The sequence below is a fragment of the Oncorhynchus mykiss genome, chromosome 14, assembly GCF_013265735.2.
Source record: "Oncorhynchus mykiss isolate Arlee chromosome 14, USDA_OmykA_1.1, whole genome shotgun sequence".
NCBI classification, from domain to species: Eukaryota; Metazoa; Chordata; class Actinopteri; order Salmoniformes; family Salmonidae; genus Oncorhynchus; species Oncorhynchus mykiss.
Genome location: NC_048578.1, coordinates 38,730,828 through 39,019,185, shown reverse-complemented (window position 1 = coordinate 39,019,185; position 288,358 = coordinate 38,730,828). Strand labels below are relative to the sequence as shown.

Below are 288,358 nucleotides of genomic sequence, written 5' to 3'. Positions count from 1 at the left end.
TCTTCTCCTGGGCAGCTCACATTAAGGGTCTGGTCAGGGCGTGTCCTCGTCCTCTTTTGGTCAGACGGGAAATTTCCTCGCAGACCCCCACTGGAATGCTCCGCAGGCAGAATCAATCATCATGTTTGTTGACGCCAAATTGTCATGGGAATTCTTACACAGGGACACTCAAAGTCAATCAAAGTCAATCTTAGATTAATAATTGTTTATTATCAGCGCGCTGGAGAGGTTCCAACAAACTTGATGCACCATAGTGAACTGCCAGGAGCTCTACCGAGGCAGTCCCGTTAGTTCCCTTGTATACAAGTTATATTTGCACGATTTAGCTTATTCATTCATAATTAATTCATAATTTACGTTTGCTTCATTCATGTGACCGACTAATACTGGTTCATAACATGTGACAGACCAACACCGCACAAGGCTTCTTCTCTCTAAGCTGAGATCTTAAAACTGAGAAATCCCTTTTCTCTAAGGTTTCTGGGCGCACTTCAAAATCGCAGATACTGATAGTGAGGAGTCATTCAATCGGTCACTTGCATGAACACAGAAATTGGTTTATAGAAAAGCACAACCATAAACATTTCCATCACAGGTTCTACGTGGAACTGGCTGCATCACAGCTTGGAATGGCGACAGTTAGTCGCAATAGTGTGTACGGCGCGGTACATAACTTGGGCTGAGATCCCTGCCATTCAGGACCTCTGTAGCAGGAAGTGTCAGAGGAAGGACATAAAAATTGCCACCCAAGTCATAGACTGTTCTCTCTGCTACCGCACACGGCTAGTGCACAAAGTCTGGAAACAAACAGAACCCTGAACAGCTTCTACCTCCAAGCTATAAGACGGCTAAATAATTTGTTAAATAGTTCATATGTGCATGGACCCTTTTTGCACTAACTCTTGTCTCATCACATACACTGCTGTTACTGTTTATTATCTATCCTGTTGCCTAGTCACTTTAACCCTACCTATATGTACAGTACATGCAGTGCATTCGGAAAGTATTCAGACCCCTACATTTTTTCCACATTTTGTTACGTTACAGCCGTTACATCTGAAACAGATTGAATAGTTGTTCCCCCCTCATCAATCTACTCACAATAACCCATAATAACAAAGCAGAAACTGTTTTTTTTTTTACAAGTTTTTACAAATGTATAAATAATAAAGAACATAAATATCACACCGTAGCTATCTCAACTACCTCGTACCCCTGCACATCAACTCAGTACCCCGTGTACATGGCCAAGTTATCGTTCGTTACTCATTGTGCATTTATTCCTTATGCTAATTATTTTAACTGTTGTACTATTTCAATTGTTTTCTCTCTGCATTGTTGGGAAGGGCCCGGCCCGTAAGTAAGTATTTCACTGTTAGTCGACACCTGTTGATACTTCCAAAGTTGTGGCAAAAGGGCTTAGGGACAACAAAGTCAAGGTATTGGAGTGGCCATCACAAAGCCCTGACCTCAATCCCATAGAAAATTTGTGCGCAGAACTGAAAAAGCATGTGCGAGCAAGGAGGCCTTACAAACCTGACTCAGTTACACCAGCTCTGTCAGGAGGAATGGGTCAAAATTCACCCAACTTATTGTGGGAAGCTTGTGGAAGGTTACCCAAAACGTTTGACCCAAGTTAAACAATTAAATTGGCAATGCTACCAAATACTAATTGAGTGTATGTTAACTTCTGACCCACTGGGAATGTGATGAAAGAAATAATAGCTGAAATAAATAATTCTCTCCACTATTATTCTGACATTTCACATTCTTAAAATAAAGTGGTGATCCTAACTGACCTTAAGACAGGGAATTTTTACTAGGATTAAATGTCAGGAATTGTGAAAAAAACTGAGTTTAAATGTATTTGGCTGAAGGTGTATGTAAACTTCCGACTTCAACTGTATTTATAGAGTCCTATTTACAACAGCAATTGTACGGAAACCGTGCCGAAAACTCCAGAGAGGAAGCAATGCAGCAGATGTAGAGGCACGGTGGCTAGGAAAAACTCCCCTAGAAAGGCTGGAACCTAGGAAGAAACCTAGAGAGGAACCAGGCTCTGAGGGGTGGCCAGGTCTCTTCTGGCTGTTCTGGTTGAGATTATAAAAAAGTACATGGCCATTCAGGCCAGATCGTTCTTCAAGATGTTCAAATGTTCATAGAAGACCAGCAGGGTCTAATAATAATAATAATAATAATAATCACAGTGGTTGTAGAGGGTGTAATCGGTGGGCGGGGGGTTTGAACAGGTCAGAGTTCCTTGGCCGCAGGTAGAACAGCAGAAACTGGGTCAGCAGCACGACCAGGTGGACCGTGGAACAGGTGGATTAGGGACCAGGTGGACTAGGGACCAGGTGGACTGGGGACCACGTGGACTAGGGACCAGGTTGACTGGGGACAAGGAGGACTGGAGACCAGGTGGACTGGGGACTGGGGACCAGGTGGACTGGGGACCAGGTGGACTAGGGACCAGGTGGACTGGGGACCAGGTGGACTGGGGACCAGGTGGACTGGACTAGGGATGGAGACAGCAAGGAGTCGCCGGGCCAGGTAGTCTTGAGGCATGGTTCTAGGGCTCAGGTCTTCCGGGAGGGGAGGGAGAAAGAGTGATGGGAGAATTAGAGGGAGCATATCTAAGATCACGCAGGAGAATTACACCGGATATAACAGACTGACCCTAGCCCCCCCCGGCACATAGAGTATTGCAGCATAGATACAGGAGACTGAGACGGAGACGGGGTGGGGGGGATATAACCCCACCCACTTTGGTAAAGCACAGCCCTCACACCACTAAAGGGATATCAACAGACCACTAACTTACAACCCTGAGACAAGGCCGAGTATAGCCCACGAAGATCTCCCCCCACCGCACGAGCCCAAGGACAGGAAGGATGGAAGAGCCGAGCAAGCCAGTGACTCAGCCCCCGTAATCGGATCAGAGGCAGAGAATCCAGCAAGGGTGGTTGGTCACACCAGCGCCTTATTTCTATCACAGCATATTGGATGACTGTCATTCATATTCCATTCACCCAGTTCAGTGTAACAACAATAGGTTTAGGCTACTACATGACACTCTAATTTTCCCGATACCCATCACGAGGTTGCTACAACCTAGCCCAAGAATGACAGTTTACAATGTGGGTGAGCACGGGTCGAGAGACAAATTTGAGGTGACAGACAGTGACATTCAATACCATCTTGCACTCTCTTGCCTGCATCTAGCTGATATAGAAAGTCATCCTTAGTCCCAACGGTTGCAAACGAGAGTTTCTATTGGCCAGATTCAGGTATGTTTATACCCGTTCTGTTCCGTTTGCTTCCGTTTATGAAACGTTTTTCAACAGAATCGGCAGAATGAATACACCCCTAATCACACATGAGCTCAGATCACTTTCATAGCAGCCACGTTGTATGATTCCTTCTCGCATCTACGCGCTCTCCTCCTCTCACCTCTTCCCATCGCTTGTGGACTTCAATGCGCAACTCATCAGCTGTATGTGACCAGGCAACAAAAAAACGTTTCAAGCCAAACCGTAAAAAAAAAAAAAAAATCTTATTCTACTGCTTGCATCAGTTACCTGATGTGGAATGTAGTCACGGCTCTATGTAGTACTGTGCGCCTCCCATAGTCTGTTCTGGACTTGGGGACTGTGAACAGACCTCTGGTGGCATGTCTTGTGGGGTATGGATGGTTGTCTGAGCTGTGTGCGAGTAGTTTAAACAGACAGATCGGTACCTTCAGCTTGTCAACACCTCTCACAAATACAAGTAGTTATGAAGTCAATCTCTCCTCCACTTTCAGCCAGGAGAGATTGACATACATGTATATATTATTAATATTAGCTATCTGTGTACATACAAGGGCCAGTCATGCTGACCTGTTCTGAGCCAATTGCAATTTCCCTAAGTCCCTCTTTGTGGCACCTGACCACACGAGTGAACAGTAGTCCAGGTGTGACAAAACTAGAACTAGAAACTAGGGCCTGTAGGTCCTGCCTTGTTGATAGTGTGGTTAAGAAGGTAGAAACTAGAGCCTGTAGGACCTGCCTTGTTGATAGTGTTGTTAAGAAGGTAGAAACTAGGGCCTGTAGGACCTGCCTTGTTGATAGTGTTGTTAAGAAGGTATAAACTAGGGCCTGTAGGACCTGCCTTGTTGATAGTGTTGTTAAGAAGGTAGAAACTAGGGCCTGTATGACCTGCCTTGTTGATAGTGTTGTTAAGAAGGTAGAAACTAGGGCCTGTAGGACCTGCCTTGTTGATAGTGTTGTTAAGAAGGTAGAAACTAGGGCCTGTAGGACCTGCCTTGTTGATAATGCTGTTAAGAAGGTAGAAACTAGGCCTGTAGGACCTGCCTTGTTGATAGTGTTGTTAAGAAGGTAGAAACTAGGACCTGTAGGACCTGCCTTGTTGATAGTGCTGTTAAGAAGGTAGAAATTAGGGCCAGTAGAACCTGCCTTGTTGATAGTGTTTTTAAGAAGGTAGAAACTAGGGCCTGTAGGACCTGCCTTGTTGATAGTGTTGTTAAGAAGGTAGAAACTAGAGCCTGTAGGAACTGCCTTGTTGATAGTGTTGTTAAGAAGGTAGAAACTAGGACCTGCCTTGTTGATAGTGTTGTTAAGAAGGTAGAAACTAGGACCTGTAGGACCTGCCTTGTTGATAGTGCTGTTAAGAAGGTAGAAACTAGGGCCTGTAGGACCTGCCTTGTTAATAGTGATGTTAAGAAGGTAGAAACGAGGGCCTGTAGGACCTGCCTTGTTGATAGTGTTCTTAAGAAGGTAGAAACTAGGACCAGTAGGACCTGCCTTGTTGATAGTGTTGTTAAGAAGGTAGAAACTAGGACCTGTAGGACCTGCCTTGTTGATAGTGCTGTTAAGAAGGTAGAAACTAGGGCCTGTAGGACCTGCCTTGTTGATAGTGCTGTTAAGAAGGTAGAAACTAGGGCCTGTAGGACCTGCCTTGTTGATAGTGTTGTTAGGAAGGTAGAAACTAGGGCCTGTAGGACCTGCCTTATTGATAGTGTTGTTAGGAAGGTAGAAACTAGGGCCTGTAGGACCTGCCTTGTTGATAGTGTTGTTAAGAAGGTAGAAACTAGGGCCTGTAGGACCTGCCTTGTTGATAGTGCTGTTAAGAAGGTAGAAACTAGGGCCTGTAGGACCTGCCTTGTTGATAGTGTTGTTAAGAAGGTAGAAACTAGGGCCTGTAGGACCTGCCTTGTTGATAGTGCTGTTAAGAAGGTAGAAACTAGGGCCTGTAGGACCTGCCTTGTTGATAGTGTTGTTAAGAAGGTAGAAACTAGGGCCTGTAGGACCTGCCTTGTTAATAGTGATGTTAAGAAGGTAGAAACGAGGGCCTGTAGGACCTGCCTTGTTGATAGTGTTCTTAAGAAGGTAGAAACTAGGACCAGTAGGACCTGCCTTGTTGATAGTGTTGTTAAGAAGGTAGAAACTAGGACCTGTAGGACCTGCCTTGTTGATAGTGCTGTTAAGAAGGTAGAAACTAGGGCCTGTAGGACCTGCCTTGTTGATAGTGCTGTTAAGAAGGTAGAAACTAGGGCCTGTAGGACCTGCCTTGTTGATAGTGTTGTTAGGAAGGTAGAAACTAGGGCCTGTAGGACCTGCCTTATTGATAGTGTTGTTAGGAAGGTAGAAACTAGGGCCTGTAGGACCTGCCTTGTTGATAGTGTTGTTAAGAAGGTAGAAACTAGGACCTGTAGGACCTGTCTTGTTGATAGTGTTGTTAAGAAGGTAGAAACTAGGACCTGTAGGACCTGCCTTGTTGATAGTGTTGTTAAGAAGGTAGAAACTAGGACCTGTAGGACCTGCCTTGTTGATAGGGCTGTTAAGAAGGTAGAAACTAGGGCCTGTAGGACCTGCCTTGTTGATAGTGTTGTTAAGAAGGTAGAAACTAGGACCTGTAGAACCTGCCTTGTTGATAGTGTTCTTAAGAAGGTAGAAACTAGGGCCTGTAGGACCTACCTTGTTGATAGTGTTGTTAAGAAGGTAGAAACTAGGGCCTGTAGGACCTGCCTTGTTGATAGTGTTGTTAAGAAGGTAGAAACTAGGGCCTGTAGGACCTGCCTTGTTGATAGTGTTGTTAAGAAGGTAGAAACTAGGGCCTGTAGGACCTGCCTTGTTGATAGGGCTGTTAAGAAGGTAGAAACTAGGGCCTGTAGAACCTGCCTTGTTGATAGTGTTGTTAAGAAGGTAGAAACTAGGGCCTGTAGGACCTGCCTTGTTGATAGTGTTGTTAAGAAGGTAGAAACTAGGGCCTGTAGGACCTGCCTTGTTGATAGTGCTGTTAAGAAGGTAGAAACTAGGGCCTGTAGGTCCTGCCTTGTTGATAGTGCTGTTAAGAAGGTAGAAACTAGGGCCTGTAGAACCTGCCTTGTTGATAGTGTTGTTAAGAAGGTAGAAACTAGGGCCGGTAGAACCTGCCTTGTTGATAGTGCTGTTAAGAAGGTAGAAATTAGGGCCTGTAGGACCTGCCTTGTTGATAGTGCTGTTAAGAAGGTAGAAACTAGGGCCTGTAGGACCTGCCTTGTTGATAGTGTTGTTAAGAAGGTAGAAACTAGGGCCTGTAGGACCTGCCTTGTTGATAGTGTTGTTAAGAAGGTAGAAACTAGGGCCTGTAGGACCTGCCTTGTTGATGGTGTTGTTAAGAAGGTAGAAACTAGGGCCTGTAGGACCTGCCTTGTTGATAGTGCTGTTAAGAAGGTAGAAACTAGGAACTGTAGGACCTGCCTTGTTGATAGTGTTGTTAAGAAGGTAGAAACTAGGGCCTGTAGGACCTGTCTTGTTGATAGTGTTGTTAAGAAGGTAGAAACTAGGGCCTGTAGGACCTGTCTTGTTGATAGTGTTGTTAAGAAGGTAGAAACTAGGGCCTGTAGGACCTGCCTTGTTGACAGTGTTGTTAAGAAGGTAGAAACTAGGGCCTGTAGGACCTGCCTTGTTGATAGTGTTGTTAAGAAGGTAGAAACTAGGGCCTGTATGACCTGCCTTGTTGATAGTGTTGTTAAGAAGGTAGAAACTAGGGCCTGTAGGACCTGCCTTGTTGATAGTGTTGTTAAGAAGGTAGAAACTAGGGCCTGTAGGACCTGCCTTGTTGATAGTGTTGTTAAGAAGGTAGAAACTAGGGCCTGTATGACCTGCCTTGTTGATAGTGTTGTTAAGAAGGTAGAAACTAGGGCCTGTAGGACCTGCCTTGTTGATAGTGTTGTTAAGAAGGTAGAAACTAGGGCCTGTAGGACCTGCCTTGTTGATAGTGTTGTTAAGAAGGCAGAGCAGCGCTTTATTATGGACAGACTTCTCCCCATCTTACCTACTGTTGTATCAATATGTGTTGACCAGGACAGTTTACGATCTAGTGTTACTCCAAGCAGTTTAGTCACCTCAATTTCCACATTATTTATTACAAGATTGAGGTTTATTCACTTACAAGATTGAAGTGAATGCTTTTGGTTTTGAATTATTTAGGACTAACTTATTACTTGCCACCCATTCTGAAACTAACTGCAGCTTTTTGTTCAGTGTTGCAGTCATTTCAGTCACTGTGGTAGCTGATGTGTCTAGTGTTGAGTCATCCCCATACATAGACACACTGGCTTTACTCAATGTCAGGGGCCGAAACCGATACCCTGGGGAATGCCTGATTCTACCTGGATAATGTTGGAGAGGCTTCCATTAAAGATCACCCTCTGTGTTCCGTTAGACAAGTAACTTTTTATAGCAGGGGTTGTAAAGCCGTAACAACATACGTTTTTTTCAGCAGCAGACTATGATCGATAATGTCAAAAGCCACAGTGAAGTCTAACAAAAACAGCCCCCGCAATCTTTTTCTCATCATTTTTCTGTCAGCCAATCGTCAGTCATTATTTTGTGTAAGTGCTGTGCTCGTTGAGTGTCCTTCTCTGGAAGGGCGCTGAAAGTCTGTTGTCAATTTGTTTACTGTAAAATAGCATTGTATCTGGTCAAACACCATTTTTTCCAAAAGTTTGCTAAGGGTTGGTAACAGGCTGATTGGTCGACTATTTGAGCCAGTAAAGGGGGCTTCACTATTCTTGGGTAGTGGAATGACTTTAACTTCCCTCCAGGCCCGAGGGAACACACTCTCTAGTAGGCTTAAATTGAAGATATGGTAAATAGGAGTGGAAATATCGTCCACTATTATCCTCAGTAATTTTCCATCCAAGTGGTCAGACCCCTGTGGCTTGTCATTGTTGATAGACATCAATCATTTTTTCACCTCTTCCTCATTCACTTTACAGAATTCAAAATGTCAGCGTTTGTTGCTGGCATGTCATGCCTAAGTTTGCTTATATTGCCCCCCCAAAAAATGCAAAATTAAACTAGTTGGCAATATCAGTCGGTTTTTGTAATGAATGAGCCATCTGATTCAATGAATGATGGAGTTGAGTTTGCCTTTTTTTTCCCAAAAATGTAATTGATGCTCCAAAGGTTTTTAACATCATTCTTCATATAATTTATCTTTCTTTCATAGTGTCGTTTCTTCTTCTTTTTGTTAAGTTTAGTCACATGGTTTCTCAATTTGCGGTACGTTTGCCAATCGGTTGTCCAGCCAGACTTATTTGCCTCATCCCTCTCAACCAGTGGTGATTTTAGCATCTAAATCTTGGTGGGGGCCAGCAAAGACACTACACTACACAACACAACACTAAACAGTACATTAATTGCACTATAACGGCGTCAAGCGGTGCCCACAAACTGTTAGGGTCGACATAAAGCTGTCCCAACAACAGAGCTTTCTTTCCAGCACCATGCAGTGAATCCTTACCACCGCTACACCTTACTATCAGCAGAGCCTTTTCTGGCAGTGAAACAGATCATTCAGCCTCATTTACTGCCTTTTCAAAACACAGCTGATATGGTTGACTTGTTTAAACAAGTGAGGTTTCTACTGACAATTGAGCTGTACAAACTATAGCAAAAGGGAACGATGAGTGGATAAGAGGCATTCCGTAATTTTCGATTAAGACATTAATGAGCGACAGACGACGGATGTAGTCAATATAACTATGTGTTCAGCACTTTTGAAGTGTACAGCGACAGAAGGCAGAACATGGGCTGCTCTTGCAGTATTTTCCCTGTACACCAAGTCAAAACCGTAGGATAAATAAAGGGATCATATAAGCAATACAATACAATACAATACAATTAAACCTCGTGACAATTCTCAAAAAACAGGTTATAGGCTACATGTGAAGCACCACCAGGTCAGAACAGTAACATTAGGCGAAATTAAGAGGTGAAAATAGACCAAATTATTAGGGTAAAACACATGGGCTACTAACAGCTTACTACACAACATACACTTAGTATCACTTTCTTAGCTACAGTATACATACCTCCCTGGCAAATTACATAATTTATGCAGCAGCATACAATACATTTTTGGACTCACCTTGACTTGTGATGTGCTCACTTGAACAGGAAGTTGGCACAGCGGTTTTGTCATCAAAGTCTGGCATTCTCTGGATTTATGGTGGGCACTGAAATAAACACACACAGCCACTCCATTGAATAGCAGGCTATTGGTTGCTTTGTACTGCTAGCAGTTAGCCACTGATTCCTTCCAAACGACTCATTGTTGAATTTGCGATTTCCAACTTGTTGTGTAATATTTATGTCCATTGGCCGATGAGCACCAATACGTTTCATCTATAATTTCTCTTCATTATTTCTCGTCACATGACAAGGATTAAAAAGGATTTGTCAGTAGATTGTCGACTTGATTTGATTTAAACCTGTCACAATCATGCAGTAAAGTTACAGTGTGCAGTCAGAAAGCAGTTTACCACTTACACCGGCTGGACCCGGCGGCAATACATTTGTAAAACCAAAAGCTTACCTTGACTTGGAACAGTTCCGGTGTTTTTTTGGGGAGTCATAACCAGCTAGCTAACATAGCATCCCTCTGTTATAGCCAGCTAGCTAACATAGCATCCCTCTGTTATAGCCAGCTAGCTAACATAGCATCCCTCTGTTATAGCCAGCTAGCTAACATAGCATCCCTCTGTTATTGCCAGCTAGCTAACATAGCATCCCTCTGTTATAGCCAGCTAGCTAACATAGCATCCCTCTGTTATAGCCAGCTAGCTAACATAGCACCCCTCTGTTATAGCCAGCTAGCTAACATAGCATCCCTCTGTTATAGCCAGCTAGCTAACATAGCACCCCTCTGTTATAGCCAGCTAGCTAACATAGCATCCCTCTGTTATAACCTGCTAGCTAACATAGTATCCCTCTGTTTGAGCAGGGTGTTTCAGTAGGCTAAACTAGCTAGCTGCATTCGCTAGCTAAGTAAGTAAAACTGAATGTGAAAAAAAATAATTAATTTGTTAAAAACTGTTCAGCTATTGTTTTTCTCTCTCTTTGAGTCAACTACTCATCACATTCAATGCACTGCTGTGCTAGCTAGCTGTAGCTTATGCTTTCAGTACTAGATTAATTCTCCGATCCTTTTGTGGTCGGTGCTATACTGCACCGCTGTAACTCTGCGTTGTGTGTGGTTGATAGAGACCATAAACGTGGACTTCGGAGATCAGGTAGTTTTAATCAAGCAGAACTGACTCTCTGCATCTTGCATCTTGCATCCAAAAGGAAATAAAACATTTGTAGAGCCACATACTGTATGTTCTGAGAATCGTCGCCTCTTTCTCTCTCAGTGCATCAAAATGATTTTGGAATACAAAAATTAATACACTCTCTCCTTATTATACACAACATATTTTACATAGATAAAACCACATACCTGCAACCAAAAGGAAATAAAACATTTGTAGAGCCACATCTGTTCTGAGAATCGTTGCCTCTTTCTACAACAGATGCACAATAGGAGGGACTGGGATCATTCGAGGAGCTAGCCATCGTTCACACATACAACAGCCTGCTAATACCTTAGCTAGCTATTAACCACATGTTGAATTCAGAATGTTGATATCATCCTTAAAAGTACAATTACAAGTGCATCTTAACAATACCATCCACTTATGAGTAACCTCTAAATATACATCATTATTCATGAACAAAACACTGTGTGTATGACTTTGTACTTAAAATAATCAAACTTTTCTGAAGACAGAAAAAGCGTGCCTTACCTATCTCAGTGCATCAAAATGACTTGAGCACGAGCACGCCGGGCAAAACGTAAGCACACACTCCCCTTCTCCCAGGATGCAGGCATGCATAATAACGAATCAACACGACATATTAATATATGAACCTGGTGAAATTCACATAGTACTTTAACAACTGTTACACTTTGATTGGGTGGACAACATGTCAGTTCATGCCGCAAGAGCTCTGATAGGTTGGAGGACGTCCTCCAGGAAGTTGTCAAAATTACTGTGTAAGTCTATGGAAGGGGGTGAGAACCATGAGCCTCCTAGATTTTGTAATGAAGTCAATGTACCCAGAGGAGAACGGAAGCTAGCTGTCCTCTGGCTATACCATGGTGCTACCCTACAGAGTGCTGTTGAGGCTACAATAGATCTTCTTTGAAAATATGTGTTTTAATCAATTATTTGGTGAAGTGATTATATTCATTAACTTTTATACGTTTAAACATTTGAATGTTTATGAAATTCACTAAAGAGGAGGATGTTCCTCCCCTTCCTGACATGTAATCCTAGTAAAAATGCCCTGTTTTAGGTCAGTTAGGATCACCACTTTATTTTAAGACTGTGAAATGTCAGAATAATAGTTGAGAGAATTATTTCAGCTTTTATTTCTTTCATCACATTCCCAGTGGGTCAGATGTTTACATACACTCAACTAGTATTTGGTAGCATAGCCTTTAAATTGTTTAACTTGAGTCAAACATTTCGGGTATCTTTCCGCAAGCTTCCCACAATAAGTTGGGTGAATTTTGGCCCATTTCTCCTGACAGAGCTGGTGTAACTGAGTCAGGTTTGTAGGCCTCCTTGCTCGCACACGCTTTGTCAGTTCTGCGCACACATTGTCTATAGAATTGAGTTCAAGGCTTTGTGATGGCTACTCCACTACCTTGACTTTGTTGTCCTTAAGCCATTTTGCCCAAATTTTGGAAGTATGCTTGGGGTCATTGTCCATTTGGAAGACCCATTTGCGTCCAAGCTTGAGATGTTGCATCAATATATCCACATAATTTTCCGTCCTCATGATGCCATCTATTTTGTGAAGTGCACCAGTCCCTCCAACAGCAAAGCACCCCCACAACATGATGCTGCCACCCCCGTGCTTCACGGTTGGGATGGTGTTCTTCGACTTGCAAGCCTCCCCCTTTTTCCTCCAAACATAACTATGGTCATTATGGCCAAACAGTTCGATTTTTGTACGATTTTGTACAAAAAGCACAATCTTTGTCCCCATGTGCATTTGCAAACCGTAGTCTGTCTTTTTTTTGGCGGTTTTGGAGCAGTGGCTTCTTCCTTGCTGAGCAGCCTTTCAGGTTATGTTGATATAGGACTTGTTTTACTGTGGTTATAGATACTTTGTACCCGTTTCCTACAGCATCTTCACAAGGTCCTTTGCTGTTGTTCTGGGATTGATTTGCACTTTTCACACCAAAGTACGTTAATCTCTAGGAGACAGAACTCTTCTCCTTCCTGAGCGGTATGATGGCTGTGTGGTCCCATGGTGTTCATACTTGAGTACTAATGTTTGTACAGATGAACGTGGTACCTTCAGGCGTTTGGAAATTGCTCCCAAGGATGAACCAGACTTGTGGAGGTCTACAATTTTATTTCTGAGGTCTTGGCTGATTTCTTTTGATTTTCCCATGATGTCAAGCAAAGAGGCACTGAGTTTGAAGGTAGGCCTTGAAATACATCCACAGGTACACCTCCAATTGACTCAAATGATGTCAAGATTCTGTAAGACGTATTTAGCACTAGCTGAAGTTTATTTAGTGCCTTATCCTGGTAACCGGAAAGTAGAGCATTGCAGTAGTCTAACCTATAAGTGACAAAAGCATGCATTAGCCTTTCTGCATCACATCACAAAAGCATGTATTAGCCTTTCTGCATCACATCTGGACAAAACGTTTCTGTGTTTTTGCAATGTTACAAGATGAAAAAAGGCTGTTCTTCAACTATTTTTGATATGTTCATCGATGGAGAGATCAGGGTCCAGAGTAGAGGTCCTTCACAGTTTTAGTTGAGACGACTGTACAACCGTAGAGATTCATTGTCAGATATGACAACAGATCGCTTTGTTTCTTGGGACATAGATTTTTTTAAATAGATTTTTTTTTGTTAAAAAATGTTATTTAACATTCATTTAACTAGGCAAGTCAGTTAAGGACAAATTCTTATTTATAATGACGGTCTACACACCCTCTGGGACTCCCAATCACGGCCGGTTGTGATACAGCCTGGAATCGGCCCCAAAAAGAACCAGAGAACCGTTTAATGTTCTTAGATAGAACATAAGGTGCTAAGAGTGTTCCGGTTATGTGTCGTCTGCATTGCAGTGAACGTTGACATTGTGTTTCCAGATGACATCACAAAGACAACAGTGGTCCTAGAATGGAATTTTGAAGAACTCTGAACTCTGAAACCTACCATTGATTTGTCAGAGGCCAAACCATCATCCACAGAGACAAACTGATATCTTTCCCGAACAGACAGGATCTAAACTAGGCCAGCTCTTGTCCACGTAGACCAATTACGGTTTCCAATCTTTCCCGAAAATAATGTGGTGATCAATGGCGTCGAAAGCAGCACTAAAAGGTCTAGGAGCACGAGAATAGGCGCAGAGCCTCAGTCTGATGCCATAAAAAGGTGATTTACCACCTTCACGATTGTGGTCTCAGTTCTATGATTGGGTCTAAAACCAGACTGGAGCAGATCGTATACATTGCTTGTCCTCAGGGAGGCAGTGAGTTGCTGAGCATCAGCTTCCCCCCCCCCAAAAAAAAATGACAGGAATGGGAGATTCTATATAGGCCGATAGTTAAACATTTTCCAGGTCAAGTTTTGGCTGTTTCGAGAGAGGCTTTATTACTGCCACTTTTAGTGTGTTTGGTACACATCCAGAGGATAGGGAGACATCTATAATATTCAATATAGGAGGGCCAAGCACAGGAAGAGTTTAGCTGGAATAGGATCCAGTAGGCAGCTGGAAGATTTAGAGGCCGTGATTATTTTCGTAAATGTTTCGAGGAAAACCGGATTTGTGTTTATATGTTTGCTTTGGCAATGTACAGTACATTCAGGAAGTATTCAGACCACTTGACTTGTTCTACAGCCTTAATATAAAATGGAATACATTTATTTTTTCCCTCATCAATCTACACACAATATACCACATAACAACAAAGTGAAAACAGGTTTTTAGAAATGTTTGCAAATGTATTACAAATAAAAAAAAAACAGAAATACCTTATTTATATAAGTATTCAGACCCGTTGCTATGAGACAGGAAATTGAGCTCAGGTGCATCCTGTTTCCATTGATCATCCTTGAGATGTTTCTACAACTTGATTGGAGTCCAACCTGTGGTAAAATTCAATTGATTGGACATGATTTGGAAAGGCACACACCTGTCTATATAAGGACCCACAGTTGACAGTGCATGTCAGAGCAAAAACCAAGCCATGAGGTCGACGGTATTGTCCGTAGAGCTCCGAGACAGGATTGTGACAATGCACAGATCTGGGGAAGGGTACCAAAACATTTATGCAGCATTGAAGGTCCCCAAGAACACAGTGGCCTCCATCATTCTTAACCCTTGCGTGGTGTTCATGTGCATGTTATTCACCCAATGTTCACGGGTCTGACAACATTATTGTTTATTTAAAACAATACAAGCCATAACAATTTACATAAAAAAGACTTAATATTTAGATGTTGACTTATATCAATTACAAGCAATATAGACAGTATACATGGTTAATATAGACAGTATACATGGTTAATATAGACAGTATACAGTATACATGGTTAATATAGACAGTATAGATGGTTAATATAGACAGTATACATGGTTAATATAGACAGTATACATGGTTAATATAGACAGTATACAGTATACATGGTTAATATAGACAGTATACATGGTTAATATAGACAGTATACATGGTTAATATAGACACTATACATGGTTAATATAGACAGTATACATGGTTAATATAGACAGTATACAGTATACATGGTTAATATAGACAGTATACATGGTTAATATAGACAGTATACATGGTTAATATAGACAGTATACATGGTTAATATAGACAGTATACAGTATACATGGTTAATATAGACAGTATACAGTATACATGGTTAATATAGACAGTATACATGGTTAATATAGACAGTATACATGGTTAATATAGACAGTATACAGTATACATGGTTAATATAGACAGTATACAGTATACATGGTTAATATAGACAGTATACATGGTTAATATAGACAGTATACATGGTTAATATAGACAGTATACAGTATACATGGTTAATATAGACAGTATACAGTATACATGGTTAATATAGACAGTATACATGGTTAATATAGACAGTATACATGGTTAATATAGACAGTATAGATGGTTATTATAGACAGTATACATGGTTAATATAGACAGTATACAGTATACATGGTTAATATAGACAGTATACATGGTTAATATAGACAGTATACATGGTTAATATAGACAGTATACAGTATACATGGTTAATATAGACAGTATACATGGTTAATATAGACAGTATACATGGTTAATATAGACAGTCTACATGGTTAATATAGACAGTATACATGGTTAATATAGACAGTATACAGTATACATGGTTAATATAGACAGTATAGATGGTTATTATAGACAGTATACATGGTTAATATAGACAGTATACAGTATACATGGTTAATATAGACAGTATACATGGTTAATATAGACAGTATACATGGTTAATATAGACAGTCTACATGGTTAATATAGACAGTATACATGGTTAATATAGACAGTATACATGGTTAATATAGACAGTATACATGGTTAATATAGACAGTATACAGTATACATGGTTAATATAGACAGTATACATGGTTAATATAGACAGTATAGATGGTTAATATAGACAGTATACATAGTTAATATAGACAGTATACATGGTTAATATAGACAGTATACAGTATACATGGTTAATATAGACAGTATACATGGTTAATATAGACAGTATACATGGTTAATATAGACAGTATACATGGTTAATATAGACAGTATACAGTATACATGGTTAATATAGACAGTATACATGGTTAATATAGACAGTATACATGGTTAATATAGACACTATACATGGTTAATATAGACAGTATACATGGTTAATATAGACAGTATACAGTATACATGGTTAATATAGACAGTATACAGTATACATGGTTAATATAGACAGTATACAGTATACATGGTTAATATAGACAGTATACAGGGTTAATATAGACAGTCTACATGGTTAATATAGACAGTATACATGGTTAATATAGACAGTATAGATGGTTAATATAGACAGTATACATGGTTAATATAGACAGTATACAGTATACATGGTTAATATAGACAGTATACATGGTTAATATAGACAGTATACATGGTTAATATAGACAGTATACATGGTTAATATAGACAGTATACATGGTTAATATAGACAGTATACATGGTTAATATAGACAGTATACAGTATACATGGTTAATATAGACAGTATACATGGTTAATATAGACAGTATACATGGTTAATATAGACAGTATACATGGCTAATATAGACAGTATACATGGTTAATATAGACAGTATACATGGTTAATATAGACAGTATACATGGTTAATATAGACAGTATAGATGGTTAATATAGACAGTATACAGTATACATGGTTAATATAGACAGTATACAGTATACATGGTTAATATAGACAGTATACATGGTTAATATAGACAGTATACATGGTTAATATAGACACTATACATGGTTAATATAGACAGTATACATGGTTAATATAGACAGTATACAGTATACATGGTTAATATAGACAGTATACAGTATACATGGTTAATATAGACAGTATACAGTATACAGGGTTAATATAGACAGTATACATGGTTAATATAGACAGTATAGATGGTTAATATAGACAGTATACATGGTTAATATAGACAGTATACATGGTTAATATAGACAGTATACATGGTTAATATAGACAGTATACATGGTTAATATAGACAGTATACATGGTTAATATAGACAGTATACAGTATACATGGTTAATATAGACAGTATACATGGTTAATATAGACAGTATACATGGTTAATATAGACAGTATACATGGCTAATATAGACAGTATACATGGTTAATATAGACAGTATACATGGTTAATATAGACAGTATACATGGTTAATATAGACAGTATACATGGTTAATATAGACAGTATACATGGTTAATATAGACAGTATACATGGTTAATATAGACAGTATACATGGTTAATATAGACAGTATACATGGTTAATATAGACAGTATACATGGTTAATATAGACAGTATACATGGTTAATATAGACAGTATAGATGGTTATTATAGACAGTATACATGGTTAATATAGACAGTATACATGGTTAATATAGACAGTATAGATGGTTATTATAGACAGTATACATGGTTAATATAGACAGTATAGATGGTTAATATAGACAGTATACAGTATACATGGTTAATATAGACAGTATACATGGTTAATATAGACAGTATAGATGGTTAATATAGACAGTATACAGTATACATGGTTAATATAGACAGTCTACATGGTTAATATAGACAGTATACATGGTTAATATAGACAGTATAGATGGTTAATATAGACAGTATACAGTATACATGGTTAATATAGACAGTATACAGTATACATGGTTAATATAGACAGTATATATGGTTATTATAGACAGTATACATGGTTAATATAGACAGTATACAGGATACATGGTTAATATAGACACTATACATGGTTAATATAGACAGTATAGATGGTTAATATAGACAGTATACAGTATACATGGTTAATATAGACAGTATACATGGTTAATATAGACAGTATACATGGTTAATATAGACAGTATACATGGTTAATATAGACAGTATACAGTATACATGGTTAATATAGACACTATACATGGTTAATATAGACAGTATACATGGTTAATATAGACAGTATACAGTATACATGGTTAATATAGACAGTATACAGTATACATGGTTAATATAGACAGTATAGATGGTTATTATAGACAGTATACATGGTTAATATAGACAGTATACATGGTTAATATAGACAGTATACATGGTTAATATAGACAGTATACATGGTTAATATAGACAGTATACATGGTTAATATAGACAGTATACATGGTTAATATAGACAGTATACAGGATACATGGTTAATATAGACACTATACATGGTTAATATAGACAGTATACAGTATACATGGTTAATATAGACAGTATACAGTATACATGGTTAATATAGACAGTATACAGTATACATGGTTAATATAGACAGTATAGATGGTTATTATAGACAGTATACATGGTTAATATAGACAGTATACAGTATACATGGTTAATATAGACAGTATACAGTATACATGGTTAATATAGACAGTATACAGTATACATGGTTAATATAGACACTATACATGGTTAATATAGACAGTATACAGTATACATGGTTAATATAGACAGTATACAGTATACATGGTTAATATAGACAGTATACATGGTTAATATAGACAGTATACATGGTTAATATAGACACTATACATGGTTAATATAGACAGTATACAGTATACATGGTTAATATAGACAGTATACAGTATACATGGTTAATATAGACAGTATACATGGTTAATATAGACAGTATACATGGTTAATATAGACAGTATACATGGTTAATATAGACAGTATACATGGTTAATATAGACAGTATACATGGTTAATATAGACAGTATACATGGTTAATATAGACAGTATACATGGTTAATATAGACAGTATACAGGATACATGGTTAATATAGACACTATACATGGTTAATATAGACAGTATACATGGTTAATATAGACAGTATACAGTATACATGGTTAATATAGACAGTATACAGTATACATGGTTAATATAGACAGTATAGATGGTTATTATAGACAGTATACATGGTTAATATAGACAGTATACAGTATACATGGTTAATATAGACAGTATACAGTATACATGGTTAATATAGACAGTATACAGTATACATGGTTAATATAGACAGTATAGATGGTTATTATAGACAGTATACATGGTTAATATAGACAGTATACAGGATACATGGTTAATATAGACAGTATACAGTATACATGGTTAATATAGACAGTATACAGGATACATGGTTAATATAGACAGTATACAGTATACATGGTTAATATAGACAGTATAGATGGTTATTATAGACAGTATACATGGTTAATATAGACAGTATACATGGTTAATATAGACAGTATACATGGTAAATATAGACAGTATACATGGTTAATATAGACAGTATACAGTATACATGGTTAATATAGACAGTATAGATGGTTAATATAGACAGTATACATGGTTAATATAGACAGTACACAGTATACATGTTTCATATAGACAGTATACAGTATACATGGTTAATATAGACAGTATACATGGTTAATATAGACAGTATACATGGTTAATATAGACAGTATACATGGTTAATATAGACAGTACACAGTATACATGTTTCATATAGACAGTATACATGGTTAATATAGACAGTATACAGTATACATGGTTAATATAGACAGTATACATGGTTAATATAGACAGTATACATGGTTAATATAGACAGTATACATGGTTAATATAGACAGTATACATGGTTAATATAGACAGTATACATGGTTAATATAGACAGTATAGATGGTTAATATAGACAGTATAGATGGTTAATATAGACAGTATACATGGTTAATATAGACAGTATACATGGTTAATATAGACAGTATACATGGTAAATATAGACAGTATACATGGTTAATATAGACAGTATACAGTATACATGGTTAATATAGACAGTATACATGGTTAATATAGACAGTATACAGTATACATGGTTAATATAGACAGTATAGATGGTTATTATAGACAGTATACATGGTTAATATAGACAGTATACAGTATACATGGTTAATATAGACAGTATACAGTATACATGGTTAATATAGACAGTATACATGGTTAATATAGACAGTATACATGGTTAATATAGACAGTATACATGGTTAATATAGACAGTATACATGGTTAATATAGACAGTATACATGGTTAATATAGACAGTATACATGGTTAATATAGACAGTATACATGGTTAATATAGACAGTATACATGGTTAATATAGACAGTATACATGGTTAATATAGACAGTATACAGTATACATGGTTAATATAGACAGTATAGATGGTTATTATAGACAGTATACATGGTTAATATAGACAGTATACAGTATACATGGTTAATATAGACAGTATACAGTATACATGGTTAATATAGACAGTATACAGTATACATGGTTAATATAGACAGTATAGATGGTTATTATAGACAGTATACATGGTTAATATAGACAGTATACAGGATACATGGTTAATATAGACAGTATACAGTATACATGGTTAATATAGACAGTATACAGGATACATGGTTAATATAGACAGTATACAGTATACATGGTTAATATAGACAGTATAGATGGTTATTATAGACAGTATACATGGTTAATATAGACAGTATACATGGTTAATATAGACAGTATACATGGTAAATATAGACAGTATACATGGTTAATATAGACAGTATACAGTATACATGGTTAATATAGACAGTATAGATGGTTAATATAGACAGTATACATGGTTAATATAGACAGTACACAGTATACATGTTTCATATAGACAGTATACAGTATACATGGTTAATATAGACAGTATACATGGTTAATATAGACAGTATACATGGTTAATATAGACAGTATACATGGTTAATATAGACAGTACACAGTATACATGTTTCATATAGACAGTATACATGGTTAATATAGACAGTATACAGTATACATGGTTAATATAGACAGTATACATGGTTAATATAGACAGTATACATGGTTAATATAGACAGTATACATGGTTAATATAGACAGTATACATGGTTAATATAGACAGTATACATGGTTAATATAGACAGTATAGATGGTTAATATAGACAGTATAGATGGTTAATATAGACAGTATACATGGTTAATATAGACAGTATACATGGTTAATATAGACAGTATACATGGTAAATATAGACAGTATACATGGTTAATATAGACAGTATACAGTATACATGGTTAATATAGACAGTATACATGGTTAATATAGACAGTATACATGGTTAATATAGACAGTATACATGGTTAATATAGACAGTATACATGGTTAATATAGACAGTATAGATGGTTAATATAGACAGTATACAGTATACATGGTTAATATAGACAGTATACATGGTTAATATAGACAGTATACATGGTTAATATAGACAGTATACATGGCTAATATAGACAGTATACATGGTTAATATAGACAGTATACATGGTTAATATAGACAGTCTACATGGTTAATATAGACAGTCTACATGGTTAATATAGACAGTATACATGGTTAATATAGACAGTATACATGGTTAATATAGACAGTATACATGGTTAATATAGACAGTATACATGGTTAATATAGACAGTATACATGGTTAATATAGACAGTATACATGTTTCATATAGACAGTAGACAGTATACATGGTTAATATAGACAGTATACATGGTTAATATAGACAGTATACATGGTAAATATAGACAGTATACATGGTTAATATAGACAGTATACAGTATACATGGTTAATATAGACAGTATACATAGTTAATATAGACAGTATACATGGTTAATATAGACAGTATACAGTATACATGGTTAATATAGACAGTATACATGGTTAATATAGACACTATACATGGTTAATATAGACAGTATACATGGTTAATATAGACAGTATACAGTATACATGGTTAATATAGACAGTATACAGTATACATGGTTAATATAGACAGTATACAGTATACATGGTTAATATAGACAGTATACATGGTTAATATAGACAGTATACATGGTTAATATAGACAGTATACATGGTTAATATAGACAGTATACATGGTTAATATAGACAGTATACATGGTTAATATAGACAGTATACATGGTTAATATAGACAGTATACAGTATACATGGTTAATATAGACAGTATACAGTATACATGGTTAATATAGACAGTATAGATGGTTATTATAGACAGTATACATGGTTAATATAGACAGTATACATGGTTAATATAGACAGTATACATAGTTAATATAGACAGTATACATGGTTAATATAGACAGTATACATGGTTAATATAGACACTATACATGGTTAATATAGACAGTATACAGTATACATGGTTAATATAGACAGTATAGATGGTTAATATAGACAGTATACATGGTTAATATAGACAGTATACATGGTTAATATTTAGACGTGTGGAATAAATCATGTTATTTTTAACCCTTAACCCTGCTGTGTTCCGGTCGAATTGGATCGATTTACACGTTTTCTCTCTGAAAAATGTAGTTTATTTACTCTGATTGTCATAAGGTTCCATGACTTTGTCCACACAGGGCATCTGAACACACACAATACATTGATGATTTTCATTACATTTCGTGGGTTTTATTTAACTTTTGTACACCTATGGTGTTCGCTGTCAAAAATGACCGGTCATTAGAAATGAATGGGTGAGACTACAATTAGTGTATAAAATTGAGTTCAGGCACATGGCCATTCATCAGATGGACACACTTCCTCTCCCAGACCCCACATGCATGTATGTTTGAGCACACACACACACACACACACACACACACACACACACACACACACACACACACACACACACACACACACACACACACACACACACACACACACACACACACACACACACACACCTCATACCCCATCTTGACTTCCATGGCAACCCCCACGGGAACCTTTCCCCAATATAATCTTTCCCCCACGGTAACCACACCTCTTGGAATTCTCACAAACAATCGCAACATTGTTTCAATAATATATACAACTTGTCTCACAGTTCTGGTACTGTATATAAATCTTTGTTGAGGCCTTGCTCACAATTCATTCTGTGGCAGCACAATGACCAAACGATATATTGTATGTGTATCAGGACACAGGGTGAGACCCAGATGCAGACACAGGAGGCAGACGGTTGGAGGTTAAGATGTTTAATAAATCCAAAGGGAGTAGGCAAGAGAATGGTCGTGGGCAGGCAACAGGTCACAACCAGTTCAGAGTTCAGGCGGTACCGAACGGCAGGCAGGCTAGAGGTCAGGGCAGGCAGAATGGTCAGGCAGGCTAGAGGTCAGGGCAGGCAGAATGGTCAGGCAGGCTAGAGGTCAGGGCAGGCAGAATGGTCAGGCAGGCTAGAGTTCAGGGCAGGCAGAATGGTCAGGCAGGCAGAATGGTCAGGGCAGGCAGAATGGTCAGGCAGGTGGGCATGGAGTCCAGATAACAAGCAAGGGTCAAAACCGGGAGGATTAGCAAAAGGAAAAAAGGCAAAGCAGGAAACCGAGAAAACTGCTGATAAGGTTGGACATACAAGATGAACTGGCACAGAGAGACAGGAAACACAGGGGGAAATACACTGGTACAAAGTGACAGGAAACACAGGGATAAATACACTGGTACAGAGAGACAGGAAACACAGAGATAAATACACTGGTACAGAGCGACAGGAAACAGGGATAAATACACTGGTACAGAGAGACAGGAAACACAGGGATAAATACACTGGTACAGAGAGACAGGAAACACAGGGATAAATACACCGGTACAGAGAGACAGGAAACACAGGGATAAATACACTGGCACAGAGACAGGAAACACAGGGATAAATATTCTGGTACAGAGAGACAGGAAACACAGGGATAAATACACTGGTACAGAGAGACAGGAAACACAGGGATAAATATACTGGTACAGAGAGACAGAAAACACAGGGATAAATACACTGGTACAGAGAGACAGGAAACACAGGGATAAATACACTGGGACAGAGAGACAGGAAACACAGGGATAAATACACTGGTACAGAGAGACAGTAAACACAGGGATAAATACACTGGCACAGAGAGACAGGAAACACAGGGATAAATATACTGGTACAGAGAGACAGGAAACACAGGGATAAATACACTGGTACAGAGAGACAGGAAACACAGGGATAAATACACTGGCACAGAGAGACAGGAAACACAGAGATAAATACACTGGGGGAAATAAGCGACACCTGTACGGGATGGAGACAATAATGAGGACAGGTGAAACTGATCAGGGTGTGACAATGTGAGGCTCTTGATCATATCTTTGAGCATGGCACTGGTGAGGAGGAGAGAGGTCAGGAAACTGACAGTGAAGTAGTCTGTGATAAATACCATGTTTCATCTGAGTATTTGTTATAGTCAAAATAATCCATACATTATGCTTTCTTTTTTTTAAACTGAAAAACGAGTTGTATGACCTCAAGTCAATGAGGCCTACAGACAATAAATAGGAAATAGAAGTTCAAAACTTGTAATATTCACAAGAACTTAAGTTGAGGAAAAGATCTAACACAACATTAGGTGATAATATGTGTATTATTATGGATTTATAATCAACTATAATGGGGCGGCCATTTTGGACCGATTGAATTAACATGAAATGAACACAACAGGAGGGTTAAAGAAATATAAATGGAACAATGTTTTCTTCACTATTGATGTTTATTGCTTTGAACTGAATAAATTGGAAGGACAATTTTTACATTTGTATTTGATGGAAATGATAAATATTTCTTTGATTGTTTAATCAATTTGAAAAGAATAGTGTCAGGAAGTGAGAAACAATATTGGGGATCATGTAGGAGAGTCAGACACACACACACAACAACATCACTCACACTTACTTCCTGTATTGGAGTTGTTGGTTCTGTGGGTCGGGGCGGATGGGGAACCAGGCCACAGATTCTCTCATCCCTATACAGTGTACTCATGAGTACCACATCGTTGCCTTTCTTTGGCATGTACAGTAGGACACTAGGGCCGTGTCGGCCATGAACACAAACGTAGAGGAATTGATAGAGCTGTTCCATGGATCCAACAGCTGAGGTGGGAACTCTGGCTAGTTTTCTCGTACTGTTCCTACCATCGTCAGCTTCCTCTTGAGGAGCTCCTGCTTGTGCAAAGTAAAGAAGTTATCGCACGTGATGTTGTAGTGACAGAGTCCCTGTGTCACGTCCAGGACAACCCGCATCCCTTGGTTCTTCTCAGGGGCTCCTCCATCTGGCTTCCCCATATACACTTCCTAGTTCCACGCATATGATGAACCAGCATCACAGGCAGCCCAGATCATATTCCATATTTTGCTGGTTTAGACGGTATGTACTGCCTGAAGGGGCAGCGGCTCCTAAATGGCATTAGCTGCTCATCAACAGTAACGTTGGGCCCAGGGTTGTACAACAGGGGAAAGCAGTCCCCCCACTTCTCCCACACTGACCTGATTGCAGCTGGCTTGTCTCTCCGCCGCCGAGCTGGTTGTGTGTCTCGGGTGTCGAAGTGGAAAATCCTGGAAATAATGTGGAATAGAAAAGAAAAGTTCTCTGACATGTTTCTGCATCCCAAAGGGATTCTGTGGATTCCCCAGTGATTCTGTGGATTCCCCAGGGATTCTGTGGATTCCTCAGGGATTCTGTGGATTCCCCAGAGGTTATGTGGATTCCCCAGGGATTCTGTGGATTCCCCATTGGATTCTGTGGATTCCCCAGGGATTCTGTGGATTCCCCATTGGATCTGAAAACACCAGCAAGGATAAGAACCCCTAAGGATGCATGTAAATGAGTTTGGTCTGTCTCCTTCCATCTCTCTCCAAAATCACTCCTTCCCTCCAAATTAGTGCAGTCCAGAATGATTTTCTGGATGGTGTCTGGGATGAACAGTTTAAAACAGGACTTTATGTCATGCACATGAGTAACCACCATCCGCGTCGGCCCCGGTTGTATCCTTATCACATTGGACAGCCATGCGGGGTGGCTCATTCCTTAGGCAAGAACACCATTCAATTTTTAAAAAATTGACATCCATATTTCTCGTCCTGCAGGCTGCTGATGTGCTGGGTGCTGACGGGCTGGTCCTGGAGGGTAAATCTCATCCTCCTCTTCCAACTCACTGTCAGACTCCGAATTGACAGAGACATGATCCTCATATTCGGGAAGATGCTCCTTCCACACTAGCTTCTCTCTCTCTCTCTCTGCAAAAATCATTTCTAAGACCATCGGAGATGAGATTATTTTCACCATACTGATTCATAGTGGTAAGCAGCCATTCATGCAAAGCTATTTATTAATGGTTTCCCCCAACTTGCACCTGGCTGGGATGGGGTGTGAGTGAGTGAGTGAGTGAGTGAGTGAGTGAGTGAGTCAAAGACAGAGAGAGAGAGAGAGAGAGAGAGAGAGAGAGAGAGAGAGAGAGAGAGATATTTCCCTCAGATTACACAGATACACAAAGAATTCGAAAACAAACCCCATTTTGATAAACTCCCATATCTATTTGGTGAAATACCACAGTGTGACATCACAGCAGCAAGATGTGTGACCTGTTGCCACAAGAAAAGGGCAACCAGTGAAAATTACAACCCATTGTAAATACAACCCATATTAATGTTTATTTATTTTCCCTTTTGTACTTGAACTATTTGCACATCATATGATATTTCAAATGTCTTTATTATTTTGGAACTTTTGTAAGTGTAATGTTTACTGTTAATTTTTATTGTTAATTTCACTTTTGTTTATTATCTAGTTCACTTGCTTTGGCGATGTAAACATAAACTCAGCACAAAAAAAGAAACGTCCCTTTTTCAGGAAATCAAAATCAAATCAAATGTATTGGTCACATACACATGGTTAGCAGATGTTAATGGTTACATACACATGGTTAGCAGATGTTAATGGTCACATACACATGGTTAGCAGATGTTAATGGTCACATACACATGGTTAGCAGATGTTAATGGTCACATACACATGATTAGCAGATGTTAATGGTCACATACACATGGTTAGCAGATGTTAATGGTCACATACACATGGTTAGCAGATGTTAATGGTCACATACACATGGTTAGCAGATGTTAATGGTCACATACACATGGTTAGCAGATGTTAATGGTCACATACACATGGTTAGCAGATGTTAATGGTCACATACACATGGTTAGCAGATGTTAATGGTCACATACACATGGTTAGCAGATGTTAATGGTCACATACACATGGTTAGCAGATGTTAATGGTCACATACACAACATGGTTAGCAGATGTTAATGGTCACATACACATGGTTAGCAGATGTTAATGCGAGTGTAGCGAAATGCTTGTACTTCTAGTTCCGACAATGCAGTAATAACCAATGAGTAATCTAACCTAACAATTCCAAAACTACTACCTTATAGACACAAGTGTAAAGGGATGAAGAATATGTACATAAAGATATATGAATGAGTGATGGTACAGAACGGCATAGGCAAGATGCAGTAGATGGTATAGAGTACAGTATATACATATACGATTAATAATGTAGGGTATGTAAACAAAGTGACATAGTTTAAAGTGGCTAGTGATACATGTATATTATAAAGATGCAGTAGATGATATAGAGTACAGTATATACGTATACATATGAGATGAATAATGTAGGGTATGTAAACATTATATTAAGTAGCATTGTTTAAAGTGGCTAGTGATATATTTTTACATTTTGCACTCCCAATTTTTCAGTTTTTGATTTGTTAAAAAAGTTTGAAAATTCCAATAAATGTCGTTCCACTTCATGATTGTGTCCCACTTGTTGTTGATTCTTCACAAAAAAATACAGTTTTATATCTTTATGTTTGAAGCCTGAAATGTGGCAAAAGGTCGCAAAGTTCAAGGGGGCCGAATACTTTCGCAAGGCACTGTATAAAATAGTTTGACAACCCCTGTTCGTAAACTTTAAAATGATATCAATCTCAACTGTTGATCTCTTGCAGTGATGCTGTCATGGTACGGTGGGGTACCATGTAAATCAATATATAACGGTGGGGTACCATGTAAATCAATATGTAACGGTGGGGTACCATGTAAATCAATATGTAACAGTGGGGTACCATGTAAATCAATATGTAATGGTGGGGTACCATGTAAATCAATATGTAACGGTGGGGTACCATGTAAATCAATATGTAACGGTGGGGTACCATGTAAATCAATATGTAACGGTGGGGTACCATGTAAATCAATATGTAACGGTGGGGTACCATGTAAATCAATATGTAACGGTGGGGTACCATGTAAATCAATATGTAACGGTGGGGTACCATGTAAATCAATATGTAACGGTGGGGTACCATGTAAATCAATATGTAACGGTGGGGTACCATGTAAATCAATATGTAACGGTGGGGTACCATGTAAATCAATATGTAACGGTGGGGTACCATGTAAATCAATATGTAACGGTGGGGTACCATGTAAATCAATATGTAACGGTGGGGTACCATGTAAATCAATGTGTAACGGTGGGGTACCATGTAAATCAATATGTAACGGTGGGGTACCATGTAAATCAATATGTAACGGTGGGGTACCATGTAAATCAATATGTAACGGTGGGGTACCATGTAAATCAATATGTAACGGTGGGGTACCATGTAAATCAATATGTAACGGTGGGGTACCATGTAAATCAATATGTAACGGTGGGGTACCATGTAAATCAATATGTAACGGTGGGGTACCATGTAAATCAATATGTAACGGTGGGGTACCATGTAAATCAATGTGTAACGGTGGGGTACCATGTAAATCAATATGTAAATCAATAAAGACGTACTGTTCGAAGATGATTTGAATTCGGATGGATTTACCCCAATAACAAACTAAACATGAGCCTTAATTCCCTACTAGGTGGTCCATTGTTGTTCTTATAATGAGATGTATGAGCCAGGGACACACTACAAAAACAATCAACAGAACAGCTCTCTCTCTCTACAGTAGAGATTTTATTAAATATGTTTTTTCACAGATGTGTTCTCTTACAGTAACATGTCAGGAAGCAAAATTACAGATACTCTCTCTCTCAAAATTACAGATTCTCTCTCTCTGTCTCTGTCTCTGTGTGTGTGTGTGTGTCTCTCTCTCTGTCTCTGTGTGTGTGTGTGTGGTCTAAGGCACTGCATCGCAGTGCTAGCTGTGCCACTAGAGATTCTGGGTTCGAGTCCAGGCTCAGTCAAAGCCGGCAGCGACCTGGGAGACCCATGGGGCGGCACACAATTGGCCCAGCGTCGTCCGGGTTAGGGAAGGGTTTGGCCCGGCAGGGATGTACTTATCCCATTGCGCACTAGCAACTCCTGTGGTGGGCCGGGCGCAGTGCACGCTGACTTGGTGTGGCTGGCTTCCGGGTTAAGTGGGTATTGTGTCAAGAAGCAGTGCGGCTTGGCTGGGCTGTGTTTCGGAGGACGCACGGCTCTCGACCTTCGCCTCTCCAGAGTCCGTACGGGAGTTGTAGAGAAAACAGGGTTAAAAAAAATACAATACAATTTTAAAAAATAAACCATTTTGGTTCCAGGAAGAAACCTCTGTGGATTCTAGATGGGTTCTACATGGAACCCAAAATGATTCTACTTGGAACCAGAAGCTTTTTCTCAGAGTGTATCAATTAGCATGTAGATAGTGAGTTATACATTCAGTAGACATGTTTCCTCCCTCATTATAGGATGGAATAATGTATGACGGGCTGCTCATCACATCACACACACCGCCTCCTAAATACAACCCTAGTCCCTTTAATTAGCGCACTATAATCCAGGGGTCTGGTCAAAAGTAGTGCACTGTGAAGGGAATAGGGTGCCATTTGGGATGCTGAGGTGCACACTAGGCCCCCAATAGGTACAGAAACAAAAACAAGTTCAACTTAGTGTTCCCCTGAAGCCTCCAGAAGTCGTCGTTACTTAATGTACTCTGGACCATCGACGCTGATTCCACACTCTCTCTCTCCCTCTCTCTCCCTCCTCTGAATAGGGCCGAGTCGTCTCCAGTAGACAGGCAGGTCTACCTGCCCCCTCTACGCTCTAACCACTAGGCTACCTGCCACTCTCTACACTCTAACCACTAGGCTACCCTGCCACCCTCTACACTCTAACCACTAGGCTATCCTGCCTCCTCTACACTCTAACCACTAGGCTACCTGCCCCCTCTACACTCTAACCACTAGGCTACCTGCCACCTCTACACTCTAACCACTAGGCTACCTGCCACTCTCTACACTCTAACCACTAGGCTACCCTGCCACCCTCTACACTCTAACCACTAGGCTACCTGCCCCCTCTACACTCTAACCACTAGGCTACCTGCCACTCTCTACACTCTAACCACTAGGCTATCCTGCCTCCTCTACACTCTAACCACTAGGCTATCCTGCCTCCTCTACACTCTAACCACTAGGCTATCCTGCCTCCTCTACACTCTAACCACTAGGCTATCCTGCCTCCTCTACACTCTAACCACTAGGCTACCTGCCACTCTCTACACTCTAACCACTAGGCTACCCTGCCACCCTCTACACTCTAACCACTAGGCTACCTGCCACTCTCTACACTCTAACCACTAGGCTACCCTGCCACCCTCTACACTCTAACCACTAGGCTACCTGCCCCCTCTACACTCTAACCACTAGGCTACCTGCCACCCTCTACACTCTAACCACTAGGCTACCTGCCACCCTCTACACTCTAACCACTAGGCTACCCTGCCACCCTCTACACTCTAACCACTAGGCTACCTGCCCCCCTCTTTACACTCTAACCACTAGGCTACCTGCCCACTCTATACTCTAACCACTAGGCTACCTGCCACCCTCTACACTCTAACCACTTGGCCACCTGCCACCCTCTACACTCTAACCACTAGGCTACCTGCCTCCTCTACACTCTAACCACTAGGCTACCTGCCTCCTCTACACTCTAACCACTAGGCTACCTGCCTCCTCTACACTCTAACCACTAGTCTACCTGCCCCCTCTACACTCTAACCACTAGGCAGAGAAAATGCCTACCGTTTACCCTCACTCCTAGGACAGACCAGAGCCATCGATATACAGTTTTATAATCTGTTATTTGTTTTGTCAGCATTACATTGCAAAGTAGCCAGAAGGTTGTGGATTCCCAAAACACCGTGACAATTGCCTTTTTATAAACACATTTCATGCAATTATTCATCATTTTACATGACTGGAGACGAGCTGAATCTTTTCTAATACCACAACAGAGCATGACAATGAATGAGCGAACGCTGCAGCACCAGAGACGTTTAATTACTATACAGGCTACTATTAAACACCAGAGATAATTGGATACAGGCTACTATTAAACACCAGAGACATTAGATACAGGCTACTATTAAACACCAGAGATAATTGGATACAGGCTACTATTAAACACCAGAGACATTAGATACAGGCTACTATTAAACACCAGAGATAATTGGATACAGGCTACTATTAAACACCAGATACAGGCTACTATTAAACACCAGATACAGGCTACTATTAAACACCAGATACAGGCTACTATTAAACACCAGAGACATTGGATACAGGCTACTATTAAACACCAGAGACAGGCTACTATTAAAACACCAGAGACATTAGATACAGGCTACTATTAAACACCAGAGACATTAGATACAGGCTACTATTAAACACCAGATACAGGCTACTATTAAACACCAGAGACATTGGATACAGGCTACTATTAAACACCAGATACAGGCTACTATTAAACACCAGATACAGGCTACTATTAAACACCAGATACAGGCTACTATTAAACACCAGATACAGGCTACTATTAAACACCAGATACAGGCTACTATTAAACACCAGATACAGGCTACTATTAAACACCAGATACAGGCTACTATTAAACACCAGAGATAATTGGATACAGGCTACTATTAAACACCAGAGACATTGGATACAGGCTACTATTAAACACCAGAGATAATTGGATACAGGCTACTATTAAACACCAGAGACATTGGATACAGGCTACTATTAAACACCAGAGATAATTGGATACAGGCTACTATTAAACACCAGAGACATTGGATACAGGCTACTATTTAACACCAGAGACATTGGATACAGGCTACTATTAAACACCAGAGACATTAGATACAGGCTACTATTAAACACCAGAGACAGGCTACTATTTAACACCAGAGACAGGCTACTATTAAACACCAGATACAGGCTACTATTAAACACCAGAGACATTGGATACAGGCTACTATTTTTTTAAAGGATCGGCTAAGCTCCGGAACAGTGCAAAAGTTGTCGATTAACTGTAAAAATGGAGCTCAACAGAACCAGTTACAACTGAAGTGTCTGACCATGGGTGAATTCGAGAAAAAGCCCGTTATTGTTTAACACAGCAGCCACATATATATTTTTTTGTTTGTTGTGATATTGTATATTTCACCTTCATTTAACCGGGAAGGCCGGCTGAGAACACGTTCTCATTTACAACCGCTACCAACTGTAAGCCTCTATGCACAAACAAATCATTCGGGAAACTACCATTTTCTCATTCATTCTATTTAATTCCATGATATTGTTGTTACAAAATAGATGTGTGTTGACTGTGATGAGGGCATGGTAATATGAGAGCGTCTGCTACACTAAATTAACAATCTAAGCGTGCATAGCTCACCACATGATTCTCAAACCAGACTGGCCAGACTCTGGCTTCCAAAAAGCACTGTAGAATGACTGCAAAGCCTAATAAGGCATTTTACATTTCATTATTATTTAAATCTAAGTATTTTTTCATTTTATACAGTCTAAATGCTAAATGCATTAGCATGTTGTTGACGTGTTGTTGTTGACGTGTTGTTGTTGACGTGTTGTTGTTGACGTGTTGTTTAAATGCTGAGTGCTCCTGCCAGCCTGTAGCTTGTGACAAATGCTTCACAATAGATTTCTTAAATGACAGGCTATAGCCTTGAAATAATGATAATATAGCCAAAATAATCATTTTCATTCCTTCTTAGGCTACCTGGCTAGCTCCTGACTGATTTAGAGTTAGCATGGTCTTTTAATAGCCTGGCTAGCTCCTGACTGATTTAGAGTTAGCATGTTGTTTAATAGCCTGGCTAGCTCCTGACTGATTTAGAGTTAGCATGGTCTTTTAATAGCCTGGCTAGCTCCTGACTGATTTAGAGTTAGCATGTTGTTTAATAGCCTGGCTAGCTCCTGACTGATTTAGAGTTAGCATGTTGTTTAATAGCCTGGCTAGCTCCTGACTGATTTAGAGTTAGCATGGTCTTTTAATAGCCTGGCTAGCTCCTGACTGATTTAGAGTTAGCATGTTGTTTAATAGCCTGGCTAGCTCCTGACTGATTTAGAGTTAGCATGTTGTTTAATAGCCTGGCTAGCTCCTGACTGATTTAGAGTTAGCATGGTCTTTTAATAGCCTGGCTAGCTCCTGACTGATTTAGAGTTAGCATGTTGTTTAATAGCCTGGCTAGCTCCTGACTGATTTAGAGTTAGCATGGTCTTTTAATAGCCTGGCTAGCTCCTGACTGATTTAGAGTTAGCATGTTGTTTAATAGCCTGGCTAGCTCCTGACTGATTTAGAGTTAGCATGGTCTTTTAATAGCCTGGCTAGCTCCTGACTGATTTAGAGTTAGCATGTTGTTTAATAGCCTGGCTTGTTCCTGACTGATTTAGAGTTAGCATGTTGTTTAATAGCCTGGCTAGCTCCTGACTGATTTAGAGTTAGCATGTTGTTTAATAGCCTGGCTAGCTCCTGACTGATTTAGAGTTAGCATGTTGTTTAATAGCCTGGCTAGCTCCTGACTGATTTAGAGTTAGCATGTTGTTTAATAGCCTGGCTAGCTCCTGACTGATTTAGAGTTAGCATGTTGTTTAAATAGCCTGTTGCAGCGCTCCCTTACTTTTTTTAAAATTGAGAATACACCAGACTGCAAGCAAGGTAAAAATTAGTTCTCGAAAATGAATACTGATAAATTTGAAATCAATTTTATATAGGCCTAATTACCATTAAAATTCCATGAAAATGATAGAATGACAAACTAAATCAATTTATAGTCTATAGGTAGGTAGCCTAAATGTTGGTTTCCTCCCTGTATTCTCTCTCTATGGCGGTGGCATGACTTATTAACTGTAGGCTGTGCAGAGCACTGGAGGTTAGTTGTTCTTTAATTGGGAGGACGGACTTGTGGTAATGGCTGGACCGGATTTAGTGGAATGGTATCAAATACACTACCATTCCATTTGCTCCGTTCCAGCCATTATTATGAGCCGGTCCTCCCCTCACCAGCCTCCACTGGCAGAGACCAGAGACATGCCAATCAACCTGCTATCTGCCAATCACAGGAATGCCTGGGATGTTCTGATGCCGGGCATCCTGGTGGTTGGCGGAGTGGCGTGGAGGGGGCGGGGCATTGGAAGTTAAGGTTTAGCCTTTGTTCTCTCTCTTACGTTCTGGGCTTCACAAGAGAAGGTCCCGATTGTTTTATAGAGTGTCTTTCATTTATTTGGCGTGGGCTAAGGCCAAACAGTAGCCTGTGTGAAGTTGGTTTAATAAACCGTCAATTCGTAAACTCAACCCTCTGTCTGGACAATTGTTCCTTTATGATCTAGTCACATTATGTTACACCAAAAACACCTCAAGTCATTTCCTATCCGAAGCTGAATAAAATATTGTCCTCATGCGGCCAAAACTCAACAGCGCCGCAGGCTACACTTTGATTGAAACAAAAATAGTCCTACAAGAATTTCTAGTAGTTTGTTAAAACAACCATCTGCTTTAATTCGCTCGGTTATTCAAGAAGATATAAAAGCATATCACCGTGAAACGGATAAGAGACCAAATGATTGGCATGCTCTTTGGTAAAACGTGAAGAAGTATCGATTCACGACTGACAGTGATAATTTGCCTACATTTAAATGAGGTATGTCTAACTTCGGTGTTTTTTAACGGATATTAACGGCAGAACATGTTCTTGAGACTAAATGTGTATGCGTACAAGGCACGCGTTGCAATTGGAGGATGCATTGTAATCAACCTATTCTATAATGATAGTCAATCTGTACAAACTTTGATGGAGAAATGATGTCATAAAAAAATAAATGCGCGCTCCCTCGCGTAAAAAACAAATAGCACTACATCACTGCTTCTCGGCTGTCGGGAGTTTATAGCACCGCCTCTGGATGTCATGGAGACAAACCAAACATATGTAACCGAGTCACGTATTTCCCCCTTGCATTTTACAGCTTGTTTCTAGCATAAAGCATTGCGGACTAAAGTGTCATTATAGACCGTTTTATATAATCAGGTCCATTTAACTTGTATTCAAATCAATTATATCAGTAGCAAACTTTAGAGCCCAGGAAGATTAGCTGCTGAGGATCCGAAATAAAACACATTTAAAAAAAATACCTTCAGTCCTCCTCGTCTTCAGAAGTGTATAGCGCAGCCTCTGGGACCAAACATATGCCATATGCATCCGAGTCACGTCTTACCCTGGCAGTTTACAGCCTGTTTCTAGCATAAAGCATTGCAGACTACAGAAGTGTATATAGCACAGCCTCTGGCTCGGGAGGCCCCTTTACCTCGAAACCATTATTTCTGCCTCATGCACAAATTGATGTTGTTACTCCTATGACCAGAGAAAGTGAACTATTCCTCAGTATTAAAATAGACCCAAGTCGCTAATAATAACAACGGAAGCCTACTGATGACACTTTCCTCCTCATTCATTACTGCTGCACTGCCTGTTGTAGCGCTGAGTGAAAATAGAAAGAAAGCACACTTTATGTCTTATTAAAAGTGTTGAATTCAAAGGGCTGACAGCGCGCTGAGTAAGAACTTAAACATGAAGTCACTCCTAAAAACAGCAGCTCTTTGCTGTCTTCGTTGACAGTCTCTCTCTCTCTAGTCGTGGTTTTAAAAAAAAAATTGAAATCTCACAGAATCAACTTTGATGTAGCTTTCTTTTAAACCTGCTATGTTCCCTGCAGACACACTCATCTGAGCCTCTGATTGGCCAGCGGTAGGCCTATAGGGTACTTGATTAGCTCTCTGGGCCCGCCCACCAGGAAGGCAAAATTGGTACCTTCAGACACATGAAACGGTTCAAAATAACAACAGTTCACCTACCAAGCGCACGGGGAAACTTAATTGATATTTCTTCAGCAGCCAGTCCGGCAGCCTCGGCTACTGAGGGAAACCTTGCTGAGGGGACTTGCTCCCATTCAGCCTCGAGCATTAGTGAGGTCGGGCACTGATGTTGGGCCGATTAGGCCAACCAAGGACAAACACTTCAGCACTCGGCGGTCCTAGACGTTACCGCTGCACAATAACATACTTTTGTAGTGTAGCTTAATAACACAAGATAGATATTGGTCTCCACTAGGCTACGACATAAAAGTATCAAGTGTATCCCAAGGTTACAAAGGTGGTCTGAAGTGGTCTAGTGGTTAGGCCTTCAACATGTACAGTTTCATCATAGCGCTCAATGGTTTTTGTAACTGCACTTGAAGAAAGTTCTTGAAATTTTCCAGATTGACTGACCTTAATTTCTTAAAGTAATGATGGACTGTCATTTGTCTGCTTATTTGAGCTGTTCTTGACATAATATGGACTTGGTCTTTTACCAAATAGGGCTGTCTTCTGTATACTACCCCTACCCTGTCACAACACAACTGATTGGCTCAAACACATTAAGAAGGAAAGTAATTCCACAAATTAACTTTTAAGAAGGCACACCTGTTAATTGAAAGGCATTCCAGGTGACTACCTCATGGAGCTGGTTGAGAGAATGCCAAGAGTGTGCAAAGCTGTCAACAAGGCAAAGGGTGACTACTTTGAAGATTCTAAAATACTGTATATTTTAATTTGTTTAACACTTTTCTGGTTACTACATGATTCCATATGTGTTATTTCATAGTTCTGATGTTCTTCACTATTATTCTACAATATAGAAAATAATAAATAAAACAAATAAGAAAAACCCTTGACTGAAAAACAAACTTTGGACTGGTACTGTATGTAGAAGACGAGAGTGCGCATCTTGTAGGTTCCTGCTTGACGTAGCTTTATGGTCATTGTTGCGTTAGTTATTACTCTGTTTGCTCAGAATGTTCCCGTAATCATTTCCTACAACAACAAACACTTCTGGGTCCTGAATCAGAAGACTCATCTCTCAGCCTCCCAGATCAGGAATACTACATGATACTGATGCTAAAATGTTTATTCCACTGAGCTGTTTACTTTATGTTAGTATTCTTATCTTTTATTATGTCTTATTGTTGTTGCATTGTCGAGAAGGAACCTGCAAGTCAGCATTTCATTGGACGGTGTATGCCATGCGTATCCTGGAAACATGACTAATAAAATCTTGAAACTACAGACAGCTCAAGAGACATACCTAAATATGCAGAAAAATATACTTTTTTTTTTTTACATAGAATTAAGCACAATGATTATGGCACTTGATTGCAGGAAAAAACTTTCAGGTGTTTAAAAAAATACCCTCTTGCTCTTTTGCACCCCAGTATCTCTACTTGCACATCATCATCTGCACATATATCACTCCAGTGTTAATTGCTAAATTGTAATTATTTCGCCTCCATGTCCTATTTATTGCCTTACCTCCCTAATCTTCTACATTTGCACACACTATACATAGATTTTTCTATTGTGTTATTGACTGCACGTTTGTTTATGTGTAACTCTGTGTTGTTGTTGTTGTCGCACTGCTTTGCTTTACCTTGGCCAGGTCGCAGTTGAAAATGAAAACTTGTTCTCAACTGGCCTACCTGGTTAAATAAAGGTGTTCTCAACTGGCCTACCTGGTTAAATAAAGGTGTTCTCACCTAGTCTACCTGGTTAAATAAAGGTGTTCTCAACTAGCCTACCTGGTTAAATAAAGGTGTTCTCACCTAGCCTACCTGGTTAAATAAAGGAGAAATAAAAAATATAAAAACGACTCTGTTCCCCCTCAGGTTTTGGGTGTGCATGGCGCCCCTGGGCCGACTGTAGAACGATACACTTTCAACTCAATCATCTTTTTCTCCTGCCAAGGGTGTCTAGATGGAATACAGCTTTTGTCAAATTGATGTGAAAAGTTGATTTTCTTTTGCATTTTTGCTAACCCTAACCCTTTTCCTAATCTTAACCTACTCCTCCTAACCTGCTATGTAAATTATCCTAATCTACTATGTAAATTCTCTTAACCTACTATGTAAATTATCCTAATCTACTATGTAAATTATCCTAATCTACTATGTAAATTATCTTAACCTACTATGTAAATTATCCTAATCTACTATGTAAATTATCCTAATCTACTATGTAAATTATCTTAATCTACTATGTAAATTCTCCTAATCTACTATGTAAATTCTCCTAATCTACTATGTCAATTCTCCTAATCTACTATGTCAATTCTCCTAATCTACTATGTAAATTCTCTTAATCTACTATGTAAATTATCCTAATCTACTATGTAAATTCTCCTAATCTACTATGTCAATTCTTCTAATCTACGGTGTAAATTCTCCTAATCTACTATGTAAATTATCTTAATCTACTATGTAAATTCTCCTAATCTACTATGCAAATTCTCCTAATCTACTATGTAAATTCTTCTAATCTACTATGTAAATTCTCCTAATGTAAATTCTCCTAATCTACTATGTAAATTCTCTTAATCTACTATGTAAATTCTCCTAATCTACTATGTAAATTATCCCAATCTACTATGTAAATTATCCCAACCTGCTACGAAAAGTAATTATTTTTGTCAAAATCTGTATCCCTTCTAGACATAACACACACACATACAAAATGTGATTTGTAGTATATGTCACAAAAAGGCTTACAGAGATGATACCCTGACTGTTTGCCAGATGTGTTTATAGGCCAAGTCATAAAACCAGAATGACATTTAGAAACACACACAGTGAGAGAGAGTGGGAGGATGCTGTGTAGGACCAGAGAGGAAGAGACGAGATGAGAGGGATAACTGGACCCAAAATCTGTCTCCTCCAGCTGGTGGCATTTTCATCAGCTCACCAAACTAGGTGTTTTTAGTACGGACGTCAATAAGAGAGTGTCGGATTTGGTCAACAACAAATGTTGTGAATTATTTGATCACAGAAGTGGCCAATAAAACTCGCCAGCTTGTAGTCCTAATATCCAGAAATGAGTTACCTCTGGTTCCTTCAGCCATTCCTATGGGGAAACAGAATGGGGAACGAAACGTGTTTTTTTATTTTTAGGATAAACACCAAAAATAAGGTCTGACGTTAACACAGGCTTACGAAAGCTTACAGTATCCGTTTTGTTCTATGAGATAATATCAGTCAGTTAACATGACATTTTACAAATTATGAACCCTTTATGTGCTTACAGTAGGTGTTTTTGCTAATTAAATACTTCACATTTCACAAAAAAACTTACGTCAGTTTATGAAGATTAACTTAAAACGTGTAGAATCTCCAAAGCCTGTGTTTACCACAAACCGTATTTTTGGCATTTATCCCCCTTAAAAAAAAACTACATTTCCCAATAGGCTTTGTACAACAAACCATGGCGTAGTTAGTGCCTACAAAAAGACTCCATTACTATTTCTCTGTATGAAGTACCTTGTCAGTATATTGGATAATCTGTGGCTGGACTGACCCATTGATCTAGTTAACGTTAGCGAGCTACAAATCAAATCAAAATCAAATCAAATGTATTTATAAAGCCCTTCGTACATCAGCTGATATCTCAAAGTGCTGTACAGAAACCCAGCCTAAAACCCCCAAACAGCAAGCAATGCTGATGTAGAAGCACGGTGGCTAGGAAAAACTCCCTAGAAAGGCCGGAACCTAGGAAGAAACCTAGAGAGGAATCATACTGGGGGTTGCCAGTCCTCTTCTGGCTGTGCCGGGTGGAGATTATAACAGAACATGGCCAAGATGTTCAAATGTTCATAAATGACCAGCAGGGTCAAATAATAATAATCACAGTGGTTGTAGAGGGTGCAGCAAGTCAGCACCTCAGGAGTAAATGTCAGTCTACATGGTTGACACTGCAGCTAGCTAGCTAGCTTAGCCAGCGTATCTAGTGGCAACCTAGCACTTGATCATGACTCTCAGTTCATTGGACGAAGGCGTCTTCCGTAGGGAGGAGTTTTGTTAAGATTCCCCAACGCTCGGTCGAAACATTAACACGCATCGCATGCGGTATGGTTTTAGAAGCATAATAATCTTATCTTTCATATCAGTGAGAAATAATACATAATTATTTTATTTTTTAAGCTACATTGATACACACCTTGCATAGGGTTAGGGTTCCCACATGACCATATGTAACTCAGGAAGTGTAGTGGAAGTGTTAGTAGGATGGAGGCTGTATGGATCTGTAACTACTACAGTGTAGTTTAGTAGAATGGAGGCTGTATGGGTCTGTAACTACTACAGTGTAGTTTAGTAGGATGAAGGCTGTATGGGTCTGTAACTGCTACGGTGTAGTTTAGTAGGATGGAGGCTGTATGGATCTGTAACTGCTACAGTGTAGTTTAGTAGGATGAAGGCTGTATGGCTCTGTAACTGCTACAGTGTAGTTTAGTAGGATGGAGGCTGTATGGATCTGTAACTGCTACAGTGTAGTTTAGTAGGATGGAGGCTGTATGGGTCTGTAACTGCTACGGTGTAGTTTAGTAGGATGGAGGCTGTATGGATCTGTAACTGCTACAGTGTAGTTTAGTAGGATGAAGGCTGTATGGCTCTGTAACTGCTACAGTGTAGTTTAGTAGGATGAAGGCTGTATGGGTCTGTAACTGCTACAGTGTAGTTTAGTAGGATGGAGGCTCCACTGATCTGTAATTGCTACAGTAAGTAAGTCTTTTTTCTTGGTGAAGAAAGATAAAGGCCATATGTTTCGAAAACCGTATCGCAAGCGATGATAATTGACATTTCTAAACATTAAAACACAGCGTCGGCATTGTAGTTGACATGAGGCAGTCATGGGCAAAGCTAACCGCTGGGAACGGTAGGGAGAAGGCAGAATGGCTGAGAACTGTAGGGAGAAGCTAATGTCTGAGAACTGTAGGGAGAAGGCAGAATGGCTGAGAACTGTAGGGAGAAGGCAGAATGGCTGAGAACTGTAGGGAGAAGGCAGAATGGCTGAGAACTGTAGGGAGAAGGCAGAATGGCTGAGAACTGTAGTGAGAAGGCAGAATGGCTGAGCAAGGTAGGGAGAAGGCAGAATGGCTGAGAACTGTAGGGAGAAGGCAGAATGGCTGAGAACTGTAGTGAGAAGGCAGAATGGCTGAGAACTGTAGGGAGAAGGCAGAATGGCTGAGAACTGTAGGGAGAAGGCAGAATGGCTGAGAACTGTAGGGAGAAGGCAGAATGGCTGAGAACTGTAGGGAGAAGGCAGAATGGCTGAGAACTGTAGGGAGAAGGCAGAATGGCTGAGAACTGTAGTGAGAAGGCAGAATGGCTGAGCAAGGTAGGGAGAAGGCAGAATGGCTGAGAACTGTAGGGAGAAGGCAGAATGGCTGAGAACGGTAGGGAGAAGGCAGAATGGCTGAGAACTGTAGGGAGAAGGCAGAATGGCTGAGAACTGTAGGGAGAAGGCAGAATGGCTGAGAACTGTAGGGAGAAGGCAGAATGGCTGAGAACTGTAGGGAGAAGGCAGAATGGCTGAGCAAGGTAGGGAGAAGGCAGAATGGCTGAGAACTGTAGGGAGAAGGCAGAATGGCTGAGAACTGTAGGGAGAAGGCAGAATGGCTGAGAACTGTAGGGAGAAGGCAGAATGGCTGAGAACTGTAGGGAGAAGGCAGAATGGCTGAGAACTGTAGGGAGAAGGCAAAATGGCTGAGAACTGTAGGGAGAAGCTAATGTCTGAGAACTGTAGGGAGAAGGCAGAATGGCTGAGAACTGTAGGGAGAAGGCAGAATGGCTGAGAACTGTAGGGAGAAGGCAGAATGGCTGAGAACTGTAGGGAGAAGGCAGAATGGCTGAGAACTGTAGGGAGAAGGCAGAATGGCTGAGCAAGGTAGGGAGAAGGCAGAATGGCTGAGAACTGTAGGGAGAAGGCAGAATGGCTGAGAACTGTAGTGAGAAGGCAGAATGGCTGAGAACTGTAGGGAGAAGGCAGAATGGCTGAGAACTGTAGGGAGAAGGGAGAATGGCTGAGAACTGTAGGGAGAAGGCAGAATGGCTGAGAACTGTAGGGAGAAGGCAGAATGGCTGAGAACTGTAGGGAGAAGGCAGAATGGCTGAGAACTGTAGTGAGAAGGCAGAATGGCTGAGAACTGTAGGGAGAAGGCAGAATGGCTGAGAACTGTAGGGAGAAGGCAGAATGGCTGAGAAAGGTAGGGAGAATGCAGAATGGCTGAGAACTGTAGGGAGAAGGCAGAATGGCTGAGAACTGTAGGGAGAAGGCAGAATGGCTGAGAACTGTAGGGAGAAGGCAGAATGGCTGAGAACTGTAGGGAGAAGGCAGAATGGCTGAGCAAGGTAGGGAGAAGGCAGAATGGCTGAGAACTGTAGGGAGAAGGCAGAATGGCTGAGAACTGTAGGGAGAAGGCAGAATGGCTGAGAACTGTAGTGAGAAGGCAGAATGGCTGAGAACTGTAGGGAGAAGGCAGAATGGCTGAGAACTGTAGGGAGAAGGCAAAATGGCTGAGAACTGTAGGGAGAAGGCAGAATGGCTGAGAACTGTAGGGAGAAGGCAGAATGGCTGAGAGCTGTAGGGAGAAGGCAGAATGGCTGAGAGCTGTAGGGAGAAGGCAGAATGGCTGAGAGCTGTAGGGAGAAGGCAGAATGGCTGAGAACTGTAGGGAGAAGGCAGAATGGCTGAGAACTGTAGGGAGAAGGCAGAATGGCTGAAAACTGTAGGGAGAAGACAGAATGGCTGAGAGCTGTAGGGAGAAGGCAGAATGTCTGAGAACTGTAGGGAGAAGGCAGAATGGCTGAGAACTGTAGGGAGAAGGCAGAATGGCTGAGAACTGTAGTGAGAAGGCAGAATGGCTGAGAACTGTAGGGAGAAGGCAGAATGACTGACAACTGTAGGGAGAAGGCAGAATGGCTGAAAACTGTAGGGAGAAGGCAGAATGGCTGAGAACTGTAGGGAAAAGCTTGAGAGCTAGTGGCAACCTAATAGGATAGCTAGTTAGCTATTGCCACACACATCTGATTAATCTGTTCACACTTTATGCCAATGACCAGGTTTGCTAGTTAGCCAACAAGCAGAGATCATATTTGATTAGATTTATTAGGATCCCATCAGACGACTCCAATGGCAACAGCTAGTCTTACTGCGATCCGACATGCAACGGACAAAATACAAGTTACATACATTTAAAAACATGAACATGTAGTGTAGTGTGTGTGTGTAGTGTGTGTGTGTGTGTGTGTGTGTGTGTTACACATACATGTCAGTACACACAACAAGTAGCTCACATGGGGGAGAGGTGTTGCTTTATTTGTTGTTTTAAACCAGGTTTGCTGTTCACTATATAAGATGGGAGTTCCATGCACTCATGTCTCTGTGTAATACTGTATGTTTCCTTGAATGTGTTCTGGTCCTGGGGACGGTGAAAAGACGCCTGGTGGCATGTCTGGTGGGATAAGTGTGTGTGTCAGAGCTGTGTGTAAGTTGACTATGTAAACAATTTGGGATTTTCAACACATCAATGTTTCTTATAAAAACAAGAAGTGATGCAGTCAGTCTCTCCTCAACTCTCAGCCAAGAGAGACTGGCGAGCATAGTATTTATATCAGCCCTCTGATCACAATGAAGAGCAAGACGTGCCGCTCTGTTCTGGACCAGCTGCAGCTTAACTAGGTCATTCCTTGCAGCACTGGGACCACACGACTGGACAATAATCAAGATGAGATAAAACTAGAGCCTGCAGGACTTGCATTGTGGAGTGTGGTGTCAAAAAAAAGCAGAGACCTCTCCTCATCTTTATAACCATTTGAATCTGTATGCGTTTGACCAGGACAGTTTACAATCTAAGGTGACGCCAAGTCATTTAGTCTCCTCGACTTGTTCAACAGCCACACCACTCATTACCGGATTCAGCTGAGATCTAGAACTTCATCAAATGCTCTTAGTTTTAGAGATGTTCAGGACCAGTTCATTACTGGCCACCCATTCCAAAACAGACTGCAACTCTTTGTTAAGGGTTTTCAGTGACTTCCTTCGCTGTGGTTGCTGATGCGTATGTGGTTGAATCATCAGCATACACGGACACACAGGCTTTGTTTAATACCCGTGGCAAGTCATCGTCTGACATTAGAGAAGTTTAAAGAAACAGAATCCTCAGAGTGTTGTTATTTAGATGCATCCACGATATGGCAGAGGTTGAAAATAAATATCACGTCATTTTTTCTCAACAACAGGTTATGGTCAATAATATCAAAAGGCTGCACTGAAATCTAACAGTACAACTCCCACAATCTTCTTATTATCAATTTATTTCAACCAATCACCAATCGTTTGTGTCAGTGCAGTACATGTTGAGTGCCCTTCTCTATAAGCGTGCTGAAAGTCTGTTATTTTGTTTTACAGAGAAATAGCATTGTATTTGGTCAAAGACCATTTTTTTCCAACAGTTTGCTAAGAGCTGGCAGCAGCAAGGTGATTGGTCTGCTGTTAGAACCAGTAAAGGCCGTTTGACCACTCCTGGGCAGCGGAATGACTTTGGCTTCCCTCCAGGCCTGAGGACAAAGACTTTCCTCTAGGCTCAGATTAAAGATATGAGAGATAGGAGTGGCTATAGAGTCAGCTACCATCCTCAGTAGGAGTGACTATAGAGTCAGCTACCATCCTCAGTAGCTTTCCATCTAAGTTGTCAAAGCCAGGAGGTTTGTCATTATTGATCCATAACAATCATTTTCCCACCTCTCCCTCACTAACTTTACAAAATTCAAACTTACACTGCTTTTCTTTCATTATTAGTTTTTATTTTTAAACATGAGTATAATGGCTCACTGTTCGTTGTTGGCATTTCCTGCCTACGTTTACCCACATTGACAATGATTTAATCGTTAATATAGTTGGCAACATCAAATGGTTTTGTGATGAATGAGCCATCTGATCTGATGAAAGATGGAGTTTGAATTTGTCTTTTTGCCCATCATTTCATTTAAAGTACTGCAAAGTTGTTTTTTTCCATCATTCTTTATATCATTGATCTCGGCTTCAAAATACAGTTTCTCCTTCTTCTTGTTGAGTTTAGTCACATCATTTCTAATTTGCAGTAAGTCAGCCAGTCAGATGTGCAGCCAGACTTATCAGCCACTCCTTTTGCCTCATCTCTTTCAACCATACAGTTTTTCAATTCCTCATCAATCCCATGGAGCCTCAACAGTTCTAACAGTCAGTTTCTTAACAGCTACATGTTTATCAATAACTGGAAGAAGCAAATTCATAAATTCATCAAGTAGTAGGCGTCTGGATGCTCCTCATTAATCACATCAGACCAACAAATGCATAGTCACTTTAATAACTCTACCTTCATGTAGATATTACCTCAACTAACCGGTGCCCCCCCGCACATCGACTCTGTACAGGTACCCCCTGTATATAGTCTCCACATTGACTCTGTACCGGTACCTCCTGTATATAGCCTCCACATTGACTCTGTACTGATACCCCCTGTATATAGCCTCCACATTGACTCTGTACCGGTACCCCCTGTATATAGTCTCCACATTGACTCTGTACCGGTACCCCCTGTATATAGTCTCCACATTGACTCTGTACCGGTACCCCCCTGTATATAGCCTCCACATTGACTCTGGACCGGTACCTCCTGTATATAGCCTCCACATTGACTCTGTACTGATACCCCCTGTATATAGCCTGCACATTGACTCTGGACCGGTACCTCCTGTAAATAGCCTCCACATTGACTCTGTACTGATACCCCCTGTATATAGCCTGCACATTGACTCTGGACCGGTACCTCCTGTAAATAGCCTCCACATTGACTCTGTACTGATACCCCCTGTATATAGCCTCCACATTGACTCTGTACTGATACCCCCTGTATATAGCCAGGTGGATTTTTAAGAGTAGAAGTTCAAATTGTTTGGGTACAGACCTGGATAGTAAGACAGAACTCTGCAGGTTATCTTTGCAGTAGATTGCAACACCGCCCCCTTTGGCCGTTCTATCTTGTCTGAAAATGTTGTAGTTAGGGATGGAGATTTCAGAATTTTTGGTGGCCTTCCTCAGCCAGGATTCAGACATGGCTAGAACATCCGGGTTGGCAGAGTGTGCTAAAACAGTGAATAAAACAAACTTAGGGAGGAGGCTTCTAATGTTAACATGCATGAAACAAAGGCTATTACGGTTACAGAAGTCATCAAAAGAGAGCGCCTGGGGAATAGGAGTGGAGCTAGGCACTGCAGGGCCTGGATTCACCTCTACATCACCAGAGGAACAGAGGAGGAGTAGGATAAGGGTATGGCTATGAGAATTGGTCGTCTAGAACGTCCGGAACAGAGAGTAAAAGGAGGTTTCTGGGGGCGATAAAATAGCTTCAAGGTATAATGTACAGACAAATGTATAGTTGGATGTGAATGTATTTAAGGCCTACCTTCAAACTCATTTGACATCATGGGAAAATCAAAAGAAATCAGACAAGACCTCAGAAAAAAATTGTAGACCTCCACAAGTCTGGTTCATCCTTGAGAGCAATTTCCAAACGCCTGAAGGTATCACGTTCATCTGTGCAAACAATAGTACGCAAGTATGAACACCATGGGACCACGCAGCCGTCATACCGCTCAGGAAGGAGACGCGTTCTGTCTCCAAGAGATGAACGTACGTTGGTGCGAAAAGTGCAAATCAATCCCAGAACAACAGCAAAGGACCTTGTGAAGATGCTGGAGGAAACCGGTACAAAAGTATCTATATCCACAGTAACAAAAAAAATCCTATATCAACATAACCTTGAAAGACCGCTCAGCAAGGAAGAAGCCACTGCTCCAAAACCGCCATAAAAAAAGCCAGACTACGGTTTGCAACTGCACATGGGGACAAAGATCGTACTTTTTGGAGAAATGTCTTCTGGTCTGATGAAACAAAAATGGAACTGTTTGGCCATAATGACCATCGTTATGCTTGGAGGAAAAAGGGGGAGGTTTGCAAGCTGAAGAACCCCATCCTAACTGTGAGGGGTGCTTTGCTGCAGGAGGGTCTGGTGCTCCTCACAAAATAGATGGCATCATAAGGAGGAAAATTATGTGGATATATTGAAGCAACATCTCAAGACATCAGTCAGGAAGTTAAAGCTTGGTCGTAAATGGGTCTTCCAAATGGACAATGACCCCAAGAATACTTCCAAAGTTGTGGCAAAATGGCTTAAGGACAACAAAGTCAAGGTATTGGAGTGGCCATCACAAAGCCCTGACCTCAATCCCATAGAAAATTTGTGGGCAGAACTGAAAAAGTGTGTGCGAGCAAGGAGGCCTACAAACCTGACTCCAACCTTACACCAGCTCTGTCAGGAGGAATGGGCCAAAATTCCCCCAACTTATTGTGGGAAGCTTGTGGAAGGCTACCCGAAACATTTGACCCAAGTTAAACAATTTAAAGGCAATGCTCTCAAATACTAATTGAGTGTATGTAAACTTCTGATCCAATGGGATTGTGATGAAAGAAATAAAAACTGAAATAAAAAATTCTCTCTACTATTATTCTGACAGTTTACATTCTTAAAATAAAGTGGTGATCCTAACTGACCTAAGAAAGGGAATTTTTACTAGGATTAAATGTCAGAAATTGTGAAAAACTGAGTTTAAATGTATCTGTTTACATCACATACACTATCAAGCATTTCATACATACTGACTGTTGGCACTTGGTGGCCTATTACCCTAAAAGAAAAGGCTTTAGATGTGCCAAGGGAACCTGCAACTACAACACTTCAATAACACTTGACAAGTTTAATTCGATATTTTGAAACTGCATCGTTGGTTAAGGGCTTGTAAGTAAGCATTTCACTGTAAGGTCTACACCCGTTGTATTCAGCGCATGTGACTCATACAATTTAATTTGATCTGACATAAGATCTTCTCTAAGCGTTACAGGGATATGGTTCTGAAAATGTACAGCAACATCTTCCCAATTTGCATTCCTGTCTCTCCTATAGATGTTATATCCTTGTATTGCTTCTGCTGTATCATCAAAGGAATTATCTAAGTGAGTCTCAGAAATAGCTAATATATCTGATGTTAGCAAGTTATTGATTTCATGAACCTTATTCCTAAGGCTACATGTATTAATATGAGCTATTTTCAGCTCTTTTCCTGGGTAGCTTATCAGAGATAGACATAATATGGAAAAGAACAAAGAAAGCAAGAGAAAAAATATATACATTCAGCTGTCCATTAATCAATTGGTGTGTGTAAGTGTGTGTGTGTGCTGCAGGGTTGAAGCTATGAACCCATAATCTTAGCTCTCTCATCTCTTCCAGGCTTTTGGGAGGGAGGGTGGACTACGAGCCTGTCATAGTGGATGTAAGCAATGTCCCCACGCGCTCTGGCAGCTTTCATGGCAGGGATCAGTTCTTTCCTCTTCTGGCGCACAGCTTCAGTATAGTCCTCATTGAGGAAGATATATCTTCCTCTCAAGTTCTTGGCTCTTTCCAGAACAGCTACCTTGTCCTTGAACCTCAGGAACTTGATCACTATCGGTCTGGGCCTGTCACCTGGGCCTGTAGTGGGTTTTCCAGTCCTGTGGGCTTGCTCCACCTCAATCTTCCTGTAGTCCATCTTCAGTTTCACCTAAATCATTTCCCTCACTTTGTCCTCCGACTCCGTCAAGGTCTCATGTGGATATTCTGCAATTCCGTCCACAACCATGTTGTTCCGCCTTGATTGTCCCTAGAGATAATCTGATTTCTGTGTCATTGTTATCATGGATTCACATACAAAACTGATGTCCTCTCTCAATGACTTACAGATTGCTGTCATCTTGCCGTTCTCCTGTTTCAACTCGTCGAGCTGACCCCGGGTGAACTGCAAACTGTTCTTCAGGTCCTGGACCTCTCCATTCTTTTATTAGTTGACTCCACTAGTATTTGGACAAAACACATGAAGCTATTGGATTGTTGTTGTAACAACTGCTTGTAGAACTTGTTTTATTTGTTGACAAGATCCTTTACCTGTGATAGAGAGACACCACTGTCCTCAACGGAACTCCCACCGGCTAGGCTAGCTGCTACGCCAAACAGCTCCTCAGACCCGGCCTTGGTCGGCAAGATCACTAGACAGATACTAGCGGTCCCAGCAATGCCAACCGCATCGCGGGATCCAAACTCAAAAGGAAGCTAACTAGTAACCAAACTTTTTCAAAACAACAAACCGAGCTCTCCCACGTTCCGCGTTCAACAGGAAGTGACGACCAGAAGTGACGAGTAAGGGAAAAAGTGATGAGGGAGTGATGGGGACTAAAAACAGGAGATTGAACATTGTCTGTCAGATTCTGGGTTAGCTAAAAGCTAACCAGCTGAAACTCTCAAAACATGATGTCAACAGCAGAATTATATCTGAGGAATACTTATCTTACTCCAGAAATACATAATATTAAAGTGCAATTTACCTCTGATCACATCTGGCTAAGAACCCACCAACAAACACATCCTCAGGAGTGAAGACGTGAGCTTCACTTCAACAGCTGTGGTGGAGATACTGACAACTTTGAGAGCCACCTCCGAGTTTTGATGACAAGCTATTTTGAATACGTTTAATTGGTCAGGGGGTTGTGAAATGTTCATAAAGACGCAAAGTGGAACCAATAGTATATATTTTTAATGTAAATTAAAATCCCAGAGTGTCCCTTAAGTGTCCCTAAGTAGGTGTGCTGATCTAGGATCAGGTCCTCCCTGTCCATTCATTATGATCTAAAAGGCAATACTGATCCTAGATTTGAGTTTGGGTTGCTGGACTGGTTGTATTCATGTTACAATAGCCTACTAAGTCTAACAAATGTTTCATAGGCTACTGGTTTGGCTAAATAGGCTATAAAAAAAACATGATGAATTACAACAAGTTCAATTAAATCATTTTGCAATCTTTCCCCTTAGGAAATTGGATAGCTACTCCAGGTCAACTGATTAGCTAGATTATATAAGAAATAGCTTCCATTAGGTTTCATTAGAAATTCGTCATTAGGTCTTTATAAAGTCAAGCGTTGTCATTTCAGCACCACGCCTTTTAACACCTGATGTGTGTCCCGTCAGAGCCTCGTCTGCCCTCCGGTGACTTCAGGAAGTAGCACACCGACCCCCTCCGCCTATTGTTGATCCACCCTGCCGGGAACAGAGAACCGTTCTGACCGAAACGTGGGAATCCCTTTTTTTGGTTTGTTGTATTTCAACATTTTATCGCCACTCGTATGCTGTGACTTTCAATAGTTTAGAATTACATCGATAAAAGTATCGAAGCTGTAACTCTCTCAAAGGGAGTGAGGTTGTTTGGGAAAGAGGAAACTTTTTTTCATCCCTGAACGAATTTCCATTCCTCCATTTTGAGGCGTTTTGTTTTTTGGAGCTGGAAAAAGTTTAAGTGTATTGTCTTTCGGTAAGTTTTCATTGATATTAAGTTTTTTTTTTTTTGGTTTGTTGCATAAGTAGTTTTGTCTATTTTGTTTTAGTCAGTTACATTTTGCTATTTGTCACCATTTTAATTGTTTCAATGTAATACGAAACTAAATTGTACGTGTCTCGCTCGTATTGTGCTAGCGAATACTTCACGTTTTAAGTTACACACCGTCGCTAGTTAAATAGCAAACAGTGATGTTGAAAATACTGTAGTAGATAACTAGTTATAAACTTTACAACTATATGTCACTAAATGTAACTTTGTTGCTAATTTCAACAATCATAGCAGTAACCGTTTGAAGTTGCGTGGGATTTCGATGTGGCCACTTTTCTAATGCTAATGCTAAGTTAGCCAAAGGCAAACCAACTAACTCGTCGCCAACTACAAGTGTTTGTCATATCAGCAAAAACCCAGCTCCAATGTAAAGCCAAAACTAGAAATGAAATCGACAGGACATAACATTATTTGGTTAAGCTAGTTAAATGAGTAGTTTATAGTTTAGTTAACTAGGCAGCTTCCTGACATTCCCAACAGTTGAAAGTTTTTAAAACAGGATGAATGCAGCCAGAGGGAAGAATTGGGCCACCGCCCTCCTCACCCGCACGATGCTCCTAACCCGATCTGCTGAAAAGTGTACAAAATAAGACATTTCCCATGTATTTAAAAAAAATATATATATTGAATAAATAGCTAACACTCAATCACTTTACTGCTGTCGTCCCAGTGTCCTCGACTAGATACTGTATCTCACAGCAACCCAATATGTATGTTCTCTCAATCTGACAGTTTATTCAAGCATATTGTAAATGCAATCATTTCTATGAATGGGCCCACCAGAAACTAATTCTCATAACCCTACCATTTATCACGATCTAACTATTTATGTAGTCCTAGCTAGCTAGTTGACTTGCATAGAATCGGATTTTATATATATATTTTTTCTCTTGACTGGCATTGGCCTAAATTCCACCGTTGTCATACGAATGCAATAAGTGACAGCCCACATCCCAAATAACACCTGATTCTTTATATATAGGGTGTCCATCCACACTGAGTGTGTGAATACGTGCTTTGGTGATAAAATGTCACTTCCTTATGCTATAAAATAATTGTTTACCTAGACAAATATGATTATTCATGTCCTGAATTGTTCATTGGGGTCTTTCTCTAACATGTCATTAACATTACATCCCAACAGATTTGTAGCCTAATACATCCCATAATAAGCACCCGGCTCTGTTCACATAGCGGTGCAGGTTTCTCATAACAAATTAACGATTTTAACATTTTGTGGTGGGCGTCAGGGTTGTTTACGTGGGTTGCAAAAAAAAAAAAACGGAATTAGCACGACACGAGCTGAGTTCAATGTAAAAAGGCTTTAAAAGTGTAAAGGCTTAGTGTACGCTTGGTGCTCTGTTGACATGTCAGAGATGAATGTTTTTTTTTTTTGTAAAGAAATCTATGGGGAAAAAGAACTGGATTTTGGAATTGGTATGTTAAGCGTACACTCAAATATGATCATGCTGATTTGATATCCATCAGGGGTCGTGGTCATTTTTCACCCAGACAAAGAGATGAAACACGGGAGAAATATCTTGCTTTAGTTTTGTAAATGCTGATCTAATATACTTGTTATTTTCTGCTCGGCTTCAGACTAATTTTGTGCTTCAGTTGCACTTCTCCATTCGGATGTGAATTCATGGATGAGAATTCACAAGTGGCATTCTATCAGCAAACAGACGGTCTGACAGTGTAGCAAAGAATTTCTCTGGTGCTCTTCTCAGTGTAGCCTATTTTTCTCTGGTAAAATGCAAGATTAACATATTAGGAAATGTTCCTGGCTACATCTTCTATGGTAAACATTAGATATGTAGCCTAATGACAATGCATCGTTTTTGTGTGGCTGCTAGCCAGGTGGCGTATTACTTCTGTTGTGATCTGATGAAAAATGAAGTCTTTTTCTACTGAACGTGTTGCACTAACTATAGTTGCACACACCTGATCACACTATTGAACAAAACATAACTGACTTTCAATATAAAACGCAGGTGAAATGGTGAAAAATAATTTTATCTGCATTTTGAAAATGTAGATTTCAGGAACTCAAAACATTGACGTCTGTCCATCGTACCTCTCGTGTTTTATGTCCTGTGGATTGGAGAAGAAAGAGGTTCAGTTCAACAGGAGAGTGAGCCTGTCAGTGAACCAGGAGCCTAAATCCAGCCTAGCTGACTCAATTTACCTTTATTTAACCAGGTGGGCAAGTTGAGAACAAGTTCTCATTTACAACTGTGACCTGGGCCTCTGGCCTCCATTGATATAGTCACTCTGACTATAGCCATCATTCAAGGGTAATACATGATAGAGAAATGAGGGTTTGACCATTTTGTTTTCTTAAATTATTATATTTACAATTATAAACTGGGTGGTTCGAGCCCCGAATTCTGATTGGCGTGGTACATCAGACCGTAATGTTACATTGTTACTGCTCTAATTACGTTGGCAACCAGTTTATAATATCCGTAAGGAACCTCAGGGATGTGTGGTATGTGGCCAATATACCACGGCTTAAGGGCTGTATCCAGCCACTCCTCATTGGGTCGTGTGTAAGAACAGTCCTTAGCTGTGGTATATTGGCCATATCCGCCTTATTGCTTAATTAACATATTATTTTATCCATTGGTCAAAGGATGCTTTTTTTTGATTGGACGCTCTACTGGATGGGACCCTGGTCAGAAAGTAGTACACTATGTAGGTAATAGGGTTACATTTGAGACGGCCCCCTCGGTGTGTTGAGAGACGGCCCCCTTGGTGTGTTGAGAGATGGCCCGCCCCCTCGGTGTGTTGAGGGACGGCCGGCCCCCTCGGTGTGTTGAGGGACGGCCGGCCCCCTCGGTGTGTTGAGGGACGGCCCGCCCCCTCGGTGTGTTGAGGGACGGCCCGCCCCCTCGGTGTGTTGAGGGACGGCCCCCTCGGTGTGTTGAGGGACGGACGGCCCCCTCGGTGTGCCGTAGGGGGACGGCCCCCTCGGTTTAGACCAGGCAGGGTCCTGGGTCCAGCTCTACTCAGCCCTCGGGCCATCCTGATTATCCCTGTCTGCCACTCAGTTTAGACCAGGCAGGGTCCTGGGTCCAGCCCTATTCAGCCCTCGGGCCATCCTGATTATCCCTGTCTGCCCCCTCGGTTTAGACCAGGCAGGGTCCTGGGTCCAGCCCTAGTCAGCCCTCGGGCCATCCTGATTATCCCTGTCTGCCCCCTCGGTTTAGACCAGGCAGGGTCCTGGGTCCAGCCCTACTCAGCCCTCGGGCCATCCTGATTATCCCTGTCTGCCCCCTCGGTTTAGACCAGGCAGGGTCCTGGGTCCAGCCCTAGTCAGCCCTCTGGGCATCCTGATTATCCCTGTCTGCCACTCAGTGCATTAAGGCTAATCAATACAAGGCCTGTCGCTGCATGAAAAGGAAAATCGAATAAGTGCCAATATGTTACTCCGCTCCACTTATGTCTGTCTGTCTAACAATGACGGAGTGAGACCTGTCTCCTCTGAAGAGGGAGCATCCATATTTAAAACGTCGTCTGTCCAAATTGTCACGACACCATGGGTTCTTCCCAAATGGCATCCTTTCCCCTCCCACACCCACACACACACCGTTTGCCTGGCACGCTGTGTGCCCTGGTCATAGGGAATAGGGTGTCGTGACTTTTTTTTTTTTTTTTCCCTTCCTTTTTGTTGCCATGGTTGCAGTGGGGTTTCCTAAATCACTGTAGAATGAATTGGTTCAATAAACACACTTTTTTTTCACAGCTTTTTTTTTTTTATTCCATGGCGTTTTAAGGCCTTGTGGGTAGGTAGCTCTTATCTAGGCTAGCTGGCCCACTACTGTTCTATGCTACACATGGGTCAGAGGTCAGTTGAAATGTGTTGTACCTCCAGGGTGAACACACAGGTCAGAGGTCAGTTGAAATGTAGTGTACCTCCAGGGTGAAAGTGTGCTGTGTTGTTGTCATGGTGTGTGGCTTAACCCCCCCCCCCCCCCCCCATCTGATGAATGACCCAGCCAAGCCCTCCTAGACATCCATTTTGTCATAATCTCACCATCTCTCTCTCCTCTCCTTTTCAGATACCGAGTGAACATGACAGCCATAAACACGGCCAACATCAACTTCAAATGGGATCCAAAGAGCCTGGAGATCCGTACCCTGGCTGTGGAGCGGCTGCTGGAGCCCTTGGTCACACAGGTCAGAACAATCCATCAGGGATGGAACATGCCTTTTGACTTTTTCCACATTTTGTTACGTTACAGCCTTATTTTAAAATGGATTAAAAACATTTTCCCAGGGCCTCCCGGGTGGCGCAGTGGTTAAGGGCGCTGTACTGCAGCGCCAGCTGTGCCATCAGAGACTCTGGGTTCGCGCCCAGGCTCTGTCATAACCGGCCGCGACCCGGAGGTCCATGGGGCGACGCACAATTGGCCTAGCGTCAGGAGGTTAGGGAGGGCTTGGTCGGTAGGGATGTCCTTGTCTCATCGCGCACCAGCGACTCCTGTGGCGGGCTAATCAAGGTTGCCAGGTGCACGGTGTTTCCTCCGGCACATTGGTGCGGCTGGCTTCCGGGTTGGATGCGCAAGAAGCAGGTTGGGTTGTGTATCGGAGGACGCATGACTTTCAACCTTCGTCTCTCCCGAGCCCGTACGGGAGTTGTAGCGATGAGACAAGATAGTAGCCACTACAACAATTGGATACCATGAAATTGGGGAGAAAAAGGGGTAAAAAAAATATACATTTTCCCTCGTCAATCTACACACAATAACACAATGACAAAGTGATAATATTAAAAAATATATTTAAAAAAACACCTTATTTACATACAATAACAGTCAAAAGTTTGGACACCTTAATTGTTACTATTTTCTACATTGTAGAAAAATAGTGAAGACATCAAAACTATGAAGTTACACATGGAATCATGTACAGTATTAACCAAAAGTGTTAAACAAATCAAAATATAGTTTCTATTTGAGATTCTTGATGACAGCTTTGCATTCTCTCAACCAGCTTCATGAGGATTGCGTTTCCAACACTCTTGAAGGAGTTCCCACATATGCTGAGCACTTGTTGGCTGATTTTTCCTTCACTCTGCGGTCCAAATCAATCCACACCATCTCAATTGGGTTTTTGGGTGATTGTGGGGGTCAGGTCATCTGATGTAGCACTCCCATCACTCTCCTTGGTCAAATAGCCCTTACACAGCCTGGCGGTGTGTTTTGGGTCATTGTCCTGTTGAAAAACAAATGATAGTCCCGCTAAGCACAAACCAGATGCAATGTCATATCGCTGTGGTAGCCATGCTGGTTAAGTGTGCCTTGAATTCTAAATAAATCACCCCCAAATCTCAAATTTGGACTCATTAGACCAAAGGATAGAGTTCCATCGGTCTAATGTCCATTGCTTGTGTTTCTTGACCCAAGCAATCCCCTTCTTCTTATTGGCGTCCTTTAGTGGTGGTTTCTTTGCAGCAATTTGACCATGAAGGCCTGATTTCACAGTCTCCTCTGAACAGTTGATGTTGACATGTGTATTACTTGAACTCGGTAAAGCATTTATTTGGGCTGCAATCTGAGGCTGGTAACTCTAATGAATTTATCCTCAGCAGCAGAGGTAACTCTGGGTCTTCCTTTCCTGTGACGTTCATGGTTCTTCATGTTCTGCATTGACTAAATGCCTTAATGATGGACTGCCGTTTCTCTTTGCTTATTTGAGCTGATCTTGCCATAATATGGACTTGGTCTTTTACCAAATAGGGCTTTCTTCTGTATACCACCCCTACCTTGTCACAACACAACTGATTGACTCAAACACTTTTTAAGAAGGAAAAAAATTCACAAACTAAGTGAAGGCACACCTGTTAATTGAAATGCATTCCAGGTGACTTGCTCATGAAGCTGGTTGAGAGAATGCCAAGAGTGTGCAAAGCTGCCATCGAGGAAAAGGGTGGCTACAAAATCTAAATTATATTTTGTTTTTGTTTAACACTTTCGTTGGTTACTACATGATTCGGCAGGTAGCCTAGTCGTTAGAGCGTTGGTCCAGTCGCCGGAAGGTTGCTGGATCGAATCCCTGAGCTGACAAGGTACAAATGTGCCGTTTTGCACCTGAGCAAAGCAATTAACCCACTGTTCCTCAGGCATGAATGCATTGTCGTACAACTGACTAGGTATCCCCCTTTCCCATGTGTTATTTCATAGTTTTGATGTCTTCACTATTTTTCTACAATGTAAAAAAATAAAGGAAACCTTGAATGAGTATGAATGTCCCAACCTTTGACTGGTGCTGTAATTATTCAGACCATTTGCCACGAGACTTGAATTTTAGCTCTGGCGCATCCTGTTTCCATTGATCATCCTTGATGTTGCTACAACTTGATTGGAGTTCTACCTGTGGTAAATTCAATTGATTGGACATGATTTAGCAAGGCACAAACCTGTCCTATATAAGGTCCCACAGCTGATGGTGCATGTCAGAGCAAAAACCAAGCCACGAGGTTGACGGAATTGTCTGTAAGAACTCTGAGACAGGATTGTGTCGAGGCACAGATCTGGGGAAGGGTACTAAAAAATGTCTGCAGCATTGAAGGTCCCAAGAACACAGTGAACACTCCATCATTCTTAGATGGAAGAAGTGTGGAACCACCAAGACACTTCCTAGAGCTGGTCGCTCAGCCAAACTGAGCAATCGGGGGAGAAGGGTCTTGGTCAGGGAGATGACCAAGAACCTGATGGTCACTTTGACAGAGCTCCAGAGTTCCTCTTTGGAGATGGTTGTCCTTCTGGAAGGTTCTCCCATCTCTGCAGTACTCCACCAATCAGGCCTTTATGGTAGAATGGCCAGACGGAAGCCACTCCTCAGTAAAAGGCACATGGCAGCCCTCTTGGAGGAATCCAGACACCGCTCATCAGCCCGCATACCAGCCCTACGGTGAAGCATGGTGGTGGCAGCGTCATGCTGTGGGGATGTTTTTCAGTGGCAGGGACTGGGAGACTAGTTGAGATCAAGAAAAAGCTGAACGGAGTAAAGTTCAGAGAGATCCTTGATGAAAACCTGCTCCAGAGCGCTCTTGACCTCAGACTGGGGTGAAGGTTCACTTTCCAACATGACAATGACCCTAAGCACACAGCCAAGACAACGCACAAGTGGCTCTGAATGTCCTTGAACCCGATCGAACATCTCTGAAGAGACCTGAAAATGGCTATGCAGCGTCGCTCCCCATCCAACCTGACAGAGCTTGAGAGGATCTGCAGAGAAGAATGGGAGAAACTCCCAAAATACAGGTGTGCCAAGGCTGTGGTATCATACCCAAGAAGACTCCAGGCTGTAATCGCTGCCAAAGGTTCTTCAACAACATAAAGAGTATGAATACTTTTTGTAAATGTGATATTTCTGTTTTTGTTCAATACATTTACAAACATTTCGAAAATACATTTTTTTTTTGCTTTTGTCATTTATAGGATATTGTGTGTAGATTGATGGGGAAAAAAACAAACAATCCAATCCATTTTAGAAGAGGGCTGTAACAAAATGTGGAATAAGTTATGGGTTCTGAGTGCTTCTACACCTGCGTTGCTTGCTGTTTGGGGGTTTTAGGCTGGGTTTCTGTACAGCACTTTGAGATATCAGCTGATGTACGAAGGGGCTATATAAATACATTTGATTTGATTTGAATATTTTCTGAGTGTCCATTTGGTTAAGTTTGATAAATGATGATGTCAATGCAAAGGCCTCCTGGAAGCGTTTATATTTATTTATATATTTTAGAACGGGTGATCATGCTATCGCTTCGTTTTGATTTGTTCCTTGGTATCTAGCCCTAACTGCTTAAATGACTGCTTAAATGACACTAGCAACTTCTACTGTTTTTAGTATGGAATCAAAGACTAGGCAAGATATGGCTGAAAGTTTGACTCTGCAGCAAAAGATGTCCGTCTGACGTTGTGCATCTCACCCTCAAGGCATTTGACCTCTTCCCCCCCCCCCCCCCCCCCCTCTCGTCCTGCTCCTAAAGGTCACGACCCTGGTGAACTCCAGCAACAAGGGTCCGTCCAATAAGAAGAAGGGTCGCTCTAAGAAGGCCCATGTATTGGCTGCCTCGGTGGAAACCGCTACCTTGAACTTCCTGGATAAAGGAGAGAAGATCGCCAAGGAGAGCCAGTTCCTCAAGGACGAGCTCACTGCTGCCGTGGAGGATGTACGCAAGCAAGGTACGGTTAAGCTACTACTGGCCTTGCCTCCTTTGCTCTGAATCTCTGAAATTACCAGATATGTAATTTGGCCTTGTATTTCTGCCTCTTGAGTTCCAAGAGAGCATATTTATTCAGTTGGGGCTCTGATTCTCCCGTCTGAATTCATTCAAACTGCTTCCAGGCATTGAACCGTTGCTCTCTGTTCTGTCATATCTTCCATTCTACTCTGCCTTGCAGTCTTTCAATCTGTCTTGCCTGTATTGAGGGGAAAAGTGTGTGTGTGCGCGCCAGGGTTTCTCTGGATCAAAAAGGGGCTTAAGTGGGTGGGCGTGGCAGGGTTTGAGTTGTTACGGCTGAAATTTCAAGAATTTGAGGCCCACCATGTGTGCAGAGATTGGCCTAAAAATGCTACAATTTCCTGCAATTTTACAAGAGGCAAGATACATTTTTGCCGTTTTTAAAGCTAATTTCCTGAAATTATTCACATTTTGCAATGCAAGTTGAGAGAAAATGTTGCAGATTACAAAGATAAAATCTGCTATTCTACCTTCTGGAGCTGAGTATTGTTTTTATAGTTTTAAAGGCCTGCCCAAGCCTTTTTAAAGGTATAACAATTCCTGTTTTTTTAGCTCAGTCTAGAGGGCTGCGTAGAGGCTTGCGGTTTTATGCATCATCACCCCAATCTTTTAACTCTGTTGTTAAATCTCATTTACTCCTAGTAGCTGCATTGTGATTTCACTCTGTCCCTTCTGGTGGAGGGAGGAGAGGACTCGGGTTAATGGAGAGGTTTAACCCCGTCAAGATGCTCAGCTCCTCATTTCTCAATGGCTTGTTTTGCCATGAATGTTTTAAAAACCTGTTGATATTGATGCCAATTGAACGAGACAATGTTTTGTTGGGAGGAGAGGGATCTCACCCACTATCTTCTCTCATCTCGTTTTCTTCCTATTTACATACAGAGTATCTGTATCCCAATTTACCCAGGCTGAAAATATGGATTTTATGTGCATGTGAAGTCTTTTTTTAAGTGACTGATTTTCCACTCTGTTGCCCGTGTTAGCCGCTGGGCCCCACTCTGCTGCCCGCGTTAGCCGCTGGGCCCCACTCTGCTGCCCGCGTTAGCCGCTGGGCCCCACTCTGCTGCCCGCGTTAGCCGCTGGGCCCCACTCTGCTGCCCGTGTTAGCCGAGGGCTCCACTCTGCTGCCCGTGTTAGCCGAGGGCTCCACTCTGCTGCCCGTGTTAGCCGAGGGCTCCACTCTGCTGCCCGTGTTAGCCGCTGGGCCCCACTCTGCTGCCTGCGTTAGCCGCTGGGCCCCACTCTGCTGCCTGCGTTAGCCGAGGGCTCCACTCTGCTGCCCGCGTTAGCCCAGGGCTCCACTCTGCTGCCCGTGTTAGCCGCTGGGCCCCACTCTGTTGCCCGCGTTAGCCGAGGGCCCCACTCTGCTGCCCGCGTTAGCCGAGGGCTCCACTCTGCTGCCCGCGTTAGCCGAGGGCTCCACTCTGCTGCCCGCGTTAGCCGAGGGCTCCACTCTGCTGCCCGCGTTAGCCGAGGGCTCCACTCTGCTGCCCGCGTTAGCCGAGGGCCCCACTCTGCTGCCCGCGTTAGCCGCTGGGCCCCACTCTGCTGCCCGCGTTAGCCGCTGGGCCCCACTCTGCTGCCCGCGTTAGCCGAGGGCTCCACTCTGCTGCCCGCGTTAGCCGAGGGCTCCACTCTGCTGCCCGCGTTAGCCGCTGGGCCCCACTCTGCTGCCCGCGTTAGCCGCTGAGCTGCTTCCAGCTATTTCCTCTTGACATGATATCAACAGATACGGAGGCTTGCAAACGAGTCCCCCCCCCCCTTGGCATTTTTCCTATTTTGTTGCCTTACAACCTGGAAATAAAATGTTTTTTTTGTATCATTTGATTTACCCAATATGCCTACCACTTTGAAGATGCAAAATATTTTTTTTCGATTGTGAAACAAGACCACAACAACTTGAGCGTGCATAACTATTCACCCCCCCCTCCAAAGTCAATACTTTGTAGAGCCACCTTTTGCAGCAATTACAGCTGCAAGTCTCATGTCTCTATAAGCTTGGCACATCGAGCCACTGGGCTTTTTGCCCATTCTTCAAGGAAAAACAGTTCCAGCTCCTTCAAGTTGGATGGGTTCCTGCTGGTGTACAGCAATCTTTGTCATACCACAGATTCTCAATTGGATTCAGGTCTGGGCTTTGACTAGGCCATTCCAAGACATTTTAAATGTTTCCCCTTAAACCACTCGAGTGTTGCTTTCGCAGTATGCTCAGGGTTGTTGTTCTGCTAGAAGGGGAACCTCCCTCCCAGTCTCCAATCTCTGGAAGACAAAACAGTTTCCCTCAAGAATTTCTCTCTCTCTGTGTGTGTGTGTGTGTGTGTGTGTGTGTGTGTGTGTGTGTATATGCACACAGGTGGACTGACTTCTGAAGGTAATTGGTTGCACCAGATCTTATTTAGGGGCTTCATATCAAAGGATATATATATATTTTAACATTTTTGAAACCAGTCTCATCAAATTGGTTTTGTCCATCACATGAAATCCACATTTAAAATCAGTTTAAGTTACAGGTTGTAATGCAACAGGAAGAAACACCAATGGGGAAGAATACTTTTGCAAGGCGCTGTACGGCGTAACCACGGCACCGGGCGACGCTAAACGAACCCGCCCGTTGACAGACCTTTTCTGTTCTCCACCGGTCCCGATACGAGCTCGACTGACTATAACGTTTGTCTGCTCCGAGACGTAACACAAGACACAGACACGCTGTCTAATTAGTGACTGAATGGTTTTCTTTTTTCTTTCTCATCATCATGGCAAACATTGGTTGAACTGTGCCGCAGGGGGCTAAAGGGGGGTAGATTTTGGGCGTTGGTGGGTAACGTGTCTATTCCACCAGCCATGGTGGGTGGGTGGTCAGGGCTCCACTGTACGAGCGTTTCACTGTACGAGCGTTTCACTGTACGAGCGTTTCACTGTACGAGCGTTTCACTCACGTTAGTGAATTAAAAAGTCTAGTGTGATCACATTTTATAGTAACATAAATGCTGGAGTAACTGTTTTCAAAGTATTTCTGTTTGTTTGTTTTATAGCTGGTCAATTTGATCGCACAAAGTCTTTAGAAGTAGGAATCCTATAGCCTATACCACCAGGTGCTTCAACGCTGGGGGGCTGTGCCCTAGAGGTCGACCTCTACTGCGCGCACGTGAAAAGCTGAGGTGAAATATTCATTTTTTGAGAAGCGCCGCGCACCGACGTAAGTTGGATTAATTTACTTGAAACAAAAGTCACCTGAAGTGAGACTGTCCTCGTGTTTCTTGGCTAGTTACATTGATAAACAATTTTTTATTTTTAAATTTCAACTGTTAAGGAAGAGACTAACACTCGTCAGACTCAGGCACAAACATGACTCCAGTCGCGTTACCTCTGTAACCTCCAGCTCTTAAACGTTGCAGGTGAAGAATGTCTTATGAAATGAAGCAATATTCCACATTACTTCTTGCTAGTAATACATATTTTGTTTTGGTATCATTACAAAACATGTTTCTTTTGTTGTTTTTGGTGTAGTTTTAGCAACAAAAACATATGTTTTGACTGGTAGATTGGCTCCTGAGTGGCGCAGCGGTCTAAGACACTGCATCTCAGTGCAAGATGTCTACAGTCCCTGGTTCGATTCCAGGCTGTATCACATCCATTGGGAATCCCATAGGCACAATTGGCCCAGCGTCGTACTGGTTTGGCCCGGGGATTTTAGGGGCAGAACGACAGATTCCGCTCGGGGATTTGAACTTGCAACCTTCTCGTGCCCACTAAGGCGGCGTTCTCAGGCGGCGTTCTCGCGCCCGCTAAGGCGGCGTTCTCGCGCCCGCTAAGGCGGCGTTCTCGCGTTTAACCGTTTCATGTGTCTGAAGGTGAAACATCACCACAGTGTTCTGGAGCTTGTGGACTGTATTAACGAGCCTGGAACGCACAGCAAAGTTGATCCTGTGAGATTTCAAAACTACACTCAAATGAATTCAGTGTAGAGCTGCAGTTTTTATGAGTAAGTTCATGTTTAATTTATTCAGTACTTTTAACACTTAAAAAAAAAAGTTTTTTTTATTTTTATAAACCACAACCATTCTCCCTATTACAACCAGCGCTACAACCAGCGCTACAACCAGTGCTACAACCAGTGCTACAACCAGCGCTACAATGAATGACTGTAGCAAAGTGTTCCCATGAACTGAGAGGGATATTTCACTGTCTCTGGTCATAGTGACAACATGAATTGGTGCATGAGATGGAAATAATGCAGTGGTACTTCAGTTTTGCCATCAGCTGGAAGACTGTCCCCTTTTTTCAGCAGATGACCAGATGAGACGGCCTCACCGCTGCCCCCCCCCCCCCCCCTTTCAGATGAGGGACGGCCTCACCGCCCCCCCCCCCCCCCCCCCCCCCCAGACTGATCAGACGCAGGCCCCCAGTCCTGTAAAGCTCAATCTGCTCACTAAGTTGTGCCTTTCAAGTAATGCAACAAATGATCTATTACTAGTGTGAACATATTAAAAAAAAAAAATTAAGAGAATTTGAAAGTGGGCTGAACATCGTCGGCAGGGTAGTTGAAGCATAGTCAATAAGTAGTGGTGAAGTATTGGGTCTATAGCCCACTGCACGAACCTCATTGCTACAGAACTGTTTTTAATTGGTTCATGTTGCCTATGTTTTAAGTCATGTAAAAAAATAAACACTCAGCAGTAGGTTTTTGCATTTTTTTTTGCCTCTGATCTTCACTCAAAGGTTATTGACCTCTTTCATAGACGGTTGTCTCTGCTAACACACGGCAAGCAGGGTTGGAAATTAAGACATGTGGGCAGATGTTGTCATTGGTGGGGAATAAAAATTAAAGAATAAAAATAATATAAATTTCACCAGCCACGTTGGCAGGTGGTCAAACAGCATTAGAAATAAGGTTAGAAATAAATAAATTCACTAATAATAATCCAAAGGCCACATGTAGATGCTGGTGGAGTTGACAGAGACTGCTATGGTGTGGCCTGGTCCCAGTGTTTCCATGTAGATGTTGGTGGAGTTGACAGAGACTGCTATGGTGTGGCTTGGTCCCAGTGTTTCCATGTAGATGTTGGTGGAGTTGACAGAGACTGCTATGGTGTGGCTTGGTCCAAGTGTTTCCATGTAGATGCTGGTGGAGTTGACAGAGACTGCTATGGTGTGGCTTTGTCCCAGTGTTTCCATGTAGATGTTGGTGGAGTTGACAGAGACTGCTATGGTGTGGCTTGGTCCCAGTGTTTCCATGTAGATGTTGGTGGAGTTGACAGAGACTGCTATGGTGTGGCTTGGTCCCAGTGTTTCCATGTAGATGTTGGTGGAGTTGACAGAGACTGCTATGGTGTGGCCTGGTCCCAGTGTTTCCATGTAGATGCTGGTGGAGTTGACAGAGACTGCTATGGTGTGGCTTGGTCCCAGTGTTTCCATGTAGATGCTGGTGGAGTTGACAGAGACTGCTATGGTGTGGCCTGGTCCCAGTGTTTCCATGTAGATGTTGGTGGAGTTGACAGAGACTGCTATGGTGTGGCTTGGTCCAAGTGTTTCCATGTAGATGTTGGTGGAGTTGACAGAGACTGCTATGGTGTGGCTTGGTCCCAGTGTTTCCATGTAGATGCTGGTGGAGTTGACAGAGACTGCTATGGTGTGGCCTGGTCCCAGTGTTTCCATGTAGATGTTGGTGGAGTTGACAGAGACTGCTATGGTGTGGCTTGGTCCAAGTGTTTCCATGTAGATGTTGGTGGAGTTGACAGAGACTGCTATGGTGTGGCTTGGTCCCAGTGTTTCCATGTAGATGCTGGTGGAGTTGACAGAGACTGCTATGGTGTGGCCTGGTCCCAGTGTTTCCATGTAGATGTTGGTGGAGTTGACAGAGACTGCTATGGTGTGGCTTGGTCCAAGTGTTTCCATGTAGATGTTGGTGGAGTTGACAGAGACTGCTATGGTGTGGCTTGGTCCCAGTGTTTCCATGTAGATGTTGGTGGAGTTGACAGAGACTGCTATGGTGTGGCCTGGTCCCAGTGTTTCCATGTAGATGTTGGTGGAGTTGACAGAGACTGCTATGGTGTGGCCTGGTCCCAGTGTTTCCATGTAGATGTTGGTGGAGTTGACAGAGACTGCTATGGTGTGGCTTGGTCCAAGTGTTTCCATGTAGATGTTGGTGGAGTTGACAGAGACTGCTATGGTGTGGCTTGGTCCCAGTGTTTCCATGTAGATGTTGGTGGAGTTGACAGAGACTGCTATGGTGTGGCTTGGTCCCAGTGTTTCCATGTAGATGTTGGTGGAGTTGACAGAGACTGCTATGGTGTGGCTTGGTCCCAGTGTTTCCATGTAGATGTTGGTGGAGTTGACAGAGACTGCTATGGTGTGGCTTTGTCCCAGTGTTTCCATGTAGATGTTGGTGGAGTTGAGAGACTGCTATGGTGTGGCTTTGTGCCAGTGTTTCCATGTAGATGTTGGTGGAGTTGACAGAGACTGCTATGGTGTGGCTTGGTCCCAGTGTTTCCATGTAGATGTTGGTGGAGTTGACAGAGACTGCTATGGTGTGGCTTGGTCCAAGTGTTTCCATGTAGATGTTGGTGGAGTTGACAGAGACTGCTTTGTCCCAGTGTTTCTTGGACCGTGATATTGTTTTGTTCACACGCTAGGTTGTTTTTCAATGTTAGGTTGCTGCAACTGTAACAGGGCAGGTGAGAAGTCTCACCTAATTGTGCCTTTTACCCGATTTTTACTTCTTACTAGTAATAGAGATAGAATGCGCATCTGTTTTTTTTTGTCTTGTAAAATATAATCGGAGGGGCCGGTAGATTATTATATTTTAGAAATCTACCTGTCACAGTGGCTGGTGGACCAAAAAAAAGTGCATTTCCAACCCCGACGGCAAAGCAGTACTTATGTAAACGTGATTTTTAGAATAAGGATGTAACAACAGAAAAATTCAAGGAGTCTGAATTTCCCGAACGCACTGTTTCTATCTGGTGGCTTCCTACTGAGATGGTTACATGATGATGGGAGAAGACGGGGAACACAACGAGCACACGATTTTGAAGTAACTACAGATACGGAGGTTTAACCCATTAAATCAGTAATAGGTAACCTACACATTGGATTTTGTAACGTAGCTGCTGTTCTCCCCCCCCCCCCCCCCCCCCCCTCCCTGTCACATGTAGCTTTTCACTCCCATACGGAAATTTATTAAGACCCCTTGACTTATTCCACGTTTTGTTACGTTACATCTTTTATGTAAAAATAATTCAGACTCTTTACTCAGCACTTTGTTGAAGCACCTTTGGCAGAGATTACAGCCTCGAGTCTTCTTGGGTATGACGCTACAAGCTTGGCACGCCTGTATTTGGGGAGTTTTTCCCCTTTCCTCTCTGCAGATTCTCTCAAGCTCTGTCAGGTTGGATGGGGAGCGTTGCTGCACAGCTATTTTCAGGTCTCTCCAGAGATGTTCGATTGGGTTCAAGTCCGGGCTCTGGCTGGGCCACTCATGGACATTCAGAGCCACTCCTGTGTTGTCTTGGTTGTGTGCTTAGTGTAGTTGTCCTGTTTGAAGGTGAACCTTCGCCCCCCCCAGTCTGAGGTCCTGAGCGCTCTGGAGCAGGTTTTCATCAAGCATCTCTCTGTACTTTGCTCCGTTCATCGTTCCTGACTAGTCTCCCAGTCCTTACCACTGCCACCACCATGCTTCACCGTAGGGATGGTGCCAGGTTTCCTCCAGATATGACAGTTGGCATTCAGGCCAAAGAGTTCATTCTTGGTTTCATCAGACCAGAGAATCTGGTTTCTTTAGGTGCCTTTTGGCAAACTCCAAGCTGGCTGTCATGTGCCTTTTACTGAGGAGTGGCTTCCGTCTGGCCACTCTACCATAAAGGCCTGATTGGTGGAGTGCTGCAGAGATGGTTGTCCTTCTGGAAGGTTCCCCCATCTTCACAGAGAACTGGTCAGTGACCACTGGGTTCTTGGTCACCTCCCTGACCAAGGCCCTTCTCCCCAGATTGCTCAGTTTGGCCGTGCAGCCAGCTCTGGGAAGAGTCTTGGTGGTTCCAAACTTATTCCATTTAAGAATGACGTAGGCCACTGTGTTCTTGGGGACCTTTTTTAATGCTAGGTACCCTTGCCCAGGTCTGTACATCGACGCGATCCTGTCTCAGAGCTCTACGGACAATTCCTTCGACCTCATGGCTTTGTTTTTGCTCTGACATGCACTGTCAACTGTGGGACCTTTATATAGACAGGTGTGTGCCTTTCCAAATCATGTACAATCAATTGAATTTCCCACCGGTGGACTACAATCAACTTGTAGATAGATACATGATCAATAGAAACGGGATGCACCTGTGCTCAATTTTCGAGTCTCATAGCAAAGGGTCTGAATACTTCTGTAAATAAGTTATTTCTGGTTTTTATTTTTAATATACATTTCTAAAAAAACGGGGTTTCACTTTGTCATTTGAGGATATTGTGTGTAGATTTGAGAAATAATATTGAATACATGTTAGCACAAGGCTGTAACGTAACAATGTGTGACATACTTTCTGAATGCCCTGTGTGACATACTTTCTGATTGCCCTGTGTGACATACTTTCTGATTGCCCTGTGTGACATACTTTCTGATTGCCCTGTGTGACATACTTTCTGAATGCCCTGTGTGACATACTTTCTGATTGCCCTGTGTGACATACTTTCTGAATGCCCTGTGTGACATACTTTCTGAATGCCCTGTGTGACATACTTTCTGAATGCCCTGTGTGACATACTTTCTGAATGCCCTGTGTGACATACTTTCTGAATGCCCTGTGTGACATACTTTCTGATTGCCCTGTGTGACATACTTTCTGATTGCCCTGTGTGACATACTTTCTGAATGCCCTGTGTGACATACTTTCTGATTGCCCTGTGTGACATACTTTCTGTTTGCCCTGTGTGACATACTTTCTGATTGCCCTGTGTGACATACTTTCTGAATGCCCTGTGTGACATACTTTCTGTTTGCCCTGTGTGACATACTTTCTGATTGCCCTGTGTGACATACTTTCTGAATGCCCTGTGTGTATAGATGCAGGATAGCAGCTCCATACTTTTGCACATCTTCGTGGGGCCGCAGTGGATTTGCATGGCACAGCATTCCGGATGAATCATTAGTGCGTTGGGCGGGGTTGCTAATCCTAGGTATGTCGTGGGCTTACTGCAGGGCTAAACGGGGATTGTCACGGCTGTTAGCGCACAGCTTGTAGCGTCTCTTTCCCGCTTTGTTCCGCTATCCGGGATGCTTCAATTTTCTAGTTCGCCCAGACTGACTGTTGCCAATGGAAATGACAAGGGAGAGCATAAGCAGAACTTCTGTATGCGAGGGAGGGAGGAGAGGAGAAGAGGAATGTCAACATTTTTTATCTCTTATGTATTTAAATGGCTGTATTCTCCACGCGGGATCTTACTGACGCAAATTCTGTTTTCAGATGTCATGCCTGTCGCGACGACCGTTTCATATGTCATGCCTGTCACGGCGACCGTTTCATATGTCATGCCTGTCACGGCGACCGTTTCATATGTCATGCCTGTCACGACGACCGTCAAAATGAAATCAGAATTTGTCTTGTGACAACAGCTCGAAAGCGCTTCTCTTCCAATCCTGATTCCTGCTACTACTCCCACTCTCCCGCATTATGTCTATAGCAAGTCCCTCTGCTCCACCCTGTGGGCTATAGCGAGGTCCTTATTTGCTCTCTTCCAATCCTGACTCCTCCCACTAGCTAGTCTTTCTCTGCTGCTGGAACTAGCTACACAGCCCATCTGTAAATAGCCCACCTAACTACTTCATCCCCATGTTATTTATTTTCTCCTTTGCACCCCAGTATCTCTACTTGCACATTCATCTTCTGCACATCTGTCACTCCAGTATTTAATTGCTAAATTGTAATTATTTCGACACTATGGCCTATTTATTGCCTTAACTCACTAATCTTACTACATTTGCACAGACTATATAGATTTTTCTATTGTGTTATTGACTGTTTGTTTGTTTATCCCATGTGTAACTCTGTTTGGTTTGTGTCGCACTGCTTTGCTTTATCTTGGCCAGGTCGCAGTTGTTCTCAACTGGCCTACCTGGTTAAATAAAGGTGAAAAAACTATAGCTTAGTCTCTCTGTTGCTGGAACATAACATACCTGGTTTACTTATCCTGTGGAGCTCACTGGCACAGGAAAGAGGGCCCAGAATAGTTTATATTAAATAGTTTACCAGCATGAGCTTCAGGCCGAACCCAGTAGATGGTTGATAAAATGGTTGAAGTTCGTTGCAGACAGATGGCGTAGAGATGAATGGTATTGAAAGAACGTGCGTTCTAGCGCCCTCTTCAGTTCTGTCTCAATTATTTCATCAAACAGTGCGCTTAAAGCACCAGAGAAGGTCAGTGCATTATAGTTGTTTAAATAAAATCACAGGGTGTGTCTGTCTATGGGGGGAAAAACACACTTTAAAAAAAAAAAAACATTTTGACCAAATCTATTGGTTGAAGAAAACAGACTGCTCCTTTTTGACCAAGGTTTTTATTGTTATTTTCTTTTTAGCTGGGTACAGCCTGAGGTTACTGGTACACTTAGTCATGGATATCGCTCTCACTGTGCGAGTTCTACAGCTAATGTCTGTGACAAACAAACTCCGACACTCTCTCTGTGGGTTACTGGTACAGTTCAGGGGGGGGGGGGGGGTGATGGGCGAACCGTTGTGCTCTAAGAGGTGTCTGCTCGGTAGACAAGTCGTGCCAGCGGTCTTGTCAGTGCCTGGGAATGTCAGCCTCAGCCTCTGCTATTCTATCGGCGTCCCAAATGGCACCCTATTCCATTTATTATTTTATAGTACACTACTTTTGACTGGGCTCTGGTCAAAAGTAGTGCTCTACGTAGGGAATAGGGTGCCATTTGAAGTGCACACAGTCATTGGACAGGAATACAGCAGCTCTGCTGGTGGTAGGGCTGGTCTGTCAGTTAGGACTATGTCACGCTGTTCTGCTGAGCGTGGACAGACTGATAATGCTGCCATTGACTGGGCCTTAGTCCTCCCCTCCCTTACCCCTCTCTTCTCTTCCCCTCTCTCTTCGCCATGCACATAAAAAGCATTTTATACCCAGCTGTGGCTTACCAGTTGTTTTTAAATGGGGAGAAGGATGCAGATATAATTTTGGGTTGGAGGTAGGCTGGGGGGGGAAAAGGAGGCAGGGGGTGAGCAGGGCCATGAATGTTTTAAGGCTTGCGTTTTCAAATATGTCCCCCCCCCCCCCCCCCCCCCCCCTCCCCCAGTTGTGGTTTTTAGAAGGGTTTAGTGTGGTGGATTCCAACTTGTTTGCATGAATGTTCTTCAGTCATTCACAACATCTCAGCTCTCTTTTTACAACGATCACACCCTGCCTGCCTGTTCTCTTCATTCATATCTCCTGACGGATGGCTTCACAGCATCACAGCTGGAATGATAATTGCTCTCTCGTTCCCTAGCTCTCTCGTTCCCTAGCTCTCTCGTTCCCTAGCTCTCTCGTTCCCTAGCTCTCTCGTTCCCTAGCTCTTGATCTTTCTCTTTATTTTAACCCCTTTTCTCCCCAATTTTAGTAGACTCCGATTGGTCGTTTTGTCTTGTCCCATCGCTGCAACTCCCATACGAACTCGGGAGAGGCAAAGGTCGCATTTACCATTTATTTCTGTCGTCCATCTTGGTTTGGTTGCGGTCATTTCTGTAAACGCATATCATTTCCCTCTTTTTGCCGTTCTCGTTTGTGGGAGTGGACACGTTGTTTGCAGAGCGCAGAACCTACGTGAGAGAAATCCGTTTTGGAGTATTTTTTAGTAACATTTGAAAGAATTAAAAAAATATATATTTTGGCAAATTTATTTGAGGTGCTCCTGTCAATGTTGAGTAAGGATGTGCACTTGATTACGCGTAGAAGTAGTCTTATAGGCTACCAGGCCTGATTACGCGTAGAGTAGAAGTAGTCCTATAGGCGACCAGGCCTGATTACGCGTAGAGTAGAAGTAGTCCTATAGGCGACCAGGCCTGATTACGCGTAGAGTAGAAGTAGTCCTATAGGCTACCAGGCCTGATTACGCGTAGAGTAGAAGTAGTCCTATAGGCTACCAGGCCTGATTACGCGTAGAGTAGAAGTAGTCTTATAGGCGACCAGGCCTGATTACGCGTAGAGTAGAAGTAGTCCTATAGGCGACCAGGCCTGATTACGCGTAGAGTAGAAGTAGTCCTATAGGCGACCAGGCCTGATTACGCGTAGAGTAGAAGTAGTCCTATAGGCGACCAGGCCTGATTACGCGTAGAGTAGAAGTAGTCCTATAGGCGACCAGGCCTGATTACGCGTAGAGTAGAAGTAGTCCTATAGGCGACCAGGCCTGATTACGCGTAGAAGTAGTCCTATAGGCGACCAGGCCTGATTACGCGTAGAAGTAGTCCTATAGGCTACCATGCCTGATTACGCGTAGAAGTAGTCCTATAGGCTACCATGCCTGATTATGCGTAGAAGTAGGCCTATCGGGCCTCCCGTGTGGTGCAGTGGATCTGGGCACTGTGCCGCTAGAGATCCTGGTTCTTTCGGGGAGGGTTTGGCCGGCAGCGCATGTCATTGAACCCATCGTGCACTAACGGCGACTCCCGTGGCGGGCCGGGCGCAGTGCACGCTGACATGGTTGCCAGGGGTAACCGTGTCACATCGGTGTGTCTGGCTTCCGGGTTAAGGGAGCATTATGGAGGATGCACCGGGGTCTCTCTCGTCCCATCGCTGCAAATCCCGTACGGACTAGACTAACTACCGATCAGATACCACGAAATTAGGGGGAAAAAGGTCAACAAACAATACAACTAAATAAGTAGGCCTGTCGGCTACCTGGTCTGCGTGCAAATGTGGGGATCTGATCGTATTTCTGATTGGCCTAACGCACCACCACTAACGAGACGTGAAGCGTCTCAAGGTTTTGTTTACTAAACCACCAAACAAACGTATAGAAAGTCTATTAGATCCATGGAGAATGACTGAAGTTACTCAATGGATTTGAAAAATCTTTACAGCTCTCTCTCTCTCTCTCTCTTTCGATTTAACCACTCTGCCATGAAAGGGGACAAATGTCTTTAAAATATGCCTACCTGATTACTACTTATCCATTGCTCAAATATCTCACAGTGGAGTCTGTAACAAGCTCATTGGGTCCCAGAATATTTTATATTAAGTTGCACGTTTGCTAGCAGGAGCTTCGGTTGAACCCAAGTCAACAGTAGATGTTTCAAGTTTGTTGCAGGCAGGCCATGTCTAGCCGGGGGCCATGTCTAGCCGGGGGCCATGTCTAGCCGGGGGCCATGTCTAGCCGGGGGCCATGTCTAGCCGGGGGCCATGTCTAGCCGGGGGCCCATGTCTAGCCGGGGGCCCATGTCTAGCCGGGGGGCCCATGTCTAGCCGGGGGGCCCATGTCTAGCCGGGGGCCCATGTCTAGCCGGGGGCCCATGTCTAGCCGGGGGCCCATGTCTAGCCGGGGGCCATGTCTAGAGTATTTATTTTTATCAGAATATTTTCTACCTGCAGGCTGCTGTTTTTTTATTTTATTTTTAATTGTTGCTTTCATAGGCTCTCTTTTTGTGTTTTGTTTACATAATTGGCAATTTAATTAACTTCAAAAACAAATTGTCTAATTTTTATTCGGATAGAAGATTATATATTTAAATGAAACTGTGTGGGGGAATGCACGTTTAAAACCTTTTAAGAAAGGGCAACTTTTGGGTCGGCCCGGGACTTGTTATATTCGGGGACAGCCCTACTGGAGGCTGGTTTTTGTATGTGGCCACCGTGTCCGTACCAAATGGCACAACATTCAGTATATAGTACACCACTCTGGTCACTATTGATTATAGGGTGCTGTTTTTAGGAGGAGCACCGACTCCTGGTGCAGCATTCATGGTTGCTGGGTCACATTCTTCAAAAAACCGTTTGAGAGTGAAACCTTTCTAGGCAGCAAGCAGTGTACTGTTAGACCTACACGAGGGCAACGAGAGGGGTAATTTTGCTCTGTCAATTGTTGGAACATTTCACCGAAAAGACAGGGTTTGACAGAAGCATTTTTAGCAGCCGTTGTTGTAGGTTAACATTTGACAGAATCCTATATAATTCATTTTCCCCTCAAGTAACACTTTTTTTGTTGTTTGTGTGTCTGCCTCGCAGACAAATTATGAATTTATAAGAGTTAGTGTTCCTGGGCTGGTCCTGATGGGAACTGAGGAGAGTGGGGTTGGTTCAGACTGTATGTTTGTGGACCTGAGACACACTAGGTCTTTTCCTAGCACTGGGCAGAAGTAAATTATTCTCATTTTCTTTCAGCCAGGATAGTCCATCCATTAACAATTGCCACTGTTTTCCAGGGAGTCCTGACATCCCATTAAACTTATAAAACATTGAAGAATTGCCACAACGTGTAATATTTTACCGCGAACAAATGCCAACTCTTTCCTCCGCTTCTCTTTTCGTCTGTGAGGCTACAATAATGTGGCGTGTCCTGAGGAAGCTGTGAAGTGAGCGTTCGTCTATTGCGTGTTTTGTCTGTTATTAAAGAAAGCAAAACAACGTTTATGTTTACTATTGTGTTCATGAGTCTGTTATGAAATGTGTCTACTGCTTTGCATTAAATCAATAAGTATTGCATTTGTGTGTGTCCTACAGAACTTGGTTCAGTTATGGCCTTTATAAATCTGTTCATATGGGCAGAATATTGTGTATATATATTTGTTCATGTGGTTGTATAGAGGCTGAAGGCAAAACAATTGCTCGCTTTAGGTTAAACAGCCCATACTATTTCTAGGCCTATATAAATTCACGTGGTTATATAATTTAGTAATGTTAATTTTTTTTATGAGGATCCCCGTTAGCTAACGCCATAATGCGATCTAATCTTCCTGGGGGTACAACACCAATTAACAAGACATTGCAAACAATCAAGACTTCAAACGTTCAACAAGTAGACAATACAGACAATTTAAAATACCTGACAGGAAACGCATTTAACATTTCAGTTGATGCGTTCTATTTCCTGTCCAGTCATATGGTCGATCACATTAGACGTTCTGTCTATTTCCTGTCCAGTCATATGGTCGATCACATTAGATGTTCTGTCTATTTCCTGTCCAGTCATATGGTCGATCACATTAGATGTTCTGTCTATTTCCTGTCCAGTCATATGGTCGATCACATTAGATGTTCTGTCTATTTCCTGTCCAGTCATATGGTCGATCACATTAGATGTTCTGTCTATTTCCTGTCCAGTCATATGGTCGATCACATTAGACGTTCTGTCTATTTCCTGTCCAGTCATATGGTCGATCACATTAGATGTTCTGTCTATTTCCTGTCCAGTCAGATGGTCGATCACATTAGATGTTCTGTCTATTCCCTGTCCAGTCAGATGGTCGATCACATTAGATTTTATTTTCCCTCTGGAAGGTGGATTTATCTTTTGCCTGAGAAATATGGATTGGTTAAAAGTAACATTCAGCTTTAGTTCTATGTAAAACTGTAGATTTTAAGGCGATTTGTTGTTTTCGCTGAATGTTTGGTTGTGTTGTTAGTATGTACTAATTGGGCTGAAAAATACTTAAAGAAATAACCTTCCTAAAGAAAATCAGAAGACTAGATTGTATTTTTTTTAAAACGTGAATCTATGAGAGATTCTAGTGCATTTTTAATAATATTCATTCGGTTAGAGCAATGAGTTAATCTGGCGGCCCTGTTTTGAGCCATTTGGAGTTTTTCATTTTTAATATCTTTATTTCCATATAACTGGACAGTACTCTAAGTTTGATAGGACCAGAGATTGACTCTGTACTGGTGCCCCCTGTATATAGCCTCCACATTGACTCTGTACCGGTACACCCCTGTATATAGCCTCCACATTGACTCTGTACCGGTACACCCCTGTATATAGTCTCCACATTGACTCTGTACCGTAACACCCTGTATATAGCCTCCACATTGATTCTGTACCGGTACCCCCTGTATATAGCCTCCACATTGACTCTGTACCGGTACCCCCTGTATATAGCCTCCACATTGACGCTGTACCGGTACCCCCTGTATATAGCCTCCACATTGACTCTGTACCGTAACACCCTGTATATAGCCTCCACATTGACTCTGTACCGTAACACCCTGTATATAGCCTCCACATTGACTCTGTACCGTAACACCCTGTATATAGCCTCCACATTGACTCTGTACCGTAATACCCTGTATATAGCCTCCACATTGACTCTGTACCGGTACCCCCCTGTATATAGCCTCCACATTGACTCTGTACCGTAATACCCTGTATATAGCCTCCACATTGACTCTGTACCGGTACCCCCCTGTATATAGCCTCCACATTGACTCTGTACCGGTACTACCCTGTATATAGCCTCCACATTGACTCTGTACCGTAATACCCTGTATATAGCCTCCACATTGACTCTGTACCGTAACACCCTGTATATAGCCTCCACATTGACTCTGTACCGTAACACCCTGTATATAGTCTCGTTATTGTTATTTTTACTACTGTTCTTGTTCTGACCTTGAAGAATGAATCCTGAGGGTAGCAGTGAAAGATCCTTTTAAGCTGAAATATTTGGATTATTAGCATATGAATGACTAGCAATTATATTTCTGGACTTTAGAAGCCATCCAACCAACCCCATTTATTCAGACATGTAATTTCAGGTGAAGTTACGCCCCTACTCTAGCCCAATAGATGATATAGGAACCCGTATTCGGGCCCTACTCTAGCCCAATAGATGATATAGGAACCCGCATTCGGGCCCTGCTCTAGCCCAATAGATGATATAGGAACACGTATTCGGGCCCTGCTATAGATGATATAGGAACCCGTATTCGGGCCCTGCTATAGATGATATAGGAACCCGTATTCGGGCCCTGCTATAGATGATATAGGAACACGTATTCGGGCCCTGCTATAGATGATATAGGAACCCGTATTCGGGCCCTGCTATAGATGATATAGGAACACGTATTCGGGCCCTGCTACAGATGATATAGGAACCCGTATGCGGGCCCTGCTCTAGATGATATAGGAACCCGTATTCGGGCCCTGCTCTAGATGATATAGGAACCTGTATTCGGGCCCTGCTCTAGATGATATAGGAACCCGTATTCGGGCCCTGCTCTAGATGATATAGGAACCCGTATTCGGGCCCTGCTCTAGATGATATAGGAACCCGTATTCGGGCCCTGCTATAGATTATATAGTAACCCGTATTCGGGCCCTGCTATAGATGATATAGGAACCCGTATTCGGGCCCTGCTATAGATTATATAGTAACCCGTATTCGGGCCCTGCTATAGATGATATAGGAACCCGTATTCGGGCCCTGCTATAGATGATATAGGAACCCGTATTCGGGCCCTGCTCTAGATGATATAGGAACCCGTATTCGGGCCCTGCTCTAGATGATATAGGAACCCGTATTCGGGCCCTGCTATAGATTATATAGTAACCCGTATTCGGGCCCTGCTCTAGATGATATAGGAACCCGTATTCGGGCCCTGCTATAGATTATATAGGAACCCGTATTCGGGCCCTGCTATAGATTATATAGTAACCCGTATTCGGGCCCTGCTATAGATTATATAGTAACCCGTATTCGGGCCCTGCTATAGATTATATAGTAACCCGTATGCGGGCCCTGCTCTAGATGATATAGGAACCCGTATTCGTGCCCTGCTCTAGATGATATAGGAACCCGTATTCGTGCCCTGCTATAGATGATATAGGAACCCGTATTCGGGCCCTGCTATAGATTATATAGGAACCCGTATTCGGGCCCTGCTATAGATGATATAGGAACCCGTATTCGTGCCCTGCTATAGATGATATAGGAACCCGTATTCGGGCCCTGCTATAGATGATATATGAACCCGTATTCGGGCCCTGCTATAGATTATATAGTAACCCGTATTCGGGCCCTGCTCTAGATGATATAGGAACCCGTATTCGTGCCCTGCTATAGATGATATAGGAACCCGTATTCGGGCCCTGCTATAGATTATATAGGAACCCGTATTCGGGCCCTGCTATAGATGATATAGGAACCCGTATTCGGGCCCTGCTATAGATGATATAGCAACCCGTATTCGTGCCCTGCTATAGATGATATAGGAACCCGTATTCGGGCCCTGCTATAGATGATATAGGAACCCGTATTCGTGCCCTGCTATAGATGATATAGGAACCCGTATTCGTGCCCTGCTATAGATGATATAGGAACCCGCATTCGGGCCCTGCTCTAGCCCAATAGATGATATAGGAACACGTATTCGGGCCCTGCTATAGATTATATAGGAACCCGTATTCGGGCCCTGCTATAGATTATATAGGAACCCGTATTCGGGCCCTGCTATAGATGATATAGTAACCCGTATTCGTGCCCTGCTATAGATTATATAGGAACCCGTATTCGGGCCCTGCTATAGATGATATAGGAACCCGCATTCGGTCCATATAAAGCTTTGCTTTGATTTTAATGAAATACTGCAAACAGACAAAGCGTTGTTTCCCGATCTTTAAAAAATACTCAATCAGAAACCGGCTATACAGCTGGCTTGAGTTTCCCAGCCAAATAGGCCTCTAAGGAAGCTACCAGTACCATGATATAGGAACACGTACTCTAAGGAAGCTACCAGTACCATGATATAGGAACACGTACTCTAAGGAAGCTACCAGTACCATGATATAGGAACACATACGCTAAGGAAGCTACCAGTACCATGATATAGGAACACATACTCTAAGGAAGCTACCCGTACCATGATATAGGAACACATACGCTAAGGAAGCTACCAGTACCATGATATAGGAACACATACTCTAAGGAAGCTACCCGTACCATGATATAGGAACACGTACTCTAAGGAAGCTACCCGTACCATGATATAGGAACACATACGCTAAGGAAGCTACCAGTACCATGATATAGGAACACATACTCTAAGGAAGCTACCCGTACCATGATATAGGAACACATACGCTAAGGAAGCTACCAGTACCATGATATAGGAACACATACTCTAAGGAAGCTACCCGTACCATGATATAGGAACACGTACTCTAAGGAAGCTACCCGTACCATGATATAGGAACACATACGCTAAGGAAGCTACCAGTACCATGATATAGGAACACATACTCTAAGGAAGCTACCCGTACCATGATATAGGAACACATACGCTAAGGAAGCTACCAGTACCATGATATAGGAACACGTACTCTAAGGAAGCTACCAGTACCATGATATAGGAACACGTACTCTAAGGAAGCTACCCGTACCATGATATAGGAACACGTACTCTAAGGAAGCTACCCGTACCATGATATAGGAACACGTACTCTAAGGAAGCTACCCTTACCATGATATAGGAACACGTACTCTAAGGAAGCTACCCGTACCATGATATAGGAACACGTACTCTAAGGAAGCTACACGTACTCTAAGGAAGCTACCCGTACCATGATATAGGAACACGTACTCTAAGGAAGCTACCAGTACCATGATATAGGAACATGTACTCTAAGGAAGCTACCAGTACCATGATATAGGAACACGTACTCTAAGGAAGCTACCCGTACCATGATATAGGAACACATACGCTAAGGAAGCTACCAGTACCATGATATAGGAACACGTACTCTAAGGAAGCTACCCGTACCATGATATAGGAACACGTACTCTAAGGAAGCTACCCGTACCAGTCAAAAGTGTGGACATCCACCCTTTTCCAGGATTTTTTTATTTTTGTAATATTTTCTACATTGTAGAATAATAGTGAAGATATACAAGTACCTTTTCAAAAGTTTGGGGTCACCCGCAAAACACCAGTCTCAACGTCAACAGCAGAGAGGCGACTCCGGGATGCCGGCCATCTAGACAGCGTTGCAAAGAAAAAGCCGCATCTCAGACTGGCCAATAAAAATGAAAGATTAAACTGGGTAAAAGAACACAGACACTGGACAGAGGAACTCTGCCTAGAAGGCCGGCATCCTGGAGTCGCCTCTTCACTGTTGACGTTGAGACTGGACAGAGGAACTCTGCCTAGAAGGCCAGCATCGCGGAGTCGCCTCTTCACTGTTGACGTTGAGACTGGACAGAGGAACTCTGCCTAGAAGGCCAGCATCGCGGAGTCGCCTCTCCACTGTTGACGTTGAGACTGGACAGAGGAACTCTGCCTAGAAGGCCAGCATCCCTGAGTCGCCTCTCCACTGTTGACGTTGAGACTGGACAGAGGAACTCTGCCTAGAAGGCCAGCATCCCTGAGTCGCCTCTTCACTGTTGACGTTGAGACTGGTGTTTTGCGGGTACTATTTAATGAAGCTGCCAGTTTAGGACTTGTGAGGCGTCTCTTTCTCAAACTAGACACTCGAATGGACTTGTCCTCTTGCTCAGTGGTGCACCGTGCCATTGGAACACAGGAGGGATGGTTGCTGATACTGGGCCTCTGTACGCCTATGTAGATTTTCCATAACAAAACAGCCGTTTCCAGCTACAATAGTCATTTACAACATTAACAATGTCTACACTGTATTTCTGACCAATTTGATGTTATTTTAATGGACAAAAAATTGTGCTTTAAGTGACCCCAAACTTTTGAAAGGTAGTGTAAGTATGAAATAACACACATGGAATCATGTAGTAACCCAAATAAGTGTGAAACAAATCAATATATATTTGAATTTCAAAGTGGCCACTCTTTGCCAGAAAGTGTCCAGTAGGTGTCCAAACTTTTGACTTTTGACTTGAGTAGCTGGCAGAATCTGTGTTAAGTCGCTCGCTGTGTGTGTCTGAGGCCTCTGGCTGTATGCATTAGGTCAAGGTCACTGTGTGAGAGGGAGAGAGAGTTTGGATTTAGCCTGGGTCAGACTGCCTCTCTCTCCTCCCTTCTCCTCTCTCTCCTCTGCTCCTCCTCTCTTCTTCTCCTCTCTTCTTCTCCTCTCTTCTTCTCCTCTCTTCTTCTCCTCTCTTCTTCTCCTCTCTTCTTCTCCTCTTCCCCTCTCTTCTCCTCCCTTCCCCTCTCTTCTCCTCCCTTCCCCTCTCTTCTCCTCCCTTCCCCTCCCTTCTCCTCCCTTCCCCTCTCTTCTCCTCTCTTCCCCTCTCTTCTCCTCTCTTCTCCTCTCTTCCCCTCTCTTCTCCTCCCTTCCCCTCTCTTCTCCCCCCTCTCTTCCCCTCTGTTCTCCCCCCTTCCTTCCCCTCTCTTCTCCCCCTTCTCCTTTCCTCTCTTCTCTCCCCCCTTCTCCTTTCCTCTCCTCTCTTCTCCCCCCTTCTCTTCTCCTCTCTTCTTCCCCTTTCAAATAATTTTCTAATGCAATAAACTCTTAGCCTGGATCCCAACCAGCCTCTACTTTGCTTTGCTCTGAGTCCTTGGCTGGTATCAGGCCCAGCAGTGTGCTATTGTGGATGCTCCCCAAATCACTTCCTATGCCCTATATTGTGTACTACCTTTTGGTCCAGCGGCCTATAGTAATGCACTTTATAGGGAATAGGGTGCCATTTGGGATATACTCAGTGGAATTTGATGATTAAAACAAAGTCTTAATGTATTTCTGGGCTGGCAGGGACATAGGAAGAGTTTTCTGGGACTGACAAATTAGTTGCCTGCGGAAGGTCATGGGTCTTAAAAAATATATACATATATACTTTTGTTGAGCGGATGAGACCAACGTGTGGATGGCGGGTGTAGGCCTTAATACAAGCTGAAAGCTTGCAATAGAGTATTAGTTGTTATACTGAGCAAACGCTATGAACCAACAGACTAGCTAAGCCAATTTGCAAAACGTTTTTAATGATTTAGATGAGGTTAGGCTGTCCCGGTGAACCAGATGCCTGCTCCAGGTCTTTATTCATGGGTAGGACACACAGCCTCCTCCAAAACATGTTATGCTAGGGTGTCCCTATCAAAATGATGCGTTCAGACCAATCAAGGCCACTTTTCTGTCATGGTGCAAGAGGGCCTAACGCTCTGCCTGTGTGAAGGTAGATATGGGGGACCGCTGCCAGCCAGGCATCCCTTTATCCATGGGTGAATATACAGACACTTATTTAGCTATATCTATCTCTATCTTTATCTATCTCTATATCTACAGTGCCTTGCGAAAGTATTCGGCCCCCTTGAACTTTGCGACCTTTTGCCACATTTCAGGCTTCAAACATAAAGATATAAAATTGTATTTTTTGTGAAGAATCAACAACAAGTGGGACACAATCATGAAGTGGAACGACATTTATTGGATATTTCAAACATTTTTAACAAATCAAAAACAGAAATTGGGCGTGCAAAATTATTCAGCCCCCTTAAGTTAATACTTTGTAGCGCCACCTTTTGCTGCGATTACAGCTGTAAGTCGCTTGGGGTATGTCTCTATCAGTTTTGCACATCGAGAGACTGACATTTTTTCCCATTCCTCCTTGCAAAACAGCTTGAGCTCAGTGAGGTTGGATGGAGAGCATTTGTGAACAGCAGTTTTCAGTTCTTTCCACAGATTCTCGATTGGATTCAGGTCTGGACTTTGACTTGGCCATTCTAACACCTGGATATGTTTATTTTTGAACCATTCCATTGTAGATTTTGCTTTATGTTTTGGATCATTGTCTTGTTGGAAGACAAATCTCCGTCCCAGTCTCAGGTCTTTTGCAGACTCCATCAGGTGTTCTTCCAGAATGGTCCTGTATTTGGCTCCATCCATCTTCCCATCAATTTGAACCATCTTCCCTGTCCCTGCTGAAGAAAAGCAGGCCCAAACCATGATGCTGCCACCACCATGTTTGACAGTGGGGGTGGTGTGAGCTGTGTTGCTTTTACGCCAAACATAACGTTTTGCATTGTTGCCAAAAAGTTCAATTTTGGTTTCATCTGACCAGAGCACCTTCTTCCACATGTTTGGTGTGTCTCCCAGGTGGCTTGTGGCAAACTTTAAACGACACTTTTTATGGATATCTTTAAGAAATGGCTTTCTTCTTGCCACTCTTCCATAAAGGCCAGATTTGTGCAATATACGACTGATTGTTGTCCTATGGACAGAGTCTCCCACCTCAGCTGTAGATCTCTGCAGTTCATCCAGAGTGATCATGGGCCTCTTGGCTGCATCTCTGATCAGTCTTCTCCTTGTATGAGCTGAAAGTTTAGAGGGACGGCCAGGTCTTGGTAGATTTGCAGTGGTCGGATACTCCTTCCATTTCAATATTATCGCTTGCACAGTGCTCCTTGGGATGTTTAAAGCTTGGGAAATCTTTTTGTATCCAAATCCGGCTTTAAACTTCTTCACAACAGTATCTCGGACCTGCCTGGTGTGTTCCTTGTTCTTCATGATGCTCTCTGCGCTTTTAACGGACCTCTGAGACTATCGCAGTGCAGGTGCATTTATACGGAGACTTGATTACACACAGGTGGATTGTATTTATCCTCATTAGTCATTTAGGTCAACATTGGATCATTCAGAGATCCTCACTGAACTTCTGGAGAGAGTTTGCTGCACTGAAAGTAAAGGGGCTGAATAATTTTGCATGCCCAATTTTTCGGTTTTTGATAAAAAAAGTTTTGATTAAAAAAGTTTGAAATATTCAATAAATGTCGTTCCACTTCATGATTGTGTCCCACTTGTTGTTGATTCTTCACAAAAAAATACAGTTTTATATCTTTGTTTGAAGCCTGAAATGTGGCAAAAGGTCGCAAAGTTCAAGGGGGCCGAATACTTTCGCAAGGCACTGTATCTATCTATCTCTATATATCTATCTATCTCTATATATCTATCTATCTCTATATATCTATCTATCTCTATATATCTATCTATCTCTATATATCTATCTATCTCTATATATCTATCTATCTCTATATATCTATCTATCTCTATATATCTATCTATCTCTCTCTATATATATATATATATATATCTATCTACATCTCTACAACCCTAGTGAGAAGTAGTTAGTGATTGGCTGCTTTGATGTCATGAACTAGGCAGGCACACATCTGATGCCGAGGGTCTGATTAAATGGCACACTGATTCTCTCCCACACCGTTTTGATGTCATGGAAGCTCAGCCTGAGATTGGTTCAGTTTCCCCCCCCCCCCCCCCCATCTCTCAGATCTTAACCAAAGCAAGAGGTGGGGTGGCTATTTTGCAGTTTGAATCTTTTGAATCTCTGAATTTTAACATGTATATTCAGTATTTGTTGTCTGCGTGAATCAAATGTCAAACCCTGGTGTGACTAACATTGGCTCAGTGGGTTGGAGCTCAGTGGGATGTCTTCATCACTCTGCCCCGAGATGTTCTCTGTAGTTTTATATGGTAATGAATGCATCAAATTAACACTGAAATGTCAGCAGTCCTTTCTCTCTCTGGCAGGTTCCCCTCCTCTCTCTGGCAGGTTCCCCTCCTCTCTCTGGCAGGTTCCCCTCCCTCTCTCTGGCAGGTTCCCCTCCCTCTCTCTGGCAGGTTCCCCTCCCTCTCTCTGGCAGGTTCCCCTCCCTCTCTCTGGCAGGTTCCCCTCCCTCTCTCTGGCAGGTTCCCCTCCCTCTCTCTGGCAGGTTCCCCTCCCTCTCTCTGGCAGGTTCCCCTCCCTCTCTCTGGCAGGTTCCCCTCCCTCTCTCTGGCAGGTTCCCCTCCCTCTCTCTGGCAGGTTCCCCTCCCTCTCTCTGGCAGGTTCCCCTCCCTCTCTCTGGCAGGTTCCCCTCCCTCTCTCTGGCAGGTTCCCCTCCCTCTCTCTGGCAGGTTCCCCTCCCTCTCTCTGGCAGGTTCCCCTCCCTCTCTCTGGCAGGTTCCCCTCCCTCTCTCTGGCTGGTTCCCCTCCCTCTCTCTGGCAGGTTCCCCTCCCTCTCTCTGGCTGGTTCCCCTCCCTCTCTCTGGCAGGTTCCCCTCCCTCTCTCTGGCAGGTTCCAGAGAGGAGGGGAACCTGGGCTGTTCTGGCTTGGACAATGGTTACTTGTGTAGGGAGTAGTGTGTCATTTAGGACAAACCCTCATGTCTCAACTGTAATATCCTGTCCTTGTCCCTCAGGTGAATCCATGAAGCAGGCATCAGGAGAGTTTGCAGAGGACCCCTGTTCCTCGGTAAAGAGGGGTAACATGGTCCGTGCAGCCAGGGCACTCCTCTCTGCCGTCACTCACCTGCTGGTGCTGGCCGACATGTCTGATGTCTACAAGCTGCTGCTGCAACTCAAACTGGTGAGACACACACACACACACACACACACACACACACGGAGAGAGACGCACTCTCACACAGGCACACGGAGAGAGACATGAATAACTAAACCATTATTAACTTGTCACACACAGATGGATGATGGGTAGCTTGTCGATGTAGACACACACAGATGGATGATGGGTAGCTTGTCGATGTAGACACACACAGGTGGATGATGGGTAGCTTGTCGATGTGGGCTCTTGTGGATATGACTGAACTTCCATATAGGAAAACATATTTATCCAGATTATGAATAACTTGAATGTTACATTTTATTTTATTGCTTCGAATAAAATATAAATCGGATCTTAAAATAAGGTCTGATTCACCTTTCTGAAAAGGAAGCCACACATGTCTAGTTGGTAAACTATTTTTATAGGTAAATCGTTTGCCTGACTCAAACTAATCTAATCAAATCCAATTGTATTTGTCACATACGCATGGTTAGCAGATGTTAATGCGAGTGTAGCGACATGCCGTTGTGGTGTCTTGGCTAAGACGTGTCAAACAAGGTCTTCTGTGTGTTGTCCATCTCTTTACCTGTACCTCAGGTGTTTAATTGTTGTGGACATGACCCTAAACAAGGTCACACACCTCCAGTCAATAGAGATGACCTTACTGTTTATCATCTCCGGCAGTCTTCGTTCCCAAATGGCACTCTATTCTCTACATAGTGCACTACTTCTAACCAGGACCCGTAGGGTAGTGCACTGCTTCTAACCAGGACCCGTAGGGTAGTGCACTACTTCTAACCAGGACCCGTAGGGTAGTGCACTACATCTAACCAGGACCCGTAGGGTATTGCACTACTTCTAACCAGGACCCGTAGGGTAGTGCACTACATCTAACCAGGACCCGTAGGGTAGTGCACTACTTCTAACCAGGACCCGTAGGGTAGTGCACTACTTCTAACCAGGACCCGTAGGGTAGTGCACTACTTCTAACCAGGACCCGTAGGGTAGTGCACTACTTCTAACCAGGACCCGTAGGGTAGTGCACTGCTTCTAACCAGGACCCGTAGGGTAGTGCACTGCTTCTAACCAGGACCCGTAGGGTAGTGCACTGCTTCTAACCAGGACCCGTAGGGTAGTGCACTGCTTCTAACCAGGACCCGTAGGGTAGTGCACTACTTCTAACCAGGACCCGTAGGGTAGTGCACTGCTTCTAACCAGGACCCGTAGGGTAGTGCACTTCTTCTAACCAGGACCCGTAGGGTAGTGCACTGCTTCTAACCAGGACCCGTAGGGTAGTGCACTGCTTCTAACCAGGACCCGTAGGGTAGTGCACTGCTTCTAACCAGGACCCGTAGGGTAGTGCACTACTTCTAACCAGGACCCGTAGGGTAGTGCACTACTTCTAACCAGGACCCGTAGGGTAGTGCACTACATCTAACCAGGACCCGTAGGGTAGTGCACTACATCTAACCAGGACCCGTACGGTAGTGCACTACTTCTAACCAGGACCCGTAGGGTAGTGCACTACATCTAACCAGGACCCGTAGGGTAGTGCACTACATCTAACCAGGACCCGTACGGTAGTGCACTACATCTAACCAGGACCCGTAGGGTAGTGCACTACATCTAACCAGGACCCGTAGGGTAGTGCACTACTTCTAACCAGGACCCGTAGGGTAGTGCACTACATCTAACCAGGACCCGTAGGGTAGTGCACTACTTCTAACCAGGACCCGTAGGGTAGTGCACTACATCTAACCAGGACCCGTAGGGTAGTGCACTACTTCTAACCAGGACCCGTAGGGTAGTGCACTACTTCTAACCAGGACCCGTAGGGTAGTGCACTACTTCTAACCAGGACCCGTAGGGTAGTGCACTACTTCTAACCAGGACCCGTAGGGTAGTGCACTACATCTAACCAGGACCCGTAGGGTAGTGCACTACTTCTAACCAGGACCCGTAGGGTAGTGCACTACTTCTAACCAGGACCCGTAGGGTAGTGCACTACATCTAACCAGGACCCGTAGGCTAGTGCACTACATCTAACCAGGACCCGTAGGGTAGTGCACTACTTCTAACCAGGACCCGTAGGGTAGTGCACTACATCTAACCAGGACCCGTAGGCTAGTGCACTACATCTAACCAGGACCCGTAGGGTAGTGCACTACATCTAACCAGGACCCGTAGGGTAGTGCACTACTTCTAACCAGGACCCGTAGGGTAGTGCACTACTTCTAACCAGGACCCGTAGGGTAGTGCACTACTTCTAACCAGGACCCGTAGGGTAGTGCACTACTTCTAACCAGGACCCGTAGGGTAGTGCACTACTTCTAACCAGGACCCGTAGGGTAGTGCACTACTTCTAACCAGGACCCGTAGGGTAGTGCACTACTTCTAACCAGGACCCGTAGGGTAGTGCACTACTTCTAACCAGGACCCGTAGGGTAGTGCACTACTTCTAACCAGGACCCGTAGGGTAGTGCACTACTTCTAACCAGGACCCGTAGGCTAGTGCACTACATCTAACCAGGACCCGTAGGGTAGTGCACTGCTTCTAACCAGGACCCGTAGGGTAGTGCACTACATCTAACCAGGACCCGTAGGGTAGTGCACTACATCTAACCAGGACCCGTAGGGTAGTGCACTACTTCTAACCAGGACCCGTAGGGTAGTGCACTACATCTAACCAGGACCCGTAGGGTAGTGCACTACATCTAACCAGGACCCGTAGGGTAGTGCACTACATCTAACCAGGACCCGTAGGGTAGTGCACTACATCTAACCAGGACCCGTAGGGTAGTGCACTACATCTAACCAGGACCCGTAGGGTAGTGCACTACTTCTAACCAGGACCCGTAGGGTAGTGCACTACTTCTAACCAGGACCCGTAGGGTAGTGCACTACATCTAACCAGGACCCGTAGGGTAGTGCACTACATCTAACCAGGACCCGTAGGGTAGTGCACTACTTCTAACCAGGACCCGTAGGGTAGTGCACTACTTCTAACCAGGACCCGTAGGGTAGTGCACTACATCTAACCAGGACCCGTAGGGTAGTGCACTACTTCTAACCAGGACCCGTAGGGTAGTGCACTACATCTAACCAGGACCCGTAGGGTAGTGCACTGCTTCTAACCAGGACCCGTAGGGTAGTGCACTGCTTCTAACCAGGACCCGTAGGGTAGTGCACTACATCTAACCAGGACCCGTAGGGTAGTGCACTACTTCTAACCAGGACCCGTAGGGTAGTGCACTACTTCTAACCAGGACCCGTAGGGTAGTGCACTACATCTAACCAGGACCCGTAGGGTAGTGCACTACTTCTAACCAGGACCCGTAGGGTAGTGCACTACATCTAACCAGGACCCGTAGGGTAGTGCACTACTTCTAACCAGGACCCGTAGGGTAGTGCACTACTTCTAACCAGGACCCGTAGGGTAGTGCACTACATCTAACCAGGACCCGTAGGGTAGTGCACTACTTCTAACCAGGACCCGTAGGGTAGTGCACTACATCTAACCAGGACCCGTAGGGTAGTGCACTACTTCTAACCAGGACCCGTAGGGTAGTGCACTACTTCTAACCAGGACCCGTAGGGTAGTGCACTACTTCTAACCAGGACCCGTAGGGTAGTGCACTACTTCTAACCAGGACCCGTAGGGTAGTGCACTACTTCTAACCAGGACCCGTAGGGTAGTGCACTACATCTAACCAGGACCCGTACGGTAGTGCACTACTTCTAACCAGGACCCGTAGGGTAGTGCACTACTTCTAACCAGGACCCGTAGGGTAGTGCACTACTTCTAACCAGGACCCGTAGGGTAGTGCACTACTTCTAACCAGGACCCGTAGGGTAGTGCACTACTTCTAACCAGGACCCGTAGGGTAGTGCACTACTTCTAACCAGGACCCGTAGGGTAGTGCACTACATCTAACCAGGACCCGTAGGGTAGTGCACTACTTCTAACCAGGACCCGTAGGGTAGTGCACTACTTCTAACCAGGACCCGTAGGGTAGTGCACTACTTCTAACCAGGACCCGTAGGGTAGTGCACTACTTCTAACCAGGACCCGTAGGGTAGTGCACTACTTCTAACCAGGACCCGTAGGGTAGTGCACTACTTCTAACCAGGACCCGTAGGGTAGTGCACTACTTCTAACCAGGACCCGTAGGGTAGTGCACTACTTCTAACCAGGACCCGTAGGGTAGTGCACTACATCTAACCAGGACCCGTAGGGTAGTGCACTACATCTAACCAGGACCCGTAGGGTAGTGCACTACATCTAACCAGGACCCGTAGGGTAGTGCACTACTTCTAACCAGGACCCGTAGGGTAGTGCACTACTTCTAACCAGGACCCGTAGGGTAGTGCACTACTTCTAACCAGGACCCGTAGGGTAGTGCACTACATCTAACCAGGACCCGTAGGGTAGTGCACTACTTCTAACCAGGACCCGTAGGGTAGTGCACTACATCTAACCAGGACCCGTAGGGTAGTGCACTACTTCTAACCAGGACCCGTAGGGTAGTGCACTACATCTAACCAGGACCCGTAGGGTAGTGCACTACTTCTAACCAGGACCCGTAGGGTAGTGCACTACATCTAACCAGGACCCGTAGGGTAGTGCACTACTTCTAACCAGGACCCGTAGGGTAGTGCACTACTTCTAACCAGGACCCGTAGGGTAGTGCACTACTTCTAACCAGGACCCGTAGGGTAGTGCACTACATCTAACCAGGACCCGTAGGGTAGTGCACTACTTCTAACCAGGACCCGTAGGGTAGTGCACTACATCTAACCAGGACCCGTAGGGTAGTGCACTACTTCTAACCAGGACCCGTAGGGTAGTGCACTACATCTAACCAGGACCCGTAGGGTAGTGCACTACTTCTAACCAGGACCCGTAGGGTAGTGCACTACATCTAACCAGGACCCGTAGGGTAGTGCACTACTTCTAACCAGGACCCGTAGGGTAGTGCACTACTTCTAACCAGGACCCGTAGGGTAGTGCACTACTTCTAACCAGGACCCGTAGGGTAGTGCACTACATCTAACCAGGACCCGTAGGGTAGTGCACTACTTCTAACCAGGACCCGTAGGGTAGTGCACTACATCTAACCAGGACCCGTAGGGTAGTGCACTACTTCTAACCAGGACCCGTAGGGTAGTGCACTACATCTAACCAGGACCCGTAGGGTAGTGCACTTCTTCTAACCAGGACCCGTAGGGTAGTGCACTACATCTAACCAGGACCCGTAGGGTAGTGCACTACTTCTAACCAGGACCCGTAGGGTAGTGCACTACTTCTAACCAGGACCCGTAGGGTAGTGCACTACTTCTAACCAGGACCCGTAGGGTAGTGCACTACTTCTAACCAGGACCCGTAGGGTAGTGCACTACATCTAACCAGGACCCGTAGGGAATAGGGTGCCATTTGGGACCGTTAGTAGTTGATGTTATGGTCATTCTCCCCTGTCCTCAGGGATTCTCTCCCCAGAACAGTGGGGACAGTATGTAGTTTTTATAACCCAGCCCTATTCCTCGCAATCAAGCTGGGCCAAGTGGCCAAAATAACAAGACTCCTATTTCAGAAGAACTATTCCTCCCATGTCTCTAAACCACTGATCAATAATTCCCTATTACAGGAAAAAAATAAAACTATTTCCATTGATCGCTAGTACTCTAGTTGACCTCTCGTCCTTTTGACCTCTCGTCCTTGGTCTCGGAGTTTGTGTTTTTATCTGGGACATATTCTTAGTTTCAGCTTCAGAACACAATCTCTCTCTCTCTCTGTGTGTGTGTGTGTCAGTGAGTAACCTGTTCTGATGTGAACACACCAACACCACAACGTTGTTTGACACAATGACCTCAGTGTGTCTGAGTCACTTTTACAGCCGGGATCTAAAATGGCCGACATCTGTCATTCTTCAAGCCTCAGACAGGACAGCAGCTTGAACAGGAAATGACTATGGCCTTGTATGCGTTAATTATCTTGGACTTCCGGGTGCAGATCTAGGATCAGTGTTGTCTTTTTTTATTTTTTTTAAATCACAAGATTATATAGACAGCTAAATTAGCACTCAAATACTTTTTATGACCACGGGGCCCAGGATTCTACAGAAACGCTATGATTTACTATGAAACTAAGTAGGAGCTGATTTTTTGAAAAGGACAAGTTTCTGCTCTTGAGGTTAGAGAGCCTCCACAGCTATGTGTGGTATTTCCGTGTGGGCTAGGCTCCACCCTGTGTTCTAGTTGGTTATTTTAAAAACCTTCCCATACTGGCTCTTAACATTCAATTCTTCCACTTTACCCCTTTCTTATCATGAATCTGTTTATAGCCCACCACCTCACCGGGTTAGTGGCGTCCAGATACTTGGGGCCGTGTTCGAAATGGCAAAGTGTTCCCTATGTAGTGTACACTACTTTTGACTAGGGTCCGTATCCCAAATGACACCCTATCCTCTATAGTCCCTATTCCACATGGGGTCTGGTTAAATAAAGTATATAGGGAATAGGGTGCTGTTTTTTTTTTTTTTAGACTCATACAAACTGAGGCAGTGCTCTTGCTGTAACTGAGTATCTTCATCTCGGGGCTGCAGCCAAGTCTGAGATGAAGTCATGACATGCTCTGGACACTGGCCTCCCTGTTAGAGATGAAGTCCTGACATGCTCTGGACACTGGCCTCCCTGTTAGAGATGAAGTCCTAATGAAGTCCTCTTCCACAGGGAAGAGGGAACTGTCCAGCCATACACCTGTTAGCCCCGGTCAAAAGTAACATGTATGGGCATCTTCAGTTCAAGCCAGAGCATTGCTGCTGAGCCTGGGCCCCTATAAGCTACAGCTGGTTTATTCTCAGGCCTCAATAGAATAGGCTACAGCTAGCCTAGCCATGGGCCTCAATAGAATAGGCTACAGCTAGCCTAGCCATGGGCCTCAAATAGTAGAGGCTGTGCCTAGCCTAGCTGCGGGCCTCAATAGTAGAGGTTGTGCCTAGCCTAGCCTCGGGCCTCAATAGTAGAGGCTACAGCTAGCCTCGGGCCTCAATAGAAGAGGCTACAGCTAGCCTAGCCTCGGGCCTCAATAGAAGAGGCTACAGCTAGCCTCGGGCCTCAATAGAAGAGGCTACAGCTAGCCTAGCCTCGGGTCTCAATAGAAGAGGCTACAGCTAGCTTGTTTTTGTATATTTTATCGGTTCTCACAATGGATGGCTGAATGTTTTTTTTTTTTAGACATGAGTTTATTGATGGGATTTCAGTCGTCACCCTGGGTTTGGTTACAGCCAAGCCCCAAATGGCACCCTATCTCCTACATAGTGTGCTAATAGAACCGATAGGAGAGGGGCCCTGCCTAGAGTTACAGTATTAGGACACATCGCCTCTCTCTCGCTTTGTGTGAAAAGTAAACTGTAGCTCGCTAACATGTGGCCTAGACTCCTGCAGAAGCTGTTTCTCTCTAGGCAGAGAGGACTACTACCCAGGAACTACAGACAACAACAACAACAACAACAAACAAGCTTTGTTTTGGATGCATGATCTGGCACATTCAGAGACAAGTATTGTTCCTGTCAAATACTTCTATAGTGAAGGCTCATAGGGTGCAACTTCGGATGCAGACTAGTGCACTAGTATAGAGAATAGGGTGCCGTTTGGGACGGATACCATTTGACTGTCGACAGGAGGAGGAAGTTGACATGTAACTTTCTCTCACGAAAGGGTATTTCAGGAAGGTTTATTCTTCTGTTCCCTTCATAAATGTTCATGGGAGTTCCTTTCTTTCTCTTGCATTATTAACACAGCTCAACATGAACACAAGGCATACTAGTGGATGAGATCTCTAGTGTGTGTGTTATGGTAAAGATGGGAGGGCTAACAGTTTTTTTCTGTTGTAGCAGCTAGTAGCTATTGAATAATTTAGCATGAACTGTAGCTGAGGCACTGGTCTTTAATGGACTGTTGAGTGGAAAGGAGCCATATTGACTGTGTTGGCAGCTCACGGGAAAGAACAACCTTCCTACCACAGATTCCAGAGTCCCAAATGACATCCTTTTCCCTACATAGTGCAATACTTTTGACCAGAGCCTTAAGGGCCTAGAGAGCTCAAAACCCACGGGCCCTGGTTGAAGTAGTGCACTATGTAAGGGATAGGGTGCCATTTGGGCCAAAACACTTATGAAATGCATGATAGGATCTGAATATGAGGACGCTGAATGAGCGTTGAACCTGAATGTTGATCCTGCTGTTCCCCAAGGCTATATTCCCATTGTGCTTTTCAGAACCTGCTGCCGAACATGATCAAATAGAGGGAAGAATGGGATTCTCTCCTTCCTTCCAGCTCTCACTCACACATTCTCCTATTGCCGATATGGTTGAATATATATTCAACATTTAACGTGTCAGAGATGGATTATTTTAGTGAGCAAAGAATACTCAAGGTGGTGGTGGTGCCTGGCCTTAAACGATATCACAGGAAATCCAATAATGAAATATACACTTCTGCTAGTGGTGCAGGCAGTCCATAGAGTAGAGAACCCTAATCCATCGAGTAGAACAGAGAACCCTAATCCATCGAGTAGAACAGAGAACCCTAATCCATCGAGTAGCACAGAGAACCCTAATCCATAGAGTAGCACAGAGAACCCTAATCCATAGAGTAGCACAGAGAACCCTAATCCATAGAGTAGCACAGAGAACCCTAATCCATAGAGTAGCACAGAGAGCCCTAATCCATAGAGTAGCACAGAGAGCCCTAATCCATAGAGTAGCACAGAGAGCCCTAATCCATAGAGTAGCACAGAGAGCCCTAATCCATAGAGTAGCACAGAGAGCCCTAATCCATAGAGTAGCACAGAGAGCCCTAATCCATAGAGTAGCACAGAGAGCCCTAATCCATAGAGTAGCACAGAGAGCCCTAATCCATAGAGTAGCACAGAGAACCCTAATCCATAGAGTAGCACAGAGAACCCTGCCCGTCTAAACCGTGCGTTCCTCTGTAACCCCTCTAGGTGGAGGAGAACCTGATGAAGGTGCGTAACGCTGGAACAGAGCAGGACCTGGGCATACAGTACAAGGCCCTGAAACCAGAGGTGGACAAACTCAACATGATGGCTGCCAAGAGACAGCAGGTATGTACTGGACTGTCTGGCTGGGGGAGGTTGGGAGTGAGACAGCAGGTATGTACTGGACTGTCTGGCTGGGGGAGGTTGGGAGTGAGACAGCAAGTATGTACTGGACTGTCTGATTGGGGGAGGTTGGGAGTGAGACAGTGGGTATGTACTGAACTGTCTGATTGGGGGAGGTTGGGAGTGAGACAGCAGGTATGTACTGGACTGTCTGGCTGGGGGAGGTTGGGAGTGAGACAGCAGGTATGTACTTGACTGTCTGATGGGGGAGGTTGGGAGTGAGACAGCAAGTATGTACTGGACTGTCTGATTGGGGGAGGTTGGGAGTGAGACAGCAGGTATGTACTGGACTGTCTGATGGGGGAGGTTGGGAGTGAGACAGCAGGTATGTACTGGACTGTCTGGCTGGGGGAGGTTGGGAGTGAGACAGCAGGTATGTACTGGACTGTCTGGCTGGGGGAGGTTGGGAGTGAGACAGCAGGTATGTACTGGACTGTCTGGCTGGGGGATGTTGGGAGTGAGACAGCAGGTATGTACTGGACTGTCTGATTGGGGGAGGTTGGGAGTGAGACAGCAGGTATGTACTGGACTGTCTGCCTGGTGGAGGTTGGGAGTGAGACAGCAGGTATGTACTGGACTGTCTGATTGGGGGAGGTTGGGAGTGAGACAGCAGGTATGTACTGGACTGTCTGATGGGGGAGGTTGGGAGTGAGACAGCAGGTATGTACTGGACTGTCTGGCTGGGGGAGGTTGGGAGTGAGACAGCAGGTATGTACTGGACTGTCTGGCTGGGGGAGGTTGGGAGTGAGACAGCAGGTATGTACTGGACTGTCTGGCTGGGGGAGGTTGGGAGTGAGACAGCAGGTATGTACTGGACTGTCTGGCTGGGGGAGGTTGGGAGTGAGACAGCAGGTATGTACTGGGCTGTCTGATTGGGGGAGGTTGGGAGTGAGACAGCAGGTATGTACTGGGCTGTCTGATTGGGGGAGGTTGGGAGTGAGACAGCAGGTATGTACTGGACTGTCTGGAGAGGGACACAAGCATGATTGGGAGTGAGATGGCTGCCAAGAGACAGCAGTCAGGTCTGTACTGCGGGATGTTTCTGGGTTAGAGGGGAAGGAGATGGTGTGACAGAGGGTGGAGAGATGTAGCGAGGGAGAGGGGTGTTATTAGGTGGCTTAGCAACCCAGGCCCTATTTCCTCTACGAGAGATGGAGTCTGAGGAGCTGAGTGACTGAGGAGATTTCTTGTTTTCAGTTCACGTTACTGCCTTGCGTTTTGTTGTGGCTGGCAAGGAAGACAGTCTTGGTTTTGTAGCTCACGTTTCCTGTAAATACCACAGTAGCTACTAGCCGGTAAGCGCACACAATTTAACAAGCCCAGAGAAACTTTTTCTTAGAAAATATTACAATATTGAATAATGGAACCAAACCATAGGACACACTTTAAATAATACTACAATCCACACGTATGTGCAGTCTGTACACGTTTAAATTAGCTGACAATTCACAGTAAACTCCTGCTAGCTAACAACATGCTTCAGGATCGAGCAACTTCACCGTAATCAATAATTAACGTTTACCTCCTTCTGTACGAATATAAAAGTACAATTAATGTCGTTAGTGTGTCACTATTATGATCTAGGCTACACAGCTAGGTGACGTTAGCTAGCTAAATAAAAAAAATTCTGCGTGCTCACTCAAACGTGCTGGCTGACTGAGTTGTTTACGGGACCGTAGCTACCGTGTTAAAGTTAACCTTAGAATAAACCAAGCTTAGTTTTGTCAATATGGAAGTCAATGCAAATTGCAATTCAAAATGTTGATAATTCCCCGTGGAGTTGCTTCTTGCCTGGATCTCGGTGGCTTCCCTGTCCAGTCGAGCAAAAAAAATAAAAACAGATTTAAAACCGCGGGGAATTTCAGAATGTTTATTTATTTTTATTTTATTTAGCCTTTTATTTAACCAGGTAGACTAGTTGAGAACACCTTTATTTAACCAGGTAGACTAGTTGAGAACACCTTTATTTAACCGGGTAGGCTAGTTGAGAACACCTTTATTTAACCAGGTAGGCTAGTTGAGAACACCTTTATTTAACCGGGTAGACTAGTTGAGAACACCTTTATTTAACCAGGTAGACTAGTTGAGAACACCTTTATTTAACCAGGTAGACTAGTTGAGAACACCTTTATTTAACCGGGTAGACTAGTTGAGAACACCTTTATTTAACCGGGTAGACTAGTTGAGAACACCTTTATTTAACCAGGTAGGCCAGTTGAGAACACCTTTATTTAACCGGGTAGACTAGTTGAGAACACCTTTATTTAACCGGGTAGACTAGTTGAGAACACCTTTATTTAACCAGGTAGACTAGTTGAGAACACCTTTATTTAACCAGGTAGACTAGTTGAGAACACCTTTATTTAACCGGGTAGACTAGTTGAGAACACCTTTATTTAACCAGGTAGGCCAGTTGAGAACACCTTTATTTAACCAGGTAGACTAGTTGAGAACACCTTTATTTAACCAGGTAGACTAGTTGAGAACACCTTTATTTAACCAGGTAGGCTAGTTGAGAACACCTTTATTTAACCAGGTAGACTAGTTGAGAACACCTTTATTTAACCAGGTAGGCTAGTTGAGAACACCTTTATTTAACCAGGTAGGCCAGTTGAGAACACCTTTATTTAACCAGGTAGGCTAGTTGAGAACACCTTTATTTAACCAGGTAGGCTAGTTGAGAACACCTTTATTTAACCAGGTAGGCTAGTTGAGAACACCTTTATTTAACCAGGTAGACTAGTTGAGAACACCTTTATTTAACCAGGTAGGCTAGTTGAGAACACCTTTATTTAACCAGGTAGGCTAGTTGAGAACACCTTTATTTAACCAGGTAGACTAGTTGAGAACACCTTTATTTAACCGGGTAGACTAGTTGAGAACACCTTTATTTAACCAGGTAGGCCAGTTGAGAACACCTTTATTTAACCAGGTAGACTAGTTGAGAACACCTTTATTTAACCAGGTAGACTAGTTGAGAACACCTTTATTTAACCGGGTAGACTAGTTGAGAACACCTTTATTTAACCGGGTAGACTAGTTGAGAACACCTTTATTTAACCGGGTAGACTAGTTGAGAACACCTTTATTTAACCAGGTAGACTAGTTGAGAACACCTTTATTTAACCGGGTAGACTAGTTGAGAACACCTTTATTTAACCGGGTAGGCTAGTTGAGAACACCTTTATTTAACCAGGTAGACTAGTTGAGAACACCTTTATTTAACCAGGTAGACTAGTTGAGAACACCTTTATTTAACCAGGTAGGCCAGTTGAGAACACCTTTATTTAACCAGGTAGGCTAGTTGAGAACACCTTTATTTAACCGGGTAGGCTAGTTGAGAACACCTTTATTTAACCAGGTAGGCTAGTTGAGAACACCTTTATTTAACCAGGTAGGCTAGTTGAGAACACCTTTATTTAACCAGGTAGGCTAGTTGAGAACACCTTTATTTAACCAGGTAGACTAGTTGAGAACACCTTTATTTAACCAGGTAGGCTAGTTGAGAACACCTTTATTTAACCAGGTAGACTAGTTGAGAACACCTTTATTTAACCGGGTAGACTAGTTGAGAACACCTTTATTTAACCAGGTAGGCTAGTTGAGAACACCTTTATTTAACCAGGTAGACTAGTTGAGAACACCTTTATTTAACCAGGTAGACTAGTTGAGAACACCTTTATTTAACCAGGTAGGCCAGTTGAGAACACCTTTATTTAACCAGGTAGACTAGTTGAGAACACCTTTATTTAACCGGGTAGACTAGTTGAGAACACCTTTATTTAACCAGGTAGGCTAGTTGAGAACACCTTTATTTAACCAGGTAGACTAGTTGAGAACACCTTTATTTAACCAGGTAGACTAGTTGAGAACACCTTTATTTAACCAGGTAGGCCAGTTGAGAACACCTTTATTTAACCAGGTAGACTAGTTGAGAACACCTTTATTTAACCAGGTAGGCTAGATGAGAACACCTTTATTTATTTGGGTAGACTAGTTGAGAACAAGTTCTCATTTACAACTGAGACCTGGCCAAGATAAAGCAAAGCAGTGCGACACATACAACAACACAGTGTTACACATGGAGTAAAACAAACACAGTCAATTCCAGAGGAAGTTGATATGTAACTTTCTCTCACGAAAGGGTATTTCAGGAAGGTTTCTTCTTCTCTTCCCTTCATAAATGTAGAACAAAAGAAAACAAAAAGTCTATATACAATGAGATTTACTTTATGTAAATACTATACTATAATATGAATACTTGTACTTTAGGTTTCCGTTCCAGAGCCTTCAGTTTATTTAGCTTAGTTCATGGCTGCATTTCATTCCCTAATATAATGCGTTTTTGACTTAGTGACCGTAGGGCCTATAGTGCCCTATATGTGGAATAATGTCATTTGGGAGGCAGCAGTCTGTCTCTCCCATAAAATAACGCTGGGAGTCAGTAGCACAGAGCTATGCATTTAAGCTGTACGGCGAGGCCTGTTGGAATGGCCTGATTATGGCGGTGCTGTATCACCGCAGGGGAGTGACAGACAGACACGCAGAAAGGAGAATCTAGGTCACTCAGACCATGTATTGGTCTCCAAATAACGAAATGGTAATGATGCCGTTGTGTCTCTCTCTGTCTCTCTCTCTGTGTGTCTCTCTCTGTCTCTCTCTGTGTCTCTCTCTGTCTCTCTGTGTGTCTCTGTCTCTCTCTGTGTGTCTCTGTCTCTCTCTGTGTGTCTCTGTCTCTCTCTGTGTGTGTCTCTCTCTGTAGGAGTTGAAGGATGTTCACCATAAGGATCGGATGGCGGCTGCCCGCGGTGTTCTCCAGAGGAACATCCCCATGCTCTACACCGCCTCCCGCGCCTGCCTTCAACACCCTGACCTGGCCGCATACAAGGTCTGTAGTAGAACAGTGTCTTCAAATCATTTCCGTGCCCACTAAGTGCTCCTTGAAACTGTTTTAATGAATGCTTTCAAGAGCTATCCTCTGGGATGAAATTAGAATAGATTGAAGTTCAATAGCACATTTCATTACATACAGAATCTCAAAGCTCTTCAAAGACACATCTTGTTAATGTATTTTATTATCTTTTAGTTTTCCCTAAATAACATTTTTTTTTTTGAATTTAATTCCATTCTCTAGGCGAACCGTGATCTGATCTACAAGCAGCTTCAGCATGCCGTCTCGGGCATCTCTAATGCTGCCCAGGCTACCGCCTCGGATGAGGCTGCCTTCAACCACCCTGCTGGGGGGGGAGAGCTGGCCTACGCTCTCAACAACTTTGATGTAAGTCTAGGAGGGATGGGGTTTGGAGAGGGAGCTGGCCTACGCTCTCAACAACTTTGATGTAAGTCTAGGAGGGATGGGGTTTGGAGAGGGAGCTGGCCTACGCTCTCAACAACTTTGATGTAAGTCTAGGAGGGATGGGGTTTGGAGAGGGAGCTGGCCTACGCTCTCAACAACTTTGATGTAAGTCTAGGAGGGATGGGGTTTGGAGAGGAGGGAGAGCTGGCCTACGCTCTCAACAACTTTGATGTAAGTCTAGGAGGGATGGGGTTTGGAGAGGAGGGAGAGCTGGCCTACGCTCTCAACAACTTTGATGTAAGTCTAGGAGGGATGGGGTTTGAAGAGGGAGCTGGTCTACGCTCTCAACAACTTTGATGTAAGTCTAGGAGGGATGGGGTTTGGAGAGGTAGGAGAGCTGGCCTACGCTCTCAACAACTTTGATGTAAGTCTAGGAGGGATGGGGTTTGGAGAGGAGGGAGAGCTGGCCTACGCTCTCAACAACTTTGATGTAAGTCTAGGAGGGATGGGGTTTGGAGAGGTAGGAGAGCTGGTCTACGCTCTCAACAACTTTGATGTAAGTCTAGGAGGGATGGGGTTTGGAGAGGTAGGAGAGCTGGCCTACGCTCTCAACAACTTTGATGTAAGTCTAGGAGGGATGGGGTTTGGAGAGGAGGGAGAGCTGGTCTACGCTCTCAACAACTTTGATGTAAGTCTAGGAGGGATGGGGTTTGAAGAGGTAGGAGAGCTGGTCTACGCTCTCAACAACTTTGATGTAAGTCTAGGAGGGATGGGGTTTGGAGAGGGAGCTGGCCTACGCTCTCAACAACTTTGATGTAAGTCTAGGAGGGATGGGGTTTGGAGAGGGAGGAGAGCTGGCCTACGCTCTCAACAACTTTGATGTAAGTCTAGGAGGGATGGGGTTTGAAGAGGTAGGAGAGCTGGTCTACGCTCTCAACAACTTTGATGTAAGTCTAGGAGGGATGGGGTTTGAAGAGGTAGGAGAGCTGGTCTACGCTCTCAACAACTTTGATGTAAGTCTAGGAGGGATGGGGTTTGGAGAGGGAGGAGAGCTGGCCTACGCTCTCAACAACTTTGATGTAAGTCTAGGAGGGATGGGGTTTGGAGAGGGAGCAGAGCTGGCCTACGCTCTCAACAACTTTGATGTAAGTCTAGGAGGGATGGGGTTTGGAGAGGGAGCTGGCCTACGCTCTCAACAACTTTGATGTAAGTCTAGGAGGGATGGGGTTTGAAGAGGGAGGAGAGCTGGCCTACGCTCTCAACAACTTTGATGTAAGTCTAGGAGGGATGGGGTTTGAAGAGGGAGGAGAGCTGGCCTACGCTCTCAACAACTTTGATGTAAGTCTAGGAGGGATGGGGTTTGGAGAGGGAGGAGAGCTGGTCTACGCTCTCAACAACTTTGATGTAAGTCTAGGAGGGATGGGGTTTGGAGAGGGAGGAGAGCTGGCCTACGCTCTCAACAACTTTGATGTAAGTCTAGGAGGGATGGGGTTTGGAGAGGGAGCTGGCCTACGCTCAACAACTTTGATGTAAGTCTAGGAGGGATGGGGTTTGAAGAGGTAGGAGAGCTGGCCTACGCTCTCAACAACTTTGATGTAAGTCTAGGAGGGATGGGGTTTGAAGAGGAGGGAGAGCTGGTCTACGCTCTCAACAACTTTGATGTAAGTCTAGGAGGGATGGGGTTTGGAGAGGGAGCTGGTCTACGCTCAACAACTTTGATGTAAGTCTAGGAGGGATGGGGTTTGGAGAGGGAGGAGAGCTGGCCTACGCTCTCAACAACTTTGATGTAAGTCTAGGAGGGATGGGGTTTGGAGAGGGAGCTGGCCTACGCTCAACAACTTTGATGTAAGTCTAGGAGGGATGGGGTTTGAAGAGGTAGGAGAGCTGGCCTACGCTCTCAACAACTTTGATGTAAGTCTAGGAGGGATGGGGTTTGGAGAGGGAGCTGGCCTACGCTCTCAACAACTTTTACGCAAGTCTAGGGGGGACGGGGTTACGCAAGTCTGGGGCCCCCCGCTCCCACTACTCTGGGGCCCCCCGCTCCCACTACTCTGGGGCCCCCCGCTCCCACTACTCTGGGGCCCCCCCTCTCCCCCTACCCTTGGGCCCCCCCTTTCCCCCTACTCTTGGGCCCCCCCTCTCCCCCTACTCTTGGGCCCCCCCTCTCCCCCTACTCTTGGGCCCCCCCTACTCTTGGGCTCCCCCTACTCTGGGGCCCCCCCTCTGCCTCTACCCTGGGGCCCCCCCTCTCCCCCTACTCTGGGGGCCCCCCCTCTCCCCCTACTCTGGGGGCCCCCCCTCTCCCCCTACTCTGGGGGGCCCCCCTCTCCCCCTACTCTGGGGCCCCCCTCTCCCCCTACTCTGGGGCCCTCTCATCTTCCTTCATGACCGCTAATAGAGGAAAGTATATTGGCATAATGTGGCTTCTAAAATGTCTTGTCTCTTCCTTTCATCTCAGTTCCTTTCATCTCAGTTCCTTGGTCTGAACTGATCTGATGACACTGGATACATGCAATGGTTTTTAAAGCAGGTAGACCCCCCCCCCCCCCCCCCCCCCCCACCACCACCACACAAAAACCATGACATTATTCCTTTCTATTTACCAACTCATTCAGTGTGTGTCCCAAACAGCACCCTATTTCCTATATAGTGCACTGCTTTCGACCGGGGCCTATTGTGTAGTCAATAGGGAACAGGGTTCCACTTAGACACCAGCAGAGCAGTGCCTGTTCTTGACTGTTTTTGCTTTCGGAGCACATTTGTGTTTTTCATACAGAGATAACATTTACAATTCTCTTCCCCTTCCCAGTGTGTCTCATTTTAAATAGGACCATTTACATAGAACCCATTGTAGTGATTTCTCTGTCACAATGGTATCGGCTAGTCCTCATTTCTCTGTCACAATGGTATCAACTAGTCCTCATTTCTCTGTCACAATGGTATCAGCTAGTCATCATTTCTCTGTCACAATGGTATCAGCTAGTCCTCATTTCTCTGTCACAATGGTATCAGCTAGTCATCATTTCTCTGTCACAATGGTATCGGCTAGTCCTCATTTCTCTGTCACAATGGTATCGGCTAGTCCTCATTTCTCTGTCACAATGGTATCTGCTAGTCCTCATTTCTCTGTCACAATGGTATCGGCTAGTCCTCATTTCTCTGTCACAATGGTATCTGCTAGTCCTCATCTCTACTGCTGCCGGAGAACTAAAGCGACCACTACAACAGATCAAAGCAACCCCCTCCATTTTGCATCCCGAATGGTACTCTAGTCTCTACGTAGTGCATTACTTTTTTTTACCAGGGCCCATAGGGAGTAGGGAATCCCATAGAGCTTTGGTCAAAAGTAGTGCACAGTATAGGGAGTAGGGTGCTGTTTGGGAGGGAATAGGGCCCAGCCTGTGAGGGGATGTTACCACTGTAGTGTCTGCAGATCAATCCAAATGGTACTCTAGTCTTTACTTAGTGCACTACTTTTGACCAGGACCCATAGGGAGTAGGGTGCTGTTTGGGAGGGAATAGGGCCCAGCCTGTGAGGGGATGTAATGTCTGCAGATCAACCCAAATGGAAACTCTCTTTCTCTCGTTTCTCCCTCCTTTTTTTGTTTTTGTGAGAAAGTACACTACATGTCCAAATCTAACCCCCAACCCTGCTCGTCGAACATCTCATTCCAAAATCATGTGCGTTAATATGGAGTTGGTCCACCCCCCTTTGCTGCTATAACAGTCTCCACTCTTCTGGGAAGGCTTTCCACTAGATGTTGGAACATTGCTGCTATAACAGCCTCCACTCTTCTGGGAAGGCTTTCCACTAGATGTTGGAACATTGCTGCTATAACAGCCTCCACTCTTCTGGGGAGGCTGTCCACTAGATGTTGGAACATTGCTGCTATAACAGCCTCCACTCTTCTGGGAAGGCTTTCCACTAGATGTTGGAACATTGCTGCTATAACAGCCTACTCTTCTGGGAAGGCTTTCCACTAGATGTTGGAACATTGCTGCTATAACAGCCTCCACTCTTCTGGGATGGCTGTCCACTAGATGTTGGAACATTGCTGCTATAACAGCCTCCATTCTTCTGGGAAGGCTTTCCACTAGATGTTGGAACATTGCTGCTATAACAGCCTCCACTCTTCTGGGAAGGCTTTCCACTAGATGTTGGAACATTGCTGCTATAACAACCTCCACTCTTCTGGGAAGGCTTTCCACTAGATGTTGGAACATTGCTGCTATAACAACCTCCACTCTTCTGGGAAGGCTTTCCACTAGATGTTGGAACATTGCTGCTATAACAGCCTCCACTCTTCTGGGGAGGCTGTCCACTAGATGTTGGAACATTGCTGCTATAACAGCCTCCATTCTTCTGGGAAGGCTTTCCACTAGATGTTGGAACATTGCTGCTATAACAGCCTCCACTCTTCTGGGAAGGCTTTCCACTAGATGTTGGAACATTGCTGCTATAACAGTCTCCACTCTTCTGGGGAGGCTGTCCACTAGATGTTGGAACATTGCTGCTATAACAGCCTCCATTCTTTTGGGAAGGCTTTCCACTAGATGTTGGAACATTGCTGCTATAACAGCCTCCACTCTTCTGGGAAGGCTTTCCACTAGATGTTGGAACATTGCTGCTATAACAGCCTCCACTCTTCTGGGGAGGCTTTCCACTAGATGTTGGAACATTGCTGTTGGGTCTTGCTTCCATTCAGCCATAAGCGCATTAGTGTGGTCAGGCACTGATGTTGGGCGATAAGTCCTGGCTCGCAGTCGGCGTTCCAATTCATCCCAAAGGTGTTTGATGGGGTTGAGGTCAGGGCTCTGTGCAGGACAGTCAAGTTCTTCCACACCGATCTCGACAAAACATTTCAACCTCACTTTGTGCACGGGGGGCATTGTCATGATGAAACAGGAAAAGGCCATCCCCAAACTGTTGCCACAAAGTTGGAAGCACAGAATGGTCTAGAATGTCATTGTATGCTGTAGCATTAAGATTTCCCTTCACTGGAACTAAGGGGCCCGAACCATGAAAAATAGCCCCAGACCATTATTCCTCCTCCACCAAACGTTACAGTTGGCACTACGCTTTGGGTGCGGTAGCGTTCTCCCGTCATCCACCAAACCCAGATTTTTACGTCAGACTGGCAGATGGTTAAACGCGTGATTCAACACTCCAGAGAACGCGTTTCCACTGCTCCATAGTCCAATGGCGGGGAGTTTTACACCAGTCCAGCCGACTTGGCATTGCACATGGTGATCTTAGGCTTGTGTGAGGCTGCTAGGTCATGGAAACCCATTTCATGAAGCTCCTGACAAACAGTTATTGTGTTGCCGTTTCCAGAGGCAGTTGGAACTCGGTAGTGGCAGAAGATTTTCTTGTTCTGTGAGCTTGTGTTGACTACCACTTTTGAGGCTGAGCCGTTGTTTCTCCTAGACGTTTTCGCTTTACAATTGACCGGGGCAACTCTAGCAGGGCTAGATGATGAAACTGGAGTATCTGAGACCAGCCACCCAGAGAGATGATGAGACTGAGGAGTATCTGAGACCAGCCACCCAGAGAGATGATGAGACTGAGGAGTATCTGAGACCAGCCACCCAGAGAGATGATGAGACTGAGGAGTATCTGAGACCAGCCACCCAGAGAGATGATGAGACTGAGGAGTATCTGAGACCAGCTACCCAGAGAGATGATGAGACTGAGGAGTATCTGAGACCAGCCACCCAGAGAGATGATGAGACTGAGGAGTATCTGAGACCAGCCACCCAGAGAGATGATGAGACTGAGGAGTATCGGAGACCAGCCACCCAGAGAGATGATGAGACTGAGGAGTATCTGAGACCAGCCACCCAGAGAGATGATGAGACTGAGGAGTATCTGAGACCAGCCACCCAGAGAGATGATGAGACTGAGGAGTATCTGAGACCAGCCACCCAGAGAGATGATGAGACTGAGGAGTATCTGAGACCAGCCACCCAGAGAGATGATGAGACTGAGGAGTATCTGAGACCAGCCACCCAGAGAGATGATGAGACTGATGAGTATCTGAGACCAGCCACCCAGAGAGATGAGACTGAGGAGTATCTGAGACCAGCCACCCAGAGAGATGATGAGACTGAGGAGTATCGGAGACCAGCCACCCAGAGAGATGATGAGACTGAGGAGTATCTGAGACCAGCCACCCAGAGAGATGATGAGACTGAGGAGTATCTGAGACCAGCCACCCAGAGAGATGATGAGACTGAGGAGTATCTGAGACCAGCCACCCAGAGAGATGATGAGACTGAGGAGTATCTGAGACCAGCCACCCAGAGAGATGATGAGACTGAGGAGTATCTGAGACCAGCCACCCAGAGAGATGATGAGACTGAGGAGTATCTGAGACCAGCCACCCAGAGAGATGATGAGGCTGAGGAGTATCTGAGACCAGCCACCCAGAGAGATGATGAGACTGGAGTATCTGAGACCAGCCACCCAGAGAGATGATGAGACTGAGGAGTATCTGAGACCAGCCACCCAGAGAGATGATGAGACTGAGGAGTATCTGAGACCAGCCACCCAGAGAGATGATGAGACTGAGGAGTATCTGAGACCAGCCACCCAGAGAGATGATGAGACTGAGGAGTATCTGAGACCATCCACCCAGAGAGATGATGAGACTGAGGAGTATCTGAGACCAGCCACCCAGAGAGATGATGAGACTGAGGAGTATCTGAGACCAGCCACCCAGAGAGATGATGAGACTGAGGAGTATCTGAGACCAGCCACCCAGAGAGATGATGAGACTGAGGAGTATCTGAGACCAGCCACCCAGAGAGATGATGAGACTGAGGAGTATCTGAGACCAGCCACCCAGAGAGATGATGAGACTGAGGAGTATCTGAGACCAGCCACCCAGAGAGATGATGAGACTGAGGAGTATCTGAGACCAGCCACCCAGAGAGATGATGAGACTGAGGAGTATCTGAGACCAGCCACCCAGAGAGATGATGAGACTGAGGAGTATCTGAGACCAGCCACCCAGAGAGATGATGAGACTGAGGAGTATCTGAGACCAGCCACCCAGAGAGATGATGAGACTGAGGAGTATCTGAGACCAGCCACCCAGAGAGATGATGAAACTGAGGAGTATCTGAGACCAGCCACCCAGAGAGATGATGAGACTGATGAGTATCTGAGACCAGCCACCCAGAGAGATGATGAGACTGAGGAGTATCTGAGACCAGCCACCCAGAGAGATGATGAGACTGAGGAGTATCTGAGACCAGCCACCCAGAGAGATGATGAGACTGAGGAGTATCTGAGACCAGCCACCCAGAGAGATGATGAGACTGAGGAGTATCTGAGACCAGCCACCCAGAGAGATGATGAGACTGAGGAGTATCTGAGACCAGCCACCCAGAGAGATGATGAAACTGAGGAGTATCTGAGACCAGCCACCCAGAGAGATGATGAGACTGATGAGTATCTGAGACCAGCCACCCAGAGAGATGATGAGACTGAGGAGTATCGGAGACCAGCCACCCAGAGAGATGATGAGACTGAGGAGTATCTGAGACCAGCCACCCAGAGAGATGATGAGGCTGAGGAGTATCTGAGACCAGCCACCCAGAGAGATGATGAGACTGAGGAGTATCTGAGACCAGCCACCCAGAGAGATGATGAAACTGAGGAGTATCTGAGACCAGCCACCCAGAGAGATGATGAGACTGAGGAGTATCTGAGACCAGCCACCCAGAGAGATGATGAGACTGATGAGTATCTGAGACCAGCCACCCAGAGAGATGATGAGACTGAGGAGTATCTGAGACCAGCCACCCAGAGAGATGATGAGACTGATGAGTATCTGAGACCAGCCACCCAGAGAGATGATGAAACTGAGGAGTATCGGAGACCATCCACCCAGAGAGATGATGAGACTGAGGAGTATCTGAGACCAGCCACCCAGAGAGATGATGAGACTGAGGAGTATCTGAGACCAGCCACCCAGAGAGATGATGAGACTGAGGAGTATCTGAGACCAGCCACCCAGAGAGATGATGAGACTGAGGAGTATCTGAGACCAGCCACCCAGAGAGATGATGAGACTGAGGAGTATCTGAGACCAGCCACCCAGAGAGATGATGAGACTGAGGAGTATCTGAGACCAGCCACCCAGAGAGATGATGAGACTGAGGAGTATCTGAGACCAGCCACCCAGAGAGATGATGAGGCTGAGGAGTATCTGAGACCAGCCACCCAGAGAGATGATGAGACTGGAGTATCTGAGACCAGCCACCCAGAGAGATGATGAGACTGAGGAGTATCTGAGACCAGCCACCCAGAGAGATGATGAGACTGAGGAGTATCTGAGACCAGCCACCCAGAGAGATGATGAGACTGAGGAGTATCTGAGACCAGCCACCCAGAGAGATGATGAGACTGAGGAGTATCTGAGACCATCCACCCAGAGAGATGATGAGACTGAGGAGTATCTGAGACCAGCCACCCAGAGAGATGATGAGACTGAGGAGTATCTGAGACCAGCCACCCAGAGAGATGATGAGACTGAGGAGTATCTGAGACCAGCCACCCAGAGAGATGATGAGACTGAGGAGTATCTGAGACCAGCCACCCAGAGAGATGATGAGACTGAGGAGTATCTGAGACCAGCTACCCAGAGAGATGATGAGACTGAGGAGTATCTGAGACCAGCCACCCAGAGAGATGATGAAATTGAGTATTACTGTCTGTAATAAAGCCGTTTTGTGGGAGAAACTCTGATTGGCTGCGTCCCTGCCCGGTCATGTGAAATCCATAGATTAAGGCCCAATGAATGCGGTTCAATTGACTGGATTTCCTTATGAACTGTAAAATCGTTGACATTGTTTCGTTGCGGTTATTTATGTTAACTATAGCATGTAAACCAATTTCCTGCAATTCTGGGATTTTCTCCATGCAGCCGAGAGAAACTATTATTTTAAAGCTAATTTCCTGCAATTCTATGCATTTTTACAATGGATAAATCAGTGTTATTTTGTTCTAGCATAATAACTAAATGAATAATGCTAAATTAATTGTTTTGGGAATTTTTATTCTCGGTCTAGGTTATATTTAGGTGATTTGTTAGTTCTCAAATATTATATTGTTGAAAGGAAATGATGGGAACGTTGTCTTTTCTACATATTTATTTGTTTATACTGTTTGGACATAAGCGACACACACTTAAACGGCCCTCTGAAGGATTACAACAGCAGGAAAAAGTCTCTGCCATGTCATGCTAATGCTAATTGGGAGCTAACATGGCTGCCATTAGAATGTTGTCATGTAAATGTATCATAATGCTGAAACCACATTGGCCCAACTATAAATACATGACTCTTGGTACTTTCCATCTTAACTCTTCTCTCCACAGTGCCAGGCCCAACAGAAAAGCTTCTACTTGCTCTATCAGAAGGAGTCTGTCCAAAAATGGAACCCTTCATTTATAATGCACTACTTTAGACCAGAGCCTGTAGGGGTTTCTTCTGTGTATTTCAGGACACCAGTAAAACATTTTTTTTTGTGTAGGGGGGGGGGGGGGGTTGAAATCAAAAATATTCAATTAACTTTATTGGCAAAAGGTTAGATTTGAAGTTGAGGCCCTGTTTATGACAACCAAATGAACAATCAGGGATTTTGTTACCATCTGAAACCCTGAGATTCAAATCTTCTAGGTTTGTTTTGGGGGTCGGCATTATTAATCTGATCCAATCCTGGATTACAAGGCTTCCTGGACTGAATTCAATCAAACACACAGGATAACATGTCAACAGCTGTAAAGCTTTACAGACATATTTACAAAGGGACGAGAGGGAGTGTCAAGATGTGTTATTTTAGACCTGTTTTTGGTTAGAATTTTTTTGGGGGGGGGGGGGGGGGGGTTATTGTGTGTAGATTGAGGGGGGAAAACTATTGTTTTATAAGGCTGTTGTAAAACCAAGTGGATGAAGTCAAGGGGTCTGACTACTTTCTGAATGCACTGTATATGGCTCTGGTTGGTAACCCCAGATGACAGCGGTGGTCGGTAGTGACCCCAGATGGCAGCGGTGGTCGGTAGTGACCCCAGATGACAGCGGTAGTGACCCCAGATGACAGCGGTGGTCGGTAGTGACCCCAGATGGCAGCGGTAGTGACCCCAGATGGCAGCGGTGGTCGGTAGTGACCCCAGATGACAGCGGTAGTGACCCCAGATGACAGCGGTAGTGACCCCAGATGACAGCGGTAGTGACCCCAGATGACAGCGGTAGTGACCCCAGATGACAGCGGTGGTCGGTAGTGACCCCAGATGACAGCGGTAGTGACCCCAGATGGCAGCGGTAGTGACCCCAGATGGCAGCGGTAGTGACCCCAGATGGCAGCGGTAGTGACCCCAGATGGCAGCGGTAGTGACCCCAGATGGCAGCGGTAGTGACCCCAGATGGCAGCGGTAGTGACCCCAGATGGCAGCGGTAGTGACCCCAGATGGTAGAGCGGGAGAAAAAAATATATAAAAAGAATACCACCACTAATTAGTCCTCTTCCTGTATGTTCCTGTGCCCCCCCCCTCTGCCCTGCTATGAGGTATGGGACTTCATCCACCTCCTGAGGAGTTCAGTTGGTCCATATAAAGTACATGTGAGATTCCTCCTTTTAGTCCAGGTAGTACAGACCCAGCCAGGGAGTCTGATCTGCACTGAGTCCAAGTTGGCTGCAGTTTGTCTGGCTCGCTCTCTCTATCTCTCTCTCTCTATCTCTCTCTCTCTCTCTCTCTGTCTGCAGTGCCAACGAATAGAACATGGGGTGGAGTGTGTTCTGTCTGCATGCCAAGGCTTTGGCCCTACGGACTTATGAATATTGATCAAATCTGTTTCACATTCGTATTTGTCTGTAGTTAGTACCCACACAAAGGAGAATTCTATGTTAGTATTTTTTGGGGATGTGACAGACAAGGACATGAGTATGCATGCTCCTCTCCAGCTGCGTAATAGCTTTACAACTGTCATGAAGTATGTGGCCTCTTCTGTCTTGACGGGTTCCTCTCGGGTCTCTCCTGTCTAGACGGGGAGGGACAGGGTTCCTCTCGGGTCTCTTCTGTCTAGACGGGTTCCTCTCGGTCCCTTCTGTCTAGACGGGGATGGACGGGGTTCCTTTCGGTCTCTTCTGTCTAGACGGGTTCCTCTCGGTCTCTTCTGTCTAGACGGGTTCCTCTCGGTCTCTTCTGTCTAGACGGGTTCCTCTCGGTCTCTTCTGTCTAGACGGGTTCCTCTCGGTCTCTTCTGTCTAGACGGGTTCCTCTCGGTCTCTTCTGTCTAGACGGGGAGGGACAGGGTCTCTTCTGTCTAGGCGGGGAGGGACAGGGTTCCTCTCGGGTCTCTTCTGTCTAGGCGGGAAGGGACATGGTTCCTTGCTAATCCCACCTTCTTTGTAAAGAGTTACACACTTAAACTTAAACTTTTAACGCTTTGTAGATTGTGGTTCTCCTCCAGGCCTCAGGCTCTTTTGGTTCCCCCAAAACTGTCCCTTGGGTTAGACCTCACCAAACTACCATGAATGGCACCCTATTCCCTATGGGCCCTAGTCAAAAATAGTGCACTATATAGGGAAAAGGGTGCCATTTGGGATGTAAACTTGTAAGTCCTGAACCACATGGTCTGAACCACAGAAGGGAAAGATTTCTCTGTAAAACACATCTCAAGTTTTTCTTAAGCTTCAGGAAGTATAGCACACAACAAGGTTGACGGACTGCTACCTAACCTGGGCTGTGTACCAATTGGCACCTCATTCCCTATGTAGTGCACTACTTTTGACTTTTGCCGTTACGGTATAGGGTACCATTTCGAACACCAACTTGGAAGTCCTGTAAGAGATGTCTGGTCCGAGACAGACTGCACAAAAAACACTTCATTATTGTGTCAGAGAAGACCTTATTCCAAACGTTGTCCATATTAAGCCCTGTAGCTGCTACCACCTTAATGAATGCGTTAGGTTTCAGCCTTGTAGCTGCTACCTCCTTAATGAATGCGTTAGGTTTCAGCCTTGTAGCTGCTACCTCCTTAATGAATGCGTTAGGTTTCAGCCCTGTAGCTGCTACCACCTTAATGCATTAGGTTTCAGCCCTGTAGCTGCTACCACCTTAATGAATGCGTTAGGTTTCAGCCCTGTAGCTGCTACCTCCTTAATGCATTAGGTTTCAGCCCTGTAGCTGCTACCACCTTAATGAATGCGTTAGGTTTCAGCCCTGTAGCTGCTACCTCCTTAATGAATGCGTTAGGTTTCAGCCCTGTAGCTGCTACCTCCTTAATGCGTTAGGTTTCAGCCTTGTAGCTGCTACCTCCTTAATGAATGCGTTAGGTTTCAGCCTTGTAGCTGCTACCTCCTTAATGAATGCGTTAGGTTTCAGCCTTGTAGCTGCTACCTCCTTAATGAATGCGTTAGGTTTCAGCCCTGTAGCTGCTACCTCCTTAATGCATTAGGTTTCAGCCCTGTAGCTGCTACCTCCTTAATGAATGCGTTAGGTTTCAGCCCTGTAGCTGCTACCTCCTTAATGCGTTAGGTTTCAGCCCTGTAGCTGCTACCACCTTATTGAATGCGTTAGGTTTCAGCCTTGTAGCTGCTACCTCCTTAATGAATGCGTTAGGTTTCAGCCCTGTAGCTGCTACCTCCTTAATGCATTAGGTTTCAGCCCTGTAGCTGCTACCACCTTAATGAATGCGTTAGGTTTCAGCCTTGTAGCTGCTACCTCCTTAATGAATGCGTTAGGTTTCAGCCCTGTAGCTGCTACCTCCTTAATGAATGCGTTAGGTTTCAGCCCTGTAGCTGCTACCACCTTAATGAATGCGTTAGGTTTCAGCCCTGTAGCTGCTACCTCCTTAATGAATGCGTTAGGTTTCAGCCTTGTAGCTGCTACCTCCTTAATGCATTAGGTTTCAGCCTTGTAGCTGCTACCACCTTAATGAATGCGTTAGGTTTCAGCCTTGTAGCTGCTACCACCTTAATGAATGTGTTAGGTTTCAGCCTTGTAGCTGCTACCTCCTTATTGAATGCGTTAGGTTTCAGCCCTGTAGCTGCTACCTCCTTAATGCATTAGGTTTCAGCCTTGTAGCTGCTACCACCTTAATGAATGCGTTAGGTTTCAGCCTTGTAGCTGCTACCACCTTAATGAATGTGTTAGGTTTCAGCCTTGTAGCTGCTACCTCCTTATTGAATGTGTTAGGTTTCAGCCCTGTAGCTGCTACCACCTTAATGAATGCGTTAGGTTTCAGCCTTGTAGCTGCTACCACCTTAATGAATGCGTTAGGTTTCAGCCCTGTAGCTGCTACCTCCTTAATGAATGTGTTAGGTTTCAGCCCTGTAGCTGCTACCTCCTTAATGCATTAGGTTTCAGCCTTGTAGCTGCTACCACCTTAATGAATGCGTTAGGTTTCAGCCTTGTAGCTGCTACCACCTTAATGAATGTGTTAGGTTTCAGCCTTGTAGCTGCTACCACCTTATTGAATGCGTTAGGTTTCAGCCTTGTAGCTGCTACCTCCTTAATGCGTTAGGTTTCAGCCCTGTAGCTGCTACCTCCTTAATGCGTTAGGTTTCAGCCCTGTAGCTGCTACCTCCTTAATGCGTTAGGTTTCAGCCCTGTAGCTGCTACCACCTTAATGAATGCGTTAGGTTTCAGCCCTGTAGCTGCTACCACCTTAATGAATGCGTTAGGTTTCAGCCTTGTAGCTGCTACCACCTTAATGAATGCGTTAGGTTTCAGCCCTGTAGCTGCTACCACCTTAATGAATGCGTTAGGTTTCAGCCTTGTAGCTGCTACCACCTTAATGAATGCGTTAGGTTTCAGCCTTGTAGCTGCTACCTCCTTAATGAATGCGTTAGGTTTCAGCCCTGTAGCTGCTACCTCCTTAATGCGTTAGGTTTCAGCCCTGTATCTGCTACCACCTTATTGAATGCGTTAGGTTTCAGCCTTGTAGCTGCTACCTCCTTAATGCGTTAGGTTTCAGCCCTGTAGCTGCTACCTCCTTAATGCGTTAGGTTTCAGCCCTGTAGCTGCTACCTCCTTAATGCGTTAGGTTTCAGCCCTGTAGCTGCTACCTCCTTAATGCGTTAGGTTTCAGCCCTGTAGCTGCTACCACCTTAATGAATGCGTTAGGTTTCAGCCCTGTAGCTGCTACCACCTTAATGAATGCGTTAGGTTTCAGCCTTGTAGCTGCTACCTCCTTAATGAATGCGTTAGGTGTCAGCCCTGTAGCTGCTACCTCCTTAATGAATGCGTTAGGTGTCAGCCCTGTAGCTGCTACCTCCTTAATGAATGCGTTAGGTTTCAGCCCTGTAGCTGCTACCTCCTTAATGCATGCGTTAGGTTTCAGCCCTGTAGCTGCTACCTCCTTAATGCATGCGTTAGGTTTCAGCCCTGTAGCTGCTACCTCCTTAATGCATGCGTTAGGTTTCAGCCCTGTAGCTGCTACCTCCTTAATGCATGCGTTAGGTTTCAGCCCTGTAGCTGCTACCTCCTTAATGAATGCGTTAGGTGTCAGCCCTGTAGCTGCTACCACCTTAATGAATGCGTTAGGTTTCAGCCTTGTAGCTGCTACCACCTTAATGAATGCGTTAGGTTTCAGCCTTGTAGCTGCTACCTCCTTAATGAATGCGTTAGGTTTCAGCCCTGTAGCTGCTACCTCCTTAATGCGTTAGGTTTCAGCCCTGTATCTGCTACCACCTTATTGAATGCGTTAGGTTTCAGCCTTGTAGCTGCTACCTCCTTAATGCGTTAGGTTTCAGCCCTGTAGCTGCTACCTCCTTAATGCAGTCCAGTTCTCTGCTGCCTGTGACTGGAACGAATTGCAAAAATCGCTGAAGTTGGAGACTTTTATCTCCCTCACCAACTTCAAACATCTGCTATCCGAGCAGCTAACCGATCGCTGCAGCTGTACATAGTCTATTGGTAAATAGCCCACCCATTTTCACCTACCTCATCCCCATACTGTTTTTATTTATTTATTTTATTTTTCTGCTCTTTTGCACACCAATCTCTACCTGTACATAACCATCTGATCATTTATCACTCCAGTGTTAATCTGCATAATTGTAATTATTTGCCTACCTTCTCATGCCTTTTGCACACAATGTATATATAGACTCCCCTTTTTTCTACTGTGTTATTGACTTGTTAATTGTTTACTCCATGTGTAACTCTGTGTTGTCTGTTCACACTGCTATGCCTTATCTTGGCCAGGTCGCAGTTGCAAATGAGAACTTGTTCTCAACTAGCCTACCTGGTTAAATAAAGGTGAAAAAAAAAAAAAAAAAAAAAAAAAATGCGTTAGGTTTCAGCCCTGTAGCTGCTACCTCCTTAATGCGTTAGGTTTCAGCCCTGTAGCTGCTACCTCCTTAATGAATGCGTTAGGTTTCAGCCCTGTAGCTGCTACCTCCTTAATGAATGCGTTAGGTTTCAGCCCTGTAGCTGCTACCTCCTTAATGCGTTAGGTTTCAGCCCTGTAGCTGCTACCACCTTAATGAATGCGTTAGGTTTCAGCCCTGTAGCTGCTACCTCCTTAATGCGTTAGGTTTCAGCCCTGTAGCTGCTACCACCTTAATGAATGCGTTAGGTTTCAGCCCTGTAGCTGCTACCTCCTTAATGAATGCGTTAGGTTTCAGCCCTGTAGCTGCTACCTCCTTAATGCATGCGTTAGGTTTCAGCCCTGTAGCTGCTACCTCCTTAATGCATGCGTTAGGTTTCAGCCCTGTAGCTGCTACCTCCTTAATGCATGCATTAGGTTTCAGCCCTGTAGCTGCTACCTCCTTAATGAATGCGTTAGGTTTCAGCCTTGTAGCTGCTACCACCTTAATGAATGTGTTAGGTTTCAGCCCTGTAGCTGCTACCTCCTTAATGCATGCGTTAGGTTTCATATTGATGTATAATATATGGGTAGACGTATCCAATACGTCCTTAATGCATGCGTTAGGTTTCATATTGATGTATAATATATGGGTAGACGTATCCAATATGTCCTTAATGAATGCGTTAGGTTTCATATTGATGTATAATATATGGTTAGACGTATCCAATACGTCCTTAATGAATGCGTTAGGTTTCATATTGATGTATAATATATGGGTAGACGTATCCAATATGTCCTTAATGCATGCGTTAGGTTTCATATTGATGTATAATATATGGTTAGACGTATCCAATACGTCCTTAATGAATGCGTTAGGTTTCAGCCCTGTAGCTGCTACCTCCTTAATGAATGCGTTAGGTTTCATATTGATGTATAATATATGGTTAGACGTATCCAATACGTCCTTAATGAATGCGTTAGGTTTCAGCCCTGTAGCTGCTACCTCCTTAATGAATGCGTTAGGTTTCAGCCCTGTAGCTGCTACCTCCTTAATGAATGTGTTAGGTTTCAGCCCTGTAGCTGCTACCTCCTTAATGCGTTAGGTTTCATATTGATGTATAATATATGGTTAGACGTATCCAATACGTCCTTAATGAATGTGTTAGGTTTCAGCCCTGTAGCTGCTACCTCCTTAATGCATGCGTTAGGTTTCATATTGATGTATAATATATGGTTAGACGTATCCAATACGTCCTCTGCCTAGAGGGAGTACCGTTGTAAACGTCCACACACACTTCCTCCCTCACACCAGCCGTCCAACATCATTATCCCGATGGATCGGGACCGAGCTCTCGCCTTTTCAACCGTTCTTCAGTGTCCTTCGATATGCATGCTGTGTCGTGTGTCTTTTTTCTTTTTAAGCAATCGGATAAGCACAGTCGGCAATGCTTTCTCCACACGTTTCAAACCATCACTGTGAATGTGGGTTTCTAACATTACTCTTTCCACCCTAAGTGTGTATGTCAAGCAGTCGTTCCCCCCCCCCCCCCCCAACTGTCCCCTGGGAGGAGTCCAGTGAAGGACCTCTTCACCCCCCCAACTGTCCCCAGTGAAGGGGCATGTTCCCAGTGAAGAGAAGCCAGTGTAGTGTTCTCCATCAGTTCTCCTCAAGCAGGCTGGTCAGTGGCAAAATCACTCCTTCAGGTCTTAACCAGACTTTGGTCGATTGATGGGTTGTTCTCTGGTGTGTCTGCCCCTCTTCTCTCCAGGCTGAGGTGCAGTGGGAGGAAGTGCATTGGTTTGATAAAGGAAGAGGCGTTACTCTCCACAGCTCAGATGGCATGTGTATAAAAAGAGCCAGATAAATGAAAGGTGACATGTGAGATGGAGGAGAGGATGGGAGGGGGAGATGGGAGGGGGAGAGGAGAGGATGGGAGGGGGAGAGGAGAGGATGGGAGGGGGAGAGGAGAGGATGGGAGGGGGAGAGGAGAGGGGGAGAGGAGAGGATGGGAGGGGGAGAGGGGAGGGGGAGAGGAGAGGATGGGAGGGGGAGAGGAGAGGATGGGAGGGGGAGAGGAGAGGATGGGAGGGGGAGAGGAGAGGATGGGAGGGGGAGAGGAGAGGATGGGAGGGGATAGGATGGGAGGGGGAGAGGAGAGGATAGGATGGGAGGGGGAGAGGATAGGATGGGCGGGGGAGAAGAGCAGAAGCATGTCATTATAGCAGCAGCACCTCAGATCTTATGCATCAGTAATTTCCTGGTGACCATGCACAAAGTTATTTAGTTCTATTTCAGCTCCGTCTCTGTTTATTCCACTTCCCTCTCTGGGTCCACGGTACCTAATTTCAAGCACCGCCGATGCAACTTTCAGGGTGTGAGTCATTGACGAACACACACACACGGAACACGTTGCCATGGCGACGTGACACGCAAGCGGAGGTTCTCAGACGTGATGGTGGGTGGGGGGGGGAGAGAGAGAGAGTGTGTGTGTGGGATGGGCTAACTAATAAACCCAGAATTGCAACATCTGAATAGTTGAATGTTTTAAACTGTGATATGGCAGTGGAAAGGACTTTGTAACAGGTGAAGATTGCTCTCTTTTCTTCTCCCTCTGCGTCTACAGTGACTCACTCCGTGGCACCTCATCTCAGGGCTTCACATTCGGGTACATTTGCCAGTGGCACTCTGGGCCAGTACCAAGTGAAAACTACTGGCCCGAATGAGAAATTACTGGCACGGGCCAAGATCACAGGAAAGCACGTTATGCACACTGAATTTCAATTGTGGGTGATTTCACGTTTCTTTTGCAGCCTGGGCAAACTACCTTTTTATAATGCAGCCAACCATAAACTGTCTGATGTAGCATGGAGGCTGCACAGTCACCTGTCTGATGTAACATGGAGGCTGCACAGTCACCTGTCTGATGTAGCATGGAGGCTGCACAGTCACCTGTCTGATGTAGCATGGAGGCTGCACAGTCACCTGTCTGATGTAGCATGGAGGCTGCACAGTCACCTGTCTGATGTAGCATGGAGGCTGCACAGTCACCTGTCTGATGTAGCATGGAGGCTGCACAGTCACCTGTCTGATGTAGCATGGAGGCTGCACAGTCACCTGTCTGATGTAGCATGGAGGCTGCACAGTCACCTGTCTGATGTAGCATGGAGGCTGCACAGTCACCTGTCTGATGTAGCATGGAGGCTGCACAGTCACCTGTCTGATGTAGCATGGAGGCTGCACAGTCACCTGTCTGATGTAGCATGGAGGCTGCACAGTCACCTGTCTGATGTAGCATGGAGGATGCACAGTCACCTGTCTGATGTAGCATGGAGGCTGCACAGTCACCTGTCTGATGTAGCATGGAGGCTGCACAGTCACCTGTCTGATGTAGCATGGAGGCTGCACAGTCACCTGTCTGATGTAGCATGGAGGCTGCACAGTCACCTGTCTGATGTAGCATGGAGGCTGCACAGTCACCTGTCTGATGTAGCATGGAGGCTGCACAGTCACCTGTCTGATGTAGCATGGAGGCTGCACAGTCACCTGTCTGATGTAGCATGGAGGCTGCACAGTCACCTGTCTGATGTAGCATGGAGGCTGCACAGTCACCTGTCTGATGTAGCATGGAGGCTGCACAGTCACCTGTCTGATGTAGCATGGAGGCTGCACAGTCACCGGTCTGATGTAGCATGGAGGCTGCACAGTCACCTGTCTGATGTAGCATGGAGGCTGCACAGTCACCTGTCTGATGTAGCATGACGGCTGCACAGTCACCTGTCTGATGTAGCATGGCGGCTGCATTGGCTGGAGCATCTTGGTGGTTTAACCCAGTGGGCGAATCATTAGCTAGATCAGACTAAATAGCATAGTGTTGCTTGTTTGACCCCGATAAAATCCCACTGGCACTAATAAAATAGTGATGTTGTTTATAATTAGTGTGAATATGACCGCGGCCTACTGTTTGTTCTTTCAACTTGCCAAAATGCAAATCCCGTGGTTACTTTTTTTTTTTCCTGTGCCAGACATTCAGATTGTGAAATGCTGCCAATTGGAAAGTGGGAAGAAATGTTGTTGAGAAATAAATCCCACAGCGCTGGAAAGCTGGTATTTTCCCTTGTTTCAATTAATTGCCATCAAAACTGTTCTCTCTCTTCCGAGTTGAGACATTTTGTCTGGTGACTGGGCTTAATTAGAGCAATTTTGTCACCTCGCACCAATCCGTTGTGCGGGTTTCGTCTTCGTGACACCCAGACAGTTGATATTCAGCTGTTTAAATAAATAATAATAAATAATAAATAAATAAAAAATAAAAAATAATACATAATAAATTAATAAATAATATATAAATAAACGACAGGTTTCATTTAACAGCTTCTGGAATAGTTTAAAAAAAGTCTATAGACTACAGAATAGCATATTAAAATATGAATTAGTCTTCCTGTAGGCTATTTAACCAACACGTGATTTGTGTAAATAGTCTTGTCGTGACAAGCCTCATCTGGATCTGGCCATTTATTTATTTATTTAAAAACTATTTTTTACATTTTTACCTTAAATGACACTCCCAAATCTAACTGCCTGCAGCTCAGAACCTGAAGCAAGGATATGCAAATTATTGATACAATTTGAAAGGAAACACTTTGACGTTTGTGGACATGTGACATTAATGTAGGAGAATATAACACAATAGATCTGGTAAAAGATGATACAAAGAAAAAAAACATGAGTTTTTTTTTTGTTGTTGTACCACCATCTTTGAAATGCAAAAGGCCATTATGTATTATTCCAGCCAAGGCACAATTTTGACTTTGGCCACTAGATGGCAGCAGTGTATGTGCAACATTTCAGACTGATCCAATGAACTATTGCATATTTTTTCAATATGTATCAAGACTGCCTAATTGGTTTACTCATACATTTTCAAGTTCATAATTGTGCGCTCTCCTCAAACAATAGCAGCGTATTCTTTCACTGTAATAGCTACTGTAAATTGGACAGTGCAGTTAGATTAACAAGAATTTAAGCTTTCTGCCCATATCAGATATGTCCATGTCCTGGGAATTGTTTTTGGTTTCTTACAACCCCATGCTAATTGCTTTAGCCTACGTTAGCACAACCGTCGTGAGGGCGGGACACTGATCCTGTAGAGGTTTTAATTAACGTTTCTTTGCTAATAATGACATTACTGTGACTCATCAGACCAAAGGATATATTTCCACCGGTCTAATGGCCATTGCTCGTGTTTCTTGTCCCAAGCAAGTCTCTTCTTCTTATTGGTGTCCTTTTACTAGTGGTTTCTTTTTTGCAGCAATTCAACCATGAAGGCCCGAAGGCCTGTTTCTTCTCTGAACAGTTGAGATGTGACGGTTACTTGAACTCAGTGAAACATTTATTCGGGCTGTAATTTCTGAGGCTGGCAACTAATGAACTTATCCTTGAAAGCCTAATTCACGCAGTCTCCTCTGAACAGTTGATTTTGAGATTTTGAGATGTTTGTTAATTGAACCTTGAAGCATTTTATTTCTGCTTCAAACGAGGCTGATAACTCTAACCTTATCCTCTGCAGCAGAGGTAACTCTGGGTCTTCCTTTCCTGTGGCGGTCCTCATGTCCTCATGAGAGCCAGTTTCATCACAGCACTTGATGGTTTTTTGCGACTGCACTTGAAGAAACTTTAATAGTTCAAGAAATGTTCCGACTTGACTGACCTTCATGTCTTAAAGTAATGACGGACTGTCGCTTCTCTTTTCTCATTTGAGCTGTTCTTACCATATGGTCTTTTACCAAATAGGAGTGGCATACAGAAGATAGCCATATCTTGTCACAACACAACTGATTGGCTCAAACACATTAAAGAAGGAAAGACATTCCACAAATTAACTTTTAACGAGGCACACCTGTTAATTGGAATGCATTCCAGGTGACTAACTTATGAAGCTGGTTGAGAGAATGTCAAGCGTGTTCAAAGCTGTCGTCAAGGCAAAGCTACTTTGTAGAATCTCAAATAGAAAATAATAAAAATGAAGAAACCCATGAATGAGTAAATGTCAAACTTTTGACTGGTAGTGTATATACTGCATATACTGTCTGATGCTGCACAGTCACCTGTCTGATGACCGCAATGCCAAGTGTCCACTGGAGTGGTGTAAAGCTCGCCACCGTTGGTCTATGGAGCAGTGGAAAAGCCCTCTCTGGAGTGATGAATCACACTTCAACATCTGGCGGTCCGGATGCCATGAGAACGATACTGATCCCGTTGCATAGTGCCAACTGTGAAGTTAGGTGGAGGAGGGATAATGGTCCGGGGCCGGTTTTTCATGGTTCAGGCCCATTTTTAGTTCCAGTGATTGGAAATATTAACGTAACCGTAAACAATGACGTTCTAGAAAGATTCTGTGCTTCCAACTTTGTGGCAACAGTTTGGGGAAGGTGATTTCCAGTTTCAACGTGAACATTCCCCACGTGCACAAAGCGAGGTCCATACAGAAATAGTTTGTCGAGATCGGTGTGGAAGAACTTGACTGGCCTGCGCAGAGCCCTGACCGCCACTCCATCTAACACCTCTGGGATGAATTGGAACTATAACATCTATAAGTCTCTGCTAGGTAAAGCCCCGCCTTATTTCAGCTCACTGGTCACCATAGCAGCACCCACTCGTAGCACGTGCTCCAGCAGGTATATCTCACTGGTCATCCCCAAAAGCCAATTCCTCCTTTTGGCCGCCTTTCCTTCCAGTTATCTGCTGCCAATGACTGGAACAAATGTCAAAAATCACTGAAGTTGGAGACTCATATCTCCCTCACTAGCTTTAAGCACCAGCTGTCAGAGCAGCTCACAGATGGGGGCGCGCAACTCCATATTAATGCGAGTGATTTTTTTTGGAGGGCGGAATATGTTGAAAGATCAGTTGTCCGTTTACCTTTTAGGTCATGCAGTGTATCTGTGTCAACAGATCTGATATCGGATATTCCCAGTCATGTGAAATCCATAGATTAGAAGGAAGTTTGAGAGGTGCTGTAGAGAAGCTCGTTGGGAGATGAATCAATGAGGCTTTGTTCCCATTGATATCCCGAGGCGTGTTTGGAGCAGCACATTAACTGTGTAAAAGATGTCTGAGGTCATCTCTAATTCAGTTTATTATAATAATAATAATAATAATAATAATAATAATAATAATACTTTGTGTATATTTTGAGGGTATTCCACAGCATTCTTCAGCTCCTGTCGAACCTCCAACCAGCAGTTTTATGTAAAATAACAGTAGTACATTTGGGGAATGTGTGTATTTCGTCCTGTTACGTACAAGTGTGCCTAGAGTTAACACCTGCCAAATCTGAGGGTAGATTTTGTTGTATGAGAATGTCTAATTCACTGGGCACGTTTTGCGGGTAGTCACACTTGGGTTAGTTTTGAGTTTCTTCCATTGCTTGCAAAGAAACATCGACTAGTGAGATTCTCACAGGAACAAGTGATGAGACTCCAGTGCCTCCTACCAAGGAAGAGGCAGCTGTTTTGTCTCACGATATTTTGGTTCAAAGATGATGATCACAGAATATACATTTTAGATTGAGTTTACTAGTAATGTGAGAGAAATCATACCCCCCAAAACATTATGATAATAACAAGAGTTATTTGTGCATTAAGCCATCCCAGTTTCACAGTGCAATGGACAATGGACTTACAGGATAAGTCACCTCACAGCGATTAATGAAGGAAACTGTTTACCAGTAATGCATTTTGTTTCTTTTTCCTTTTGTTAGTAATTACTATCTTGTCTCATCGCTAAAGTAATTAATAAGAATATTTCATTCATTCAGATCTAGGATGTGTCATTTTAGTGTTCCCTTTATGTTTTTGAGCAGTGCAGATGAGAGCCCTGTGTGCCCCGGTCCAAAGGAGTGCGCTGTCTAGGGTATAGTGTGTCATTTGGAGTGTTGTTCATAACTATAGGTATTATCCATCATCTGGGGCTTTTGGAAAATAGACTGTTTAGACATCAGACTTCCCTGCAGGTTTAACAGAAGGCCTGTCGGATCCTGTCAAATCACTGTCTGAATCCTGCCTGTCATCTTTCTCTCTGTTTCTCTCCCCCTTGAGGTCTCTTCCCACTCCATCTCTATCTGCCAGCTGAAAGGGTTAGTGTTTGCCAAACTGAAAGCACAAACCACCCCATTTAGCCATGGAAAGGTGACTGAGAATATGGTTGAATACAAACAGTGTAGTTATTCCCTCCGTAAGCCAGTCAAACAGACAAACTGTCAATACAGGAGACATTGGAGTCACAATTGAACACCTCAGATATGAGACGTGTGTAACAGGGGTCTCCCAGACAATCACAGACTACAAAAGGAAAACACTGTCTTGCTTCCGGACAAACTAAACACCTTCTTCGCCCGCTTTGAGGATAACACAGTGCCACCGCCCGCTACCAAGGTCCTTGGAAGACATTTAAGCGTGTTATACTTTTGCAAGTCTGCCGTCCCAGACGGCATCCCCAGCCGCGTCCTCAGAGCGTGCGCAGACCAGCTGGCTGGCGTTTTTACGGACATATTCAATCTCTCCCTATCCCCAGTCTGTCCCCACATGCTTCAAGAGGGCCACCATTGTTCCTGTTCCCAAGAAAGCTAAGGTAACTGAACTAAACGACTATCGCCCCCTTAGCACTCACTTCCCGTCATCATGAAGTGCTTTGAGAGACTAGTCAAGGACTATATCACCTCCACCCTACCTGACACCTCAGACCCACTTCAATTTGCATACAGCCCCAATAAATTCACAGATGATGCAATCTCAACCACACTGCAACACTGCCCTAACCCATCTGGACAAGAGGAATACCTATGTAAGAATGCTGTTCATTGACTACAGCTCAACATTTAACACCATAGTACCCTCCAAACTCATCATTAAGCTTGAGTCCCTGGGTCTGAACCCCGCCCTGTACAACTGGGTCCTGGACTTTCTGACGGGCCGCCCCCAGATGGTGGAGGTAGGAAACAACACCTCCACTTCGCTGATCCTCAAAACAAGGATGCATGTGCACCTGTACTTCCTGTTCAACCGCGACTGCGTCGCCACACACGCCTCCAGCTCAATCATCAAGTTTGCAGACGACACAACAGTAGTAGGCCTGATCACCAACAACGAGACATTCTATAGGGAAGAGGTGAGGGCCCTGGGAGTGTGGTGTCAGGAAAATAACCTCTCACCCTATGTCAACAAACCAAAGGAGCTGATAATGGACTTCAGGAAACAGCAGAGGGGAGCACGCCTCCATCCACATTCACAGGACCGCATTTGGGAAGGTGAAAAGCTTCGGGGGCCTCGGCGTACACATCACTGATCTGAAATGGTCCACCCACACAGACAGTGTGTTGAAGGCGCAATAGCGCCTGTTTAACCTCAGGAGGCCGAAGAAACTTGGCTTGGCACATAAAACCCTCACAAATTTCTGCAGATGCACAATTGAGTGAATGTTGTTGGGCTGTATCACTGCCTGGTTTGGCAACTGCACTGACGACAGCTACAGGGCTCTCCAGATGGTGGTGCGGTCTGCCCAAGCATCACCGGGGGCAAACTTCCTGTCCTCCTAGACAGGAAAGCCAAAAAAGATCAAGGAAATCAACCACCCGAGCCTCTGCCTGTTCACACCGCTATCACCCAGAAGGCCGAAGTCAGTACAGGTGCATCGAAGCTGTTTTTCAGTCTCGCGGTCCCAGCTATCTTAAGGCCATCACTGTTAAACAGCCATCACTAGCCGGCATCCACCTAGTTACTTAGCCTTGCATCTTAGAGGCTGCTGCCCTATATACATAGACTTGGAATCACTGGCCACTTTTAGTAATGGATTACTGGCCACTTTTAGTAATGGATTACTGGCCACTTTTAGTAATGGATTACTGGCCACTTTTAGTAATGGATTACTGGCCACTTTTAGTAATGGATTACTGGCCACTTTTAGTAATGGATTACTGGCCACTTTTAGTAATGGATTACTGGCCACTTTTAGTAATGGATTACTGGCCACTTTTAGTAATGGATTACTGGCCACTTTTAGTAATGGATTACTGGCCACTTTTAGTAATGGATTACTGGCCACTTTTAGTAATGGATTACTGGCCACTTTTAGTAATGGATTACTGGCCACTTTTAGTAATGGAATACTGGCCACTTTTAGTAATGGATTACTGGCCACTTTAATGTTTGCACACTGCTTTATGTATCTCACATGTGTTTATACTGTATACTACTGTATTTTGGTCAATGTCACCGACTTTGCTCTATCTAATATTTATTTATTTATTTATTAATTCAAGTATTTTACTTTTAGATTTGTGTGTTGTTGTGAACTGTTGGAACACATTTTGCTTCACCTGCAATATCTGCTAAATATGTGACCAATAACATCTGCCAAATATGGACCAATAACATCTGCCAAATATGGACCAATAACATCTGCCAAATATGGACCAATAACATCTGCTAAATATGTGACCAATAACATCTGCTAAATATGGACCAATAACATCTGCCAAATATGGACCAATAACATCTGCTAAATATGTGACCAATAACATCTGCTAAATATGTGACCAATAACATCTGCCAAATATGGACCAATAACATCTGCTAAATATGTGACCAATAACATCTGCTAAATATGTGACCAATAACATCTGCCAAATATGGACCAATAACATCTGCCAAATATGGACCAATAACATCTGCCAAATATGGACCAATAACATCTTGTTAAATATGTGACCAATAACATCTGCCAAATATGGACCAATAACATCTGCCAAATATGGACCAATAACATCTGCCAAATATGGACCAATAACATCTGCTAAATATGGACCAATAACATCTGCCAAATATGGACCAATAACATCTGCCAAATATGGACCAATAACATCTTGTTAAATATGTGACCAATAACATCTGCCAAATATGGACCAATAACATCTGCCAAATATGGACCAATAACATCTTGTTAAATATGTGACCAATAACATCTGCCAAATATGGACCAATAACATCTTGTTAAATATGTGACCAATAACATCTGCCAAATATGGACCAATAACATCTTCTAAATATGGACCAATAACATCTTGTTAAATATGTGACCAATAACATCTGCCAAATATGGACCAATAACATCTTCCAAATATGTGACCAATAACATCTGCCAAATATGGACCAATAACATCTTGTTAAATATGTGACCAATAACATCTGCCAAATATGGACCAATAACATCTTCTAAATATGGACCAATAACATCTTGTTAAATATGTGACCAATAACATCTGCCAAATATGGACCAATAACATCTTCCAAATATGTGACCAATAACATCTGCCAAATATGGACCAATAACATCTTCCAAATATGTGACCAATAACATCTGCCAAATATGGACCAATAACATCTTCTAAATATGTGACCAATAACATCTGCCAAATATGTGAATGTAACCAATTTAAAGATTTGATTTGAAAAGAAGAGTTCGTTTTTTTTTGGTACTAAATGCCTTTTTACCCAATGTTTTTCTGTTCTGTCTGTCAGCCTGGCTCTCTCTCGTTCTCTCTCCCTAAAACAAATCATTGGATGCACCCTCGTCTTTGTAGTTTGGTTTATTGTTTCCATATTTTTTTTAAATTAAAATGTTTTTTTTTGTTTTTCTCTGCCGGGGTGTTTGGAGTCTTTGGACAGAGAATACATCAGAGGAAAAAAAGGTGTTGATGCGGGGATTGAACCTGTGTCTCTGGTGGGGAGTATTAATGTGTTACCACTCTGACCTCTGACCTCTGTTTTCTAACTCCCTCCGCCCAACAGAAGCAGATCATCGTGGACCCCCTGGCGTTTAGCGAGGAGCGTTTCCGCCCGTCTCTGGAGGAGCGCTTGGAGAGCATCATCAGTGGCGCCGCCCTCATGGCCGACTCGTCCTGTACCCGCGATGACCGGCGCGAGCGCATCGTGGCCGAGTGCAACTCTGTCCGTCAGGCTCTGCAGGACCTGCTGTCCGAGTACATGGGCAATGTAAGTGTCCATCTCTTTCCCTCCATCTTCTCTCTCCCGGTCTTGTCCTTCTACACAGTTTTCTCATCGAGACAGTGTAAGTCTCATCACGTTCACACAGTTGCTGTTTCACCTCTCCACTATCTTTTTTCTCCTGCTATTTTCTGACTCTTCACACCCCTCTTCTCTCTGTTCTGACTCCTCACCTCTCTTCTCTCTCTGTTCTGACTCCTCACCTCTCTCCTCGCTCTCTCTGTTCTGACTCCTCACCTCTCTCCTCGCTCTCTCTGTTCTGACTCCTCACCTCTCTCCTCGCTCTCTCGCTCTGTTCTGACTCCTCACCTCTCTTCTCTCTCTCGCTCTGTTCTGACTCCTCACCTCTCTTCTCTCTCTCGCTCTGTTCTGACTCCTCACCTCTCTTCTCTCTCTCGCTCTGTTCTGACTCCTCACCTCTCTCCTCTCTCCCTCTCTCTGTTCTGACTCCTCACCTCTCTCCTCTCTCTCTCTCTCTGTTCTGACTCCTCGCCTCCTCTCTCTCTCTCTGTTCTGACTCCTCGCCTCCTCTCTCTCTCTCTGTTCTGACTCCTCGCCTCTCTCCTCTCTCTCTCTGTTCTGACTCCTCGCCTCTCTCCTCTCTCTCTCTGTTCTGACTCCTCGCCTCTCTTCTCTCTCTCTCTGTTCTGACTCCTCTCACATCTCCATATCTTCTGCTCTTCATGGACATGACAGGTAGGTAGTTATCTTACTCAACAGTGTCTCTGTGTGACTGAGTTTGAACCTGGGTCTCTGCCCCAATCTCACTCTTTAAAAAAAAAAAAAAAAATCTTTTTTTTACCCCATTTTCGTGGTAGTTAGTCTTGTCTCATCGCTGAAACTCCCTTACGAACTCGGGAGAGATGACAGTCGAGAGCCGTGCGTCCTCCGAAACACAATCCAACCAAGCCCGCCACAGGAGTCGCTAATGCGGACAAGGACATTCCTGCCGGGCCAAACCCTCTCCTAACCCGGACGACGCTGGGCCGATTGTGTACCGCCCCATGGGTCGCGGCTGGCTGCGACAGAGCCTGGACTCGAACCCAGAATCTCTAGTGGCACAGCTAGCACTGCACCACTCGGGAAGCGCCCAACCCCCCTCTAACACGAAGGCACGCGCACTGATTTCTTTCCTCTTTTTTGTCCTGTACAAACATGAAGCATTTATCAAGCGATTAGTGAACAAGAATTTCTTAGTCTCACAATAATTGTCCTCCTGAAATCTAATAATCATTTAATAGATCCCATTATTCTCCCAGAATGATAAATACACCATTTTAGTCATAGCCTTTGTAATCAATCTGGATTGGGTCTACTTAGTGATTGCTTAGTTGGGAAAAACATTGTCTTTTGTGAAATCAACATTGTTTAGTGGATTTGTGCTGGCTTGCGCGGGGCCGTCTTCCTGTTTAAGGGGGTAGGAGAGCTGAGAAAGGGGCTGGCTGGTGATCTCTGGGGGATTCTGCAGGGATGGGTTCTAGAATGCTTGGGGTTTGATGGTTGTCTGCAGAACTACAGCTGATTATGATAACATGTTTTTGTCCATCTCACCGGTCTCTGTCAGGTAATATAGCATTTGTCGACATTTACAGTGGGGCAAAAAAAGTATTTAGTCAGCCACCAATTGTGCAAGTTCTCCCACTTAATAATATGGGAGAGGCCTGTAATTTTAATTGTAGGTACATTTCAACTATGACAGACAAAATGAGAATGTTTTTCCAGAAAATCACATTGTAGGAGTTTTATTGAATTTATTTGCAAAAAGTTGTCAGAATAAATCGATCAATCAAATTTATTTTTAAATATTTTTTTATACATCAGCTGATGTCACAAAGTGCTGTACAGAAACCCAGCCTAAATCCCCAAACAGCAAGCAATGCACGGTGGCTAGGAACAACTCCCTAGAAAGGCCAGAACCTAGAGAGGAACCAGGCTCTGAGGGGTGGCCAGTCCTCTTCTGGCTGTGCCGGGTGGAGATTAGAAACCTAGAGAGGAACCAGGCTCTGAGGGGTGGCCAGTCCTCTCCTGGCTGTGCCGGGTGGAGATTATAAGAGTACATGGCCATTTAAGGACAGATCGTTCCTCAAGATGTACAAACGTTCATGGAAGACCAGCAGGGTTAATAATAATAATAATAATAATAATAATAATAATAATAATAATAATAATAATAGGAGAAATAAGAGTAAAGAATAATAGTAATAATGATGATTATAATCACAGTGGTTGTAGAGGGTGCAACAGGTCAGCACCTCAGAAGTAAATGTCAGTTGGCTTTTCATTAGCCGAGAGAGCGCTAAAGATGATTCATTCTTGAAGTTTTAAATTACCAGTGTTAGTTACTGTCTCTGGGCCTCCTGTACCCCACCCCAGTGTTGGTTACTGTCTCTGGGCCTCCTGTACCCCACCCCAGTGTTGGTTACTGTCTCTGGGCCTCCTGTACCCCACCCCAGTGTTGGTTACTGTCTCTGGGCCTCCTGTACCCCACCCCAGTGTTGGTTACTGTCTCTGGGCCTCCTGTACCCCACCCCAGTGTTGGTTACTGTCTCTGGGCCTCCTGTACCCCACCCCAGTGTTGGTTACTGTCTCTGGGCCTCCGGTACCTCACCCCAGTGTTGGTTACTGTCTCTGGGCCTCCTGTACCCCACCCCAGTGTTGGTTACTGTCTCTGGGCCTCCTGTACCCCACCCCAGTGTTGGTTACTGTCTCTGGGCCTCCTGTACCCCACCCCAGTGTTGGTTACTGTCACTGCATCACCATTCATCTGATGCGTATCAAAACAGAAATGCATGATGGAGAAAGTAGCACGATGATTTGTACCTGGAGAATGAAGACCGGGTCAATGGGCTCAATAGATTTTACCTTTTCATGAGGCTTGAATGATTGAATCAATGTGCACTGTGCGACGTGTGATAGCATGACCTTTTTGAGTGGTGCTCCTGAATGGTCCTTGTGTCTGTAATGACAGCAGGGAATTGTACCGGCCTTAGCCCCGCGCTAGTGAAGCCTATCACTTACTGACCATCTCTCAACAGGTAGGATGGAACGGACCTAGGGCGTTCCCCTCTTCTTATCCGTCTCCCAACCTTTCATTTCATCTCCTTCTCCCTGTTCATCTTACATGACTATGCCTGGGGGGGGTTGCGGTTTTTAGTCTGGGGGGCGAAGGGGCACCGTCTGGAGGCTGGGGGGGGGGGGGGGGGCGATGGTGCGCCGTCTGGAGGCTGGGGGGGGGCGACGGGGCGCCGTCTGGAGGCTGGGGGCGGCGCCGCCTGGAGGCTGGGGGGGGGGGGGGCGACGGTGCGCCGTCTGGAGGCTGGGGGGGGCGACGGGGCGCCGTCTGGAGGCTGGGGGCGGCGCCGGCTGGGGGGCAATGGGGTGCCGTCTGGGGGGGATGGGCGATGGGGCGCCGTCTGGGGGGGGATGGGCGATGGGGCACCGTCTGTGGGGGGGGGGGGGGGGGGGGGGGGGGAGGTGATTGGGTGCCGTTTGGAGGCTGGGGGGCGATGGGGCGCCTGCTGGGGGGGAGATGGGGTACTGTTTGGACATAAATGCTCATTTGATTGGACAGCGGCAATAACCTGTTCTGTGGTGTTACTCAGATTAGTATTTATTCTACTTGTATCCAGAATGAATATTTGATGCCGAACCATATGTCACCTAAGTGTCTTGTCTACATTCCTTCTCTATACAGACATGTCCTTTACCTGCCTAGCTATGGTCCAGTCGCCCTACGTCTCAGGCAGCGACTCAGGGCTCTGTCACATTTTTCCAGGGCCATAGTCATCCAATCCAATGCAACAGGCTCCTTTTCAAAACAACTTTCCCCTTCACTGGTCCTTCCTTCCCCTCTGGCCCCCTGCACGATGCACGTCTGTCTGCGGAACACAGATCTTTAGAACTCTGAGGCTGTCACTATGGCGATGGAGACCAGCTCTGACAGGGGGGGATTGGCTGCTCAGCTGGTCTGATAGAGAGAGGAAGCCGACGCGGACGAGCGGGGACATGATATGTGTCCACCTTGCGACCCCGGTACCATGACAACGAACTTGATTGTGGAAAGAGATTGTGTAGAGGGAAAGAGAGGAGGGCTAGCCTGTTAGGAGAGGCAGATAGACAAGCTGCTGTTACATCATGGGGCTTGAGTTAGTCATGACTGACTGGCTGGCTTGATGGACTTCTATCCACTATTTATTTTCCCTCTCTCCCTTTGTGTCTCTCCCTCGCTCTTCTCTATCCGTCTAGCTTCCACCCACTCCTTTGTTCTCTCACTACCCTTCGTCCTCTCACTACCCTTCATACCCTCTATCCCTCTAGCTTTCATCCACTCCTTTGTCTTCTCACTACCCTTCATACCCTCTATCCCTCTGGCTTCCACCCACTCCCTTGTCTTCTCACTACCCTTCATCAAATCAAATGTATTTATATAGCCCTTCGTACATCAGCTGATATCTCAAAGTGCTGTACAGAAACCCAGCCTAAAGCCCCAAACAGCAAGCAATGCAGGTGTAGATACCCTCTATCCCTCTGGCTTCCACCCACTCCCTTGTCTTCTCACTACCCTTCATACCCTCTATCCCTCTGGCTTCCACCCACTCCCTTGTCCTCTCACTACCCTTCATACCCTCTATCCCTCTGGCTTCCACCCACTCCCTTGTCCTCTCACTACCCTTCATACCCTCTATCCCTCTAGCTTCCACCCACTCCCTTGTCCTCTCACTACCCTTCATACCCTCTATCCCTCTGGCTTCCACCCACTCCCTTGTCCTCTCACTACCCTTCATACCCTCTATCCCTCTGGCTTCCACCCACTCCCTTGTCCTCTCACTACCCTTCATACCCTCTATCCCTCTGGCTTCCACCCACTCCCTTGTCCTCTCACTACCCTTCATACTCTCTATCCCTCTAGCTTCCACCCACTCCCTTGTCCTCTCACTACCCTTCATACCCTCTATCCCTCTGGCTTCCACCCACTCCTTTGTCCTCTCACTACCCTGGCCTACGGCAGGGACTGACGGGTTAACCCAGGGGTAATGAAAAACCAAAATCTCGTTTTAATCTCATCTATATGCGTAATTAAATAAAATTATAGCACACGCAATGTGTCAAGGGAAAGATTTAGCGTCCCGGCGCTTTGTCTATTTCACGGCCACCGCTATAAACCAAGGAGCCGTCACTAACAGGCTGTCAGACTTCCTGCTTCCTGATCGGTCCCTGTTGACCTCTAGCCTTATTGATTGGCTGAGCTGGCAGGTAGATGAAATACGGTTTCAACACTTGCCATGGTAATTACACAGGCTAAGAAATGTTCCCCTCGCCGTAATCTTTGTGTGTGTGTGTGTGCGAGTTGAAAGCTTTGCATTGAATTACACACACGTTTGTGTATATTTGTAAGCGTGTGCATTGAACTCGGTTCACCTTTTTTGGCATCACTATTTCATGGTGCTCATCTCTCTGTGCTGTGACATGTCCCTATGCCTTAGCACATTTTTTACCTTTTTATTTTATCCAGGTGAGTCAATTAACCGTGTTCTTATGGACCGCGACGGCCTAGTTATGGCGTGATGCACAAAGCAGTGGACTGCCTTCCAAATGTCACCATGTTTTTTTTTTTTACCAGAATGCCGTTGGGCTCTGGTCAGTGGAGGAGTGCACAATAGAGGGTAGGGTAGCTTAGACTCGTCCTGTGTCGTCAACGTGCTCGTTGGTTCCCTCAGTCATTTAATGTGCTGAATTAGCATCTCAGCCCCGTTGAGCCCAACAGCCAAGCAGGCTCTGTGCGGTGTTGTGATAGACACAGCTTTCCAATTCAGTCCTGCTTACCCTCCTCAAACTTGTTGCCCTATTTGGTTAATTAAATATAATTATATTTGGGTAAAAATTATCCAACAACAACGTGCATTGGATCCCAGAGGATAGCATTTTAAAAGCATGAATTAAAACACTGAGTGGTCCTTGGTGAATCATCATTAGCCATCCTCTAATAAGTGACTAGGTCTCTGGACTATATAGGGAATTGTTAGGAATTTAATGAATAAATGACTAAACAATATCCCCATTTTAAATAGAACTGTAAGTAAACTATACCCTGTTTTACAATATCTGATTAATCATGTTAGTTCATAAAGAAGGGATTATTTGACATGAACAAGGAGTAATTAAACATAATGAACACCCTTCCAACTAGCGTGAGGAGGAATGGGTTCTGGGTTAAGTAAGCAGATAGGTTAATGACCCGACGAAACTGAGCTCTGGGGTGTTTTAGATAAGGCAGTGAGTGCATTCCTAGGTTTTCTGTTAACTAGAACTGTCAGCTAAGTGGTGATCGATTTAATGGTGAGGGGTCAAGAGTTAATTCAGTTATGTTGTCTGTCCTGTGTGGGTGCTGGTGAGTCAGAATGAACTTTTTAAACTTGCTCTGTCTTGGTCGGGAGGAGGAGATTCATTCACCAATGACGTCATATTTTGTATATAAACTGTTCATGGTAACATGGTAGCGCGCTCCAAGAATAAATACTATTATCTATTATTGATAAGACTGGTCTCCATCTATTTTATGCAAATAAGAATCTTACAAATTCTCATAAAATAGATTAAGTGAATTTAGTCTATCCTTTATATCAGGGGCCTTCCAGCATTAGGGAACATCCTGCATGCGCCATTTCTTTCTTTGGTCACAAGAAATGTTCCAAGCTAACTAAGGGGGAATCAGACTAGTGTAGACTCCCTCTCCTGTTTCACCAACTACTTCTCTGATAGAGTTCAGTGTGTCAAATCAGAGGGCCTGTTGTCCGGACCTCTGGCAGTCTCTATGGGGGTGCCACAGGGTTCAATTCTTGGGCCGACTCTTTTCTCTGTATATATCAATGATGTCGCTCTTGCTGCTGGTGATTCTCTGATCCACCTCTATGCAGACGATACCATTCTGTATACTTCTGGCTCTTCTTTGGACACTGTGTTAACAAACCTCCAAACGAGCTTCAATGCCATTACAACTCTCCTTCCGTGGCCTCCAACTGCTTTTAAATGCTAGTAAAACGAAATACATGCCCTTCAACCGATTGCTGCCCGCACCCACCCTCCCGCCCGACTTGCATCACTACTCTGGACGGTTCTGACTTAGAATTGGTCGACAACTATAAATACCCAGGTGTCTGGTTAGACTGTAAACTCTCCTTCCAGACTCACATTAAGCATCTCCAATCCAAAGTTAAATCTAGAATCGGCTTCCTATTTCGCAACAAAGCATCCTTCACTCATGCTGCCAAACATACCCTCGTAAAACTGACTATCTTACCGATCCTCGACTTCGGCGTTGTCATTTACAAAATAGCCTCCGACGCTCCTACTCAGACTGCATCCAATTTGCTATTACGTAGCATGCGCTCCAACAGGTATATCTCACTGGTCATCCCCAAAGCCAACACCTCCTTTGGCCGCCTTTCCTTCCAGTTCTCTGCTGCCGTTGACTGGAACAAAATGCAAAAATCACTGAAGTCTCCCTCACTAACTTTAAGCGTTAGCTGTGTGTGGCAAAATCTGCACGGAGCCTTCACCGTGCACTGCCACTTTTAAGAGCGCATGAGCAGTAAGGAAGGAGGAAATAAAGAGAGCTCGTTCAGCTCTTTGGGGAGGAGCTCTTTGGTGGCGCGACAGTTTGATTGTGTGCTGTGCTGCAGAAGTTTAGTTTGTTTTCAGCGTGTGTAGTTTATAGAGTGTTTAACTCAATCATCGGTGTAATCGCTCTAGGTCGTGGTTGTTTTCGTTTGGGACCGCGGCCGTTATGGATCGCATGGATTAGTAGCAACATTGTTGCGAAGCTTTAACATACAAACCAACAAACCATCGGACAGTCAGACAGTACACCTGCACGCCTGAAGACCACAGCTAAGATCTCTCTTGTTCTCTTTTCCTTTCGGCATGGTTAATACCTGCCTGGCGCCCGAACAAAATCTTTCTTTACCCCTCTCTAATAAATACCGCTACAAGCTTACCGATCACTGCAGCTGTACACAGCCCATCTGTAAATAGCCCATCCAACCAACCACCTACCTCATCCCCATATTTGTTTTTGTCTCTCTGCTCTTTTGCACACCAGTATTTCTACTTGCACATCCTCATCTGCACATCTATCACACCAGTGTTAATAGCTAATTTGTAATTACTTCTCCACCACTTCCTATTATTAAGGCCACTTGAACTCTGAAGTCTATTTTTTGTATATAGTTTTTTTTTATTCAGTGTCATTTTTTCCCCACTAAGCATAATGAACTCGGCAGGCAGACCGGCCCTGAGCCTTACAGGGATAATTTGGGTTTTTGACAATGAAGTGTGTGTGTGTGTATGTATGTATGTGTATATATATATATATATATATATATATATATATATATATATATATATATATATATATATATATATATATATATGTGTGTATATATATGTGTATATATATATATATATATAATATATATATATATATAATATATATATTATATATATATTATATATATATATAAGTGCCGTCAGAATGTAGTCGCACCCCTTCACTTTTTTCACATTATGTTAAAATTGACTTAATTTCCTTATTTTTTTTGTCAACGATCAACAGAAAATACTCTACCAAAAACTAATCTGAACATTTGTAAAAAAAGAATAATAAATAAATTAAACACCATCTTGATTAGTTAAGTATTCAACCCCCCTTGAGTAAATACGAATCACCTTCGGCAGTGACGACAGCTGTGAGTCTTCCTGGGTAAATCTCTAAAGAGCTTAGCACAGCTGGATTGTACAATATTTTCACGTTCTTCCTATATAGAACAGATCTACCGCTGTGTGTGTGTGTGTGTGTGTGTTATCTAGGCTGATATCAGACAATCAGGAGAGATGGAATGAAGAGAGGGTGGATGGAAGGAGAGATGGGGAGGAAATCACACTGGAAGGAGATGTAGAGTTAAGGCGGGAGAATGAATGAATGAATGAATGAATGAATGAATGAATGAAAGAGGGAGTTCGATGGGTAGAAAGTGTGAAAGAAATAACGGAGAGTGAGAAGGATACAGCAATGTTTGGAGAAATCCTCTGCATTATCCTTAACAGCAGACTCGTACATTTCCTCAGTGAAAACAATGTATTGAACAAATGTCAAATTGGCTTTTCACCAAATTACCGTACGACAGACCACGTATTCACCCTGCATCCCTAATTGACAAACAAAACAAAGGCAAAGTATTCTCATGCCTTGTTGTTTTCAAAAAAGCTTTTGACTCAATTTGGCATGAGTCTGCAATACAAACAATGGAAAGTGGTGTTGGGGGAGAAAACATTTGACATTATAAGATCCACGTACACAATCAAATGCAGTTAAAATTGGCCAAATAACATTTCTTCCTCAAAGGTTGAGACAGGGATGCAGCTTAAGCCCCGCCCTCTTCAACATATATATCAACGAATTGCCGAGGGCACTAGAACAGTCTGCAGCACCCGGCCTCACCCTTACTAGAAACTGGAGTCAAATGTCTACGGTTTGTTGATGATCTGGTGCCTATGTCCCCAATCAAGGAGGGCCTACAGCAGCACCTAGATATTCTGCACAGATTCTGTCAGACCTGGGCCCTGACAGTAAATCTCAGTAACACCAAAATAATGGTGTTCCAAAAAAGGTCCAGTTGCCAGGACCACAGTAACAAATTCCATCTAGGCACCGTTGCCCTAGAGCACACAAAAAACTATACATATCTCAGCACCACAGGTAACTTCCACAAATCTGTGAACAATCTGAGAGATAAGGCAAGAAGGGCCTTCTATGCATCAAAAGGAACATACATTTTGACATACCAATTAGGATCTGGCTAAAAATACTTCTCAGTTATAGAACTGCCCATTATGGTTAATTTTGGGGTCCGCTCACCAAGCAAAAATTCACAAAATGGGACAAACACCAAATTGAGAGACTGCATGCAGAATACTGCAAAAAATATCCTCTGTGTACAATGTAAAAAGACACCAAATAATGCATGCAGAGCAGAATTAGACCGATACCCACTAATTATCAGAATCCAGAAAAGAGCCGTTAAGATCAATAACCATCAAAAAGGAAGTGATTCCCAAACCTTCCATAACAAAGCCATCACCTACAGAGAGATGAACCTGGAGAAGAGTCCCCTAAGCAAGCTGGTCCTGGGGCTCAGATCACAAACAGACCCCACAGAGCCCCAGAACAGCAACACAATTAGACCAAATCATAAGAAAACAAAAAGATAATTACTTGACACATTGGAATACCTGACCACAGTGACTGACCCTAACTTAAGGAAAGCTTTGACTATGTACAGACTCAGTGAGCATAGCCTTGCTTTTGAGAAAGGCCGCCGTAGGCAGACATGGCTCTCAAGAGAAGACAGGCTATGTGCTCACTGCCCACAAAATGAGGTGGAAACTGAGCTGCACTTCCTAACCTCCTGCCCAATGTACGACCATATTAGAGACACCATATTTCCCTCAGATTACAGAAGATCCACAAAGAATTTGAAAACAAATCCAATTTTGATAAACTCCCATATCTACTGGGGGAAATTCCACAGTGTGACATCACAGCAGCAAGATGGGTGACCTGTTGCCACAAGAAAAGGGCAACCAGTGAAGATCTTTACCATTGTAAATACAACCCATGTTTATTTATTTTCCCCTTTGTACTTTAACTATTTGCACACAATTTCAACACACACACATATATATCCATATGACATTTTTAAAATTAATTTATTCTGGAACTTTTGAGTATCATGCTTACTGTATTTTTAAAAAATGTATTTCACTTTTATTTATCTATTTCACTTTCTTTGGTATTGTAGACATATGTTTACCGTGCCAATAAAGCCCCTTAAATTGAATTGATATTTGATAGAAATTGGTTGAATGAACCTGCGTGGGTTGAATGATAGAAGGATAAGAGGTAGAGTGAGTTTTCTCCCGCCATCTTTCCTGTTGTCTGTACCCTTGGGGGAAATCGGCCCCTGTGTTCCAAATGGGTCCCTATTCCCTATATAGTGCACTACTTTTGACCAAGGCCCATAAGGCGGAGCAGAGTGGGCCATTCAGGCCAACTTTACTGTAAATTGGATCGATGCCATGTTTCATGAGCTTATTGCCACCATCATGCTGGATCAATGAGTCAGTCAGGTCTTCGATTACAGACATCCTCCAGCCATTTCTGAACTTTTACGGGTTTAAAAAGCGATTGGCCAAGTATAAATTCAGCAAAGTACACAAACTAAAGGGTAAATCCATGTGTTTTTTTGTGTATAATATACATTTTACCACTTAACTTTGAGTTAGGTATTCAAGGACTTGGTCTGATGGAAACGTGTGATATCATTGCCCCCCCCCCCTCGTGCTATGTCATGACATACCAGACCACCTATTGAGATGTGCCTTTTCGTTCAGTTAATCAGGTGTTAAATGAGGTGGAAAGGAGACTGGAGTGCCACTAACTCTGTCTGAAACAACCTTGGACTTTCTCCTGCTCCTAAAATAACGCTGGAGTTGAAGGCTGGATATCAAGAGGGTTTCCTCATTTAGATCGTACAGACCGTACTGATCCAAAGTTCAGCTGATGTTAGTCATTGTATAGTCTCAAGTGAAAGACTACGTCCTTACAATACTTAGTATTATTGTGAAGAAGAGCTCAATCTAAGCTGAACTTTTGTCTCCAAAAAAAATGTGCTTGGAAGGATGGACAAGTCCTTGGTCCTGATGTGTGATACAGACAACTTTTTTTAGGCCTGTAATATTCTAGCCTCCTATTTCTTTAGCCCAAAACCCCCTGTTGCGAGGTGAGTGACAGAAGTAAGATGGCTCCTTGAACCATGCGTTTCCTTTCAGGCTCTAAAGATCAGACAGTCCACTAGCCCTGTATTCCTGACATTTAAAAACAAGTTTCTCTCTGCATTTCCTGTTCCTTTCTACCCAAACCCCCAGTATTTAAACCCCGACCTGCTAGGCTGTTCCTTTCTACCCAAACCCCCAGCATTTAAACCCCGACCTGCTAGGCTGTTCCTTTCTACCCAAACCCCCAGCATTTAAACCCCGACCTGCTAGGCTGTTCCTTTCTACCCAAACCCCCAGTATTTAAACCCCGACCTCTGCTGCTAGGCTGTTCCTTTAGACGTGGTTGTTCTCCCTCCTCTACGGGGTGTGTTAGTGGCTGTTAGGTCTGGGTCTGTGCTTCTCTGTGTTTCGGTTGATACGCTGCGAGGGATCCTGGCTGGAGACAGCCAGCGCCTCCCAGACACAAGCTGTATCCCAAATAGCAGTTTATTCCCTAAAAGGTGCACTACTTTAGACCTGATTCGTATGGGCCCTGGTCTAAAGTAGTGCACTATAAATGGAGTTGGGGGACTGACACGAGCTTATATAAAGAGAGATGGCAGAGGTGTATAAGGTAGTAAGTAACATGTTTATATACAGGGAGTTCCACTACCCAGTCGATGTGCTGCGGGAACGAGGTTATTGAGTTAGCTATGTACATATAGATCTGGGTTACGTGATCTGGCAACAGTGTGTGTGTGTGTGTGGGGGGGGGGTTTATGTAGTGTGTTGGGATGTTTGTATGTGTGAGTGTTTGGTTAGAGTCCAGTGTGTGTGTGGGGGGGGGGGTTTATGTAGTGTGTTGGGATGTTTGTATGTGTGAGTGTTTGGTTAGAGTCCAGTGTGTGTGTGTGTGGGGGGGGGGGGTTTATGTAGTGTGTTGGGATGTTTGTATGTGTGAGTGTTTGGTTAGAGTCCAGTGTGTGTGTGTGGGGGGGGGGGGGGGGGGGAGATTATGTAGTGTGTTGGGATGTTTGTATGTGTGAGTGTTTGGTTAGAGTCCAGTGTGTGCATAGTCGATACAAGAGCCTGCAGAAAAGGGTCAATGCAGATTGTCCTGGTAGCCATTTAACTCAGTATTTATCAGTCTTATGGCTCGGGGGTAGAAGCTGTTCAGGGTCCTGTTGGTTCCAGACTTTGTTCACTGCTACCTCTTGCTGTGCGGAAGCAGAGAGAACAGTCTATTGGGTGGCCTTCCTCTGACACTGCCTGGTGTAGAGGTCCTGGGTGGCAGAGAGCCCCGGTGATGTACTGGGCTCTACTCATCACTACCTGGTGTAGAGGTCCTGGGTGGCAGGGAGCCCCGGTGATGTACTGGGCTCTACTCACCGCTGTCTAGCGCCTTGCATTCGGGGGGCCTTGCAGTTGTCGTACCAGGCGGCAATGCAGAGAGTAAAGATGCTCTCAATGGTGCAGCTGTAGAACTTTTTTGAGGATCTGAGGGGGATAAGGCGCTGACGTGCCCGCCGCAACTGTGTGGGTCATGTTAATTACTTAGGACTGATCAGTAGTCATATTACTATCACTGTGGTGTCATCAGCAAAGTTGATGATGGTGTTGGAATCGTGTGTGTGTGTGGCCACGCAGTCGTGGGTGAACATGTAGTACAGGAGGGGACTAAGCACACATCCCTGAGGGGCCACCGTGTTGATGGTCAGCGTGTCGGATGTGTTGGTGCCTATCCATGCCACCTGGGGGTGGACTGTCAGGAAGTCCAGGATCCAGATGGAGGTGTTCATGTTCAGTCCCAGGCTTGAGCTTAGTGATGAGCTAATTATATATTTAATTAAACCTTTATATAACTAGGCAAGTCGGCTAAGAAAAAAATATTATTTACAATGACTGCCTACTCCTGGCCAAACCCGGATGATGCTGGGCCAATTGTGTGCCGCCCTATGGGACTCCCAATCCCGGCTGGTTGTGATACAGCTTGGAATCGAACCAGGGTCTGTAGTGATGCCTTTAGCACTGAGATGCAGTGCCTTAGACCGCTGCGCCACTCGGGTGTTTAGAGGGGACAATGGTGTTGAATGCTGAGCTGTCGTCAATGAACAGCATTCTCACGTAGGAATTCAAAGGGCCTGCTGTGAGAGTGCATTAGTTCTCATCCACCTCACATTTCTCCATTTTGAGTTAGTTATATGCTGTTCTTTTGGAAAAATACAATTTGCCTGACTATTTTCCAACTGGGTGAGTGACCTTTAAAACAACCACTCACAAAGACCCCGTCGTCACCCACAGAGCCAGTTTTCTCCCTGACAATTGGCAGAAAAGCAGAGTTTTTATTTTTAATGCCAGACATAAATCTACATTTCAAACACAGCCCCAGTTCTTTTTCCATTCGCAACAACTACTTGAGACATTTACATGCAAGTCGGGGCGTAATATTGCATGCAGTCTGTTTATGCTGTTTTTGTTGGCTGGACAGAGAGGACTACATTGTCACTAATGTGAGAGGAGAATCGTCCTATGGTTTCCTGGTCAAAAGTTGTGCACTATACTGGTAACAGGGTTCCGTTTGAGACGTGGCAGAGATCTGTGATGAGTAAAGGGGGGGGGGGGGGGGGCACCACGGGAGGACTGGCCGCCACAGCGGGAGGACTGGCCGTCAGAGCACACACACACACACATCTGTCGTTCCCTCAAGTCTTTCAGCACCCCAATCCATATCGCCAAGGGGCGAGCACTGATGACCAACACTAGGGCTCCTTCCCAAATGGCACCCTGGTTCCCTATATTGGTCACTGGTCAAAAGTAGTGCACTACATAGGACATAAGGTGCTATTTGGGATGAACCTTGGGATCTGGATACTGTCATGTCATTATCGGGAGGCCCTGCTAAAGATTTACGACCCCTGAACCCAAACCCTAACCCTAAGATCGGCTTTATCTGAACCCTAACCTTAAGATCGGCTTTACCTGAACCCTAACCCTAAGATCGGCTTTACCTGAACCCTAACCCTAAGATCGGCTTTACCTGAACCCTAACCCCAAGATCGGCTTTACCTGAACCCTAACCCCAAGATCGGCTTTACCTGAACCCTAACCCTAAGATCGGCTTTACCTGAACCCTAACCCTAAGATCGGCTTTACCTGAACCCTAACCCCAAGATCGGCTTTACCTGAACCCTAACCCCAAGATCGGCTTTACCTGAACCCTAACCCCAAGATCGGCTTTACCTGAACCCTAACCCTAACCCCAAGATCGGCTTTACCTGAACCCAAACCCTAACCCCAAGATCGGCTTTACCTGAACCCAAACCCTAACTCTGAAAGCTCATTCTCTTCCTAACCCACCCCTGGAAGCTCCTTCTCTTCCCAAATATTTAATTTTATTAGATCAGAAACCACTGTTTCCCCTCAACTCCTCATCTCTGGTATCCTGCAGATGTTCCCTGCGTGTTGCTGCTTACACCTTGAGGTATTTTCAAGGAACCCGTTTGTTGCTAAGGAAGGCAACACTGGGGGAAGATAATACTGTCGTTGCTGTAAAAATAGCCTGTCTAGGGCTAGGCTAACCCAGAAAAGATCCACTGAGACACAATCAGTTGTGTTAAACAGACCATTTTCTTTTCTGTAGAGGAAAACAAAATAATCTAATCTAGGAAAAGGATGGCCCAGGGAATTTTACATAGCAGTTCATTTCACTCTACTTTCCTGAAATGTATTGTAATTGCATTTAATTAATATCCTGAGGAAATAAATTTGTCTCCCAAACGCATAAACAAGTTTTAGCCAAGATGATGTGCCCCTGACCCCACCCCCGAAAAAAAAAAAAAAACTACCAAGCAACTAATTTACCTGTTAGTTCAGCTTCCTGTCTACACACACACACACACACACACACACACAGCCTTGAATAGCCCTTGCCCCGTTCTGCTCCCGGTGGTATGGGGGCCATTTTGGGATATTGTTCTGCCTCCCAATTGGTAGCCTGTTCCCTCTTTTAGAGTGCACTACCATAGGACGCTGGTCAACATTTAGTGTGCTATATAGAAAATAGGTTGCCATTTTTAAGTACGCACCCATGCTCTCTAAACCACCTGTTTCTTTACCTTTTATTTTGGAAGCGCCTTGTTTTGTGCTTGTTAAGATGTCCTCACACAGGACAGGGAGAGACTGGGTGTGTTATGGTCCTCACACAGGACAGGGAGAGACTGGGTGGGTGTGTTGTTATGGTCCTCACACAGGACAGGGAGAGACTGGGTGTGTGTTGTTAAGATGTCCTCACACAGGACAGGGAGAGACTGGGTGTGTTATGGTCCTCACACAGGACAGGGAGAGACTGGGTGGGTTTGTTGTTATGGTCCTCACACAGGACAGGGAGAGACTGGGTGTGTTGTTATGGTCCTCACACAGGACAGGGAGAGACTGGGTGTGTTATGGTCCTCACACAGGACAGGGAGAGACTGGGTGTGTGTGTTATGGTCCTCACACAGGACAGGGAGAGACTGGGTGTGTGTTATGGTCCTCACACAGGACAGGGAGAGACTGGGGGTGTGTTATGGTCCTCACACAGGACAGGGAGAGACTGGGTGTGTGTGTGTTATGGTCCTCACACAGGACAGAGAGAGACTGGGTGTGTTATGGTCCTCACACAGGACAGGGAGAGACTGGGGGTGTGTTATGGTCCTCACACAGGACAGGGAGAGACTGGGTGTGTTATGGTCCTCACACAGGACAGGGAGAGACTGGGTGGGTGTGTTATGGTCCTCACACAGGACAGGGAGAGACTGGGGGTGTGTTATGGTCCTCACACAGGACAGGGAGAGACTGGGGGTGTGTTATGGTCCTCACACAGGACAGGGAGAGACTGGGGGTGTGTTGTTATGGTCCTCACACAGGACAGGGAGAGACTGGGGGTGTGTTATGGTCCTCACACAGGACAGGGAGAGACTGGGGGTGTGTTATGGTCCTCACACAGGACAGGGAGAGACTGGGTGGGTGTGTTGTTATGGTCCTCACACAGGACAGGGAGAGACTGGGGGTGTGTTATGGTCCTCACACAGGACAGGGAGAGACTGGGGGTGTTATGGTCCTCACACAGGACAGGGAGAGACTGGGTGTGTGTTGTTAAGATGTCCTCACACAGGACAGGGAGAGACTGGGGGTGTGTTGTTAAGATGTCCTCACACAGGACAGGGAGAGACTGGGGGTGTGTTGTTAAGATGTCCTCACACAGGACAGGGAGAGACTGGGGGTGTGTTGTTAAGATGTCCTCACACAGGACAGGGAGAGACTGGGGGTGTGTTGTTAAGATGTCCTCACACAGGACAGGGAGAGACTGGGTGTGTGTTGTTAAGATGTCCTCACACAGGACAGGGAGAGACTGGGTGTGTGTTGTTAAGATGTCCTCACACAGGACAGGGAGAGACTGGGTGTGTTGTTAAGATGTCCTCACACAGGACAGGGAGAGACTGGGGGTGTTATGGTCCTCACACAGGACAGGGAGAGACTGGGTGTGTTGTTATGGTCCTCACACAGGACAGGGAGAGACTGGGTGTGTTATGGTCCTCACACAGGACAGGGAGAGACTGGGGGTGTTGTTATGGTCCTCACACAGGACAGGGAGAGACTGGGGGTGTTGTTTCCAAGCCCCCTAGTAGCAGACCTCCTTAGAGAAAAGCCTTTGAACAGTTTGCTTAAAGCAGGCTATTGATCTCTGTTAACTTAACATATAGAATTGTTTTAAAGTCATACCAAGGATCATTTAACGATTTTGATTATCTAATTTGAAAACCCCTTGAAGTATACTTCAAGTTATTTATTTTTGTTGTAAATATTGAATTTGCCTTATTGCTATTAGCTCCTACAGACACATTGAATGAGGATCAGATTCACGACGTGGAGCAACATTCTCCCCAAGACATCTAAAGGAAGTTTATTCTGAAGTCTGTATTGTATCTGAGATATAAGAAAGATCAGAAAACATGTATTATTATATATATATATATAATATGTGTATGTGTGTCTATATGTTTAACCCCTTATTGTTACACTCATCAGTCTCCAGTTATACTTTCAACTGATACCGGGGGACCTTCAAACCAGTCTTGAGGCCTGTGGGGGTCATATTCGTGTGTAGCCCAAACTGTTCGGACGTTACAGACAGAAGTTGGCAGATTGGCTGTACCGCCTTCAGACGAGTCTCGAGATGCTTGTGAGGGGTCGTAGGGCAAAACGGGAGAACGCCATGTTCGCGAGAGTAATCTTTCCATAGAGGGGTTCTGACCCACCAACCCATAGAGGGGTTCTGACCCACCAACCCATAGAGGGGTTCTGACCCACCATCCCATAGAGGGGTTCTGACCCACCATCCCATAGAGGGGTTCTGACCCACCAACCCAACGTGGCTGGTGAAGTGGACCTCTTACCTGCCCATTTTTGGCAGGTGGTGAGGGTTCATTTTTCGTCTCCGTCCTCTAGCCCCTCTGTTCCGTTTAACTCCTACCTTTTTGTGTGGCTTTAACAGCCCTGTTAAGATGTGCCCCTGATTTTAAAATGTCCTCACACCGCCATTAACCTCGGACATGAGTGTGGTTGTAAGCACATGGGTAAAGCTCCCTCTCTCTCGTTCTGCTGTGTTTTAATTGGAATTAACTTATTCCCCTGCTGTGTTTTAATTGGACATTTAACAGTGTTGACTTTATCGGGTTATTAAAAAAATAAATAATTGTGTATTAAAGTGTAAAGGTCTGTTCCTTGTCACCGCCTCCACCGATGATTCTGTGTAGCCTACCTTATCCAAGACTTTGAGGCTGAAGCTGACCTGGAAATAGAAGCGTTAATTCGAGTTCTGCTGCTACTGCCCAGGGGGGTGGTAGCTGTGCCCAGGGGGGTGGTAGCTGTGCCCAGGGGGGTGGTAGCTGTGCCCAGGGGGGTGGTAGCTGTGCCCAGGGGGGTGGTAGCTGTGCCCAGGGGGGTGGTAGCTGTGCCCAGGGGGGTGGGAGCTGTGCCCAGGGGGGTGGTAGCTGTGCCCAGGGGGGTGGTAGCTGTGCCCAGGGGGTGGTAGCTGTGCCCAGGGGGTGGTAGCTGTGCCACAGTTCAAGACCTCCGCCACCACACAGGTTTACTATGTACCATTTAAATGTGTCTGGGGATTTTTCCCCCTCAAGAGATCTAGACTGAACACCCACGCCACATTAGTCTACCCCATTAGTCTACTAGAGTGTACAGCCCCCCACACCGCCTAGCTGCAGCTTCAGCCCCCCCCCCCCCCCACCTAGCTATATTAATATAGCACCCACTCAGGACTCAACAGACTTTGCAATAAACACTGCTGTCGTGGCGGTACAGGGGGGGGGCTGAAGCTGCCTCCACCAATGATTCTGTGTAGCCTACCTTATCCAAGACTTTGAGGCTGAAGCTGACCTGGAAATAGAAGCGTTAATTCGAGTTCTGCTGCTACTGCCCAGAGGGCAGATTGCCGAAACACCCTGCTATCAGTCTTGTCGGGTTTAGTTTCCTCACAGGGTCTTGATCTTTGAGGAGTCTCTTTGTTTTGTTCCTTCCTCTCTTCTGAAGAAGTCATGAAGCTCTCAGGTGTCATTCAAGGCACACTGTAATTTAGAATTAGCATGGTTATACTGTAATTTAGAATTAGCATGGTTATACTGTAATTTAGAACTAGCATGGTTGTACTGTAATTTAGAATTAGCATGGTTGTACTGTAATTTAGAACTAGCATGGTTGTACTGTAATTTAGAATTAGCATGGTTGTACTGTAATTTAGAATTAGCATGGTTATACTGTAATTTAGAACTAGCATGGTTGTACTGTAATTTAGAATTAGCATGGTTATACTGTAATTTAGAACTAGCATGGTTATACTGTAATTTAGAATTAGCATGGTTATACTGTAATTTAGAACTAGCATGGTTATACTGTAATTTAGAACTAGCATGGTTGTACTGTAATTTAGAACTAGCATGGTTGTGTCCAGCATGTTTATACCCTAGCGGTTGTGACCTCCCCCTTCCCTCCTCTTGACTCTACCACTCCCTCCCTCCCCCCCTCCCGACTCTACCACTCCCTCCCGACTCTACCACTCCCTCCCTCCCGACTCTACCACCCCCCCCCCCCTCCTGACTCTACCACTCCCTCCCTCCCTCCCGACTCTACCCCCCCCCCCCCCCCCCTCCTGACTCTACCACTCCCTCCCTCCCTCCCGACTCTACCACTCTCTCCCTCCCGACTCTACCACTCCCTCCCTCCCTGACTCTACCACTCCCTCCCTCCCTGACTCTACCACTCCCTCCCTCCCTCCCTCCCTCCCTCCCGACTCTACCACTCCCTCCCTCCCTGACTCTACCACTCCCTCCCTCCCTCCCTCCCTCCCGACTCTACCACTCCCTCCCTCCCTCCCTCCCTGACTCTACCACCTCTGACCTGCGGTGCTTCAGTAGTCTCCTCCTGGCCTGATGAGCCTGCTGTCTGATCCATTTCCCAAGTCTTGGCCAAATAGAGACAAATGTTTCCCATTTTTTTATTAACTGAGAGACATCCGCCGACGGTCCCGATTTGACACCTTGCGACGGATCACTGTGTGAAAGATTGATGCTCCCCCTGCCAGACCTGGCACTCCCTCCTCTCTCCTCTCACCGAGGGAGGCTGGTAAAACGGATGATGGACAACGACCAGTGGCGCTTTCTCTGTTTGGAGACACTCGCCTTTGGCAAGTGTCCTTAATAGTGTTATGTTTTTACAAAGACCACCAGCGTGACTTGTCTACCTCACACCTAACGGACGGTCTGTACTGGAGCTACGCTAGACAACAGCGTGACTTCTCTACCTCACACCTAACGGACGGTCTGTACTGGAGCTACGCTAGACAGCAGCGTGACTTCTCTACCTCACACCTAACGGACGGTCTGTACTGGAGCTACGCTAGACAACAGCGTGACTTCTCTACCTCACACCTAACTGACGGTCTGTACTGGAGCTACGCTAGACAACAGCGTGACTTGTCTACCTCACACCTAACGGACGGTCTGTACTGGAGCTACGCTAGACAACAGCGTGACTTCTCTACCTCACACCTAACGGACGGTCTGTACTGGAGCTACGCTAGACAACAGCGTGACTTGTCTACCTCACACCTAACGGACGGTCTGTACTGGAGCTACGCTAGACAACAGCGTGACTTCTCTACCTCACACCTAACGGACGGTCTGTACTGGAGCTACGCTAGACAACAGCGTGACTTGTCTACCTCACACCTAACGGACGGTCTGTACTGGAGCTACGCTAGACAACAGCGTGACTTGTCTACCTCACACCTAACGGACGGTCTGTACTGGAGCTACGCTAGACAACAGCGTGACTTCTCTACCTCACACCTAACGGACGGTCTGTACTGGAGCTACGCTAGACAACAGCGTGACTTCTCTACCTCACCTAACTGACGGTCTGTACTGGAGCTACGCTAGACAACAGCGTGACTTCTCTACCTCACACCTAACTGACGGTCTGTACTGGAGCTACGCTAGACAACAGCGTGACTTCTCTACCTCACCTAACTGACGGTCTGTACTGGAGCTACGCTAGACAACAGCGTGACTTGTCTACCTCACACCTAACGGACGGTCTGTACTGGAGCTACGCTAGACAACAGCGTGACTTCTCTACCTCACACCTAACGGACGGTCTGTACTGGAGCTACGCTAGACAACAGCGTGACTTCTCTACCTCACACCTAACGGACGGTCTGTACTGGAGCTACGCTAGACAACAGCGTGACTTCTCTACCTCACACCTAACTGACGGTCTGTACTGGAGCTACGCTAGACAACAGCGTGACTTCTCTACCTCACACCTAACTGACGGTCTGTACTGGAGCTACGCTAGACAACAGCGTGACTTCTCTACCTCACACCTAACGGACGGTCTGTACTGGAGCTACGCTAGACAACAGCGTGACTTCTCTACCTCACACCTAACGGACGGTCTGTACTGGAGCTACGCTAGACAACGGCGTGACTTCTCTACCTCACACCTAACGGACGGTCTGTACTGGAGCTACGCTAGACAGCAGCGTGACTTCTCTACCTCACACCTAACTGACGGTCTGTACTGGAGCTAGTAGGGTTTTGTGCATTAATTAAAAATATAAAGGCCCCATTTGCACGTTCCCATAAATACTACAGAGATGCCATGCCCTCTGTCAGAGGACATATTGGGGAAAGATCGCTTTTGGTGATCTGCTAGGCTACATTAACAGCTGCTTGGGTTGATCTATATTACGTAGAGGTATTTCAGATGTGACATCAAGTGGTGAAGAAATGGGCCGCACAACTCTCCTACAGGACTCCCTGTCCGTTATGATCTCTTGTCTCTTTGATGTCAGGTGTAAATGTTCGTCCCGCAAGGTTGTTCTAGCCTTCTGCTCGGCGATGGACTTTCCCTGCACCCTCATAAAGCACGTTAGAACAGATGAGACAAACACATTTAAACATAACCAGACACGGGCACTAGGTGGCGTCCCTGAGTGGACAGGCCGGGGGGGGGGTTGGTCAGGCCGGGGGGTTGGACAGACTGGCACCCCTGACATCAGCATTGTCCCTGGCTGTGCCCCAAACGACACCCTTTTCCCTATTTAGTGCAGCACTTAAAATTACAACTCAAAAGTAGTGCCCTAAAATGGGAAATGGGGTGTCATTTGAGAGACAACCCTCAAGTCCAACTCATCAGTCCCAGTGCCTCCCCTCGGTCTGGACTCATCGGTCCCAGTGCCTCCCCTTGGTCTGGACTCATCGGTCCCAGTGCCTCCCCTTGGTCTGGACTCATCGGTCCCAGTGCCTCCCCTTGGTCTGGACTCATCGGTCCCAGTGCCTCCCCTTGGTCTGGACTCATCGATCCCAGTGCCTCCCCTTGGTCTGGACTCATCGGTCCCAGTGCCTCCCCTTGGTCTGGACTCATCGGTCCCAGTGCCTCCCCTTGGTCTGGACTCATCGGTCCCAGTGCCTCCCCTTGGTCTGGACTCATCTGTCCCAGTGCCTCCCCTTGGTCTGGACTTATCGGTCCCAGTGCCTCCCCTTGGTCTGGACTCATCGGTCCCAGTGCCTCCCCTTGGTCTGGACTCATCGGTCCCAGTGCCTCCCCTTGGTCTGGACTCATCGGTCCCAGTGCCTCCCCTTGGTCTGGACTGATCGGTCCCAGTGCCTCCCCTTGGTCTGGACTCATCGGTCCCAGTGCCTCCCCTTGGTCTGGACTCATCGGTCCCAGTGCCTCCCCTTGGTCTGGACTCATCGGTCCCAGTGCCTCCCCTTGGTCTGGACTCATCGGTCCCAGTGCCTCCCCTTGGTCTGGACTCATCGGTCCCAGTGCCTCCTCTTGGTCTGGACTCATCGATCCCAGTGCCTCCCCTTGGTCTGGACTCATCGGTCCCAGTGCCTCCCCTTGGTCTGGACTCATCGGTCCCAGTGCCTCCCCTTGGTCTGGACTCATCGGTCCCAGTGCCTCCTCTTGGTCTGGACTCATCGGTCCCAGTGCCTCCCCTTGGTCTGGACTCATCGGTCCCAGTGCCTCCCCTTGGTCTGGACTCATCGGTCCCAGTGCCTCCCCTTGGTCTGGACTCATCGGTCCCAGTGCCTCCTCTTGGTCTGGACTCATCGGTCCCAGTGCCTCCCCTTGGTCTGGACTCATCGGTCCCAGTGCCTCCCCTTGGTCTGGACTCTTCGGTCCCAGTGCCTCCCCTTGGTCTGGACTCATCGGTCCCAGTGCCTCCCCTTGGTCTGGACTCATCGGTCCCAGTGCCTCCCCTTGGTCTGGACTCATCGGTCCCAGTGCCTCCCCTTGGTCTGGACTCATCGGTCCCAGTGCCTCCCCTTGGTCTGGACTCATCGGTCCCAGTGCCTCCCCTTGGTCTGGACTCATCGGTCCCAGTGCCTCCTCTTGGTCTGGACTCATCGGTCCCAGTGCCTCCCCTTGGTCTGGACTCATCGGTCCCAGTGCCTCCCCTTGGTCTGGACTCATCGGTCCCAGTGCCTCCCCTTGGTCTGGACTCATCGGTCCCAGTGCCTCCTCTTGGTCTGGACTCATCGATCCCAGTGCCTCCCCTTGGTCTGGACTCATCGGTCCCAGTGCCTCCCCTTGGTCTGGACTCATCGGTCCCAGTGCCTCCCCTTGGTCTGGACTCATCGGTCCCAGTGCCTCCTCTTGGTCTGGACTCATCGGTCCCAGTGCCTCCCCTTGGTCTGGACTCATCGGTCCCAGTGCCTCCCCTTGGTCTGGACTCATCGGTCCCAGTGCCTCCCCTTGGTCTGGACTCATCGGTCCCAGTGCCTCCCCTTGGTCTGGACTCATCGGTCCCAGTGCCTCCTCTTGGTCTGGACTCATCGGTCCCAGTGCCTCCCCTTGGTCTGGACTCATCGGTCCCAGTGCCTCCCCTTGGTCTGGACTCATCGGTCCCAGTGCCTCCCCTTGGTCTGGACTCATCGGTCCCAGTGCCTCCCCTTGGTCTGGACTCATCGGTCCCAGTGCCTCCCCTTGGTCTGGACTCATCGGTCCCAGTGCCTCCCCTTGGTCTGGACTCATCGGTCCCAGTGCCTCCCCTTGGTCTGGACTTCGGAGAGCATTTCAGATAATCCTTTTAACTTTAATAATTCTAATCTGCTGCACACAACCACTTTCTCTGCTTGGCTGCAGTATGCTGATTCATTTATATTATATATATTTATACATTCTGTATTTGTAAATGTATTTATTGCCCATTCCGACCACCCATTAGTCTAATTAAATAAAAAACCAGCATGGTGTTAACCGGTGGGTAAGGCCCGGTACAGCCGCGTAGGGGCCCGGTACAGCCGCGTAGGGGCCCCGGTACAGCCGCGTAGGGGCCCCGGTACAGCCGCGTAGGGGCCCGGTACAGCCGCGTAGGGGCCCGGGACGCTTCTCACCCAGGCTTTATTACTGCAGAGGGCTCCGACTAAATTTCCTTCACGTAAATCTCTCTGCTCCTCTCTAAACATGTCCGTCTGTAGGTTATAGGGGTTTTACTTGTGTTACTTCCTCAACCCTGGAGCCCTGTGTGAGCGCGCACGTGTGGCCTAGGTGTTTGTGTTGTAGGGATATAAATGTCGGTATGTTTTCTTTGCCTTGGCAAACAGTTAAATACGGTCAAAACAATCAATACTATGCATGGAAGGAACGGACATTTTTCATTAAGAGCTTAATGAACATGTGACAATAGCAAGCATATCCTCCTAGTATTTGAACATGCAACTACTGTGAGGAAGACGACGATGGAATACATTAACCAAAATATAATATAAAACCCTGTCCTGAAAGACGCACTGCTGAGGTGGCAACGATGCGAGCTCGGTTAGAACTTGCAACAACTAGGATTGGTTGGTTAATGACTAGAATTGTGCCTTTTGGCTTTTGGACTATGAAATAAAGCTGATACCAGTAGAACAGGAGAGAAATGCTGTGAAACTGTTTTGGTAGCTAGCTTAGCTGTTAGCCAACTTTAAGCTAGCTACTTCCTATCTGACTAGACAGAGCTGTTAGCCGACGTTAAGCTAGCTACTTTCTATCTGACTACACAGAGCTGTTAGCCGACGTTAAGCTAGCTACTTCCTATCTGACTAGACACAGCTGTTAGGAAGTAGCTAGCTTAACGTCGGCTATCTGACTAGACAGAGCCGTTAGCTGACGTTAAGCTAGCTACTTTCTATCTCCTATAAACTCACTGCACATTACTATTTTCGGGCAAAATAATAATTCCGGTCGACTGTTCCTGTTTCATGACTGACGGGATTTGTTAAATTCTGACACCAATTTTAATTCCATGAAATGATGCCAATGACCTATAGACGGATAAGGAAGACCTGTCAAATGTATTTTCACTGGCTGATCCAATAACGGTTAAGCATTATATCATCCCTAGTGTGTTGGTATTCGTGGGCCGTGTTTTCCCTCGGTAAATCGGCGGTCCTGGTATGGCGGTTCCACCCTGGGTTGCTGTGGACGGAACCCATCCAGTGTGTGATCGGGGTCTGGCAGCGCGGTGGAACATTTGTGGATATCCCTCTTTTCTGACGGGTTCCTAGTCTGACAAAAAACATATAGTGTGTGTGTGTGTGTGTGTGTGTGTGTGTGTGTGTGTGTGTGTGTGTGTGTGTGTGTGTGTGTGTGTGTGTGTGTGTGTATGTATATCTGTGTGTGTGTGTGTGTATGTATATCTGTGTGTGTGTGTGTGTGTGTGTGTGTGTATATATAAGAACCTAAGCTTGGTGTGTGGGTAGCTTCAGTTCAATAAAACATATAGTGTGTGTGTATGTATATATGTGTGTGTGTGTGTGTGTGTATAAGAACCTAAGCTTGGTGTGTGGGTAGCTTCAGTTCAATAAAACATTATTATAAAAAGCAGCTCTTTCCTTCCTTCCCTTTTTCTACTCTTATCATGGCGCTGCGTAGCCACCCCAGCCATCACCTCCTTTTTTGTAGAGGGCTTTGATGAGTAACCAACGACACTGGGTCGGGCTAATGAATGGAAAATATTCTGCAGCCGTCTCTGCAGCTACAGCCGTCTCTAATGGCAGACAAGGAGCACCGGGGAAGAATCGGTGTCCTTCAGCTTCTACCCTGTCCCCGTCTGTCTCTGCCTTCCTTCCTGTCCCCCTCTGTCTCTGCCTTCCTGTCCCCCTCTGTCTCTGCCTTCCTTCCTTCCTGTCCCCCTCTGTCTCTGCCTTCCTTCCTTCCTGTCCCCCTCTGTCTCTGCCTTCCTTCCTTCCTGTCCCCCTCTGTCTCTGCCTTCCTTCCTTCCTGTCCCCCTCTGTCTCTGCCTTCCTTCCTGTCCCCATCTGTCTCTGCCTTCCTTCCTGTCCCCCTCTGTCTCTGCCTTCCTTCCTGTCCCCCTCTGTCTCTGCCTTCCTTCCTGTCCCCCTCTGTCTCTGCCTTCCTTCCTTCCTTCCTGCCTTCCTTCCTTCCTGTCCCCGTCTGTCTCTGCCTTCCTTCCTTCCTGTCCCCCTCTGTCTCTGCCTTCCTTCCTTCCTTCCTTCCTTCCTTCCTTCCTTCCTTCCTTCCTGTCCCCATCTGTCTCTGCCTGCCTTCCTTCCTTCCTTCCTTCCTTCCTGTCCCCGTCTGTCTCTGCCTTCCTTCCTTCCTGTCCCCGTCTGTCTCTGCCTTCCTTCCTGTCCCCCTCTGTCTCTGCCTTCCTTCCTGTCCCCCTCTGTCTCTGCCTTCCGTCCTGTCCCCCTCTGTCTCTGCCTTCCTTCCTTCCTTCCTTCCTGCCTTCCTTCCCTCCTGTCCCCGTCTGTCTCTGCCTTCCTTCCTTCCTGTCCCCCTCTGTCTCTGCCTTCCTTCCTTCCTTCCTTCCTTCCTTCCTTCCTTCCTTCCTGTCCCCATCTGTCTCTGCCTGCCTTCCTTCCTTCCTTCCTTCCTGTCCCCGTCTGTCTCTGCCTTCCTTCCTTCCTGTCCCCGTCTGTCTCTGCCTTCCTTCCTTCCTGTCCCCCTCTGTCTCTGCCTTCCTTCCTTCCTGTCTCAGGTCCTCGCTATCAGACCTAAAAGAACAGACTGATTTACCTTTTCATATTTTTCTAACTCTCTTAATGAAGGAAGCAAATTAACATCCGGCAGTTAATGGGAATGAATAAACATTTAAAATACTTTTCTTATATTGGGAACGTCTTAGCTCTGCTTCGTCTACACTCTGTCCTCTCCAGTGACTGACATCTGACCTTTACTGTTAATTGGAACGATGCTGACAACCCAGAACTGGACAAATGTTTCAAGATAAAGATCCTATCAGTCCTCAACCTTCTCTGAACTGTATAATCCTCTCGGATGCCTCTGCTAGCCAAATCCATCTCCGTCCAGAGTGTTTTTCTCTCGCTCTCCTTTTTTAACGTCTTGTCCAAGTGGGCCAACCCCTGACACATGGGGCAACACCAAATTAAAATGTGACCTTTTTTTTTTATAGTTATTTTGCTTTGGGTTGGTGAATCTGAAGAAGTTCAGCGATGCAGAGTGACACCGCCGTCCTCCATGAGCCAATAGGTCCCCAGCTACCCACTCGTCTAGTTTAAATAAAGGTTAAATACAAATAAAATACTAGCTGGCTGCTGAGATGGACTTTAGTCAGTTGGTCCGAGAGGCACCACTTCACCCATAAATCATTGTCATATTCAGCCCCCCCCCCCCCCCCCCCTCATCCCCCTCTTCCCCCTGCCCCTCCTCATCATCCTCCTCCTCCCCCTCCTCATCATCTTCCTCCTCCTGCTCCTCATCATCCTCCTCCTCCTCCCCCTCCTCATCATCTTCCCCCTCCTCCTCCTGCTCCTCCTCTTCATCCCCCTACTCCCCCTCCCCTCCTCCTCCTCCTCATCCTCCTCTTCATCCCCCTCACCCTCCCCCTCCTCCTCTTCATCCCCAGATAAAAGGCCCACAGGCAGTGCCTCTGATCACATACTTTAGGTCACCGCTGACCAATGCCACTGCTAGAACCAACCAATCATGAATTCTCTTTCTCTCGCTCCAACCTTTCTACTACTCGGTACTAGGCACACAGGTACAATATACACGCACGATGTACTGTTTTAAAACCGTCTTAATGTTGTTCGGTAGTCCTCATGACTCAGGACCGTGGGAGTAGTGCCATGTTCCTACCGGCAGGCTGACTCTCTCTCTCCCCTGTCTGACTCCATCCTCTGTCTGAAGAAGCAGGATTGCTTTACTCAGTAGTTACTTTTGTCCTCGTCTGTCATGAAGGCTGGATGTGGTACATTAGCCATGGTGATTGTTCACCTTGGCTGCTGTTATGTGTGTTCACTGCACACACCTACCGTGTAGGTCAGCTGGCTAAGTCTGACTTTACCCTGTTGTGTAGGTCAGCTGGCTAAGTCTGACTTTACCCTGTTGTGTAGGTAGCTAAGTCTGACTTTACCCTGTTTTGTAGGTTAGCTAGCTAAGTCTGACTTTACCCTGTTTTGTAGGTTAGCTAGCTAAGTCTGACTTTACCCTGTTTTGTAGGTTAGCTAGCTAAGTCTGACTTTACCCTGTTTTGTAGGTAGCTAAGTCTGACTTTACCCTGTTGTGTAGGTAGCTAAGTCTGACTTTACCCTGTTTTGTAGGTTAGCTAGCTAAGTCTGACTTTACCCTGTTTTGTAGGTTAGCTAGCTAAGTCTGACTTTACCCTGTTTTGTAGGTTAGCTAGCTAAGTCTGACTTTACCCTGTTTTGTAGGTTAGCTAGCTAAGTCTGACTTTACCCTGCTGTGTAGGTTAAGGTTGTGGCACCCTATTCCCTATATAGGGCCCTGCTTTAGACCGGAGCACTATGGCCCTGGTAAAGTAATGCATTATAAAGGGGATAGAGAATAGGGTGGCATTTAGGACACATCCTTTGTCATCTTCTTTACAGCAGTGTTATGCTGTGTCATGCTGCCTCACCCAAATCCCCTGTCCTTCTGAAATCCACCAATGATATAACAGGTACACAACAACCAATGTGCACTTAGTAGAATGTTCCGGAGCCCTGCATCATAACAGAACAGGGACGCCGGGCACCCTGAAAGACCCTCTTTCACAATAACAAGCAGAACAAAAAAAAAAGAGAGAGAGAGAGGGGAGGGGGAAAAAAAGTCGAGCTTAAAATGAAAAATGTCCCAAATGAAATAGAGTTTAGCTGGAGGCTTACGTGTCCTGAGGTACTTTTAAGTCTTTCCTCATCATCCTCTGTTTTAGTTTTAAATAATCACTTTCAACCGGTGTCAATCATTGCGTGTTTATCGCGGTTGTTTTGGAACTGCTCGACTGGCTGGAGAAGGCGCGCACAAATGTCCGTCTTGACGGGGAGTTATTCAGGCTGCATGTAAACTTGGGGGATTTGTCTTCCTTCAAACGGCACCCTATTTTTCCATATAGTGCACTACTTTTGACCAGAGGACTGTTGGATTTAGGTCACTATATAGGGAACAAGGGTGCGATTTTGGACATGGAATGATATATCGAACCTCTTTACCCTGCGGAAATATCTGTTCTCTCATAACAAACAACCCTCTACTGTAATGTCACCACCACCTGTTGTAGAATATATATAAACTATATTAATATTGACTGCTATTGATGTAAAATATTACTAGGTCTTTAAGAGTTTATTCGGAAGATAACAGCTCTATAAATATTATTTTGTGGTGCCCCGACTCTAGTTAATTACATTTACATGATTAGCTCAATCAGGTAATATTAATTAGGGAGTAAGGATTTTATAGAATAGCATGTCATATCACTTAATCCGGCATAGCCAAAGACACGACATCACCATGCTGTGATATGATTGGAGGATTCTGTTAGAACTAGATCAACATGCTGATATGATTGGAAGATTCTGTTACACCTAGATCACCATGCCGTGATATGATTGGAGGATTCTGTTACACCTAGGTCACCATACTGATATGATTGGAGGATTCTGTTAGACCTAGATCACCATACCGTGATATGATTGGAGGATTCTGTTAGACCTAGATCACCATACCGTGATATGATTGGAGGATTCTGTTAGACCTAGATCACCAAGACAGACAGTTTGAAGAGGGACCATGTCATGTAATAAGCATCACTTATTTAAAACCTGTTCTCATATGGGGGTGGGGGGGTGGGGGGGAAATCAGACCGAATAAATTAATTGTAACCATTTTTATTTAAAAATATATGTTTTTAAGGAAGAAAAGTTTTGCCACATCTTATCCACTTTACAGATGTGGAATTGTACATTTCACAATACAAACGGGGAGCGAAGGCCATTAATTTGGCACAGAGGTTATCAGGAAGCTGCTAGAGGGGAGTGAGAGGGAAGGTGCCAGAGGGGAGTGAGAGGGAAGGTGCCAGAGGGGAGTGAGAGGGAAGGTGCCAGAGGGGAGTAAGAGGGAAGGTGCCAGAGGGGAGTGAGAGGGAAGGTGCCAGAGGGGAGTGAGATGGAAGGTGCCAGGGAAGGTGCCAGAGGGGAGTGAGAGGGAAGGTGCCAGAGGGGAGTGAGAGGGAAGGTGCCAGAGGGGAGTGAGAGGGAAGGTGCCAGAGGGGAGTGAGAGGGAAGGTGCCAGAGGGGAGTGAGAGGGAAGGTGCCAGAGGGGAGTGAGAGGGAAGGTGCCAGAGGGGAGTGAGAGGGAAGGTGCCAGAGGGGAGTGAGAGGGAAGGTGCCAGAGGGGAGTGAGAGGGAAGGTGCCAGAGGGGAGTGAGAGGGAAGGTGCCAGAGGGGAGTGAGAGGGAAGGTGCCAGAGGGAGTGAGAGGGAAGGTGCCAGAGGGGAGTGAGAGGGAAGGTGCCAGAGGGGAGTGAGATGGAAGGTGCCAGAGGGGAGTGAGAGGGAAGGTGCCAGAGGGAGTGAGATGGAAGGTGCCAGAGGGGAGTGAGATGGAAGGTGCCAGAGGGGAGTGAGAGGGAAGGTGCCAGAGGGGAGTGAGAGGGAAGGTGCCAGAGGGGAGTGAGAGGGAAGGTGCCAGAGGGGAGTGAGAGGGAAGGTGCCAGAGGGGAGTGAGAGGGAAGGTGCCAGAGGGGAGTGAGAGGGAAGGTGCCAGAGGGGAGTGAGAGGGAAGGTGCCAGAGGGGAGTGAGAGGGAAGGTGCCAGAGGGGAGTGAGAGGGAAGGTGCCAGAGGGAGTGAGAGCTTCAGAGTATGACAAGAAAACAACCCAAACATGTTTTATTTGACCGTCTGAATGCAAATGGATGCACATTTCTACAAATTGTGGCTTAATTTCAGTCACCATTTAACAAGCTGTAATCTTTAAGTGATGTCAAATGTATGCCAACACTTCTTTCCTTCCTTCCTCTGAAAAATATACTCCTATACACGGTCTCTCTTATCCATCCTGTCCGTCCGTGGGCCATTTCATTTAGAAATAAGGCTTCTGTTTTTATCTGAATGACATTGACTGAAGTCAGCTCGGACTGGTTTCTTGGAACATGCAAGACATTATGGGAAGGGACGACAGTAAAGCAGAGTAATTAGCCTTGATAGAAAAATATTAAAATCCAATATATTTTTTTCCAGAGACATCAAAATGGTAATGCATGACATGGCTTAGTTTGGGACCAACTACAACGGAACAACGACTCCTAAACCATTTGAGTTGTGTGACTGAAACATTATGCTGCTGTGTGGATGGATGTTTGGAACACCTGTTGCCTCCTGCTCTGCTCTGCTGTTAAGACCTAGTTCCTGCTCTGCTCTGCTGTTAAGACCTAGTTCCTGCTCTGCTCTGCTGTTAAGACACAGTTCCTGCTGGGCTCTGCTCTGCTGTTAAGACATAGTTCCTGCTGGGCTCTGCTCTGCTGTTAAGACCTAGTTCCTGCTCTGCTCTGCTGTTAAGACCTAGTTCCTGCTCTGCTCTGCTGTTAAGACCTAGTTCCTGCTCTGCTCTGCTGTTAAGACACAGTTCCTGCTGGGCTCTGCTCTGCTGTTAAGACATAGTTCCTGCTGGGCTCTGCTCTGCTGTTAAGACCTAGTTCCTACTCTGCTCTGCTGTTAATACCTAGTTCCTGCTCTGCTCTGCTGTTAAGACATAGTTCCTGCTGGGCTCTGCTCTGCTGTTAAGACATAGTTCCTGCTGGGCTCTGCTCTGCTGTTAAGACATAGTTCCTGCTGGGCTCTGCTCTGCTGTTAAGACCTAGTTCCTGCTGGGCTCTGCTCTGCTGTTAAGACCTAGTTCCTGCTGGGCTCTGCTCTGCTGTTAAGACCTAGTTCCTGCTGGGCTCTGCTCTGCTGTTAAGACCTAGTTCCTGCTCTTCTGTTAAGACCTAGTTCCTGCTCTGCTCTGCTGTTAAGACCTAGTTCCTGCTCTGCTCGTAAGATCTAGTTCCTGCTGGGCTCTGCTCTGCTCGTAAGATCTAGTTCCTGCTCTGCTCGTAAGATCTAGTTCCTGCTGGGCTCTGCTCTGCTCGTAAGATCTAGTTCCTGCTCTGCTCGTATGATCTAGTTCCTGCTCGGCTCTGCTCTGCTCGTAAGATCTAGTTCCTGCTCTGCTCGTAAGATCTAGTTCCTGCTCTGCTCGTATGATCTAGTTCCTGCTCTGCTCGTATGATCTAGTTCCTGCTCGGCTCTGCTCGTAAGATCTAGTTCCTGCTCGGCTCTGTGTACCAAATGGCTCCCTAGTCCCTGAAGACGTGTCCAAGGTAGTGAACTGTTAAGGGTATATGGAACCATTTGGGACATGTCCCCCTCTCCCCTCTCTCTCTTCTGTCCTGTAAAACACTGGCATGTTGTTCATGATCTGGTTTAATTTGACCAATAAGAAAGTACGCCTTTTTTCTCCCTCTTTGCTGGAAGTTGATGGTGTATAGGACTCCTAGTCAGACCACGTCACTGTTGACAGCGTATAGGACTCCTAGTCAGACCACGTCACTGTTGACAGTGTATAGGACTCCTAGTCAGACCACGTCACTGTTGACAGTGTACAGGACTCCTAGTCAGACCACGTCACTGTTGACAGTGTATAGGACTCCTAGTCAGACCACGTCACTGTTGACAGTGTATAGGACTCCTAGTCAGACCACGTCACTGTTGACAGTGTACAGGACTCCTAGTCAGACCACGTCACTGTTGACAGTGTGTAGGACTCCTAGTCAGACCACGTCACTGAGTATATAGGACTCCTAGTCAGACCACGTCACTGTTGACAGTGTGTAGGACTCATAGTCAGACCACGTCACTGTTGACAGTGTGTAGGACTGCATCCCAAATGGTATAATATTGCCTTTATTTTGCACTGCCTTTGGTTTTCGGCTCCTTCAGAAAACTGCCTGTTCCAACACCGATGACACTTCATAGCGCCCTCTTGGGGCCATCCTTCCTCTCCTCCTATCCCACCCCCAGTCACTTCAATCAAGAGTCTCTCTCTGTCTATTCTAAGGCATTTCCACATCTTTGTAGATGAAGGACTTCAAAACAGCCGTTCTCTTATCTAAAATAACTTTGCTAAAATCTGCACGACAAACCGGGAGTCTAGTTCTTAAACTGTCATAACTTTCTCTTTCACTTGCTTTATTTTTCTTTTGAGTTTTTCTAGGGGTGGACATTGCCAAGGTGATGTTTTACTCTCCCCTCTCCTCGTTGTTGTCCCAGCCCTAAAGGGATGTTTTCTCCTCTCCTCGTTGTTGTCCCAGCCCTAAAGGGATGTTTTCTCCTCTCCTCGTTGTTGTCCCAGCCCTAAAGGGATGTTTTCTCCTCTCCTCGTTGTTGTCCCAGCCCTAAAGGGATGTTTTCTCCTCTCCTCGTTGTTGTCCCAGCCCTAAAGGGATGTTTTCTCCCCTCCTCGTTGTTGTCCCAGCCCTAAAGGGATGTTTTCTCCTCTCCTCGTTGTTGTCCCAGCCCTAAAGGGATGTTTTCTCCTCTCCGCGTTGTTGTCCCAGCCCTAAAGGGATGTTTTCTCCTCTCCTCTCCTCGTTGTTGTCCCAGCCCTAAAGGGATGTTTTCTCCTCTCCTCGTTGTTGTCCCAGCCCTAAAGGGATGTTTTCTCCTCTCCTCGTTGTTGTCCCAGCCCTAAAGGGATGTTTTCTCCTCTCCTCGTTGTTGTCCCAGCTCTAAAGGGATGTTTTCTCCTCTCCTCATTGTTGTCCCAGCCCTAAAGGGATGTTTTCTCCTCTCCTCGTTGTTGTCCCAGCCCTAAAGGGATGTTTTCTCCTCTCCGCGTTGTTGTCCCAGCCCTAAAGGGATGTTTTCTCCTCTCCTCTCCTCGTTGTTGTCCCAGCCCTAAAGGGATGTTTTCTCCTCTCCTCGTTGTTGTCCCAGCCCTAAAGGGATGTTTTCTCCTCTCCTCGTTGTTGTCCCAGCCCTAAAGGGTTGTTTTCTCCTCTCCTCGTTGTTGTCCCAGCCCTAAAGGGATGTTTTCTCCTCTCCTCGTTGTTGTCCCAGCCCTAAAGGGATGTTTTCTCCTCTCCTCGTTGTTGTCCAAGCCCTAAAGGGATGTTTTATCCTCTCCTCGTTGTTGTCCCAGCCCTAAAGGGATGTTTTCTCCTCTCCTCGTTGTTGTCCCAGCCCTAAAGGGATGTTTTCTGCTCTCCTCTCCTCTCGTTGTTGTCCCAGCCCTAAAGGGATGTTTTCTCCTCTCCTCGTTGTTGTCCCAGCCCTAAAGGGATGTTTTCTCCTCTCCTCGTTGTTGTCCCAGCTCTAAAGGGATGTTTTCTCCTCTCCTCATTGTTGTCCCAGCCCTAAAGGGATGTTTTCTCCTCTCCTCGTTGTTGTCCCAGCCCTAAAGGGATGTTTTCTCCTCTCCGCGTTGTTGTCCCAGCCCTAAAGGGATGTTTTCTCCTCTCCTCTCCTCGTTGTTGTCCCAGCCCTAAAGGGATGTTTTCTCCTCTCCTCGTTGTTGTCCCAGCCCTAAAGGGATGTTTTCTCCTCTCCTCGTTGTTGTCCCAGCCCTAAAGGGTTGTTTTCTCCTCTCCTCGTTGTTGTCCCAGCCCTAAAGGGATGTTTTCTCCTCTCCTCGTTGTTGTCCCAGCCCTAAAGGGATGTTTTCTCCTCTCCTCGTTGTTGTCCAAGCCCTAAAGGGATGTTTTATCCTCTCCTCGTTGTTGTCCCAGCCCTAAAGGGATGTTTTCTCCTCTCCTCGTTGTTGTCACAGCCCTAAAGGGATGTTTTCTCCTCTCCTCGTTGTTGTCCCAGCCCTAAAGGGATGTTTTCTCCTCTCCTCGTTGTTGTCCCAGCCCTAAAGGGATGTTTTCTCCTCTCCTCGTTGTTGTCCCAGCCCTAAAGGGATGTTTTCTCCTCTCCTCGTTGTTGTCCCAGCCCTAAAGGGATGTTTTCTCCTCTCCTCGTTGTTGTCCCAGCCCTAAAGGGGATGTTTTCTCCTCTCCTCGTTGTTGTCCCAGCCCTAAAGGGATGTTTTCTCCTCTCCTCGTTGTTGTCCCAGCCCTAAAGGGATGTTTTCTCCTCTCCTCGTTGTTGTCCAAGCCCTAAAGGGATGTTTTATCCTCTCCTCGTTGTTGTCCCAGCCCTAAAGGGATGTTTTCTCCTCTCCTCGTTGTTGTCACAGCCCTAAAGGGATGTTTTCTCCTCTCCTCGTTGTTGTCCCAGCCCTAAAGGGATGTTTTCTCCTCTCCTCTCCTCGTTGTTGTTCCAGCCCTAAAGGGATGTTTTCTCCTCTCCTCGTTGTTGTCCCAGCCCTAAAGGGATGTTTTCTCCTCTCCTCGTTGTTGTCCCAGCCCTAAAGGGATGTTTTCTCGTCTCCTCGTTGTTGTCCCAGCCCTAAAGGGATGTTTTCTCCTCTCCTCGTTGTTGTCCCAGCCCTAAAGGGGATGTTTTCTCCTCTCCTCGTTGTTGTCCCAGCCCTAAAGGGATGTTTTCTCCTCTCCTCGTTGTTGTCCCAGCCCTAAAGGGATGTTTTCTCCTCTCCTCGTTGTTGTCCCAGCCCTAAAGGGATGTTTTCTCCTCTCCTCGTTGTTGTCCCAGCCCTAAAGGGATGTTTTCTCCTCTCCTCGTTGTTGTCCCAGCCCTAAAGGGATGTTTTCTCCTCTCCTCGTTGTTGTCCCAGCCCTAAAGGGTTGTTTTCTCCTCTCCGCGTTGTTGTCCCAGCCCTAAAGGGATGTTTTCTCCTCTCCTCGTTGTTGTCCCAGCCCTAAAGGGATGTTTTCTCCTCTCCTCGTTGTTGTCCCAGCCCTAAAGGGATGTTTTCTCCTCTCCTCTCCTCGTTGTTGTCCCAGCCCTAAAGGGATGTTTTCTCCTCTCCTCGTTGTTGTCCCAGCCCTAAAGGGATGTTTTCTCCTCTCCTCGTTGTTGTCCCAGCCCTAAAGGGATGTTTTCTCCTCTCCTCGTTGTTGTCCCAGCCCTAAAGGGATGTTTTCTCCTCTCCTCGTTGTTGTCCCAGCCCTAAAGGGATGTTTTCTCCTCTCCTCGTTGTTGTCCCAGCCCTAAGGGGATGTTTTCTCCTCTCCTCGTTGTCCCAGCCCTAAAGGGGATGTTTTCTCCTCTCCTCGTTGTTGTCCCAGCCCTAAAGGGATGTTTTCTCCTCTCCTCGTTGTTGTCCCAGCCCTAAAGGGATGTTTTCTCCTCTCCTCGTTGTTGTCCCAGCCCTAAAGGGATGTTTTCTCCTCTCCTCGTTGTTGTCCCAGCCCTAAAGGGATGTTTTCTCCTCTCCTCGTTGTTGTCCCAGCCCTAAAGGGATGTTTTCTCCTCTCCTCGTTGTTGTCCCAGCCCTAAAGGGTTGTTTTCTCCTCTCCGCGTTGTTGTCCCAGCCCTAAAGGGATGTTTTCTCCTCTCCTCGTTGTTGTCCCAGCCCTAAAGGGATGTTTTCTCCTCTCCTCGTTGTTGTCCCAGCCCTAAAGGGATGTTTTCTCCTCTCCTCGTTGTTGTCCCAGCCCCAAGGTGATGACACACTATCCTATATAGTGCACTATTTTAACCATAGGGCACTGGTCTAAACTGGTGCACTGTGTAAGTGATAGGGTGCAGTTTTGGGAGGCACAACTGCTCCCCCCCCACCACTCCCCTCAGTTTCTTAACCCCATAGAATAACATGACCTGTCCTGTTGGTCTTAACCCCATAGAATAACATGACCTGTCCTGTTGGTCTTAACCCCATAGAATAACATGACCTGTCCTGTTGGTCTTAACCCCATAGAATAACATGACCTGTCCTGTTGGTCTTAACCCCATAGAATAACATGACCTGTCCTGTTGGTCTCAACCCCATAGAATAACATGACCTGTCCTGTTGGTCTTAACCCCATAGAATAACATGACCTGTTGGTTTTAGCCCCATATAATAACATGACCTGCCTGGGGAAGAATGCTCATTCCCTTTTATAAGCCAAGACATGACCACCTGGTTGCCAGTCTATCCTCGTTTACCCCCCTCTACCCCCCCCACCTCTCCTTCCCTCCTCCTCATTCCCCCCACCTCTCCTTCCCCTCTCCCTGCCCCCTACCTTCCAAACAGAGCACAGAAAGACCTGCAGATGGAGGGGGAGAGAGGGGTGCTCCTTTCCCCTCTCCCTGCCCCCCTACCTTCCAAACAGAGCACAGAAAGACCTGCAGATGGAGGAGAGAAGGGTGCTCCTTTCCCCTCTCCCTGCCCCCCTACCTTCCAAACAGAGCACAGAAAGACCTGCAGATGGAGGGGGAGAGAGGGGAGCTGCAGTGGTGGCTGCTTTAGTCTGATGCTAATACACATCCTCTCTGTGCTGCATACCAATGTGTCCTGAACCTGCCTCTCACCCTCCTCTGCTTTAGCCCTGAGCCTGAGCCCTCGGCCCTGAGCCCTCGGCCCTGAGCCCTCGGCCCTGAGCCCTCGGCCCTGAGCCCTCGGCCCTGAGCCCTCGGCCCTGAGCCCCCTCTGTTTGCTGATCACAGGAGCAGCATTAATCCTCAGGGGAGATTCTCAAGAGTTTAACCCTCTCTTGTAAAACTCTATGTTTGCGTGCAGGCTAATTATCTAGAGTCAACGACACCCCTCTGTTTCTTTTTGTTTAGTAGTAGTCCCCCTCCTCTCCTTTCTACCTGTCCCCCCTCTCCTTTCTGCCTGTCCCCCCCCCCCTCCTTTATGCCTGTCCCCCCCTCTCCTTTCAGCCTGTCCCCCCCTCTCCTTTCAGCCTGTCCCCCCCCCTCCTTTCTGCCTGTCCCCCCCCTCCTTTCTGCCTGTCCCCCTCTCCTTTCTGCCTGTCCCTCCTCTCCTTTCTGCCTGTCCCCCCTCTCCTTTCTGCCTGTCCCCCCTCTCCTTTCTGCCTGTCCCCCCTCTCCTTTCTGCCTGTCCCCCCCTCTCCTTTCTGCCTGTCCCCCCCCCCTCCTTTCTGCCTGCCCCCCCTCTCCTTTCTGCCTGTCCCCCCCCCCCCTTTCTGCCTGCCCCCCCCCCCCCCCTCCTTTCTGCCTGTCCCCCCTCTCCTTTCTGCCTGTCCCCCCCTCTCCTTTCTGCCTGTCCCCCCCCTCCTTTCTGCCTGTCCCCCCCCTCCTTTCTGCCTGTCCCCCCCCCTCCTTTCTGCCTGTCCCCCCCCCCCCTCCTTTCTGCCTGTCCCCCCCCCCCCCTCCTTTCTGCCTGCCCCCCCCCCCCCCTCCTTTCTGCCTGCCCCCCCCTCCTTTCTGCCTGTCCCCCCCCTCCTTTCTGCCTGTCCCCCCCCCTTTCTGCCTGTCCCCCCCTCTCCTTTCTGCCTGTCCCCCCTCTCCTTTCTGCCTGTCCCCCCTCTCCTTTCTGCCTGTCCCCCCTCTCCTTTCTGCCTGTCCCCCCTCTCCTTTCTGCCTGTCCCCCCTCTCCTTTCTGCCTGTCCCCCCCCTCCTTTATGCCTGTCCCCCCCCCTCCTTTATGCCTGTCCCCCCCTTCTCCTTTCTGCCTGTCCCCCCCCTCCTTTATGCCTGTCCCCCCCCTCTCCTTTCAGCCTGTCCCCCCCCCCCTCTCCTTTCTGCCTGTCCCCCCCCCCCCCTCCTTTCTGCCTGTCCCCCCTCTCCTTTCTGCCTGTCCCCCCTCTCCTTTCTGCCTGTCCCCCCCTCTCCTTTCTGCCTGTCCCCCCCCCTCTCCTTTCTGCCTGTCCCCCCTCTCCTTTCTGCCTGTCCCCCCCTCTCCTTTCTGCCTGTCCCCCCCTCTCCTTTCTACCTGTCCCCCCCCCTCTCCTTTCTGCCTGTCCCCCCTCTCTTTTCTGCCCCCCCTCTCTTTTCTGCCCCCCCCCTCCTCTCCGCCCCCCCCCTCCTCTCCTTTCTGCCCCCCCTCCTCTCCTTTCTGCCCCCCCCTCCTCTCCTTTCTGCCCCCCCCTCCTCTCCTTTCTGCCCCCCCTCCTCTCCTTTCTTCCCCCCCCTCCTCTCCTTTCTGCCCCCCCTCCTCTCCTTTCTGCCCCCCCTCCTCTCCTTTCTGCCCCCCCTCCTCTCCTTTCTGCCCCCCCTCTCCTTTCTGCCCCTCCTCTCCTTTCTGCCCCCCCCCCCCTCTCCTTTCTGCCTGTCCCCCCCCCCCTCTCTTTCCAAGGAAGGGAAATGTCAGCCTGACAGTCTCTCACAAGAGCAGAATTGGCGGTATGGAGATAAATGCCCTAGTTGGCCGTGTTGAGTGAAGGATTATGTATGTTTGTACCGACTGTGTTTTTTTGCGTGGCCGACTGACTGGCAGCAGTAGCAAGCTAAATCTTTGCTTGGATCACTGGTGTGGGAGACAGAATATTACATGATTTTTTTTGCCTGTCCTTAATTGGTTCAATGTTGACGCTGTCAGAGCTGATTAGGGTCTGTGCTGTTCCACGGAGGCTTGGCTAGCTGGGAGCTCTAATACGACTGGGACTCCTCCTGGGACAAATGTATTTTCGGCGTAAGAGGGAGAGAGACTGCAGAGCAGAATGGGTTTTTTCATTGTTCGTCATTAATCTCTCTCTGTACTAGCTAGATATCTGATACTACCTCTCCGAAAAAAACACTTCTTCTACCTTGTGTGTCTGTTGGCTCCTGGTGAACTATCGCAGTAGAAAAAGGATAACCAGTTTCTGTCGGCGAGCATGCTGGTATCTGTCTACAGGTCGTTACACGAATCTCTTTTAATACTACAGTGTGGCTGATGATGGTAAAAGTGTTTGCATGGTCTGATACATCTCCACATGTCATAGATACTGTAGACGGTTTGGCTAAGCAGGTCCTGGGGCATGCTGGACATGAACCTCCCTACAGCTTTTAGATGTAATGGCTTGGCAATGGACTTCGTCGAATCAAATCAAGACAAAAAAAAGGCTAATGAGTGTTCACGGACCAGAATTGAAAAGTCCTGTTTGGATCCAGAGGGAGGAAATACACATTTATGGAACATAAATTGCAACCAAGTAAATGTTTTAGATTCAATTTTCCGTTGGAGATTTAATTCAGATTGTGACATAAATAAACATTTATTCAATATTCATAGTAAATTTACCAAAAAAAAAAAAATGAACAAATTGTGACCAAAAAAAGAAGCATTTAATTTAATAACCAACCCCTTTTTATATACTCGCTACTGTACCAACAAGTGTTTGTGATGGTGACAGACGGTGGCTACTGTGCATCTTTAAAAAAAACAACAACAAAACATTTCATCAAAATCAAATGTCCCCCTTGGAAATGATACGGACCGTGTACCTGTAGCCTTACCGTCTCGTGGTAAAGAGGGATTCGTCTCCAGACACCTGAAGATGTCATCTTCTTCTTCTCTCTGGTGCTGTGGAACATAGTGACTGATAGTAATGGGTTGACACATCTTGTCTACCAGGGTTTTTTTTCTTGTCTTCTTCCTGTGGAGACTGATTGCCCACAGCTATTTGATATGAACAATCTTTTCTTCCTGTGGAGACTGATTGCCCACAAGCTATCTGATATGAACAATCTTTTCTTCCTGTGGAGACTGATTGCCCACAGCTATCTGATATGAACAATCTTGCATTCATATAAAAATAAATGGTGACTATTCCTACTACATCATCATCATCAGTCTCTTCACTGTCCATTCCACCCACCAGTCATCAACTCTCCCACTCAATATACTAATCGCATTGATTTCTCAGAGCTAACGAGTAGAAAGTGTTTTGTTGTATAAACTGGGGGGCAAAAAACAAACCCTGTATTGTTTGGAATGGTCAACAGCCCATATGCTGCTCCAGGGGGAAATACATAGTTTATACTTCACACTCTTTGTAAGGCAGCTGTTGACACTTGCACTGCCCGTAGCCGTTGATGATAACCAGCGCTCCCTCCTCGTGGCTGGGCTCGTACTCGTTATAGGGTACCTGCGTGGCCAGGTCCGCCATTTGCTGCCGCTGCTGGGTCCTCATCTGGCGGCGGTTCTGCATGGCCGAGCACTGGCGTATCCTGCGCATGGTAGGAGGGCAGCACTTCCGCGAGATGAACACAACGAAAATGATGAGGAAGAAGGTAAACAGAAGGACCATCGTTCCGATGATCACCCTCTGGGTTAGGACCGTGTTGTCCGTCTCCGAGAAGTCCTCGGGGACTCCCCCTGCCGCTCCACTCCCGCCCTCCACCGTGGTTGCCAGGGCGGTGCGCGGCGCGGCGGTGGTTGTCGTTACGGTCGTAAAGCGCCCCAAATCCCCGTAGTAGCCCTGTGTGGGTGTCTGCTTCATTACTCCGAACAGAGAGCTGGTGACCTCCGCCGTCGTGCCTGTCGGCGAGTCCGTGACCATTGACATAGTGGTTGTGGTCAAGACGACAGGTGGCGGCATTGTAAAATTCAGACAAAGCTGGAATCCATAAACGGCGTCCAGTATCTCCTCGCCCTGGGCGTACTCGGGGGTGTGACACAGGATGGAGTGTTCCCACCTCCCCTTGAAGGTGCTAAGCCAAGTGGCCAGCGAGCAGATGCCTTTGGTACATTCCCAAAGGTTGCTGGACAGCCCCACGGTACCTAGAGACCGCCACATATCCAAGACCAGTGGGTCCAGGCTGCCTAACTTGTTGTTATCCAGTAGGAGGATCTTCAGGTTGGGCAGCGTCTCGAACACGTCCGGGGTCAGCACCCGGATCTCGTTCCCCGTGAGGTCCATCTTCTCCAGCGTGGTCCAGGTCCACTCCATACCGCAGGTCAGGTTGGAGATCTTGTTCCACTGCAGATAAAGGAACTGCAGAGCCACCAGACGGGGGAAATGAGCCAGATTGATCTTAGTCAGCTGGTTGTGTTCCAAGTGGAGTTCTCTGAGTTTAATGAGGCCAGCGAAGCCGTTCCGGGCCAGGCTTCGCAGCCGGTTGTTGGACAGACCCAGGTACTCAAGGCTACGGCAGTCCCAGAAGGCCCGGACGGGGGTGGTGCGCAGCGAATTGGAGCGCAGGTGGAGGATCTGCAGCTTGCGGAGACCATGGAACAGCTCAGGCTCCAGCACAGTCATCAGGTTGAAGGACAGATCTAAGATCTGTAGGTTGATGAGGTGGATGAAGGTTGTGTTTGGCAGCTTTGTGATCCGGTTGGAGCTCAGGTTGAGGTCTTTGAGTTTGTAGAGCCCCTGGAAGGCGTCCTCCTGCACCGTGGTGATCTGGTTGTGGTCCAGGTGGAGCCAGGTGAGCTGGGAGAAGCCATAGAACTGGTCCGGGCTCAGTTCAGCGACGCTGTTGTGGCGGAGCGATAACCCCAGGGCCCCCCTGTCAACGCCGTCCGGGGGCGCCTCCAGTCCTTGGGTGTCGCAGTAGAACTGCTGGTCTTCGCAACGGCATTTCTGGGGGCAGGTTGTGCATGACGCAGGAGACGGCAGGCACAGCAGCATGCTGAACACACACAGGCACAATGCCGTTGGTGCAGGTCCCACCAATGGCCACCTTGAATGGAAACCTGGGGGGTTTAAAGATAATAAAATCAACCAATGGGAGGGAAAGCTAATCTCTGCAGTACACATACTGCTGATCTGTGGTGGTAACACTTTTATTATCCTCGCTCTCGCGCTCTCTCGCTCTCTCTCTCTCTGCGAGTCTCTCTCTGTGAGTCTCTCTCTCTCTCTCTGTCTCTCTCGCGCTCTCTTGCTCTCTCTCGCTCTCTCTCATCTTTCTCTTGCTCTCTCTCCGTCTTCACCCCCCACCCCCTCAGTATTCCTGAATTTCACATATCATCGACCACGTAGCATCACTGCTGTGTACATGAACAGAAGTGTTCAGAGTTTACTTTGACGGTGGTCAAGGAAGGAAGGAAGGAAGGGAGATGAAGAACAACATGCCTGAGAGGATTCTGTTACATGTGAAGCTTCTGTATTAATACAGGAAGCAGTGATGTGGAGGACTTTTCTCCCTTCAGCTCGTTTTCCTCCCTTCAGCTCCTTTCCCTCCCTTCAGCTCCTTTCCCTCCCTTCAGCTCCTTTCCCTCCCTTCGGCTCCTTTCCCTCCCTTCGGCTCCTTTCCCTCCCTTCAGCTCCTTTCCCTCCCTTCAGCTCCTTTCCCTCCCTTCGGCTCCTTTCCCTCCCTTCGGCTCCTTTCCCTCCCTTCGGCTCCTTTCCCTCCCTTCGGCTCCTTTCCCTCCCTTCGGCTCCTTTCCCTCCCTTCGGCTCCTTTCCCTCCCTTTTGCGCTGACTTGTCGTAATTGATTCGACAAAGAACATCTGCAGGTTATTTTAAAAAAAATATATATTTAGTTTTTAATGAATGTTCTTTCCTCGTCTCTCTGCTTCTAGAATCGGTTTTGATTCAGTAGTTAAAAAAGAAAATGTGACTCAACATTCTTTAAGAATTTGCTTTAAAGGATGTGCCATACCAATGTCTATATATATATATATATATATATAATAATTTTATTTTATATATAATTATTTTTTTACTCTGTTATACAACATGTCAGTTGGTCGTTTAATGTAATCAGAAATCACGACTTGCCCCCCCCCCCCCCTCCCGTCCAAAGGAAAATGGAGTAGAGAGAGAAGAGGAGGATGACATTGGAAGGAAGTACACAATCCTTCAATACCCCTACTAGCTCTCAGCCCCCCCCCCCCCCCCCCCCCCCCTCCCCTTCCTTTTCACTCTGTTTCCTATTCAGGTCCAGACTCTCTGGATAAAAGAGGAGAACTTACCCATTCTTTTGTGCACGTCGGAGGCTGCATTCAACTGTCCTTTTCCACAGCGGACTCGCGAAGCAGCCAGACGCAACACGAGTCCAAAGGGAGGAAAGAAAAGCCCTTTTGAGTAGAAATCGCAAAAGGAACCGGGCTCTTCTCTTCCTGAAGTAACGAAGTGGCGGCGTTGCTCTTAAGCCCTCCCAATTGAAACAAAATCACAAATCCCATGTCGATGTTGTCGGTTTCTATTTGTTTACTCTTTCCTTGTGTCGTTTTAATCCCACGTTATCCAACAACAACAAAAAAAAGGGTGCATTTTCATTTTATCAATAGTTTATATCTTTTTTTAAGTTGATGATTTGTATCCAAAGCGCCCTGGCTGGGGAATGCAGCCACTCGCTGCTGTTCAACCCCCCCCCCCCCCCCCCCCTCTCCTTTTGTTTTGTTCCCTTCGTTCTCCTTCGTCTTCCACTGCAATGATGTCAGCTCAATTGGTTAATTGAGGATCAAATGGTGCCCCTCTTGGTTGGGGGGTGGGTCATTCCCTTAACCGTCCAGTCCCTAACTTGTTGATGGCAGGGAGACGCGGCAGGCAGGGAGCCGTTGGGTTAGTCGGTCCGTGGTGTGGTGGCAACACAGCCTACTGCAGCGATCAGAGTGCTGCTCTTCTCCTATAGGCTCTGGGCGTCCCGAGCAGCCAGCTAACGACGCAGGCAGGCAGTGGCAGAGAGAAACGACGAGCAGGAAAGCCAGGGATGTTATTCTGAGCTTTCGTTGTTGCAGCCACTCACCGCTACAGAGTGGTGGCAGCCTGGCGTCGATCATCAGTGCTGTTTCTCTCTCTCTCGCTTGCTCGCTCACTCGCTTTTCTGCCTTGCACACTTGCGCACAGCGTTCGAGCCTCATTCCTCCTCCCTCTCCGTCTTTTTTCCCCTTCTTGTCTTCCCTCGTTTCCTCTGACCAGCAGAATATTGATACCTCCAACGTGTTGCGGCAGCTTCCTGTTGGAACCAACCAGGACTAACTAAATCTTAACCATGTGTGTGTGTGTGTGTACTACACACGCTAGACATAAACTAAATAGAATTATTAAACGAATGGCTCTTATGAATCTCTGGACTCCTGGAGAAGGGAGGGAGGGAGGGAGGGGGAGAGAGAGAGAGAGAGATGGAGGGAGAGATGGAGGGAGGGAGGGAGGGGGAGAGAGAGAGAGAGATGGAGGGAGGGGGAGAGAGAGAGATGGAGGGAGGGAGGGAGAGATGGATGGAGGGAGGGAGGGAGAGATGGAGGGGGGGATGGAAGATCAGTAGAAGTATGGTACAAGGCTCCCTTGGTTGAACTGAGCAGGAGGTGGGTATGCTGTAGTCTGGAGAGGTGTAATACATCATCCTCATCTACCCAGAGGGCACTGCTTTCATTTAGAGGAAGGCTTGCTGACGTATGGGCAGCCGCTCTGTGCTTCAATTAGAACGGTTTGGAACGGACAGGGGCCGAATTCCCGCCACCTGTAGTTTTTGGTGTTGGGCTGAGAAGTGGATTTTGATTTGTGGCTTGCTTTGAAAAGGGGAGGTCCTGGCTCCATTCAGCACTTTGGAAGGAGGGATCCACGTTACCAGAGACCTGTTGTCTCGCTCTCTCTTTCTCGCTCCCTCCCCCCTCACTCTTTCTCTCTCCCCCATCACTCTTTCTCTCTCTGCCTCTCTCTGCCTCTCTCTCTCTCTCTCTCTCTCTCTCTCTCTCTCTCTCTCTCTCTCTCTCTCTCTCTCTCTCTCTCTCTCTCTCTCTCTCTCTCTCTCTCTCTCTCTCTCTCTCTCTCTTTCTCTCTTTCTCTTTCTCTCTCTCTCTCTCTCTCTCTCTCTCTCTCTCTCTCTCTCTCTCTCTCTCTCTCTCTCTCTCTCTCTCTCTCTCTCTCTCTCTCTCTCTCTCTCTCTCTTTCTCTCTTTCTCTCTTTCTCTCTTTCTCTCTTTCTCTCTTTCTCTCTTTCTCTCTTTCTCTCTTTCTCTCTTTCTCTCTTTCTCTCTTTCTCTCTTTCTCTCTTTCTCTCTTTCTCTCTTTCTCTCTTTCTCTCTCTTTCTCTCTCTTTCTCTCTCTTTCTCTCTCTTTCTCTCTCTTTCTCTCTCTTTCTCTCTCTCTCTTTCTCTCTCTCTCTCTCTCTGCCTCTCTCTCTCTCTGCCTCTCTCTCTCTCTGCCTCTCTCTCTCTCTGTCTCTCTCTCTGTCTCTCTCTCTCTCTCTCTCTGTCTCTCTCTCTCTCTCTCTCTGTCTCTCTCTCTCTCTCTCTCTGTCTCTCTCTCTCTCTCTCTCTGTCTCTCTGCCTCCCTCTTTCCCCCCCCCCCCTCCCCCCCTGTCTCTCTTTCTCCCTCCCCCCCTCTCTCTCTTTCTCCCTCCTCTCTCTCTTTCTCCCTCCCCCCCTCTCTCTCTTTCTCCCTCCCCCCTCTCTCTCTTTCTCTCTCTCTGTAATGTTAGATGTAATGGTGTGTTCAGACTGGACCACCCGGGGGATTAGACAATAGAAAAAGATCAGCAAACATGTTTTTATTCACCTGTGGCTCCCCTGCCCTCTCCCTTCTCCCCCCATCTCTTTTCATCTCTTTTCTTACTGGGGGAGGTATAGTTGAGATGCTGTTCCATCCCTTCTCCTCTCCTCCCTCCCATCCCTTCTCCTCTCCTCCCATCCCTTCTCCTCTCCTCCCATCCCTTCTCCTCCCTCCCATCCCTTCTCTTCTCCTCCCTCCCATCCCTTCTCTTCTCCTCCCTCCCATCCCTTCTCTTCTCCTCCCTCCCATCCCTTCTCTTCTCCTCCCTCCCATCCCTTCTCCTCTCCTCCCTCCCATCCCCATCATCCATCCCTTCTCCTCTCCTCCCTCCCATCCCTTCTCCTCTCCTCCCTCCCCATCCATCCCTCCTCTGCCTCTCCTCTGTGGGGGAGGTTCTCTTAACATGGGTCTCCTCTCCAGTGTTCTAGATGCCAACCTGTTAGCTCAATGGTGTTTTACCTTGTGTGTGTGATACTTCAACTGGATTTGTTTTGACTATAGTGAGTGGTTCCCAGCCAGCCTACCCCATCCCTCTCTCTCCCACCGGCCAGCCAATCCCCCTCTATCCCACCGGCCAGCCAGCCGGCCCCTCTATCCCACCGGCCAGCCAGCCGGCCCACCCCCATTCCCCTCTATCCCGCCAGCCAGCTAGATTTAGTTGTTAGCATAACATTTGGCCGTCTGGCTTGTTTGCTAACGTCTTAATTGTTAGCATAACATTTGGCTGTCTAGCCTGTTTGCTAACGTCTTAATTGTTAGCATAACATTTGGCTGTCTAGCCTGTTTGCTAACGTCTTAATTGTTAGCATAACATTTGGCTGTCTAGCCTGTTTGCTAACGTCTTAATTGTTAGCATAACATTTGGCTGTCTAGCCTGTTTGCTAACGTCTTAATTGTTAGCATAGCATTGGAACGGTCTGCTTATCTTGGTTGTGATTGGATGCTGTTGACGAGCCAGCCAGCTCCAGTTCAGTTCCTCACACTCACCCCCATTCCCCTCTATCCCGCCAGCCAGCTAGCTAGATTTAGTTGTTAGCATAACATTTGGCTGTCTGGCTTGTTTGCTAACGTCTTAATTGTTAGCATAACATTTGGCTGTCTAGCCTGTTTGCTAACGTCTTAATTGTTAGCATAACATTTGGCTGTCTAGCCTGTTTGCTAACGTCTTAATTGTTAGCATAACATTTGGCTGTCTAGCCTGTTTGCTAACGTCTTAATTGTTAGCATAACATTTGGCTGTCTAGCCTGTTTGCTAACGTCTTAATTGTTAGCATAGCATTGGAACGGTCTGCTTATCTTGGTTGTGATTGGATGCTGTTGACGAGCCAGCCAGCTCCAGTTCAGTTCCTCACACTCAGTATATTTTGAGTTGTATTATTAACAAGCTGCTGTCCAGTACTACGACTATCTTTTAATGAGGACTTGATCCCTCCCTCTCTCTCTGGGGATGTGTCCCAAATGGCAGCCTATTCCCTACGTAGTGCACTTGGTTTGACCAGAGCCCCTATGGGTTCCCGTTCCGGCTGCTTTTACTCGTTCTAATTACACGACACGTTGAGGTCATTTCTCCTTTTCAAATTCAACCCAATCAAATTGTATTGTATTGGTCACATGCACCGAATACAACAGGTGTGTAGGTAGACCTTATCGTAAAAATTCGGCCCGCCTTTTCCTGTAGTCCACGATCAGCTCCTTTTGTTTTGCTCACATTGAGGGAGCGTTTGTTGTCTTGGTACCACATTTCCAAGTCTCTGACCTCCTCCCTATAGGCTGTCAGTGATCAGGCCTACCACTGTCGTCAGAAAACGTAATGATGGTGTTGTAGTCGTGCTTGAACAGAGTACAGGAGGGGTCTGAGCACGCACCCCTGAGGGGCCCCCCATGTTGAGGATCAGCGTGGCAGATGTGTTGTTACCTACCCTCACCACCTGGGGGGCGGCCCGTCAGGAAGTCCAGGATCCAGTTGCAGTGGGAGGTGTTTACTCCCAGGGTCCTTAGCTTAGTGATGGGCTTTGAGGAAACTATGGTGTTGAACGCTGAGCTGTAGTCAATGAACAGCATTCTCACGTAAGTGTTCCTATTGTCCAGGTGGGAAAGGGCAATGTGGAATAGAGATAGCATCATCTGATGTTCTGTTGGGGCGGTATGCAAATTGTGGTGGGTCTAGGGGTTTCTGGGATGATGGTGTTGATGTGCGCCATGACCAGCCTTTCAAAGCAAGCGCTGCGGGGGCGGTAATCATTTAGGCATGGCGTTCTTGGGCGCAAGGGGCTATGGCGGTCTGCTTGAAACATGCAGGAATTACAGACTCGCGGGGAGAGGTTGAAAAATGTCAGTGAACACATGCGCTGAGTACATGTCCTGGTAGTGAATGTTGACCTGTTTTAAAGGTCAGACTCACGTCGGCTACGGAGAAGAGCGTGTTGCTTTGGTTGTGATGTCATCTAGCTGGTTGGTTGTGATGTCATCTAGCTGGTTGGTTGTGATGTCATCTAGCTGGTTGGTTGTGATGTCATCTAGCTGGTTGGTTGTGATGTCATCTAGCTGGTTGGTTGTGCTGTCATCTAGCTGGTTGGTTGTGCTGTCATCTAGCTGGTTGGTTGTGCTGTCATCTAGGTGGTTGGTTGTGATGTCATTTAGCTGGTTGGTTGTGCTGTCATTTAGCTGGTTGGTTGTGATGTCATCGTCATCCTCTTTGACCGAGGTACTCTGCCTCTGCATCCCAAATGGCCTTTCCTTATTTACTGCACCGCTACCCTTTTATAGGCCCTGGTCAAAAGTAGTGCGCTACAATAGGAATAGGGTGCCATTTGGGATGTATCATTGTCCTTTTGAGACGACTAATTCGGTGTTAGAAAGGGGGGGAACTAATTCGGTGTTAGATAGGGGGGAACTAATTCGGTGTTAGATAGGGGGGAACTCATTCGGTGTTAGAAAAGGGGGGAACTCATTCGGTGTTAGAAAGGGGGGGAACTAATTCGGTGTTAGAAAGGGAGGAACTCATTCAGTGTTAGAAAGGGGGGGGAACTAATTCGGTGTTAGAAAGGGGGGGACTCATTCGGTGTTAGAAAGGGGGGGGACTCATTCGGTGTTAGAAAGGGGGGGAACTAATTCGGTGTTAGAAAGGGGGGGAACTAATTCGGTGTTAGAAAGGGGGGGACTCATTCGGTGTTAGAAAGGGGGGGGGGACTAATTCACTGTTAGAAAGGTAGAACAAGAGAGAAATTATTTTGGTCTCTGTTGGAATGACTGCTCGTCCCAGGAGTTCCTCCTGGGCCGTGTTAGCGCTTCCTGATCTGAACCTCCAAACACCCTTAGGAAGAACAGAACAGGGAAATCACTTCGGAGCAAGGTGATTGGTTGGCCAATTAAAACCCATTCAACATCTAGGCGTGGCGCGGCGCAAGGGGGAGGAATAATCAATATGAAGAAGCTGCTGTGATCATTAGGACATTTTATTTCCAGGTATTCGATATACCTCCACAGACCAAGGGACTCATTAACTGCTTGATGAAGTGATATACCCAAATCCATCCTCAGGGGAAACTCGGGCAGGAGAAAGATCTGTACTGTTCTCTCTCTCTGACTAATATTATCTCTGATCTGAGATCCGTACTGTTCTCTCTCTGACTAATATTATCTCTGATCTGAGATCTGTACTGTTCTCTCTCTGACTAATATTATCTCTGATCTGAGATCTGTACTGTTCTCTCTGACTAATACTATCTCTGAGATCCGTACTGTTCTCTCCCTGACTAATATCCGTACTGTTCTCTCCCTGACTAATACTATCTATGATCTGAGATCCGTACTGTTCTCTCTCTGACTAATACCATCTCTGATCTGAGATCTGTACTGTTCTCTCTCTGACTAATACCATCTCTGATCTGAGATCTGTACTGTTCTCGCTCTGACTAATGATATCTGTGAAATGTTTGTTTTTACTTCTGTTCTAATGGTTTCAAACCTACAGTAGTTGTCCAAAGCATCTCTGGTTCGTCTCGCGTATCTCTGTAAATTATTGTCTTGTAGGTCTGCGATTCATCCCTCAGTGACTTTCAGCCACCTCGCTGTCTCTCTTTCGCTCTGTCTTCGTCTGTGTAAATAGTCATTACACCTCTAACCTTCTCTCGCTCTCTCTCCTCCAGGCTGGCAAGAAGGACAAGAGTGATGCTCTGAACACTGCCATCGACAGGATGACCAAGAAGACTAGGGACCTTCGCAGACAGGTTGGTCCCTCTTCTTCCTCCCTCCATTCTCCCATTCCTTCTCCAGAGACCTCCCCAGGTTTATTTGTCTCCCCCCGTCCTCTCATTCCTTCTTTCTCTGCATCCTCCCATTCTTTGTCCTTATCTCCACAGACAGGTTGGTGCTAATCCCCCTCTTCTCCTCCCTCAATCTCCCTCTCTATTCTCCTCCCTCAATCTCCCTCTCTATTCTCCCTCCCTCAATCTCCCTCTCTATTCTCCCTCCCTCAATCTCCCTCTCTATTCTCCTCCCTCAATCTCCCTCTCTATTCTCCCTCCCTCAATCTCCCTCTCTATTCTCCCTCCCTCAATCTCCCTCTCTATTCTCCCTCCCTCAATCTCCCTCTCTATTCTCCCTCCCTCAATCTCCCTCTCTATTCTCCCTCCCTCAATCTCCCTCTCTATTCTCCCTCCCTCAATCTCCCTCTCTATTCTCCCCCCCTCAATTTCCCTCTCTATTCTCCTCCCTCAATCTCCCTCTCTATTCTCCCTCCCTCAATTTCCCTCTCTATTCTCCCATTCCTCCTTTCAGACAGGTTTCCTTCCTCTTCCTCCCCCTGTTCTCTTCCCCCCCCTGTTCTCTTCCTCCCCCTGTTCTCTTCCTCCCTCTGTTCTCTTCCTCCCTCTGTCCTCTATCCTCCCTCTGTTCTCTTCCTCCCCCTGTTCTCCCAGTCCCATTCCTTCTCCAGAGACCTTCACAGACAGGTTGGTTTTACAAAATATTTAGTTTCTCTGCCAGAGGCTTTTGTTTTTCTCTAGTAAAGCTAAAACAACCGTTCAGCCTTTTGACTCCTCTCTCGTTCGTTCTCCTTCTCTCTGTGTAGCTGCGTAAGGCGGTCATGGATCACGTCTCTGACTCGTTCCTGGAGACCAACGTTCCCCTGCTGGTTCTGATCGAAGCGGCGAAGAACGGGAACGAGAAGGAGGTGAAGGAATACGCCCAGGTGTTCCGCGAGCACGCCAACAAGCTCATCGAGGTACGTTACCTAAAGTTACACACACATCTCTTGGAGTTTTCTTATTCCGTTACTGTAGGGTGATGTCTTTAGGAGATGTCAGGTGTTAGAGCTGGACCGGGGGGGTGGGGACGTCTACACGGGACAAAAATACATCTCAACATCTTACAATTCCAAAGATTTTACTGGGAATACAGATATGATTCTGTTGCCCACATATACCTTAAAAAAAAATAAAAACAATAATAATCAGAAAACCAGTCCGTGTCTGGTGTGACCACAATTTGCCTCACATCTCCGTCATGTAGAGTTGATCAGGCTGTTGATTGTGGCCTGTGGAATGTTGTCCCACTCCTCTTCAATGGCTGTGCCAAGTTGCTGGATATTGACGGGAACTGGCACACAGTGACATACACGTCGATCCAGAGCATCCCAAACATGCTTAATGGGTGACACGTCTATTCAGAGCATCCCAAACATGCTCATTGGGTGACACGTCTATCCAGAGCATCCCAAACATGCTCATTGGGGTGACACGTCTATCCAGAGCATCCCAAACATGCTCATTGGGTGACACGTCTATCCAGAGCATCCCAAACATGCTCATTGGGTGACACGTCTATCCAGAGCATCCCAAACATGCTCATTGGGTGACACGTCTGGTTTTATAAGGAACTAGTATCGACTTGCCCTCCAAATCCCAACCTCATCACATTTTTAGGAAACCACAAAACTGACCTTAATTTCTCATCGATCTTGAAACATTTATTTTACAAACTCCTTCATGTGTTTTACACTGACGATACAACACAGTGACTTTACAAAACATTAAGAACACCTGCTCTTTCCATGACATACACTGACCAGGTGAAAGTTATGATCCCATATTGATGTCATTTGTTAAATCCACTTCAATCAGTGTCGATGAAGGGGAGGAGACAGTTCAATAAATCCTCGTAAGGATCTCTACAGATCGGTGTCCCATCCACGGGACGGTTGAGCTAATGTGCACTAACGTGATTAGCATGAGGTTGTAAGTAACAAGAACATTTCCCAGGACATAGACATATCTGATATGGGCAGAAAGCGTAAGTTCTTGTCCAAGTTACAGTAGCTATTACAGGGAAATAATACCATGCTATTGTTTGAGGAGAGTGCACAGTTTTGAACATTAAAAGTTATTAATAGACCAATTAGACACATTTGGCCAGTCTTGACAAATTTTTTCAACAAAAATGCAATGGTTCATTGGAGTAGCCTAAAACTTTGCACATACACTGCTGCCATCTAGTGGCCAAAATATATATTGTGCCTGGTCTGGAATAATACATTATGGTCTTTCTCTTGCATTTCAAAGATGGTACAAAAAAATAAATATATATATATATTTTTTTAAGTGATCTTTTACCAAATCTAATGTGTTTATATTCTCCAGGATTATTTTCACATTTCCACAAACTTCAAAGTGTCTCCTTTCAAATGGTATCAAGAATATGCATATCCTTGAGCTACAGACAGTTAGATTTGGGTCATTTTAGGTGAACATTGGGGGAAAAAAAGGGTGGATCCGTAAGAGTTTTTTTTAACGAAGGAATTTTAACCCTTGAGACAATTGGGACATGGATTGTGTATGTGTGCCATTCAGAAGGTGAATAGGAGAGACTAAATATTGAAGTGCCTTTGAACGGGGTATGGCAGTAGGTGCCAGGCACACCGGTTTGTGTGAACTGACAGCGCTCCTGGGATTTTCACCCTCTCAACAGTTTTCCTGTGTGTATTAATGGTCCACCACCCAAAGGACATCCAGCCAACATGACACAACTGTGGGAAGAATTGGAGTTAACATGAACCAGCATCCCTGTGGAATGCTTTCTACACCTTGTGGAGTCCTTGCCCTGACAAATTGAGGCTGTTCTGATGGCAACTGAAGGGGGGGGGGTTCAACTCAATATTGATAAGGTGCTCCCAATGTTTTATATTCTAAGTGTATGTTGAGAACAGAACAATGGAATTAGGCCAGTAGCTAGCACCCAGCCTCAGCAAATTCCTGGGTAGCCGTGCAGTGTGAAGCTGCAGTACGCGCGCGTTGTCCTTCATTCTGTTTGTCAAAACAGACACTCGACACCAACTCTCCGTCTAAACCAACACTGACTCAAGGCCTTGGCACATCGGTTACACTGTGCGATGTTAAATTTAATTTTGAACAACCTGGCCAGATTGTGCGATTTAGCTTCAGTTCTGTCGACACATTCTGCGATTGGCCTGCGGGGCTACGGCAGCCGATGCAGGTTACTTCAGCTGCAACGGTGTATCTGATCGCTTGTCGGCACCGGCTGTTCAACACCAACTGGATCTGATCGTGTGTCGGCACCGACAGTTCAACACCAACTGGATCTGATCGTGTGTCGGCACCGGCTGTTCAACACCAACTGGATCTGATCCTGTGTCAGCACCGGCTGTTCAACACCAACTGGATCTGATCGCATGTCAGCACCGGCTGTTCAACACCAACTGGATCTGATCGTGTGTCGGCACCGGCTGTTCAACACCAACTGGATCTGATCCTGTGTCAGCACCGGCTGTTCAACACCAAACTGGATCTGATCGCGTGTCGGCACCGGCTGTTCAACACCAACTGGATCTGATCGCGTGTCAGCACCGGCTGTTCAACACCAACTGGATCTGATCCTGTGTCAGCACCGGCTGTTCAACACCAACTGGATCTGATCGTGTGTCAGCACCGGCTGTTCAACACCAAACTGGATCTGATCGTGTGTCAGCACCGGCTGTTCAACACCAACTGGATCTGATCCTGTGTCGGCACCGGCAGTTCAACACCAACTGGATCTGATCCTGTGTCAGCACCGGCAGTTCAACACCAACTGGATCTGATCCTGTGTCAGCACCGGCAGTTCAACACCAACTGGATCTGATCATGTGTCGGCACCGGCTGTTCAACACCAACTGGATCTGATCCTGTGTCAGCACCGGCTGTTCAACACCAACTGGATCTGATCGTGTGTCGGCACCGGCTGTTCAACACCAACTGGATCTGATCCTGTGTCAGCACCGGCTGTTCAACACCAACTGGATCTGATCGTGTGTCGGCACCGGCTGTTCAACACCAACTGGATCTGATCCTGTGTCAGCACCGGCTGTTCAACACCAACTGGATCTGATCGTGTGTCGGCACCGGCTGTTCAACACCAACTGGATCTGATCCTGTGTCAGCACCGGCTGTTCAACACCAACTGGATCTGATCGTGTGTCGGCACCGGCTGTTCAACACCAACTGGATCTGACCCTGTGTCAGCACCGGCAGTTCAACACCAACTGGATCTGATCGCTTGTCGGCACCGGCTGTTCAACACCAACTGGATCTGATCCTGTGTCAGCACCGGCTGTTCAACACCAACTGGATCTGATCGTGTGTCAGCACCGGCAGTTCAACACCAACTGGATCTGATCCTGTGTCAGCACCGGCAGTTCAACACCAACTGGATCTGATCATGTGTCGGCACCGGCTGTTCAACACCAACTGGATCTGATCCTGTGTCAGCACCGGCTGTTCAACACCAACTGGATCTGATCCTGTGTCAGCACCGGCTGTTCAACACCAACTGGATCTGATCGTGTGTCGGCACCGGCTGTTCAACACCAACTGGATCTGATCCTGTGTCAGCACCGGCTGTTCAACACCAACTGGATCTGATCGTGTGTCGGCACCGGCTGTTCAACACCAACTGGATCTGATCCTGTGTCAGCACCGGCTGTTCAACACCAACTGGATCTGATCGTGTGTCGGCACCGGCTGTTCAACACCAACTGGATCTGATCCTGTGTCAGCACCGGCTGTTCAACACCAACTGGATCTGATCGTGTGTCGGCACCGGCTGTTCAACACCAACTGGATCTGACCCTGTGTCAGCACCGGCAGTTCAACACCAACTGGATCTGATCGCTTGTCGGCACCGGCTGTTCAACACCAACTGGATCTGATCGCGTGTCGGCACCGGCTGTTCAACACCAACTGGATCTGATTGTGTGTCGGCACCGGCAGTTCAACACCAACTGGATCTGATCGTGTGTCGGCACCGGCAGTTCAACACCAACTGGATCTGATCGCGTGTCGGCACCGGCTGTTCAACACCAACTGGATCTGATCGTGTGTCGGCACCGGCAGTTCAACACCAACTGGATCTGATCGTGTGTCGGCACCGGCAGTTCAACACCAACTGGATCTGATCCTGTGTCAGCACCGGCTGTTCAACACCAACTGGATCTGATCCTGTGTCAGCACCGGCTGTTCAACACCAACTGGATCTGATCCTGTGTCGGCACCGGCAGTTCAACACCAACTGGATCTGATCCTGTGTCAGCACCGGCAGTTCAACACCAACTGGATCTGATCGTGTGTCAGCACCGGCAGTTCAACACCAACTGGATCTGATCGTGTGTCAGCACCGGCAGTTCAACACCAACTGGATCTGATCCTGTGTCAGCACCGGCTGTTCAACACCAACTGGATCTGATCCTGTGTCAGCACCGGCTGTTCAACACCAACTGGATCTGATCGTGTGTCGGCACCGGCTGTTCAACACCAACTGGATCTGATCGTGTGTCGGCACCGGCTGTTCAACACCAACTGGATCTGATTGTGCGTCGGCACCGGCAGTTCAACACCAAACTGGATCTGATCGTGTGTCGGCACCGACAGTTAAAGCCTCACTCTATGCTTATGCGCGAGTGAACTGAGTTAGGAAAAGCTGAACGAATGCAATCGTGGAAATAGTAATAGTTTCCTCATACAAACTTTTGTCCAAACTCCGAAACAAATAGGCTTCCCCAAAATAACATTGTCGCTTTAGAACGTTTATTTTTCATCAGGTAGATTGACTGCGAATGTGAACAAGATTAATAAAATGTTTAAATATAACTATTGTATTAATCTGACTATTCCCAATCGTGTTATTGTGTGCATGCTCAGTGCAGTCTTTCCAATTGTTCAGTCTCCGGGATCGGCTCGCCACAACGGCTCAACGTTTCTGACACTGCTACAACTTTGTCAGAACCTACAACCGCACGTAGAGGTAGTTTAATGTCAGACCTAGACCCTGTCACACTGAACGACCCAAGACGTCCGACAGTCGTTTACAACCTAAGAATTTGTCCCCCCCACACACACATTTTAGTCTGGGACGGCAAAATCGTAGCATGAGATGGCTGAAATCATCGTCTGCGACGGCTTTAATTCAACCGACTTGAGCTTTATGAAAGATGCCGGAGCAGAAGGCGGATGTGGTTCCAAATGTCACCCTATTCCCTATGTAGTGAACTACGTTGGATCAGTGCCTGTGAGGCTAGTGCACTATATAGGGTGCCATTTGTGCCCTAGCCATGGTGTTGTGATTTTTGAGCCTTCCGACAGAAAGACAAAGACTCTGAATGGCTGGTCACAGCTGTGGAGCCCACTTTAAGCCTGGCCCAGAGTAGCCAAACCTCCCCCTGCCTGACAAGGTTAAGTGATACCTCTGGGGACGGGGATTCATTGTCTAAACAGTTGGATCTCCATCCACCTACTACTTATTGACAGAGCGAGACAGCGTAACACAGGGAGGGAACGAAAGCACTTCTCCCCTGCTGTGTTGTGTTCTGACTGCCACAGTGGTTGTCAGACTGATACAAAAAGGGGCCGCTTTTGTCAAATAAATGTATTGCACTCTTTCTCTCCCTCGTCCCCTCCCTTTCTTGTGTTCCCTCTCTCATCGACCCTTCCTCTCACTCCATCTCTCAAGCGTTCTCGCTCGTCCTGTCAAGTCCATTCTTAAGGGGTTTTTATTGGCATGGGAGACATATATGTGTTTACGTTGCCGAAGGAAGTGACATCAACAGTGATGTAACAAACATCTGAAAACATAAAGAAGAAGAAAGGAAACACATTGCACTCAAAGGATAAGACATGTCTAGTGTTTTATGATCATCTGTGTACAGTGTACAACGCCATCCGACTTTCTCTAATAGCATGATGGTCATGTTTTGAGCAACATTAGCAGTCATCAGTTGACTTGAAATCTGTTCCCCCAGTGAATGAACTTTGTAACTGTGTCGGAGTGTCATGCACTGACATTTTAAAATGACCTCTCACTTGTCCCTATGGATGGCCCATGACCGAGCCATTTGACTCTGTGGATGGTGCAGACGGGTTGAGTGGGGGCCATAGGGGACAGGGAGCCGGAGCAGGCCAGAGGGCTGTCATGTGGAACAGGGAGCTGGAGCAGGCCAGAGGGCTATCATGTGGGACAGGGAGCCGGAGCAGGCCAGAGGGCTATCATGTGGAACAGGGAGCCGGAACAGGCCAGAGGGCTGTCATAGGGGACAGGGAGCCGGAGCAGGCCAGAGGGCTTTCATGTGGAACAGGGAGCCGGAGCAGGCCAGAGGGCTATCATGTGGGACAGGGAGCCGGAGCAGGCCAGAGGGCTATCATGTGGGACAGGGAGCCGGAGCAGGCCAGAGGGCTATCATGTGGAACAGGGAGCCGGAGCAGGCCAGAGAGTTACCATGTAGAACAGGGAGCCGGAGCAGGCCAGAGGGCTGTCATGTGGAACAGGGAGCTGGAGCAGGCCAGAGGGCTATCATGTGGGACAGGGAGCCGGAGCAGGCCAGAGGGCTATCATGTGGAACAGGGAGCCGGAACAGGCCAGAGGGCTGTCATAGGGGACAGGGAGCCGGAGCAGGCCAGAGGGCTTTCATGTGGGACAGGGAGCCGGAGCAGGCCAGAGGGCTATCATGTGGGACAGGGAGCCGGAGCAGGCCAGAGGGCTATCATGTGGGACAGGGAGCCGGAGCAGGCCAGAGGGCTATCATGTGGAACAGGGAGCCGGAGCAGGCCAGAGAGTTACCATGTAGAACAGGGAGCCGGAGCAGGCCAGAGGGCTGTCATAGGGGACAGGGAGCGTTCATGTGAAGGATGGTTTTATGTTGTCGACTACAGGGAAGGGGACGTTCATGTGTTGTCGACTACAGGAAAGGGGACGTTCATGTGTTGTCGACTACAGGGAATGGTTTTGGACTTGAACCCCATCGAACATGTCTGTAGAGACCTGTCCAACCTGACAGAGCTTGATAGGATCTGCAGAGAAGACTGGGAGAAACTCCCCAAATACAGATGTGCCAAGCTTGTAGCGTCATACCCAAGAAGACTCGAGGCTGTAATCACTGCCAAAGGTGCTTCAACAAAAGTACTGAGTAAAGGGTCTGAATACTGATGTAAAAGTTATTTCAGTTTTGTTTTTAATACATTCGCAAGAACATCCTAACTGTTTTTGGTTTGTCACTATTGGGCTATTGTGTAGATTGAGAGAGAAATGTTTTTAGAATGCGGCTTTAACGTAACAAAATGTGTAAAAAGTCAAGAAATCTGAATACTTTCCGACTTGTACAATTAAGGCTGGTTGTATTTGTCCTCTTGTGTTTGAGGTGTGAAATAGAAATAGATATTTTTTTTGCGTCTCCCAACTCCCACTGAGACGCCCCTCAGAGAGCACGATCAGGGTCAGCCGTTATTGACCGGCGAGCGCGAAGCAATTAGGGTTAAGTGCCTCGCTCCAGGACAGATCGACAGATTTTTTTTTTTCACCTTGTCGGCTCGGTGATTTGAACTACCAACGTTTGGGTTACTGTCCCAACGCTCTGACCGCTAGAGGTGTGTGTGTTCACTGTGTTGGGTATCCGAGACTGTCGGCATCACAACGTCAGAGAGATTGGCCATCACACAGTCATACACTACACCCCTTCCCCAATACACTTGTAAATATTGGACTATAAATTGTGACTTCCTGTATTTGTAAATGTTTTTTCTATTCTACTGAGGCATTTACTTTGTTCCTATTATGTATTGTAGCATGAACCTTTAAGTAGGCATTTCATTGGACGATATTACCATGTGCTTTCCGTACATAAAACAAATAAAAACTTTAGGGGAGGGACTAAGGACCTTCTCCAATCCGGTTGGGGAGGGGGAGGGGGAAGGAGAGAGGGGGAGGGGCGGGTGATTAATTCCCCCCCTGCACCACGGTACCGTAGTCTTCCCCCCCCCCCCCCCCACTACCTCAATAGGCCAGGCAGAAACACAGTGTTGGTGTTACTGCACTAGTCAGCATTACAGCCACCCAGCCAGACGACCAGTCACCCCGGGCAACCAGACAGTAGCATTCTCACTAACCGGTAACCATAGAGATAATGTTCTAGTTAATGACACGTCACCACTCGCTGTGTAGAATGACTCATTTTAGTGATGTGTGATTATAGAGAATATGCTGAGTTATATGACTATAGAGAACCTCTGCTCTCTCTGTGTGTGTGTGTGTGTGTGTGTGTGTGTCAAGCAGTACTGTTGCATATGGATTAAATATTAAAAGCTGACACCAATACTGTAAGTTTTAATTCTGGCCCACGTGACATTGTCAGTGTTCTCTGAATCAGTCCTAAACCTGTAGCAGGTGCTCTTGTCCCCCCCCCCTCTGCTCTGCTCTTCTCTGATCCACTTTATCTTACTTATTGATAAAGGGTTGACTGTTATTTACACCGCGTATTGATTAATCCATTCCCTGGGTGTTGATATTTTGGAATTGGGAAGGTAACCTAACTTAACGACACATTCTTTACTCCCGAGAGGGAGGGGGAGGGAGAGGGGGAGAGAGAGGGGAAGAGGGGGGGAGGGAGAGGGAGGGAGGGAGGGAGGGAGGGGGAGAGCGCGAGAGTCCACCTCCTTTTTTATTCTCTTTTTATAAATGGATTTAATCTTAACCTGGAGTGTATTTAGAATGACAGAATATATCGCCACCGGAATGTTTAGTGGAATAGAATTGATACAATTGTAAACCTGTTAGAACGTCGGTCCATGAAATGGTTCTGTCATTTACTCTCCGTAACTGTGGTAGCTTGTTTTGAAATTACAAGTGGCGTTTCTGGAACCCAATTTATGGAATAGGATGATTTCTACTTCAGCAATATAACCGCTGATGCTCGTTTCTCCATTACCCCCCACCCCCCCCCCGCCCCCCCCCCTCCTCAACCATGTGTTAATTTAAACCAATGGATTTTACACTGAATCAACAGCAGGGGCCCATATGGCCATAAAACCTGATGATATACGGTGCATTCAGAAAGTATTCAGACCCTTTCCCCACATTTTCTTACGTCACTGCCTTATTCTAAAATGGATTTAAATTCAATCTAGACAGAGCGCTCCATAATAGCGAAGCAAAACATTTTTATTAAAACAAAAATACCTTATTTACATTAAGTATTCATATACGCTTTGCTATGAGACTCTATATTGAGCTCGGATGCATCCTGTTTCCATTGATCGTCCTTGAGACGTTTCTACAGCTTGATTTGAGTCCAACCTGTGGTAAAATTCAATTGATTGGACATGATTTGGAAAGGCACACACCTGTCTATATAAGGTCCCACAGTTGACAGTGTATGGTCAGAGCAAAAACCAAGCCGTGAGGTCAAAGGAATTGTCCGTAGAGCTCCGAGACAGGATTGTGTTGAGGCACAAACTGAGAAATCGGGCGAGAAGGGCCTTGGTTTTCGAGGTGACAAAGAACCCAATAGTCACTCTAACAGAGCTCCAGAGTTCCTCTCTGGAGATGGGAGAACCTTCCAGAAGGAAAACCATCTATGCAGCACTCCACCAATCACGCCTTTATGGTAGAGTGGCCAGACGGAAGCCACTCTTCAGTAAAAGTCTCATGACAGCCTGTTAGGAGTTTGCCAAAAGGCACCTAAAGGATTCTGAACATGAGAAACAAGATTATCTGGTCTGTTGAAATCAAGATTGAAGTCTTTGGCCTGAATGCCAAGCAGGGTTTATGGAAACATGGTGGTAGCAGCATCCCAACGGTGAAACATGGTGGTGGCAGCACCCCAACGGTGAAGCATGGTGGTGGCTGGGAGACTAGTCAGTATCAAGAAAAAGATGAGCGGAGCAAAGTACAGAGAGATCCTTGATGAAAACCTGCTCCAGAGCGCTCAGGACCTCAGACTGGGGTGAAGGTTTACCTTCCAACAGGACAACGACCCTAAGCACACAGCCAAGACAACACAGGAGTGGCTTCAGTACAACTCTGAATGTCCTTGAGTTGCCCAGCCAGAGTCCGGAATTGAACCCGATCGAACATCTCTGGCGAGACCTGAAAATAGCTGTGCAGCGACGCTCCCCATCCAACCTGACAGAGCTTGAGAGGATCTGCAGAGAAGAATGGGAGAAACTCCCCAAATACAGGCGTACCAAGCTTGTAGAGTCATACTCAAGAAGACTGGAGGCTGTAATCTCTGCCAAAGGTGCTTCAACAAAGTTCTGAGTAAAGGGTCTGAATACTTATGTAAATGTGATATTTCATTTTTTTTTAAACGCTGTTTTTGCTTTGTCATTATGGAGTATTGTGTGTAGATTGATCAGGGGGGAAAAAACAGTTTAATCAATTTTAGAATAACTCCAACGTAACAAAATGTGGAAAAAGTAATTGTTAGTTCTTAAAGATTATATTTTTTTATAAATCTAGTGGTCCATTATACTTTCTACACGTTTTAGTTTAGTATTAAGTTTACACTGAACACGTTTTACTGCCCCCCCCCCCCCCCCCCCCCCCCCAATTAAAAAAATGCAAATTATATATTTTTATAATTTATTTTTAGGAGTGATGTCAAAGATTCCTCTGCTAAATGAATCTAGGGGAAACACTGACCATGCGGTCTGTGTATGTGAGTGGGAGTCTGTTTTCTAGCTACATGCTGTGTATAATCAGAAGCTGACTGTCTGTGTGATGAGATGGAGACAGTAAATGTCTATAGTGCTGTGCAGTGTGTATGGAGGTGTGAGTCTGACTGTCTGTTCCTGCGTCTAGGTGGCCAACCTGGCCTGCTCCATCTGTAATAATGAGGAGGGAGTCAAGCTGGTCCGTATGGCCGCTTCCCAGCTGGAGACACTCTGCCCCCAGGTACCTGCCGGTCTCTCTTCCCTCTCTCTCTCTCTAGCTCTTCTTTTTTTCTCTTTCTCTCTTTCTCTCTCTTTCTCTCTCATATCTCTCTAGCTCTCCTTTCTCTCTCCATCCTCTCTCTCTCTCTCTCTAGCTCTCCTTTCTCTCTCCATCCTCTCTCTCTCTAGCTATTCTCTCGCCGTCCTCTCTCTAGCTCTTCTCTGTCCTCTCTAGCTCTCCTTCCTCTCTCGCTCTCCTTCCTCTCTCGCTCTCCTTCCTCTCTCTTGCTCTCATTCCTCTCTCGCTCTCCATCCTCTCTCGCTCTCCATCCTCTCGCTCGCTCTCCATCCTCTCGCTCGCTCTCCATCCTCTCGCTCGCTCCTTCCTCTCTCGCTCTCCATCCTCTCGCTCTCTCCTCTCTCTCTCTCTCCAGCCCCATAGCCCTGTCAAGCTGCCAACACTTCACACTTCCAGCCCCCCATTCCCCCCACATCCCTGCCAACACTTAACACCTTAAAGGCCCCTTCTCTCCCCTCAGCTGTGCCAGCCCTACAGCTAGCCAACCCCCTGTAAGTCTACCAGTCATATTGCTGAAACCTCCAGTGTCTGGAGGCTTTGGTTTGGGAATCATATAGCTAGCTCTGCCAACCTTCATTTCCATCCGACCTACAGCTCTTCCTGCTCCCAGTTGAGACAGGATCTCATCTGACTTTCAGAAAGAGGTCCCATTAACCAGATTGCCAAACGTTATGTCAAAATATTGAATTTCACAGAGCAACTTTCGTCATTACTGCCGTCTATGCACAGCGTTTACTTCCACCCAATATATCTAAATGTATTCCACCTTCAGCACCTCCAATAAAATCACTCATTACTGCCACGGACAGATCAGCTGGTTCAGCAGCAGGACAGGTCGGCAGATCAGCTGGTTCAGCAGCAGTACAGGTCGGCTGGTTCAGCAGCAAGACAGGTCGGCTGGTTCAGCAGCAGGACAGGTCGGCTGGTTCAGCAGCAGGACAGGTCGGCTGGTTCAGCAGCAGGACAGGTCGGCTGGTTCAGCAGCAGGACAGGTCGGCTGGTTCAGCAGCAGGACAGGTCGGCTGGTTCAGCAGCAGGACAGGTCGGCTGGTTCAGCAGCAGGACAGGTCGGCTGGTTCAGCAGCAGGACAGGTCGGCTGGTTCAGCAGCAGGACAGGTCGGCTGGTTCAGCAGCAGGACAGGTCGGCTGGTTCAGCAGCAGGACAGGTCGGCTGGTTCAGCAGCAGGACAGGTCGGCTGGTTCAGCCTGGTCCCTCAAACCCTGACAAACCTCTCTTTACTAGTCTGCACCCGGCTCTCTGTCTCTCTCTTTCGCCTCTTCCTCTCTCTCTGTCTCTCTGTCTCTCGCACTCTCTCTCGCCTCTTTCCCTCTCTGACGCCCGCCTCTGCCCTGCTATCTCTCTGACTCCTGCCTCTGCCTCTGCCCCTCTCTCACTCTCTTTCTCTGACTCTTTAATCTCACCTAATGACTCCCATTCATCCTCAGCTTGAATATCACCACATGTATTTCCCCAAGAAAACAAGCTGTTGCTCATTCACCCTTTTCCCAGCGAATCTCTCCTATTCATCAATTAGTGAATACTGTTGCCAAAACACAGTGGGTGGGGGGTAAACCATGCCAAAACACAGTGGGTGGGGGTTAAACCTGCCAAAACACAGTGGGTGGGGGGTAAACCTGCCAAAACACAGTGGGTGGGGGGGTAAACCTGCCAAAACACAGTGAGTGGGGGGGTAAACCCTGCCAAAACACAGTGAGTGGGGGGGTAAACCCTGCCAAAACACAGTGAGTGGGGGGGTAAACCCTGCCAAAACACAGTGGGTGGGGGGTAAACCCTGCCAAAACACAGTGGGTGGGGGGTAAACCTGCCAAAACACAGTGGGTGGGGGGTAAACCCTGCCAAAACACAGTGGGTGGGGGGTAAACCTGCCAAAACACAGTGGGTGGGGGGGTAAACCCTGCCAAAACACAGTGGGTGGGGGGTAAACCTGCCAAAACACAGTGGGTGGGGGGTAACCCTGCCAAAACACAGTGGGTGGGGGGTAAACCCTGCCAAAACACAGTGGGTGGGGGGGTAAACCCTGCCAAAACACAGTGGGTGGGGGGTAAACCCTGCCAAAACACAGTGGGTGGGGGGTAAACTTGCCAAAACACAGTGGGTGGGGGGTAAACCTGCCAAAACACAGTGGGTGGGGGGTAAACCTGCCAAAACACAGTGGGTGGGGGGTAAACCCTGCCAAAACACAGTGGGTGGGGGGTAAACTTGCCAAAACACAGTGGGTGGGGGGTAAACCTGCCAAAACACAGTGGGTGGGGGGGTAAACCCTGCCAAAACACAGTGGGTCGGGGGGTAAACCCTGCCAAAACACAGTGGGTGGGGGGTAACCCTGCCAAAACACAGTGGGTGGGGGGGTAAACCTGCCAAAACACAGTGGGTGGGGGGGTAAACCCTGCCAAAACACAGTGGGTGGGGGGGGTAAACCCTGCCAAAACACAGTGGGTGGGGGGTAAACCCTGCCAAAACACAGTGGGTGGGGGGTAAACCCTGCCAAAACACAGTGGGTGGGGGGTAAACCTGCCAAAACACAGTGGGTGGGGGGTAAACCCTGCCAAAACACAGTGGGTGGGGGGTAAACTTGCCAAAACACAGTGGGTGGGGGGTAAACCTGCCAAAACACAGTGGGTGGCGGGGTAAACCCTGCCAAAACACAGTGGGTCGGGGGGTAAACCCTGCCAAAACACAGTGGGTGGGGGGTAACCCTGCCAAAACACAGTGGGTGGGGGGGTAAACCTGCCAAAACACAGTGGGTGGGGGGGTAAACCCTGCCAAAACACAGTGGGTGGGGGGGGTAAACCCTGCCAAAACACAGTGGGTGGGGGGGGTAAACCCTGCCAAAACACAGTGGGTGGGGGGTAAACCCTGCCAAAACACAGTGGGTGGGGGGGTAAACCCTGCCAAAACACAGTGGGTGGGGGGGGTAAACCCTGCCAAAACACAGTGGGTGGGGGGTAAACCTGCCAAAACACAGTGGGTGGGGGGTAAACCCTGCCAAAACACAGTGGGTGGGGGGTAAACCTGCCAAAACACAGTGGGTGGGGGGTAAACCCTGCCAAAACACAGTGAGTGGGTGTAAACCCTGCCAAAACAGTGGCTGGGTGGGGGGGTAAACCCTGCCAAAACACAGTGGATGGTGTGTTGGTCTCTCTCTGTTAGTTTCTCTCTCTCTCTGTGTGTGTGTTGGTCTCTCGCTCTCTCTGTGTGTGTTGGTCTCTCGCTCTCTCTGTGTGTGTGTTGGTCTCTCGCGCTCTCTGTGTATGTGTGTTGGTCTCTCGCTCTCTCTGTGTGTGTGTTGGTCTCTCGCTCTCTGTGTATGTGTGTTGGTCTCTCGCTCTTTCTGTGTGTGTGTTGGTCTCTCGCTCTCTCTGTGTGTGTGTTGGTCTCTCGCTCTCTCTGTGTGTGTGTTGGTCTCTCGCTCTCTCTGTGTGTGTGTTGGTCTCTCGCTCTCTCTGTGTGTGTGTTGGTCTCTCGCACTCTCTGTGTGTGTGTTGGTCTCTCGCTCTCTCTGTGTGTGTTGGTCTCTCTCTCTCTGTGTGTGTGTGTTGGTCTGATGGATAAGGAAGTGTCATGTTACTTACTACCTGTTGTAGTAATTGGTGCGAATGCTCTGTAACAGGTGATTAACGCGGCGCTGGCTCTAGCTGCCAAGCCCAACAGTAAGGTTGCTCAGGACAACATGGACCTCTTCAAAGACTCCTGGGAGAAACAGGTCCGCGTCCTCACTGACGCCGTCGACGACATCACCAGCATTGACGACTTCCTCTGTGTGTCCGGTGAGTAGGAAGGGGGGCGGAGCTTTTCTTTTCAGGGCTCATCTCATTTGCATGCCAATACATATTCACTTGGAGAATATTCTCGCGTGTGAAAAGTGTGTAATATTATATATGGTCAAAGGTAGTTTTGTTCAGCGTAGAATTTAGTCTCTGGTTCTTTTGTCAGGAGTTTGATGCGCGGTTCACGCCCAAGCAAAAGTGACTCTTTCCGTGTCGCAGCTGAAAGCAACACCCCCAGTGTAGTTCTCCTGTTCGCTGTCGACGATAGTGACTCTTTCCGTGTCGCAGCTGAAAGCAACACCCCCAGTGTAGTTCTCCTGTTCGCTGTCGACGATAGTGAGGTGTAAAACCGAAGCAGGAAGTGATCCGAGAGAATTCGGCCAATCAAATCCACCATGAAGGATGGAATGACTGAATCCAGACGTTAAAACCGACTGTTTCTAACTCATTAGTAAGGAATCATCCTAAATGTATCAAAAATGTAAATAATTTGCCCAAATGTATCATAAGACATGAACAGACTAACAACGTAAGTGATTGGTATTTTTTTTCTTGCAACTTCCTGAAGAGGCAACGTTGAACCCACCCCCCCGTCTATGTACGGTGCTTGTAGATACAACTTTGTGTCGCTGTTGACGATGATGAAGATTTCCACAGTATTTTGGCAAATCCAAAAAAGGCAAAAAACCTTCTGAATGAAGTAGCAGAATGATTAGGATTATCTTCACCAGTGGGGTATAACACTCCGCTAAACCTTAGCCTCTTGCTAGGTGCACAATGTCACTATATTTATATAAAAAAATATATTTTTCCTAGACCTCAAATGTGGTTTGTTGTGGACTGGCCAGAACTATTTCGCTATGTAGGGAAAGGGGTGCTATTTGGGACTGCTGGGTCCCCCTCCCACACACCCCCTCTCCCTACCTCCTCTCCCTCTCCCTCCACATCTATGTAGGGAAAGGGGTGCTATTTGGGACTGCTGGGTCCCCCTCCCACACCCCCTCTCCCTACCTCCTCTCCCTCCACATCTATGTAGGGAAAGGGGTGCTATTTGGGACTGCTGGGTCCCCCTCCCACACCCCCTCTCCCTACCTCCTCTCCCTCCACATCTATGTAGGGAAAGGGGTGCTATTTGGGACTGCTGGGTCCCCCTCCCACACCCCCTCTCCCTACCTCCTCTCCCTCCACATCTATGTAGGGAAAGGGGTGCTATTTGGGACTGCTGGGTCCCCCTCCCACACCCCCTCTCCCTACCTCCTCTCCCTCCACATCTATGTAGAGAAAGGGGTTCTATTTGGGACTGCTGGGTGAATTGACATCGTGTACAGGGCTCTACGGTGTCACCATTTGACTTGTATGTGCGCCAAAAATGGTTTCCAAATGTTTTATTTACGAGCACCAAACGGATGTATTCCAGCGTAACGATCTCAAACACGTGTTCCTTGTTCTCCTAAATGTCTTGGTGTGAGCCTACATTTTTCATCTTAGACGTGCACCTTGTAAAAAAAAAAAAAAAAAAAAAAACCCGGTCAGTGTGGAGCCAGTGTAGGTAACCAAGTAAACTAAAAATATACCTCAAACCTTATCTGACATGAAGAGGGAGAAAACAGCCCGTCTGGGAGACTGTCCTTCAAACTAATAGTTTCCGTAGGATCGTCAGCGAGCTCGGGGAGTTAGTTTACCCCATGACACGTTCTGATTCTTCTCCTGCTGTTTGTTCTGTAGGAGTTGAGATTCAGAACCCACTTTCTGCCACGTGTCTCTAATCGTCCCTCTATGAATTAACACTGGGTGATTCTTCCCGTCCAGAGAACCACATTCTGGAGGACGTGAACAAGTGTGTGATAGCGCTGCAGGAGAAGGATGTGGACGGGTTGGACCGCACGGCCGGCGCCATCCGTGGCCGCGCCGCCAGAGTGGTCCATGTGGTCACGTGTGAGATGGACAACTATGAACCTGGAGTCTACACAGAGAAGGTTCTGGAGGCCACCAAGCTACTCACCAACACAGGTAACATCTGTCTCTCTGTCTCTACCGGTGGTACTCTCCCTATCTCCTCTCCCACTCTCCCTACCTCCTCTCCCCCTGTCCCGCTCCCACACCCCCTCGCCCGTTCCCCCTCCCGCTCTCCTCTCCCGCACTCTCCTCCCCCGCACTCTCCTCTCCCGCACTCTCCTCTCCCGCACTCTCCTCTCCCGCACTCTCCTCTCCCGCACTCTCCTCTCCCGCACTCTCCTCTCCCGCACTCTCCTCTCCCGCACTCTCCTCTCCCGCACTCTCCTCTCCCGCACTCTCCTCTCCCGCACTCTCCTCTCCCGCACTCTCCTCTCCCGCACTCTCCTCTCCCGCACGCTCCTCTCCCGCACTCTCCTCTCCCGCACTCTCCTCTCCCGCACTCTCCTCTCCCGCACTCTCCTCTCCCGCACTCTCCTCTCCCGCACTCTCCTCTCCCGCACTCTCCTCTCCCGCACTCTCCTCTCCCGCACTCTCCTCTCCCGCACTCTCCTCTCCCGCACTCTCCTCTCCCGCACTCTCCTCTCCCGCACTCTCCTCTCCCGCACTCTCCTCTCCCGCACTCTCCTCTCCCGCACTCTCCTCTCCCGCACTCTCCTCTCCCGCTCTCTCCTCTCCCGCTCTCTCCTCACCCATCTCCCGCTCTCTCCTCACCCCTCTCCCGCTCTCTCCTCACCCCTCTCCCGCTCTCTCCTCACCCCTCTCCCGCTCTCTCCTCACCCCTCTCCCGCTCTCTCCTCACCCCTCTCCCGCTCTCTCCTCACCCCTCTCCCGCTCTCTCCTCACCCCTCTCCCGCTCTCTCCTCACCCCTCTCCCGCTCTCTCCTCACCCCTCTCCCGCTCTCTCCTCACCCCTCTCCCGCTCTCTCCTCACCCCTCTCCCCCTCTATCCTCACCCCTCTCCCCCTCTATCCTCACCCCTCTATCCTCACCCCTCTCTCGCTCACCCCGCTCTTTACTCACCCCTCTCCCGCCCTCTACTCACCCCTCTCCCGCCCTCTACTCACCCCTCTCCCGCCCTCTACTCACCCCTCTCCCGCCCTCTACTCACCCCTCTCCCGCCCTCTACTCACCCCTCTCCCGCCCTCCACTCACCCCTCTCCCGCCCTCTACTCACCCCTCTCCTGCTCTCTCCGGTCTCCTGGTCTCTCCTCTCCTGCCCACCCCTCTCCTGCTCTCTCCGGTCTCCTGCTCTCTCCTCTCCTGCCCTCTCCTCACCCCTCTCCTCCTCTCTCCTAAACATTCCCCTCCATGAAAGCTTTATGTAATCACTACATCTAGCTTGGCCTTTATTAACTTTGAAAAGGCCAGTCTGGTTTGTTTAACTAGTTACAGTGCCTTGCGAAAGTTTTCGGCCCCCTTGAACTTTGCGACCTTTTGCCACATTTCAGGCTTCAAACATAAAGATATAAAACTGTATTTTTTTGTGAAGAATCAACAACAAGTGGGACACAATCATGAAGTGGAACGACATTTATTGGATATTTCAAACTTTTTTAACAAATCAAAAACTGAAAAATTGGGCGTGCAAAATTATTCAGCCCCTTTACTTTCAGTGCAGCAAACTCTCTCCAGAAGTTCAGTGAGGATCTCTGAATGATCCAATGTTGACCTAAATGACTAATGATGATAAATACAATCCACCTGTGTGTAATCAAGTCTCCGTATAAATGCACCTGCACTGTGATAGTCTCAGAGGTCCGTTAAAAGCGCAGAGAGCATCATGAAGAACAAGGAACACACCAGGCAGGTCCGAGATACTGTTGTGAAGAAGTTTAAAGCCGGATTTGGATACAAAAAGATTTCCCAAGCTTTAAACATCCCAAGGAGCACTGTGCAAGCGATAATATTGAAATGGAAGGAGTATCAGACCGCTGCAAATCTACCAAGACCTGGCCATCCCTCTAAACTTTCAGTTCATACAAGGAGAAGACTGATCAGAGATGCAGCCAAGAGGCCCATGATCACTCTGGATGAACTGCAGAGATCTACAGCTGAGGTGGGAGACTCTGTCCATAGGACAACAATCAGTCGTATATTGCACAAATCTGGCCTTTATGGAAGAGTGGCAAGAAGAAAGCCATTTCTTAAAGATATCCATAAAAAGTGTTGTTTAAAGTTTGCCACAAGCCACCTGGGAGACACACCAAACATGTGGAAGAAGGTGCTCTGGTCAGATGAAACCAAAATTGAACTTTTTGGCAACAATGCAAAACGTTATGTTTGGCGTAAAAGCAACACAGCTGAACACACCATCCCCACTGTCAAACATGGTGGTGGCAGCATCATGGTTTGGGCCTGCTTTTCTTCAGCAGGGACAGGGAAGATAGTTAAAATTGATGGGAAGATGGATAGAGCCAAATACAGGACCATTCTGGAAGAAAACCTGATGGAGTCTGCAAAAGACCTGAGACTGGGACGGAGATTTATCTTCCAACAAGACAATGATCCAAAACATAAAGCAAAATCTACAATGGAATGGTTCAAAAATAAACATATCCAGGTGTTAGAATGGCCAAGTCAAAGTCCAGACCTGAATCCAATCGAGAATCTGTGGAAAGAACTGAAAACTGCTGTTCACAAATGCTCTCCATCCAACCTCACTGAGCTCGAGCTGTTTTGCAAGGAGGAATGGGAAAAAATGTCAGTCTCTCGATGTGCAAAACTGATAGAGACATACCCCAAGCGACTTACAGCTGTAATCGCAGCAAAAGGTGGCGCTACAAAGTATTAACTTAAGGGGGCTGAATAATTTTGCACGCCCAATTTTTCCGTTTTTTGATTTGTTAAAAAAGTTTGAAATATCCAATAAATGTCGTTCCACTTCATGATTGTGTCCCACTTGTTGTTGATTCTTCACAAAAAAATACAGTTTTATATCTTTATGTTTGAAGCCTGAAATGTGGCAAAAGGTCGCACAGTTCAAGGGGGCCGAATACTTTCGCAAGGCACTGTATGTTCTATAGAAAGGACCTCATTGATATTCATTGCAAAAGTGGAGGCCTCGTGTGTGTGTGTGTGTGTGTGTGTGTGTGTGTGTGTGTGTGTGTGACTCTGTGTGTGTGTGTGTGACTCTGTGTGTGTGTGTGTGACTCTGTGTGTGTGTGTGTGACTGTGTGTGTGTGTGTGACTCTGTGTGTGTGTGTGTGACTCTGTGTGTGTGACTTTGTTTTTTTTAGCAATGTAGTAAAAGTTCTCTCAAATATATATATATATATATATATATATATATATATATATATATATATATATATATATATATATATATATATATATATATATATATATATATATATAGTAAAGTACAGATACTCCAAAAAGACGACTTAAGTAGTACTTTAAAGTATTTTTACATAAGTATTCTACACCAGTGGAACCGTCCTGTGAAAAGGGTTTCTAGCAGTGCAGTTATGTCCCTGGTTATTGGTTGGATATAAAGAGCCGATGTAATCCCAACACATTTCCATGAACTCCATGGTTCAGCATTACACGTTTGATTTGCCTTCTTTCTGCCACCTCCACCAGTCATGCCCAGGTTCACAGAGCAGGTGGAGGCAGCGGTCGAGGCTCTCAGTGCCAACCCCACGCTCCCCGTTGACGAGAACGAGTTCATCGATGCCTCCCGCCTGGTCTACGATGGCGTCCGCGACATCCGCAAGGCCGTGCTGATGATCCGGGTGAGTGTACACGCGCTAGACAACTACGTAGTGCGCTATTTAATGAACCCTAATTCTCCTGTTGTCATAATCATGTGAGTCAACACACTAATGACACCGTGCAATATTTCTTTCTCCGTCACTTAAATGGCTTATGGTAGAGAAATGAACGTTGAATTCTCTGGTGGACGTTTTCCTGCAGTCAGCTTGCCAATTACAATCTCCCTCAGAACTTGAGACGTCTGTGTCATTGTGTTTTGTGACGAAGCTGCACCGTTAACAGTGGCCTTTTATTGTCCTCCGTAGAAGGTGCACCTGTGTCATGATCGTGAGCCTGTCCATGCGAGCGAGCCCGTACGTGATCTCAAATAGCTTATGCTATAAATACATTTATTTGATGGGGGGGGAAAAACGATTTGGCCTTACTGCTATTAACCCGTAGAAATTCATTGAATAACAGATTCATACACAACACATGGTCCCAAAATAATCTAAAGGAAGCTTGTTCTCAGTCGTCTTTCTGAGAGATTTCAGATCGGGAACATATTTATATTTTTTTGCACATTTAAACCCTTTTTTTTAGGCAGTAAACTACTCCTAGGCAGATCCAGCCTGTCTGGTGTCCCCTCCCTGGGGTGTCTGACAGGACGTCAGGCCCCCTCTTGACCACCCTCTGGGTCCGAGACGTCTCTGGACTGGTAGAGCAGGAGGAAGAGGGACATTACAGTGACTGATGGGCTCAGAGGTCAGCCGTCAGGGTTACCTAGACATTTACAGTAGGTAGGATCTGTCAGGGTTACCTAGACATTTACAGTAGGTAGGATCAGTCAGGGTTATCTGGACATTTACAGTAGGTAGGATCAGTCAGGGTTACCTAGACATTTACAGTAGGTAGGATCAGTCAGGGTTACCTGGACATTTACAGTAGGTAGGATCAGTCAGGGTTATCTGGACATTTACAGTAGGTAGGATCAGTCAGGGTTATATGGACATTTACAGTAGGTAGGATCAGTCAGGGTTACCTGGAGATTTACAGTAGGTAGGATCAGTCAGGGTTACCTAGACATTTACAGTAGGTAGGATCAGTCAGGGTTATCTGGACATTTACAGTAGGTAGGATCAGTCAGGGTTACCTAGACATTTACAGTAGGTAGGATCAGTCAGGGTTACCTAGACATTTACAGTAGGTAGGATCAGTCAGGGTTACCTAGACATTTACAGTAGGTAGGATCAGTCAGGGTTACCTGGACATTTACAGTAGGTAGGATCAGTCAGGGTTATCTGGACATTTACAGTAGGTAGGATCAGTCAGGGTTATATGGACATTTACAGTAGGTAGGATCAGTCAGGGTTACCTGGAGATTTACAGTAGGTAGGATCAGTCAGGGTTACCTAGACATTTACAGTAGGTAGGATCAGTCAGGGTTATCTGGACATTTACAGTAGGTAGGATCAGTCAGGGTTACCTGGACATTTACAGTAGGTAGGATCAGTCAGGGTTATCTGGACATTTACAGTAGGTAGGATCAGTCAGGGTTATCTGGACATTTACAGTAGGTAGGATCAGTCAGGGTTACCTTGACATTTACAGTAAGTAGGATCAGTCAAGGTTACATTTACAGTAGCTCCTCTGTCCTCTCTGTAGCCCAGGGCCTTTCTAGGAGCAGTACGGGGTAAAGACCTCATCTCCAGTGTAGGAGGTAATCTACTGGTCCACTGTCAGGGGTTGGAATCAACTCAGTTCAACATAACACTTGGAAGATGAGGTTTATAATGTGAACCCCTCTTGGGGTTAAACCTGTCGTATCTGTGTGGTGGTCCTCCTACATCTAGTGGATGGACAGCGACCTTGATATTCCACGGTGGGTGGGAGGGTGGGTCGAGGTGAGACCTTGATATTCCACTGTGGGTGGGAGGGTGGGTCGAGGTGAGACCTTGATATTCCACTGTGGGTGGGAGGGTGGGTCGAGGTGAGACCTTGATATTCCACTGTGGGTGGGAGGGTGGGTCGAGGTGAGACCTTGATATTCCACTGTGGGTGGGAGGGTGGGTCGAGGTGAGACCTTGATACTCCACGGTGAGTGGGAGGGTGGGTCGAGCTCAGACCTTGATACTCCACGGTGAGTGGGAGGGTGGGTCGAGGTGAGACCTTGATATTCCACTGTGGGTGGGAGGGTGGGTCGAGGTCAGACCTTGATATTCCACGGTGAGTGGGAGGGTGGGTCGAGGTGAGACCTTGATACTCCACGGTGAGTGGGAGGGTGGGTCGAGGTGAGACCTTGATATTCCACTGTGGGTGGGAGGGTGGGTCGGGGTGAGACCTTGATACTCCACGGTGAGTGGGAGGGTGGGTCGAGGTGAGACCTTGATACTCCACGGTGAGTGGGAGGGTGGGTCGAGGTGAGACCTTGATATTCCACTGTGGGTGGGAGGGTGGGTCGAGGTGAGACCTCGATACTCCACGGTGAGTGGGAGGGTGGGTCGAGGTGAGACCTTGATATTCCACTGTGGGTGGGTGGGTGGGTCGAGGTGAGACCTTGATACTCCACGGTGAGTGGTTGGGTGGGTCGAGATGAGACGTTGATATTCCACTGAGCGAGGTTGGGTGGGTCGTGGACAGTAAAGGGTTGGTGGATGGATTTGCAATCCATTTTAGAAGTATGCAATTTAGCAGAAGCTTTTACTCAAGAGTTAGAGACCAAATGAAATGGAAAACATTTCTACACGCTAGTTCACGCTGGAATTAGAATGCACAGGAGTGAATGAGTGAAATGTCTGGCCGCGGGCGTCTGCGTCTATATACGAAGCAAAATAAGCAGATGAGTTGAGTGGGTCATTAGAAACGGAATTAGAGGAATTATGAGCTTCTTTTTGCTAAGTGTACTAAAGATGTCATTTATAACTTCGTTTTTTTATCAGTCAAATCGGCTACATATTTGACAACAGTTGCAGCCTACTTGTGTTGATTTTCATCGCGGGCATATAGCCTAGGCAGGCTACGGCTGGGAAGCGTCACAAACTTCCTATTTTCAAGAGAGAATACGAGACGAGCTACTTACTTTATACATAGGAAATAGAACTGTTTTATTATGGATTCTCATGACAATTAAATTGGCATACGCCAGTCTATGTGAATCGACGCTCTCTTGCGCTTCACTCCAATTGTTTTTGTTTCCGGCCGTGTGACTCGTCTTCACACCACACTGAGTTGAAGACACTTTAGTAGGTTGTTTGTGATCGCTGAGGGAATTGAACTCTTGACCTTGCTAATGCCCACCCGCTCATCAACTGAGCCACTCAGGCAAGGATGCCACCGTGCAGGCTGTTGTCTGCAGTGTTCTTCACTACAAATCTCTCTCTCTCTCTCTCTCCACCCTCTCCTCTCGGGATTCCAGGGGCAGGTGTTGGTCTGATTTACTCCCCATAATTTTCATCCTAGCTTCATTTTTCCCTCTCAAAATGCACAGACAGTCATTACACGTCATTTAGCGTTTGCAGTTTCCCATTACAGGCTGCTGGAGAGGAGAGGAAGATGATGTTCCTCTGTAGCTGGTAGCACCGGGTCGTTTGTTCCTCTGTAGCTGGTAGCACCGGGGCATTTGTTCCTCTGTAGCTGGTAGCACCGGGGCGTTTGTTCCTCTGTAGCTGGTAGCACCGGGGCGTTTGTTCCTCTGTAGCTGGTAGCACCGGGTCGTTTGTTTCTCTGTAGCTGGTAGCACCGGGGCATTTGTTCCTCTGTAGCTGGTAGCACCGGGGCGTTTGTTCCTCTGTAGCTGGTAGCACCGGGGCGTTTGTTCCTCTGTAGCTGGTAGCACCGAGGCGTTTGTTCCTCTGTAGCTGGTAGCACCGGGGCGTTTGTTCCTCTGTAGCTGGTAGCACCGGGGCGTTTGTTCCTCTGTAGCTGGTAGCACCGGGGCGTTTGTTCCTCTGTAGCTGGTAGCACCGGGGCGTTTGTTCCTCTGTAGCTGGTAGCACCGGGGCGTTTGTTCCTCTGTAGCTGGTAGCACCGGGGCGTTTGTTCCTCTGTAGCTGGTAGCACCGGGGCGTTTGTTCCTCTGTAGCTGGTAGCACCGGGGCGTTTGTTCCTCTGTAGCTGGTAGCACCGGGGCGTTTGTTCCTCTGTAGCTGGTAGCACCGGGGCGTTTGTTTCCTCTGTAGCTGGTAGCACCGGGGCGTTTGTTTCCTCTGTAGCTGGTAGCACCGGGGCGTTTGTTTCCTCTGTAGCTGGTAGCACCGGGGCATTTGTTCCTCTGTAGCTGGTAGCACCGGGGCATTTGTTCCTCTGTAGCTGGTAGCACCGGGGCATTTGTTCCTCTGTAGCTGGTAGCACCGGGGCATTTGTTCCTCTGTAGCTGGTAGCACCGGGGCGTTTGTTCCTCTGTAGCTGGTAGCACCGGGGCGTTTGTCACACTGCTTTTTACCACACAATATTTTCTAATTTAGTTTTTTCCCTTTCCTTCCATCTCCTCCCTCTCTCTCCTCTCCTCTCTTTCCTCTCCTCTCTTTCCTCTTCTCTCTCTCCTCCCTCTCTCTCCTCCCTCTCTCTCCTCCCTCTCTCTCCTCTCTCTCTCCTCCCTCTCTCTCCTCTCATCTCTCTCCTCTCATCTCTCTCCTCTCATCTCTCTCCTCTCATCTCTCTCCTCTCCTCTCCTCTCCTCTCCTCTCCTCTCCTCTCCTCTCCTCTCCTCTCCTCTCCTCTCCTCTCCTCTCCTCTCCTCTCCTCTCCTCTCTCTCCTCTCTTCTCTCTCCTCTCCTCTCTCTCCTCCCTCTCTCTCCTCTCCTCTCCTCCCTCTCTCTCCTCCCTCTCTCTCCTCCCTCTCTCTCCTCTCTCTCCTCTCCTCTCTCTCCTCTCTCTCCTCTCCTCTCTCTCCTCCCTCTCTCTCCTCTCTCTCCTCTCCTCTCCTCCCTCTCTCTCCTCCCTCTCTCCTCTCCTGTAGACTCCTGAAGAGCTGGATGACTCTGACTTTGAGACGGAGGACTTTGATGTTCGCAGCAGGACCAGCGTTCAAACAGAAGATGACCAGCTTATCGCAGGCCAGAGCGCCAGGGTGAGTCCACACACACACACCCCTCTCTTCCGCCACCCCCTCTACAGGCCCTCTCAGTGGTTAATACACCTTGTTCACGCCAGGACTCCCTTGACCCCTTCTCTCATACTAGCTAGACTCTCCATTCAGACAGACATGGTTACCCAGACTCCCCCTCTCTCATACTAGCTAGACTCTCCATTCAGACAGACATGGTTACCCAGACTCCCCCTCTCACATACTAGCTAGACTCTCCGTTCAGACAGACATGGTTACCCAGACTCCCTCTCTCACATACTAGCTAGATTCTCCATTCATACAGACATGGATGCCTCACTCGTCTTGTGGGGTATGCATGGGTGTCTGAGCTGTGTGCTAGTATTATTAAAACAGACAGCTCGGTACCTTCAGCTTGTCAACACCACTCACAAATACAAGTAGTTATGAAGTCCACTTTGAGCCATGAGAGATTGACATATATAGGGCCAGTCATGCTGACCTGTTCTGAGCCAATTGCAATTTTCCCTCTTTGTGGCACCTGACCACACGACTGAACAGTAGTCCAGGTGTGACGAAACTAGAGCTGTTAAGAAGGTAGAAACTAGGGCCTGTAGGACCTGCCTTGTTGATAGTGTTGTTAAGAAGGTAGAAACTAGGGCCTGTAGGACCTGCCTTGTTGATAGTGCTGTTAAGAAGGTAGAAACTAGGGCCTGTAGGACCTGCCTTGTTGATAGTGTTGTTAAGAAGGTAGAAACTAGGGCCTGTAGAACCTGCCTTGTTGATAGTGTTGTTAAGAAGGTAGAAACTAGGGCCTGTAGGACCTGCCTTGTTGATAGTGTTGTTAAGAAGGTAGAAACTAGGGCCTGTAGGACCTGCCTTGTTGATAGTGTTGTTAAGAAGGTAGAAACTAGGGCCTGTAGGACCTGCCTTGTTGATAGTGTTGTTAAGAAGGTACAAACTAGGGCCTGTAGGACCTGCCTTGTTGATAGTCTTGTTAAGAAGGTACAAACTAGAGCCTGTAGGACCTGCCTTGTTGATAGTGTTGTTAAGAAGGTAGAAACTAGGGCCTGTAGGACCTGCCTTGTTGATAGTGTTGTTAAGAAGGTAGAAACTAGGGCCTGTAGGACCTGCCTTGTTGATAGTGTTGTTAAGAAGGTAGAAACTAGGGCCTGTAGGACCTGCCTTCTTGATAGTGTTGTTAAGAAGGTAGAAACTAGGGCCTGTAGGACCTGCCTTCTTGATAGTGTTGTTAAGAAGGTACAAACTAGGGCCTGTAGGACCTGCCTTGTTGATAGTGTTGTTAAGAAGGTACAAACTAGGGCCTGTAGGACCTGCCTTGTTGATAGTGATGTTAAAAAGGCAGAAACTAGGGCCTGTAGGACCTGCCTTGTTGATAGTGTTGTTAAGAAGGTAGAAACTAGGGCCTGTAGGACCTGCCTTGTTGATAGTGTTGTTAAGAAGGTAGAAACTAGGGCCTGTAGGACCTGCCTTGTTGATAGTGCTGTTAAGAAGGTAGAAACTAGGGCCTGTAGAACCTGCCTTGTTGATAGTGTTGTTAAGAAGGTAGAAACTAGGGCCTGTAGGACCTGCCTTGTTGATAGTGCTGTTAAGAAGGTAGAAACTAGGGCCTGTAGAACCTGCCTTGTTGATAGTGTTGTTAAGAAGGTAGAAACTAGGGCCTGTAGGACCTGCCTTGTTGATAGTGTTGTTAAGAAGGTTGAAACTAGGGCCTGTAGGACCTGCCTTGTTGATAGTGTTGTTAAGAAGGTAGAAACTAGGGCCTGTAGAACCTGCCTTGTTGATAGTGTTGTTAAGAAGGTAGAAACTAGGGCCTATAGGACCTGCCTTGTTGATAGTGCTGTTAAGAAGGTAGAAACTAGGGCCTGTAGAACCTGCCTTGTTGATAGTGTTGTTAAGAAGGTAGAAACTAGGGCCTGTAGAACCTGCCTTGTTGATAGTGTTGTTAAGAAGGTACAAACTAGGGCCTGTAGGACCTGCCTTGTTGATAGTGTTGTTAAGAAGGTAGAAACTAGGGCCTGTAGGACCTGCCTTGTTGATAGTGTTGTTAAGAAGGTAGAAACTAGGGCTGTAGGACCTGCCTTGTTGATAGTGTTGTTAAGAAGGTAGAAACTAGGGCCTGTAGGACCTGCCTTGTTGATAGTGCTGTTAAGAAGGTAGAAACTAGGGCCTGTAGAACCTGCCTTGTTGATAGTGATGTTAAGAAGGTAGAAACTAGGGCCTGTAGGACCTGCCTTGTTGATAGTGTTGTTAAGAAGGTAGAAACTAGGGCCTGTAGAACCTGCCTTGTTGATAGTGTTGTTAAGGCAGAAACTAGGGCCTGTAGGACCTGCCTTGTTGATAGTGTTGTTAAGAAGGTAGAAAGTAGGGCCTGTAGGACCTGCCTTGTTGATAGTGTTGTTAAGAAGGTAGAAACTAGGGCCTGTAGGACCTGCCTTGTTGACAGTGTTGTTAAGAAGGTAGAAACTAGGGCCTGTAGAACCTGCCTTGTTGACAGTGCTGTTAAGAAGGTAGAAACTAGGGCCTGTAGAACCTGCCTTGTTGACAGTGTTGTTAAGAAGGTAGAAACTAGGACCTGTAGGACCTGCCTTGTTGATAGTGTTGTTAAGAAGGTACAAACTAGGGCCTGTAGGACCTGCCTTGTTGATAGTGTTGTTAAGAAGGTAGAAACTAGGGCCTGTAGGACCTGCCTTCTTGATAGTGTTGTTAAGAAGGTAGAAACTAGGACCTGTAGGACCTGCCTTGTTGATAGTGTTGTTAAGAAGGTAGAAACTAGGGCCTGTAGGACCTGCCTTGTTGATAGTGTTGTTAAGAAGGTAGAAACTAGGACCTGTAGGACCTGCCTTGTTGACAGTGCTGTTAAGAAGGTACAAACTAGGGCCTGTAGAACCTGCCTTGTTGATAGTGTTGTTAAGGCAGAAACTAGGGCCTGTAGGACCTGCCTTGTTGATAGTGTTGTTAAGAAGGTAGAAACTAGGGCCTGTAGGACCTGCCTTGTTGACAGTGCTGTTAAGAAGGTAGAAACTAGGGCCTGTAGGACCTGCCTTGTTGACAGTGCGGTCTAGAAGGCAGAGTAGCACTTTATTATGGACAGACTTCTCTCCATCTCAGCTACTGTTGTATCAACACGTTTTGACCATGACAGTTTACAATCCAGGGTTACTCCAAGCATTTAATTCACCTCAATTTGCACAATTTCCACATTATTTATTGCACTATTTCGTCGAGGTAAGAGGGTTTAGTGAATGATTTGTCCCAAATACAATGACTTTTAGTTGTATTAATATATAGGACTAATGTGTTCCTTGCCACCCACTCTGAAGCTAACTGCAGATCTTTAAGTGTTGCAGTCATTTCAGTCGTTGTGATAGCTGACGCGTGTATAGTGTTGAGTCATCCGCATACATAGAGAAGTCTAACAAAACAGCACCCAGTCTTTTTTTTTTTTATCAGCAATTTCTCTCAGCCGATCATCAGTCATTTGTGTAAGTGCTGTGCTTGTTGAATGCCCTTACTCTCTGAACTCCCATTCAGATGCTCACTGATATTATTCTGATCTTTTGAGTTTTTTTTTTCCTCACTCGTCTGTCTCCACTATAAAATAAACCTTCATACCACAGGAAGGTATTCATAGATGATCCCTCACTCGTCTGACTCACCTTGTCTACTCCCAGACCTTTCCAGTAAGGGAATCATATTTGAGTTTAAACAGGGTACTTTAAATCTGGGATTAGCCTCTCTGTGTTTGCCACTAATCTGCCCAATGTCCAGATTCGTGGGTCAGGTCTAAGCTGTTTAACACGGAAACCCATAACAGAGGCGTAGAAACCAGAGTTATTAAATCAGAATATTAGCTAGTGACTAGACCGTCTAGCTAATTCAGATGGATTAGTTCAAGAATTGAGTAGTTTGGCGTTGTGTGAATTCCTAGACAAACCACTGATGACAGGGGTAGTACACCACACACACACACACACACACACACACACACACACACACACACACACACACACACACACACACACACACACACACACACACACACACACAGAAGGCCTACAGAAGCGCGCGCACACGGAATACAACAACACACCACACACGTACAACGAAGGAAGTCTGTCTGCTGTGGGTCTCTCACTTTGTTCATATTTCCTCTGTCGTCTTGGCGACGTATGCATTAATACATGCAGTCCGCTGGGCCAAGTGAGGGGGCTACATAGAGACGTGTTGATGTGGAAACGCCACGGCTAATTTGGCCTCATCAGCCCCATTGTTATGCATCAGTGAAGCAAGAACGTATGTTTCTCATTTCCTGTGGAACGACAATCATTCTATTGTCTTTTCTGTCACGGCTTCAAGGTTTCAGTTGCAACTTCCTCTACCAGCTGTGTTTTTCTTTGGGGGGGGGGGGGAAGCAAGGCCTGTATCATTGACCTTGGATAATGTTTTAGGTCTGTGACATTGAAAGACAATGTTTCGAAGAGTATAATCAACCTTGAAGAGACATCTTCCAGTCTCTTCAGTTGTTCTAAGCCTTAGGAATGAAGACGAGGAAATGAATTAATTTAAGAGCATTGGGACTTGACCTGAAGGCCGTCCTTTATAATAAAAACATAAAGGAATGTCCTTTTGTTATGTGCTCTGAACTAAATCCTAAGGATTCGCTCTAGGAGCTAGCATGTCTTTCAAGTCTCTTTTTAAGGGCAAGGTCACTAATCACATGAGTATGCATCGTAGGGTTGCCAAATTCCGGTAACATTCCCAAAATTCCCTGGTTTACCAGAAATCCTGGTTGGAGGATTCCCATATTTCCTGCTTATTCCCTCGTAATTACAGGGATTTTCCAACCAGAATTCCTGGAAAACCAGGCAGTTTTGGGGAAAGTTACCAACGTTAATCAGGTGTCAGAGTGCTGATCTAGGATCAGGTCCATGTTATTCATTCTGATCAAAAAAAAAATGTTTCCGCTGTAATTTCCTATGATCAACAAGATCTTTCGAACATCAGATCGGCAGTTACTAACCTCAATTCCGACTTCGACTCGTCTGCCCTGGGCTGTTTGTGTACCTCCGACCCAGGCTACTCGAGAGGAAACGTCGGTGAAAAATTGGCAGGAGAGCATGGTGTCCTGGTGAGACTATGGTAAAGAGGAAACTGGCCACCACTCCCCTCTATTCCATTGGCCAATCACTTGATAATAAGATGGATTACATCCGAACGAGGATTTGCTGTTAACAGGACTCTCGTAACGGCAATGTTCCTATTTAAAAAAATAAATAAAAAAGTGTTTTATTTATTTATTACTAGCCTAGTTGGTTAAGCCACAGAAAAAGTCATCAACCTACCCGCTAGCCATGATTGGCTGAGATAATGAGTGGGCTGGACATGCCGAGAGATGAGTTTGGATTGGTCGGCCATACAGAAGGCTTCTGTCTATTTGAGCTTGTCAGGTTGTCTAGGCAATCTTAACTAACGCTGCTTTCAAACTAAATGTATTGTGTTGTGGAGCTGCGTAAGTGTTGCTCTGCTTTCTGCAAGACTGAGTTTTGATTGGTCGGCCATATAGAAGGCTTCTTTCTGTCTATTGTGTTGTGGAGCTGCGTAAGTGTTGCTCTGCTTTCTGCAAGACTGAGTTTTGAAATCGGTGGAATTAGAGTATGATCACTAAAGAGATGGAGAAAACACAGGTCTCTGGATTACATCTTCAAACCAAGGGCAGCCATGACATCTGACAGGAGATGCGTCCAATCTTGAATGATAGTCCAGCTAGCTACATTTTCAGATATTACACGATTCTAATTACGACAAAGAGCCATTTGCTTGGCTAGCTGTAGCTAGCTAACATTGAACCAGGTTGGTTAGCTACCTGCAGATTGATGCAGGGTAGTAACGTTATGAGTTGTGATTATGGTTGTTTACCTAGCTCGCTACATGTCAAACATTAGTTTGACAGGACACGGTTGCTGAGGAGTTTCTACTGAAAGCTTGGTGCCTGCAAACATCTTAGGCTACTTCCCCAGAGACCACAGGGAGAAGACATGTCTCTGGGGGAGAAGACATGTCTCTGGGGGTGAAGTTTTAACCACCTGGGGCCTGAATGAGGACCGCTACCTTTGAACTTGGTAAAGGCCGTCACCGTTGATGACCGGACCAACGTGGTAAATGCCGTCACCGTTGATGACCGGACCAACGTGGTAAAGGACCTCACCGCTGATGACCGGACCAACGTGGTAAAGGACCTCACCGCTGATGACCGACGTGGTAAAGGCCGTCACCGTTTTATATGCTTTATAAGACAGAAATGTGAGACGGAGGAAAAGAAAATGTCAACCAAACGCCCCAAATCCCAATCCTACTTACTGAAGTATTATAAAAGTGTTAATTAAAGTTATGAAGAGTATTTCCCAAACTATTCGATTAAAGTTTGCCCTTAAATTGTGGCTTTTTAAGGGGAATAATTATGGAAGTCGGAGTCCATGCTATTTTCAATCACATATTTATTTTGAATTACATATTTCGAGTCCACAAAAAGTGAAATTGAGCAAACAATACCAGGAATAGAAATGCTAATCCCGGAGGGAGACTGATGCTAATCCCGGAGGGAGACTGATGCTAATCCCGGAGGGAGACTGATGCTAATCCCGGAGGGAGACTGATGCTAATCCCGGAGGGAGACTGATGCTAATCCCGGAGGGAGACTGATGCTAATCCCGGAGGGAGACTGATGCTAATCCCGGAGGGAGACTGATGCTAATCCCGGAGGGAGACTGATGCTAATCCCGGAGGGAGACTGATGCTAATCCCGGAGGGAGACTGATGCTAATCCCGGAGGGAGACTGATGCTAATCCCGGAGGGAGACTGATGCTAATCCCGGAGGGAGACTGATGCTAATCCCGGAGGGAGACTGATGCTAATCCCGGAGGGAGACTGATGCTAATCCCGGAGGGAGACTGATGCTAATCCCGGAGGGAGACTGATGCTAATCCCGGAGGGAGACTGATGCTAATCCCGGAGGGAGACTGATGCTAATCCCGGAGGGAGACTGATGCTAATCCCGGAGGGAGACTGATGCTAATCCCGGAGGGAGACTGATGCTAATCCCGGAGGGAGACTGATGCTAATCCCGGAGGGAGACTGATGCTAATCCCGGAGGGAGACTGATGCTAATCCCGGAGGGAGACTGATGCTAATCCCGGAGGGAGACTGATGCTAATCCCGGAGGGAGACTGATGCTAATCCCGGAGGGAGACTGATGCTAATCCCGGAGGAAGACTGATGCTAATCTCGGAGGAAGACTGATGCTAATCTCGGAGGAAGACTGATGCTAATCTCGGAGGAAGACTGATGCTCGACCCGGAGGAAGACTGATGCTCGACCCGGAGGAAGACTGATGCTCGACCCGGAGGAAGACTGATGCTCGACCCGGAGGAAGACTGATGCTCGACCCGGAGGAAGACTGATGCTCGACCCGGAGGAAGACTGATGCTCGACCCGGAGGAAGACTGATGCTCGACCCGGAGGAAGACTGATGCTCGACCCGGAGGAAGACTGATGCTCGACCCGGAGGAAGACTGATGCTCGACCCGGAGGAAGACTAGTTGTTGGCCTGGCAACCTAGCGACAACTAATACAGTAGCCTTAGGTCTTAGAAGAAGAAGAGAGGAGGAGGAGGCAAACGTGAATCAATTTATAATGATTCAGATCTGAGGACAGTTGCTCTGCTTTACAACCTGTCGCAAGACGCACAGCCAGCGAGGCTCGTTGAATGTCACGCACAGCCATCTGCATATGTTGGTACTACAGACAGACCCAGACTACTACACATCTCTATAGTACTACAGATAGACCCAGACTACTACACATCTCTATAGTACGACAGACAGACAGACAGACAGACAGACAGACAGACATGTCTATAGTACTACAGACAGACAGACCCAGTCTACTACACATGTCTATAGTACTACAGACAGACATACCCAGTCTACTACACATGTCTATAGTACTACAGACAGACAGACAGACACACCAGAGTAGAACAGTCTTCTAGGAAATATTTTGCTCCACTAAAAAGATTTTGTCAATGTCATGATTCCTCTTGTCTCTCCCGTAGCATGTGAACACACACACACACACTACAGACTCACTCCAAAGGGAGTTGTGATAAGTAATCTCTGGCTAAAAGCTACAACTAACTGCTTGCTGCTATTTCGTCTATTAGGATACTGGTCTCGACAAATATCTCAGCGCTGAACCGTCCCTATATCGTCTATTAGGATACTGGTCTCAACAAATATCTCAGCGCTGAACCGTCCCTGTATCCCTCTGCTGTATCCCCTCTGCTGTATCCCCTCTGCTATATCCCCTCTGCTATATCCCCTCCGCTATATCCCCTCTGCTATATCCCCTCTGCTATATCCCCTCTGCTATATCCCCTCTGCTATATCCCCTCTGCTATATCCCCTCTGCTATATCCCCTCTGCTGTATCCCCTCTGCTGTATCCCCTCTGCTATATCCCCTGTGCTATATCTCCTCTGCTATATCTCCTCTGCTATATCCCCTCTGCTGTATCCCCTCTGCTGTATCCCCTCTGCTATATCCCCTGTGCTATATCCCCTCTGCTATATCCCCTGTGCTATTTTCCTTGTACTGTCCTGCTCTCTGGTCCAGGCTGTCACTGCCCAGCTTCCCTGTGCTCTCTGGTCCAGGCTGTCATAGCCCAGCTTCCCTGTGCTCTCTGGTCCAGGCTGTCACTGCCCAGCTTCCCTGTGCTCTCTGGTCCAGGCTGTCACTGCCCAGCTTCCCTGTGCTCTCTGGTCCAGGCTGTCATAGCCCAGCTTCCCCTGTGCTCTGGTATAGGCTGTCACTGCCCAGCTTCCCTGTGCTCTCTGGTCCAGGCTGTCATAGCCCAGCTTCCCCTGTGCTCTGGTATAGGCTGTCACTGCCCAGCTTCCCTGTGCTCTCTGGTCCAGGCTGTCATAGCCCAGCTTCCCCTGTGCTCTGGTATAGGCTGTCACTGCCCAGCTTCCCTGTGCTCTCTGGTCCAGGCTGTCACTGCCCAGCTTCCCTGTGCTCTCTGGTCCAGGCTGTCACTGCCCAGCTTCCCTGTGCTCTCTGGTCCAGGCTGTCACTGCCCAGCTTCCCTGTGCTCTCTGGTCCAGGCTGTCACTGCCCAGCTTCCCTGTGCTCTCTGGTCCAGGCTGTCACTGCCCAGCTTCCCTGTGCTCTCTGGTCCAGGCTGTCACTGCCCAGCTTCCCCAGATATATATGTATTTTAAATAAAAGGCTAACCAAAAGGCTAAATAAAATGCCGCTTCACTGGTGAGGAGTTGTGGTATTGTGAAGTATACTGTCATTTATTCATCTGTCATAGTACTCTCTCTCTCTCCTCTCCTCCTCTACCAGGCTATAACAGCTCAGTGTACTGTTTTAACCATCTCCTCCTCTACCAGGCTATAACAGCTCAGTGTACTGTTATAACTCTCTCCTCCTCTACCAGGCTATAAGAGCTCAGTGTACTGTTATAACTCTCTCCTCCTCTACCAGGCTATAACAGCTCAGTGTACTGTTATAACTCTCTCCTCCTCTACCAGGCTATAACAGCTCAGTGTACTGTTATAACTCTCTCCTCCTCTACCAGGCTATAACAGCTCAGTGTACTGTTATAACTCTCTCCTCCTCTACCAGGCTATAACAGCTCAGTGTACTGTTATAACCCTCTCCTCCTCTACCAGGCTATAACAGCTCAGTGTACTGTTATAACCCTCTCCTCCTCTACCAGGCTATAACAGCTCAGTGTACTGTTATAACCCTCTCCTCCTCTACCAGGCTATAACAGCTCAGTGTACTCGTTTTCCTCTCTCCTCCTCTACCAGGCTGTAACAGCTCAGTGTACTGTTTTTCCTCTCCCCTCCTCTACCAGGCTATCATGGCCCAGCTGCCCCAGGAGCAGAAGGCTAAGATCGCTGAGCAGGTGGCCAGTTTCCAGGAGGAGAAGAGCAAGCTGGACGCTGAGGTGTCCAAGTGGGACGACTCCGGCAACGACATCATTGTCCTGGCCAAACAGATGTGTATGATCATGATGGAGATGACGGACTTCACCAGGTATGGAGGGGGGCACGGGGCAGAGGGGTGTGTTGAGGTGTGTGTCTGGGTGGGGGGGTTCTGGAGGGGTTGGGAGGTACTGGAGGAGCAGGGTTTGCTGGGGGGTACTGGAGGAGCAGGGTGGGCTGGGGGGTACTGGAAGACCAGGGTGGGCTGGGGGGTACTGGAAGACCAGGGTGGGCTGGGGGTTACTGGAGGAGCTGGGGGTTACTGGAGGAGCTGGGGGTTACTGGAGGAGCTGGGGGTTACTGGAGGAGCTGGGGGGTCCTGGAGGAGCTGGGGGTTACTGGAGGCGCTGGGGGGTACTGGAGGCGCTGGGGGGTACTGGAGGAGCTGGGGGGTACTGGAGGAGCTGGGTGTCTGTCTGGCCAGTCGAGGCCTGTAGTAATTTGGTGTCTGGCCGGTCGAGGCCTGTAGTAAGTTGGTATCTGTCTGGCCGGTCGATGTCTGTAGTAAGTTGGTATCTGTCTGGCCGGTCAAGGTCTGTAGTAAGTTGGTATCTGTCTGGCCGGTCGGTGTCTGTAGTAAGTTGGTATCTGTCTGGCCGGTCGATGTCTGTAGTAAGTTGGTATCGGTCTGGCCGGTCGAGGCCTGTAACTGGACTGTAGTAGTAAGGTGGTTTCTGTCTGGCCGGTCGAGGCCTGTAACTGGACTGTAGTAGTAAGGTGGTATATGTCTGGCCGGTCGAGGCCTGTAGTAAGGTGGTATCTGTCTGGCCGGTCGAGGCCTGTAACTGGACTGCAGTAGTAAGGTGGTATCTGTCTAGCCGGTCGAGGCCTGTAACTGGACTGTAGTAGTAAGGTGGTAACTGTCTGGCCGGTCGAGGCCTGTAGTAAGGTGGTATATGTCTGGCCGGTCGAGGCCTGTAACTGGACTGTAGTAGTAAGGTGGTATCTGTCTGGCCGGTCGAGGCCTGTAGTAAGGTGGTATCTGTCTGGCCGGTCGAGGCCTGTAACTGGACTGTAGTAGTAAGGTGGTATCTGTCTGGCCGGTCGAGGCCTGTAACTGGACTGTAGTAGTAAGGTGGTATCTGTCTGGCCGGTCGAGGCCTGTAGTAAGGTGGTATCTGTCTGGCCGGTCGAGGCCGGTAAACTGGACTGTAGTAGTAAGGTGGTATCTGTCTGGCCGGTCGAGGCCGGTAAACTGGACTGTAGTAGTAAGGTGGTATCTGTCTGGCCAGTCGAGGCCTGTAGTAAGGTGGTATCTGTCTGGCCAGTCGAGGCCTGTAACTGGACTGTAGTAGTAAGGTGGTATCTGTCTGGCCGGTCGAGGCCTGTAACTGGACTGTAGTAGTAAGGTGGTATCTGTCTGGCCGGTCGAGGCCTGTAGTAAGGTGGTATCTGTCTGGCCAGTCGAGGCCTGTAACTGGACTGTAGTAAATGTGACAGATAGACAAGACCTTAGGCTCTGTGGCTCATCACCGGAGTGCCATGGCCAGCCATCTGCTCAGTAAAACATGTGTGTTGGGAGGGGGCTGTGTGTTTGAGAGAATATATTTGTGTGTGTGTGTGTGTGTGTGTGTGTGTGTGTGTGTGTGTGTGTGTGAGAGAGCGAGTGGGTAGGTGTGTCGTCTTTTGCTTGCGGGAAGAGGTGTGTCTGTGTGTGTGTGCGCACATACATCTTCCTCTATGAATTTAAAGTGACTCATTCAGGAGACATTGTGCCTGGAACCAAAGCAAAGCTCTCGGTCTCTCTGCCTGCATGTCTCTCAATTTCCACCTCTTTAAAGGAGTTGTCAATGAAATGTCTAGATTCTCCAGTCAGATCTCCCCTGACGCTGTCGTCACTCTGTCAGCACAAGCCAAGGCATTGTCCTGAGCACAACACCATGATATTGAACATGAAAACACTTAGTTTGCCTTCCTCCATCCATCCAGCCCCCTTCTCCCTGCTTCCTCCATCCATCCAGCCCTCTATTCCCTCCTTCCTTCCTCCATCCATCCAGCCCTCTACTCCCTCCTTCCTCCATCCATCCAGCCCCCTTCTCCCTGCTTCCTCCATCCATCCAGCCCTCTACTCCCTCCTTCCTTCCTCCATCCATCCAGCCCTCTACTCCCTCCTTCCTTCCTCCATCCATCCAGCCCTCTACTCCCTCCTTCCTTCCTCCATCCATCCAGCCCTCTACTCCCTCCTTCCTTCCTCCATCCATCCAGCCCTCTACTCCTTCCTTCCTCCATCCATCCAGCCCTCTACTCCCTCCTTCCTTCCTCCATCCATCTAGCCCTCTACTCCCTCCTTCCTTCCTTCCTCCATCCATCCAGCCCTCTACTCCCTCCTTCCTTCCTCCATCCATCCAGCCCTCTACTCCCTCCTTCCTTCCTCCATCCATCCAGCCCTCTACTCCCTCCTTCCTTCCTCCATCCATCCAGCCCTCTACTCCCTCCTTCCTTCCTCCATCCATCCAGCCCTCTACTCCTTCCTTCCTCCATCCATCCAGCCCTCTACTCCCTCCTTCCTTCCTCCATCCATCTAGCCCTCTACTCCCTCCTTCCTTCCTTCCTCCATCCATCCAGCCCTCTACTCCCTCCTTCCTTCCTCCATCCAGCCCTCTACTCCCTCCTTCCTTCCTCCATCCATCCAGCCCTCTACTCCCTCCTTCCTTCCTCCATCCATCCAGCCCTCTACTCCCTCCTTCCTTCCTCCATCCATCCAGCCCTCTACTCCCTCCTTCCTTCCTCCATCCATCCATCCAGCCCTCTACTCCCTCCTTCCTTCCTCCATCCAGCCCTCTATTCCCTCCTTCCTCCATCCATCCAGCCCTCTACTCCCTCCTTCCTTCCTCCATCCATCCAGCCCTCTATTCCCTCCTTCCTCCATCCATCCAACCCTCTACTCCCTTCCTTCAGGTCAGGCTGCTGAGGCATATGCCTAGAATCGTCCAGCTTCAGTCAGCTTGAGTCTATACCACTTCTGATCCGCGTCCCCCTGAAGTATCAGGAGAACATCCTGCCGGACAGCGGTTTCCCCTCCCAGACCCATTGTGCTGCATGCTAATGTAATGGTAATACATGCAAATGAAGCGCTGCTCTCACTTCCCCTAGCCTGCTACGCTAGGCCTGCCATTAAAACACACGTGCATATGTAGTGATTCAAAACACAGCACTTCTGTTCCGATGGAGATGACATTTTAACCATTTTTAAGGGCTTGGCACAGTCTCTTTCTAGTCCTTATACAGTGGAAAGGGATTGAAATTTGAACCAAACCCACCAATCATGCCTTGTAGATGTTTCGATAGGTGAACGTTCAGATAGATCTGAGGAATTGTAGTCAGAATCAATCTCCACTCGTGTGTAAATATTTCCCAGACTAGGAAAGTGTGTGTGAGTGACTGAGGTCTCTGTGTAATGGTTTCCTACACCGTGTCACCTGCAGCAGAGAGAGCGCTACTTTAGTCCACGCCCAAATGATTGACTCTCAACCTTGTCTTCAGACAGAAAGCGCCAGCAATGTTAAATCAGTCAGTAGGAAATTGATTTGGGCCTTTTTCTAGTATGTCTGCCATCCTAGCTCTCTCTACACAGCCTGGTGTTTGAGCTGTTACTGCCTAGCCCTCTCTACACAGCCTGGTGTTTGAATGTTACTGCCTAGCCCTCTCTACACAGCCTGGTGTTTGAGCTGTTACTGCCCAGCTCTCTCTACACAGCCTGGTGTTTGACTGTTACTGCCTAGCCCTCTCTGCACAGCCTGTTACTGCCTAGCTCTCTCTACACAGCCTGTTACTGCCTAGCTCTCTCTACACAGCCTGTTACTGCCTAGCTCTCTCTACACAGCCTGTTACTGCCCAGCTCTCTCTACACAGCCTGTTACTGCCCAGCTCTCTCTACACAGCCTGTTACTGCCTAGCTCTCTCTACACAGCCTGTTACTGCCTAGCTCTCTCTACACAGCCTGTTACTGCCTAGCCCTCTCTGCACAGCCTGTTACTGCCTAGCTCTCTCTACACAGCCTGTTACTGCCTAGCCCTCTCTGCACAGCCTGTTACTGCCTAGCTCTCTCTACACAGCCTGTTACTGCCTAGCTCTCTCTACACAGCCTGTTACTGCCTAGCTCTCTCTACACAGCCTGTTACTGCCCAGCTCTCTCTACACAGCCTGTTACTGCCCAGCTCTCTCTACACAGCCTGTTACTGCCTAGCTCTCTCTACACAGCCTGTTACTGCCTAGCTCTCTCTACACAGCCTGTTACTGCCTAGCCCTCTCTGCACAGCCTGTTACTGCCTAGCTCTCTCTACACAGCCTGTTACTGCCTAGCCCTCTCTGCACAGCCTGTTACTGCCTAGCTCTCTCTACACAGCCTGTTACTGCCTAGCTCTCTCTACACAGCCTGTTACTGCCTAGCTCTCTCTACACAGCCTGTTACTGCCCAGCTCTCTCTACACAGCCTGTTACTGCCCAGCTCTCTCTACACAGCCTGTTACTGCCCAGCTCTCTCTACACAGCCTGTTACTGCCTAGCTCTCTCTACACAGCCTGTTACTGCCTAGCTCTCTCTACACAGCCTGTTACTGCCTAGCCCTCTCTGCACAGCCTGTTACTGCCTAGCTCTCTCTACACAGCCTGTTACTGCCTAGCCCTCTCTGCACAGCCTGTTACTGCCTAGCTCTCTCTACACAGCCTGTTACTGCCTAGCTCTCTCTACACAGCCTGTTACTGCCCAGCTCTCTCTACACAGCCTGTTACTGCCCAGCTCTCTCTACACAGCCTGTTACTGCCCAGCTCTCTCTACACAGCCTGTTACTGCCTAGCTCTCTCTACACAGCCTGTTACTGCCTAGCTCTCTCTACACAGCCTGTTACTGCCTAGCCCTCTCTGCACAGCCTGTTACTGCCTAGCTCTCTCTACACAGCCTGTTACTGCCTAGCCCTCTCTGCACAGCCTGTTACTGCCTAGCTCTCTCTACACAGCCTGTTACTGCCTAGCTCTCTCTACACAGCCTGTTACTGCCTAGCTCTCTCTACACAGCCTGGTGTTTGACTATTACTGCCTAGGTGGTGCCACCCACCTTGCTGCATATGGCTACGTCCCAAACGGAACCCTATCCCTTATATAGTGCACTACCCACCGTATGGCCCCTGTATAGTTCACTACCAGCAGCTTGTAATGAGTAAGACATGTGTAGCCCGGATGCATGTGGCAGATGTGACCTGATTCACAGGAGAGCCGTTTTGAACGTAAAAATATTTTTTTAATCAAAATGCAGTTTTTTGGGGGGTTGGGCAGAATGCTTTCTCAAACGTGACCTTTCATGTGCCCTAATAACAAACCTGTATGCCATTTATACATGGTATACATTTTGTTAAATTACGAGTGAAAAAGTCAGCAACCTTCCCACTAGCCATGATTTGGCTGAGATAATGAGTGGGCTGGACATGCCGAGAGATGAGTTTGGATTGGTCGGCCATATAGAAGGCTTCTGTCTATTTGAGCTTGTCAGGAGGTTGTCTAGGCAATCTTAACTAACGCTGCTTTCAAACTAAATGTATTGTGTTGTGGAGCTGCATAAGTGTTGCTCTGCTTTCTGCAGGACTGAGTTTTGAAATCGGTGGAATTAGAGTATGATCACTAAAGAGATGGAGAAAACACCTGTCTCTGGATTACATCTTCAAACTAAGGGCAGCCATGGCATGTCGTTCCTGACAGGGAGACATGTCCATCCTGACAGGGAGACATGTCCGTCCTGACAGGGAGACATGTCCGTCCTGACAGGGAGACATGTCCGTCCTGACAGGGAGACATGTCCGTCCTGACAGGGAGACATGTCCGTCCTGACAGGGAGACATGTCCGTCCTGACAGGGAGACATGTCCGTCCTGACAGGGAGACATGTCCGTCCTGACAGGGAGACATGTCCGTCCTGACAGGGAGACATGTCCGTCCTGACAGGGAGACATGTCCGTCCTGACAGGGAGACATGTCCGTCCTGACAGGGAGACATGTCCGTCCTGACAGGGAGACATGTCCATCATGCATGTTGATGTATACAGGTAAGATAGTCTAGCGTTTAGCTAGGTACGTTTTCAGATACGACATGTTTCTCATTTTGACAGTGGTTTCAATTCGAGCTAAAGTGTACTGTTAGCTAGCTAGCTAATGTCAGCTGGCAGACTGGTTAGCTAGCGTTACATGACGTGTGATCTTAGACTTTATTTACCTAGCTAGCCAGCTATATGTCTTAAGCTAAAGTGTACTGTTAGCTCGCTAGCTAACTTTAGCTGGCTGGCTCCCTAGCGGACGTTGTTATTCGTATCCCAGAGCCGTTTGCTTTTCTAGTTAGAGCCTGATGTTAGCTAGCTAACATTGAACATGATTGGTTAGCTCCCAGCACTGTTCATTGTTGTTTAACTACCTAACTAGTTTAACTAGCTAACTTTAGCTGGCTGGCTCCCTAGCGGACGTTGTTATTCGTATCCCAGAGCCGTTTGCTTTTCTAGTTAGAGCCTGATGTTAGCTAGCTAACATTGAACCTGGTTGGTTAGCTCCCAGCACTGTTCATTGTTGTTTAAAGAGATGGGTGGGGCTAAAGCTTCAGAGGGTGTGAACGATGATGAATGGGTGGGGCTAAAGCTTCAGATGGCGTGAACGATACTGAATGGGTGGGGCTAAAGCTTCAGGGGCCCAGTGTCTGAATATGGTGGTAGAGGTGATGACTGGCCCAGTGTCTGAATATGGTGGTAGAGGTGATGACTGGCCCAGTGTCTGAATATGGTGGTAGAGGTGATGACTGGCCCAGTGTCTGAATATGGTGGTAGAGGTGATGACTGGCCCAGTGTCTCAATATGGTGGTAGAGGTGATGACTGGCCCAGTGTCTGAAGATGGTGGTAGAGGTGATGACTGGCCCAGTGCTAGCGGTGTGTTGAGTTCTATCCAGCCTTCTCTCTCTGTCCCACGCTCTGTCTACCCTTCTGTCTGTCCCACGCTCTGTCTACCCTTCTGTCCCACGCTCTGTCTACGTGTCTGTCCCACCCTCTGTCCCACGCCTGACCACGGGGACCGGGGGGTTGTGAGACGCCTGACCACGGGGACCGGGGGGGGTGAGATGCCTGACCACGGGGACTGGGGGGGGGTGAGACTCCTGGTGGGGGGGGGGGGGGGGGGTGTGAGACTCCTGACCACGGAGACAACTGGCATTTGTAAAGTTTGAGGTGAGGGAGGAAGTGTAGTGGAAGTATTGTTCGCGTTGAGTATCCTGCTAGCTGGATCGAATTCTCCCGTTAGCTAGCCAGAGAAATGTTGAGCAACATTAGCCAATTTTAACTGATCAAATATTTTATAGTAACAACATCAGATGACTTAACCTTAGTAACAACATCAGATGAGTTAACCTTAGTAACAACATCAGATGAGTTAACCTTAGTAACATCAGATGAGTTAACCTTAGTAACAACATCAGATGAGCTAACCTTAGTAACAACATCAGATGAGTTAACCTTAGTAACAACATCAGATGAGTTAACCTTAGTAACAACATCAGATGAGTTAACCTTAGTAACAACATCAGATGAGTTAACCTTAGTAACAACATCAGATGAGTTAACCTTAGTAACAACATCAGATGAGCTAACCTTAGTAACAACATCAGATGAGTTAACCTTAGTAACAACATCAGATGAGTTAACCTTAGTAACAACATCAGATGAGTTAACCTTAGTAACAACATCAGATGAGTTAACCTTAGTAACAACATCAGATGAGTTAACCTTAGTAACAACATCAGATGAGTTAACCTTAGTAACAACATCAGATGAGTTAACCTTAGTAACAACATCAGATGAGTTAACCTTAGTAACAACATCAGATGAGTTAACCTTAGTAACAACATCAGATGAGCTAACCTTAGTAACAACATCAGATGAGCTAACCTTAGTAACAACATCAGATGAGCTAACCTTAGTAACAACATCAGATGAGTTAACCTTAGTAACAACATCAGATGAGTTAACCTTAGTAACAACATCAGATGAGTTAACCTTAGTAACAACATCAGATGAGTTAACCTTAGTAACAACATCAGATGAGTTAACCTTAGTAACAACATCAGATGAGTTAACCTTAGTAACAACATCAGATGAGTTAACCTTAGTAACAACATCAGATGAGTTAACCTTAGTAACAACATCAGATGAGTTAACCTTAGTAACAACATCAGATGAGTTAACCTTAGTAACAACGTCAGATGAGTTAACCTTAGTAACAACGTCAGATGAGTTAACCTTAGTAACAACGTCAGATGAGTTAACCTTAGTAACAACGTCAGATGAGTTAACCTTAGTAACAACGTCAGATGAGTTAACCTTAGTAACAACGTCAGATGAGATCACCTTAGTAACAACGTCAGATGAGATCACCTTAGTAACAACGTCAGATGAGATCACCTTAGTAACAACGTCAGATGAGATCACCTTAGTAACAACGTCAGATGAGTTAACCTTAGTAACAACATCAGATGAGCTAACCTTAGTAACAACATCAGATGAGCTAACCTTAGTAACAACATCAGATGAGTTAACCTTAGTAACAACATCAGATGAGTTAACCTTAGTAACAACATCAGATGAGTTAACCTTAGTAACAACATCAGATGAGTTAACCTTAGTAACAACATCAGATGAGCTAACCTTAGTAACAACATCAGATGAGCTAACCTTAGTAACAACATCAGATGAGTTAACCTTAGTAACAACATCAGATGAGTTAACCTTAGTAACAACATCAGATGAGTTAACCTTAGTAACAACATCAGATGAGTTAACCTTAGTAACAACATCAGATGAGTTAACCTTAGTAACAACATCAGATGAGTTAACCTTAGTAACAACATCAGATGAGTTAACCTTAGTAACAACATCAGATGAGTTAACCTTAGTAACAACATCAGATGAGCTAACCTTAGTAACAACATCAGATGAGCTAACCTTAGTAACAACATCAGATGAGTTAACCTTAGTAACAACATCAGATGAGTTAACCTTAGTAACAACATCAGATGAGTTAACCTTAGTAACAACATCAGATGAGTTAACCTTAGTAACAACATCAGATGAGTTAACCTTAGTAACAACATCAGATGAGTTAACCTTAGTAACAACATCAGATGAGTTAACCTTAGTAACAACATCAGATGAGTTAACCTTAGTAACAACATCAGATGAGTTAACCTTAGTAACAACGTCAGATGAGTTAACCTTAGTAACAACGTCAGATGAGTTAACCTTAGTAACAACGTCAGATGAGTTAACCTTAGTAACAACGTCAGATGAGTTAACCTTAGTAACAACGTCAGATGAGATCACCTTAGTAACAACGTCAGATGAGATCACCTTAGTAACAACGTCAGATGAGATCACCTTAGTAACAACGTCAGATGAGATCACCTTAGTAACAACGTCAGATGAGATCACCTTAGTAACAACGTCAGATGAGATCACCTTAGTAACAACGTCAGATGAGATCACCTTAGTAACAACGTCAGATGAGATAACCTTAGTAACAACGTCAGATGAGATAACCTTAGTAACAACGTCAGATGAGATAACCTTAGATACAACGTCAGATGAGAGAACCTTAGTAACAACGTCAGATGAGTTCACCTTAGTAACAACGTCAGATGAGTTCACCTTAGTAACAACGTCAGATGAGATCACCTTAGTAACAACATCAGATGAGAACCTTAGTAACAACATCAGATGAGATAACCTTAGTAACAACATCAGATGAGATAACCTTAGTAACAACATCAGATGAGATAACCTTAGTAACAACGTCAGATGAGATAACCTTAGTAACCTAACCAATATCAACTGGTGTACGAGACTCCTTGCCGTTCCTCAAGTTATAAAGTGTTAGTTGCTTACTGGACCCTGGCCATCTGTGTGAAATGTTAACTAGCCAACAAAACCTAATGTTTTGCCTCTACAGTATGTGGTTAATTTTGAGAATGAGAGAATTAGGTGAAAATGAGGCGTTGCTTGTTAAACAAGTGGTTTCAGGGTTAAGGTGTAGCTGGTGCCGGGCCTGGTTTAAACTGGATGCTACTATAGAGGTGAAAGGAAGACCACACACTTTCTCTCTCCCTGTTTCAATACAGTGGATGAAAAGGGGGTATGCCGGGTGTTACACTCTGCCTGAAAGAGATCATTTATGCCAACAAAGGGTATCCTGCTCTGCTGTCACATTGTAGAACAGACGTCCACAGGCAGACAGTGTTCAATGTAATAATGTGCAGTGCAGCCCAAAGATATTGCTTTTGGTGTGTGTGAGAGGGGGTATTATTACATGTGTTACTCATGAATCCTTGTGCACTTGATCGATGTCTACTATAGTGGCCACTATAACAGAGCAACAATAAATAGAATGCCTGTTTGTTTCATTCTATTTCTACTTTAAGATGTTTTTTTGCCAAGTGCAAATATTTATTTTTATATTTATATAAGAGTTCTATTGTAAAGGCTGTCATGGTAACAATCATTCTATTATAAAGGCTGTCATGCTAACAATCATTCTATTATAAAGGATGTTATGGTAACAATCATTCTATTATAAAGGCTGTCGTGGTAACAGGCCTTCTATTGTAAAGGCTGTCGTGGTAACAGGCCTTCTATTGTAACGGCTGCCATGGTAACAGGCCTTCTATTGTAACGACTGTCATGGTAACAGGCCTTCTATTGTAACGGCTGTCATGGTAACACACCTTCTATTGTAATGGCTGTCATGTTAACAGGCCTTCTATTGTAACGGCTGTCATGGTAACATGCCTTCTATTGTAACTGCTGTCATGGTAACATGCCTTCTATTGTAACGGCTGTCATGGTAACATGCCTTCTATTGTACCGGCTGTCATGGTAACAGGCCTTCTATTGTAACGGCTGTCATGGTAACACACCTTCTATTGTAACGGCTGTCATGGTAACACACCTATTGTAACGGCTGTCATGGTAACAGGCCTTCTATTGTAACGGCTGTCATGGTAACATGCCTTCTATTGTAACGGCTGTCATGGTAACATGCCTTCTATTGTAACGGCTGTCATGGTAACATGCCTTCTATTGTACCGGCTGTCATGGTAACAGGCCTTCTATTGTAACGGCTGTCATGGTAACAGGCCTTCTATTGTAACGGCTGTCATGGTAACAGGCCTTCTATTGTAACGGCTGTCATGGCTAACTGCAATATTGTTTTTTTCTCAAGACTTGAGTGTCATTTGCAGTAGGGGGGGGGCAGGCGTTTTCTCTAACACTAAATATACATGTGTATTTTACAGTTATAAGGGAGGTGTAATATTATATTTAGTTGTTTTATAAATTGATGATGCTATATTTAGAATAACATGTCGTTTCAGGCCGTATTCATAGTTTTGTTGAATAGGAAATTCATTAAATATAGTATTTAATTGTCATTTATACCTGAGGTCGTGTCCTCTAAAGTGAGTAGAAGTATCAGTAACCAGAAAGGTGAGATTGTAACCTTAAAAGTACGCAGCATTACTAGTTGTTGTTTATGGACTCTAATTATAAATAATTACTTTTGGGGAATATGTAGATTACATTTTCGTAACATTTAGTTAAATTTAGTTACATTTAGTTACATTTAGTTACATTTAGTTACATTTAGTTACATTTAGTTACATTTAGTTACATTTAGTTACATTTAGTTACATTTAGTTACATTTAGTTACATTTAGTTACATTTAGTTACATTTAGTTACATTTAGTTACATTTAGTTACATTTAGTTACATTTAGTTACATTTAGTTACATTTAGTTACATTTAGTTACATTTTCATTACAATTAAGTGTTAACAGGCTGAACAGGCTAAAGGTTTGGGATCAATTTAAATCCAGCTTCAACAGTCTGAACAGGCTAAAGGTTTGGGCACTTCAACAGGCACTAGTCATTAGAGGATACTGCGTCCCGAGTGGTTCCCTATTTCCTAGTGCACTACTTTTGGGTCATGGTCAAATGTAGTGCACGATATGTAGTGCACGATATGTAGTGCGCGCTATCTAGTGCACGATATAGGGCAAAGTTTCCCATATGATGTGCTGTGTGTATACCATAACACACATCCCCATATCCAGACCATCTGTCAGAGAGAGAGAGAACATATACATTCTTCAGAAACAGACTGCATGATGAGATGCTGCTGAATATTAGATGAGAGTGGATGGACTGTATCATGTGTTCCCAGGGGCAAAGGTCTGTTGAAGAGGTGTGTATGGATGTAGTCAGTGTATGAAAGGTGTGTGTACTGTGTATGAACAGCAGGTTGATGTGGAGCTTGTCTTCCCAGGGGTAGAGGTCTGTTGAAGAGGTGTGTGTGTGTGTACAGCAGACTGATGTGTGTGTGTGTCCTGTGTTCCCAGGGGTAGAGGTCCGTTGAAGAGGTGTGTGTGTGTGTGTGTGTGTGTGTGAACAGCAGACTGATGTGTGTGTGTGTGTCCTGTCTTCCCAGGGGTAGAGGTCTGTTGAAGAGGTGTGTGTGTGTGTGTGTGTATATATGTGTGTGTGTACAGCAGACTGATGTGTGTGTGTGTGTGTGAACAGCAGACTGATGTGTGTCCGTCCTGTGTTCCCAGGGGTAAAGGACCGTTGAAGAATACCTCTGATGTCATCAGTGCTGCTAAGAAGATTGCTGAGGCTGGATCCAGGATGGATAAACTGGGCCGCACCATCGCAGACCAGGTAGATTACACACTGTTCCATATCTCACCATCTAGAACTTTCCCTTTATCCTTCCCTACCTCTTCCTCCCTCCTCTAGTCTGTTTCTCTCGCTATCTCTCTTTCAATCCCCGTCTTGCTTCTCTGCCCCATCCCCCCCCTACTCTCTATCCCCCTCTCCTCTATCCCCATGTCCCCTCATCCCAGACATGAAAACACATATCCATCGATCTATCCCTCCATCCCAGACTGTGTGTGTGTAGAGTGTGTGTGTGTAGAGTGTGTGTGTGTAGAGTGTGTGTGTGTAGAGTGTGTGTGTGTAGAGTGTGTGTGTGTAGAGTGTGTGTGTGTAGAGTGTGTGTGTGTAGAGTGTGTGTGTGTAGAGTGTGTGTGTGTAGAGTGTGTGTGTGTAGAGTGTGTGTGTGTAGAGTGTGTGTGTGTAGAGTGTGTGTGTGTAGAGTGTGTGTGTGTAGAGTGTGTGTGTGTAGAGTGTGTGTGTGTAGAGTGTGTGTGTGTAGAGTGTGTGTGTGTAGAGTGTGTGTGTGTAGAGTGTGTGTGTGTAGAGTGTGTGTGTGTAGAGTGTGTGTGTGTAGAGTGTGTGTGTGTAGAGTGTGTGTGTGTGTGTAGAGTGTGTGTGTGTGTAGAGTGTGTGTGTGTGTAGAGTGTGTGTGTGTGTAGAGTGTGTGTGTGTGTGTAGAGTGTGTGTGTGTGTGTGTAGAGTGTGTGTGTGTGTAGAGTGTGTGTGTGTGTGTAGAGTGTGTGTGTGTGTGTAGAGTGTGTGTGTGTGTGTGTGTGTAGAGTGTGTGTGTGTGTAGAGTGTGTGTGTGTGTTGTGTGTGTGTGTGTGTTGTGTGTGTAGAGTGTGTGTGTGTAGAGTGTGTGTGTAGAGTGTGTGTGTGGAGTGTGTGTGTGTAGTGTGTGTAGAGTGTGTGTTGTGTGTGTAGAGTGTGTGTGTGTGTAGAGTGTGTGTGTGTAGAGTGTGTGTGTGTGTGTAGAGTGCGCGTGTAAACACATGTGTTTACACGCGCACTCTACACACACACACACACGAGAATATAATACTTTTCCCACAAAAACAGGAAGTGTCATTATAAATCATTTAAATGTCTGGATTTGATTATAGCTTTGATTAGCATGAACACTCAAACCTGATGCTACTTGAGCCTGACGAGCCCTACATTAAATACATTGTGCTCAATCCTAAAAAACAAAAAAATGTGAAGGCCAGAATTGATTGTCCCGTTATCCAATAGGCTACATATGATAGATTATAGGCTACCGCACATTACGCACATCAGCAAAAACCACGAAGGCCCATAATGCTCTCCTGGGTAAATAAATGAATTTTAGCGTCAGTAATCTGTTGGAGTGTGGGCTGTATTACTCTACGGTATTACATGGACTGGGATTGGGCGCCCTGTTCAAACCATGACGCTGGGAGAGGACACGCAATGCTGGACATGTGGCCTGCAAAGTTACAATTGATAGGCGAGTAAATTTGATTTAAATGTTGAAATATAATAGGGCCTATTTTACCTTTTATTTATTTATTTATTTATTTATTTATTTATTTATAATTAGTAGTATGGCGCATTACCTTGTTGATAATATTTCCCCCTAATGCTGTGCGATGTGACGTTCGTATTACCACCTCTTTCTCTCTCCTTCCTCCCTCGCTCTCAACAGTTTAATGAAATGCGTTCCGTTGTCCTAATCTTCTTCATTGTATTGACTTGCATGAATAATATAGGACTGGAGTATGATGCAGATGGCCATTTTGCTTCTCTTCACGAACATTGGAATGTTTATGGGTCTGAATAAATAATTGGTTTGGATTAGGCCAGGGAGGCGGAGCCCTGTTGCCTGGGCAACACAGGGCCTCCATACACCTTGCCCCTGCTTTTTTGTGCTGTGTAGATACAACACGGGGAGGTTAAGCAGTTATCTGTTATTTAAAGCCCTTTCTCAATTGGCGTGGAGATGAGCGCCAGCCCCTTCCACAGTGGTAGTAGAGATGCCTGACAATCTACAAGGAATGAAGAGACCACCGTCATAAACAATCAACTCAAGAAACGACAAATCCACATTTCCACCGTAAAACCCAACTCCACTCATCAGGCTCCCTGGGAGGAAAAGGACTACATCTTTTTCTGGGACTATGGATTAGGTTTTGCTGTGCCGAGCAGTAGTACCACTCACCGACGTCTCGGAGAAAAAACACTGCAACCTTCCCCTGTGCTCTAGAGGAATCCTTGACCAACCCACCTCTACCCAGCAGAAATGGGACGATCTACGAGACATCATCCAAAGCTTTTGTTTTTTCTTGAAAGCTTTTGTCTAAAAGCTGAGAGTCCAGCGACTGGATTGAAGCCAATTCAACTGAAACCTGGAAGTAAAAGGCCCTCACCAACTTCAAAATGTAGCCCCAAACAGCAAGATCCTACACCCCCCCCCCCCTCCCCTCAAGAGTGGCATGGAAGAAACCTCAAGAAACTGTGCTATTGACTGCAGCTCTGCAATGACCTCTTATCGTCTGCCTAACATCAGAGGCATATATGACCACATCGAAGAACAGCCTAGCTGGTGAAAAGCACTGGGCTTGTGATGGGATCACAGCTGAAGTCGTCAAGTGTGCCATTCTTCAACATCTCTTCCTGCTCCTGTATATGTGCTGTAGAGCTGGTTTTGTCCCTCAGGACATGAGGACTGCCAGTATTGGTCACCCTGTACAAAAAACAAAGGGTGACATAATGGATTGTAACTACTGTGGCTCTGCATCACCGGTGAACTAGTTGCTAGAGTTGCACTGAATAGAGTTCGGTTGAAGCTCCACACAGAACTGCAGACAGGGTTAAGATCCAGAACGTTCACCACGGACATGATCTTCTCTCTGAGACAACTCGGCGATCCCGTCTTTGTAAGCTAGTGTGGCCTACCGATTCGCGGCTGAGCCGTTGTTGCATCCTAGACGCACTTACAGTTGACCAGGGCAGCTCTAGCAGCAGAAATTTGACGAACTGACTTGTCGGGAAAGATGTCAATCGTATGACGGTGCCACGTTGAAAGTCACTGAGCTGCATTAAGGACATTCTACTGCCAGTGTTTGTCTATGGAGACTGCATGGCTGTGTGCTCGATCTTCTACACCTGTCAGTGTTTGTCTATGGAGATTGCATGGCTGTGTGCTCGATCTTCTACACCTGTCAGCAACGGGTGTCCACATACTCTTGTATATATAGAGTGTAGATCGATCTTGAACAGGAATATGTATCTGTTTTTGGATGCAATTTTGAATGGAATTGATGGAGAGAGTGTGGCTGCTCGTGTGTGTGCTGAATTTAAAGCAACGCTATCCGAATGATGGGTTGTCTGAACTCTGCAGCTGCAATAAAATATATATATTTTTTAAATGTGTGTGTGTGGTGTGTGTAGCCAGGAAACACAATGTGATTCAGACGGCAGTTTGACCCAGTTTAGATTCAGTTGTCATATTTCTGAACAACAAAGAGTATTGTCTTCAATGGTCTTTTACCACAGACATTAACACTGTTCTGTTTTAATGTTGAATATGTAGCCTAGCTTCGTAGCGTTCAACCCAACGGTTTAATCAAGTGTCACAATATTGGCTTATGTTTTTGTTTGTTAACCAAACAAAGTTTTAAAAAAATGATATACAATTATATCCTTGTTGGTATGTAAATGTAAAAGCTGTTGGTTATTTATGTAACTAATGTTAGCATTTGTAGAGGGTACAGGCCTCGTTATGTATAGCAATAGGCACCAGTTGTCCTGCTCTCTGACCCTGTTATGCTAGGGGGTCATGTTAAATATTTAACATCTCCGACTCCCTCATACGTTTTTTGTATTTGTATCATAATGCTTCTTTTATCCCATTTTTTTAAAATTTTCGCCTCATAATTGTCCTTCCTCTTTTGTAATCAGGTGTGTGTGTGTGTGTGTGTGTGTGTGTGTGTGTGTGTGTGTGTGTGTGTGTTAAGCTTTTCACACCCTCCTGAGTACGGGGATGCTTTTAGGAACATCCAACACACACACACACACACACACATATTGTCTCTGAGGCTGGATGGAAGACATCTGCTGTCAACTCAGCTAGAATTAGTGCTTTAGCCTGTAGTATATTCCCTATATAGTGCACTACTTCTGACCAGGGCCCTATTCCCTATATAGTGCACTACTTCTGACCAGGGCCCTATTCCCTATATAGTGCACTACTTCTGACCAGGGCCCTATTCCCTATATAGTGCACGACTGTTGACCCGAGCCCTATTCCATATATAGGGCACGACTGTTGACCCGAGCCCTATTCCATATATAGGGCACAACTGTTGACCCGAGCCCTATTCCCTGTGAGGATCTCTCCCTCATAATGTTATAATGAGCAGCCCACCTCCTGCTTTAGATACTATTGCTGTTTGATATTTTATTTAAGCAGCTCTTAGATCTCCCATGTAACGCTCTAGGAGGAGATGCCTGCCATGTCTATCACCAAGTAATAGAGCACGCCTGCTCCCAGCCGATGGTCTGATTGAGAACAGAGGGGAGGAAGGTGGGGGGGGGGGGGGGGGGGGGGGGGGGGTGCATGGATTTTATAGTCTTTGCCCCGACGTGGCTTATTAATTTTAATGAATACAATTGTATCCTTCAAAGACAGCAGATGGGCACCATACCGGAGTCTATGTGCGCCCGTCAGTCCGTGCACATGTTTGTGTGTGTTAAACCAGGTGAACGCTCAGCCTTACCCAACCAGGTGAACGCTCAGCCTTACCCAACCGGGCGAACGCTCAGCCTTATCCAACCGGGCGAACGCTCAGCCTTACCCAACCGGGCGAACGCTCAGCCTTACCCAACCGGGCGAACGCTCAGCCTTATCCAACCGGGCGAACGCTCAGCCTTACCCAACCGGGCGAACGCTCAGCCTTACCCAACCGGGCGAACGCTCAGCCTTACCCAACCGGGCGAACGCTCAGCCTTACCCAACCGGGCGAACGCTCAGCCTTATCCAACCGGGCGAACGCTCAGCCTTACCCAACCAGGTGAACGCTCAGCCTTACCCAACCGGGCGAACGCTCAGCCTTACCCAACCAGGTGAACGCTCAGCCTTATCCATCCAGGCTAAACCAGGTGAACGCTCAGCCTTACCCAACCGGGCGAACGCTCAGCCTTACCCAACCGGGCGAACACTCAGCCTTACCCAACCGGGCGAACGCTCAGCCTTACCCAACCGGGCGAACGCTCAGCCTTACCCAACCGAGCGAACGCTCAGCCTTACCCAACCGGGCGAACGCTCAGCCTTAACGGCATGATAATGTCAAAAGGGTATACCACTCACCTATAACCTATTGACCAGGACTGCTTATAGGGATAGAGGGTTGTGGTTGGAAAGTGGGGATTGGAGAGAGATGAGATGGACAGTGGGTTGGGAGTAGTTAGATGGAGGGAGAGATGAGATGGAGGGCAGTGGGTTAGGAGTAGTTAGATGGAGGGCAGTGGGTTGGGAGTAGTTAGATGGAGGGAGAGATGAGATGGAGGGCAGTGGGTTGGGAGTAGTTAGATGGAGGGCAGTGGGTTGGGAGTAGTTAGATGGAGGGCAGTGGGTTGGGAGTAGTTAGATGGAGGGCAGTGGGTTGGGAGTAGTTAGATGGAGGGAGAGATGAGATGGAGGGCAGTGGGTTGGGAGTAGTTAGATGGAGGGAGAGATGAGATGGAGGGCAGTGGGTTGGGAGTAGTTAGATGGAGGGAGAGATGAGATGGACAGTGGGTTGGGAGTAGTTAGATGGAGGGAGAGATGAGATGGAGGGCAGTGGGTTAGGAGTAGTTAGATGGAGGGCAGTGGGTTGGGAGTAGTTAGATGGAGGGCAGTGGGTTGGGAGTAGTTAGATGGAGGGAGAGATGAGATGGAGGGCAGTGGGTTAGGAGTAGTTAGATGGAGGGAGAGATGAGATGGAGGGCAGTGGGTTAGGAGTAGTTAGATGGAGGGCAGTGGGTTAGGAGTAGTTAGATGGAGGAAGAGATGAGATGGAGGGCAGTGGGTTAGGAGTAGTTAGATGGAGGGGGAGATGAGATGGAGGGCAGTGGGTTAGGAGTAGTTAGATGGAGGGCAGTGGGTTAGGAGTAGTTAGATGGAGGGCAGTGGGTTGGGAGTAGTTAGATGGAGGGCAGTGGGTTAGGAGTAGTTAGATGGAGGGCAGTGGGTTGGGAGTAGTTAGATGGAGGGCAGTGGGTTGGGAGTAGTTAGATGGAGGGCAGTGGGTTGGGAGTAGTTAGATGGAGGGCAGTGGGTTGGGAGTAGTTAGATGGAGGGCAGTGGGTTGGGAGTAGTTAGATGGAGGGCAGTGGGTTGGGAGTAGTTAGATGGAGGGCAGTGGGTTAGGAGTAGTTAGATGGAGGGGGAGATGAGATGGAGGGCAGTGGGTTAGGAGTAGTTAGATGGAGGGCAGTGGGTTGGGAGTAGTTAGATGGAGGGCAGTGGGTTGGGAGTAGTTAGATGGAGGGCAGTGGGTTGGGAGTAGTTAGATGGAGGGCAGTGGGTTGGGAGTAGTTAGATGGAGGGCAGTGGGTTAGGAGTAGTTAGATGGAGGGGGAGATGAGATGGAGGGCAGTGGGTTAGGAGTAGTTAGATGGAGGGCAGTGGGTTGGGAGTAGTTAGATGGAGGGCAGTGGGTTGGGAGTAGTTAGATGGAGGGCAGTGGGTTGGGAGTAGTTAGATGGAGGGGGAGATGAGATGGAGGGCAGTGGGTTGGGAGTAGTTAGATGGAGGGCAGTGGGTTAGGAGTAGTTAGATGGAGGGAGAGATGAGATGGAGGGCAGTGGGTTAGGAGTAGTTAGATGGAGGGAGAGATGAGATGGAGGGCAGTGGGTTAGGAGTAGTTAGATGGAGGGAGAGATGAGATGGAGGGCAGTGGATTAGGAGTAGTTAGATGGAGGGCAGTGGGTTAGGAGTAGTTAGATGGAGGGCAGTGGGTTAGGAGTAGTTAGATGGAGGGCAGTGGGTTAGGAGTAGTTAGATGGAGGGCAGTGGGTTAGGAGTAGTTAGATGGAGGGAGAGATGAGATGGAGGGCAGTGGGTTAGGAGTAGTTAGATGGAGGGGGAGATGAGATGGAGGGCAGTGGGTTAGGAGTAGTTTGATGGAGGGCATTGGGTTAGGAGTAGTTAGATGAGGGAGAGATCAGATGGAGGGCAGTGGGTTAGGAGTAGTTAGATGGAGGGCAGTGGGTTAGGAGTAGTTAGATGGAGGGCAGTGGGTTAGGAGTAGTTAGATGGAGGGCAGTGGGTTGGGAGTAGTTAGATGGAGGGCAGTGGGTTAGGAGTAGTTAGATGGAGGGAGAGATGAGATGGAGGGCAGTGGGTTGGGAGTAGTTAGATGGAGGGCAGTGGGTTGGGAGTAGTTAGATGGAGGGAGAGATGAGATGGAGGGCAGTGGGTTAGGAGTAGTTAGATGGAGGGGGAGATGAGATGGAGGGCATAGGGTTAGGAGTAGTTAGATGGAGGGCAGTGGGTTAGGAGTAGTTAGATGAGGGAGAGATGAGATGGAGGGCAGTGGGTTAGGAGTAGTTAGATGGAGGGCAGTGGGTTAGGAGTAGTTAGATGGAGGGCAGTGGGTTAGGAGTAGTTAGATGGAGGGCAGTGGGTTGGGAGTAGTTAGATGGAGGGAGAGATGAGATGGAGGGCAGTGGGTTAGGAGTAGTTAGATGGAGGGCAGTGGGTTGGGAGTAGTTAGATGGAGGGCAGTGGGTTGGGAGTAGTTAGATGGAGGGAGAGATGAGATGGAGGGCAGTGGGTTGGGAGTAGTTAGATGGAGGGCAGTGGGTTGGGAGTAGTTAGATGGAGGGCAGTGGGTTGGGAGTAGTTAGATGGAGGGGGAGATGAGATGGAGGGCAGTGGGTTAGGAGTAGTTAGATGGAGGGCAGTGGGTTGGGAGTAGTTAGATGGAGGGAGAGATGAGATGGAGGGCAGTGGGTTGGGAGTAGTTAGATGGAGGGCAGTGGGTTGGGAGTAGTTAGATGGAGGGCAGTGGGTTGGGAGTAGTTAGATGGAAGGCAGTGGGTTGGGAGTAGTTAGATGGAGGGCAGTGGGTTGGGAGTAGTTAGATGGAGGGCAGTGGGTTGGGAGTAGTTAGATGGAGGGGGAGATGAGATGGAGGGCAGTGGGTTGGGAGTAGTTAGATGGAGGGAGTAGTTAGATGGAGGGCAGTGGGTTGGGAGTAGTTAGATGGAGGGCAGTGGGTTAGGAGTAGTTAGATGGAGGGGGAGATGAGATGGAGGGCAGTGGGTTAGGAGTAGTTAGATGGAGGGCAGTGGTTTGGGAGTAGTTAGATGGAGGGCAGTGGGTTGGGAGTAGTTAGATGGAGGGAGAGATGAGATGGAGGGCAGTGGGTTAGGAGTAGTTAGATGGAGGGAGAGATGAGATGGAGGGCAGTGGGTTAGGAGTAGTTAGATGGAGGGCAGTGGGTTGGGAGTAGTTAGATGGAGGGCAGTGGGTTGGGAGTAGTTAGATGGAGGGCAGTGGGTTAGGAGTAGTTAGATGGAGGGCAGTGGGTTAGGAGTAGTTAGATGGAGGGCAGTGGGTTGGGAGTAGTTAGATGGAGGGCAGTGGGTTGGGAGTAGTTAGATGGAGGGAGAGATGAGATGGAGGGCAGTGGGTTGGGAGTAGTTAGATGGAGGGCAGTGGGTTGGAGGGCAGTGGGTTGGGAGTAGTTAGATGGAGGGCAGTGGGTTGGGAGTAGTTAGATGGAGGGAGAGATGAGATGGAGGGCAGTGGGTTAGGAGTAGTTAGATGGAGGGAGAGATGAGATGGAGGACAGTGGGTTAGGAGTAGTTAGATGGAGGGAGAGATGAGATGGAGGGCAGTGGGTTAGGAGTAGTTAGATGGAGGGCAGTGGGTTGGGAGTAGTTAGATGGAGGGCAGTGGGTTGGGAGTAGTTAGATGGAGGGCAGTGGGTTGGGAGTAGTTAGATGGAGGGAAAGGGGAGTAATGAGGAAAGCTTGTATCTTCTGAGATCTGAGCCCATTAAGAATGCAGGTGTTTAATTAGCCGGGTAATTACCAGGTGGAGAAAGGTGCTAATTTATTTACATGTTGGTACTAAATTTAGACTGCCGTCTTGATGAGGGAGAGACTGGAGATAACACACCACAGTCAGGTTGGACAGACCTAGCTGTGTACACATTAACAAAACTATTAACAGTAGTTTACTGTATCTAGAGTAACGGTTTGGATCATTTACAGTAAAATGAATATTAACAGTAGTTTACAGTATCTAGAGTAACGGTATGGATCATTTACAGTAACAGTGGGAACATGGGCCTGTATACAGTAACAGTAGGAACATGGGCCTGTGTACAGTAACAGTAGGAACATGGGCCTGTATACAGTAACAGTAGGAACATGGGCCTGTGTACAGTAACAGTAGTAACATGGGCCTGTATACAGTAACAGTAGGAACATGGGCCTGTGTACAGTAACAGTAGGAACATGGGCCTGTGTACAGTAACAGTAGTAACATGGGCCTGTATACAGTAACAGTAGTAACATGGGCCTGTATACAGTAACAGTAGGAACATGGGCCCGTATACAGTAACAGTAGGAACAATGGCCCGTATACAGTAACAGTAGGAACATGGGCCTGTATACAGTAACAGTAGGAACATGGGCCCGTATACAGTAACAGTAGGAACATGGGCCTGTATACAGTAACAGTAGGAACATGGGCCCGTATACAGTAACAGTAGGAACATGGGCCTGTATACAGTAACAGTAGGAACATGGGCCCGTATACAGTAACAGTAGGAACATGGGCCCGTATACAGTAACAGTAGGAACATGGGCCTGTATACAGTAACAGTAGGAACATGGGCCTGTGTACAGTAACAGTAGTAACATGGGCCTGTATACAGTAACAGTAGTAACATGGGCCTGTATACAGTAACAGTAGGAACATGGGCCCGTATACAGTAACAGTAGGAACAATGGCCCGTATACAGTAACAGTAGGAACATGGGCCTGTATACAGTAACATGGGAACATGGGACCGTATACAGTAACAGTAGGAACATGGGCCTGTATACAGTAACAGTAGGAACATGGGCCTGTATACAGTAACAGTGGGAACATGGGCCCGTATACAGTAACAGTAGGAACATGGGCCCGTATACAGTAACAGTGGGAACATGGGCCCGTATACAGTAACAGTAGGAACATGGGCCCGTATACAGTAACAGTAGGTACATGGGCCCGTATACAGTAACAGTAGGAACATGGGCCCGTATACAGTAACAGTAGGAACATGGGCCCGTATACAGTAACAGTAGGAACATGGGCCCGTATACAGTAACAGTAGGAACATGGGCCTGTATACAGTAACAGTAGGAACATGGGCCTGTGTACAGTAACAGTAGTAACATGGGCCTGTATACAGTAACAGTAGTAACATGGGCCTGTATACAGTAACAGTAGGAACATGGGCCCGTATACAGTAACAGTAGGAACAATGGCCCGTATACAGTAACAGTAGGAACATGGGCCTGTATACAGTAACATGGGAACATGGGACCGTATACAGTAACAGTAGGAACATGGGCCTGTATACAGTAACAGTAGGAACATGGGCCTGTATACAGTAACAGTGGGAACATGGGCCCGTATACAGTAACAGTAGGAACATGGGCCCGTATACAGTAACAGTGGGAACATGGGCCCGTATACAGTAACAGTAGGAACATGGGCCCGTATACAGTAACAGTAGGTACATGGGCCCGTATACAGTAACAGTGGGAACATGGGCCCGTATACAGTAACAGTAGGAACATGGGCCCGTATACAGTAACAGTAAGAACATGGGCCCGTATACAGTAACAGTAGGAACATGGGCCCGTATACAGTAACAGTAGGAACATGGGCCTGTATACAGTAACATGGGAACATGGGCCCGTATACAGTAACAGTAGGAACATGGGCCCGTATACAGTAACAGTGGGAACATGGGCCCGTATACAGTAACAGTAGGAACATGGGCCCGTATACAGTAACAGTAGGTACATAGGCCCGTATACAGTAACAGTAGGAACATAGGCCCGTATACAGTAACAGTGGGAACATGGGCCCGTATACAGTAACAGTGGGAACATGGGCCCGTATACAGTAACATGGGAACATGGGCCCGTGTACAGTAACAGTAGGAACATGGGCCCGTATACAGTAACAGTAGGAACATAGGCCCGTATACAGTAACAGTAGGAACATGGGCCCGTATACAGTAACAGTAGGAACATGGGCCTGTATACAGTAACAGTAGGAACATGGGCCCGTATACAGTAACAGTGGGAACATGGGCCCGTATACAGTAACAGTAGGAACATGGGCCCGTATACAGTAACAGTAGGTACATGGGCCCGTATACAGTAACAGTGGGAACATGGGCCCGTATACAGTAACATGGGAAGATGGGCCCGTGTACAGTAACAGTAGGAACATGGGCCCGTATACAGTAACAGTAGGAACATAGGCCCGTATACAGTAACAGTAGGAACATAGGCCCGTATACAGTAACAGTAGGAACATAGGCCCGTATACAGTAACAGTAGCCCCCTAGAGTGTTTCCGCGGCCCCATGGAAATCTAATTAACATAATGCAAAAATCCCTATAAAAACCCATCAGTTTCAGCCAGTTTCTTTTGCATTGGGTGGGTCTTAATCCCCCGATGTGGAACTTCCGCGGTGAAAGGTGGCGAAACTAGAGGGGTGTTTTGTCAGACCAGAAGACATCCTGAACATCGGTCTCCTCACTAAATTGTCTGTAGCGGTTTGGCCTATAAAACTGACCTCTCTATGGAAGGATGACTCTCATCAACACGTACATGTTGTCCTCTAGGATGCCCACAGGCCTCACCAGACTCATCTAAAGGTCCCCGCTACCAGTCTAAAAAAGGAATGGAAGTATGGGGACAGTTAAGTGCCAGAAATAAGAGGTTAAAGTCATGTAAAAAAAACAAATAATAATCTTAAATATCTTGAGACTTCGGAACAAACTTGCATTTCATTTTTTGAGGTGGACGAAGGCCAAATGTATTTTTTTATTTCTTTATACTTCAGGGGGTCTTAAAATTCAAAATCAAATAAGCCTGGCTTAGACTGTGGAGCAGGGGTGGGCAATTCCAGTTCGCGGGCGGGGGGGGGGGCTGATTGATGTCAGCTGGGTGCTGCGGCTAAACCAACACACCTGACTCCAATAATCACCTAATCAGGATCTTCAGTTCAGAATATGTGAATAATCAGCTGTGGTTGGTTAGGGATGGAGAAAGAGTGACACCAATCAGACCCGGAGGACTGGAGTTGCCCACCCCTGATAGAGAGGGTTAAACAGTAGGCAGGGACGGCTCTGTAATTTCACTACCATTCATTTAACAGTATGGTGAAACACCATTAAATCAAATGTTTTGTCACATGAACTTACCGTGAAACGCTTACTTCCAAGCCCTTAACTTCTTACGGTATAGGGGACGCTTGCTTCCCACTTGGGCAAGAAACAGGGAAAATGCAGCACGGCAAATTCAAATAATGATATCAAAATCTAACTTTCATTAAATCACACATGTAAGATACTCAATTTAAGCTACACTCCACTCCATTCCATCCATATATATCCAAAATGTCCATCTATTTGGCGCGTTTGATCCAGAAAAAAACAGCTTCCAAATAGCCCAATGGGACTACAAAATATTTAAAAGTTGCCTGTAAACTTTGCCAAAACATTTCAAACTACTTTTGTAATACAACTTTCGGTATTTTTAAACGTTAATAATCGATCAAATTGAAGAAGGGTCTATCTGTGTTCAATACAGGAAGACAACAATCCAAGCTACTTTTCAGATCTTGCGCAACTCTCAACAGTGTTACCCAGTTCCTAGATGGCCGCACTTCTTCATTGCACAAAGGAATAACCTCAACCAAATTCCAAAGACTGGTGTCATCCAGTGGAAGCGGTAGTTCCTAAGAAATATTGTTTGCCAATGAGAAATCAGTGAACAGACCGAGACCTAAACATTTTTTTTTTTTTATTCTGAACGGTTTGTCCTTGGGGTTTTGCCTGCTAGATAAGTTATGTTATACTGACAGACATGATTCAAACAGTTTTAGAAACTTCAGAGTTGTTTCTATCCAAATCTACTAATAATATGCATATCTTATATTCTTGGCATGAGTAGCAGAAAGTTGAAATTGGGCACGCTATTTATCCAAAAGTGAAAATGCTGCCCCCTATACCTTAAGAAGTTAACCAACAATATTAACTAAATTAACTAAAGTTATAAAAAAAACAAGTAACACTTTCAAATAAATGTGTGAGGTTATAAACGGGGTACAGGTTAGTCGAGGTAATGACTAACCTGTGACTATGCATAGATAATAAACAACGAGTAGCAGCAGTGTAAATAAACTTCAATGCAAATAGTCTGGGTAGCTATTTAATTAACTGCTCAGCAGTCTTATGGCTTGGGGGTAGAAGCTGTTCAGGAGCCTTTTGGGCTTTGACTTGGCGCTCTGGTACCGCTTGCCGTGCGGTGACGTACTGGCCCGTACGCACTATCCTCTGTACCGCCTTGCGGTAGGATGCCAAGCAGTTGGCCGTACCAGCCGGTGATTCAACCAGGATCCTCTCGATAGCGCAGCTCTTGATCTGAGGACCCATGCCAAATATTTAGTAGTCTCCTGAGGGGGAAAAGGTTTTGTCGTGTCCTCTTCACAACGGTCTTGTTGTGTTTGGACCATGATAGCTTTTTGATGTGGAAACCAAGGAACTTAAAACTCTCGACCTGTTCCACTACAACCCTGTCGATGACAATGGGGGCATGTCGGTCCTCTTTTTCCTGCAGTCTACAATCATCTCCTTTGTCTTGATCACGTTGAGGGAGAGGTTGTCTGCCTGGCACCACACGGCCAGGTCTCTGACCTCCTCCCTATAGGTTGTTTCATCATTGTCGGTGATCAGGCCTACCGCCATTGTGTCGTCGGCTAACTTAATGATGGTGTTGTGAGCCGGCGTTTCAAGCACTTCTTGGCAGCAGATGTGAGTGTTGCTTGCCTCGAAGCGCACATACCTTAAAGTCCTTTACTTAATCTGGTAGGCTAGTGTGACTGGGCAGCTCGCGGCTGGGTTTCCTTTTGTAGTTCGTAACATTTTGCAGGCCCTGCCACATCCGACGAGCGTCAGAGCTGGTGTAGTAAAATTCGATCTTAGTCCTGTATTGACGCTTTGCCTGTTTGATGGTTCGTCTGAGGGCATAGCGGGATTTCTTTTAAGCTTCCGGGTTAGAGTCCTTCTCCTTGAAAGCGGCAGCTCAGTGCAGATGCTTCTGGTTCGGGTATGTACGTACAGTCGCTGTGGGGACGACGTCATCGATGCACATGTTGATGAAGCCAGTGACTGATGTGGTGTACTCCTCAATGACATCGGAAGAATCGCGGAACATATTCCAGTCTGTGCTAGTAGAACATTACTGTAGATGAGCATCTGCGTCATCTGACCACTTCCGTATTGAGCGAGTCACTGTTACTTCCTGCTTTAGTTTTTGCTTGTAAGCAGGAATCAGGAGGATAGAATTGTGTTCAGATTTGCCAAATGGAGGGCGAGGGAGAGCTTTGTATGTGTCTGTGTGTGGAGTAGAGTTGTCGATGCTCGGAAAACACAGCCAAAACACAGCCAACTATTATCTTTGTCGTCGTTCAGCCACGACTCGGTGAAATATAAGATATTACAGTTTTTAATGTCCCGTTGGTAGGATAGTCTCGAACGGAGCTCCTCCATTTAATTATCCAATGATTTTGCTCGTTGGCCAATGGGCCAGTATGGTGAGACACCATTATGTATCTCTATATTAACAGTATGGTGAGACACTGTTCTGTATCTCTATATTAACAGTATGGTGAGACACCGTTCTGTATCTCTATATTAACAGTATGGTGAGACACTGTTCTGTATCTCTATATTAACAGTATGGTGAGACACTGTTCTGTATCTCTATATTAACAGTATGGTGAGACACTGTTCTGTATCTCTATATTAACAGTATGGTGAGACACCGTTCTGTATCTCTATATTAACAGTATGGTGAGACACTGTTCTGTATCTCTATATTAACAGTATGGTGAGACACTGTTCTGTATCTCTATATTAACAGTATGGTGAGACACCGTTCTGTATCTCTATATTAACAGTATGGTGAGACACCGTTCTGTATCTCTATATTAACAGTATGGTGAGACACTGTTCTGTATCTCTATATTAACAGTATGGTGAGACACTGTTCTGTATCTCTATATTAACAGTATGGTGAGACACTGTTCTGTATCTCTATATTAACAGTATGGTGAGACACTGTTCTGTATCTCTATATTAACAGTATGGTGAGACACTGTTCTGTATCTCTATATTAACAGTATGGTGAGACACTGTTCTGTATCTCTATATTAACAGTATGGTGAGACACTGTTCTGTATCTCTATATTAACAGTATGGTGAGACACCGTTCTGTATCTCTATATTAACAGTATGGTGAGACACTGTTCTGTATCTCTATATTAACAGTATGGTGAGACACTGTTCTGTATCTCTATATTAACAGTATGGTGAGACACCGTTCTGTATCTCTATATTAACAGTATGGTGAGACACTGTTCTGTATCTCTATATTAACAGTATGGTGAGACACTGTTCTGTATCTCTATATTAACAGTATGGTGAGACACCGTTCTGTATCTCTATATTAACAGTATGGTGAGACACTGTTCTGTATCTCTATATTAACAGTATGGTGAGACACTGTTCTGTATCTCTATATTAACAGTATGGTACATATAGACACAGAGAAACACGTGCTTGACAGTGTCTCTCCAGCGTGCAAGCACACTTCTGAGGTTGTTGTCTGTAGCATGTATATCAGTGATTCCATAGCAGGGTGGAGTGGGGCTGAGGTCAGGTTCTGGGTTTAGTACGGGGTATGAAATCAGAAAAACACATTCTACCAGAACCTTATTAAAGTTTTAAAGTACTCGGGAGTAGTGGAGGGAGCGATGAGCTGGGGTGGTTAAGTCAGACCCAGTACAAAGGTCTGTACTGCAGTTCATTAACAATTTATAGTTCTCTATTACTCCTCTCTCTCTCTCTCTCCTCCTTCTCTCCTCTCTCTCCTCCTTCTCTCCTCTCTCTCTCTCCTCCTTCTCTCCTCTCTCTCCTCCTTCTCTCCTCTCTCTCCTCCTTCTCTCCTCTGTCTCTCTCCTTCTTCTCTCCTCTCTCTCTCTCTCCTTCTCTCCTCTCTCTCCTTCTCTCCTCTCTCTCCCCTCTTCTCTCTCCCTCTTCTCTCTCCCTCTTCTCTCCCTCTTCTCTCTCTCTTCTCTCTCTCTCTTCTCTCTCTCTCTCTTCTCTCTCTCTCTTCTCTCTCTCTCTTCTCTCTCTCTCTTTCCTTATCTCTCTTTTCTCTCTCTCCTTCTCCCCCCCACATGGGGCACCTTATAAGAATTGAAGCTGAGCCGTGCTGGTAAAAAAAAAAAAATGTAATTGAGATTTATCTTGTGAGTGGGTGAGTCACCATGTGGTCCATAAATATACCACTGCCTGCCTGCCCCACACACCTGCCTGCCCTGTGCCCCACACACCTGCCTGCCCCGTGCCTGCCCCACACACCAGGGTTTCCATTAGGAGAATGTGGCACCGTTATAGGGCTGTGAATGTGACACCGTTATAGGGCTGTGAATGTGGCACCGTTACAGGGCTGTGAATGTGGCACCGTTACAGGGCTGTGAATGTGGCACCGTTACAGGGCTGTGAATGTGGCACCGTTACAGGGCTGTGAATGTGGCACCGTTACAGGGCTGTGAATGTGGCACCGTTACAGAACTGTGACACCGTTATAGGGCTGTGAATGTGGCACCGTTACAGGGCTGTGACACCGTTATAGGGCTGTGACACCGTTATAGGGCTGTGAATGTGGCACCGTTACAGGGCTGTGAATGTGGCACCGTTACAGGGCTGTGAATGTGGCACCGTTACAGGGCTGTGAATGGGACATCGTTACAGGGCTGTGAATGGGGCACCGTTATAGGGCTGTGAATGGGGCACCGTTACAGGGCTGTGAATGTGGCACCGTTACAGGGCTGTGAATGGGGCACCGTTATAGGGCTGTGAATGGGACACCGTTATAGGGCTGTGAATGAGACACCGTTATAGGGCTGGGAATGGGACACCGTTATAGGGCTGGGAATGGGACACCGTTATAGGGCTGTGAATGAGGCACCGTTATAGGGCTGTGAATGGGACCCCGTTATAGGGCTGTGAATGAGGCACCGTTATAGGGCTGTGAATGGGGCACCGTTATAGGGCTGTGAATGGGACACCGTTATAGGGCTGTGAATGGGACACCGTTATAGGGCTGTGAATGGGACCCCGTTATAGGGCTGTGAATGGGACCCCGTTATAGGGCTGTGAATGGGACACCGTTATAGGGCTGTGAATGGGACACCGTTATAGGGCTGTGAATGGGACACCGTTATAGGGCTGTGAATGGGACACCGTTATAGGGCTGTGAATGGTACACCGTTATAGGGCTGTGAATGGGACACCGTTATAGGGTTGTGAATGGGACCCCGTTATAGGGCTGTGAATGGGACCCCGTTATAGGGCTGTGAATGGGACACCGTTATAGGGTTGTGAATGGGACCCCGTTATAGGGCTGTGAATGGGACCCCGTTATAGGGCTGTGAATGGGACACCGTTATAGGGCTGTGAATGAGGCACCGTTATAGGGCTGTGAATGAGGCACCGTTATAGGGCTGTGAATGGGGCACCGTTATAGGGCTGTGAATGGGACACCGTTACAGGGCTGTGAATGTGGCACCGTTACAGGGCTGTGAATGTGGCACCGTTACAGGGCTGTGAATGGGACACCGTTATAGGGCATTTTGTCAGCCGGTTATTGTCATGAAAAAGACGGTAATTGACTGTTAAAGCATGAACGCGTTTAGTCTCTCCAGGCCTACAAGCTCTTTAGAAGATCTGCATATTTAACAAATATATTTATATAAAATGTAAAAAAGTTGAATAAATCAAATATAAGTCATCATAATAAATCCATTATATATTTTAGGCAGGTCTAAAGAAACACTATGGTGTGAAGTAAAATGTATTTCAGAAGAACAGAATATGAGTTGTCCTGTTGTATGTTAATGGGCCATTCCATTAGGCTGTTGGCTTCTTCATTTAGCAGACTAGATACGTTTATATGTCCCCTGCCATTACGTTATAGTAAGAAGAATATAACTGAATTGATCTGAATAAAATAGATAGGTTATCTTTCCCGTCCTAGAGCCAGTGCGCGTATGAAGTGACTCATGTAAAGTGTAAAAGTGATCATTTGAAAACGGGTCCTATATGATCTATAGTTATTTGGCAACTTGTCTTGTGAATGACAGAAGTCTTAGAATGTCTTAGAAATCAGAACATACAGTTCATTAGGAAACATTTACAGACTTTTTCCCCACCACCAGTCTACACACAGTACTCCATAATAACGAAGCGAAAACAGGTTTTTAGACATTTTTTGCTAATTTATTTAAAAAATTTAAAAAACAGATCCTGTTTCCATTGATCATATTTGAGATGTTTCTACAACTTGGAGTCCAACCTGTGGTAAATTAATTTGATTGGACATGATTTAGAAAGCCACAGACCTGTCTATATAAGGTCCCACAGTTGACAGAGCATGTCAGAGCAAAAAAAAAAACTGGATTGTCGAGGCACAGATCTGGGGGAAGTGTATCAAAACATGTCAGCAGCATTGAAGGTCCCCAAGAACACAATGGCCTCCATTATTCTTAAATGGAAGAAGTTTGGAATTACCAAGTCTCTTCCTAGAGCTGACTACCCGGACAACTTGCTCCAGAGTTCCTCTGTGAAGATGGGAGAACCTTCCAGAAGGACAACCATCTCTGCAGCACTCCACCAATCAGGCCTTCATGTAAGAGTAGCCAGACGGAATCCACTCCTCAGTAAAAGTCACATGACAGCCTGCTTGGAGTTTGCCCAAAAGGCACATAAAGACTCTCAGACAATGAGTAACAAGATTATCTGGACTAATGAAATCAATATTTAACTCTTTGGCCTGAATGCCAAGTGTCACATCTGGAGGAAACCTGGCACCATCCCTACTGTGAAGCATAGTGGTGGCAGCATCATGCTGTGGGTTTTTTTTTCAGCAGCAGGGACTGGGAGACTAGTCAGGATCGAGGGAAAGAAGAACGGAGCAAAGTACAGAGAGATCCTTGATGAAAACCTGCTCCAGAGCGCTCAGGATCTCAGACTGGGGTGAAGGTTCACCTTCCAACAGGACAATGACCCTAAGCACACAGCCAAGACAACGCAGAAGTGGCTTCGGGAACACGTCTCTAAATGTCCTTGAGTTGCCCAGCCTGAGCACAGACTTGAACCCAATCGAACATCTCTGGCGAGACCTGAAAATAGCTGTGCAGCGACGCTCCCCATCCAACCTGACAGAGCTTGAGAGGATCTGCAGAGAAGAATGGGAGAAACTCCCCAAATACAGGTGTGCCAACCTTGTAGCATCATACCCAAGAAGACTTAAGGCTGTAATCGCTGCCATTAGGTGCTTCAACAAAGTACTGAGAAAAGGGTCTGAATACTTATGTAAATGTGATATTTAAGTTTTACATTTGCAAACGTTTCTAAAAAACTGTTTTTGCTTTGTCATTATGGGGTATTGTGATGTCATTATGGGGTATTGTGATGTCATTATGGGGTATTGTGATGTCATTATGGGGTATTGTGTGTAGATTGAGGAAAGTTAACAAAATATGGAATAAGTCAAGGAGTCTGAATACTTTCCGAAGCCCTGTTTATAGGCTGCATGATGTGACTGTAGGCTATTGATGATTTGAGAAAGCCCTGTTTATAGGCAGCATGATGTGACTGTAGGCTATTGATGATTTGAGAATGCCCTGTTTATAGGCTGCATGATGTGACTGTAGGCTATTGATGATTTGATAAAGCCCTGTTTATAGGCTGCATGATGTGACTAGGCTATTGATGATTTGAGAAAGCCCTGTTTATAGGCAGCATGATGTGACTGTAGGCTATTGATGATTTGATAAAGCCCTGTTTATAGGCAGCATGATGTGACTGTAGGCTATTGATGATTTGAGAATGCCCTGTTTATAGGCTGCATGATGTGACTGTAGGCTATTGATGATTTGAGAAAGCCCTGTTTATAGGCAGCATGATGTGACTGTAGGCTATTGATGATTTGAGAAAGCCCTGTTTATAGGCAGCATGATGTCACTGTAGGCTATTGATGATTTGAGTAGTAGCTCAAATTTCCATTTCCTGTAGCTACCCAGTACTCTGTATGCCTTAGGCTATCCAACCCTGTTCCTGCACCTACCCAGTACTCTGTATGCCTTGGGCTATCCAACCCTGTTCCTGTAGCTACCCAGTACTCTGTATGCCTTGGGCTATCCAACCCTGTTCCTGAAGCTACCCAGTACTCTGTATGCCTTGGGCTATCCAACCTTGTTCCTGTAGCTACCTAGTACTCTGTATGCCTTTGGCTATCCAACCCTGTTCCTGTAGCTACCCAGTACTCTGTATGCCTTGGGCTATCCAACCTTGTTCCTGTAGCTACCCAGTACTCTGTATGCCTTGGGCTATCCAACCTTGTTCCTGTAGCTACCCAGTACTCTGTATGCCTTGGGCTATCCAGCCCTGTTCCTGCAGCTACCCAGTACTTTGTATGCCTTGGGCTATCCAACCCTCTTCCTGTAGCTACCCAGTACTCTGTATGCCTTGGGCTATCCAACCCTGTTCCTGCAGCTACCCAGTACTCTGTATGCCTTGGGCTATCCAACCCTGTTCCTGCAGCTACCCAGTACTCTGTATGCCTTGGGCTATCCAACCTTGTTCCTGTAGCTACCCAGTGCTTAATTTTGCGAAACCAAATTAAGTCTGTTCAGGAACATCGATAGTAACATATTTTATCATGACAAAACATATTTCATTAAAATGTTGACAGCCCATCTCTCTGCCGGAGAAAGGAATGAAGGAGAGAGAGGAGGACATGGAAACATTACGGTGGAGGATTTCTGTAGCTAAAGGTAATAGTGTCACCCTATTCATTATTAAAATATAATGCCCCGTTTACTAGACTATTCAAAATTAAATACAAATTCACTATAATTGTAGGCTCTGTAAACCGCCCTGCATAGTCAATGAACCAACAGCATAGCCCCCCCCCTGCATAGTCAATGAACCAACAGCATAGCCCCCCCAGTCAATGAACCAACAGCATAGCCCCCCCTACACAGTCAATGAACCAACAGCATAGCCCCCCCCCCTGCACAGTCAATGAACCAACAGCATAGCCCCCCCCCCTGCATAGTCAATGAACCAACAGCATAGCCCCCCCTACACAGTCAATTAACCAACAACATAGCGCCCCCCCCCCACACAGTCAATGAACCAACAGCATAGCCCCCCCTGCATAGTCAATGAACCAACAGCATAGCCCCCCCCTGCATAGTCAATGAACCAACAGCATAGCCCCCCCTGCACAGTCAATGAACCAACAGCATAGCCCCCCCCCTGCATAGTCAATGAACCAACAGCATAGCCCCCCCAGTCAATGAACCAACAGCATAGCCCCCCCCCTACACAGTCAATGAAGCAACAGCATAGCCCCCCCCCTGCATAGTCAATGAACCAACAGCAAGCCCCCCCCCCCCTACATAGTCAATGAACCAACAGCATAGCCCCCCCCCCCAGTCAATGAACCAACAGCATAGCCCCCCCAGTCAATGAACCAACAGCATAGCCCCCCCCCCTACATAGTCAATGAACCAACAGCATAGCCCCCCCAGTCAATGAACCAACAGCATAGCCCCCCCCTACATAGTCAATGAACCAACAGCATAGCCCCCCCCTACATAGTCAATGAACCAACAGCATAGCCCCCCCCCTACATAGTCAATGAACCAACAGCATAGCCCCCCCCCCTACACAGTCAATGAACCAACAGCATAGCCCCCCCAGTCAATGAACCAACAGCATAGCCCCCCCTACATAGTCAATGAACCAACAGCATAGCCCCCCCTACATAGTCAATGAACCAACAGCATAGCCCCCCCCTACATAGTCAATGAACCAACAGCATAGCCCCCCCCCCTACATAGTCAATGAACCAACAGCATAGCCCCCCCCCCCCTACATAGGCCTATGCGTTCTCTCCCAGACTCATGGATAGATCATTTGTAGTGTAGCAGAAGGTAACCAGTCCATCCACTATGCATAATAATACGGCCCACACTAGTAATCCCCTTCTAACGTTGGTTTATAGGTTAGACCAATTATGTACCAAAGACAAGTTGTTATTATTATTTATTTGGTATTCCCCCCCCCCCCCCCCCTATGAATTGTGTAACGACACAATTATTATTTTAATATATATATTATTATTTTTCTCAGGCCTGGTTTATAGGCCTATGCCTTGCCGGGTGTCTTGCCGGGTGTCTTGCCGGGTGTCTTGCCGGGTGTCTTGCCGGGTGCCTTGCCGGGTGTCTTGCCGGGTGCCTTGCCGGGTGCCTTGCCGGGTGTCTTGCCGGGTGCCTTGCCGGGTGCCTTGCCGGGTGCCTTGCCGGGTGTCTTGCCGGGTGTCTTGCCGGGTGCCTTGCCGGGTGTCTTGCCGGGTGTCTTGCCGGGTGTCTTGCCGGGTGTCTTGCCGGGTGTCTTGCCGGGTGCCTTGCCGGGTGCCTTGCCGGGTGCCTTGCCGGGTGCCTTGCCGGGTGCCTTGCCGGGTGCCTTGCCGGGTGTCTTGCCGGGTGTTTTTAGTTTTTTTTCAACCACACTTCATGCATATTGGGTTACTTTTTTGCTATATTTTATTGTTTAGGTAAACAACTGACTTGTACATATGAGTATGGATACAGACATTGATATACTAAGCACCTACCTGCCACCTCTTATTCTACTCACTACTCGATATACTAAGCACTATTAACCTGCCACCTCTTATTCTACTCACTACTCAATATACTAAGCACCTACCTGCCCCCACCTATTCTACTCCCTCAGCATTTATATTAAATGATCTCGACTTAGAATCAGCTAGATGTTTTATGCCCCTGAACGGCGAACGGGAGGCTTCAAGTATCAGTTTAGAAATAAACATTGTAGCTTTTTTATTTTAATTTTAATGGATTGCGTTTAGTACTATTGCTCAGTGACTGGCCTATAACAGCATGTTTAGTAGTATTGCTCAGTGACTGGCCTATAACAGCATGGTTAGTACTATTGCTCAGTGACTGGCCTATAACAGCATGTTTAGTAGTATTGCTCAGTGACTGGCCTATAACAGCATGTTTAGTAGTATTGCTCAGTGATTGGCCTATAACAGCATGGTTAGTAGTATTTCTCAGTGACTGGCCTATAACAGCATGGTTAGTAGTATTGCTCAGTGACTGGCCTATAACAGCATGTTTAGTAGTATTGCTCAGTGACTGGTCTATAACAGCATGTTTAGTAGTATTGCTCAGTGACTGGCCTATAACAGCATGGTTAGTAGTATTGCTCAGTGACTGGTCTATAACAGCATGGTTAGTAGTATTGCTCAGTGACTGGCCTATAACAGCATGGTTAGTAGTATTGCTCAGTGACTGGCCTATAACAGCATGGTTAGTAGTATTGCTCAGTGACTGGCCTATAACAGCACGTTTAGTAGTATTGCTCAGTGATTGGCCTATAACAGCATGGTTAGTAGTATTGCTCAGTGACTGGCCTATAACAGCATGGTTAGTAGTATTGCTCAGTGACTGGCCTATAACAGCACGTTTAGTAGTATTGCTCAGTGACTGGCCCATAACAGCATGTTTAGTAGTATTGCTCAGTGACTGGTCTATAACAGCACGTTTAGTAGTATTGCTCAGTGACTGGCCTATAACAGCGTGTTTAGTAGTATTTCTCAGTGACTGGCCTATAACAGCACGTTTAGTAGTATTGCTCAGTGACTGGCCTATAACAGCACGTTTAGTAGTATTGCTCAGTGACTGGCCTATAACAGCATGTTTAGTAGTATTGCTCAGTGACTGGCCTATAACAGCACGTTTAGTAGTATTGCTCAGTGACTGGCCTATAACAGCATGTTTAGTGGTATTGCTCAGTGACTGGCCTATAACAGCACGTTTAGTAGTATTGCTCAGTGACTGGCCTATAACAGCATGGTTAGTAGTATTGCTCAGTGACTGGCCTATAACAGCATGTTTAGTAGTATTGCTCAGTGACTGGTCCACCCTTTTGACCAGGGTGGCACCCTATTCCCTGTATAGTGCACTACTTTTGACCGGGGTCAATAGAGAGAATTTCATTTGGGACGTACCCCCTGAGTCTATCTGTCATGTTAACATCTCCAACCTGTCACTGTGATTTAATTAGTCCCTACGCAAATCTGGAGCATCATTTTATCAATCTGAGAAGGGTGAGGAGGAGAGGGGAGGGAGGGGGAGAGGCAGGGAGGGAGGGGAGGGAGGGGGAGAGGCAGGGAGGGAGGGGAGGGAGGGAGGAGAGGCAGGGAGGGAGGAGAGGGATGGATGGATGGAGAGGGATGGATGGAGGGAGGGATGAATGGATGGAGGGATGGAGGAGAGGGAGGGAGGGAGGGAGGGATGGAGGAGAGGGAGGGAGGTATGGAGGAGAGGGAGGGATGGATGGATGGGAGGGAGGGATGGATGGGAGGGAGGGATGGATGGGAGGGAGGGATGGATGGATGGAGGAGAGGGATGGATGGAGGAGAGGGAGGGATGGATGGATGGATGGAGGGGAGGATAGGGATGGAGGAGAGGGAGGGATGGATGGATGGATGGAGGAGAGAGATGGATGGATGGAGGAGAGGGAGGGAGGGATGGAGGAGAGGGATGGATGGAAGGGAGGAGAGGGAGGAAGGAGAGGGAGGGATGGATGGAGGGGAGGGGAGGGAGGGAGGGAGGGAGGGATGGATGGATGGATGGATGGATGGAGGAGAGGGAGGTAGGGATGGAGGAGAGGGAGGGATGGATGGAGGAGAGGGAGGGATGGATGGAGGAGAGGGAGGGAGGGATGGATGGATGGATGGAGGAAAGGGAGGGATGGAGGAGAGGGAGGGAAAGAGACTGGGGAGAGAGAGGGAGGGATGGATGGAGGGGAGGAGAGGGAGGGAGGAGAGGGATGGATGGATGGAGAAGAGGGAGGGATGGAGGAGAGGGAGGGAAAGAGACTGGGGAGAGGGAGGGATGGATGGAGGGGAGGAGAGGGAGGGATGGATGGAGGGGAGGAGAGGGAGGGAGGAGAGGGATGGATGGAGGGAGGAGAGGGAGGGAGGGATGGAGGAGAGGGAGGGAAAGAGACTGGGGAGAGGGAGGAGTGGAGGAGACTAAGTAGAGGGAGCCAGTCGGTTTCAGATTGTCTTGATTGATCATGATGTCTTTATTTAGCTGTGTTTCAGAAACATGAGGACTGACTGGGAGGACTGACTGGGAGAGATGAAACTAGTAGACATTATAACTAGAGACCCCCCCCCCCCCCCCCCAGTAGTCCAATAGAAGACTTAATACTGTTTGATTCTAGGGCCTTTTGTAACTTTTACCTCAGACACCTGAACCGGGTCTTCACAGTTCTGTCTGAAGTGGAGCTTTTCAGCTTGACATAGTGGGGTCTTTTACACAGAAATAAAACAAAAAACAAATCCCCAATTCCAGTCGGTTAGAGATCGTCTTACCAGACGACGGGGATTTGTAAATCCGCCAGGGAGCCTGTCACACACACACACAGCACGTTGTTATCCCGATGTGCTGGAACTATGCCGTGAATCTCAAGTCACACTGCTCTCCCTGCCGGTGGTACCGAACACGTTACAGCCTCATCGCTCACACACACACACACACACACCTCACCAGTTCAGAGGTGTGATATCAGATAAAGGCTCCGTCAGTCCTGGAGGCTCTCAGGTCATATACACAGTTTGATGATCATCTCTCTCTCACACACACACAGGTTATGTCCCAAATAGTAGTACCCTGTTACCTATATACTACACTACTGTTGACCGGGACCCACAGTGCAGCCATGGCCAGTGTTCATTGTAGATGTAGTAAGTCTGTGTTTCACCCCTGTAGATGTAGTGAGTCTCTGTTTCACCCCTGTAGATGTAGTGAGTCTGTGTTTCACCCCTGTAGATGTAGTGAGTCTGTGTTTCACCCCTGTAGATGTAGTGAGTCTGTGTTTTACCCCTGTAGATGTAGTGAGTCTGTGTTTCATCCCTGTAGATGTAGTGAGTCTGTGTTTCACCCCTGTAGATGTAGTGAGTCTGTGTTTCACCCCTGTAGATGTAGTGAGTCTGTGTTTCACCCCTGTAGATGTAGTGAGTCTGTGTTTCACCCCTGTAGATGTAGTGAGTCTGTGTTTCACCCCTGTAGATGTAGTGAGTCTGTGTTTCACCCCTGTAGATGTAGTGAGTCTGTGTTTTACCCCTGTAGATGTAGTGAGTCTGTGTTTCACCCCTGTAGATGTAGTGAGTCTGTGTTTCACCCCTGTAGATGTAGTGAGTCTGTGTTTCACCCCTGTAGATGTAGTGAGTCTGTGTTTCACCCCTGTAGATGTAGTGAGTCTGTGTTTCACCCCTGTAGATGTAGTGAGTCTGTGTTTCACCCCTGTAGATGTAGTGAGTCTGTGTTTCACCCCTGTAGATGTAGTGAGTCTGTTTCACCCCTGTAGATGTAGTGAGTCTGTGTTTCATCCCTGTAGATGTAGTGAGTCTGTGTTTCACCCCTGTAGATGTAGGGAGTCTGTTTCACCCCTGTAGATGTAGTGAGTCTGTGTTTCACCCCTGTAGATGTAGTGAGTCTGTGTTTCATCCCTGTAGATGTAGTGAGTCTTCATCATACTGTGTTTCACCCCTGTAGATGTAGTGAGTCTTCATCATACTGTGTTTCACCCCTGTAGATGTAGTGAGTCTGTGTTTCACCCCTGTAGATGTAGTGAGTCTGTGTTTCATCCCTGTAGATGTAGTGAGTCTGTGTTTCACCCCTGTAGATGTAGTGAGTCTGTGTTTCACCCCTGTAGATGTAGTGAGTCTGTTTCACCCCTGTAGATGTAGTGAGTCTCTGTTTCACCCCTGTAGATGTAGTGAGTCTGTGTTTCATCCCTGTAGATGTAGTGAGTCTGTGTTTCATCCCTGTAGATGTAGTGAGTCTCTGTTTCACCCCTGTAGATGTAGTGAGTCTGTGTTTCATCCCTGTAGATGTAGTGAGTCTGTGTTTCATCCCTGTAGATGTAGTGAGTCTGTGTTTCACCCCTGTAGATGTAGTGAGTCTCTGTTTCACCCCTGTAGATGTAGTGAGTCTGTGTTTCACCCCTGTAGATGTAGTGAGTCTGTGTTTCACCCCTGTAGATGTAGTGAGTCTGTGTTTCACCCCTGTAGATGTAGTGAGTCTCTGTTTCACCCCTGTAGATGTAGTGAGTCTGTGTTTCACCCCTGTAGATGTAGTGAGTCTGTGTTTCACCCCTGTAGATGTAGTGAGTCTGTGTTTCACCCCTGTAGATGTAGTGAGTCTGTGTTTCATCCCTGTAGATGTAGTGAGTCTGTGTTTCATCCCTGTAGATGTAGTGAGTCTGTGTTTCACCCCTGTAGATGTAGTGAGTCTGTGTTTCACCCCTGTAGATGTAGTGAGTCTGTGTTTCACCCCTGTAGATGTAGTGAGTCTGTGTTTCACCCCTGTAGATGTAGTACATCTTCATCATACTGTGTTTCACCCCTGTAGATGTAGTGAGTCTGTGTTTCACCCCTGTAGATGTAGTGAGTCTGTGTTTTACCCCTGTAGATGTAGTGAGTCTGTGTTTCATCCCTGTAGATGTAGTGAGTCTGTGTTTCACCCCTGTAGATGTAGTGAGTCTGTGTTTTACCCCTGTAGATGTAGTGAGTCTGTGTTTCACCCCTGTAGATGTAGTGAGTCTGTGTTTCACCCCTGTAGATGTAGTGAGTCTGTGTTTCACCCCTGTAGATGTAGTGAGTCTGTGTTTCACCCCTGTAGATGTAGTGAGTCTGTGTTTCACCCCTGTAGATGTAGTGTGTCTGTGTTTCACCCCTGTAGATGTAGTGAGTCTGTGTTTCACCCCTGTAGATGTAGTGAGTCTGTGTTTCACCCCTGTAGATGTAGTGAGTCTGTGTTTCACCCCTGTAGATGTAGTGAGTCTGTGTTTCACCCCTGTAGATGTAGTGAGTCTGTGTTTCACCCCTGTAGATGTAGTGAGTCTGTGTTTCACCCCTGTAGATGTAGTGAGTCTGTGTTTCACCCCTGTAGATGTAGTGAGTCTGTGTTTCACCCCTGTAGATGTAGTGAGTCTGTGTTTTACCCCTGTAGATGTAGTGAGTCTGTGTTTCACCCCTGTAGATGTAGTAAATCTTCATCATACTGTGTTTCACCCCTGTAGATGTAGTAAGTCTTCATCATACTGTGTTTCACCCCTGTAGATGTAGTAAGTCTTCATCATACTGTGTTTCACCCCCACACACAGCCATTAGTGTGTTATATCTATTCGTGGGTAACAGAGCAGTATGCTTGGGCTGTCCAGACTTCACGGCCAGGCTTACATCAAAAGACAGTGGCTCCCGCAACACATCAGCCTTAATCAGTGTCATGTACACACACACACACACACAAAGTACTCACACACTCTCAGGCCCTCTCTCTGGGTTCTCTGGGAGATCTGATGACTGGGCTGGTATCCATTAACTCTGTTGACAGGCAGTGGCTGGTACACACCAAACCAGGAAAATATAGCCTTTCCTATTCCACCAGGCCTGACACCCCCCCCCCCCCCCCCCCCCCCCCCCCCCCCCACCAGGCTAGCTGTACAGTGCATCTCACACACACCACCCTGCAGCACATTAAAATGCTGCTGTGTCATTAACTGTAATATGGTGAATTGGCATTTCTTGTGTGTGTGTCCTGAAAGGTCATGGAAGACTGGCTGTGGTTGGGCGCACACACACACACACACACACTCTCTCTCTCCAGTGTCCAGACTCTGCCTGCATGTCCTAGTTTAACCCTCTCCCTCTCTCTCGCTCGCTCGCTCGCTCGCTCTCTCGCTCTCTCTCTCTGTCTCTCCAGTGTCCAGACAGCCTATATGTCCTAGTCTAACCCCATCTCTCTCTCTCTCGGTCTCTGTCTCTCTCTCTCTCCAGACAGCCTATATATCCTAGTCTAACCCCATCTCTCTCTCTCTCTGTCTCTCCAGTGTCCAGACAGCCTATATATCCTAGTCTAACCCCATCTCTCTCTCTCTCGGTCTCTCCAGTGTCCAGACTCGGCCTGTAAGCAGGACCTGTTGGCCTACCTGCAGCGTATTGCTCTGTACTGCCACCAGCTCAACATCTGTAGTAAGGTGAAAGCAGAGGTCCAGAACCTGGGAGGAGAGCTCGTGGTCTCTGGGGTAAGAACTGATGTGCTTTACATGTCTAGTGGTAAGAGCTGGGTGAGTCTCTAATTGCTTTGCACACCTGGATTGTCAAATATTTGCACATAATTCGTAAAAAAAAAAAAATTAAAATTTTGTTTAGTTGGTGGTTGATCATTGTTGACAGCCGTTTTCAAGTCTTGTCATATATTTTCAAGCCAAGTTATGTCACAACTGTAACTTGGCCACTGAGGAACATCCAATGCCATATTGGTAAACAACTCCAGTGTAGATCTGGCCTTGTGTTTTAGGTTATTGTCCTGCTGGAAGATGAATTCATCTCCCAGTGTCTGGGGGAAAGCAGACAACCAGGTTTTCCTCCAGGGTTTTGAAGCTGGTTAGCTCTATACATTTTTTTTGTAATGTTAAAGTAAACCCCCTAGTCCTTGCCGATGACAAGCATACCCATAACATGATGCAGCCACCACCATGCTTGAGCATATGACGTGGTACTCAGGGATGTGTTGTGTTTGCCCCAAACTTAACACATTCTATTTACAGTTTTACTTTAGTGCCTTGTTGCAAACAGGATGCATGTTTTGGAATATTTTTATTCTGTACAGGCTTCCTTCTTTTCACTCTGTCATTTAGGTTAGTATTGTGGAGTAACTACAATGTTGTTGATCCATCCTCAGTTTTCTCCCATTACAGCCATTAAACTCTGTAACTGTTTTAAAGTCACCATTGACCTCATGGTAAAATCCCTGAGCGGTTTCCTTCCTCTCCGGCAACTGAGTTAGGCCTGTTCCTTTGTAGTGACTGGGTGTGTTGATACACCATCCAAAGTGTAATTAATAACTTCACCATGCTCAAAGGGATATTCAATGTATGTTTTGTTTGTTAACCCATCTACCAATAGGTGCCCTTCTTTGCGAGGCATTGGAAAACCTCCCTGGTCTTTGTGGTTGAATCTGTGTTTGAAATGCACTGCTCGAAAGGCACCTTAAAGATAATTGTATTTGTGGGGTACAGAGATAATCATGTTCAACACCACTATTGCACACAGTGAGTCCATGAAGCTTATTGTGACTTTTTAAGCACATTTTTACTCCTGAACTTATTTAGGCTTGCCATAACAAAGGGGTTAAAATACTTATTGACTCAATACATTTTAGCTTTTAACGTTAAATTATTTTGTCAACAGTTGTTGAAACATTATTATTGGTCATTATATGGGGTATTGTGTGTAGACCAGTGACACAACATCACAATTTAATCCATTTTAAATTCAGGCTGTAACACAACAAAATGTGGAAAAAGTCAAGGGGTCTAAATACTTTCTGAAGGCACTGTACATGCTGTGTGGTCTAGCTTTACATTGTTATTGGCACTGTACATGCTGTGTGGTCTAGCTTTACATTGTTATTGGCACTGTACATGCTGTGTGGTCTACCTTTACATTGTTATTGACACTGTACATGCTGTGTGGTCTAGCTTTACATTGTTATTGGCACTGTACATGCTGTGTAGTCTAGCTTTACATTGTTATTGGCACTGTACATGCTGTATCCTGCTGTGTAGTCTAGCTTTACATTGTTATTAACACTGTACATGCTGTGTGGTCTAGCTTTACGTTGTTATTAACACTGTACATGCTGTGTGGTCTAGCTTTACGTTGTTACGAACACTATACATGCTGTGTGGTCTAGCTTTACATTGTTATTAACACTGTACATGCTGTGTGGTCTAGCTTTACAGTGTTATTAACACTGTACATGCTGTGTGGTCTAGCTTTACATTGTTATTAACACTGTACATGCTGTGTGGTCTAGCTTTACATGGTTATTAACACTGTACATGCTGTGTGGTCTAGCTTTACGTTGTTATTAACACTGTACATGCTGTGTGGTCTAGCTTTACGTTGTTATTAACACTGTATATGCTGTGTAGTCTAGCTTTACATTGTTATTGGCACTGTACATGCTGTGTGGTCTAGCTTTACGTTGTTATTAACACTGTATATGCTGTGTGGTCTAGCTTTACGTTGTTACGAACACTATACATGCTGTGTGGTCTACCTTTACATTGTTATTAACACTGTACATGCTGTGTGGTCTAGCTTTACATTGTTATTAACACTGTATATGCTGTGTGGTCTAGCTTTACGTTGTTATTAACACTGTACATGCTGTGTGGTCTAGCTTTACATTGTTATTAACACTGTACATGCTGTGTAGTCTAGCTTTACATTGTTATTAACACTGTACATGCTGTGTAGTCTAGCTTTACATTGTTATTAACACTGTACATGCTGTGTGGTCTAGCTTTACATTGTTATTGGCACTGTACATGCTGTGTGGTCTAGCTTTACATTGTTATTGACACTGTACATGCTGTATCCTGCTGTGTAGTCTAGCTTTACATTGTTATTGGCACTGTACATGCTGTGTGGTCTAGCTTTACATTGTTATTGGCACTGTATATGCTGTGTGGTCTAGCTTTACGTTGTTACGAACACTATACATGCTGTGCCCTGCTTCTAGATCCGCTGACCCCGGTACACACATACCAGTCAGCATGGGTTCAAATCCCACCCATGGCTCTTCTGACTCACACCTGGCCTTCTCTCCACTGTTCCATCTGTTTTAAAGAACTATGTTTGAGAATCCTGCTGAATGACAATAAGAACTGGCTACCACTTGTTCTGCCTTGTTAGCCTGGGAAACGGGCAACACATTGATCTGCCTCGTTAGCCTGGGGAAACGGGCAACACATTGATCTGCCTCGTTAGCCTGGGGAAACGGGCAACACATTGATCTGCCTCGTTAGCCTGGGGAAACGGGCAACACATTGATCTGCCTCGTTAGCCTGGGGAAACGGGCAACACATTGATCTGCCTCGTTAGCCTGGGGAAACGGGTAACATGTTGATCCACAGCCCACTTCTTACATTGCTGTCATGTCAGGGGCACACTCCAAAACTCGTATATAATTTACGAAGGGTTTGTGTTTAGTGAGTCCTCCAGATCAGAGGCAGTAGGGATGACCAGGGATGTTCTCTGTTTAGTGAGTCCTCCAGATCAGAGGTAGTAGGGATGACCAGGGATGTTCTCTGTTTAGTGAGTCCTCCAGATCAGAAGCAGTAGGGGTGACCAGGGATGTTCTCTGTTTAGTGAGTCCTCCAGATCAGAGACAGTAGGGATGACCAGGGATGTTCTCTGTTTAGTGAGTCTGCCAGATCAGAGACAGTAGGGATGACCAGGGATGTTCTCTGTTTAGTGAGTCCTCCAGATCAGAGACAGTAGGGATGACCAGGGATGTTCTCTGTTTAGTGAGTCCACCAGATCAGAGGCAGTAGGGATGACCAGGGACATTCTCTGTTTAGTGAGTCCTCCAGATCAGAGTCAGTAGGGATGACCAGGGATGTTCTCTGTTTAGTGAGTCCTCCAGATCAGAGACAGTAGGGATGACCAGGGATGTTCTCTGTTTAGTGAGTCCTCCAGATCAGAGGCAGTAGGGATGACCAGGGATGTTCTCTGTTTAGTGAGTCCTCCAGATCAGAGGCAGTAGGGATGACCAGGGACATTCTCTGTTTAGTGAGTCCACCAGATCAGAGACAGTAGGGATGACCAGGGATGTTCTCTGTTTAGTGAGTCTGCCAGATCAGAGACAGTAGGGATGACCAGGGATGTTCTCTGTTTAGTGAGTCCTCCAGATCAGAGACAGTAGGGATGACCAGGGATGTTCTCTGTTTAGTGAGTCCTCCAGATCAGAGGCAGTAGGGATGACCAGGGACATTCTCTGTTTAGTGAGCACCAGATCAGAGGCAGTAGGGATGACCAGGGATGTTCTCTGTTTAGTGAGTCCGCCAGACCAGAGACAGTAGGGATGACCAGGGATGTTCTCTGTTTAGTGAGTCCACCAGATCAGAGGCAGTAGGGATGACCAGGGATGTTCTCTGTTTAGTGAGTCCGCCAGATCAGAGACAGTAGGGATGACCAGGGATGTTCTCTGTTTAGTGAGTCCACCAGATCAGAGACAGTAGGGATGACCAGGGATGTTCTCTGTTTAGTGAGTCCTCCAGATCAGAGACAGTAGGGATGACCAGGGATGTTCTCTGTTTAGTGAGTCCTCCAGATCAGAGACAGTAGGGATGACCAGGGATGTTCTCTGTTTAGTGAGTCCACCAGATCAGAGGCAGTAGGGATGACCAGGGATGTTCTCTGTTTAGTGAGTCCGCCAGATCAGAGACAGTAGGGATGACCAGGGATGTTCTCTGTTTAGTGAGTCCTCCAGATCAGAGGCAGTAGGGATGACCAGGGACGTTCTCTGTTTAGTGAGTCCTCCAGATCAGAGACAGTAGGGATGACCAGGGATGTTCTCTGTTTAGTGAGTCCACCAGATCAGAGGTAGTAGGGATGACCAGGGATGTTCTCTGTTTAGTGAGTCCTCCAGATCAGAGACAGTAGGGAGGACCAGGGATGTTCTCTGTTTAGTGAGTCCTCCAGATCAGAGACAGTAGGGATGACCAGGGACATTCACTGTTTAGTGAGTCCTCCAGACCAGAGGCAGTAGGGATGACCAGGGATGTTCTCTGTTTAGTGAGTCCTCCAGATCAGAGACAGTAGGGATGACCAGGGATGTTCTCTGTTTAGTGAGTCCACCAGATCAGAGGCAGTAGGGATGACCAGGGATGTTCTCTGTTCAGTGAGTCCACCAGATCAGAGGCAGTAGGGATGACCAGGGATGTTCTCTGTTCAGTGAGTCCACCAGATCAGAGGCAGTAGGGATGACCAGGGATGTTCTCTGTTTAGTGAGTCCTCCAGATCAGAGACAGTAGGGATGACCAGGGATGTTCTCTGTTTAGTGAGTCCTCCAGATCAGAGTCAGTAGGGATGACCAGGGATGTTCTCTGTTTAGTGAGTCCACCAGATCAGAGGCAGTAGGGATGACCAGGGATGTTCTCTGTTTAGTGAGTCTGCCAGATCAGAGACAGTAGGGATGACCAGGGATGTTCTCTGTTTAGTGAGTCCTCCAGATCAGAGACAGTAGGGATGACCAGGGATGTTCTCTGTTTAGTGAGTCCACCAGATCAGAGGCAGTAGGGATGACCAGGGACATTCTCTTTTTAGTGAGTCCTCCAGATCAGAGTCAGTAGGGATGACCGGGGGTGTTCTCTGTTTAGTGAGTCTGCCAGATCAGAGACAGTAGGGATGACCAGGGATGTTCTCTGTTTAGTGAGTCCTCCAGATCAGAGACAGTAGGGATGACCAGGGATGTTCTCTGTTTAGTGAGTCCTCCAGATCAGAGGCAGTAGGGATGACCAGGGATGTTCTCTGTTCAGTGAGTCCACCAGATCAGAGGCAGTAGGGATGACCAGGGATGTTCTCTGTTTAGTGAGTCCTCCAGATCAGAGGCAGTAGGGATGACCAGGGATGTTCTCTGTTTAGTGAGTCCTCCAGATCAGGGACAGTAGGGATGACCAGGGATGTTCTCTGTTCAGTGAGTCCACCAGATCAGGGACAGTAGGGATGACCAGGGATGTTCTCTTGATAAGTGAGTGAATTGGACCATTTTCCTGTCAAAACGTAATGAGTACTTTTGGGTGTCAGAGAGAATAGAATGTATGGAACAAGTCTGCAAAAATATAAATAGTAAAGTACAGATACCACCAAAAACTACTTAATTAGTACTTTAAATTATTATTTCTTAAGTACTTTACACCAGTGCCTCAAAGTAACCTTGGGTTTCATCCACCTTCTGCTACCTTAAAAGAACCTTAGAGTTTGTTCCAAATGGCACCCTATTTCATATATAGTGCACTTCTTTTTGTCCAGAGTCCATTCTACTCAGGTCAAAAGTAGTGTACTACACAGGGAATAGGGTGCCGTTTGTGTCAGCGCTCTAAAGTAGACAGAAGACTTGACCTTTTTGAAACTAAACTTTTAACTAAGCTAATATTTTCACTTAAGATTTCCTTCCGTGAGTTGAGAAAAAACCGTTTTACCCCTTTTAGTGAGTCGTGTTATAAACTAAACGTTTCATCCTCCTTTCTGCTCGTTTCACTTTTTTAAATCGCTCCATTGAAGTCGTCCACCGGTTCCTTTTCTCCATTCCAAAGCAAATCTGTAATTTAATATTTCTTAGCCTCATTAAATAACTGGATTTAAACTTAATAACCCAATACATTGCTTCCCTTTTAACTAATGATTCATTCCCTTGCCTTGTATAATTTACAGACGGTGTTTGATACAGATAATAACAGAATAAAGAAGTAAAAAAGGAGATAAATAACAGCTTTTATAAGTGTTTGTTTGCATCACAAATTGACACCCTAATTTTCCGAGTGCACTACGTTTGACCAAGGCTCTGGTTAAAAGTAGTGTGCACTATATGGACCCAGCCTTAATATAAATAGTCTTCCCTTCGCTGTTTCCTTTCCTGTTCTCTCTTAAAGAGACTCGTGTCCCAAAATGCCTTTCCTTTCTCCCAGTTGCTTAGTCACTGGCTTAAATGGATACTTGGGGATTTTTGACAATGGTTTCTACTAGCATGCTAGCAGTTACCAAAGACATCTGGTCATTGCGCTAATGCTAGCTAGCAATTGTGCTAATGCTAGTTTGAAACTTCCTTCAGACTGCACACAGAGACATAAACATGGTATCCATGAGTTCATTTGACTCTGGGGGGAAATGGATAAAGGGCTTCATTGCCAAAATCCTGAACTATCCCTTTAAGATAACATCCTGCCAGAAGATATTAACTTTTTAGGAAGAGCCTTAAAACCGCTCTCCAATCCGCCATCCCAGCATCTCGTTTTGCCTACTCCTCCTCTTGTGCCGTGGATCTGAAACACAGTGGTAGGGTGAGTCCCAGTTGGCACCCTATTCCTTATAGTGCACTACTTTTGACCAGTGAACCACATAGTGAGTGTAGGGAATAGGCTACCATTTCAGACACTCCCAGTTTATTCCAACAATAGCAGTTTCTACCAAGGCCTGTGTTCCAAATGGCACTATAAACTTTAAAATTCATTACTTTTTACCAGGTGAAAGCTATGATCCCTGATTTGATGTCACTTGTTAAATCCATTTCAATCAGTGTAGATGAAGTGGAGGAGACGGGTTAAAGAAGGATTTTTAAGCCTTGAGACAACTGAGACAATGATTTGATTGACAAAAGATTGAAGTACCTTTTGAACAGTGGTATGGTAGTAGGTGCCAGGCGCACCGGTTTGTGTCAAGAACCGCAACGCTGCTGGGTTTTTCACGCTCCACAGTTTCCCGTGTGTATCAAGAATGGCCCACCACCAAAAGGACATCCAGCCAACTTGACAGAGCTGTGGGAAGCATTGGCGTCAACATGGGCCAGCATCCCCGTGGAACACTTTCAATACCTTGTAGAGTCCATTCCCCAATGAATTGAGGCTGTTCTGAGGGTTAGCCCCGGTCCGGCTCCAGACTCATTTGGGTGACGTTGTTAATTCACCATCTCAAATTAGAGCAACGCCTCTGTCCTTCAGTGGAACAGCAACACCTGGGACCTCATGCAGGAGCGCTCACATTTTAAACAGTGAAGCTCAATTGTCTTTACTTGATTCCCTGTAATCTCTTCCTTCCCTGCTTCTCTAAACGTATTGGAGAGAGCCTGAGGGGAGGAACATAAACATTTAGGGATTTGACAATAAGGCCCTTTATCTTCCCAGGGTCAGATGAACATGTGGTTAGCGCTTTTATGTCTCTGTGTGCAGTTTTAAAGGAAGTTGCTAACTAGCGCTAGCGCAATGACTGGAAGTCTATGGGGTATCTGATAGCATGCTTCTTGTCATTGCGCTATACGCTAGTTAGCATTGGCTCACAAAACAACCTCCAACTTCCTTCATACTGGACGCAGAGACATAAATATGCTATTCGCGAGTTCAGCTGACTCTGGGGAAGTAGTTAAAGTATCCCTTTAAGATCTTCTCCTCCAATGTATTTGGAGAAGGTGTTGAAAGCTATACAATTAACATTAAATTAAGATTCACCCCTGAATGACAGGAAGGAAGTTCCTCATTATGCATTTGTAACTGACTGTCACTGTGCCTCTACTCTTCCCCCCCCCCCCCCCCCCCCCCCCGCCCCTGTTGCCCCAAGGTTTCAGAGGAACATAAAACCAAACACAACTAAAACCATGAACGTTAGATTTTTCTTTTCAGTGCATTCATTTCCTTAACTTTTCTTTGGCTATATTTATTTAACTTTTATTTTGATTCTGATATTGACAGAATATAACCGGTGCCCAAAGTCATCCGTGCTCTATTTACATGAAACATGTAGGCAAAAGCATGTATGTGACCAATAGGGACCTGACCCATCATCAACACGTTGCTTACATGTGACCAATAGGGACCTGACCCATCATCAACACGTTGCTTACATGTGACCAATAGGGACCTGACCCATCATCAACACGTTGTTTATAACAAACTCGGAACACGTGACAGCAAAACGAATAGGGAGGACTTTGAAAAGAAACTCGAATCGGTGAAATGTTTACTGGTTGCTCAGGAGGGAAAGGGGAAGTCGAGATCTGCGGAAGACGTTTTCACTTAGTTGTGGAAACTACTGTAGATCAATAGAAAGGAGTGTATACTGCAAGTCTTGCGTTTTAGTTTTATGTGTGCCAAACGGGTGCTGTGATATTATAATTTTATGACCATTTGAAACAGTGTAAACAATATTAAACACGTTGTGGCGAAATCTGCACGGAGCCTTCACCGTGCACTGCCACTTTTAAGAGCGCATGAGCAGTAAGGAAGGAGGAAATAAAGAGAGCTCATTCAGCTCTTTGGGGAGGGGCTCTTTGGTGGCGCGACAGTTTGATTGTGTGTGCTGTGCTGCAGAAGTTTTGTTTGTTTTCAGCGTGTGTAGTTTATAAAGTATTTAACTCAATCATCGGTGTAATCGCTCTAGGTCGTGGTTGTTTTCGTTTGGGACCGCGCCCGTTATGAATCGTATGGATTAGTAGCAACATTGTTGCGAAGCTTTAACATACAAACCATCGGACAGTCAGACAGTACACCTGCACGCCTGAAGACCACAGCAAAGATCTCTCTTGTTCTCTTTTCCTTTTTCTCTTCCCTCTATCGTTCCAATGCTTTACCCTGCAACAGACTCTCTATTTTTCCAATGCACTTCTCATTGAAGTTCATTAGAGCTGGACTATTATTGCCCTGCCAGAAGTATTTGGGTGGACATTTTAGTTAAAAGGGAGGTTGCTTGCAAGTTGTATATTATGTGAACTGTATTGAGGTGTACTAATGACATGTGGCCGAGAAGATTGTGGACATTTTTAAGGCCTTTGTTGTGTCTATGAACACCCCCCACATTCATGCGCTCCTCCACTGGACAATAATACATATTATTGCAAATCCTATGTTGATGACTGGGTTCTTTCTTGTATGAAGTTGCTGTTAAATTGCTCTGCCATTATTAGTATTAGTATTATTGTATGAGGTATTCTTGTTTGGGTTACCCCTGTGCTGTGATGTGGGTTTTATATGGTGTGTATTCTTTTTTTCTCTCCACTGGCTATCTGGTAAACAGGCTACCCTCTAGGCAGTCTCTTCTGCTGATGTGTGTGTGGGTCTGGTAGTGGTACTCTCTCTATTCTACTCTTTTCCTTTCGGCATGGTTAATACCTGCCTGGCGCCCGAACAAAATCGTTCTTCACCCCTCTCTAATAAATACCGCTACAACGTGTGTCAGAGAGTCTGTTCTATCGGGGGGGGGGGGGGGGATAAAAACAGTTGCATGCATTCGTGAATTGCAGTTTATTTTATTATTTAGGCGAATTATTCAAAGCTATCTTTGTTATTTAATTATTTATTTTTTTAAATGCTTGATTGCATTTCAAAACATGAATATCTCATAAATGCTGCGTGATGGCATGAACTAATAAATAATTGATTGATACTGGTAGCCTATATACGTTTTGAATTATAGACCTAAGTAAGTTACAGTATTAAGACTAGACGGGAAGGGCTCTTAGGCCTAAAGTTTGGTGTTTATACAAGGATACTAATACTATATACCAAGCCTACTAATAACAATACTACTTATTATTAGAATGACCATCACAACAATAATTGTAATAACAAGGAGATGAAAGAAAAGGAGGGTCTGGGAGCCGGGGGCTGGGAGCCGGGAGCTGGGAGCCGGGGGCTGGGAGCCGGGGGCTGGGAGCCGGGGGCTGGGAGCCGGGGGCTGGGAGCCGGGAGCTGGGAGCCGGGGGCTGGGAGCCGGGGGCTGGGAGCCGGGGGCTGGGAGCCGGGGGCTGGGAGCCGGGAGCTGGGAGCCGGGGGCTGGGAGCCGGGGGCTGGGAGCCGGGGGCTGGGAGCCGGGGGCCGGGAGCCGGGGGCCGCGAGCCGAGGGCCGCGAGCCGAGGGCTGCGTGACAAACAGGTGCTGCTAGATTACAATATCATTGTTCTGCCTGTTTGGAACACTAAGTAATCTGTCTGTTCTAACTAAAATAAATTGTAAGGCCTTTTTATTTTATTTTTATTTAACTAAGTCCTTTAAGAACACATTTTTATTTACAGCCTTACCGGGGAACAGTGGGTTAACTGCCTTGTTCAAGGGGCAGAAGGACGGCCTTACCGGGGAACAGTGGGTTAACTGCCTTGTTCAAGGGGCAGAAGGACGGCCTTACCGGGGAACAGTGGGGTTAACCGCCTTGTTCAAGGGGCAGAAGGACGGCCTTACCGGGGAACAGTGGGGTTAACCGCCTTGTTCAAGGGGCAGAAGGACGGCCTTACCGGGGAACAGTGGGGTTAACTGCCTTGTTCAAGGGGCAGAAGGACGGCCTTACCGGGGAACAGTGGGTTAACCACCTTGTTCAAGGGGCAGAAGGACGGCCTTACCGGGGAACAGTGGGGTTAACCGCCTTGTTCAAGGGGCAGAAGGACGGCCTTACCGGGGAACAGTGGGGTTAACTGCCTTGTTCAAGGGGCAGAAGGACGGCCTTACCGGGGAACAGTGGGTTAACTGCCTTGTTCAAGGGGCAGAAGGACGGCCTTATCGGGGAACAGTGGGTTAACTGCCTTGTTCAAGGGGCAGAAGGACGGCCTTACCGGGGAACAGTGGGGTTAACTGCCTTGTTCAAGGGGCAGAAGGACGGCCTTACCGGGGAACAGTGGGTTAACTGCCTTGTTCAAGGGGCAGAAGGACGGCCTTACCGGGGAACAGTGGGGTTAACTGCCTTGTTCAAGGGGCAGAAGGACGGCCTTATCGGGGAACAGTGGGGTTAACTGCCTTGTTCAAAGGGCAGAAGGACGGCCTTACCGGGGAACAGTGGGGTTAACCGCCTTGTTCAAGGGGCAGAAGGACGGCCTTACCGGGGAACAGTGGGTTAACTGCCTTGTTCAAGGGGCAGAAGGACGGCCTTACCGGGGAACAGTGGGTTAACTGCCTTGTTCAAGGGGCAGAAGGACGGCCTTACCGGGGAACAGTGGGTTAACTGCCTTGTTCAAGGGGCAGAAGGACGGCCTTATCGGGGAACAGTGGGTTAAATGCCTTGTTCAAGGGGCAGAAGGACGGCCTTACCGGGGAACAGTGGGTTAACTGCCTTGTTCAAGGGGCAGAAGGACGGCCTTATCGGGGAACAGTGGGTTAACTGCCTTGTTCAAGGGGCAGAAGGACGGCCTTACCGGGGAACAGTGGGTTAACTGCCTTGTTCAAGGGGCAGAAGGACGGCCTTACCGGGGAACAGTGGGTTAACCGCCTTGTTCAAGGGGCAGAAGGACGGCCTTACCGGGGAACAGTGGGTTAACTGCCTTGTTCAAGGGGCAGAAGGACGGCCTTACCGGGGAACAGTGGGTTAACCGCCTTGTTCAAGGGGCAGAAGGACGGCCTTACCGGGGAACAGTGGGGTTAACCGCCTTGTTCAAGGGGCAGAAGGACGGCCTTACCGGGGAACAGTGGGTTAACTGCCTTGTTCAAGGGGCAGAAGGACGGCCTTACCGGGGAACAGTGGGTTAACTGCCTTGTTCAAGGGGCAGAAGGACGGCCTTACCGGGGAACAGTGGGTTAACTGCCTTGTTCAAGGGGCAGAAGGACGGCCTTACCGGGGAACAGTGGGTTAACTGCCTTGTTCAAGGGGCAGAAGGACGGCCTTACCGGGGAACAGTGGGTTAACTGCCTTGTTCAAGGGGCAGAAGGACGGCCTTACCCGGGAACAGTGGGTTAACTGCCTTGTTCAAGGGGCAGAAGGACAGCCTTACCGGGGAACAGTGGGTTAACCACCTTGTTCAAGGGGCAGAAGGACGGCCTTACCGGGGAACAGTGGGTTTAACCACCTTGTTCAAGGGGCAGAAGGACAGTTAGTCCGATAGTTTTTATTTACCTTGTCAGCTCAAGGATTCCATCTTGCAACCTTTTCAGGTTACAACGCCCAACGCTCTTAACCGCTAGACTACCTGCCACCCCTCATTACAGCATAGCAGAGATTTAAAAAACAGACCAATCTGTGAAATTATTTTGTCCGTCATGTTGCATGAAGCTTGGCGCTCACAGAATCAGTAGGCTATTACACAAAGGCGTCCGAAGCAAGATCGGTCTTTTTTTTTTTTCAGTAGAGATATAATGGATGATTTAATAAAGCCAGGCACATTTTAACAGCTAGGTTATTGATTATAGACCCAATTATCTTGGTTTCCTCTATCCGCAATTAGGCTAAGGCCAGGGCTGTTTCCTCGTCTCTGCTGCTGCCTCCTCCGCATTGTTCTCAATCTCAATATGCTGGTTTATTTAGTAATTATACACATTAGCAACATAGGGGGAAAAGGTAGCAATTCAACGGTGCACTGAAGATTGTTTCAGAACCACGGACAGCGACCGTATCCAACGTGGGAGAAAGTGCTTTGTTATATACATACAAGACTTTTCCATGATATAACCGATATACAATTTCAGTGTCACGTTCTTTAAAGTGATGGACCGTGTCATCCCTGTAGCCTCCGCAATGGTTTAGTCCACTGAGACGGGCGTCAATCAGACAGGTGCCGTGACATTTTTTTTTTCTAGTGATTGCTCAACTATAAAAAAAAATCTTGGGCGACCAAACAATCGACCAGTCGACAAAATGGGGTCAGCCCTAGGTCTTATGTAGCTAAATTTGAATGTTTTTTTTTTTTTTTTGTACATTGGATAAAAGTAGAGGTTTAGAGATAGAAAATGGTTTATCATACATTGCAGTTGAGGAACAATGAGAAGGTAATTATACTTTTAAAAGTCGATAAACTTGTAACCCTACATTTGAGAAAATGGCCCTTGAATGTTTTGGTCCAGCTACTGGAGAGCTCTTCCTTGTCGACACCCATTCAGCATCGTTCACACCCTCCTAATCCTTAGCCCCACCCACCTCATTAAGGATTCACATGTGAGGCCATGTGCTAAACAGCGTGAGGTAGTGTAGTAAACAACCGAAGATTTCGAGACTAAAAGTGGTGAAAATAGTAGCAAAAAGTAGTTTATCTAGTCCTTGGCCTATATCCTTCTCTGACTTTGGTGCAGGTCATGTTGTTCTTCACAATACAAAGTGTATTAGTTACTCTCATAGTAGCAATATCAAAAATAGAAAGTGGCCAGATTAAAATATTGTATTCATATTATATAATGATTAGATGATTCTTACCCAGACAGTTGTCTAAATTGATGGGTCATGTGAATGAAATGCTATAATCACCTCCCAGCCACATCTAGCTAGGTGGATGAGTCACTACTGTCTAGACATGTTCATTAAATACAATAGATGGCTGTAATCACCTCCCAGCCACATCAAGCTAGGTGGATGAGTCACTACTATCTAGACATGTTCATTAAATACAATAGATGGCTGTAATCACCTCCCAGCCACATCAAGCTAGGTGGATGAGTCACTACTGTCTAGACATGTTCATTAAATACAATAGATGGCTGTAATCACCTCCCAGCCACATCTAGCTAAGTGGATGGTCATGTAATCATCTGGCGAAGTGGAGTCTTTTGTTTAGACATGTAGCTAGCTAGCTAAACAATGAACCACAATTCCCAACCAATACAGTACTAGCAATACAAACTGATTGTCATAGCTAGCCACCATACATGAATCTGCAGGTAGGTTCAATGTTAGCTAGCTAGCTAGCTAACGTTAGGCTGTAACTAGCAATGCAAAATGGCTGTCTGATATACAACTGATATTACTACACAGATCATACACGTAACGTTAGCTAGCGAGCTAGCAGGCTGACGTTCCCTAGCAACCTAACAGTAAGCCTTAACTTGCAGTGAAAATGACTTTCTGATCAAATTAGAAACGTATAATGTCTGAAATTGTAGCTAGACTCTTTCCCGTTAAACATGGATGAACGCTTCACGGCAGACTGAAACCATTTTGACTCTGTTTTGTTTTCGTAGTTACAGTTTGTTTGGCCCACTTTGTCAAGTCACTCCGGTTCACACTGACCGTAGTAGTAGTAGTAGTGGTAGCAGTAGTAGTAGTAGCAGCAGTAGCAGTAGCAGTAGCAGTAGTAGTAGTAGTAGTAGCAGTAGTAGTAGTAGTCCGCCACAACCTTTTCCCACTGATCTTTGTCTTTGGTGCCTGATTTATAAGCAGTTAGTCAAATATACCCTGTTCACCACATGGTCAATCTACTGCATGTTATTCAGGTATACCCTGTTCCCCACATGGTCAATCTACTGGATGTTATTCAGGTATACCCTGTTCCCCACATGGTCCATCTGCTGGATGTTATTCAGGTATACCCTGTTCCCCACATGGTCCATCTGCTGGATGTTATACCCTGTTCACCACATGGTCAATCTGCTGGATGTTATTCAGTTATACCCTGTTCACCACATGGTCAATCTGCTGGATGTTATTCAGGTATACCCTGTTCACCACATGGTCCATCTGCTGGATGTTATTCAGTTATACCCTGTTCACCACATGGTCAATCTGCTGGATGTTATTCAGTTATACCCTGTTCACCACATGGTCAATCTGCTGGATGTTATACCCTGTTCACCACATGGTCAATCTGCTGGATGTTATACCCTGTTCACCACATGGTCCATCTGCTGGATGTTATTCAGGTATACCCTGTTCACCACATGGTCAATCTGCTGGATGTTATTCAGTTATACCCTGTTCACCACATGGTCCATCTGCTGGATGTTATTCAGTTATACCCTGTTCACCACATGGTCCATCTGCTGGATGTTATTCAGTTATACCCTGTTCACCACATGGTCCATCTGCTGGATGTTATTCAGGTATACCCTGTTCACCACATGGTCCATCTGCTGGATGTTATTCAGGTATACCCTGTTCACCACATGGTCCATCTGCTGGATATTATTCAGGTATACCCTGTTCACCACATGGTCCATCTGCTGGATGTTATTCAGGTATACCCTGTTCACCACATGATCCATCTGCTGGATGTTATTCAGGTATACCCTGTTCACCACATGGTCCATCTGCTGGATGTTATTCAGGTATACCCTGTTCACCACATGGTCCATCTGCTGGATGTTATTCAGTTATACCCTGTTCACCACATGGTCCATCTGCTGGATGTTATTCAGTTATACCCTGTTCACCACATGGTCCATCTGCTGGATGTTATTCAGGTATACCCTGTTCACCACATGGTCAATCTGCTGGATGTTATACCCTGTTCACCACATGGTCCATCTGCTGGATGTTATTCAGTTATACCCTGTTCACCACATGGTCCATCTGCTGGATGTTATTCAGGTATACCCTGTTCACCACATGGTCAATCTGCTGGATGTTATTCAGGTATACCCTGTTCACCACATGGTCCATCTGCTGGATGTTATTCAGTTATACCCTGTTCACCACATGGTCAATCTGCTGGATGTACAACAGTCACCCGGCTGCGGCCTTGTCCTGCTCTGAAGCCTTTACCCCGAGGCTCCATCATGTTGCACTTGACTTCTACAGTTCCAACTATTAACGTTCAAGTTCCCTCTCTCCCTTTTCCCTTTTACAGGAGGTTTCCCAAGCATTCCTAGAGAGCCAGGTATTCCCAACCTTCAGATACAGTACAGTAACACTCGGGCTGCAGCCCAAACACCAAACTATGCCCTATTATAGTTGCACTACTTTTGACCCCAGAGCCTTAGGCCTTCTTGACCTATGTGCCCTAGTCAAAAGTAGTGCACTATATAGGGAATAGGAGGCCATTGGGGATGTAGCCTGAGACATTGGCTAAAGCCAGACACATAGGATCATATGAACTCCGTGTCCCTCTGATCAATGAGGGTGGTGGTGGGAAACATTACAGGTGGAAATACAGGTTGTCTCTAACTGCTGATCTGGGGTCAGATATAATGTGCTCCCAAATGGCACCCTAATGCCTATAATAGTGCATTACTTTGACCAAGGGGGGTCCACTTGGGGTCATTTTTGGGATGTATCTATATGGTTATACTGTATAATATTCCCAAGGTTAAGTAAGTTATCTGATCCTAGAGCTGTGGTTAAGAGGACAACTTCTACCTTAAGCACTGGCTAACCTTGTCTCCTCTCTATCTCCTCCCCCCCCACCTCTCCCCTCGTCCCGTCCCCCTACCTCTCCCCTCGTCCCCCCCCCCCCCCACCTCTCCCCTCGCCCCCCCCCACCTCTCCCCTCGTCCCCCCCCACCTCTCCCCTCGCCCCCCCCCACCTCTCCCCTCGTCCCCCCCCACCTCTCCCCTCGCCCCCCCCCCACCTCTCCCCTCGTCCCCCCCCACCTCTCCCCTCGTCCCCCCCCACCTCTCCCCTCGTCCCCCCCCCCACCTCTCCCCTCGTCCCCCCCCCACCTCTCCCCTCGCCCCCCCTACCTCTCCCCTCGTCCCCCCCCACCTCTCCCCTCGTCCCCCCCCTACCTCTCCCCTCGCCCCCCCCCCTACCTCTCCCCTCGTCCCGTCCCCCCTACCTCTCCCCTCGTCCCGTCCCCCCTACCTCTCCCCTCGTCCCGTCCCCCCACCTCTCCCCTCGTCCCCCCCCCCACCTCTCCCCTCGTCCCCCCCCCCCACCTCTCCCCTCGTCGTCCCCCACCTCTCCCCTCGTCCCCCCCCCACCTCTCCCCTCGTCCCCCCCCTACCTCTCCCCTCGTCCTCCCCCCCCCACCTCTCCCCTCGTCCCCCCCCCTACCTCTCCCCTCGTCCGTCCCCCCCTACCTCTCCCCTCGCCCCCCCCCCCCCCACCCCCCCCCCCACCCACCTCTCCCCTCGTCCCCCCCCCCCCTACCTCTCCCCTCGTCTCCCCTCCCTCCCTTCTCCCCTCGTCTCCCCTCCCTCCCTTCTCCCACCAGGTGGACAGTGCCATGTCTCTGATCCAGGCAGCTAAGAACCTGATGAATACGGTGGTGTCCACAGTCAAGGCGAGCTACGTGGCCTCCACTAAGTACCAGAAGTCCATGGCCATGCAGTCCCTCAACATGCCTGCTATCTCCTGGAAGATGAAGGCCCCAGAGAAGAAACCCCTGGTGAAGAGAGAGAAACAGGAAGATGGATCCAACAACAAGGTAATGGGAATCATGTTGTTTAAAGCTGTTGTCATCTGAAAGGGGGAACGGATCCGCTAGAGGTGAAGTTCGGACGAAAGCGAAAGCATTTGCTATGAATGTTTTCATGAATTTGTTGTTGTTTTAAAGTAACGTCTTTTGTATAATCTCAAATGGACGTGGTAGTTTCCCCGCTAACGATTCCAGCTTTAATCACTTTGTCTACGACAGATAAACATAGTCCTGGATTTAAAAAGCTTTCAATGTGGAATCTAATTCCAGGACTAGGCTTAATCTGTGTCCGGGAAACCAGCCTTATATGTTTCTCATATGGCCTGTAAGGAGATTTAATGATGCAAGACACATTTCTATGAAAACAGACATTTTTAAAATAGTGTCTATCTTCTCAACTCAACTCTCAACTTTTTTTTAGGTCAAGAGGTCATCCCAAAAGAAGCACATCAACCCTGTCCAGGCCCTCAGCGAGTTCAAAGCCATGGATAGCATCTAGAGACGGAGCAGTCCGTTGGTCAGGGGGGTGGTGAGAGGAGGTGGAGCTACAGGGTTGGGGATAGCGAGCCAGTTGGATGGTTGGAGACTCTTTTCTTGTTTTTCTTTTTTGTCTTGTCACAAAAATAGAAAGAGTGAGAAAATAAAAATAAGAATAAGAATTGTTTGGAAATCATTCCTCCTTTCCCTTCCCTGGTCTAGTCCAGCTGTCCGGTTTGACCTGATGTCTCTATACAGACTCACTAAGGTGGACCACTGAGCTCTCTCTCCTCTTAACAGTCTCATTGTTTCAATCAAACGACTGCATTCTGATTGCTCCGTTTCTGTCCTACCGTATGACGTCTCTAGGGGGAAAACAAAGCAAAAGGGCCCCACCCCCTCCATATACCTTGTTTTGATTTTATTCCAATGTTGGTATGAGAAGGATGGTTTCATTGATACTGTAAGATTTAATTCTGACAGCTAATCCTTTTTTGACCCCTGACCCCTCTACCCCTAACCTGTGATGTGAGATGCCCCCTGTGTATTTTATAGAATTACATTCTAACATATTTTACAATTGCGTTGACTGGTGGGAGGGTGTGTTGGAGGGTAGTCCACTGTGTGCCGTATATCATAGTGTAGATCAGACGGGTCTTCCCACTCTGAACCGTCTCTATTGTCTCGTTACTCTGGTGAAGCTTTGGGTTTTAAGTTTTGTTTCCGTAAAAAAAAAAAAAAAGTTTTTTTTTTTTTTTTCATCTCGATGTGTTCTGTCTAATAAAAGTTTGACGTTTTAGTGGCGTATCCCTTCATACTTATTATACACTGGCTGGTTTCAACCCTGAATGCTGATTGGCTGAAAGCTGTTTGTATATCGGACCGTATACCACGGTTATGAAGAATACATGTGTTTTTACTGCTCTGATTGGTAACCAGTTTATAATATCAATAAGACACCTCGGGGGTTTGTGGTATACGGCCGATGTACCACGGCCAAGGGCTGTATCCAGGCACTCTGCATTGTGTCGTGCTTAAGAACAGCCCTTTAGCCGTGGTATATTGACCATAGACCACACCCCCAGGTCTGATTGCTATTGTAACACTGAATAGTCATTATTGAGTGTTTTTTTAAGTTCAGTAAATCGGTTTCTGTTGTCCTCTTTGACATTTAGAACTGTAAATGTTTTAGTTAATTAAAAATCTTTCATCGGTGATTTAAAAACACCAATCGGGACAAGTTATTCCAGTTTAAAAGTAGTTTGTAAGGTGTTCCAAGACGATGGTGCAGAGTACATAAAAGCCCTTTTACCAAATTCAGTTTGGACATTTGGAACAGTTAGCAGGATAAAGAGTAGTTTTAAATAGTAGTCTGGATGAGGTGTTGTCTTCCCTGTCGTTAACCCCCCCAGGTTTTAAAGAGTAGTCTGGATGAGGTGTTGTCTTCCCTGTCGTTACCCCCCCCCCAGGTTTTAAAGAGTAGTCTGGATGAGGTGTTGTCTTCCCTGTCGTTACCCCCCCCCCCCCCCAGGTTTTAAAGAGTAGTCTGGATGAGGTATTGTCTTCCCTGTCGTTAACCCCCCCAGGTTTTAAAGAGTAGTCTGGATGAGGTGTTGTCTTCCCTGTCGTTAACCCCCCAGGTTTTAAAGAGTAGTCTGGATGAGGTGTTGTCTTCCCTGTCGTTAACCCCCCAGGTTTTAAATAGTAGTCTGGATGAGGTGTTGTCTTCCCTGTTGTTACCCCCCAGGTTTTAAAGAGTAGTCTGAATGAGGTATTGTCTTCCCTGTCGTTAACCCCCCCAGGTTTTAAAGAGTAGTCTGGATGAGGTGTTGTCTTCCCTGTCGTTAACCCCCCCAGGTTTTAAAGAGTAGTCTGGATGAGGTATTGTGTGCCTCACTGTATGCAGAAAGCCAAAGCTAACAGAGAGAATAATCATTCTCTCCCAGCCTTCTGGTTTAATACGTAACACAATCCCAGGGGACTTCACACACACATTGTACCACACACACACAGTCAATAAAAATCATGAAATGAGCTGACACACCCTGCTCAATCTCAAGAGTTTGATAAGTCAGTGAGGTTATAGAGGGGGTCTGGTGACTAGACCAGGCTGTAGAGGGGGTCTGGTGACTAGACCAGGCTGTAGAGGGGGTCTGGTGAATAGACTAGGCTGTAGAGGGGGGTCTGGTGAATAGACTAGGCTGTAGAGGGGGTCTGGTGAATAGACCGGGCTGTAGAGGAGGTCTGGTGAATAGAATAACTTTGTTCACCAGGGCGTCCGGGCTCCATCGACTGTCAATGAGACCGCAGTGCATCCTAAATGCCACCCTTAACCCTCTTACCTATATAGTGCACTACTTCTGAGCAGAACTTTATAGGGTTGTCGTTTGGGCCGCTGCCCAGGGGCTAAGCAGCTAGATCGTCTGATCAATATTCCTCCTCCTAGCTGACACACCCTGCTCAATCTCAAGAGTTTGATAAGTCAGTGAGGTTATAGAGGGGGTCTGGTGACTAGACCAGGCTGTAGAGGGGGTCTGGTGACTAGACCAGGCTGTAGAGGGGGTCTGGTGACTAGACCAGGCTGTAGAGGGAGTCTGGTGAATAGACTAGGCTGTAGAGGGGATCTGGTGCATAGACCAGGCTGTAGAGGGAGTCTGGTGAATAGACTAGGCTGTAGAGGGGGGTCTGGTGAATAGACTAGGCTGTAGAGGGGGGTCTGGTGAATAGACTAGGCTGTAGAGGGAGTCTGGTGAATAGACTAGGCTGTAGAGGGGATCTGGTGCATAGACCAGGCTGTAGAGGGGGTCTGGTGCATAGACCGGGCTGTAGAGGGGGTCTGGTGAATAGACTAGGCTGTAGAGGGGGTCTGGTGAATAGACTAGGCTGTAGAGGGGGGTCTGGTGAATAGACTAGGCTGTAGAGGGGGTCTGGTGAATAGACTAGGCTGGAGAGGGGGTCTGGTGAATAGACTAGGCTGGAGAGGGGGTCTGGTGCATAGACCAGGCTGTAGAGGGGGTCTGGTGAATAGACCGGGCTGTAGAGGGGGTCTGGTGAATAGACCGGGCTGTAGAGGGGGTCTGGTGAATAGACTAGGCTGTAGAGGGGGGTCTGGTGAATAGACCAGGCTGTATAGGTGGTCTGGTGAATAGACCAGGCTGTAGAGGGGGTCTGGTGAATAGACCAGGCTGTAGAGGGGTCTGGTGAATAGACTAGGCTGTAGAGGGGGTCTGGTGAATAGACTAGGCTGTAGAGGGGGGTCTGGTGAATAGACTAGGCTGTAGAGGGGGTCTGGAGGGGGTCTGGTGAATAGACCGGGCTGTAGAGGAGGTCTGGTGAATAGAATAACTTTGTTCACCAGGGCGTCCGGGCTCCATCGACTGTCAATGAGACCGCAGTGCATCCTAAATGCCACCCTTAACCCTCTTACCTATATAGTGCACTACTTCTGAGCAGAACTTTATAGGGTTGTCGTTTGGGCCGCTGCCCAGGGGCTAAGCAGCTAGATCGTCTGATCAATATTCCTCCTCCTAGCTCTGCTGCTGAGGGTGGTGGGAGGGAGGTGGAGGAGAGGGGGTGGGTGGTAGAGGGGGAGGAGGTGGGCGGTAGAGGGGGAGAGAGGTGAAGGAGGGAGTAGAGGGGGAGGGAGGAGAGGTGGTGGGTGGTAGAGGGGGAGAGAGAGGAGGGAGTAGAGGAGATGGGTGGTAGAGGAGTAGAGAGGGAGGTGGGTGGTAGAGGAGGAGAGGGGTGGTGGAGGAGGGGAAGAGAGAACTTAGTGAGAAGCTTTTTCCATGAATTAGTTAAAGCAGTGGAAGGTAATGTGGAAGTGTTAGCTGTGATGTTAGCTTGTTGTTCCATCAGTATAGACAACATCCCATTCCAAGTGGAACCCTAATTCCTTTATATTGCACGACTGGACGTAAATAGTGCTCTATACAGGGAATAGGGTCCCATTTGGGACTCACCCTAGATCATATAACGGCTCAGTGCAGTACGTAGGTTGGGCAGTGTGGTGGGTTTATTTCTTTAAAACAGGGCCCCTTTGGGTCTTCATGCTGCCATGCTTCCGCTTGTTTCTAAACATAGAGGCAGGTCACGTAGGGGCACGACGGCAGATGGACAGAATAGTGGTTTGCGTTTTTAGCTTGTTTGAGTTGTTACTTTGGGCTGCTGTGGTGTTATTTTTTGCAGTGGGTAGTAGAGACTATGAGATGGATGATATTCGTTATGATACAAATCCCCCTGTTTGTGGTGAGAGAATAAAGAGGATTCCCAAATGCCTTCCTATTCCCTAGGTAGTACGCCTCCTTTGCACCAGGCAGCCGTAGGGAATCGGGCGGCATTTGAGACTGAAGTGGTCAGGTTATATTTGCCGCGGACGTTGTTTTTTTTAACTTTTGGTTTTTATTTGAGAACTAGGAAGACACTGTAGGAGACACTGCCCTGTTTTACATATTCATGTTCCCAGCTTTCACTTCGTAATGAATAAATGATTCCCTGTCGCCCGCCTGTCTGTCTGTCTCTCATTCTGCTACTGCCGTCAACCGTTTTCAAGTCGTCCGAGTTGAACTCACTCCTTGCCTGCTTCCCAAATGACAACAGTAGTGCACTAGTTGGGGGGGAAATAGGGTGACATTTTGGGAGGCACACTTCCCTTCGATTGTGTTCATGTATAGCTCTTGATTTTATGATCATGTCTTGTCTCTGTCACTACGTCTAATGACTTAAAATATAGTCAGGATTCTCTCCAGTACATCTACAACACTCCTGTCACTACAGGTTGTTGTAATAGTCAGGATTCTCTCCAGTACATCTACAACACTCCTGTCACTACAGGTTGTTGTAATAGTCAGGATTCTCTCCAGTACATCTACAACACTCCTGTCACTACAGGTTGTTGTAATAGTCAGGATTCTCTCCAGTACATCTACAACACTCCTGTCACTACAGGTTGTTGTAATAGTCAGGATTCTCTCCAGTACATCTACAACACTCCTGTCACTACAGGTTGTTGTAATAGTCAGGATTCTCTCCAGTACATCTACAACACTCCTGTCACTACAGGTTGTTGTAATAGTCAGGATTCTCTCCAGTACATCAACAACACTCCTGTCACTACAGGTTGTTGTAATAGGATTCTCTCCAGTACATCTACAACACTCCTGTCACTACAGGTTGTTGTAATAGTCAGGATTCTCTCCAGTACATCTACAACACTCCTGTCACTACAGGTTGTTGTAATAGTCAGGATTCTCTCCAGTACATCTACAACACTCCTGTCACTACAGGTTGTTGTAGTAGGATTCTCTCCAGTACATCTACAACACTCCTGTCACTACAGGTTGTTGTAATAGGATTCTCTCCAGTACATCTACAACACTCCTGTCACTACAGGTTGTTATAATAGTCAGGATTCTCTCCAGTACATCTACAACACTCCTGTCACTGCAGGTTGTTGTAATAGTCAGGATTATCTCCAGTACATCTACAACACTCCTGTCACTACAGGTTGTTGTAATAGTCAGGATTCTCTCCAGTACATCTTCAACACTCCTGTCACTACAGGTTGTTGTAATAGTCAGGATTCTCTCCAGTACATCTACAACACTCCTGTCACTACAGGTTGTTGTAATAGTCAGGATTCTCTCCAGTACATCTACAACACTCCTTTCACTACAGGTTGTTGTAATAGTCAGGATTCTCTCCAGTACATCTACAACACTCCTGTCACTGCAGGTTGTTGTAATAGGATTCTCTCCAGTACATCTACAACACTCCTGTCACTACAGGTTGTTGTAATAGTCAGGATTCTCTCCAGTACATCTACAACACTCCTGTCACTACAGGTTGTTGTAATAGGATTCTCTCCAGTACATCTACAACACTCCTGTCACTACAGGTTGTTGTAATAGGATTCTCTCCAGTACATCTACAACACTCCTGTCACTACAGGTTGTTGTAATAGTCAGGATTCTCTCCAGTACATCTACAACACTCCTGTCACTACAGGTTGTTGTAATAGGATTCTCTCCAGTACATCTACAACACTCCTGTCACTACAGGTTGTTGTAATAGTCAGGATTCTCTCCAGTACATCTACAACACTCCTGTCACTACAGGTTGTTGTAATAGGATTCTCTCCAGTACATCTACAACACTCCTGTCATTACAGGTTGTTGTAATAGTCAGGATTCTCTCCAGTACATCTACAACACTCCTGTCACTACAGGTTGTTGTAATAGTCAGGATTCTCTCCAGTACATCTACAACACTCCTGTCACTACAGGTTGTTGTAATAGGATTCTCTCCAGTACATCTACAACACTCCTGTCACTACAGGTTGTTGTAATAGTCAGGATTCTCTCCAGTACATCTACAACACTCCTGTCACTACAGGTTGTTGTAATAGTCAGGATTCTCTCCAGTACATCTACAACACTCCTGTCACTACAGGTTATTGTAATAGTCAGGATTCTCTCCAGTACATCTACAACACTCCTGTCACTACAGGTTGTTGTAATAGTCAGGATTCTCTCCAGTACATCTACAACACTCCTGTCACTACAGGTTGTTGTAATAGGATTCTCTCCAGTACATCTACAACACTCCTGTCACTACAGGTTGTTGTAATAGTCAGGATTCTCTCCAGTACATCTACAACACTCCTGTCACTACAGGTTGTTGTAATAGGATTCTCTCCAGTACATCTACAACACTCCTGTCATTACAGGTTGTTGTAATAGTCAGGATTCTCTCCAGTACATCTACAACACTCCTGTCACTACAGGTTGTTGTAATAGTCAGGATTCTCTCCAGTACATCTACAACACTCCTGTCACTACAGGTTGTTGTAATAGGATTCTCTCCAGTACATCTACAACACTCCTGTCACTACAGGTTGTTGTAATAGTCAGGATTCTCTCCAGTACATCTACAACACTCCTGTCACTACAGGTTGTTGTAATAGTCAGGATTCTCTCCAGTACATCAACAACACTCCTTTCACTACAGGTTGTTGTAATAGGATTCTCTCCAGTACATCAACAACACTCCTGTCACTACAGGTTGTTGTAATAGTCAGGATTCTCTCCAGTACATCTACAACACTCCTGTCACTACAGGTTGTTGTAGTAGGATTCTCTCCAGTACATCTACAACACTCCTGTCACTACAGGTTATTGTAATAGTCAGGATTCTCTCCAGTACATCTACAACACTCCTGTCACTACAGGTTGTTGTAATAGTCAGGATTCTCTCCAGTACATCTACAACACTCCTGTCACTACAGGTTGTTGTAATAGGATTCTCTCCAGTACATCTACAACACTCCTGTCACTACAGGTTGTTGTAATAGTCAGGATTCTCTCCAGTACATCTACAACACTCCTGTCACTACAGGTTGTTGTAATAGGATTCTCTCCAGTACATCTACAACACTCCTGTCATTACAGGTTGTTGTAATAGTCAGGATTCTCTCCAGTACATCTACAACACTCCTGTCACTACAGGTTGTTGTAATAGTCAGGATTCTCTCCAGTACATCTACAACACTCCTGTCACTACAGGTTGTTGTAGTAGGATTCTCTCCAGTACATCTACAACACTCCTGTCACTACAGGTTGTTGTAATAGTCAGGATTCTCTCCAGTACATCTACAACACTCCTGTCACTACAGGTTGTTGTAATAGTCAGGATTCTCTCCAGTACATCTACAACACTCCTGTCACTACAGGTTGTTGTAATAGTCAGGATTCTCTCCAGTACATCTACAACACTCCTGTCACTACAGGTTGTTGTAATAGTCAGGATTCTCTCCAGTACATCTACAACACTCCTGTCACTACAGGTTGTTGTAGTAGTCAGGATTCTCTCCAGTACATCTACAACACTCCTGTCACTACAGGTTGTTGTAATAGGATTCTCTCCAGTACATCTACAACACTCCTGTCACTACAGGTTGTTGTAGTAGGATTCTCTCCAGTACATCTACAACACTCCTGTCACTACAGGTTGTTGTAGTAGGATTTTCTCCAGTACATCTACAACACTCCTGTCACTACAGGTTGTTGTAATAGTCAGGATTCTCTCCAGTACATCTACAACACTCCTGTCACTACAGGTTGTTGTAATAGGATTCTCTCCAGTACATCTACAACACTCCTGTCACTACAGGTTGTTGTAATAGTCAGGATTCTCTCCAGTACATCTACAACACTCCTGTCACTACAGGTTGTTGTAATAGTCAGGATTCTCTCCAGTACATCTACAACACTCCTGTCACTACAGGTTGTTGTAATAGTCAGGATTCTCTCCAGTACATCTACAACACTCCTGTCACTACAGGTTGTTGTAATAGTCAGGATTCTCTCCAGTACATCTACAACACTCCTGTCACTACAGGTTGTTGTAGTAGTCAGGATTCTCTCCAGTACATCTACAACACTCCTGTCACTACAGGTTGTTGTAATAGGATTCTCTCCAGTACATCTACAACACTCCTGTCACTACAGGTTGTTGTAATAGTCAGGATTCTCTCCAGTACATCTACAACACTCCTGTCACTACAGGTTGTTGTAATAGTCAGGATTCTCTCCAGTACATCTACAACACTCCTGTCACTACAGGTTGTTGTAATAGGATTCTCTCCAGTACATCTACAACACTCCTGTCACTACAGGTTGTTGTAGTAGGATTCTCTCCAGTACATCTACAACACTCCTGTCACTACAGGTTGTTGTAATAGTCAGGATTCTCTCCAGTACATCTTCAACACTCCTGTCACTACAGGTTGTTGTAATAGTCAGGATTCTCTCCAGTACATCTACAACACTCCTGTCACTACAGGTTGTTGTAATAGTCAGGATTCTCTCCAGTACATCTTCAACACTCCTGTCACTACAGGTTGTTGTAATAGTCAGGATTCTCTCCAGTACATCTTCAACACTCCTGTCACTACAGGTTGTTGTAATAGTCAGGATTCTCTCCAGTACATCTACAACACTCCTGTCACTACAGGTTGTTGTAGTAGGATTCTCTCCAGTACATCTACAACACTCCTGTCACTACAGGTTGTTGTAATAGTCAGGATTCTCTCCAGTACATCTACAACACTCCTGTCACTACAGGTTGTTGTAGTAGGATTCTCTCCAGTACATCTACAACACTCCTGTCACTACAGGTTGTTGTAATAGTCAGGATTCTCTCCAGTACATCTACAACACTCCTGTCACTACAGGTTGTTGTAATAGTCAGGATTCTCTCCAGTACATCTACAACACTCCTTTCACTACAGGTTGTTGTAATAGTCAGGATTCTCTCCAGTACATCTACAACACTCCTGTCACTGCAGGTTGTTGTAATAGTCAGGATTCTCTCCAGTACATCTACAACACTCCTGTCACTACAGGTTGTTGTAGTAGGATTCTCTCCAGTACATCTACAACACTCCTGTCACTACAGGTTGTTGTAATAGTCAGGATTCTCTCCAGTACATCTACAACACTCCTGTCACTACAGGTTGTTGTAATAGGATTCTCTCCAGTACATCTACAACACTCCTGTCACTACAGGTTGTTGTAATAGGATTCTCTCCAGTACATCTACAACACTCCTGTCACTACAGGTTGTTGTAATAGTCAGGATTCTCTCCAGTACATCTACAACACTCCTGTCACTACAGGTTGTTGTAATAGTCAGGATTCTCTCCAGTACATCTACAACACTCCTGTCACTACAGGTTGTTGTAGTAGGATTCTCTCCAGTACATCTACAACACTCCTTTCACTACAGGTTGTTGTAATAGTCAGGATTCTCTCCAGTACATCTACAACACTCCTGTCACTACAGGTTGTTGTAATAGGATTCTCTCCAGTACATCTACAACACTCCTGTCACTACAGGTTGTTGTAATAGGATTCTCTCCAGTACATCTACAACACTCCTGTCACTACAGGTTGTTGTAATAGTCAGGATTCTCTCCAGTACATCTACAACACTCCTGTCACTACAGGTTGTTGTAATAGTCAGGATTCTCTCCAGTACATCAACAACACTCCTTTCACTACAGGTTGTTGTAATAGGATTCTCTCCAGTACATCAACAACACTCCTGTCACTACAGGTTGTTGTAATAGTCAGGATTCTCTCCAGTACATCTACAACACTCCTGTCACTACAGGTTGTTGTAATAGTCAGGATTCTCTCCAGTACATCTACAACACTCCTGTCACTACAGGTTGTTGTAATAGTCAGGATTCTCTCCAGTACATCTACAACACTCCTGTCACTACAGGTTGTTGTAATAGTCAGGATTCTCTCCAGTACATCTACAACACTCCTGTCATTACAGGTTGTTGTAATAGTCAGGATTCTCTCCAGTACATCTACAACACTCCTGTCACTACAGGTTATTGTAATAGTCAGGATTCTCTCCAGTACATCTACAACACTCCTGTCACTACAGGTTGTTGTAATAGGATTCTCTCCAGTACATCTACAACACTCCTGTCACTACAGGTTATTGTAATAGTCAGGATTCTCTCCAGTACATCTACAACACTCCTGTCACTACAGGTTATTGTAATAGTCAGGATTCTCTCCAGTACATCTACAACACTCCTGTCACTACAGGTTGTTGTAATAGTCAGGATTCTCTCCAGTACATCTACAACACTCCTGTCACTACAGGTTGTTGTAATAGTCAGGATTCTCTCCAGTACATCTACAACACTCCTGTCACTACAGGTTGTTGTAATAGTCAGGATTCTCTCCAGTACATCTACAACACTCCTGTCACTACAGGTTGTTGTAATAGTCAGGATTCTCTCCAGTACATCTACAACACTCCTGTCACTACAGGTTGTTGTAGTAGGATTCTCTCCAGTACATCTACAACACTCCTGTCACTACAGGTTGTTGTAATAGTCAGGATTCTCTCCAGTACATCTACAACACTCCTGTCACTACAGGTTGTTGTAATAGTCAGGATTCTCTCCAGTACATCTACAACACTCCTGTCACTACAGGTTGTTGTAATAGGATTCTCTCCAGTACATCTACAACACTCCTGTCACTACAGGTTGTTGTAATAGTCAGGATTCTCTCCAGTACATCTACAACACTCCTGTCACTACAGGTTGTTGTAATAGGATTCTCTCCAGTACATCTACAACACTCCTGTCATTACAGGTTGTTGTAATAGTCAGGATTCTCTCCAGTACATCTACAACACTCCTGTCACTACAGGTTGTTGTAATAGTCAGGATTCTCTCCAGTACATCTACAACACTCCTGTCACTACAGGTTGTTGTAATAGGATTCTCTCCAGTACATCTACAACACTCCTGTCACTACAGGTTGTTGTAATAGGATTCTCTCCAGTACATCTACAACACTCCTGTCATTACAGGTTGTTGTAATAGGATTCTCTCCAGTACATCTACAACACTCCTGTCACTACAGGTTGTTGTAGTAGTCAGGATTCTCTCCAGTACATCTACAACACTCCTGTCACTACAGGTTGTTGTAATAGTCAGGATTCTCTCCAGTACATCTACAACACTCCTGTCACTACAGGTTGTTGTAATAGTCAGGATTCTCTCCAGTACATCTACAACACTCCTCTCACTACAGGTTGTTGTAATAGTCAGGATTCTCTCCAGTACATCTACAACACTCCTGTCACTACAGGTTGTTGTAGTAGTCAGGATTCTCTCCAGTACATCTACAACACTCCTGTCACTACAGGTTGTTGTAATAGGATTCTCTCCAGTACATCTACAACACTCCTGTCACTACAGGTTGTTGTAGTAGGATTCTCTCCAGTACATCTACAACACTCCTGTCACTACAGGTTGTTGTAGTAGGATTTTCTCCAGTACATCTACAACACTCCTGTCACTACAGGTTGTTGTAATAGTCAGGATTCTCTCCAGTACATCTACAACACTCCTGTCACTACAGGTTGTTGTAATAGGATTCTCTCCAGTACATCTACAACACTCCTGTCACTACAGGTTGTTGTAATAGTCAGGATTCTCTCCAGTACATCTACAACACTCCTGTCACTACAGGTTGTTGTAATAGTCAGGATTCTCTCCAGTACATCTACAACACTCCTGTCACTACAGGTTGTTGTAATAGTCAGGATTCTCTCCAGTACATCTACAACACTCCTGTCACTACAGGTTGTTGTAATAGTCAGGATTCTCTCCAGTACATCTACAACACTCCTGTCACTACAGGTTGTTGTAGTAGTCAGGATTCTCTCCAGTACATCTACAACACTCCTGTCACTACAGGTTGTTGTAATAGGATTCTCTCCAGTACATCTACAACACTCCTGTCACTACAGGTTGTTGTAATAGTCAGGATTCTCTCCAGTACATCTACAACACTCCTGTCACTACAGGTTGTTGTAATAGTCAGGATTCTCTCCAGTACATCTACAACACTCCTGTCACTACAGGTTGTTGTAATAGGATTCTCTCCAGTACATCTACAACACTCCTGTCACTACAGGTTGTTGTAGTAGGATTCTCTCCAGTACATCTACAACACTCCTGTCACTACAGGTTGTTGTAATAGTCAGGATTCTCTCCAGTACATCTTCAACACTCCTGTCACTACAGGTTGTTGTAATAGTCAGGATTCTCTCCAGTACATCTACAACACTCCTGTCACTACAGGTTGTTGTAATAGTCAGGATTCTCTCCAGTACATCTTCAACACTCCTGTCACTACAGGTTGTTGTAATAGTCAGGATTCTCTCCAGTACATCTTCAACACTCCTGTCACTACAGGTTGTTGTAATAGTCAGGATTCTCTCCAGTACATCTACAACACTCCTGTCACTACAGGTTGTTGTAGTAGGATTCTCTCCAGTACATCTACAACACTCCTGTCACTACAGGTTGTTGTAATAGTCAGGATTCTCTCCAGTACATCTACAACACTCCTGTCACTACAGGTTGTTGTAGTAGGATTCTCTCCAGTACATCTACAACACTCCTGTCACTACAGGTTGTTGTAATAGTCAGGATTCTCTCCAGTACATCTACAACACTCCTGTCACTACAGGTTGTTGTAATAGTCAGGATTCTCTCCAGTACATCTACAACACTCCTTTCACTACAGGTTGTTGTAATAGTCAGGATTCTCTCCAGTACATCTACAACACTCCTGTCACTGCAGGTTGTTGTAATAGTCAGGATTCTCTCCAGTACATCTACAACACTCCTGTCACTACAGGTTGTTGTAGTAGGATTCTCTCCAGTACATCTACAACACTCCTGTCACTACAGGTTGTTGTAATAGTCAGGATTCTCTCCAGTACATCTACAACACTCCTGTCACTACAGGTTGTTGTAATAGGATTCTCTCCAGTACATCTACAACACTCCTGTCACTACAGGTTGTTGTAATAGGATTCTCTCCAGTACATCTACAACACTCCTGTCACTACAGGTTGTTGTAATAGTCAGGATTCTCTCCAGTACATCTACAACACTCCTGTCACTACAGGTTGTTGTAATAGTCAGGATTCTCTCCAGTACATCTACAACACTCCTGTCACTACAGGTTGTTGTAGTAGGATTCTCTCCAGTACATCTACAACACTCCTTTCACTACAGGTTGTTGTAATAGTCAGGATTCTCTCCAGTACATCTACAACACTCCTGTCACTACAGGTTGTTGTAATAGGATTCTCTCCAGTACATCTACAACACTCCTGTCACTACAGGTTGTTGTAATAGGATTCTCTCCAGTACATCTACAACACTCCTGTCACTACAGGTTGTTGTAATAGTCAGGATTCTCTCCAGTACATCTACAACACTCCTGTCACTACAGGTTGTTGTAATAGTCAGGATTCTCTCCAGTACATCAACAACACTCCTTTCACTACAGGTTGTTGTAATAGGATTCTCTCCAGTACATCAACAACACTCCTGTCACTACAGGTTGTTGTAATAGTCAGGATTCTCTCCAGTACATCTACAACACTCCTGTCACTACAGGTTGTTGTAATAGTCAGGATTCTCTCCAGTACATCTACAACACTCCTGTCACTACAGGTTGTTGTAATAGTCAGGATTCTCTCCAGTACATCTACAACACTCCTGTCACTACAGGTTGTTGTAATAGTCAGGATTCTCTCCAGTACATCTACAACACTCCTGTCATTACAGGTTGTTGTAATAGTCAGG

At 46.1% G+C, this 288,358-nt stretch overlaps 3 protein-coding genes across 7 annotated transcripts; 2 read left to right on the top strand and 1 right to left on the bottom strand.

Annotated features, from left to right (window-relative positions):
* Nucleotides 1-50,520: 50,520 nt before the first annotated feature.
* Nucleotides 50,521-275,096, top strand: LOC110489233 (catenin alpha-1). Of its 5 annotated transcripts, XM_036943518.1 has the most exons (21): nt 50,522-50,896; nt 55,036-55,153; nt 58,974-59,169; nt 84,286-84,452; nt 93,434-93,553; nt 98,373-98,498; nt 98,745-98,888; nt 126,075-126,278; nt 177,252-177,332; nt 178,175-178,327; nt 189,220-189,312; nt 193,003-193,159; nt 194,969-195,169; nt 198,698-198,849; nt 203,766-203,876; nt 213,798-213,979; nt 226,550-226,655; nt 256,030-256,164; nt 272,169-272,198; nt 273,475-273,687; nt 274,100-275,096. In XM_036943518.1, exons 2-21 carry the CDS (start codon nt 55,049-55,051, stop codon nt 274,175-274,177), a joined length of 2,754 nt encoding a protein of 917 aa, XP_036799413.1. In that variant the 5' UTR covers nt 50,522-50,896; nt 55,036-55,048; the 3' UTR covers nt 274,178-275,096. The 5 variants fall into 5 exon arrangements, with proteins under 5 accessions (XP_036799414.1, XP_036799413.1, XP_036799415.1 ...); XM_036943519.1 differs by lacking the exon at nt 272,169-272,198 and having other exon boundaries at nt 50,521-50,896; XM_036943520.1 differs by lacking the exons at nt 50,522-50,896; nt 55,036-55,153; nt 58,974-59,169; ... (2 more) ...; nt 98,373-98,498; nt 98,745-98,888 and adding an exon at nt 99,265-99,396.
* On the bottom strand, nt 166,877-171,640 carry LOC110489232 (leucine-rich repeat transmembrane neuronal protein 2-like). The gene is made up of 2 exons (XM_036943523.1): nt 170,584-171,640; nt 166,877-169,361 (listed from the first exon to the last, which is right to left on the bottom strand). The coding sequence occupies exons 1-2, from the start codon at nt 170,585-170,587 to the stop codon at nt 167,701-167,703; spliced, it is 1,665 nt and encodes a 554-aa protein (XP_036799418.1). The 5' UTR covers nt 170,588-171,640; the 3' UTR covers nt 166,877-167,700.
* On the top strand, nt 270,198-272,162 carry LOC118938733. Its single transcript, XM_036943524.1, has 2 exons — nt 270,198-271,782; nt 271,865-272,162. The coding sequence occupies exons 1-2, from the start codon at nt 270,790-270,792 to the stop codon at nt 272,072-272,074; spliced, it is 1,203 nt and encodes a 400-aa protein (XP_036799419.1). The 5' UTR covers nt 270,198-270,789; the 3' UTR covers nt 272,075-272,162.
* Nucleotides 275,097-288,358: the final 13,262 nt, after the last annotated feature.

Coding starts and splice junctions, on each gene's coding strand:
- LOC110489233 (XM_036943518.1), top strand. CDS start 55,049: ATGACAGCCATAAACACGGCCAACATCAACTTCAAATGGGATCCAAAG. Junction 178,328..189,219: donor ACGCCAACAAGCTCATCGAG/GTACGTTACCTA, acceptor TCCTGCGTCTAG/GTGGCCAACCTGGCCTGCTC. Junction 195,170..198,697: donor CAAGCTACTCACCAACACAG/GTAACATCTGTC, acceptor CACCTCCACCAG/TCATGCCCAGGTTCACAGAG.
- LOC118938733 (XM_036943524.1), top strand. CDS start 270,790: ATGGTCAATCTACTGCATGTTATTCAGGTATACCCTGTTCCCCACATG. Junction 271,783..271,864: donor ATCTGCTGGATGTTATTCAG/GTATACCCTGTT, acceptor GATGTTATTCAG/TTATACCCTGTTCACCACAT.